Raw genomic sequence first — 227,097 nt, forward strand, 5'->3', positions numbered from 1 at the left:
GAGAGGCAATAAGAAACATTGCGAAACATCTATATCCGCCATTGAGGATGACAGTGTTTCATGCAAGTGAAATTTTCTCTCTTTCATATACTATATTGTGTGGCCTTCCTGTGAATGATATCTGAATCAATTCCATAACGAATGTTTGGAGCCAAAGTAAATAGAAAAGTAGTTGTTTCAAAAAGGCTTGTTTTTTCTAGTTTACTTGATTCTGGTATTGGCACACCAAACTACCAGAGTCAACATAAATACGCTTTACGCAATTTACCTGGTTTTAGCACACCAGAGTATCTAAGTCAACAAAACACGCTTTACACAGGTGTAATCTCCAGTCATCAGAGATAACTCAGGATGTATAAAACTCTGAAGAAGCTAGCCACTCGCCCCAGCAAAACGTCAGGAAGAAATTCAGAAAAACGACGGCCATCAAACCAAAAAATAGTAATAGTGAAAACCTAGGCCACAAAAGCCTTAACTATTTTGTTTTCATTGAATACAAGGTATCATAAGGAAAGTAGTATCAAAGTGATATTCTATTGAAAACAATTTCCCAACACCAGAACAAAATACGGTCTCTCGACGCGCGTTTCGCTAACCAGGTGATCATTATGACTAAATTTTACTACTATCTTAGTGTTTTTATATGCTAGTGGCCTAGTAGTACCGAACTACTACTGGTTAGTAGTACTTAACTACTACCTGTTATTGTTCCTATTCTAAACTCGGTTCTAAACTACCTGTTTATAACACCTCTAATTTGTTATGTGTTTTCTCTGTAGAGGAAACAGTGACAGGTAGTAGATAGGTACTAATAACAGGTAGTAGTTAAGTCACTAGCATATAAAAACACTAATATAGTAAAATATAGTCACAATGATCTCTAGAGGACTTGATTAGCGAAATGTGCGTCGAGAGACCGTATTTTGTTCTGGTGTTGGGAAAGAGTTTTCAATAGATTCATTTCACGCCAGAGGTTTCAGTACGAACTATCAGATTAGATATCAGGGTTTGTCAAAGTACTAAACAGTGATTGATTGATGAGGAGTTGATTTATATGTATAACTATTTCAAATGTTCCGGTAACTTGTGAAATATAATCTAACATATAAAAGTGATCTTGTATAATAAATTGGTAAATGTAATACCATTAGGTACAGGAAAATAAAACGCAACTACTTGAGGGAACACTATTTATTTATTTAACTGAAATAAGTGTGTGTAATAAACTTTGGATTTAAGTATGCCATATTGAATAAAAAAACAAGTTTATTTGTCTGGAAAATGATCGCCAAGTATCTAAAATTATTATACATTAACCACATGACAAACTGTTCATTTCTTGTCATCATCATCTACAGAGGTGTAACATTTAATTCAAACGGGAGCGTGTAAAAACCATTTCAAAGAAAAATCACTTAACCCTACTAGATATCCGTAGGTATAAAGCCAATTCAAAAAAATTACCTGAGCTGATATTCCTGAGAAATCATTTCGAACTCTGTGGCTGCGTTGTAGATGTTGACATACAATAAAATACACAATGGCACAGGAAAAAACCGCAAAAAACGGCACGTCGAAACATGCACCAGTTTCGTTTTCGTATTTGAAATTTTTTCCTAAATCCACAGATGATCCTACCTATGTTACAGGTGTAACGATAACGGCGACAATCGTCGAATTGCCACCAAGCACCTTCAATAATATAGTAGTTAGCACCAGAAACAACAGTAGAAGTATAACAATATACAAGTGGGTTTTGATTCACAACACACTTCTGGTTCATTAATTTGGATGTGCCACAGCCCTGATCTGCAGAAAAGAATTACCTCAACAGAGTTACACCTAGAAACATTCAACATATGTTTTGGCTCTCCGGAACTTGCAACAGATTGAGGAAGCAGAGTTTTATTATTTTGTAGATTCATTAATAAGATTTGCATCAAACTGGTCTTGGTGGTTACCAAAACCGATCTGAATCCTGCACGTTTAAAGCTCGACTGGGCAAAAACAGTGACACACCTCAAAAAAACTCGCAACTATGCACTAATATATAAACTGTGTTGTAGTACAAATAGCATTCACCATAAGTAAAATATAAACTTATATCAATACCCAAGTTAAAACATGAACAACAAATATATAATTACTGAGGTAGTTTACATCTGTTTTTTTTTCAATAATTATTCCTTAGTCCTTCGGATATTGTACAAAATATTCGTACGGGAGTGTATCATCAGCTTATAACTCGACAAGACAGAAAAGACAAAAGAATCTATAAGGTGCAAGACGAACAATATTCTGGCTGAAAACGGTACATTTATCCGGTACTAAGGTACTAATTCTACAGCGGGCTGGTTTGCACACATCAGTCTCCGTCTAGCGTTATGTAACATGTACTATAAACTATAGTGGTTTTAAAAAATGTGGAAGTAACGGTTTCCAACCCGCAGATGTCGAGCCATATCGGAACTTACTGATTTGACATGATTTATCTATTGGAACAAACAAAGAAGTTGAAAACCGCCAAGCCACAGTGGGTGAGAGGCTTAACTCGAAAATACTAAAACTGATTGTCGAGAGGTACCCACTCACCCGAACAATTAAATATAAAAAATACCAGATGATAATATATGTACTATATACTATAGAATGACTTTGATTTCTCGGTCAGAAAAGTTCTGTTGAGTTAATCCGGACGTTTCTAAATTACTCACATGAGTAGCTACTCATTAACGAAAATTCCTTCGGGGATTGATGTTACTTCAAGTATATCGGGAAAAAAGAAAGTCAGATTAACCCAAACCAAGGCTTTTCTACGGCTATGTATTTTTACGGAAGGACGAGTTTCTTTGTTATACGACTTCTTGGTTTCAAAGATATTTGTTGCGTAAGAGGCCGATATTCTTTCCAAATATTTAAAATGAATTTTTTTGCGAATCTCGGAAGAAATTCGAAATCAATTACACTTTGAAGGCTCCAAAATGTCATGCCATAAATTCGATCAACTGTCGAAATATTTGGTCCTTCAGATCTCAAATCAATATGTAAGTCAATGCATTGAAACACCAAGTAGACGTAACAGAGTAACTCGCCTGCAGAACGTAGCTTTTTCGGACACGTCAGAAATCTATGAAACTCGTAAAAATTACATGTAAAAAAAATGCATAACTTCAAGAAAGAAAAACTATAACTATAGAATAACGCGATCCCGATTTGAGACGACTGAATTCGACATTTGTCAAAACAGACAATCACTTGAAATACGCAAATTTAAACAACGAAACAAAAGTTGCCTCACGCTTCACAACATCTATGATTATTATTATATATATTTTTTTCATTTTATGATATCGACAAAATATTAAACGGTTCACACAATATAGCCGGGAGGTCAAACTTTTGTGTTACATAATATTAATCCAATCGAAATCAATCGCTCAATCGGAATTTATGGTAGGCACTATGAAATACCATAACTTTGTATATGTATGGATTGTCAGTCATCTTTTTTAAGTCAACGACCAACAGTAATTTTCGTACGGGCCTATACAGAGCGACCCAAATGTCACATCCGTGTGGAATTCTCAAACAGAATAGGCTTGACACATTTAGATGCATGGAATTCATTCTTGAAAAATAAATACACTTTTATTGAAGCTTGAAGGGGCTGCAGAAAACTTTTTGAAACTTTGGAAGCAGTAAAAATTTCATAATTGTTTATTTCCCTGATTTGGTGCCATTCAACCTTCCGTGTACATTATAATATGTCTCAAGCCCTAACGGATGGACACATTTGAATCGCCCAGTATAAGCAGTGATTATTCTGTATTACGAGAACGCTTTTTGTCCTCGCACACGTGTGAGATACAGGGCGAACCAAACATCACAAAGCTTTCCTAGTTTATACATGTCCTGATTTGTTTACGACATTTCCTATGCCACTGAATATTCAACATTCAGACTCGCCCTGTAGGAATAATCAAAAATTATTATATAATGGCTCTCAGGATGAAAAGGAATTGTGGAGTTTATCTGGCACTGACGTTCAAGCAAATTATTTGAAGAACGACCACAAACTCTATTTGCAACGTATTTTTCGAAAACAAATCGAATAATTGAAAACGTAACAGAAAAAACAGAAAGTATCAATTGTGTGAAGAAAAAATTCAAACTAGTTTCCTAGCGTGTATGATTTCTTTGGTAGATGAATTGACACAAATGAAATCTCAACTCAATTGAAAAACATATACGTATGCGTAGACTGCCTTTGGTAGCAATTGATTACGTGATTTGGTGATCTTGGTGATCATTTCAGTATTACAATCAACCTTTTTTGTTTTGGGGGGTCAGAAAGTAACGTTTTGATTGTTACGATAATTTTGAAATGGAAAAATAATGAAAATTGACAGCTCTTCATTTCTTTCACCTGCTACAAGATACTGAAGGCAGATGAAAGAAAATCAGCCAACGTTAGATTTTCTCAATAGACTGATGGTATCTTCTGTGAAAAATGGATCATTTGAATGTTGGAACTGTTTCTACACTTTGTTTATTACATTCATTTTGTACTAAAAGTCGTTTGTTTTGTGCGATGTTATATGATTGTATCTTTTACCAATTTTTATTTTCTACATTACCACATTAACTGTAGATGGCTTTTGCGAGAGTTTCCCGAAAGAATGTTGTATGAGAGGGATGACGAGTGTTTCTTTTCTCTATGCTTCATTCTGCCGAAAATAAATATATGTACCCTTTTACTAACATTTTTTTTTATCATAAATAAAGCAAGCTCTCCTGGTAACATTTCTTGCACTTTGGCACTCTTTTCATAAACTCTGTACAAACGATTCAAAATTTTTTTCTCTTCTCATTTTTTTTATACACAAAAGTAATAAATATATTTATATTCTCAATATAATAATTTATATCCATTTTTTCACAATTTCTTATTTTTAGTTTAAAATAGCGACCCCGCTACGTCTAAAATTTTTTTAAAAATCTAACAAAAAGATATCCACCCCAACAAACAATATTTATCAAAAATAGTTATTTTACAACGCGGTTTTTCATGGGAATGCGTTATTAGGGATCGTTCGCCACAAAAAGTCAGCCAATCATTTGCTTTAGTAGTCACGTCAAATAACATGGGCATTAAAACCAGGCGAAAAAAGTAAACTCCATGCTTTTTTATCTCAGTAACATAGTTTATTATTCAAATATTTCAGTTGTTGAATTCAATGGGATTTAAGAATTCAGAATACTTTCAAATTGAAAAAAAAATAGAAGTTTCTTCATATAGGAAAAATGGCATCAGAGAGCGATTCAAAATTTTATTTTCATTTGCCGTTATATTTCATGTTTCTCTATTTCCAAACGAATGTTTGGAAATAGCATTCTGAAATAAAACCTAGTTTGTCAAAAAAACCTAAACCTACCTTTTGCATCAAAAAGTTTTAACGATGTTTTTTCCTATTTGATTTTTTTTCAATCAAACAGAAGAAAGAATCTGACAAATAGTATTTGAATATGCTCTTCAGTAGAATTCGACGTGTGTTCAAATAGAACGAAATAGATGAAATATTGTTCTCAATCAGCAATTATATTTTACGACTTAAAAGATGATCAAACCCTGCGACTGCTCAACACTGACTAGGCACATATCGGCTTGGCAGTGAAATATCTTGATGAAGAAACAGCTGGGAATACGAAACCACCAACTTAATTCGACAAAAAAAAGTAAACAGAGTAGGGGCTAGATTGGAGGCACCTCCACACCATTCAAGTGACGAATGATCCCTAATAACCCACCCGCACGAAATCCGGCCTGGCGTTCTGTCCTAACGCCATCTATATTCTCGAGTTTGTACTATCAGGAACGAGAGGATCCCTCTCTCTAACTGCCTTGACGCAAGGCATTCAAGGAGGCCGTTTTCCTCTCGTACTCGTCTCCTACATCTTGGCATATCTAAATTTCACCGCTCTTTTTTTGCATGCTTCCGCGGAGCGGGGAGGGGCGACAGTCCCGACACTCCAACAAATAATAATACATTTTTCGGAACCTGCCCAAACCCCGAACCGACGGAAAATAACATTTATTTCAACAAATCGCCTAACAATAATATAATAGTTAAAAAATGTCTATTTTTCACCACATTCACGCACACGAAGTTGTCCATTTTCAAGTTTCAGTTTGGTTTAGGTATCGCGGTACCTTCTCCGGTGTAGTACAGTCACAATTGGGGCTAAGCGGTACTTTTGTTAACGACAGTTCGTCCGAATGCCGTTCGGCCAAATAAACTCCCCGGCGACTTGGCAAAGAGTTCGTCGCAATTTCGAAACAATCGCAACTATCGACGCACCATCTACCGCCTAGCTCCAAACACAATACACTAATAAACTAAAACAAGGTCCGAAATAGTTACTTAAAGCTTTTTTTTTCACATTCACACTCGTATTTTATTACGGTAGTAGTAGTAAAAAAATGTAACAGCCACGTTAACTCCGAAGGAACTGTACGCCTCTTGTGTTTCTTTGATGTAGTGTGTGTGCAAATTCTTCAGATGTTCACGATGACTGGACTCTTGCTGTCGAACATCGGCTTGGTATCTTTGGTTATTGTGTCCACAGAAGTTCAGGTAATAGTAAAAAAAAATATGCGGTTGTTCGGTTGTATGTTTGTTGTGTGTAAATAACGGAAATTTCAGTGGCTATATAATCTAATATATTTTGATTATTTGAGGTAGATTCTGTTTAGTAGGCACGTAGTTCGACGCATACCTTATTCCAGGACGATTCCCGTCAAAGACTTTCCACTATATATCAACTCAACTATATAATAACTATTCAAAAAAAAATCAAGAAAACAAAAACTCAAGGCGCACCCTCGCTCATTTGGAAGCACGACCTGCGCTTGTCGTACGGGGTGGAGCTTCTTGAAACGAGTGGAAGGCATCGAAGAGACGTTTCGTGTACAATAGGGTATGGTGAAACCCATGCGCACAGGCAGTGTTTGTGTTGCTCTAGCTAGTACTACTGTTGTGGCTCGGATGATGTACCTTCCGATTGACTGGGATCTTTCTGTGGTCTTGGGGGGCGCTGCCGGCCTTGCGGGGGCACTACGGACTGCAGGACCATGGCACGAATGCGTCGTTGTGCCGACTGAAACAAAATCATCATTTAATGAAAAATGCATTCTCAAGAGGCACTGAAAGTTGTAAGTATTGGAAAATAACAAACTTTCAATAAATACTCGTTGATTGGAATATTTATTGTTATTTCATAACTTCTTTGTACCTAGTTGTAGAAAACTTTATATGAAATTGAACACATTTCAATACAGAAACACTTGGAGAGAGTAATTTTTCATTGAACAAACAAAAAAATATCAATTGTCTTGATTCACTCTAATGAAAACAGTAGATTATTTATCATAGACTGATTAATTATCGATCATACTTCTAGGATCTGATCATGATAATTCATTTAAATTTGCAGAAAAACCAGTTAAGAGAAGATGAATTTTTAATATGTGAACTGTACGGTTTCTTATGTATTTTATTATTCTAGGATGACTCTACACTTCACTGAACACCACACAAGGCACTACCTTCTGATTTTCTTGCCATTTGACACAATATTAAAATAAAAATATGTATTTGCCTAGAAATAGTAGTTTCAATAATAGCAATCCAGAAAGTTTAAATTTTTTTCTTTTTCATTTTTATCCCATTAGCTGAAAAATTATTGAGACATTTTCATAATTCGTACCCAGTTTTTATATTCAATTAAATTCCCCTTGATCGGCATTCCTATCAAAATGAAATAGCTCACCTGGACACTGAAGAACGGCCCAATGATATGAACTGTGGTTTCGTCTTCTTGAGGAGAGGCGCCTTGTTCGGGCAATTTGATCACGCTGCCGGTCACTCGCTGCAGTTCGCGTACATTTTGACCGCCCTTGCCGATAATTCTTCCTACTTGAGAACTTGGCACCATTATCTCGACCGTTAGTCGAACGTCGTCGGAACCAGCTACGAATCCTTCCTCTCGCATTTTTTCGAAAATCAAATACTGGGCCTGAGAAAGAGATGCATATTGAAGTACACCACAAGCGGCAAAAATATTAAATTACCTTCCACTGGGCCTCCGGGGAGCCAACAATTGTGACCCTTCTCTCGTTTTGCGTCTCTTGGGGTTTGGTCTCGTCTATGGGAGCTATCTTAACGGAGGCACCGGAAAATCTTATGATATTTCTGATGTGGGAACCTTTAGTACCGATTATGGCACCTACTGCGTTGTTGGGTATGTACAAGTATGTCGTTTCTTGGGTATCGCCACCGGCTTGAGACGATCCTGCAGGGTACATGCCAGGATAGGGAGCTTGTCCAGTGTAGAGGCCTCTTGATCCATATCCAATTCCTGGATGAAATTTATTTTTCAGAATATATATTATATGTTGAACCAATCAAACTGTATTCTTCAATTAAATTAGTTTAATGCATAATTTTTTGTTCGTACTTATTTGTTATAGTTTTGACTTATGGTGTTTTCCCTATTATAAACATGTATGTTTTTTGGTGAAATCAATCGTTCGTATCGTTATTTATTTTAACGCGTTGGGATGTCAGCGTTCCTCAATTAAATATTTATTTTTCTTACGTTGCCATATAGTTGGGGCATTCTTCAACCCGAAAGACAGTTTCATAAATCGTAGTGATCGTACAGTGCTTTTGCACTTCAAAACTATTGTTACATTGTTACATTTAGAACTTCTATAATTGATATATTAATGATCATACGGTTAGATTTCGAATTCCTGTACTGTAAAATCGAATACATAATTTTTCAAAATTTATTTCGGGAAAGAAACGACTGAAACCTTCGAAACTCCAACAGATTATCACTCGCATTGAAATTAAACTATTTCCAGGTTTCGATGAAAACCGTAAATAATTTTTGGCATAAACTTTAATAAAACGATGCATGTTTCAGAATGGTTCAATTCATTTATCAAGAGTCAAGTTCTATTTCAATGTATTACTCGCAGGGAACTATTTTTGTATAAATGTGACCATCTAATTTCTAAACACCATGTACATGAAAGGATGAACTATAATCGTTACAAGATTGAACAATTACATGAATATAGGAAATAGATACAAACGATAAAAGTTTTTGTGTTTATTCTATGATAATCTCTTATCAATAGCCATAAATGAAAGTTTCAATATAATTGATGTTTTGTCATTAAATATTATTGAACTGAAAAAAACAATTTTCGATAGGAAAATATGAAAATATTCATTCAAATTCCACTGATACAATAATTCTTGAATTTCATCTCGGAATATAATTTGATTCCACTGAGTGGTAAGATTTATGTGAATGTCAAATATGCACAGGTGTTTTTGAATTGAACTGTGTTACGTTCTTTTCATTTAATGTCAATTATATAATTATTCTTAATAATTATTATAATATTTCTATAACAATAAAATATCATATCTCCTGGGAGGTTCAGTGAGTAGCTACAAAAGTCTCGAAACAGGTGATTTATATTGGCAAGCGAATATAACGATCAAAATAAGATTATATACAATTTTTCATTTCCAACTACGAATACCTTACTTTGATACTATCCACTTGTAGACCGGGAACTACCGATAAAGTTTGTTTGAAGGGATGGTTTGAAGGTGGAAGTCCAAACAGATGAAATACACCGATAAAGTTGATACTACGACCACACTGCCATGGTTGAGAACTATTTCAAGTCAATATATCAATAGCCCCGTTTTCCTTGAGTAATTCATGATTTACTAAATTAATAAAAATAATACCAATAATATACTAAGATCAATGAAATCAAATGAAAAATCGGTATTCAACTTCGTTGAATTCCGAATTTGAATTTTCGATTTTGTTAATTTTTTCACAATATCCCGTTCCATTAGAGATATAATCGATCTTAACAATCTTGATACTACATACTCAATTAACCTGCCAGATATATAAACGTGATAGAAAAAAAGGAAACTATGTGATTATTTTTTAGCAAAACAATTGGGGTCTATTTCGTTTATTTATTGTACGGAAAATGTCAGGTGTCCAACCTTCCAATTCACTGAACCATTTTGAATAGAGAAAACAGTGTAAATAAAATATTTTGACTTATAAGTATTGTCTTACCAGCAGTGGCCATCATAGCCATGGGATGTAGACCCGGGAACATCATCGTCTGGGGTGCCATGGCTTGGAGGTCGTTCTCGTAGCTCTGCCTCAATTTCGAACTGATCATCGCTTCGGCTCGACTCATGTTCTCTATCGTCCCCTTGACGGTGATGATCCGTTCCAGATTGAAGGAGTTGATGTCGTTTATGCTTGACACGGTGATTTTCGTGTCGGTGTCCTGCATGATCCTTTTGATAGTGTTACCGCCCTTGCCTATGATCCTGCCTATCAAGTTGTTGTGGGCCAGTATTTTCAAAGATATTTCTCTACAAGAAAAAATTAACTTTGTTAATTGAAGAAGAAGCGATTAAATACAGTGTGTGCCACATCGAGCTTCCATTAGAAGCTCAAGGAGACCTGCTGAATTTTAATAATTTTCAGTTTGCTAATAATACTACCAAGAAATGTTTTTTTCATTTTAATCCGTCATCTCAGAAATCAATTCACCTAGAAAATTCCAACTAATGTAATTTTGTTCAGCTTGAAACACCTAATGATGCTATTATAATGAGTGATTTTTTTGTTGGAATCTTTTTGGCAACACTATTTTTGACAGATCACGCGTGAATCGTGTCTTGTGTCATTGTCAAACTTGTTCAGTTTGGTCTATAATTTAACCATGAATCGACTTACGAATGAACAACGCTTGAAAATTATTGAATTTTATCATAAAAAATCATGCTCGGTGAAGAAAGTGCATCGTGCACTTCTTCCAATTTATGGGCAGTTTCGTCGGCTTACTGAGGGAGCTATTCGGAAGCTTGTGACTAAATTTCGAACCCAGTTTACATTATTGGACATTAAACCACTAACACGCATACGTAGAGTGAGGACCGAAGAAAATATTGCAGCTGTATCCGCCAGTGTTCGTGATGACCGTGAAATGTCGATTCGCCGCCGTTCGCAGCAATTGGGCCTCTGTTACTCCACTACGTGGAAAATTTTGCGAAGGATTTGGGTGTAAAACCTTATAAGATACAGCTGGTGCAAGAATTGAAGCCACACGAACTCCCATAGGCGCTGGCAAAGTTGGAGGAAGATCCACATTTTTATCGAAAAATTGTGTTCAGCAAAGAGGCTCATTTCTGGTTGAATGGATACGTCAACAAGCAAAATTGCCGCATCTGGAGTGAAGACCAGCCACAAGCATTGCAAGAGCTATCGATGCATCCCGAAAAAGTCACTGGTGTGGTTTATGGGTCGGTGGCATCATCGGGCCGTACTTCTTCGAAGACGACAACGGCTGAAACGTTGTTGTGAATGGCGAGCGCTACCGTATGATGATTGACGACTTTTTGCTGCCCAAAATGGAAGAATTGCACATGCCTGAAATGTGGTTTCAACAAGACGGTGCCACATACCACACGGCACGCGAAACATTGGCCCAATCAAGAGCCGCCTTCGGTGAACAGTTTGGGCCCATCAATTGGCCGCCTAGATAGTGTGATTTAACGCCTTTCGATTATTTCTTGTGGGGTCATGTTAAGGCTCATGTCTACAGGGGCAGATCATCCAATTCAGGCAAAAAGACTTCGGCAATCGCAGTTGAGAAGAACGGTATTTATAGAAAAATATTCAAATTGATTACACCCTTTGTTTCCAGTAGACTTACTTGAAAGGATTTGAAATGAATTCCATATCATTTTTCTACATATTGAAGGACCACCTTACTCATTTTTTTTCCTAAGTCGAATAGTATATCAATTTTTCCAGGGGGTACCATTTTACAAAAGATTTTACAAAGTACAACTGGTAGAGCACGAGGTATGTTCAGAGAATAAGTGAGAATTTTAATTTTTTGACAAAAACAGAAATGTTTTCGCCTTCATATCAGTCCTCATTAGACTCAAACTAATTCATTGAGATAACCTTCAACTCTCTCAGCGATGCACTTTTGATATCATATATGCTTATGAAACGACGAGCACTTGAGGTTTTCTTTATTTTTGGAATCAGGAAAAAGTCAAATGGAGCCATGTCTGGCGAATATGGAGGCTGGGGCATCGTTACAGTATTGTTTTTGTCCAAAAACACCTAGACTGAAAATTTTCAACTATATCGATTGTTTTATTTTTCTAACCCCAACTCCGCCTCCTAAACACATTCCAGGGTTAGCATATGAAAGGATTATAACATGCATTTAGGCCAATATGAAGTTCAAGGAGTCTTTTAGTTCATCTGAGCTCTCTGAAGGGTTTCAGATGTTACGAACTAGTTTATCCAATGAACCATATCTTTTTCAACTTACCCTTTATTCGTGTTATTGGCTTCCTGCTGCATAACTTCCAGGATCCTCTTGCACGCATTCGTGCAGTTTTCAGGGTTACCATAAATGGTGATGGCCTTTTCCAAGGAACCCACATTGTCTTTTCTGTGGACGTCCACTCGTGCCCTTGTCTGTTGCGTAATTTGTCTGATAGTTGAACCCTGTCTGCCGATAATTGCTCCCACCTGAACAAAATTATAATTTAGTGACATACGTGAATATTATAAAGAAAACAGTGGTTCATATTACCCAGTGATTTTTCGGGGTGAACTTTAATACACACCAGCAAATTCCCTATTGATTTATCTTTGTTCATTTTTCAGATTGTGAAAGATTACATACCCAAAAAAACAATAAGAAAAACTAATATCCTTCGCTACTACATCATTATATGTCAAAATGCTCCATACAAGCGTTGAAAACGATTACATTTTGAAAATGTAATATACGGTATTGACAAATTTACGAGAGATTAGTTTTTGGAATAGAAGAGTTTGACTTTCTATTTCTGCATCTTTGAACGAAAAAAAATGTGGTCTTATTCTTTCAGTACTGAGAAGTACATACAAGTTTTGAAAAATGACACACGTAGTACTTGTTTCACCAATCAACGTAATCTTACCATATCACTTTGCACCAGGATCCTTAAGGGAAAGTCTGTCTGCCTGCTCTGCCCAGGTAACCCCCCAAAGGGGGCACCCGGACCCCGAGGACCTCTCCGCCCCCGTTTTTCTACAGCCAATTCGACTTTCAGTTGTTTACCCTCTACTTCGGCGCCATTAAGGGAATTTACCGCCCTGAAACATGAATTAATTGTCAATTAGTATATGATACAGTGCTATGCAGATATTGTTTATAAAAGGAAATCAGTTGCAACAAGTCCTTTCTGATTTATCTCTCCTACAAAAAAGATTCGTTTGAATATGGTGGAAAGTTAGCTTATAACCTTCCCGAAAAGCTGTAATTTTTCGATTTTTATGATTTTTTTTCAAAGACCTCATTTTTAATTAAAAAATTGAAACCATCGGAATATGATTTTTTGTGTGTTAAACTTTTTTTATTGAAATATCAGTTCAAAGTTACTAAAAAAAACCTTAGTAGAGAAAACTTTCAAGAAAAACGGAAAAAACTGAAAATAGAAGATTTTTTAGTACGCCGTTACCGATATAAGCCCGTCTTGCCGTCCCAAGAGGGCAGTTCAGAAAGTGAATAGAGTGGCTAAACAAGAAATTCAAATAGCGGAAATAAATCAAGCGTTAGTTGCCAAGTGTTGTAATAAATGAATTAGTTTGTGATTAGTGAAATATTGTTGGAAATAAATTTGTTTAAGACAGTTAATTCATTAATTTGTCACAATATATTTTTTCAAGTACGCATCTCGCTGAATCGTGTTGTGTCGAGTGAGGAACCAATAGCCGACCCGAGAAAGATAACGTCTTGTATAAAATCATCGAATATCCATACACCGTATACAACTGTTGAGTTTCTGGTTGCGAGCTTGTTCAATTTCTTGAAGATACATCTTGAGAATATGTCTGTGACTGACAACTGACAGAAATGACTTCTACAGATACTCTCAATCGATACTTCAAAATAGTGACGACGTTTAAAATTCCAGGTTACAGTTAACGACTAATTCCCGCTGACGAATATTCTACGAAAGTCTTGCCATTTCTGGAATTATTTACTTAGTGTCCAGGTTTGTAACATTTTCCCTTCCTTTCTGTTATTCCGGAGAGGAATAATTGAGACTTTCATGTTCTTTTCTCCTTAATCAACATTGGGATCACGGGCTCATCAGTCAGCGACCTTTGGTCTACCTCTTTCTAATTTGGGCTTGGTAGAACCAAACGTCATCATCTGGGACTGGCCCTAAAAGCCTTTTCATTAGTGGTCACTTGTAGTTGCGAGCTGATACATTCATGAATTTTGACCCATTTGTCGACGAACTCAGGGTAAACTGGGGGTTACTTCTGCTACCTGCGTATCATCGACGTCGATGGAGTACACCTTTAGTTAGAAAAAACCGTGATTCGATAAGAAGAAACAGTAGTACATTTTTTTTCATTAATTCATGACAGTTCTGACGCAAAGTTTGTTTATGGTCCGAGTATATTTTAGATAAAGCCACTACATTTGTTCTTTGAGTATTCACAGCCATTTGAGCCAGTTCCAGACCAACCCCAGATTATTGTTCAGTTGAATCTTGAATTTAGTGTTCTACTAAAGCTCCATGCAATGATTTTCATCATGATCGAAATACTTTTACTTGTTTAATTCTTTAGTAATATCGGCATCTCTGTATCTGTAGAGTAGGGAGTGTGAGTGTAAGCCCACAGCACTAAGTCCACATGTGATCCATTGTACATCCTCCCGAGAAGTTGTCCTCCTAGGTCATCGTCCATCCTGTCCTTTCCAGGAAGGTGGACAGAGCACTGGGAGACATCTCCTTTATATCGGCAGGTGTAGACCAATACTCGCCGAACATACACTCTGTTATTGATGATAACTCCGGGCACTCGCATAGGACATGCCAGACAGTCTCATCTTCCTGTTCACACATCCTGCATAAAGGTGTGTCCACTAGCCTCATATTATGGAGGTGTTTCCTTAGTTGACAGTAGCCAGTCAGAAATCCTACTGTTGAGCGTAGATTTTTCCTGGTCATCGCCAGATATTTCTTCGGGACCAGCTTCTCAGGGTCGCCCAGGGTGATCCTGGCAAGGTTGCATCCTTTGATTCCATCCCATCTTTTTAGGGATTGAGCATGGGTGTAACATTTGGCTAGTTCCGCAATTGTCGAAGTCACCAGGTGCCACTGGGTCCAAAAATTCTTGGTCCAGCCGCTTCCTCGGTTGAAGAGTTGGCAGGATAATGTTATTATCTTGGTGGCACTCCTTTAGCTTTGGCTAAATCTTGGTGGCACTCCGGCATAGCTGTTATTAACACAAACTTCTGGCTAAAGAAACAATGTTTCGAACACCGGAATTTTGAAGTTATAATGTAATCTTTCCATCATCTTGCAAGTGGGGATTTCACATATCGACTTTTGGTTACTATAAAACATTCTATCGCCTGAACTTTTCATTCAAGCAAAAGGGATTAGGACAAGTTTTTTAATAGAATGACTCTTCTAACGTATCAGTAAATATTCAAATATCTAAAACAGGATTTTGTTTTAAATTGAAAGGAGTATTTTTTTAAGGCTTCTTGAAAAAAAGTTTTTTGGTTTAGGTAGTTTGCTGCTATTGTCAGACATATTAACAATGCTGTATCAGGAAATCAATAGTGATTTTTCCAAATCAATACTAGGGGTAGATAAAAAGTATTGAACTCACTGTTGCGCTTGTTCTGTAGTTTCATACGTAACAGCTATGGTCTGCGTACTGGGGTCCTTAGAGGTCAATTTGTCACATGACACTACTCTCCCTTGTTCGTTGAGGAGATGTTCGATGTCTTCGAACCTGACATGTGGACCCAAATTCGAAATTATGATCTTCGACGTTTGACTGAAACAAAAGATAAAATCAGATAAAATTGCTTTGAAAATCATCCATTTTTTAAAACATGATTGAAGGAGAATAAAAAGAAATCTGTTCCAAAACAAATTATTAAGTGTTATAAAAAAAATTTGGTAGTGTCTAGTTTTATTGAAGGAACCAGAAAACGGACTTCTAGTTGGGAGTTGAAAAATGAAAAAAATATAATGAAGGATTAAAATTATAGCAGTTTTTTTCTTCTCTTTTCCAAAATGGTTCATACATGTAATGTTCCTTATAGCAGTGGGTAGGTGGGTAGGCATCCTTTATCAGATCATTGGAGGGTATTGGTAATGTGTAAAGCGTACTTTGTCTTGTGAGATTCATCTATTTTTACGTACGAAGTATAGAAAGAGGTGTGACTGTTAACATTTTGTGTTGTTCAACTATCTTCGTTCGTGCAACTTCACAGATGTATGTTGAAGCTATTTTTCAAAGAATGAACATACTATCAAATAAGATATCAATTATGCCATGGTCTATCCTCATTTAAGTTTAAATATTGTTGTAAATCATGCCCAAAAAAAATAACGCCGGCCTCCACTGGTAACCATAAACCAAACTTTACGTAGCTAAGAGCGCGCGAATGTACGATGATTCCCCGCCACTCTAGAAGCAGCGAGAATAATGCTACCGATTTCAACGGAACTTCGGCGAAATTTCTACGGCATTTGATTAAGATATTTGAAGGCTAGCCACGAGGATATCAAGACAGTCAAGTGGGCGTTACAGTGCGGTACGTGAAGTGATTTAGTAAGGCGATATACATTCAAATAATAGTTGAAGTTTAATTGAAGTGTTTGTTGTATTTAAAGTGAAATAAAGTTGAGTTTGATCATTCAGTGTAGTCAATTATTGGTCAACCCACAGGGAAAAACGTAACAATATCATGGCTTGGGGCAGGGCAAAGGATTTTTCTATAGCACAGAAATGCGTCATAAGGCTAATCTTTAATATGGATTTCTGAGATAGCTGCCGGTCCGTTTTTATGGAGAAAAAAATATTGACAGCCTCCTCCACCTTCATCCTCAAATGTATCATGTTTGTTAGCCAAAACCATCAATTACATGATAAGACTGCTTCAGAACACAGTCATAATACAATAAATGGTGATCTTCTGAAAATCCCACATCATCAAATGACAAACTATAAAAAAACCTTCAGTATAATGCCATTACGTGCTTCAATAAGCTGCCAAATGTAGTTAAAAAAATCACAAGTGGCAAAGTATTTTATGATTGTATTAAAAATATTCTTTTAGAAAGATGATATTACAGTTACCAAGATTTTTTAATTGACAATCAATGACAATCAAAATCACAGTGGTCGTAATTTCATTTAGGTTTAATTTTTGTAAATGATGTAAAATGTTCACCAAAGTTGTGGGCTTATATGTTTATTTGTATATATGAACATATATAGACGTAAATCAGTGCTTATATTTTTACTAGCTTTTAGGACAACTAACTCACCTTATATACCCAAGTGTATAAAAAATGGTGATTGAACATTATTATTATTAGATAATGTGTCTGCATAACAACCAGATGCTGATTTTTTACAAAACGATTTAACATGACCAAGAATTTTTGTTTGTGATTTATTGTTGACCTGTTCATTTGCTAAGGTTCATCTCGAAGACATCAAAAGAATGTAGTATATTAGTGATTTTATTCCTCAAGTTCAATGCCGAAAATTTGGGCCACATCCTTGTTTTATTGTATCATAGAGATTCACTATGCTACTACACAGTAGTATCATCTAGAACAGGGGTCTCCAAACTACGGCCCGCCAGTGTCATCAATCCGGCTCGCGACAGCCAATGATTTACTGTTATCAATCTGGCCCGCGACAGCCAATGATTACCTAATTGTTGTTACTATTGCTGTGATAAGTTGAAGAAGAAAACACAGAATGATAATTACTCGGTTTTATTTACTTGCAAAGTAAAACTTAACGACAGAAATGATGACAAAGGAAACTTAACTTAAGTATCTAAGTTTAAGCATAATAATAACTAACAAATAATTGAAATGAATCACAGTAAAAAACACTAATGAGATTTATGTAATTGTGATTTTCCACCGACAATACTTTGTAGTTGTGGATCAATTTTACTTGTACCAATTATCAAAAGAGATTTAAGATGCTCATCGGTTAATTGAGATCTGTAAACATTCATTGTGTACTTCATTTTTCTTGGAACGTTCTGCATTCACTGCCGATTTTTCGCTTCTTTTCCATACTAACAAATCACACATAAAAACAATAAGTCAAATCAAAATACTTTTATTGACGGGTGTTACTTTATTTCACAATAGACAGTTTCGCTTCCTTCGCCTTTCCTACGCAGACTAACTCGCAGTTGCGCCGCTAGCCTTTTTATATGCAATTATTACTGCCATCTCGAGGTGATCGGAATACACTAGCTAGAACCAGAACTTTCTCGAACCAACGCGGTAATTCCAAATATTTAATTACGCCTAATGCCACCTAGCGGGTAGCTAAAAAAGATAGTACATAGTACCACTACTCGCCACTAGATGTCGTTAAGTGTCACAATACACAATAATAATTGAAATGCAAAAAAGCGTAAGTTTGCTTAGGTCACGCACTTTGCGACTATCCTAGTCTAGAAATATAGTTAAGGGCAGAAATTGGCCCTTGGCCATTATGGCCCGAAGGCTTCAAAGTTTGGAGACCCCTGATCTAGAAAATGTGTGATTTTCGCAGAAATGTTCAGTTAAGTTGTCATTATTACACAACATAAAAATTAACAGCCCCAGAACTATTATTATACTTTCAAGGTTTTTATTTTATACCTCTTAACTTTCCAGAATTCTCACTTTCATCGTAAATTATTGTTGCTAAAATGATTTTTTTGCCAATGTAATCATTATTTGATATAATCTGCTTCCAGTAATACCTATCAAAGAACGGTTCCTCTGCGAATAAAATTCATTTTGCTTGTTCAGTCGTAGTACACACTGTATAAACATTTTTTCTGGACGTTATCAATTATTGGAAAACAAATGTACGGTATGGATGAATATATAGCAATATTATTTGATAAACAAATTACTGTAATCTCTATCGTTATGCCCTCCTGAATACGATATCGGGGAAAGATAACCATTACTGTTATTATTCAGGGAAATCTAGGGTTCTTAATATAGGATGAGATATCAAAACAAGTTATACTTTATACAAACAGCCATTATTGGCATTATTTGGTTGGTTTTTACATATAGCACTAGGAAATCAATTCACTTCATTTATTTCTCTTCAGATTCCTCATGCGAGAAACGTAATGACAACATCTCAAATACTTGGAAAACACCATTAGACCGTAATCACAAGGTAATATTTTGACAATACGTGAGTTGAGACTGACCCGAACGAATTGTTCTTTTAGATAATTTGCTAGTTTGAAAGGTGGGTACCTTGTGGAAGAGGTATTAGCTAGGGGAGAAGTTGTTAAGTTGTTTTCTAATGACCTCAGTCCATTAACCTACAATGTAGGTGAGTTGAGACTGGTATTAGCCAGGGGAGTAGATGTTTTCTTATGTATGCCAGTCCATTTACCTACAGTGTAGGTGAGTTGAGACTGACCAGAACGAATTGTTCCTTTAGATAATTCGCTAGTTTAAAAGCTAGGTACCTTGTGGAAGTTTTACAGGTGCCCTAAAGATAATAGCACCTACTGGCAATCGGATATCATTTAACTCAGAAAGATAAGGATTATTTTCAAAGAATAATTAGGTAATCAACTGATAATTTAACTGTTCCAAATGACAAATCCAGTTTCTAGGAGAAAATCCTTATTTTGGTCTGATATTTATATTTTCTTTTGAGTTTTGTAAATCTTTTTGTTCATTCAGTTCCAAACAGAATGTTTGGGAGAGGAGTTCTTTTTTGATGACGCTATTATATCTGATTATCTGCCCTCCTAGACAGTCTGAGCCATGATTTTCACGATATCAGCTAGAAATTTCTTCGGATTTTCAATAAACCTACTTATTGCCCCAAATCCCTTTTTTAGATGTTAATGGGTATATTCTGAGATTATATACATTTAGCCTCGAAACAAGAAAATAATCATTACTGAATTTGTTGAGTCATTTCTCGTGCTCTTTCATCTTTTTCATGTCTAGCTGTTCAAGTATTCATAATACCGATAACAAGACTTTTACTGCAATCTGATCATAGATTATACTTGAAGTCACGAGTTCGAGGGACATTAATACACATTCCACAGCCAACAATAATTATTCTGAACATTGAATTACACGAAAGAAATTTTTTTTCGAAACAACATACAAATCATTCATATAATTCTTATAATATCATCCAGATTGGTACTGAAGCGTCCTAAGGCAAGTGTCTTACAGCGAAACATCGATGTCTACCAGTGAGGATGACAGTGTTCCATGTGGGTGAAATTTTTACCTTTCATTTAGTATACTGTGTAGAAATCCTGTGAATAATGTCTGATTTGATTCCATAACGAATGTTTGGAATACAAACTGAGTACAGAAAAGTGTTTTTTGTATAATTCAGTGTTCATATAAAAGTATTTGTTTCGAAAGAATTTTTCTTTCGTGTAATTCAATTCAGTGAAAGAACATTTTCCGAGATGTAGTTCATTACGGACGATAAAATTCGCCCTTTATTTCAATTGTAAGTTGAATATATACGTTATGTTGTGTTCTTTGTTTTGGTTATGAAAGAATGAAGGCGATATTATAATTATTATTATATTTATATGAATGTAGCTGTTTCAGGAGGGCTTTTTTTTCCAGTTTGTGTCTGAAAGTTACTTCTTTGCATGATTTACACATCTACACATCAGTGTCAATCATCCGTTAAAAAATGCTCTAACTGCATGAAACTAACTAACAAAGATGTGAATATTGATCATGCAGTCTGGGAAAAAAATAAATGCGTCTCGTACGCAGAAACTTTGAAAAGATTTAAGAATAGTCTCTTAAATACTCAATAGCAACTAAAGGGTAATTGTCATATTTCCCTCGTAGCTTCAAAGCCAGGTGTTAGTAAAGATACGAACACCTTATCAATTTTTTACCAAAATACTCGGAGATTAAGGACAAAAAACTGGTCAGATATTGAATTCTGTATTTCAGAGTGACTATCGCGTTTTTGCACTAATCGAAACCTGGCTCGGCTCATCCATCACTAATTTATAATTATTTCCGGATAGCTTTAACATATAAAGAATGGATCGCAATTTTGAACGCACTTCCTCAACAAGAGGTGGAGGTGTCCTTATTGGAGTACATGAAGACTTTATTTCTTCAGAAATTAATCTATCGTATTCTAACTTTCCCACTGATCGATATATAGTTGTTGTTAAAATAACCTATTCACATAAACATATTTTTCTGCTAAAGGTTTACCCACCTCCTCAGACTCCCCTAGCTGAGTTTGAACAACTCTTTGAAGCTCTGGAATTACTACACACATTACATAATAGTGCAGTTCTCATTGTAGGAGATTTTAATATTAGCGATTATGCTAGCCATCTTAATCATGATACAACTAATATGGAAATTACTATTCTCAATAACTTTTTACAAATCCTTGACCTATCTCAAAATAACTTTGTATATAATAAACTCAACAGACTTCTTGCCCTGGTATTTATTAATGGAGTGTCATGTGAAGAAATCAATGGATCCTTTCGTAGTCGAAGATCAGCATCATCCTGGCTTGGATATTACTTGTGTACTTGAGACGAAGGCTAACTACAAAAATAAACTGCATTCCTGTTTCCAAAATAATTATAATTTCAAAAGAGCCAACTATCCACAACTGTATAATCGAATATCTCCTATTAACTGGACCTTCTTGGAAGTTCTTGATGACTTAGAAGATGCATCCACATATTTCTATGGAAAACTTTATAATGTTTTTGATCGCTGCTGTCTCAAGTATACAGTTGAATCCATAAATAAATATCCTCCTTGGTATAATAGAAGCATTATTAGAGATTTGCAGGCTAAAATCAGAATCTGGCGCAAATACAAGCGTGAGTGTAATCTGCAGGCCCTTGAAGATTTCAAACATCTTTGAGCAAAAATAAAGCATGATGCATATATGATGTGTCATATAAAAATTCTTAGGTGAAACTGAGGAAGAAATACATATCAATCCCAACAGATTTTGGTCATTTATGAATAATAATCGAGGTAGCTCCAAAATATCACTGAATTTTAAAGGTCAATTGCTGGAGGGGCCCTCCAATATCGTAAACGGTTTTGCCAATCTTTTCAAACAATCGTATACCGTTTCTTCCCCTTTTCAACCAAATTCTGATATTGATAATAATCACTTTCTTGATATATCAAGCTTCAGTGAAAACGAAGTATACGAGGCACTAAGGTCGCTCAAGCCTAAAAAGACCACTGGTCCAGATGACATTCCAGCTTTCATCCTAAGGATTGTGCACTTGTGCTTGCTCGTCCTCTAACTATACTAATTAATATCTGCTTAAGATCGGCTACAATACCAAGGATCTGGAAATCATCAAAAGTCTGTCCCATTTTCAAGAAAAGAGATAGACGAGATAATTCAAATTATCGGCCTATCTCTATTATTTGCAACTTTGCAAAGGTTTTTGAGATTCTGCTGGAGCGAGTTATATATCGGCATGTAAGTTGCAATATGAGTATAAACCAACACCGTTTTATGAAAAATCGTTCAACGGTCACCCATCTTCTGACTGTAACCCAACATATTGCTGAATCTATTGACAATAGGGCCCAAACTGATGTTATTTACACAGACTTTTTTAAGGCCTTCGACAGGCTTGAGCATGGCATTCTACTGAACAAACTAGTAGCTTTTGGATCATCTCCATCCTTAATCGCACTCTTTCAGTCCTATCTATAGGATCGAAAACAATATATTCAGCTCAATGGTTTCAAATCTACCAAATATAGTGCTTTTTCCGGTGTTCCACAAGGTTCAAATCTGGGACCGTTGCTCTTCAATATATTCATTAGTGATATTGCAGATGTTATAGATGTGTATTTCCTTTTATATGCCGATGATCTAAAACTATACTGCCTCGTTGAGAACATAGATGATTGTGTGAACCTCTCAGCAAACGTAGAACGGGTTGGAGAATGGTGTTATCGAAATAACTTGTCGCTAAACACGGATAAATGTAAGGTCATGTCCTACAGTTTGAAAACGAATATCATGATCTTTGATTATTCAATAGAAAACGTTTCCCTGGTGAGACCAGAAACATTTACTGATCTTGGCGTCACATTTGACACTGCACTCTCATCATAATGTTGTAACCTCCTCCTGTCGTTTGTACGGATTAATTGCACGTAACAGTAGTTATTTCAAAGAAACTTCGACCCTAAAAACTTTATTCTATGCTTTCATAAGATCAAAGTTAGAATACGCGTCAGCTGTTTGGAGCCCCTTTTATCAATATCACATTGATAGAATAGAAGCAATTCAAAGACAATTTTTGAAACTGCTAAGCCTAAAAACCGATGGCATTTATCCTCCAATAGGAACAACCCACTCTGAATTGCTACAAAAGCATAACTTTTGCAGTCTCGAAAAAAGGCGTAAATATTATAGTGTTGTACTAACCTATAAAATTATCAAAAGCATAGTTGACTACCCAACATTACTTGAAAAGTTTAATATTTGCATTCCTAGAATCTGTTCCAGACACCCGAGTACTTTCTATATAAAAACATCTCGCACAAATGTTCTGGAGAATTCTCCGATCCATGTGTAAAGTGACACATTCTGTTAGCGATAATTAGCGATAATTCAGACATATTTAGTTGTAAATTGTCAAATATAAAATCCCACTTCCTAAAATAATTGTTTTGTCACCTATAATGAATATAAAATGTGTAGTCTTTATAGTCACTTGTTTGTAGTGTTTGTAGACTTTACAGTCACTTGTTTGTGATGTATTTATTATACTCTGTTATTTCCTGCTCTGTAATTGGGCTATGTCCTGTAGAGTATTGTATTACAAATAAATACATCTATGTATAGAGTTACTACTTGAAAATACAGGGATTTTTCATGAATGTTGGTCGACAAAAAAGAAAACAAAGTTTTTAACGATATCTTCTTCTTGTTTCATTATTGAATTTTTCATTTCATAATAGTTACTGCCACCAAAAACTATCGCTTCAGGTACTGCGTAATGATTCTATTAAAATTTATTCCAAAACTCTTTCGAGGTAATATAAAACATTACCAAAAAGGTTTAAAAATCAATAAAGCTGTAATAGTTATAAAGTTGAGTTATTGCGTAAGTACACAACAAGTTTCCTTATTATTTTGTGATTATTATTATTTTAGAACTTCCTTACGGTTACTTTATATGAAAATACCTGTAGTTGTGAACCTATTCAACTACAATGGAACAGTAATAAAAGTAAAAAGTTTTATCATTTGCTGTTGATTGGTTGGCCCTTTACTGACATTTCGAATAACACCTTATAAAACTAAAAGTGACAGCGAAGAATTCTCATAACGTTTCAGAACACTAATTGGCACTTATTAATTGAATCAGATGCATTGCCGTGGGAGAGAATGCGAACTACTTTCATAAACGAAATTACCTTGGCGATATAAAAAACTTAATGAATCATATCTGCTGAAAGAATCGTGTGGGCGTGGCAAGTCAATAAAAAGAGATGTTTTTGAATGTCTTCGACATGGGAAGAATGTGACACCAACCAATGGGTTTCAAAACTTTACCTTTCAAAATAAAATATTCATGCATTAATGTTATTATCCCTTCAATTTTTTGAGTTGACCCGTTCAAAAGATGAAAGGGAGGGGGGTACATTAAAGAAAAACACTGTATATTCTTAATCAATCCGGCACTGAAGTTTTGTCTTCATCGTTTCAAATAAATTTGATTGAAATAATATTTGTTCTGTAAGCCACGTCTAGGTTTTTCATTTGGAAAAAAAAAACTAACGACGTTACTGGCGGGTTCACCAAAGTACGTCAATTAACCGTGATGCTTATTATTGTTTCTGGAAGTGGAATAGACCTGGTAAAGGGTTTGACTATGATGTAATAGATTCGAAAGGCAAAGGTTTGATCATCAATATTTAGAAATTCTTGGAAATTACTAGATTCAAAAATTCCCAAAATTTACTAAAATACTTAATATAATTGAATTGAATGGACAAGCCTGAGGAAGTGTAATGAAATACTTAATTGTAACTTGAATATATAATGGATCAAGTATCGGTTAATTCCCTCATAGTTCCAAGTAATCCTAGAAAAAAATAATGAAATGTACCCCTATGGATTTGGATCACTATCAATTCATTACACCTAATGCAGCTTTCATTGAAAATATTTCAGTCGAAACCTCACCTAAAATAGATCGACATTTTCGTGTTATCGCATCTGCTGACACAAATAAGCTATAAACCAAAACACAAAACAACTCGTTCACTTTACATAAACTGTCGCGCCATCACAAAAACTTATTACGCATTCAATTCAAAAACGACACCTGTTCGAAGAATTACAAAACGACGGATTTTTCTCCTCGAGAAAAACTAGAAATTCACGACAGGATGGTAACAAGTCTCTGAGGAACACTGACAATAAGGGAGATATAGCTATGATGGATATTGAAAATAAACACTGTTATCAGGCCGTATCAAAATGTCTGACGCCAGCCACATTAATAGGAGAACGATTCCCAGAGTACGAAAAACCATTGTTTATTTCCATCTGATCATGCAGCGACTGGTCTAACAGACAAATCAAAGGCGGCAACTGAAGAAATTAGCAGGAGGGTGGAGACTTCAATGGGGAATTATCCTTCTGACGAAAATCAAGTAGTTTTCATAAAAGAGCTCTAAAACAACGCATTTTAAACTTATCATTTCGACCTTTTTCTTTAAAAAATTATTTAAATACTTAAAAAAGAGGAATTAAATAATGCATTCAAAATTTAAAGGGATTCGTTTCTATTTCACCGTTTGGCAACATCGGTTATAGCTAATAAAGGACAATGAATCTGTTACCTGAATGAGACAAACAAAGACGACATATTTCAGAGGCGTTCTGTTCTGTTTACTTATGTTCCGAGTTCCGAGACATTCTGTGACATATGACATTTTGTGCACCTAACCTATCTTCCTCTGTATAAATAAATAACAAAACAACTGTTGTTTATGTGGCTTGTGCAGGTGGTATTGAACTATAATTTATATTTTGCCTTAATTGTTTGATAATAATATAATTGATAATAATTGAAGATAATTTTCCTTTTTTAAAGTAGAATAATATATAGGTACGTATAAATTATTTCAACTTGAAATAGGCGCTGTTGCCAATATGTGAATTAGAAAGAAATCCCTTTAAAAATTAAAACCCAACATTTGAAACATCAATTTGAATACTTTTCGAAGTGAATTTGAAAAACTCATGAATTGAACTCAACTTTATTTTGTTCAAACTTGCATTTGCTCTAGTAATAACCCAAATTGAGGAACATTCCCCATTATCAAAAAACCTATATGGATAAAAACACGATTTCTACAGGTATAACTTTGCTAGAGACGCGTTTCGCTATACAGTAGGTTCCTCACTCTAATCAGTGCATTAAATTATTCTTCAAATATTTCAAAATCTAATTAAGAACAAATAAAATGAGAATCTGTGACGTTTACCAAGAAAGATTGTCAACCACATTTGAACAAGAGCTTGAATAGTTATATATGCACTGTATTTTAAATTCTTCATGAAGCATCAATTTGTATTAGAAAATGAATATTTCGAAATGGAATCTAAGTTTTGGAGCTTTGTTCACGAGATGGAGCTGTTACTAGTTAACTTATCTTTGACAAAGGTTTCATACATTCAGTCGAGTCGCGTTTCCTGCACTGATGAGAGGACATACTTCAAAACCTCTCTCCAAGTAATCTACTCGATGGATTTCAGCCTGTTTCTGATGTGGAATCTTGCATGATTGCATAATTCAATCTTCGTCGTGGTTCAGCCAGGAAAGTAGCTGTTTTCCGGCAGGCACTTACCAGAACCTACTTTGTACGCACAGTCAAGTCGAAAATTGAAGTTTTGGTGAAAGAATGAATAAAACCTTGCAAGGTAGAATTATATTCATGATTCAATCTATATCGCTAATTTTCTCATCCTACACATCTGTATCTGTAGAGTTCTGCATGATTCTGCATGTTCCTCAAAGCAATTCATTTGTTTAGTCAATCACTAAAATTTGGCTGATTTTGATTATTCACTCAAGTAGTTATCAAAGAAAAACATTTTTCATTTTGTAACTTTGAGGGCCCATAACTCGGTAACGAAGGATTTTAGGAACAAAAGTATTTTGACTCCATCTATACATTCCTGAGAGAAAAAGAGAAAGTCCAGGGACACCCTTTATAAGGGTTTGAGAGGTGGTACTTCTCATTTCTACCAATTACTCAACAAGAGCAAGAATTAATGGTCATCAACCGTTAGTATATGAAAAAGTACATCAGAAATATTACTCCCCTATATGACGATACTATGAGGGAATGTCAATGAAAACAGATTTCCTTCCTAGCTTTAAACTATTTGCAGTTGAGGTGAACTGGAAAAAGCACATCATTTCACAATAAAGCTCAAGTAAAATTCCTTCTCCTTCAACAAACCCCTGTAGAAAATATCGCATATTTTCCCCCCGCAACATTATAACCGCCTACGCCACTGCACGTTCAGTGTATTTGTATATTTTCATGACATATTTTTCGTGATTATATGACGACCCAGTTATGATAAATAGATAAGCTTCGTATTATGAAAATAAGGTTACATTTGATGAGCACGATGTGGAGGGGGAAGTGAAAAAAGGTACGTTGGATGATGGGTCGTGTCTGATAAGCTACACAGGACACACTCAGATATAGAAACGACTGACTAAAATGGAAAATATTTGTCTACTGATAAAGAATTTGTTCAACGAGAAGAAATTCGATGTTTGTTCAGGTCTTTATGTTCTAATTCATTCATAGATACGGAAAAGACTCCGTTCTGGAAAGAATTCGTTTCCATGAACGTAGAGAGTTCAAGGTATGGATAAAAAGGAAGACGAAACCGTTGAAAATAAATTTTTTGATTCATAGACGGGAACATGTACATACTGTATGATTTGAAATTGGTATTTTCGGAAACATTAATTTTTCCCGCATAATGCAGAACGCAGTGGACGTATAAATGAGGCAGTAACACCAGAAAACATAAAGAAAACAATGTTTATTGCCGAAAAACATATTGATATTCAGAACGACAGAAATCACTCAGGATGTTTCGAGTAGGTACTCATTGTGAACACTTCCATGGATTAAGCAAAGGGCCAAGTGGTTGACTAAATTTATGATCCCGACCGTTGTGAGAGATAATATTTCAAGAGTTACTGGTAACACATTTTTTCAGCCGATGCATTCATTCTGTTCTGAGATTTCAATCGAGAACTATTTCTTATTCAGGGGTTTCCGCCGAGAACTAAACCCGTTCTAGATTTTCCTCGCTGACCGAGAAAAGACTTAGCGTTAGTTCCTCGAGGTTATCCTTAATTTGCTTTTTCGTGGTTTGTTGGTGTTATTAATACATTTTATTATGTTTAAACGCTGTGTCCGTCTGATTAATAATTCACCGATCACCAGTCCCGACATACCTCTCCATCTTCATTCAAAAAAATGTGGGAATCTTCCAAAGGAAAAAGAAAACAATCAATTCCAAAACAAACTCTTTACAAAGACGTTTATATCAATTGAAACAAGAAAATTTGGAAATAAAACTACAGTAACTGGCGTTACTGCAGTTTCGTCCTATACGGACATTTTCCAAATGAATATCTATTTGAAAACATACGGTAAAAACGTGATTTCAAACTAATAACCTATCGATAGCAAAATCGAAAGACGATACTTATTTTGGTTCGTAGGCAAAAATTTTGCACAAATAAAAATTGCGTGACAGGCAGTTTTTGCAAACACTCACAGCACGTTTCAAAATCATAACTTACAAATTGTGTACTAAAAAAATAAGAAATAATTTATTGTTACCCTAATGGGTAACCGTACACCATTGTTGTCAAGAAAGCGCAAAATACACAAGATCTGCATATTTTCAGTAACTCTCGCATTTTTTGCGCTTTCTGGTTCTTGATATTTTTTGCACTGTGTCTCAATAGAACAGTTTCACTTCAGAGTGCTCCAGATGCATTACCACTCAGTTTAATTTTTTTGTGAAACGAATGGCTCCAAGAGATTGACCAAACTATCTTTCCTGCGCTTTTATGCTGTGACATGCCAAATATTTGAATCAACAAATTTTTCGCTGTTTTCGAGTTTATTAGCCGTGGTTTAAAAGTTTTTGGGTCCGACGTTTCGTCTACAACTGCGGCAGATTTTATTAAAGATAACTAGATATTGTCGCATCGGCTCTGCCCTGTGAAAGCCTATACACCGTGATCAGTTGATCTACTTGTTTATTTTTGTTGAGTTTTTTCGTTGAACTCGATATGTTCTTTTATTAATGATTCAATTTAGAGTCCATTTTTGTTGACACTATGACGCAATCATTATAAAACCTGCACCTAACTACAATCGTTGCCAAAATAACATTGTTCGTAAATTTGTCATATGTGCAGTTAGAGAATTGAGGATTTTTTTTCGGTGGAATGTAATATTCTGAGACAATACCTTCTGCAATAAGACCATATAATTCGGACGTTTGTATTGTTAGAGACAATAATACACTCGTAGATGCCGTTCCAACAGCAATTATTATAATGCCTTTCCTAAAATTAAAACAAAAATTTCTACTGAATGGCAAAATACTTCACCAACCAAAGTATTTGCATATCTAATTTCATCCATCTCTGGCCTTTCTCTTATCGAGTCGAACAGGCAGACTTATCCATTTCTCATCTCTCCGGTTTTCTACTTGTTAATTTTGATTCCGTGGGTTCTGCTGGTATTACATTTTTTTTGATTTTCGTTCGAACCAAAGACATACACGATAAAAGCAAAAGTTGTTTTTTAAAGGAATATAATCAGGACTAAAATTAGCCTAAGGTTAATTAAAATTCGAAGTTTTCAAAAAAAAACCAAAGGGATTTTAATCTGGTTCTGCCAGATTGTAGAAAAGCAACCGGACGAAGCTCCTGTTCACTAAGGACAGGAGGAGTCTGGCCAAATGCCCTCGAGTGTCAAGCAACGGCCATATAAATTAAAGAAGACGAAGCTAACTTCAAGGTGTCAGTTTTTCGTAACGAAGTGCGCGCGCATCCTGTTTCCCTAACAAGCGAAAAGAAGTATAACTTCAAAAAGCGACACATGGAAGATCGGCATTTGGATCCGATAAAAACCCAAGATAAGTCGTAAATATGGCGTTATTTGATTTAAAAAAATATTTTTTTCTGTGGTTCGAGTCTGCAAGTACGATATCTGCGTTGAATGAAGTCCAGAATTGGACTAAAATTGTGGCATTGAAATAAACCTAAGAATCCAAAGTGGTTCTGGAAGTTCAACAGGGATGTACACGTAGTCTATGTTTTGCGCTTTTCGTATTTGTATTTGTGTATTTTTGGCATTACACCAGCGCAAAAAACTGTATCGATTCGGCAACACTGCCGTAGACACAAAGTGCGCTGGTTAATAACCGTTTTGAAAAGGAAACATTTCTTGTGACTCACGATCCGATGATAACTTGGGAGTATCGAATGGAATGCTGAAACGGCTGGGTTCTTTGAACTCTGCAGCATTTAACTCACAGACTTGTTGGATGGGAGAGATCTCATTAGGAGACGATGTTCACGAGCTTTACAGAAATAGTAATTATACGTACGTTTCATTCAAAACATTTTATACTTCAGCGCGATTGTAGCAAATCATATGAAATTCCAATTGAGGGAATTGATGAAATAGAATTATACAAATACAGGGCGTGCCACTAGGGCAGATATTCGTGCAAAATATAGTTTATCCTGCGATTTTTTTTATTCGTATTTTTGCCAGCCAGGGGAAAACGATTCGCTGCAGCTATCTTGTACGATTTCAATTATATTTGCAATACATGAAAAGAATGCAACAGTTAAAGGCTCGGCAGAGAGTTTTTATCTCTAATGAATGCACTAGATCTGTAAAACCCATTTAAATAAACGTAAATCGATGCTCCAATTGCACAAATATTTTCAAATTTAGATTTCAAAACTTAATTTTGTGGTAATATCAGCATTAAATTTTTCTGAAAATAACTCTAGTTTTTTTCCATAGATTTTTGTAGCCACTATAATAGAATTTGCAGCCAGCTCACCTGTTTAATGGTAAGTTATGACTGTCATTTTGGACATTTGCAATAAAATTTTCAAAATAAAGCTACTTTATTTTCGTGTGCAACAAATGGAATTTGTTGCACACTTTTTGAATCATACTGTATAGTCTGCCTTTTATAAATCTGTATGAATGTTTTTATAGCTCACGGTTAGGACCTTAGAGAAATATAACTTGGATCTTTCGATTCCAAACTGAATCTGAACAATGGAAGACCGGCTCCTTCGCCATTTTAAAAAGAGTGATATTGACTAAGATTAGTTTTCGAAATATTTCTCTCTGGTCAAAACAGAATTACAATATTCTGTTTTAAATCCATATCAAAATTCGACTCATGCAAATTTAGTCTTTGAAGGCCATTTTTTGTGAAGCAATCAATGTTCTTGCTTTAACAAATTTCAACTTTCCACAATAAAAAAAAGGAATTAATATAGATCAGTTTACCTAGAAAAGTTATTGCGCAACCTTTGATTGAATATTTTTGCCTAGGATATTTCAAAATTTATCATGAAGAGGCAAAAACCAATGAAAGCGCACATTTTTATCAATGTTGACCATTTTTTACTGGTTTGCAGCTGATAAAATGAAGACTACATGTCTTCACAACCACATGGAGTTCAGAAAAAATACTCTTGTGCAAGTCACTGCATTATTGTACAGCCAGTCGGAAAAAACATTTGGAAAAATCCTGTTCATCTTTGAATATGAACCAAAGAAGATACTATGTGAGTTAAACATCGGAAACTCTTCTGATAGAATCTGGAGACACTATGACCTAATTGAAGTGCCATGGTGGATGGCAGAGTAAGTCGATTGCTGAAGGGTATCCAGACGAAGGAGTATCGCCCCCATTTAAAATATTTATCATAAAGAAAATACGTTGTTGTGTTCATGTTTCATTTGAGATTGTACAAAATTGAGGTTAGTATTGTTTTCCTTGAAAAAATGTTTCAAGTTTCAAGTATTCAACATTATCGATATGCCTATTAAATTATAGTACAGTGTCAAATGTGACGCCAAGATCAGTAAATGTTTCTGGTCTCACCAAGGAAACGTTTTCTATTGAACAATCAAAGATCAAGATGTTCGTTTTTAAACAATAGGACATGACCTTACATTTATCCCGGTTTAGCGACAAGTTATTTCAATAATATCATTCTACAACTCGTCCTACGTTTGCTGAGAGGTTCACACAATCATCTATGTTCTCAACGAGGCAGGTATAGTTTTAGATCATCGGCATAAAAAAAAAAAATACACACCTATAACATCTGCAATATCATTAATGAAGATGTTGAAGAGCAACGGTCCTAGATTTGACCCTTGCGGACCACTGGAAAAAGCACTATATTCGATAGATTTGAAACCATTGAATCATCTAAAAGAACAATTCGTTCAGGCCAGTCTCAACACCCTACACAGTAGGTTAATGGACTGACACCTATCAGAAAACAACTACTCCCTGGCTAATACCACGAAGGGCGTTGGATTATATCCGACAGGTGTCAGTGCAGGATTCTTCACTGAATTTATTCCTGCATATGCTGTTGGCGATACAACTGCCGCAATAGATTTTCAATTATCGGAACACACTTGCAGACCGGTTTCGGGCTGTTTGGCCACTCGTCAGTGCAAGGTAGTGTATATCATCAACATAAAGTCGATGATTTCCGATAATTGAAAATCGAATTCCGTCAGAGTATCATTCCTCGAACTAAGCTGAAGACTACAACAAACAACAGGTTTGTCGTCGCTCCATCTGCCTGTGAACGAGGTAACCAACTGCATATCCAAATTTGCCCAATTCCTCGTAAAAGGAAAGAAATCTTTCACGTATAGTCAGTGGGCATACTTGAAGACTGGCTATAAATCAAATCATCTAAAAGAACAATTCGTTCAGGCCAGTCTCAACACCCTACACAGTAGGGAATAATCCAACGCCCTTCGTGGTATTAGCCAGGGGAGTAGTTGTTTTCTGATAGGTGTCAGTCCATTAACCTACTGTGTAGGGTGTTGAGACTGGCCTGAACGAATTGTTCTTTTAGATGATTTGATTTATAGCCAATCTTCAAGTATGCCCACTGACTATACGTGAAAAATGAAACCATTGAGCTGAACATATTGTTTTCGATCCCGTAGATAGGACTGAAAGAGTGTAATAAGGAAGGAGATAATCCAAAGGCTACAAGTTTGTTTAGTAGAATGCCTTGGTCAAGCCTGTCGAAAGCCTTAGAAAAGTCTGTGTAAATAACATCAGTTTGGGCCCTATTGTCAATAGATTCAGCAATATGTTGGGTTACAGTCAGAAGATTGATGATCGTTGAACGATTTTTCATAAAACCGTGTTGGTTTATACTTATATTGCAACTAACATGCCGATATATAACTCGCTCCAGCAGAATCTCAAAAACCTTTGCAAAGTTGCAAATAATAGAGATAGGCCGATAATTAGAAATATCTCGTCTATCTTCTTTCTTGAAAATGGGACAGACTTTTGATGATTTCCAGATCCTTGGTATTGTAGTCGATCTTAAGCAGATATTAATTAGTATAGGAATCACACGTTAAAAGGTAAGACCTCGTTAGTCCTTAGCTCGCACAAGTTTCTCAACTTTTGAGAGTTGTCGTTCGTATGGGGGCGGCAGCTGATTAACGGAAAAACAGATTTTAAAACAGATTTTTTTTTTAAACAGATAGAGGAGGAACAAGCACAAGTGCACAATCTTTTATGATGAAAGCTGGAATGTCATCTGGACCAGTGGTCTTTTTAAGCTTGAGCGACCTTAGTGCCTCGTATTCTTTGTTTTCTCTGAAGCTTGATATATCAAGAAAGTGATTATTATCAATATCAGAGTTTAGTTGAAAAGGGGAAGAAACGGTATACGATTGTGTGAAAAAATTGGCAAAACCGTTTACGATATCAATCAATGAATCAAATATTGCTTTGGAATATTCATACTCTTACGAGGATTGCGTAATTATTACTATATAATAGCCAGAAAAACTCAATAATGAACTAGTACGACGTGACGAAGTAATTTTCCAGTCATCGAAGAAAACAAATCACAAACAAAGTGAGAGGACATTCCACACCTTCGTAGACTCTCCATCTTTATACTTCTTTCGAAATATAATAACCGTGCTTTGAAAAACTACATCAATATCAAACAACCCAACAAGTGTATTGATTCGGGTGTCTTCTTCGCGAATATTTTGATCCGCTCTATAATTATAGTAATCAACGATTTAATCTCAACACAACCTTCACTCAGTTTACACGGCGATATTGTCTTCCACAGAAGGCGACTCGCCTAGTTTAGACTGTTGAGGCAAGGTAGTCGAAGTAACTGTCTATTGCAGCCAAAACTGGTTCCTTTCGAACCATCATAATCACATTCTTCAGTTTGCAAATACGTATGGAACATATCCAGATTACTGGGTCACGAATTTCTTTCGAGATATTCTTTTCCAATATGTGATAACATACTGTCTTTCATTAAACGCTTCCTATCTTTGAATTTAAATAAAACAAAGTATGTGAGAGGCCTTATCAGAACTATTTATCAATTTGAAAGACCCACTTGGTGGAGCACATCCGAAACGTCCAATTTTCTATGACTCTGGCTGAATTTGACCGATGACGTGAGTTATGTTGGCTTTGAGGATCCCTGTGGTGTGTGGGTCTTCGCACACCCATGCAACTCAAGAAAAGCCCACAAGAAAAAGTCTAACGGTGTCAAATCGCACACCTCGGTGGGCACTTCATATCTCCTCAACGTGGGAAGACCATGCCCTCAAATCTCTTGCACAGAATATCCAATGTGGCATAAGCTGGGTGGCACGTAGAACCGTCCTTTTGAAACCGCATGTCCTTGGTGTCTAGATCATCCAATTCAGGCCAAAAAAAAACGGTTAAACACCAACCTATAGTGCTCTCCGTTGACACTAATGGCCTGGCGCCAGCCCAAAACCTACACGCGAAGTCAACTGCCTCGGATTCTCCTGCACACTCTCACAGACACCGCTGTTTTCGGTAGACATTGCCGGTAGACATTGCGTTTTGTCGACGTACAGGTGTTGGTCGACCGTTTACTGACCCATTGGACTCAAATTCATCCAACACTTTGGTAAAATGGATAAAGCGCTCCATAAGTTGCCCGAACAGAACACCCAATCTGATAAAACAACTTTATTATTTGCATGTGCTGTTGAATGCTATATCTCTTCATGGTGATTTGGCAAAGCAGACCCTGTTGGAAGACCCTATAGGTACATTTTTTCATTTTGACATGTGACAATACATAATAATGAGAATTTCAAAAATTCGGTCTGTCAACTTCGTCACTATCAAATGTGGAACACACATTTTTTTGAAATTCACCTTGACAATAAATCATTTTCTGACGCAAATCAAACAAAATTGATGACGTGCGGAAGGCTAGGATCAACACAGAAAATTATTCAAAAGTTGTTTAAACCTGATAGGAAATACCTCGAAAAAGCAAACACACAAAACATTAATACCACATGAGTCAAATAAATATTCTGACCCCTCGAACGGAATCATTTTACTACTGAACGAAGTTTAGGTATTATTCAGGTACATTTGGAAGATGATCTAGTCCAGGGGTCGGAAAGTTGTTTGAGGTGGGGTCCGAATATTGTGAGAAAATTTCAACAAGGTCCAAAAAAAACAACTAATAATAATTAGGTGCTACCTCTGTATTATTTTGGTTTCAAATAAAATTCTGAATTATAAAACAAAAACCTAAAATTAATGTGAGAAACTACACCGACGGTCATGAGCCAGTTTTTTATAGTTTGGTTCTCAATAGGAACAGAAAATTCAAGTGTGTCTTCTAGGTGAGCGTCCGTTAATCTCGAACTATTTCAACGTCTGTTGAGCCAAACATAGTGGCTAAATTTACAGCTAAGTTCTTGCAATTTTCATGTTTGGTCCAAAATTCTTCAGTGAATACCGTTTTATACGGTTGCAAAGACACACCTTCTTGCAAATAAATTATCTCTATTTGAAGTGATGGCTTTGACAGATTAAATAACTGGTATACCTTATCTACGTATTAATTTACACTTGGTATACAACACATTACAATATTTGGCGGTTCGATGTTCGACTTTTCGCGGTCCCTTTGCGGACCGCGGTCCGCCTGTTGCTGACCGTTGATCTAGTACCTATCGAGATACATCCAAATCTAGACTAGAAACAAATATTCATTGAATCAACTAAATGAAGTTTACCTGTTAGCCACAAGTACCTGTATATAAAGGTAAACAAGGTTTCACGTCCAAAATCAAATATTTACCTTCGTGTACCTGTACAGGTACTTGGTCGTTTACCTCCGTATACCTGTACAGGTACTTGGTCGTTTACCTTCGTATACCTGTACAGGTACTTGGTTGTTTATAAGACATCGCTTTGGCCTAAACTAATCAATTCAAATCAATTCTTGTGCCATAGTGCATCAGTGGAGGAATAGTGTTTGTTATTTGGAACACTCAAAGTGATGAATCTCGAAATAGAAATGAACGGTATTTGGAATATAATTTTGAGCATATGGTGGTACATATCATACTGGACATATGACAGTGCAGTGAAATCTACTGAGAGTAGACCAACATCTACAGGGGCAAATTCGAGGCAGGCAGAGAAACTGACAACTGGTAAATACGAATTATTGAAGACCATCGGCAAGGGGAAATATGCAAAGGTCATGCTGGCCAAGCACGAACCCACCGGTAAGGAGGTTGCCATAAAGATCATCAACAAAACACAACTTTCGCGTGGTTCGTTACGTAAATTGTACAGAGAGGAGGAAATAATGAGAATGTTAGACCATCCAAACATTGCAAAATTATTTCATGTTATCGAGACGGAAAAAACTTTATACCTGATCATGGAGTATGCATCAGGTGGAGACATGTATAATTATCTGGCACGCCATGGTACCATGAAAGAGGATGATGCGAGGGCGAAATTTAGGCAAATTGTCTCTGCGGTACAGTACTGTCATCGAAAGGGGGTCGTGCATAGAGATTTGAAGGCAGAAAATATTTTGCTGGATGGTGACAACAACATTAAAATAGCGGATTTCGGGTTATCGACCAAATTCACAGCAGAAGACAAATTGGATACCTTTTGTGGGACTCTACGATATGCAGCACCTGAGGTGTTTCTGGACATAAAATATGATGGACCTAAAGTAGATGTATGGGCGTTGGGTATTATGTTGTACAAGATGGTATCGAATGCCTTTCCCTTTACCGGTTCGACATTTCCAAAACTTAGGGAGCAAGTAGTTCATGGCGAATATGAGATTCCTTCTTGTATAAGTCCTGCCTGTGTGGGTCTCCTGAAAAAGCTTTTGGTTCTGGATCCCATCAAGAGGGCAAGCTTGGACACCATTTCGAAAGATAAATGGATGAACCATTGTGATGAAAATGATGGGATTGGAAATTGCCAATAAGTCATTATTATATTTTTATTTTTATGATTCATCTCTTCTTATTTCAAAATGTACCCAGTAATTTTTATGTGAGACAAATTAAATAAATGATTAATGCGTTAGCGGTCTGAGGTCCTATCATTTTGTAAAGTAATTTATTTATTGAGACAATACATTCAGAAGGTCATGAGACCCAATTACAGGAGTAATTGATACAAAATGAAAAGCTTATTTTAGTCCTGAAAGACAAAAATTAAACATAAGACGAAATCTATATTAGCATGCCATACCATGTAACATTATATCAGTTAGGTAGTGCATTAAATATTGCTTTCTTGAACTGAGATAAGGGTAAGAATATATCTAGCTAATTGCTTCTAATGATGAGAACTCTTTGCGATTACGCATTACACGGATGTTATTTGTTCGATATGTGACGATCACGTTAGTTTTTCATCAAAGATAATACCCAGATCTCTCGATTCGGTAATTGTTGCCTATGTTATATTATCCAATTTGCAGTTATACATTTGTACTGAGGATTTCCTCGCAAAAGTCATAATAGTTTAATATTTGCCTAGGTTTAATGTTCATTTTTCAGACACCAATCACATAAATCAGTTATATTGTTTTGTAATGATATACAATCATAGTAGTCTTCAATCTTCCTGAAGTAGTTTTTTTAGAGTTGAAACTATCAGAAATGTCATTAACAAACAGAAGGAATAATAGTGGACCCAAGTTTGAACCTTGAGGAACCCCGGAAGTTGCATTAAATATAAACGATTTAATTCATTCGTATTCCACAAATAATTTTCTATCACTGAGATATGATTTCAGCCGATATTGGAGGTTCCTAGAAATGCCAAAGCTTCGTAATTTCATGACAAACTGATGATGTGAAACCCGATCAAATGTTTTCTCAAGTCCGTATACACCACATCAACTTGTTTACGTTGGTCTGGTTTGTCAGAAACATATTGTGTAAAAATACAAAATTTGTTGCAGGTGCTACGACACTTCACAAAACCATTGTAAGAATAATAACTGGAGATGCTTTATGCCGACTTGAAAATATGAACCAAAAGTTCCAATACTTTTGACGCCCGCGAAAGGCCGAGTTCTCGTAAGCGACGCGACATCGACTGCCTCCGATTCTCCTGCACACTCTCACAGACAGCGGCGATGTTTTCAGCAGTAAGGATGTTGGTCAATCGGTTACTCCAACAGTGGAACGAAGTGTATCCACCACATTGCGGACAGTCTTCTCGGTAGTATGATTGTGGCGATCGTGAAATGAGCGAAGCGCGCGGTACGTTGCCCAAACAGAACCCTTCTTTTGATAAAACAATGCTATATCCGTCCATGTTGATTTGACAAAACAGACTGAAAGAATAACAACTAATTTGACAGATGTAGCTTCAACACGACGGCTGTTATATAAAAACCTGCGGACTTCAACATAAAAAGTGTATTAGTCTCAGGAAACATTCCATGTTGTCACGGATCACGACTAGATTGTGGAATTATTTAATTAGGTATGAATGTGAACATCATTTACTGACACATATTCAAAAAATATTGTGCTATACGCATTTTGATTAAAACTGATTGGTCGAATACAATAGCTATGGGGAATATTTGTTCACGTTTTGTTACTCACAAAAAGTCCCAAAACATATGATATATGATAATTGAATAACGAAATTGGTTAGCTCCTTGACTATATTATTAAAGGGGAGCTGTTTTCTTGAACTATACTCAATGATATTATCACCAGAAGTTGTTGAAAATGAACAAAAAGTCGTAATCTTCTCTTTCTGACAATGCCATTAAAATATTTCCGTCCCAGTACTACTGACATAAAAAATGAATCATAAACTTGTTTTGTGAGCTACTCAAGCTAAACCTCAAACTATGCTCGTGAATCTTCTTCTGTCAAGAAGAAACATCACAAATAAACGAAAATTTCATCATTCACAAACGAATGAACAGAACTGTAGGAATTCTGGTGTGATCCTTTGTCAAAATTTGACGAACCGTAAAAATGTAATGGATTTTAATTTTTGCGTAGGGTCGGGAGCTTTAGAATTGACTTTAAATGAAGTAGAACATTTCTTGGAAATTTCAATTCGAACGGAAAAGTAACGATGAAATATTAGTCATAAGAAATTCGACTGACGAATTGCCAGTAAAGAAAAGCTAAAACCAATCAACCAAATATCGTCTTATTGAGAGTTGAAAAAATAATGGTTGACATTCCAAAGATGCGAAATATATATCGTGTGTAACTGAGTTTTTCTTATAAAGTCCACTAATCTCTTTTTACATAAACAATTAATTTATCGGAAAGTTACCTTGAATAAGGGAGGATAATCAGTTCTAGTGTTTCAATTTCCAGTGAAAACCCATAGAAAACACCAAGAAAAAAGTGATCATAAAGAAAAATAGAAAATATTCAGATTTTCAATCATTTAATGGAATATTATGTAGATTTTGTGACTTGCGTATAAACCTACAAAATGTTTTGACATTAGAGGAATAAACCATTTCAAAATATGCATGTTCATTTATAATGCAAAGAATAAATACATTCAGTACTATGTTTCAGCGAACTCAATTCAATTCATCATCATAATACACAGCAAATACAAAATATAAATTCACAACCACACAAAAGTGAATTTGGTCAAAAATGTATTTTTTATTATCGAGTTAATTTATATAATGAAATACCTAACAATAATTTGAGAGAGAAAGTTTTTGGCTTTCTACTACTCCATCTTGATACAAAAAAAGATGTGGGAATCTTCCAAAGAAACGAAGGAAGTAATCAATTTGAAAATAAGTAACTCTATACATGGATGTGTAGATCATGCAAAGAAGTAACTTTCAGACACAAACTGGAAGAAAGTCCTCCTGAAACAGCTACTTTCATATAAACATTGAACTACACGAAAGAAAAAATTCTTTCGAAACAAATACTTTTATATGAACACTGAATTATACAGAAGATACTTTTCTCTACTCAGTTTGTTTTCCAAACATTCGTTATGGAATAAAATCAGGTATCATTCACAGGAGTTCTACTTTAAATGAATGGTAATAAATTGCACTTACATGGAGCACTGTCATCCTCACTGGTATACATAACCCCTTCAATTCAAAGAAATTGAATTATACGAAATTCAAAACACAACTAACAGAATATATCTTGAAATAGATTGTCAGTTTTGTAGTTTCACATATTTTTATATGTTGTATTATTCTTAGTATGTTTTGTTTTTCAATTTGTATGTTACATTGTCCCTACTATAAACATGTAACGTTTCTAATAAATTTCTAATAAATTCATTCATTAATTCAAAACAGGGATTCTGTACCTACTTTGATTTAATGCATACGCTGTATTCTGGTTGAAAATTATTCATTTTTAAAAAGATATATTCGAAGGCGTCAATGCTTCTTGATGTTTTTGTGTTTTGAACCTATGAAAAATTAACGGGTATGAATATTTTTTTTGGATACGATCATGGTCATTCTAGTCTTGGATCCTTCACCAAAATTTCAATTTCTATACTACAAAGCGTTCCAACTAAATATTGACCCCCCCCCCCCGTAAGTTAGAAACGGATGTGTAATCAAGAATTTAAAAGAACACGTCGATTTTTATTTCTAGGAGGACTAATTCTGATATGGAAATCATACCCGAAACTTCACTCCCCTGCGGTCAGCAACTACACCTCTATTTTTTTCAATGGTGATTCGAGTGATACATCATTTGAAGGGTCTTTTGTCTCTCTATTACTTCTGTGATTTTTTTCGAAATTGGTTCATTCAGCGACATTGTAAAAAAAACCGTTGATTAGGAATTTTTTCAGGGTTTGTTTGAAATTCATTTCTTTATTTTCCTTTTTTATGTAATCGGGAAGATTATTAAAAAGTTTTGCTCCTACGTAGGATGGACTGTTCTCATATAAATTAGTTGAATGTTTTTCCAACCTAATGAAGCTACCATTTCTTGTTGGATATGTATGAAAATCTGAATTGCGGAGGTGATTGTGTTAATTTTTTCTAAAATTCAGGATAATTTATATATATATATATATATATATATATATATATATATATATATATATACATCGGAAAAGTCTAGGGATATTTTTATAACATACTAAATATCATGAAAATAAATGCATGAGGTCGTTTATCAAGTTTTTTACAAACTGTAGGTTTTCGGCTAAAATGAATAATCTGAAAGTGTCGAGTTTGTACATTCTATGCAGTTCTTGCTCAGCAATTAAACTGGAAATATTGTGCTTTAACATGGAACGCCATCACTTACCATTGGCTGAGATGAATAGAGCTGTAGGGCTTCTTCAAGATGGCATGCGACAAAATGATGTAGCTCTTCGTTTGGGGCTCTCCCAAAGTGTTATCAGTCGATTGTGGCGGCGTTTCCGTGAAACTGGCAGTCCAACCGAACAACATCCAGGGCGATGTCAGAAATCGACTGCATGAAGCAGATCTCCACAACAGAAGGCCACTTAGATGTCCACCTTTGTCGAGAGGCAATCGCGGTAGAAGATTAGAGTAGTGTCAAGAATATCAAAACTGGGATGCAAATGATTGGGCCACAGTTTTGTTTACAGACGAATCCAGATTTGGATTTCATCTAGATTCTCGTCGAGTAAGACTGGGGAGACGACCTGGAAATAATGAACGTTTGAGACACGTCCAGGAAGTCCACACATACAGAGGTGGTACAGTGATGCTATGGGGCGGAATCATGATCGGCTGCAGAACGGATTTGGTTTTTCCAAATCGCTCCCTCACAGCTCGACAGTACCTCGACACCATTCTTCTACCTATCGTCCGTCCGTTTGCTGGTGCTGTTGGTGAAAACTTCCACCTAATGCACGATAATGCTCGCGCGTCTAGTGACTGACTGGCTCACCAACGAAGGAGTTGATGTATTGCCATGGCCAGCACAATCACCGGACCTGAATCCCATCGAGCATGTGTGGGACATGCTTCAACGAAGAAGTACTCCACATATGGGGAACATTCACACAACGTTTCAATTGAGAGAGATTTTAATCACTGAATGGGCAAATGTACCTCAACAAGACATTGACAATCTCATTTTGTCGATGCACGATAGATGTAGGGCCGTAATGAACCAGCGTGGAGGCCATACTTTGTACTGATTCCAATTTTTTTTGTATTATGATTTTTTATATATATGTATATATGCAGGGTACATGCAAAATTTTATTTCTGATAAAATGGCGGTCTATAAGATTCCTTAGCATCTAATTTGTAAATCAAACGCAACCCCATATTGTATGAGATGTGAGAATAAATTACGGCATAATAAACATTCAAAAACTGATCAGTACTGAGTGTGGATGAAAGTTGCCGTATAACAACCACAGTTGGCTTTCTTTCTGACCGGACTCACAGCTGACTCCCAAGTCATGTTACTATCAACATAGATACCAAGGAATTCAGTATTGTCTGACGAAATCACATCACGACTACTTACTCTGACTCGAAAATCGGTAATTTTCCTGACAGTTCTAGAGTAGAACTGCATTAAAACAGTCTTACTGGGGTTTACAACCAAGGAGTTTTTGCGGCACCAATATGTCAATGCGACAGACACCTCATTGAGTTTAACTTGGAGTTCCTTCGGGCTTTCAGCATCTGCAGCAAGTGTTGTGTCGTCTACGTATAAAATTATTCGGTTTGTATTCACATGTTTTGGCATATCATTGATGTAAAGTAGGAACATCAGATGTCCCAAAATGGATCCCTGAGGGACGCCATATTCATTACTGTATGATTGTGATTGGCAGTCATCATATTTCACTGTCAGGGCACACAATTCCGCCAGCTGCTTCGAGTAATTTGTTTGATGTCAACTAGATAACGATTATGAGTAGGAAAGGTAAAATTATTGTCCAGGAAAAAATTTTCAGTGACCAAAACACTAAAAATCTTCCGCTAAGTATTCATAAATTGTCGGTAGAACAAACGCCGTACAGCCGACTTTAACAATACCTGGAACAGCCCGAAAAGAAAGTATTGGAGTGCTAATCAAGCCCTTTGTTCGAATATTTTCAAGTGAATCCGATCGGAAACAAAGACCAGTCGCAAAGGACACAAAGGACTTCTCTCAAACGTAGCCGAGAGTACACTTGAAATCCATCAGGATTTCTTCGTTATAGAAAGTTGCGCTCTGTGTACATTTCTTATTACTTCGACAATCGTCTTGTGGCATTCTTTGTCCTTTGCAGAGTCTTGAGGAAGCTACAGAATATCGCTTCAAAGCCACTACCAACGGCAACGGAGGGAATTATTTGTCTCGGGTGGTACAATACACTCAAAATCAATATTGAGACAATACCATTCGAGAAAATGTGATTGTGATTCACTCCTCACTTCAGAATGATATCCACTAATTGCGTAAATCAATCAGGTATATCCAAATATACTCCATTCACCCCATATTATTTTTGGAAATATTCAGCCGTGTCAGCTTTATTTTCGTTTGAATATTTTTGTGGGGTTTTAGCAGTATATTTTTTCAACCGTGAAAAATGAAATGAAAGGAGTACACTTTTCGTATATATTTCCATTTAAACAAGAGTCCTATGGCTGGGATTTAATAAAGTAAGCGAAAGAATGTTTGTTGTAATGTAATTTCTTATCATCTCCAACATGTTATAAAGTATTGTCATCGATGACATGAGTAGATTTACCTCATTCGTGACATCGAGTCGAAATTTTATGAATGATTTGATTGCTTCATCTTGTTATGTTACCCAGATTGGTGCTGAGGAGGCAATAAGGCAAGTGACTTATTCCGAAACATCGATGTCCGCCATTGAGAGATCAAAGGAGATCAAACCATTGAAAGTCCTTCTTCTATTGTGACTGAACTCAACAACTTTTTTATTGAAGCACCTCAAGTTTTGGTACAAAGTATTAACGTAGAAGATTACAATACAAACTACCCTAGTAACATCGGCTTTGACTCTAATCCACACACAATGTTTCTGAAGCCATACAGTGAAATGGAATTGCTTGAGTTGATTATTAAAAAAAAAAACAAAAAATCATCGGGTATAGATGAAATACCTGTTTTTATTATAAAAAAAATATTTCACGTCATTATTGAACCAATTACATATATAGTGAACCTCTCTTTCCTAACTGGTACTTTTCCAACGGTTCTGAAAGTTGGAAAAGTAATTCCTGTTCAAAAAAACAAAAAACTATCATCCATAGAGAATTTCAGACCAATCACTATTTCCCAGAGCTTCTCTAAGGTTTTCGAGTACGCGTTTTTGGAACGTTTAATGGAATTCATAAATTTTCATAGAATTTTAATACCAATGCAACATGGTTTCAGATCAGGAAAATCAACTCAAACTGCTTTACTTAGTTTTTATGATGACCTAATGAAGTTTATTGATGTGGGCGAGTGCCCTGTTGCAATTTTATGTGATTTAAGCAGGGCGTTCGATTGCGTCAATCATGTAAAATTATTGAATATTCTAGAATCTTACGGTCTGAGGGGAAATTCTTTCAATTGGGCTTCTTCGTTTCTCACTAATCAAAATCAATGCGTGTCTCATACATTGATTATGGAGATACTATCTGTTCTTTCACATCCGAAATGAAAACGGTTCAGGCTGGAGTGCCACAGGGATCCATCCTGGGACCTATTCTCTTCATACTGTATATAAACAATATAGATAGAGGAATTTCATACCCTCTATTTTATGCCTATGCAGATGATATATCGTTACTTATATCTGATAAACGAACAGATGTCTTAATTAATAAATATGAAAATGTTATGACTCTGACTTCCAAATATCTCAAAAAACAAGATCTAGTTTTAAATACAAAAAAAACTCAAGTAATTCGTTTTCATAATTACCAAAACAAAGTCGAAACACTTAATCTGAATATCAATAACACAAACCTGCAAAGTACTCACACTGCAAAATTTCTAGGTATACATATCGATTGTGGGGCAACTCAACAATGAGCAAGAATGTTTTTATTGCACAAAAAGCAATACTTCGATGTATATTCAATATTTCTCATAGAGATTCCTGCAAAATAATTTTTAAAAGATATAAACTTTTAACTCTAGTGTGTATATATATTTTTGAGTTATGCGTCTATGTGTTTACAAACAAAACCGATTCAACCCTGAAAAGTGATATCCATAATTTTGATACACGTCAAAAGGGCTAATATACACTAAGACCCCTAAATATAAAATTACTCAAAATTCTCCTAAATTACTGGGACCTAAAAATTTTAATCAATTACCAAATATAATAAAAACCACCAAAAACCCAACGAAATTCAGAAATAGACTGAAGTCGTTTTTGTTCGACCATTGTTTTTATACACTGAATGAATATTTTAATCTTTTTGCCTCATGATTATTCATATTTTATCTGAATATTTGTTTCACCTCGTATTCATTTATTTACTTGTTTTATGTTGAATATGTGTATGTGCTTTGACAATTCCTATACGAAATGTAAATGTTCGTCATAATGAAGGAAATAAAGGAATCTACATTGTTCCAAGTGACAGAAATTTTTACCTCTTTCATATACTACTTTGTGAAGCAATCTTGTGAATGATATCTGATTCAATTCCATGACGAATATTTGGAGTATAAACTGAATAGAAAAAAGTGTTTTTTGTACGATTCAATATATGAAAGTGCAGTAGTAGAAAGCCAAAAACTGTTTTCCCAAAATTTAGTCACTTCTAAAAATATAACCTTTTCAAATTAATCAACTAGGACCCAAAAGAATATCATTGGTTTTTGAATATACTGAAGTGGTTAGGGTATTTAAATAAATAATTGGTATAACCTATAAGGCAATTCAGATACGCCTTCAACGTGTCAAATTAACCCCCCGAGTAAAAAACAGAGCAAAGAACTTCTTCGTCAGAACCTAAAAGGTATTTGTGTTAATGATTGTTTTGTTTCTTAAAGGTTTTCATACTCATCCTCAAAATATTAAGTTAGGTTGAGAAAAATGAGATCTATCCTAGCGAACTATTGGCCAGCTATCGTACTTGACAGGTATAAGAGTACAGCTACCACACTGAGTCATGGCCAGTGGGAGAAATCGTATCGTATCTTCACGAGTTTGACTATTTCAAATACGTTTATGCAATTTACTTTTGAACTCCATCAATAACTGAATACGATCCTGAATTTGGATGCAGTTACAAATATGATTTGATGAAGCAAATAAAAGCTTCCGCAACTTTAGTCAACCATAATATTATACAAATGGCAACTCTATATGGTTATGGTATTAAAGTTGTGCCATTAAGTTTGATTTCATTATTTTTTAAATAATTTCTTTGAAGCTTGAAAAAGAGAGTTAGTTGAAAACCGATTTTTCAAAAAGTTGATATGAGTGATCCTCAGGTTTCAATATTGCGACCCATTTTCTTCATTTCATGTCACCATCTGGTTTCAATAACCACACCTGTAGAATATACTCTTTATATAAGAAGATTTCTCTTCGATAATGAGCGCCTACTAACCTGAAAGTTTGCGACAGAAATGATCCTAAATCTATTGTCATGTCAGCAACATTGTCAGCCCCAATCAACACGGTTACATGAAAGGACGTTCAACCACCACCAATCTTGTAACAATCACTCAATGTATTGCGGATGGTATTGATGGCCTCAAGTCCATCGTATATATAGCCACATCTGGTGTACCACAAGTATCAAATCTAGGACCCCTACTGTTCAATATGTTCATTAATGATATCTGAGCTGAGACTGATGTCAATTTCCTTTTATACGCAGATGACTTGAGAAACTCTATCACAATATAACATGTTCTAATGATTGCGAACGTCTCGCCCTGAATTTAAAACGCGTTGCTACGTGGTGTCGGAAGAAAAATCTATCTCTCAATATATCCAAATATAATACTCACTCAAAACGAACTTGAATTAACACAACTACGTCATGAACAATCAAGTTCTGGAGTGTCCTGACACACTCAGTGATCTAGGTGTTACTTTTGATTCATCTCTCTCTTTCAATAAACATATTGATACTACTCTAATAGCAGCTTATCGTATGTATGGATTCTTAGTTAGGAATATAAAAGACTTCGAAAAAGCTTCAACATTGAAATTACTTTATTTCACTTTTGTTCGATCTAGGCTGGAATATGTATCTGTCGTGTGAAGTCCCTACTATCAGGTTCGTAAAAAATCAACTAGAAGCATTACAGAGGCGCTTTCTAAAATATTAGTGTTTTTAACTTGAAGGAACCTATCCTACTGTAGGAATACCCTATTATGAATTGCTTGTAACTCACAATTTTTGTAGTCTCGAGGTAAGGCGTAAATATTATTAATTCCTTGTTTTATTCAAGGTTATAAACAGTATCATCACCTGCTCTCTAGGAATAGTGTCACATTTTATCTCAACACTCTGCGTACAAATATAATGAAAAAATCTCCAATTTATACAATGTGCGATACCTTTAATTCTGTTAGTCATGTTCTAGATATATTCAACTGCCAGATTATACAAATCAAAAGACATTTCTTAGCTGACAGTTCTGTTATTATTATTTTTTTTATATAGATTCACAAATTATATTATGTAAGTACATATTTGTAAATGCCACTGTTACTCCCTATTCTGTAATTGAGTTCATCCTGCAGAATAGTGTATGAAATAAATAAATAAACTTTCTAAAATGTCTCCTTATATTTCACCTGCCCTACTTAACATTTTAATATTCCAAATTATTGGAAACGGCGTTCTGAGTAACACCCTTGCAGTGAAGATTTTTTAATATTTTTTGGGGAAAATATCTGCTTCAAATCTCATTGTCATCAATTGGCTTCTCGATTTAATTCATTGGAATTTCAGATGTACATCAGCTGTGCAATGTTTATCATGTCCAAGTTGAATCGATACTATGATATGGCAATTGAATCTAGGGAGACACAACTGAAACCAAATAACTTTTTATGGGTCAACAAAAATTCTCAGGATTATTGCAGCCCTCTATTATTTTCTATGTGATGTGATATACCTTTATAAATCTGTAAAATGAAATTAAACTGTAATTGAAATAAAAATAAGCTACGTTTATAATACATTTTATTTCCGGATTGAAATTTTCTCAACTCACACAATGAAAATATTATGTAGGTATTGCGTCGTTTGAAAAACATTTTTTCAAAAATGTCGGTAAATGGTATACAGAGTTGTTGTTACGAAGTTACCAAAATCAAAGTGGTTTGATGTGAATTCTCAAAAAACTATAATTTCACTGAAAAATCATAAGAGAAAATTTATAAGATATGTTTCAATTTTATTTGGTTGTTTTTCAAACATTAAAATGAACATAACTGCTCTACATTGTATATGCCCTGTCTTCGTACGTCGTCCTGCGTCGACTATATGGTAACGAGTGTATTATTAACCTAGGCCAACAAAAATAACAACAAACCGAAACACCCCCGTATAGGTGGCTAGACGCCATACGATGCAAAATATGCATGTTCTATTCCTAGCGAGCGGATGCATCGGAAATAGACGACAAAAATAAACTACGGTATTTTAAGTACATATGTCGACCACATCTCCCTCCCCTTCATATACAAGAAAGCGACTGGAATGAATCATGCGCGATGTGAATAAGTTACTGAGAAAAAAATTAAATTGGTAGTTTTATATTTTTCGTATTTTTGTCTAAAAACTACAAAACATCACAAAATCGATTGAAACTCACAAGTTTAGCAACAAAATATTTGTTTGTTTTCTTTAAACTTAAAATGAGATTATCTGAAAGAAATTCACGAAACGTGAAAATGAAAAATAACAAAGGAAAGTACAAATTGAATTCGGAATAATTCACATGGATGGCTGACACATAGATGGCAAAAGTCTTCAAAATAAAGCTGTTGAAATTTCATGTTATTCAATAACCTGAAAAGTATTATAAGAATTCCGCTCCATGAGAAACTACAATGGGCTTGTTTCATGATTTTTAGTTTATAGTTCACCTGATAGAAATTTCAAATTGAAAAACAGTGCACTTTGTTTCAGCTTTCTAAGTACCGTAGTTTTCCCGTAATTAATTATTAAAAATCGAATGTGGTTAAAACTAAGTTTTAATCTTCCTCTTTGAAGATGATCACGTGTCGAGGTGTTAAAAATAACGATTTGGTGTTGGGAAAAAACTCCAGTAATATTCTTGTCAAGAGATGCTGTGGGATTTTTAGAAGATCACCGTTTCTTGTATTATGACTGTGTTCTGAAGCAGTCTCATCATATAATTTATGGTTTTGTGTAATCACAAATTATTATTTTATTTACGGTTCTCATTTCGTGGTACCATCACTGTTAATTGCTTTTATTTTTGTATGTTGCGTTTAAGAATGAAGATGGAGGGGATTGTCAATATTTTTTTGTCTATAAAAACGGGCCGGCAGCTATCCCGGAAATCCATATTAAAGATTAGCCTTACGATACGATTCTGTGCTGACTCTGGAAAAATCTCTTGCTCTGCCCCAAGCCATAATTTCAAATTTATATGAGGGCAGGCCATGGCATAATAAATGCTGAGTAAGCCAGTTTCGTCCAAACAGGATTTCAACTGTTTTATGGCATAATATGCTCTATTTAACTTAGCACGTATATAGTCCACCTGACTATCCCAATTTAGATTGGCGTCTAAGTAGGCCCCTAAAAATGTTATTTCTTCAGAAGTTTTAATATCATAGCTAAAGCGTCGATCAATTGGAATATTTCTTCTGAAGTGGAAGTTAACACTGATCGATTTAGAAGTATTTAGAATAAGTTTATTTCTTTGGCACCAGGTACTGATCAATAATGCGTTCAGATTTGCTGAACAGCATAATTGCCGCCTATAGTTAACATTGTATCATCAGCAAACATTGTGAAGTAGCCCCCCTTTATATGTTGAGGAAGATCATTGACATAGAGAAGAAACAGTAGAGGTCCTAGAACAGAGCCCTGTGGCACCCCGAGTTTTACCGGCTTTGACTCAGATGTCGCTCCATTGCAGATTACAACCATTTTTCTGTTTGTCATATATGATTGTAACTGAAAGTAACTACGTTCCTTCTTTGCATGACCTCTTTAGAAGACCCCCACATTTTTCAAATAAAGATGGAGAAGTGAAAAGCCAAAAACTTTCTCTCCCAATGAATTCTTGATATTCGAAAAATACTATGAAATCAAGTGAATTGCTGGGGAGGAGGGGTTAGCAAGAAGCAATAGGAAAATGATTATTTTCAGTCCCGATATGGTTCACATAGTATAATATTCTGACGACCGTTGATCTTCGAACTTTAACCGCTTTCCTTTGCTTGGAAGCGATTAGAAAACCACATCATTTTCATTGAGAAAATACAACCGACATTGATAAGACGATTATGATGATTGAACTCGTAAACAAAATGAACAGTCAACACAATATTATTATAACCACTGGAGACAACGCGTACATATAAATATATATCGTTCAAACGTGCATGTCTCTCTCTCGCTGATGCGATAAAAAGGTTTCAAATTAAGTAAGTAGTTCGTCGACCCCGTGGAAAAATACGGAATAGTTGGTATGTGAGCGGCATGAAATATGTCTTCCTAGAAAGATTTAACGGCTGAGCTAGGCGCCATGTTACATAGTGCCGTAATTGTCGAGTCCCTTGAATATTTCATCCGATATCCGCAAGGATATCGCACACCGAGATGTGAGCGTATTGAATTTTCGTGTTGTATAATACCTACTTTCATTCATGAGCAACTTTTTTTTGCTATACTCTTGTTTCTGTCGGAATTTTTTGAATCGTGAAATTAAACTTTGGCAAATTTCCAACCTTCATCTGGAATAAACCAAAAGTAACAGATCTACTGGGTTCCTAGTTCCTTTTGGTGTTCTGTAGTTTGAAGTTTTGTGATCGGTAGTGAAATAAACTCAAGCTTTGTTATACTGAGCTTCATTCGTGGAGCTACTTTATACGTTCAGTTATACCTAAAAACTAGGTGTTTTCGAGCCTCTGTTTTTCAAATATTTCCACAGTTTTTTACTTGGTGAACATCAAGAATTTTTAGTGAACTGATTTTGTGATCGGTGAAGTAGTGAAATAAACTCAAACTTTGTTATACTGAGCTTCATTCGTGGAGTTACTTTATACGTTCAGTTATACCTAAAAACTAGGTGTTTTCGAGCCTCTGTTTTTCAAATATTTCCACAGTTTTTTACTTGGTGAACATCAAGAATTTTTAGTGAACTGATTTTGTGATCGGTGAAGTAGTGAAATAAACTCAAACTTTGTTATACTGAGCTTCATTCGTGGAGCTACTTTATACGTTCAGTTATACCTAAAAACTAGGTGTTTTCGAGCCTCTGTTTTTCAAATATTTCCACAGTTTTTTACTTGGTGAACATCAAGAATTTTTGGTGAACTGATTTTGTGATCGGTGAAGTAGTGAAATAAACTCAAACTTTGTTATACTGAGCTTCATTCGTGGAGCTACTTTATACGTTCAGTTATACCTAAAAACTAGGTGTTTTAGAGCCTCTGTTTTTCAAATATTTCCACAGTTTTTTACTTGGTGAACATCAAGAATTTTTGGTGAACTGATTTTGTGATCGGTGAAGTAGTGAAATAAACTCAAACTTTGTTATACTGAGCTTCATTCGTGGAGCTACTTTATACGTTCAGTTATACCTAAAAACTAGGGGTTTTCGAGCCCCTGTTTTTCAAATATTTTGACCGTTTTTTATTTGGTGAACATCAAGAATTTTTAGTGAACTGATTTTGTGATCGGTGAAGTAGTGAAATAAACTCAAACTTTGTTATACTGAGCTTCATTCGTGGAGCTACTTCATACGTTCAGCTATACCTAAAAACTAGGGGTTATTAGCCTCTGTTTTTCAAATATTCCAACAGTCTTTTACTTGGTGAACACCAAGAATTTTTAGTGAACTGATTTTTGTTTATATAGGTCGTGCGGGTTTCATTTAGGTTTATATATTTACCAATCTATTTATCTTGGTGTTGAATAATTTATATTTGTATTATGTGCACTGTCGAAGGTATTTTCACTTCTTAGAAAGTTGCTACCCGACGTTTTTTGTTGACTTCTATCAATATGTATATTTTTGCTTACAGGATTCCTTAATTCGATCCATCTATATCAAAATAATTTCCTAATTTTCAGCATATCCATCCTAATTTAGTCTCCATTACAACTTCAAGTTTACTTTCGAGTGATACTCAATAAAATCTTCTTCAAATCACATGAAATTAAAGTATCTGAATCTTTTAGTAACTCTTATCAAATATAAAACATGAGAATTTTCTTTGACTCATCAAAGAAAAATCAAAATAACTATATTTTCAGAATATTCGAATATTGGTAACTTTGTTTACTGTCTTACTTGAAACTTAAGAGTTTAATATATTTTTGGCAATTTATGATTGAGATTTATGATACACAAAAAGGTACTGGACGCCTATATGATTGATATAAGTCCTTGATGATAAAATAATTGTCAGGGATTCGAAAAAAACAGAGCAGCGATGAAATCGAACAAAAATGTGAAACTACTAGAATCCTAAATCAATTAAAATATGACGTTATGACTGTTTAAATTTCTCATAGGCCAAATAAAAAAATACATAAATTCAAAATCGTATCAACATCAGTTCTTAACAACTTTTTCACATATGGCGACCTTCCTAAACATGTCATGACGGCATACATAATTATGTAAATTTATTTATGCACACAATGTTGTTTCAAATTGTACAAAAATGAAAGTAACACATCAAATGATGACAATTTTCAAGTGAAGCTGGAATAACAAACTTATTGGATGAACACGTTGAAAAATACCTAATAATGTAGTCGTAAACGTCAATGCACTTTTTATTTTGCTTGATTCATGTTCATTCTAACACAGAGATACTTCGTAAATCAATCAATAATGAAATTATAAATCTGGTAGTTACAATTCATAATTATTTTTCGCCATGAGATGGGATCGATTAGAGATGCAAGTGGAATTAAAGTTGTTCTCTAATTTTTTCATCGCATCACAGGAAAATCCTTAGAACTCTCTAAAAGCGGTGCCTGTGCGAAATTAGCGATTCAGGTTGCTATGTTGCTATATTTCGGGGACATTTATCTTTTATAGAAAACCGATACCAGGGTTTTTGTGGTATTGAATTGAATCTGGTTAGTTTCACTCCAATTCGAAATCACTTCTAGATCCTAATTAAGATATGCAACTTTCTTCTGTCGGTAAAGATGTGCCTGCGTAGCCGATGTCAATGAGTCGTTGATATACAAGAAAAAAGAGGCTTGGAGACAATATGGATCCCTGGGGAACACCAGCGTTGATGGTAAAAGTATTCGTATGCTGATGGAATGCATATACTTATATGAGGTCCTTCTGAGAAATTCGAAAGTTAACATATTCTTAAGAAAGCCAATTGGCAACTAATCAATTACTAATCCTTTCCCAAAAATTAATCACTCCTAAAAATATAACCCCTTCAATTCAAATAAGATTCCTCTTGGCTGGGATTAAATCAAATAAGTGAATGAATGACATTACGATGTCATCGATGACATAAGCAGATCAAGCTTATTCCGTGACATTTAAAAAATCGTAATTCATGAATGAACTGTGTGTATTTTCTATAATGTTATCCAATTTGGTACTGACGAGCCTTGACGCAAGTGTCTTAAGGCGAAACATCGGTGTATACCAGTGAGGGTGACAGTGTTCCATGTAAGTGCAATTTATTTTCATTCATTTAAAGTAGAACTCATGTGAATGATATCTGATTTTTATTCCACAACGAATGTCTGAAATACAAACTGAGTTGAGAAAAGTATCTTCTGTATAATTCAGTGTTCATATAAAAGTATTTGTTTCGAAAGAATTTTTTTCTTTCGTGTAATTCAATGTTTATATGAAAGTAGCTGTTTCAGGAGGACTTTCTTTCAATTACTTCCTTGCATGATCTACACATCCATGTATAGAGTTACTTATTTTAAAATTCATTACTTCCTTTCCCTGGAAGATTCCTTCATCCTTGTTTTTTGTATCAAGATGGAGTAGTAGAAAGCCAAAAACTTTCTTTTCCAAAAATTAATCACTCCTAAAAATATAACCCCTTCAATTCAAATAATAAACAATAATTGACGACAATCGATGTAACAAAACATAATGAGTAATTTTAATGAAATGATACTTTTTTCCTCTAAAGTTAGAATATAAAAATGTTCAATCAGATATATTAAAATTCTCTTTATATTGCATAACAACTGATTAAGTTCAACTTGAGTAAAAGTTCGAAGATTAAATTTACAAACAATTGGTATCTGTTTGAATTCATAAGTGAAAAGAATATAGGCCGAATCAACCTAACCTACGTTTCGTTGCCGTTATATGGAATCATTAACACAGGATGTCGATTTGAAAATGTCTTTTCTTCAGTATTTTCCGCCCAGGAAGTAATTTACAAACGGCTCAATTTTTCCAATGAGATCATAAATGGAGTTGAAACAAGACGAAATCTTGGGGAAAAAAATTAATATATATCCCACGAGTGTTGTTCTTTTTTCGTTCGTATTTTAGGTCTTTACCTGTTGTATTTCATCAGTTCGGACTTTCATTGTCTAGTATAATATAAATTTATTGGAAATCCCTGAAAAAAAAATTAAAAAGATTAACCGAAAATAACAATTTTATTGAACAAAAAAAAAAACTGAAATTACAAATAAATAATATTCAAGCAACAACCAAAAAATAAAAAAATTGAAATATTAATAAAAGCTGGAAATAAAAAAATATTATTAAGAAAAAATGAAAAATAAAAATTTAAAGATTCCAAACCAAGTTACGTCACGACGTTTCGATTGTTAGTATCCACAATCGTCTTCGGGTGATGACTAGAATTATTCCTCATTATTCCTATTTATAGGTCATCCCAGTGCTTTCACTTATCCCCTCTTCCCTCACTCCGCTTCATTGGTTTTAGCGCTAGATGACCGTTTGGCAAGAGTTGGTCGTTTTTCGCTTGATTAGAGGTTTCCATATGTTACGTATCTCTACGCTAGCTTGACTAAATGCGTTGTTGGACAACATATACGCGGCTTCTTTGAATTTTCTCCTAAACCAGTGTTCCTCTTTGTGGATGATTTCAGCTTGAGCCCACTTGATATTATGTTGATGAGTCCAAACATGCTCTGCTATTCCGGATTTGCTGGTTTCTCCTCGCTGTGTGTGTTTCTTGTGCTCAGCAATGCGAACTTTCAATGGCCTTTTTGTTTCACCGATGTATGATTCTCAGCACTCGCAGGGTATCCAGTAAATGCAATTCTTGGAATCGCAGTCCACGTTTGGTGGCTTGGTTTTCGTGAGGCTGCTACGGATAGTGTTCCCAGCTCTGAAGCAGGTCCTGATGTTAAACTTGGACCCACTCCTTCTTATCCTTTCCGATAATTCTCTGATGTAGGAAAGTACAAGTACTGGTTGTGGCAGCTTCTCTTCCTTGTGGAGCTCTTGATGTCTTCTAGCTAAAGTCTGTTCTACCATCACTCCGGAGTAACCATTCCGTTGAAGGTCATTTTCGATGATGCCTAGTTCTTTTTCGAGACCTTCCTTTGTATTACAGAGCCCGAAGGCACGGTCTAGTAGAGTCTTGATGATTCCTCTCTTAGTCAATTGAGGGTGGTTGGATTTCTGGTTCAGATACTGTCCTGTGTGAGTTAGAGAAGCCGCCAAACGGTCATCTCCCGCTAAAACCAATGAAGCGGAAAGAGGGAATAGGTGAAAGCACTCGAATGACCTATAAATAGTCGGATCTCGGAGGAAGTCCAATTATCACCCGAAGAGGATTGTTGATATTGAAAATCGAAACGTTGTGACGAAATTCGGTTTGGAATCTTTAAATTTTTATTTTTGATATTTTGTTAATAACATTTTTTTAGTTTCATCTTTTATTCACATTTCAATTTTGGTTGTTGCTTGTATATTATTTATTTGTAATTTAAGTTTTTTTTCTGTTTAATAAAATTGTTATTTTCGGTTAATCTTTTTAATTTTTTTTCAGGGATTTCAAATCAATTTATATTATATTAGACAATGGAAGTCCGAACTGATGAAATACACCACGAAACATTGTCAATCACCTTCAAACAAATCTTTACCCGTTGATCAAAAAATATGTTGCACTATCTCTATTTATTCTGCTGTCAACGGCTATACCTGTGCGGATGTTTATAACAATAATATAATAATAAAAAAACATTTATTGCCCAAACAGGTACAAGACCTACTCACAGGACAGCTTTTACAAAGTATACATGTAACTGTGAACAAGAATTAAATTAAATCATTCAAAAATTGGTACAAAGTGTTAAATCATAAGAACAAAAAAACACTCATTAAAAAAATATAATAACATGTATAAATGAATGACATGTACGTATATACAGGAATACATTTTCATATTTTTCATTAACATCAAAAAGTGGAAAGAATATGTTTTATTTCCCTCTTGAACACTCCAATGGGTGTTGAAAATAGATCAGTTTTTTATATCTGATTGAATTTTTTGCACATCGAATGAATTAGAGATTTCAAAAGTATATTCGTTCTTGGAGTAGGCAAATAAAAACAGAGTGAGCTTTTACTGTTCAAACGGGGTATGTAGAAGTTCAGCTGAGATAATAACTCTGGACAACAGTGAGGTAATTTGTGAGTTTATATATAAAAATGCAAGAGTGGTAGGTTCCACGGTCCTCCAGAGACAACAACGAAAATCTGTGTTGTAATAAGTTATTATCTATATTCCATCAATTCTGTATACAATATACTTTATCATTTTTCTTGAATTGATTCGAGCAGATGAATGTGATTCAAGTAAATAGGAGACCAAATCAGCGAGCCATATTCTAAACCCGTTCTCACATATGATGTAAGGACAGTAATGACGCTACCTTCATTTCTGAAGTCTTTACAGTACAAATCCGTGTTTCGATTCAAGCTGTCTGTCAAGCTATATTCGTACATTCTTGTTCTCCAGTGAAGAACTCCCGTCTTTTTGCATCAACTTTCCCTAAGCTGTTCGTCACTTCGCTTATGGCGACAATAAAGTAGGTACAAATGTTGTTATATGTGCATATCCTCTGTAGTTTCAATAACTGCTTCTAGCAGATCTATAAAATTATCTTATTAACCCCGCTGGCCTGCCTTTTCTTTATATAGTCGCGATATTAGTTTTCTGCAACACTTTGAGGTATTGATGTTTCTCCAACATGAATTTTGCACAGGTTAGTAGATAGTTAGTAGATATAATCAGGTTTTGTTCTTGTGAAAAAAAGATATTTAAACAGATTTCGAAACGGAAACGTGATAGGTTTCTGAAACGTTAACCATTTATAATATGAGAATATACATTGTTCTTCTCCTATGATAGGAAAAATGTATAATAAATAAAAATTTCAATTTGCTATTTAAAATACTTGAAAATATTCTCTGGCGATTTATATTATATTTATTTATACAGTATTTGCATTAACTGCTCGTTGCATTACCTGTTCGTGACTTTGCTTATGGCGATGCCATCAATTTTATAATGTTTTATTGTTTATTCTTTCATTTATTGTTTCATAATTTGTACTACTTTCATAATTTTGCGAAAAAAAAACTTTGCAAACAACAGAAATATTCGACTAATCAGGAAATTTCTGTATGCTCTGTAGATTACAATGCGCATATTAGATAGTCCTACCACGATATAAAATGCATGAACATTCAGAAAACAAACAAACAAATTATGAAATTATATAAAAAATACTTTGTGCCACTAAACATTCCAAAAACAGGAATAGTTCGTTACGCCACTGATCAAACGTAATAAATTTGTCGATAATGTTCCAAGAGAGAACCAGTTTTTCGATATAGCATCAAAGAATTCACTTCCTGTTACCAATTCAGATTATTTGTGGAGCACAAAATAGCTGCCCCAAATATCTTTGAATGACGAGGGGAGATTCAAAAGAATCGTCGCCCAAATTTATGCTGATGAATTTTGAAAACCAAGTGTCGCAAGATAAGAACGGAATCGCCTTCAGTTGGGTAACAGGTTTTGATGTTGAATAAGTGTAATATCGTGTTTTTTCAATCAACTTGCTCAATTCAACACGACAGTGTTGTTACAGAGGGCAACATTTTCCAGAAACACTTTTGTCGAAGGTTTTTAATGCCCCAAATTTTGGGACGACATGAAACCAATTTTTTCAAATCAACATTTCGATATTCTAGCCTAAATTATATAAGAAAACGTTTATTGCATTATTTTTCACCAGAACTCTTGTAATTTGAAAATAAATATCTCTCCCATAAAATCTCATTTATAATTTTTTGTTTCACATGAATTGAAGCAATGTGCCCTGGATAGAATTTAGTAGCCAAAGGATATGCTCCAAAGATCTAATTTAAGCTTTATGGCACTGGTCGAGCCCAACAAATAAATTTTATCCCAAATACTCGATCGACTTTGGAAACATTTTGCCCTTACCAAGCACCGTCAAAAACTGCAAAAAAGACTCACAGAGAATGTAGACCTCTGGTCTACATTCCTGGCCACAGTGGTCTGGAAGATAATGAAATTGCTGCCTGTTTTGCAAGGACCAGAATCCATCATCGGCTCCGCTTTATACTCTGCCAAAAACAATAAAACCCTGGACTGCCAGAATGGTTAAAAACTTATGGAGAAGTCTACCAAGATAGGTACATATCTTTCAAAGTGTGATACCAAAGAATTATAAGTCAGCAAGGATGACTTACATTGTCCAACAAACTACTAACAGGTCACTGTTGACGGTGGAAACAGTACGTGCGGTCTCCGTTCGGAAGATGATGAAATAACAGAGCCTGTAACTAAACCCTTGCGGGTTATAGAAGAGAGCAGAACAGATCCACTCCCTTTTGACCTATCTACTTCAACTTTATCAATCAATTAGATGTGCACCGGTGTGTTCAACTTTGTAGTTAAAAATAGTGATTAGAATGTCTGAGAAGTTGACATCTCTGTATCCAATTTGACACCTAACAAATTAATTGATGAAGATATCGGAATTGGGTGTTTCGACATGGTAATGTCCGATTCTGCCACATTCACGTTCTTGGAAGGAATTGATGTCTGGATACCCAGGAGAAGACCATCGGTAACTACTTGTAAAGAAGGGCCAATAAGAAAGCTTAGAGCCAAAACCCCATGACTCGACTTGGGGGTTATTAGGTTTGCAGTTGAGAATTTTGAGGTTATGAGGTTAGATTTTTAAGTTATGCGGTTTGAAGGCATGGGATTTTTTAGTCACGGGGGGTTTGGCATTTAAGGATGTTGCAACAAAAACTCTAACATATTTCATCCTTGAAAACAAAATCAGACATCAGAGTTATTGAAAGAGAACAGTTAAACTTTCAGATTCCTAAAAGAGTTTTGTGTGCAAAAATTTATTCGGGAAGTATTATTTATATTCAAGGATATGAAAAACTAGTGTTATCATGCACCTTTGAATTATAACATCTCAAATATTTGATGTAAAGGAACGATTCTGGGTAATATTTGGATTCAGCAGCGCACAAGAACCCATCTATCCTACAACTTTTCCAAAAAATGTTCGACGTTTCTTATCAAGTTGAGTTTTCCCAAGTGCATTTCAGAACAAAGTAGATAGGGTGTGAAAAATCTTTCATTTACTTTGACGACCACTCTTGCACTTCTTTACTGATAACTCTATATGTTTTTAATAACCTGAGAATCGCTAGGTGCATGTTGGGTGTCAAATTAGATACCAATATGTCACAATCAAGATAAGACCTCTGTTCATAGATACGTACTGCCTGTTTGGAGACCTAAACATCACAAGCAAACTTGATAATCTGAAACATCGAAGGCAGGCAGAGACTTGCCTCTTTCCCATAGATATAGGGGGAGTGTCCGATTGATGTGGCCCGGTTGATTCCATCAGGTAGAACGCCGCAACCAACTGCAGCTGACATCTCATCATACTTTTGAAGAACTCTCATTTGGAGAACGGCATCTCAAGGAATGCGCTGCCTGAGATGATTATTTCCAAATGAATATAATCTATACCAACTCAAGTCTAACGTAAATGGCCATTTTTGCACAGGTACGGCTCTCAGAGCCTTCCAAGAATTTTCTAACTGTGCCTTTGCTTTGAACAAAAATGGACTTATATACCCAGCTCTGCTAGAAAAAAACTGTCCCACCTCGACACGTATTTTGATCACCAAGTGATCATTTTCAAGAGGAAGATTAAACATTTCAATATTCCTCTTGAAGATGATCACTTGGTGAACGAAACACGTATCGAGGTGTTAAAAATAATGGTTAGGTGTCGGAAAGGTTCCAAAAAGTGCATCACAAGTACAGAGTTATTGAAAAAACTCTTTACCCACTTCCATTTTGATTTCTTCTGACGTTTCTTAAAGAAACATAATGAAATAATTAAGGCCATGCCGATTTGGGAATCCATATTGAGGACACTGGATAACTTTTATTAATGACAAATTGTAAGACTTTTGAAACATTTGCTCCACACTAAGATTACTGAGACATCCAGTTGTTATATCAATTTGATAGAGCAAAACGTTATGGGTTCATTATTTATCATTTACGTGCGAATGTATATAATTCCTTACCGTCATTCGAGCTTTATTAAAAAGCAAATAGTCATAACACACGATTAAGAGAGTGAAAATAAGCGATATATAAAAAAAACATCAATGAGAACGGAATTTGTTATCATTGTTTAATGTTTCATAATCATAATCGTCCGTCATGAAACATTATGGATAAGGTGCGATAAAAATCCATGAGGTATCTTCATGATTTCTTGTGTGGAGTTATTGAAATTTGTTCGGGGGTTCTTTCAAGACGCTTTTTATAGCTTCACTTGTATGTTTGTTTGTAACAGACTCCTTTGGACTCGATTTTGACTAACTTAGATGTCTAGATGTATTTTAAACTTTGTGCACTTATCAAGAATCCGGGACAATATAATAATTTCAACTGAAATAAGTAACGAATAGCTTCGAGAATCGAATTGTGTTACCGATAAAGAAATTCGCAAAACTAACACAACCGTCAAAGACGTCTGCCCGCGTTCTCGGCGATGGCGCTTCATTGCTTAGACCGCCCCTCTACTCCCGCATATCACCCCCGTCGTCTAACAGTAGACGCGACACGTAACGGCTTACTGCGTTGCGGCAACTTAATCTTATCGTGATAACTTTTAAACGATTCGTCCAAATTACTTAGTGTAAAAGACAAAGTTTTTCTATATTAAATACTTAAAATGACAATTGTATCAATTTTTATAATAATTTGACAGATATTCTGAAATGTGCATTGTAAAAAAGTATCCAATTTAATTGTATTTATGGCTCAGTATTTTGCATATAGTGGCTACCACATAAGAGGTAGATACATGTATCGTGGACTTTTATTTAGAACTATTTAAGATAAACAATCTTACGGTACATTATCTGCAACTAACCTGAACAGGTTTGCCTATATGTTATTCTGATGCATAAGCTGTATATATGTACATACAAACATACATACATACATACAACCTCACAAACGTTCACATTTATATTAGTATAGATATAGATAGATAGATAGAGAACACAATCCTAAATTAGTTTCGAATTATTTTTGTCTTGTGTTGTTATTAGGTTTTTAAACTATTATTTATTGCAACTATAAATCACTACAGCGTAGCCAGCCAAACAATGAAATAGTATGTAATTGGTAGTGTCGGGTCACTCCTATTTCAATGCATGAGAATCATGAAGAAGATATAAAAGACATATTCCGAAGTACATAACTTTAATATGATTTGGTCGCTTATAACTTTACTCGTATTAACAGAATTTGATAGCGGCCAGGCTTATTCATTCCTTTTTTCAAATCTCTGGGAATTAATTTGGATTTCTTTCGATGAAGCATGCTATTCTTATAAAGATTTGCAAAAGGTAGTGTTCTAATTTTTCAAGTTTGTTCCGTCATTCTTTCTGAATAGTGGTGTAACCTTTGCTGTTTTGACACGATCTGGAAAAACCCCACCCTTGAAGAAGCGAATAACTAGATAAGTGCCAATTCTTGTGAGCAGTCCTTTAAAATACAACTTGGTATCCCGTCTTGACCTGAGAACAGTTTATTTTGAAGTTTTGCCAGAATCGACAAAATTTACATTCCTGAAAAAGATTTACGTTCACAAAACCACCATTAGAATTGCCCCGAGATATTAGAAAAAACCTAAAATAGGGTATAGTCAAAGTAACCGGTATAGTGCATAGTTAAAGGTGTCGGCGTTCTCAAAGGCCAAAAAAACCAATACAGAGAAATGAAGCCGCTGTCAACTAGTCCACATGGACTGAAGAATTGGCGGTTCGTAATGGATTTTATCAACCGAGTTTTATGATTGGCTGAAGAGTCATAAAATTAAATTTGAAGTCATGTTATGGTGACGAATAGAATGCGAGGATAGTTATAGCAGTCGTGTTGTCAATGTTCAGTTCAGGAACTGATCGCGATTTGAGTGTTGAAATTCGATATTGGTGCAGTTATAATTACTTGAAATTTTTGTTATCTGTTCAAAATGTGGCGTCCTTGGACAAGTACTGATAGTTATAACGGGTGTGATAACAACGCAGACTTTTTTTTCTGTGTAGTGATTCCAATAGTGATGGTGAACAATGCGAAAAAGAGATACCAGTAAATAAGATTCGGATGCATTTGAATATTGAAACACAGAATGTATGTTTCAATGTATATAAGAATCTATATCTCGAATTTCTCAACTGTACGAAAAATAGTCAAAAACTAACCTTATGAACGCAAGATGCGATGTGATACGGGATGTTCATCTAATAAAATCATGGAAAAAACAATATACGACTGTTACAAAAGCAATGCGATTCCTACAACTGAAATCATAAGCAAGAAATTGAATACTTCCGGCCATAACGTGAGCTGCTGTGACAAAACTCTTCAGAATTGGATGGAGAAACTAGGATTTAGATTTAAAATAATAAACAAACGTCAAGTAGTTATGGAAAGCAGAAGAATGGTGGAATTGCGCAACAAACACTTAGAACAAATAACTAAATATAGACAAAAACAACGACAAATTTTCTATTTGGACCAAACTTGGTATGACACTCTCCACACAGTTACGAAAGGATGGGTTCCGAATTCTTTGATATTATGTGGAAAAAAACTTGAGTACTGCAATGTTGACTATCATAAGAACATGGAAGAAGCTAATATATTTGAGGAATAGTTTGAAAACACATTGATCCTAAATTTGGATGCGAATAGTTTAATAGTTCTTGACAGCGGTTCCTATCATTCGCGACAGCTCATCAAAGTGCCGAATAAAAATTCGAGGAAAGATGAAATACAGAGTATTTCAATGGATAACAAAAACCAACTACTTGAAGTTTTACAGACAAAAACATTTGAAAAAGTGTATTCCCTGGAGAGTATTGCTGAAAAGTATGGACACACCATACTGAGACTTCCCCCCTATTTTTGTGTTTTCAATCTCATCGAGTTGATATGGGGAAAATTGAAACAAAGCATCAGGCGTAAAAATAATTTTCCAAAATTTGATAAGAAGGTAATAGAGCTAGTTGAAGAAGAAGTATCTAATATTGCCGAAGAAGACTGGCAGAAAAGGATTAATAAAGTAATTTTAGTTGAAAAAGACTATATGGAGATTGGACACTTCCATATTAATGGTGTAAATAAATTCATTATTGATTCAAATGACGACGGTGATAGCGAAACAGATAAAATGGAAGAGGAATTATCAGAAGCTTTCGAAGAAAATTAGGGAAGTGTTTCTGAAGCGATCGATTGTATATATATATATATATATATATATAGAGAGAGAGAGAGAGGTAGTCTTTGCTGACTAGTTACGAACAATTCCTTGGAGTTATTTGGGATAGCAGCGAAGCGCAAGTGTACTCTTATAACATTATATTTCCAATATTTCGACAATGGTTATTGTTATCATCAGGGAGCTAAGATGATAGATTTTGAATTAATACAGAATTTAAGTTAACAGACAGATACTTACACTGTTAGTGAGATTGGTCGCAATTGAGTTGAGTTAAAATTAAAATATGAACGTTGTGATAATGATAAAAACACGTAACAACTGTAAAATTACAAGACAAATGAAGTAAGTGAAAGCTACAAAATATATACGTTAAATGAGGAATATTCATAAAATTGTGTTTTTTTTTAAATTTGAGAATGAACGTGGTGATCTTAGGTTAGAAACACATCACTTGTCAATTTATTAAATTTTGAAGAAGAAGTAGACTTGGCACTTGCCGCTGGTGCAATTAATCAAAGAGTTACAGTTGCCTCCAGAAGAAAGAGTTATGTTGTATAATTTTTTTGTTGATAAGTTGATAAATGAATTTAAGTAATGTCAAATGAGTTGTCTTTGAAGGAATTCCAATTTTTGTCTATAAAAAGTAAATAGGAATATATTTCACTTAAATGTTGTAAGTCTGTTTTTTTATTCAGACAATTTTGTGATTGCGAAAAGTAAGTCATTTCAAGGAATAATCTTTTAGAAACATTCCTCTCTTTGGTCAAAATTTTTACTGAGTTAAAGTCCATTACATGTCCATTATTATAAACATGTTCACTAAGGGCACACCTTTCTGGATGAAGTCTACAGTCACTTTTGTGTGCAGATATTCTGTCTTTTAATAATCTGGCAGTCTGACCAATGTATTCAGCACTGCAACTTATACAAGGGATACTATAAACCACTTGAGATTGAAATTTTGTTGGGATTTTATCTTTCAAGTTTGAAAAAAGGGAATTAATTGTTAATATAGGTTTGTGTGCAATTTTTATATTATCAATATTTTTGAAAATTAACTTAAATTCTGTATTAATTCAAAATCTATCATCTTAGCTCCCTGATGATGACAATAACCATTGTCGAAATATTGGAAATATAATGTTATAAGAGTACACTTGCGCTTCGCTGCTATCCCAAATAACTCCAAGGAATTGTTTATATATATATATATATATATATATATATATATATATATATATATATATATATATATATATATATGTGAGTAAGTAGTATTGAGAAGTATTTTCAATCATCACTTTGTTATTTGAATCCCTACTTTCCCACTCATCTATATAAACGAAATATTCATTATGATGATTATGAACTGATTATTGAATAACAAAATTAGTTAGCTCCCTAACTATATTATTAAAGGGGAGCTGTTGAAAGGTAGGTTACACTATATCGTTTACTTGAACTGTCTCTCTGTCTGTTTAAAATCTGTTTTTCCGTTAATCAGCTGTCGCCCCCATACGAACGACAACTCTCAGAAGTTGAGTAACGAGCTAGGTCTTACCTTTTAACGTGTGATTCCTAACACTATACCTACTATTAAAAAACAAAGACGAGTTTGTCGAAGTGAATACTAAAAAGTAAATTTTTTTTTTGAAATTCATACTTTGTTTTTTTTTAACGGAATACTGAAACTGCAACAAAACGAATCGACAGAATTGGTTCCTGAAACCAAAAAACCTGACGGGACCACCGACTCCCACACCAGCCCCCCTCCCCCCATTTGCATACGCCCATGCCCGAACGAAGCACATAGAAAATAACAGTGCCAATGACCTCATCGTGACTCGATACATTCTATGAATGGAAATCTTTGTTTCAAGGTGAAACATTGTTTACTACCGCTTTCGGCATCTTTCTCGAATCGAAACCACACGCCAACCGAAAAAAGAGGTACGACTTTCCAGAAACTGACGAGAAATCACGCTTTTACGACTCGATAAAAATCGCCTCGTAACTTTTATCAACAACAACGAAACGCGACGTAGAATTTGTTTCAACAATCAAGGTGCGTATGACGTATAACAAGTGAACAACAACACTTACAACGGCTGTCTGGACAACATGAAGACGATTTCGGGGCACACTTAGGATTAATATCCGAACGGCAATACTTGCGAAAATACGAACACGCGAAAACCGTACAAAAATACCACCAAACTACAACGAATCACACTCTCGAATGGTACGTCAGCGACTGGTGGAAGTGGCAGCGGGTTGGGTGATCCAACCGAACGAGCGAGAAAGAGACGAGGATACTTTTCGCGAACGAAGCAGATTCCTTCGGTAGCAACTGAATCGTCGGCGAATGAAAATTGACCGGCTTTTTCCAGAAGTGATGCGTTTGTTATACGTGGTCGGTTTCTTTCGTCTTCAGCAGGGTTGGGCGCACCCCGCACGATGGTTGGGTGGTTGTATGCCCCTATTTCGGTTTATCACGTAAAAGCGGCGACAAAATCATTTAGATTATATAAAAAATTCAGTTTTGCGTATCTTTTCTCGAAAAATTATTCGTTTATTAACATACAAGCCGGTTTTTTAGCTGATTCCACTAATGCTATCTCAGTAAGATTTACAATAATATGAGGCTATATATATATATATATATATATATATATATATATATATATATATATATATATATATATATATATATATATATATATAGCCTCATACACAAGCAAAATGCCCTAATTATGTTTGAGGTCGACGATTTGGTGAATATAATTTCGACTTTGACTGCTTATCCATTTTTTAACTTTTGACTTAAGTCTGAAAGAATTCATTGCTTTGAACTGAGGAGGAAAAATATTGAAGATCCTTGGCCCAAGATAAACATGGCTTCTTTGCCCCAAAGTTTTATACATTCTAGGGACCAACACGGAGATAGCACTATTTCTAGTCTGATGTATTGTCGAAGATGTTTCTATTTTCATTTTATATTGTTTCAGCAGAAATGTCTGGCAGTATAACTGTCTAATATCGAAGAACCCGCTTTCAATATATAGTAGATCTCAAGAATACCTGAAATTTTTCTTTAAAATTATTTTCAATATCCACTTCTGTGTGACTTCTAGTTTATTAAGGTAGTTGTTCGTTAATCCTCCCCAAGCCATTATACCATAACTGAGCTGAGATTGTATAAGTGCAAAATAAAGTATCCTCAAGTGGTTTAATGAACAGAAATTCGAGCAGATTTTGAATTTTCTTGTGAGGCCTCGAATTTTCGAGAGCAGTTTTTGAACATGTATATCGCATTTGAGGTGACAACCAATATATATTCCCAGGTACTTAATACTGGTTTGCATCTTTATTTCAAATTTTCCATCGTTGGTTGGTCAAATTGGACAAGTTTTATATTTTGTGGAACTAGAATAATCTCTTTCCAGATCTGGAATATCAGTGGTTGTTTTTGCGGTATTCGCCAAAAACTAGAAATGTCGATTTTTTTTTCATGGCTCTACCGCCTTCGTTTCGAATAATATCGGCCGATCAGTAATATATATGGAGGTTAGATGGTAGTGGGGGGGGGCACTGCGGCTACCGTCGTTCTGTTACTCACGTTTATAAATAGCAGGATGTTCGTCAAGCAGCTATTTACCATCCACCATAGTACCAACCTTCCTGCAGTGCAGCCCTAGCCTTATATCGACAGGTGTAGGTCAAGACTCGCCGAACACACACTTTCTTATTGACGATAACTCGCATAAGACATGCCTGTTCACACATCCTGCATAGAGGTGTCTCCACTAGCCCCATAATATTGAGGTGTTTCCTTAGTTGACAGAGGTCGGTCAGAAATCCTATTGTTAAGCGTAGGTTTTTCCTGGTCATCGCCAAATATTTCTTCGGCGCCAGCTTCCCAGGGTCACCCAGGGTGATCCTGGTAAGACTGCATCCTTTGATTCCAACCCATCTCTTTAGGGATTGAGCATGGGTGTGACATAAATTATCATCAACAACTTTATTATTTCAAATACGGACCTCTAATTTTTTCATCGTTTTTATAGCCACTGTAACAACAAATTCAGCTAGAAATTACAATACATATGTTTCCCAACGTTTTTCCCGGAAAAAAACATCAACAATATTTGTCTAGTGTCAAAAAGGTATAATCCAATATCTCAGAACTCGAAGATACATCAACTCCACACATCTTCTGAAAATTTGCAAGCAAAAATTGCATTTCAGGGGTTTTGTACAGATATAGAAGAACTGTTCAAAAGCGAATTATTATGTTACAATAATGTTTGTTTCTGATGTTTTCTGGCAAATAGAAATGAAGGAGAAAACATTTATGGGAGTACTGAAAAGAATTGATTTGTTTAACGTGAACCTTGCTCACTTAAAATGTTGACAGTGGCATATAATTTTTTTTAAATGGATCACCTTATATTGTTTCGCATTATTAGACGCTCCATGATGAGCAGATTTCAACAAAGCATAAAACATATGATCTGAAGCTTATGGTTCGAGAGCTACAGCTACAGCTACAATTGGTGTTTCTGTTTTTGTGAATTCTTGAGAAGCAATGGGTTTATACGCGTCGAGAACGGATTGAAATAGTGAGTTTGTACTACCAGAATGGAAATAGTGCTGGAGCTGTTGCCAGTATGTTCAATGAGAATCATCTACAGATACGTTTCGGAATTATTGAACACATTTATGGAAACTGATTTCGATAGATGTATCGAGTTTTGCGAAAGACTCACTGAACGGATTCACTTGCATGAGAACTTCTTGTATAAAATTTGCTTTTTGGATGAATGTAAGTTTAGTTTGAATGGAGATGTGAACCAGCAAAATTGTCGATATTGGAGTGATACGAATTCTCATTTTTTATACCGTCAAGTTCATACCCAACGACCTCAAAAACTGAATGTTTGGGCAGGAATTTTAGGTGACCACATCAACGACCTTTTTTTATCGATGATAATTTAACTACTGATGAATATTTGGATATGTTGGAGAATCGAATAATACCGTGCATCAATAGGGCAATTGAGGAGGATATAAATTTATTTGAAAACAAAATAGTTTTTCAGCAGGATGGTGCACCTCCTCATTATGCAGCTCCAGTGCGACAATTTTTGGATGATCATTTTCCGGGTCGCTGTATTAGCAGAAGATGTCCTAAAAAATGACCACCAAGGTCTCGGATCTCACTCCTGTAGATTTCTTTGTATGGGGTCATTTGAAGTATAAAATGTATGAGATAGAATCAACAACATTAGAAGATTTGAGAAGGAATATCATGAGGCATTGCAGAGAAATAACTCCCTAGATTCTCAACCATGTGAGGGCGGCAATGGAAGCTCGTTTGTACCATTGTATGGAAGTTTGAATTTGATATTTTCTGTTTGTTACTTGGTATACCACATGTTCTTCCAATATGTGGAACTTGTGTGAAGCTTTCAGTTCTAGACCAAAAAATTATTGGTCTTTACTTTTTTGAGGTACCTCTTACCAGAAATTGTATGACCATGCAGTGATGATAAGGAAAACGTCGCGAAATACTTCTGTGGTAATACATAGTTGGATTTGTTATTACAATGGCAACAAAAATCGATTAAAAAAACTAGAGGACCATTTAAAAAAATAAATATGATGAAATATAATGAACGACACGTCGTATTGCATTGCACCTTGCCAGCCGTTGCGTCTTTGCACACTTTTGAGTCAGTTCACCACGTGCAGTCTACTCAGATGACGATCGTTTTGATTCTGGTGTGGAATGATGGAGCCATGTGTCACAAATCGCCGCCTAAATTCGCCTTCTTATGGTGGAACAGATCCAAACGCTGCTCATAAAACCAATTCGTTGTTGTTTTTGGTTGACACTTTCTTTGAATAGAGCTTTCGCACACCAACACGTTCATTTGATGTCTTTAGAGCTATCTCGATCAACTTCACTTTGCGGTCATCCAAAATTATTTTGAGGCCTTTTTTTGATGTTTTCGTCTGTAACAGCCTCTTTGGGGCGTCAACTGCGTGAATCGTCCTCATTCCTACCTCGTTCAAACCACTTCTCAACGGTTGATTTCTCTGGTGTCTAATTCCTAGTGACAAGCCTTGGCTTCAATGGTTTTATTTTTTTTCGACAAAAAGCAATGCTTTATCTACACACGAAATTCCTTTTTATACATTTTCTTCAAACTAACAAAAGTTGCTTCACACAAACTGCTAGTCCAATAGCTGTGAAATTTGCACAGTGTCTTTTGAAGGTTAGACGCTACTAGTAGCGCCATCTGTGTGTTAGCCTACGATCTTTGCAGCCCACTTAATAACAGTAGGTGATTACAAAACTTAATTAGATAAATAATTAATGCTGGCAAAACCAGTAGATTTTGAAAAAAGAATTAGAATAGTACTTTTAGGAAAACAGATAGTTTATAAATGTGGTTATTATCGAACTTGTATGAAGAAGTTTGATAATGGTGGGTAATTAACTGCTTGTTGGTCGATTGAAAGGAACATTCGAAGGACATAAATTAAACCTTCCGGAATCCTTGGAAATCAATGAACATTCATTCTTTTTAAACGACCAAAGGTCAATAATTTCATAAATCTACCTGTTTTGTCAGAATTGTTCATTCATAGTGCATATAAAAGGCGTTGTAGAATAGTCTGATGTACCAATTTAACTGATGAAGTTACTGTGTAGAGAAACACAAGCAGAGAGTATCACATGGTCAGGTGAAGAATATGGTTTTTAAAGCGGGAAACTGACATATTGAAGATTTGAAGGTTATTTAAAGAGTTAGCCAATCGAAGAGTTCTGGGAATGAAGCTGTTATATGAACTCAATCAATCCTCAGCCAGATCTGTATATTTTTCCTTGATAGGGTCGCACTTGAGATATGGAATTGCCTTTTGGGGCGTTTCAGTTTTCGTTTTACAAAAAAGGGCTGTCACATACATATGTAGGGCAAAATCACAAGACCACTGCAAACCACTTTTCATCAGTCAGAAAATTCTTACTGCGTTTGACAGACGCGTTACCACACGAGAGGAAGCCGGAATTTACCAATGCCATTCCCAAAATCAGCAATTACAAAATTTTCTTTGATATATGAGAGCAAGAAAATAACACTAGACAATAACAAATTTAAAAAAATTCACAAAATTAGTTAAACGACTACTTCTGCAAAAAGCCTACTATGAAATATTAGGATGATGTATTTTAACTATTAGTATTTCAGTTGCTTACATAGCTACAATGATTTATTTATTTATTATCTGTAATGGTTTGTTTATATATTGTTTTATTTATGTGTATTCGTGTATGTACATTTTTTTAACCCTATATTGATTGTTCATTGTATATTATAATTTTAATATTTTTTAAAAACTTTAACATTGTTGACTAAGTTTCACTAGCTTTGTCAATAAGGATTTCTTGGACAATGAAGCATGATTGATTGATTGAATAATTGAATATATGAAAAGAAACGTAAAACGTTTGCACTCGTCTAATTGAACGACTGGGAACATGTAGAGATATTTTGTAGAGAAGCTCGGGGCTCTTACTCAGTCCGTTGATAATTTTGAATAGAAGTATTAAATCTCTGTTTTCTGCGAGCCTTAAGAGAAGGTACGTTCAAAATGCATTCCAATACAGTATAGTCATAGTATACACGCATCTTGAAGACAATATATCGCAGGAAATTGTGCTGTACGAATTTCACTTTCGGTGTAACGTAATGAAGGGACCAAACGCTGGAACAATAATCGAGATGAGATCGAACCAGAGAAAAATAAAGAGATTTAAGAGCTGTGATCTTGATGAAATCACAGGTGGTTCTCTTTATAAAGCCAAACATCTTCATAGATTTTTTAATTACAGTGGAAATGTGTGATTTATGGCCAAGTTGGAGTCTAGGATTACACTTAGATCTTTGGATTAAATAGCAGAATGTAAGGTCCTATTATTTATACTATATTTTAAAGTGATTCGGTGATGTGTTCGATGAAAGCGATGAATTTGGAATTTGGACGCATTCGAACACATACTATTTTGCGAACACCAGATAAGCAATCTACATCGTCTTGTAGACACAATGTATCAGCTTCACTTTTAATTATTTCAAAACATTTCATCATGGCTATCTATTTCTTTCAAAACTATTTTTGATTCCACTATAAATTCTGGTAATATTCGAAATTTTGAAGACTGGCGTTATAATGGGAGCCACCCGGTACATAAAAATTATCTAGCGACTAGACCATGATGAAACCCAACACGAAAAGGGAAAAGTAAGAGGGTGGTTGGCTACCCCGAATACCGACCGACTCCACAACAAACTACCCACCCGATAGACAAGAGGGTACAGAATTCTCGGAATCACAATAACTGCCGAAATTTCAAATCCCGTTGTCAAGGAACAGGCCGGTAAAACCGACCGCCTCAGCCCCTCTCGCAACATATATTTCGGGGTAGGTCCCTCGCTCTATCTCTCTCTCCGTTAAGTTCCCATCTTGCTCCGACTCCTCTAACGAGAGTTCAAGGTCAAGCCACCCCTACGCATACACCATCCTCTGACCGTCTCTGTTTCGCCTCCGGGTCGCAAACGAGATCGAACAGAGACGACAGACCGTTTAATTGGTGTGTGCCTTAGCTGCGCGTATACTTATATATACAGGGAGATACTCCAGAGCGAACCTCGAAGCAAGAAAATTATCAAAGGTGAATTAATACCCACTCCATTGGCAAAGAACAAGTACAAATTGTCAACAAGCAAATAACAAGTAGCAGAAATGATGGTATTTATACATTTCCAATCAAAAAGTCACTATAAAGTACGCACTACGCAAGAACTCGAGTCTTCAGATTTTTTCCTTGGTGTTTTTTGAGTTACCACAATGTGAAAAGTAAATGAATATGGATCAAGTTTAATGAATGGCAAATTAAATAGTTCACCCCGATAAGTCACTGCGAAATATGAACTTTTTTTCGGCAACCGCGTAGAATTACGAATCAATGAGACATTTCTTCATTATATTTCTCTGTAGCACAAAATTTGGAATATTTTAAATCTTATTCGCATTCATTTCTTAATTACATCAATATTTATATGAAAATTCGAACAATTGCTAATATGACAAAATGGTTTAGACTTTCACGGCTGAGGTTTTCAGTGTCATGGCTTTTCGAGTTTGGAAGCCGTGGATTTTTGGAATTTCTTCCTGACGTTTCGCTGGCGCGAGTTGTTAGCTTCTTCAGAGGTTTAACCATCATGGCTTGGTGTCCGATGACTACCTTCTAGTCTTCGTAAAGCGTATTTATACCTTGCCAGGTAAACACTTGTATTTGTACCTGTACTCGTACCTGCACTTGAACCTGGAACATTAACAATCTTGTTGCCTGTTGTCCTGTTCGTTATTCTAGAATTCATTAAAATGGGGTTCCATACTCGATTGAGGTTCACCGCTTCTTCTTTTCTGTTGAAATTCTCCAAGGCAATGGAGATCCACACACGGAGAATTTCAACAGAAAAGAAGAAGCGGTGAATCTCAATCGAATATGGAACCCCATTTTAAGGAATTCTAGAATAACGAACAGAACAACAGGCAGCAAGATTGTTAATGTTCTAGGGTCAAATACAGGTATAAATACAACTGATTACCTGACAAGGCATACGCTTTACGAAGCCTAGAAGGTAATCATCGGACAGCAAGCCATGATGGTTAAACCTCTGAAGAAGCTAGCCACTCGCGCCAGCGAAACGTCAGGGAGAAATTCCAAAAATTCACGGCTTTCAAACTCAAAAAGCAATGACACTGAATTGCTAATATGTTAGGGATTCAATTTGTTTGAAATGCTTGGTATATTTAAATGTCTTTTGTTGAAGTCACAACAAGAAGGTACATTTTTCGTTGTTTCAAAACAATTACTATTTGACGTGAAACATCTATAGTCGCACGTAAAACAGATTGTCGGCGTGCCAACGCATGCCGTGGCGGCGGGTCGCTATGCGCAAGTGACTGTGCAATTCTCTTCCCACTGGTTAGGCGTTACACTATCTTCTCACCACACTGAGCTTGGATACCTATAGTGTATACAGTTGTGTTCACTATAGTATACATAACCTATGTTTCACTAAATAAATTATTATTTAAAATAATTAAAAATAAAATATGTCTGGTAGTGATAATTTAGAAAGTGAGCAGGCTCCTGCAAAAAAATAAATCACACTAGATCACACTATCAAGTCATCAGTAAGTTAATTACATTTTTATATTTTATAATCAAAGTGTTAATTTATATGTGCATTAAGCCCATGTATATTTGGTCAGTCTCAAGAGACAGTAAATGTAAAATCTACTCTCTTGTTACATTAAAATTTGTAAAAATCGGAATTGTAAACCTCTTTTTCCAGAAATGGGTTTGTTGCCTCCAGAGCGGTTAGGAGCATTTTCTTTCCCGTTTTCATACGTTGGAATTGATTTTTTTGGTTCCATGACTGTTGCAATAGGAAGAAGAGTAGAAAAACGATACGGCGTACTCTTCACTTGTCTCACCCTCCGTGCAATCCACATTGAACTCGCGGCATCTTTGGACACAAGTTCTGCTATACTTGCTATCCGACGTTTTATGTGTAGGAGAGGTCAGCCAACGGAGATAGTAACAGATAACGGGACCAATTTTGTCGGAGCAGAACGTGAACTCAAGGATTGATTCCAAAGCTTAGACCAGAAAAAGATTTCAGAAGAAGTCGCATCTAAAAATATAATTTGGAAATTTAACTCTCCCGGAGCTCCACACATGGGTGGAATCTGGTGGAACAGCTCTGAAGATCAGTTTGAAGTCCACAAATCCAAAAGAAGAGGTTTTGGTAACCTTGATGCGTGAAATTGAATATATTATTAATTCAAGGCCCTTGACACACATATCGGTCGGTCCCAATGAGCCAGAAGCTATCACTCCGAACTATTTTCTGCTACTGCTCCACATTGCCAGATCATTCGGCAATGTGGAGCTTTCTAGCAGAAAGCAATGGAGAATTGCACAAGCATTGGCAGATACGTACTGAAAACGATGGGTAATTGAATATAGGCCAACACTTCTTCAGAGACAAAAATGGTATGACAAAACTAAGCCTATTAGAATTGGCGACATGGTTTTGATTGTGAACGAGAAGGCGCCTAGGAATCAGTAGATCATAGGAAAAAATAAAAGGAACTTTTCCCGGTAAAGACGGAGTCATCAGAGTTGTCCGAATTAGTAATAAACATAGAACATATATGAGACCTGTCGCCAAAGTGTGTATTCTTCCAGTCAGGAGTTGATATACTCACCTTGCAAAGTCTGCTTGGGGGTGGAGAATGTTACTTATTTTATTTGTATTTTCTTATATATCTCTTATATATCTCTATTATCTGCAACTTTGCAAAGGTTTTTGAGATTCTGCTGGAGTGAGTTATATATCAGCATGTTAGTTGCAATATAAGTATGAACCAACACGGTTTTATGAAAAATCGTTCAACGGTCACCAATCTTCTGACTGTAACCCAACATATTGCTGAATCTCTTGACAAAAGGGCCCAAACTGATGTTATTTACACATACTTTTCTAAGGCCTTCGACAGGCTTGACCATGGTATTCTACTGAACAAACTAGTAGCCTTTGGATCATCTCCATCCTTAATCGCACTCTTTCAGTCCTATTTACGGGATCGAAAACAATATGTTCAGCTCGATGGTTTCAAATCTACCGAATATAGTGCTTCTTTCGGTGTTCCACAAGGTTCAAATATGGAACCGTGGCTCTTCAATATATTCATTAATGATATTGCAGATGTTATAGATGTGTATTTCCTTTTATATGCCGATGATCTAAAACTATACTGCCTCGTTGAGAACATAGATAATTGTGTGAACCTCTCAGCAAACGTAGCACGGGTTGTAGAATAACTTGTTACTGAGCCCGGATAAATGTAAGGTAATGTCCTACAGTTTGAAAACGAATATCTTGATCTTTGATTATTCAATAAAAAACGTTTCCTTGGTGAGGCCAGAAACATTTACTAATCTTGGCGTCACATTTGACACTGCACTATCATTAAATAGGCATATCGATAATGTTGTAACCTCCTCCTGTCGTTTGTACGGATTAATTGTACGTAACAGTAGTGATTTTAAAGAAACTTCGACCTTAAAAATTTTATTCTAGGCTTTCATAAGATCAAAGTTAGAATACGCGTCAATTGTGTGGAGCCCTTTTTATCAATATCACATTGATAGAATAGAAGCAATTCAACGATGATTTTTAAAACTACTAAGCCTAAAAACCGATGGCATTTATCCTTCAATAGGAACAACCCACTCTGAATTGCTACAGAAGCATAACTTTTGCATAACTTTCGAAAAAAGGCGTGAATATTATAGTGTTGCATTAACCTATAAAATTATCAAAATCATAGTTGACATTACTGGAAAAGTTTAATATTTGCATTCCTAGAATATGTTCCAGACACCCGAGTACTTTCTACATAAAAACATCTCGCACAAATGTTCTGGAGAATTCTCCGATCCATACCATGTGTAAAGTGACAAATTCTGAATTAGAATTCGTTTTGAATTTGCCTAAGTATTTTACACATATCTGAAGTCTTCTGGATAGATAATATATTTATGTTATGCCTTGCTCATATGGTTTTCCCTTTGTTTCACTTTTGTGTACGTTTTGATATATATTTTACCTTATTTAAGCTGAATAGATTTTCAATATTTACTTTACAATTTATAGTTTATTAATGTATACTTTGTGATTATTTTTATATTTCTATATAATACATGCTATCCCCTAGGTTAAGTTGTAGGACAGACTTGACTAAATTTAGCCCTTTCACTGATTTTTGTATCTACTTCTTCTATATAAACAATGTATTATTAAAATTGACGGGGCTAGTAAAATAGTTCATTTGCTCATTTATACTTCAAATGTACCGAGTTACCTTGAGAGTTTATTTACCCTCAAAACGTAAATCGCTAGATAAACACAGGCACCGCTTTCAGAGAGTTCCAAGAATTACCCTGCAGTTCTTGTGCAGTCCCATAAAAAAACTGCCGACACGAAGGAAAAAAAGTTCCGCGGACTTGAAATCATTTCTATCTACCGAAGCGGTTCACCCTGTACACGATATGTTCTCCTTCTCAAAGGGAGCAGCTGCTAGGTGGGCCAAAGCACATTCATCAGCCAGAAAAGCAGCGGCAGCGGTTCCTCGGACACACGCCGACAAGCGGTCACCTGCCGATCGGGCACGGGCTATACGTACCACGTCAAATAAAACAACCCCATTAAAACCAAAAAGTAATAATCTCTTCTGAATGTCTTATGCGTACGTGTAGGCCTTACAATTCGGCCGTCGACGGTGCACTTTTACATGTTGGATCTTCTTTTAATACCTACTCGAAAGGACAAAGAGGGTTCGGGTTCCCTCTTTTCGATTCGAACGATGATTCTTCTTCTCTTTTTTTTTCTTCTCCATTCATCTCGTCTTTTTGTTGGGAGCGTTACATACGCACCAAATCATCGGATCGATTATATTTGGTGTCGGTTCACCAGATTGTTTCTGTCATGCGAGGTCAGCTTGCCAACGGCCCATTCAATAATACAGGGTTAGCCTCTATGGCTTAACGATTCATACTTTATTCATTCACCGAGATGATTCACAATGTTCCACAACATATGTAGCCACATCTGGTGTACCACAAGGATCAAACCTAGGACTCCTACTGTTCAATATGTTCATTAATGATATCAGACCTGAGATTGATGTCAATTTCCTTTTATACGTAGATGACTTGAAACTCTATCATAATATAACATGTTCTAAAGATTGCGAACGTCTCGCCCTGAATTTAAATCGCGTTGCTACATGGTGTCGGAAGAATAATCTATCTCTCAACATATCCAAATGCAATGTAATGTCTTACTCACTGAAAAGGAATCTGACATTACACAACTACGTTATAAATCAAATCAAGTTCTGGAGTGTCCTGATACACTCGGTGATCTAGGTGTTACTTTTGATTCATCCCTCTCTTTCAATAAACATATTGACACTACTCTAACAGCAGCTTATCGCATGTATGGATTCTTAGTTAGAAATACAAAAGACTTCGAAAAAGCTTCAACATTGAAATTACTTTATTTCACTTTTGTTCGATCTAGGCTGGAATTTGGAATATGAATATGGAGGTTCATATAAATCAACTAAAAGCCTTACAGAGGCGCGTCTTTTAAACTTGAAGGAACCTATCCTACTGTAGGAATACCCTATTATGAATTGCTTGAAACTCACAATTTTTGGAGTCTCGAGGTAAGGCGTAAATATTATTTTATTCAAGGTAATAAACAATATCATCACCTGCTCTCAACTGTTACATAAGTTGAATTTTTGGGTTTCTAGACGGTCATCTAGGACTAGTGTCACATTTTAACTTAACACTCCGTGTACAAATATAATGAAAAAAATCTCCAATTTATACAATGTGCGATACCTCTAATTCTGTTAGTCATGTCCTAGATATATTCAACTGCCAGATTATACAAATCAAAAGATATTTCTTAGGTAACTGACAGTTCTGTTTTTAATTTTTTTATATAGATTCACAAATTATATTGTGTAAGTACATATTTGTAAATGCCACTGTTAGTCCCTATTTTGTAATTGGGTTCATCCTGTAGAATAGTGTATGAAATAAATAAATACACTTTTTTTCCAGATTGATTCGGCCGTTACTAGATGAAGATCCATAGTAATTTCAAAAACTAGAACTCACGAGTTGGTGGAGATCAAATCGTAGTCGTAGAGTCGTAGTTTTTGAAAATAAATAAACATTTCACAGCATTCTAGTACGTTTTAGAATACTTGACAATGACCCGGAATGCTCCGGGCTGTTCCAGAACGTTTCAGACTATTTCCAAACATTCTACAACACTCCGGAAAGTTCCGTTATGTTCTGAAATGTTTTGAAGTGTTCCCGAATATTCTCAGATGTTCTGGATTATTCCTGATAATTTCAGAAGGCTTAACTTCCAGCTCTTATATCTTAAAACGGACGCCCTTCAACTACATACGGAAATTTATTGGATGGGAGATGAAGGGTTGCTACACCATGTAACTGTTGTTTGTTTTATACATCAATCAGACTGATTGCATTTCAAAAAGTTGTCATCACTTTGCCTACGCAGATGATTCATCATTGGTGTTGACTTCACCTAACACTAATTTACTAAATGTTAAATGTAGTGATGTGATGTATAATGTATCAATTTTTTTCAATGAACGTTCTTTATTTTTTAATACGAAAAAAACAGAGGTACAGTTTGTTGAATCTAGGAAGCGACTCCAAAGTCTCGGCTTAGGACCTTCCCTTAGATGCGCGTTCGTTAGGAGACTGTGTGTGAGAGAGATAGATAGAATTCTCAAGTTTCTTCCTAGTTTTGAAAGCTGTAATACGTTTCCACAATCGTCAGAAGCCTATACAAAATCTAGATTTTAAAGTAAATTAGACAATTTTGACCAAACACTAAAGAATCTGGCAGACTTCATGGATTATATTTAGATGAATTTTCGAGTTGGAACACCAACTGTAATAAACTAATTTCTGACCGCTCTGGACTGAATGATTACGTATAGTCTATCTCGTCTTGTGCTTGTAGATCTTTTGCTGGAAAAATCCTCACTTGTTTACTCTGTAGTACATGTTTAAGAAGTAGCAAAAACGTACATGACTTTATGGAACTTCAACTAGCGTTTCCTAATATGGTTGATAACCAGTCTGTGCAAATCTTATTGTTGGATCATCTGAAAATAGAACTTTAAACAGGTGATGATCAACTGTATTGCCAAACATGCGCCAAATTAACTGACTATTATAAGACAGTACAGCTGAGGCACCAGTCAATCTAATAATAACACTGATGATCTTCAAATATGACTCAATCTCTGACGGAAGCACCAAACTCTAGAAAAGGTTCGAAATAGATGAACAGTTCAATCTAGCAGACCACTATTACAATATTCATTATTACGCACTGGTCAAAGACGAAACTGGCTGGTTTAAATTTGACGATAGTCAAACTAAATATTCTGGCGATATCTTGAATTTATTGGGGCCTCTGGACACACCCTACATTTTATTCTATAAAAGAGCGGACACTGGCAGATCAAGATCTTCAGATGATGTGGTGCTGCAGGTTTTTCCGGGTTTTCCTGCAGCAGAAAAAGCAAATGTGCCACTGGAATCAATTGCCACTAATAGATACATTATTAAAAAAAATTATGTAAATTACAGTATGTACATTTAGTCCCTACAATCATTTCGTCATTTTGTTGATGTTTAGCTGTTTTAGGATTCGTTTCATCAAATGCTGGTCGAAATATAATTCCGGGAATTGTTGATTGTATAACGAGAATATAATAGGTTATGTTTTGTGAAATGAAAATTAACTGTTCAATCGGATGCATGTTGTTCATCAATTTGCAGGCTTCACAAAAGTCTGCTGTTAATGTTTTGCAAAGTGGTTGAAATAGACCGTACGATTTTTTTTAATGTTGCCCACACAAAACAAAAAAAAATAACAATTAGCATTATTTTGATTGAAAATGCCAACTATTTAAATTCCAATATGTGTACATTTAGTTCAAAGTTTCTCCTATACTGTGCTTTTTTGTCAGAATTATCGGCAGATCATCTTTGGAATGTTCGAACTGATTATGTTAGCCAAATCGTAAACTATTATAATGAGTTTTAAAAGAGGACAAAACTTGCCATCAATTTGTAATTAACTTCGAGTTGTCAAACTAGCCAATTATCAAGTGATCATTAGGAACCCATTTCAGAATCGACCAAAATTCAAGATAAGATTTCGGGGTAACTTTCAAATTTGTGATTCATAACATCCTGAAAAATTCCAAGAAATACTGAGTCCTCCACAAAAAGGCTCCCAAAGAATTGAAACATTTTTTTTATTCTCAAAAAATTTGACTGAACCTTTTCATGTATCATTCTTCTAAGAGAAAGAAACATTTCATCAATTACAGTGTCAACTAAAATATAAGATATAAAGAATAGAAATTTCAACATTTCTCTCATTTTCAATAAGAAGACGTTGTATGTTCGCCTAGAAAATATGAAATTATAATTATGTAACATAGACAAAATATAGCCAAATAAACACATAATCCCAATGGTTGATATAAAAGGTAGTATTTTTTATGGTGTGTATATTACTTGATCAATTGATGTTTATTTGACACTACATTGCCAAATATGTATTGAAATGCGGACTTTTAACATGCCTTCCTAGTTCAATAGAATTGAATACGTTAATGAATATATTTCATTAATTTTCAAAGATGAGAGAAGCGTACATGTGTTTTTAATCTCGTCAAATTCTTATTTGACAAGACAGGAAGATACGGAAGCGTAGAAGGGCCAAAGATTATTTGTTTATTTGATCACCATAATTTCGACTTTTATCTCGTAACTTCGACTTTTATCTCATGATTATGACTTTTATCTCGTAATTTCGACTTTTTTCTCGTAATTTCGACTTTCATCTCGTAATTTCGACTTGAAAGTCATAATTTTGACTCAAAAGTAGAAATATGGTTCCTTGAGTGCATTATAATTTATTACGAGGTGATGTTAACAGGAGGTTCGTGAAATTGTTGTATGATTGAAATTTCAATGGAAATATGTAGTTGAAAGTGGGATCAACCTCAAGCGACTCCAAGGTTAGAGAAAATCATTAACTCTGAATCAATCAATAATTTCAACAATGATCATTTCGAACTGATGTTGAAACAAGAACAAATATTTCAGTTGTATATACATTTTTGAAGATGCTCGTGTCAATGATATTTCATTGAATTTTACCACACTATTTGTTATTTCTCATCTTCACACTTGAAACAATTTGTAATTTTGAAGATCATATCATCGTCATATTCGTCATGATCAAAACAATAGAATTGAATAATACAAAATGATTTCTCTCTGATGTTCGTTCAGCTGCAGATTCATATTTTTTCACATGAATTAACATTTTTTCAGGTAATTGGAGGATATTTCTTGAAAGGAGGATGTCCCAGAACTTTACGAACCTATATGGGCACTGAAAATGAAGTAAAGGAGAGGATACAAAAAGCCTTTCATTAGTATTTACTGAATCAACAAATCGACCATGTTTTTTTGTATGAAAGAAGCATGCACAATCAAAGGATAGAATCTTGGTGGTCTATATTACGTAAATGCACAATACTGGATGAATTTAATTCAAACACTAATAGAAGACAATTTATTTGATTCATCATTTTCGGACAAGTCTCTAGTTCAATTTTGTTTCATACCCTTAGTACAAGTAAGAGATGAGTTGTTGTTAATGAAATTTTAATAATTATTTTTATTTCAGAGTGATCTTGATCAAGTATGTTTTGAAAGGAGTATTCATAGAATACGGAAAACAAGAAATTCTATTGCTCCAGCAGGGAGACCAAGTATATTGTATGCGATACCTTCCCTTTATGGAGTTACAGATCACCTCCGAGAAGTGAATTAATTATATTATTTGAATAAATTTTAGATTAATAATTATGCATTGATATTATTCAGTACCTTTTCGAAAAAGTAAATACTTTCCGCACGAGTAGGAGAAAGTCGACTTTGGCCAAAATATTAGTTTCTCACTATAGTAAATCAATCTGATCGGTAATATCCTTACTTCATTATCAAAACTTATCTAAAATTCAGTTTTTCACTACAACTGAAGAAATTTCTAGTAGAAATTCATTACATTTTGAAAGAATACTCTACACATTTATATCTTAAACGTCATGTAGAAACACAGTTTGCAATGGCAACCAAATACTACTGTCGGTATGTTCTTCGAAGAGATACAATGTTCATATCTTAGGTATTTTGGGTTTTCTCTCCTCGTTTCGATCTAATGTCGAGAATATTCAATAAAATTGGTTTCTGTCATATTTCTTTGTGAAAACATACCACTATGAGAAGATTGGAGCACTGTCGAAGTGATTTGAAAAGAGTGTCGAAATTACGAGATAAAAGTCGAATTTACGAGATAAAAGTCGAAATTACGAGGTAAAGGTCGAAATTACGAGATAAAAGTCGAAATTACGAGGTAAAGGTCGAAATTACGAGATAAAAGTCGAAACTAAGAGATAAAAGTCGAAATTACGAGATAAAAGTCGAAATTTCGACTTTTAAGCGGAAATTATGGTGGATCAAATAAACAAATAATCTTTGGCCCTTCTACGCTTCCGTAGGATGAGAATTTCAGTTACGACTGTAATAAACTTTTGCACTCTTCATAAACAGCAATAAAGAATGAAATTCATCGTGAAACATTGTCAATCACCTTCAAACAAACGTTCTGTGAAAAGCTTGGACCACTGTCAACATTTCAAGTGTTTCTGAGCCCTTATTTCCACTTTTTTACACAAAATTTGACGCAAATCCTTCAATCCATTTTTTTAAATAATAGAAAATCGTCGAACACGCAAATACTTCCAACTTTTATGCGTCTCACCAACAAACTGAACATGCTAAACCTTATTTTTTTAACAGACCTGGTCATTCATTTTTACTAGTTTTATTTCTTCTTTCTGAGCAAAATCTATTCGTTTCAGCATATCAGCTTAGTAAAAAGCTTTCTATTAATATATTGGACTTTTAATTCTCCTCACTATTTGAAGTCAATAATTCTGAAAAACGTTGATCAACAACAACCAAAAACGAAGCCACAGTTAGAAATCCAGAACGTACATGCATCGAATATAATAAACAACTGCTTCATTACATTTTATTATCGTAATTCGATTATAATGTTATATTTGTGTCGTTACAAAGTCCCAAAACATTTTGTCACACTATCATCGTTACGAAAGCCGGAAGAAGGCGTCGCCGAAAAAGATAACAAGCTCCCTTACAGTTCTTACTTGCACACGGTGGCGGGTCCTAACGAAAAATACTTTTCCTTTCGAATTGCCTGTCACGTGTTGTTTTATTATCGACGACCGACGAAACCCCATGTTTCGGCTTATAACTTTTCTTTTTTCAGGTGGCTTCCCTTCACTGCTGGTCCAAAGAAATTAGTTATTTGGGAACATGAAGAAAGCAGTTTTCGATAGAATTCACACTTTGGTTTACTGAAAAATATTGTTCTCTCCAGATCCACGCGTACTGGTAGTAAAAAGCTCACTTGGAATTGAAATAAATTCAGCAAAGAAAATAAGACAAACAACAACACAAGGGTCTGTTTTGGGCCCGCTCTTATTTGTCATTTATGTGATGCCGTTCAAATCGGTTCTCTTTGCGGACGACACCACTTTCAGAAAACACAATACATCCTGATTTATGCTAATAATCAAATCATCTCTAATTATGAAACTAATAAATTTAAATTACTGAGCATTACATTAGATAATAGACTCAACTGGTCTGCACATATTTCTCAACTGAAGAGAAAACTCTCGCGTTCTCTAATTGTTCATATTTTTCACATTGTCATATTAGTTATTGTGTACAACTTTAGGGAAATTCATGTCATCCCATTCAAATATTTAGGATGCAAAAGAAGGCATTGAGAGTGCTGGCTAATATTGGATACAGGGATCACTGTCAAGAATATTTCAAAAAACTCAGGATTACGCCATTGCCAACTTTATTTATTTATTACGTTTTGATTGAAATCCATAAGAAGAAACCATCCTTGGCGAAACAACGTCATATCCACGAACATAACACACGAAACGCTCACCACATTAGAATAAATCGATTTCGTCTTCATTTATCGCGAAAAAAAATCCATAGATTACTCTCTGTACAAAATTTTGCCCCAAGATTTCAAAGAACTCAGTATGAACACTCACAAGAGAAAATTAAAACATTATTTGTTGAGGCATTGCTTCTATACTGTCGATGACTTCAGGACACACAAGTGGTAGGTAACACACAAGTCAGTACTTCTTTTTGATTTTCAAAGTTTTTACATATGTGATTGTTGTTATTTGCGTGTAAATTTTAATTGTAAAACCAAACATAGCTTGCTACAAACATAATGTATTATGTAACGTAGTCAAATGAATATTATTATTATTATTATTCTTATTATTGTTACATTTTACCCGTGTACTTAGTTAAACTTGACTTTATTTCACCGCTACACTGACAATACAAGACAAACACTTCAACTGAAACTTCAGACTAATACTAAAACGTCCATCGCCTTCGTACCGCACTTTCAACTAGACTTTTTCCGATCTGCGAGTTAGTAGTGTTTATATATGGTAATGGAAGTCTCTGGAAGCCGATAGGGAAGTCTCTGAAAGTCTCTAGAAGCGACGCGACATCCAGAACGATCGCAAAGCGCGAGTCGAGTTGAACGCGACCTTGACCAAGTCACAATTTATTGTGAAAGACCAGCGGCGGCCGGAATTATTTTTTTCAGGAGGTGATTTACAACAATACTGTTGGACGACGAAAGAACACAAATTATTCTTCAGTTCATGCATCCGATATGAGGGAAAAGGAAAATTTATGACATATCCGAAAAACCTAAACTCATAATGATTAATTGCTTTCAATTTTGAAATTCATTGAACCCCATCACATTCATTGAATTTGTCAAAACTTTATTAAATATTCTGTAAAAACATTTGATTTTTCAACTCCGATATCTGGAAATTAAAATACTCGTATGCGGAACATTGAACAGTGTCATACTGGAACTTTACGTTATAACCCAAACGACTCCAATCTGTGTACAAAATGCGCAAACTTATCGATATTTTGCACTAAATTGAAGATTGCGTCGGATCATTTTTCATCAAGGCAATGCGAGCTCTTACACATCTCATCTAAGAACAACTATTTAAGCACTTGAAACATTTGATTAATCCGCTGTACACTCCTGATTTTGCACCCAATGCTTTTTTTTCCAGTCTGTCGTAGATATTTGCGTGTTGACAATGATTTTCATCAGAACAAACTGTAAACGTCACGGCATCATGGCTTTTCTGGGCGGAGCGCAACCGAAACGTCCAATTTTCCATGACTCTGGCGCATACATCAGGATGAATTTGACCGCTGGCGTGGGTTATGTTGGCTTCGAGGACCACTGTGGTTTATGACTTATTCGCATACACCCGCGACTGAAGAAAACTCCACAAGAAAAAGTGTGAGGGGGTCGACCTCGGTGGCCAGTTCAGTGGACTCAAATTTATCCACCACATTGCGAATAAATCTATCGGTAGGACGATTATGGCGACCGTAAAATGGGCGAAGCGCTCCGTACGTTGCCCGAACAGAACACCCACTTTGATAAAACAATTTCATCATTTGCATGTATTGTTGAATGTTATATCCGTCCATGGTGATGTGGCAAAACAGACCGAATAAATGACAACTAATTTGACAGATGAAGCTTCAACAAGGTGGTCGTTATCAATTGTCAAAAATTCGGAAGTCCCTGTTGGAAGTCTCGATCTTTGCAATCGGTTTCAGCCTTTAGAGGAATACGATAAGTTGCCTTTTATGTTTCGAGATTTGGCAACCTTAGTGTTGCAATCTGTTAACTGATAGCTCTATCGTAAAGTTGGACATTTTTGAGCTTATACGTACTCAGAACATTTTGACATACGCGCGCTATTTGTGTTGTTTACAGTAACTTAAAAGATTCATCTCGGTCCAAAAATGGAATTAAATCGTGAATTATTTTTTACAACTTTCGACGTGCAACAACAGTGCATGGATGAACTTAATTCAATTTCTGGCGATGAAGCTTCATCAAGGATCAGTGTTTATCGATGGTATGGTTCAATCGTGGTCGTAGTTCACTCCAACACGAATTTCGTGAAGGTCGTCCAAACTCAGTTGTTGTTCCGAAAACCACTGATGCTGTGCGCGAACTGATATTGCAAGATCGTCATGTGACCTATCGTGAGATTGAGACAACCTTAGGTATTAGTGGGACCAGCATACATTCAATATTGCATAAAAATTTGGCTGTCAAAAAAATTTGTTCGCGTTGGATCCCACACAATTTGTCAATCGCTCAACAAAAGGCTAGTGTCGATTGGTCGAAGGAAATACTCAAAAAATACGATCGCGGTGCTTCGAAACACGTCTATGATATCGTGACAGGTGATGAATCGTGGATTTACGCGTATGAGCCCGAAAGTAAACAGCATTCGACTGCATGGGTGCCTGTTTTTTCGGAGAAACTGGACATATTGCAACAGTAACACTAGAACAACGCAGAACAGTCAATTCTGGGTGGTACACAACCATTTGTTTGCCAGTTGTCTTCCAAGAAACCAGGAGAACCAACCGCCGAAGACGGATCACTCTTCACCACGACAATGCGAGCTCTCACACATCGGTTCAAACAAATGCATTTTTGAGCATCCAAAACATCGATTTAATGAGTCATCCGCCGTATAGTACTGATGACTTGGCACGGAATGACTTCTTTTTATTCACGCACGTAAAAAACAAACTGACAGGTCAACGTTTTTCGACACCTGAAGAAGCCGTTGCTGCATTCAGAATGCATGTTTTGGAGATACCTCAATCAGAGTGGCAAAAGTGCTTCGACAATTTGTTCAAACGCATGCAAGAGTGTATAGATCTTCATGGGGAATATTTTGAAAAACAATAAAATGATATTCAATGATTAATATTTGTTTTTGTTCTCTAATCCCGAAATATAAAAGGCAACCCTCACCTAGGTATTCAATACTTATCTCGACTTTTTCCTGTACTGAAGAATTTGTGTATTTATACCCAATTTCAACTTTTAAATCATAAGTTTTATTACTTTTGTTTATATGATGGAATTGACCGAAAATCCATAACTAACGTATTCATCACACGCCCGAAGAAGCCATTATATGGCGAAACACGTGTTGCGTTTTTGTAAAACTGTTTAGTGAAAATGAAGTGTTTTTTGAATACGTCTCTCATTGTTTGTTCCCATTTTGACTATCCCTATTCAGTTTGTCACCAAAGAGGATAATAAAGTAATAAAATCTACGAATAATTTTACGAAACGTTCAGTCGTGTAAAAGTAAAAACTGAGTTTCAAGAAAAGTCCAAAACTCCTACGAAATTCGCCCACTTTTTCCGGAGCAAGGCCCCTGTGTCGGCGGCACTTACACGTGTCACATTTCATTCTAACATACAACGAACGGTGGAATGTGGCGGGGGGTGCGACGCAGAGAAGACCAACGAATTTCGACCGGACACGGCTATGCTCGAGGAATGCAGTTTTGTGTTATGTGAGTGAGTGTATGTGCTTTTACCGGCGGCTCACAATTCGGCTCTCACTTCGAAAACGAGCTTCACTGCTCTATGAGACCTTGAGAGAGACACAGAGAGAGAGAGAGAGAGAAGACTCCCGCGCTTTCGGGTGGGTGAAGACGCGTTAAATTCTACTCAAAGAATCGGTTTCTAATTGAGTAATTTTCCCGAGCCCTGAAATCGGAATGACAATGGTATCCATATTCGAAGTGGTCCATCAAATATACCAACTCGAATTCATTTTTCAGAAGACATTATGAACGTCCAGTAAACCAAATTACATTCAAGAGGGTAAATACTGTCACACGAAGTGAATGTTCAACAAATTTCGCGGGCTTGGTACAGAGTATATATATATATATATATATATATATATATATATATATATATATATATACATATATATATATATATATATATATATATATATATATATATATATATATATATAGAAGTTATAAAATGTATATAGACAGACATATATAAGTACACACACACACACACACACACACACACACACACATATATATATATATATATATATATATATATATATATATATATATATACATACGATAGACATATAACTATATTACTTTAAACATATCGTCCATACAAACAAGCAAACAACAAATAAAAAAAAACTAGGAATTAGCAAAATATTCACTAATGTCATAAAAGCAGGACTCCACTAAATATTTTTTCAAACTTGTTTTGATTTTGTTAATATTTTTTTCGTTTTTGATATCACTTGGGAGATGATTGAAAAATCGTATTCCATTATATTTAGGACTGCTTTCGTAAAGTGATGTACGATGCTTTATACTTCTAAATAAGTCACCATGCCTCGTAGCATAGTTATGAGAGTCAGAATTTTTTGAAAAGCTCTTGATGCTGAGTTTAACATATGTTACAGTTTTATAAATGTAGATCGATGGTACTGTCAGTAATTTAAACTTTTTAAAATTATTCCTACACGTCATTCGGTAATCTAAGCAAAAGATTAGACGAATTAGTCTTTTTTGACTGATGAAAACTCTGCGAGCGTTGGCCGTACTTCCCCATAGGACAATATTATAAGAAATGTTTGAATATGAGAGAGCATAGTACACATTTATTAATTGCTCTAATGTGAATATATTTTTCAGCTGCGAAATTGGATAAAAACTACTATTGAGCCTCTTACACACCTGATCAACGTGTGTATTCCACTTCAAATTTACATCTAAATATGTGCCCAGAAATTTTATTGAATATTGAAAAACACTTCACTAACTTTCTTCAAAAGCTTCTGATAATTCCTCTTCCATATACTGTTTCACTATCACTGTCGTCATTTTAATCAATACTACATTTATTTACATCATTAATATGGAAGTGTCCAATCTCCATATAGTCTTTTTCAACTAAAATTACTTTTTTAATCATTTTCTGCCAGTCTTCTTCGGAAATATTAGACATTTCTTCTTTAATTACCTCTATTACCTTCTCATCAAATTTTGGAAAATTATTTTTACACCTGATGCTTTGTTTCAATTTTCTCCAAAGCAACTCGATGGGATTGAAAAGACAAAAATAGGGGGGAAGTCTCAGTATGATGTGTCCACACTTTTCAGCAATACTCTCAAGGGCATCCACTTTTTCAAATTTTTTTGTCTGTAAAACTTCAATCAGTTGGTTTTTGGTATAGTAATCTTCAAAATACAAATTGTTATCCATTAAAAAACGTTGTATTTCATCTTTCCTCGAATTTTTATTCGGTACTTTGATGAGCTGTCGCGAATGATAGGAAGCGTTGTCAAGAAATATTACACTATTCGCATCCAAATTTGGTATCAATGTGCTATCAAACCATTCTTCAAAAATATAAGCGTCCATATTCTTATGATAGTCAACATTGCAGTCTTCAAGTTTTTCCACATACTTTGAAAGAATTCGGAACCCATCCTTTACTTCCTCCGCAATGCACAATGATCCTTTGTTTGCAGGTATGTTAGCCGTACACATTCTCGAACCATCAGTCCACCCTTTCGTAATTGTGTTGTGAGTGTTGTGTTATTTCAAGTATTTCTTGGGCAATTCCAATATTCTTCTGCTTTCCATAACTGCTTGACGTTTGTTCATTATTTTAAATCTAAATCTTAGTTTCTTTATCCGATTCTGAAGAGTTTTGTCACATCAGCTCACGTTATGGCCGGAAGTATTCAATTTCTTCCTTATGATTTCAGTTGTAGGAATCTCAATGCTTTTGTAGCGGTCGTTTATTGTTTTTTTCAATGATTTTATTAGATGAAAATCTAAAGGTTTTGGTAATCCTGTATCACATCGCGTCTTGCGTTCATAAGATTTGTTTTTGACTATTTTACGTACAGTTGAGAAAGGAATCTCGATCAAATCTGATGTTGCTTGTAATAGTTTGTTTCCCTCGAAACCAAATTTGAGATGTATATTCTTATATACATTGAAACATACTCTCTGTGTTTCAATATTCATATGCATCCGAATCTTATTCACTGGTATCTCTTTTTCGCATTGTTCACCATCGCTATTGGAATCACTACACAGGAAAAAGTCTGCGTTGTTATCACACTTGTTATTACTATTAGTACTCGTCCAAGGATGCCACATTTTAAACAGATAACAAAAATTACAAGTAATTATAACTGCACCAATATCGAATGTTATACCTTGGCATGAAATAACGAAATTTTGCCACTTTTTTTTTAGTTGTACGGTTATAGCACCGAAATTATGCGAAGATAAACATTATGTGAACATAAACTCAGGTTTTTTGAGTTTTCCACTTCAATATGAGTGAATTAGGTACGTTTTATTTTATTTTGAGGCATGAATGGATCATCTAGTCGCGACCCTCTTTTTCGTGAAGAAATATCATTACAATATTATTCGGTAGAAAGAATTATTGACACGTCAACATTTTTTTTTATTTCACAGGTCTCCCCATTTAAAATAAAAGTAACGTTCCTTTATAATTTTCATATTATTTCCTGGAGATTGGGAAATGGAATTTTTCAAATAATCCACTGGGGATCGATAACTAATTAACGATATTTTCATGCACAGACTGAAACAATTAATTCCTTTGTACTTTTGAGTGGGTTCCTGTTACAAAACTTCGTTTCATTCATTATCACGTAGGCATTACAGACACTTTGTCATTGTCTAGAATTCGTTGTCCATCCAATAAATGAATCAACAGTGATTGAGTACTTATATATACAAAGGAGTATGATATACGAATATTCGTTTTTCCCATTATTTCCATTTTATTATGTCAATCCAATGATCAATAACCGAATATATAAGTTAGAAACATAAAATGGGCGATAAATAATCTAATTTTGAATTTTTGGCGGAGTCGCCGGTTAGGATTTAAATTTGTTACCCAAGATGCATGATTGAGTAATACCAGTTATAATTATACATTTTCCCACTTGTAGCTGAAAAACTCAGTTGGAACTACTTTATCGATCTTTCAAATAGAAAATAAATAACTTGTTCGATTGATGACCTGTTTATTTTGTTGAAATTCATAAACATAGTATAAAGAAAATAACTTTTGTGTTATTTCTACTAAGTTTATTATTTGTTACGACCGTTTTCGGTTTCTTAGACCATTTTCAAGTAATTGTTACTTTAAAATGGTCTAATAAACCGAAACCGTTTGTAACAAATAATTAACTAAGTAGAAATTACACAAAACTCATTTTCTTTATTCTATATTGAAAATTAATAGCTTATCGCAACATTTCGTATGTTTGAGTTGTGCAACTCAGAAGAGAACATAATAACTTGTTATTTCCTTGTGATTCAGTATTATTTTTTATTGTAGTCCTATCTACTGTTTTCAAGAAATCATACAACATGAGAAAATTTTACAATTTCAATGATATTATATCATTGAAAAATATCTGTGTTTGAGCGATCTAGAAAAGTTTCCAGATCACTTCTGTGTTCAACATCAGTCAGTATTCTGAAGCCAGTATCATCACGTTGAAACGCCATGGTAGATTTGAGTGTACGTCGGTTGTTGAAGAATATGTTTAGAAGAAACTACATTTTCAAGGATAGTAGCAGGCATATCTTCTGGATTTGGCGTTATCTTACGAAATCAATACCAAACAAATGTTAGCAATGTTAGCTTCTCGAAATATAACTATCACCGGAGGCTTCCAAAACTGACAGATTCATATGAACTCGACCAAATAATGCTGAGTAAATATTGAATTACATACTTTGTAATTTCATTAACAAAGACTATTGACAAAACTAACTTGTTTTTTTATCTGAAGATGTTTGAAGTTATTACAGTGCGATTTATATAACTTTGTGCGCTGGTGTGATATAAACTTATTGCATTTGAATATAAAAAAATCATTACTTTACTTTTTTTCGTTACAAAAAACCCATAAGTAGTCTATATAAAATATAGCCATTGGAACTGGAAACAACGAACCCAATCAAAGATTTAGGAATCACTCTTGACTTAAAAATGTCATCCAAACTCCATTTTGCAAATGTTACTTCTAGATCACTAAAAATGTTAGGTTTAACTCTTAGATCTGCAGAAGAATCATCTCTGTGTATTCTTTAAAAATCATATATTGCTCAACTGTTAAATCAATAATCGAATACAAAGCCACAATTTGGTGCCCTTCATATAATGTCAAATCTGTTAAAATCTGTTTTTCCGTTAATCAGCTGTGTAAATTGATATGCTCGAATGTGTTCAAAACAAGTTTTTAAGGTACTTTGCATACAAACTGGGATATCATATTGATGAATATAACTATAAAACTATATTAGACATTCCTAACTTGAATACTTAGGCTCATAGACGATTAGAATCGGATCTTACGCTAATTCACAAAATAATCAGTGGTAGCATGAACTCCCTGGAACTTGTTGAACTTATAACTCAAATGTGATTCCAAAGAGAACCAGAAATAAAGAAATCTACAAAGTACCCTTTCATCATACTAACTATGGCCGGAATGAATCTATAGGTAGGATTTTGAGAGTCGTGCATTTAGAACTTTTCAATCATGTTTAGCGGTTTCGAAAGAGCTTTTTCTTCCAGTTTTTGTCTGAAAGTTATTTCTTTGCATGATCTTTGTATAGAATTAATTTTTGAAATTCATTACTTCCTTCCTTTCTTTGGAAGATTCTCACATTTTCTGTATCAAAATGGAGAACTATATAAACTATAAGGAAAAACATTGTTTTCAAGTCAGATCAATGGATTTGAGGCAGCATTTTGAAATATCATCGCTTTATATTAGACGGGATGTAACACAAATAATGTTTTTATACAAGGTGATAAACAACAATATTACAGATATAAACATACTCGAACTCATGAAATGAAATGAAATTTCATGTTTTGAAAAATTTAGATTTCAGTAATTCCTTCTTAGGTTTCAGATACAATGTTAATAATTATTTATTAGAAATATAAATGTGATCGTAGAGAGTAAGTTTGAAAATGAATCTTTCAGTCTATATGTATAGAAGTAAGCTTACACAATTAAATTGTAATAAGAATATCCATGTGATTAGGCTGTTAAGTCTGTATGGAAAACAAAATGAAATAAAATAAAATAAAACTAGAAGGACAAAAACTCTCTCCGCAAAATTGATTTCTCCTAAAAATGAACCCTTTCAACTTGAACTGTGAAAATATTGTAAACGATTGGATTTTTTTGCCTGTCTATTTCATTATTTTTTTTCCTTTACATCTAGCTGACAATTATAGTACATATGTGTGTATTTGTTAATTATTTCAATTCTTTTTTTAAAATATACAATGCCGTGAATTTTACATCGTTCATTATTTATTCCTATTATATAGCTCAGAAAACAAACGGCCGCTTCCCAATCTGCAAAACTACACAGATCCTTTCAAATCAATCCTTCGCCAGCCTCATTGATGAACTCTACAAAAAAACTAGGATTTATTACAGTCGATGCATTATACTAACTCGAACCCCCATCGGTATATACGTCTATTCTGCCCCTTCTCACCACCCCAAACTACCCCATTCTTCTGCCAACTCTTCTATCATAGATTACAGAGAGTCACGTTGGCAATCACGTTTATTGTGCAGCAATTCCGAAGAAGGGAAACGAAAAGAGCAAATACATATACACACGCAGCCGGGTACATTTATATGGGTTACACTCGGATGCTGATGTACTACAACATACGAATTGAATTCATCGAATATTGATTCATTGTATATAGACGGAATGAAGGTTCCACTGCGGGTGAGTCACGCTTATTTTTCGTGAGAAGCGGATGATTTGGATTCGAAAGATTTAAGAAAACTGATAATTTAGGTTACAAGTATACGGGAGATGACTCATCAGTGTTTTATTAGGTGGAAATTCACGATCATGTTCCTCAAGTGTGATATACTACGATACGAAACTTCAGAGGGTGATTCGTTAGGTCGTTGTAATAATAATAATAATAATAATGTTTGTTGAATAAACATCATAGAAACCACAGAAGCATCAGATGTTGCTTGTATGTGGTGAAAAGGATATCCAAAGGAAAAACATTAATATATGATAAATATTAAAGTATGAGAATGAATTATATGAAAGGGATTTACATATCAGAATAAACTACTTAATATATGAAATTAAAAACACATAAGACAAATATAAAAAGTTGTCAGTTTTCACATATAATATTATTTAAATATAAAATCATACAAACATAAAACTAAATTGACAATTAAGTATAAAATCACAATTGTAAAATACGCGTACTACTAATACCTAATATATAAAAACGTGTTGAAATCGATATGGATGTTGTTGAAAATGGATGTGATATATATTAACAAAACGATAGTGCCCATATATACACATATATACATACTTATATGAACACATATGAATTGTAAGTGGACAATATAGCAAACGTACGTATGCTTTTTTCCCATCTACTCAAATAGACGTAGAAGTTCAAGTCTCTGACTTTGAAGAATATGCTCTTACAACTCTTTTTTGAAGCGATTGATATTTGAGATAGATTTTATATTTTCATAAACTAGGTTGTAGAGTTTAGGCGCAAAATAAGTAAATTATATTTGAGTAACGACCCTGACCATTAGGGGTATAGTATAGTGATCTCTTTGACGGGTGTGGTACTGATGTGAAGGAAGCGATGCCGTATGTCTATTTGTATGATATTTAGTGCTAGAACATAACTGCAACTGTCGTATGTCTAACAGACGAGTTTCGAGAAAAACAGTTCCTATAAACACATATCTGCTTCGTTTCTGAGATACAGGACGTTAAAGTTTAAACAAAAACAGTATTTTGGCCCTTACAGCGTATTTAGCCCGAGCTAGATTGGAATTATTAGGTTCAGTGGCGTCTCAGTGGGTACCAAAGTCAACAATATTCAGAAAAAAAGAACGCCACTGACTTTTTTGTAGATTTTTTTAGATTAAGCAACTAAAAATACAACTTTTACGTCGCTGGTGTTTTCTTCTTATCAAGCTTCGTTTTCTAGAAAAAAAATCACTTCCAAAAACTATTCATGGACAACGTAAGATAAAAACCAAAAGTAAATAATAAACAATTTCGACCTTAAAGTGAATGAGCAAAATGTCCACCTTCTGAAAAAATACTGCAATCGACTTGTCATTGATTGTCTGACACATTCAAAAATACCTGGAGTATTCCTTGTGACATTGCAATTGTCAATTATTCGATTCCTCAAGTCATTCACATCTAGTACAGGAGTTTTATAAACAAAAGCCTCCAGATGACCCCGTGAATAGAAATCTAGAGAATTCAAATCAGGACTGCGAGCTGGCCAAATTTACACGTCCAATCCAGCGATTAGGGTAGGAGATGTCGAGATGCTGACGAGTAAGAGCACTAAAATTAGCTGGAGCCTCATCGTGCATAAACCACCTCTTACAAGTACCGGCACTTCTAACACAATGGGTGAATGTTCTTGCGAAAAGTTTAAGTAGGGCCATTACTACCCAAAATGACTTTCTCTAATAACGAGGGGATTTGAGCTGACTTCCAGCTGCAGTCCAATTCTCCAGGTACCATTTCATGGATTTTTTTCTATCGCATCAAGTACAGCTTCTCTTAGTTCAGCGTTGTTATAGCTTCTGGACTTCTACCACCTGCATTTTTATTGAAACGCTCAGTTTCACATAACCTTGCATGTAGCGTTCTTAATGTTTTAGCACATATAATCAATCTGTTAAGATATCTGTCCTGGTAGATTATCCGTGCTTCTTCCGCATTTCCATTTGCTAATCCATAAATAAAGTGCATATCAGTCATTTCAGCGTTAGTAATTTCATTCATTCTAACTTTCACTGATTTGGCAACACTATCACTGCCAGTTGGACTCCAAAGCAGGTGTTCATGATATACAAAGTGGCTTCAATTTTTTTCCCGAAAATGAAGCTAGATATGAAGAAAGCAGAAGCGACAAGTCAGTAGCGTACTTTTTTCCCAGTATTTTTAGCTGTGGTGTCCACTGAAACTCCACTGGACCTAATAATTTCAGTCTAATTAATCAGGGCTAAATAAGCGTCTTATTACTTCAAATAGCTGTACATACTGATAGCCCATATAGATTGGGCTAAATATAAATAGCCCGGTCCATACCGATAGAGCTGAATAGGATATTATTTTGAAATCTTAAGCATTAAAGTTTCAATGAAACGATTTCTGCTATTTTGAAAACAAAACTCACATCAGAGGATTATTCATTTACAAAAATCAGATTGACTATAGTCGAAATATTGATATTCATAATTTTTATTTTGCATCAAATTAAATTATTATACATCAATCTATCATCATGGGTTTTATTCGAATGCACCACGTTCAATCGGTTGATATGTGCGTAAATTCAAAATGTTTTGGCTTCGAAAAGTAATAGAAGTGTCGATCATTTTGGGCGCCAAAAAATTAAATTCCCCCCTCTTAACCATTTTAAATGATTGATCGTTATCACTTCTTTATAACTGAAACAATGTTGAGAATGATACAAATAGCGTGATGTTGTGTACGAGGCATAATAAAAATCAGTGGGAGGATATGGTGTTAAAAAATAAAAATTTAAAGATTTCCTAATATATGTATTGCTTAATATATGGTGTTGAGAGTTGAGAACGGCTTTTCTGATGTTGGCTCTGTTGGTAGGTTTGCAATGAAAGAAGTGATCAGGAGTATTAAATCGTAGAAAAAAAAATTGGAATATAGATGACGGTGATTTCTCATGTTGACAATAGAAGAATAATAAAAACCAGAAATATGCCAAATATAGCTATTCTACAAAAAAATATGGTTTATTATATTTCAAATATTGGTCAAAAGGAAAGAGATATAGTTTAGGAGATATTAGTTTTTGGAAAAAAAACTCTTTGTCTTGCACGTCTCCGTCTTTGAAGAAAAAATATGGGTGAAACTTCAATGAGAAGAAATAATGTTACCTGTAAAATGCAGTTTTCGGTATGTAGTCTAATCAACAAGTTCAAAAACATGAAAAATATATAAAGGTCGTAAAAATATGAGCGATAGCTCATTCGATTCGGAATCATCTCTAGAAAAATGTTTTGGAAGAATTTTGGTGCAGGTAAAAAATTGCAATTGTTATTAACACAATAAGATTTAAAAAAAATGGTATATAGTTTTTCGTTAATAACTCAGAAAATATTAATATTTGAGCAATTTTGAAAAAAGATCGTTAAAGAGGAGGAAATTTCCCATAAAAAGAAATTTCCCAAAAATAGGGTTCCGCGATGATAATATATAGCTGTTTTTATAATTTTTTTTCTGCTTCAGAAAAAAAATATAAAGTTGGTCAATATTTGTTTATAACAAATTTTTAAACTGATAAACAATTAAATAATAATCAATTATTTTTTGCCAAAATATTTAAAAGTGTAAATTATGATTTTTAAAAGCAAAATTATTTTCTAACTAATTATTTAATCAATCGAAATATAAAAAAAATCGATTTTAAACAATTAAAAATTAAAATTAACAAAAAAAATTTTTTTAAATCATAATTATCTATAGACAACAAAATGGCAAAAAAAATTCCGAAAATATTGAATTTCTCTATTTGTTTAAAACAATTTAATGAACAAATTACGTAAAAATTCATATCCTGTGTTAATAACTGCCATTGTTTAATGTAAAAACAGACATAGCTAAATATCAATTGAAAAAAAAAATTATCAACAATTTTTAGATATTTCATTTTGCAATAGTTATAAAAAATCATAATTAACAAATTATTGAATTTTTATGAATTTTTATCGCAGGATCGTATGAAGTATATATATCAAAAGTTTAAAATTTATAGGCCAATTATTTATACCTTTTATCCCATTATTTATGCCAATGGAGATTGGGAAAAATTTGTTAACAATTGAATAACTTTTTGAAAAATTATGATAAAACTACGGGACTCGATTCATTCAAGTGTTAAGAAGATACTAGATTTTTTTTTAAATTTTATTTTATGTTATAAAAAAATTATTTCTTTTGATAAACTCTCTTTAGCGGCAGCGCGCGCATGCCGTAACAGCCGCGCGGAACCCTATTTTCAACGTCAAATTAAAATTATAAATAATGGAGATAGAGTTTCGGGACTTTTTAATCGGAAAATTCCTCCTCTTTAACAAGCTTTTTTCAAAATTGCTCAAATATTAATATTTTTTGAGTTATTAACTAAAAACTAAATACCATTTTTTTAATCTTATTTTGTTAATAACAATTGCAATTTTTTACCTGCACCAAAATCCTTCAAAAACATTTTTCTAGAGGTGATTCCGAATCGAATGAGCTATCGCTCATATTTTTAGGACCTTTATCTCTATTTTTCATGTTTTTGAAATTGTTGATTAGACTAATGATTAAACTCAATTTTCTGTCCCTCTAGGCTGAAAAACCACGTACATTGAAAAACATTCAATTTGATAAACTTGGAGGTGTATCTGCAGTGGAGGCTTGTTTCATAAATATTAATTTCCGCATGTTTTCTTTATCCACAATAAGAGTAATGAGCCGCGGCAGCCCGAGGTGATGAACGCACAGGTATATAATGAGCCCTATTTGTGGCTCATCCTCAGGCGATACCGCGTGACCGCTGGTTCGCGAAATTTACAATTTCTTGCTGAATAATAAAAAAAGATTCGTTGATCTTGTTCCAGTTTAGTCTCTGCATAAGCTCTGCGATGAGTTAATTGCTTCATTTTTAGCGATGTTATTTTAAGGACTAAAAAGACGAGTTCGAAAAGTTCTGCAAGTCTTGATAAGTATTGGTGCATTTGAGATATCGTATGTTTCTTTCACTTACCACTGTATTAGAGAGTACACAATCTATGGGGGGTGCTATTGAAGAGGCGGTCTCTTTAACGAGTTTACCATTGAGGATGAACATGTTGAAACAGAAAGTACACGATCTATAAAGCATATGTTTTACGTTTGAAGACGCTGCGTTGTTTCATATTTGTTTGGCAGCCATCAATAGCGAACGTTTTCGGAGAATTTGTGAAAATGTAGAAGATTGGTCGTCGTTATGTGTTACCATACCTTTATTTGAAAGGCCTCAGCTCAACGAATATAAAAGCCGAACTGGATTCTACTCTGAGTGACTGACAAGGTGAAGAAAATCGAAAAAGCGGTCCTGAAAGATCGTCGACTGAAAGTGCGCCAAATAGCCGACTCAGTAGCCATTTCAAAGGGTGCGGTACATCGTATCTTATCTGAAAATTTGGACATGAGAAATCTGTGTGTGAGATGGGTGCCGCGTTTGCTCACAATAAAGCAAGAACAGTGTCGTGAAGATGTTTAAATTGAGTGTTTAGCGGAGTTTCACAGCAACAAAGCAGAATTCTTGCGTCGTTTTATAATCATGGATTAGCTGTCAGCTTCGTATCTTATATACAGGAAACAGTATGTAGTTTATAACGGATAGGAATCAAAGGATTTCTTCACAAGATCTGGTGTACCCTAAAGGTCCAATCTAGGACCACTCTTCTTTTTATTACTAATAGATGATCTGCTAGAGGTAGTTCAGGACTTGCAATGTGCACTATTCGCGGATGATTTTAAATTACTCAAGGAAATCAAAAGTCAAGAAGATGTGATTTTGCAGCAAAATGACGTAGATAGAGTTTACGAGTGGTCCCTGTCAAACCGCCTCACATTTAATGTTGACAAATGCTTTAGTATGTCAATTACTAGGAAAAAACTACGAAATGATTTTCAGTATACGATAAACAATGTATATTTAGCCAAGAAGGCAGAATGTAGAGATTTGGGAGTTACGCTAAATGAAAAACTCACTTTTGATCAACATATGACGGACATTATAAACAGAGCATATAGAATGATTGGCTTCATTATTAGGAATTCATTTAAATTCACAAAAATATCCACATTACTAACACTTCATAATGGCTTTGTCCGTAGTATACTGGAATATGGTGCAATAATATGGTCTCCTTATTATTCAGGTCATAAAAATGAAATTGAACAGGTACAGAAAAAATTCTTAAGATTTCTACATTACAGAAAACATGGTGAATATATTTTCAATCTTGGTTATCATACTTCCTTGAATAAATTTGAATTCACAACTTTAGAATTTAGAAGAAAACTTGCTTTTCTATTATTTTTCTATAAGCTATTGCATAATAAAGTAGATAATCCACACTTGTTGTCAAACATTTATCTGAACTGCAGTACATACTTCAATAATAGAAGGAAAGATATATTTGTTTTGCCTAAACTTTGAACCAATCTAGGTTTAAATTTCTCACTATACAATATGTGTTCTCTAGCAAATTGTTTGAGGAATATAGATTTCTTTGTCAAATGTAATGTGAAAACTTAAAAAAAAATGTTGAAATTGAGATGTCATCCTTAGAAATTATTGCTAATTGCAACTGAGAGTCAATTTCAATGAAAAAGGTCCGTTTGTCATTTTCAACTGAATGTGTCTTCGAATTTGATTTTGATTCAGGTAATTTAAAGTAACTTTAGTTTTAGTCATTGTATTATATTGAGAATGGTTATTTAATTAGTTTTTGATATTGTAATCGATTATTGGAACTGCTTATTCTGTAGATTACTCTATAAATAAAATAAAAATAAAGATGGGTCCATCACTTTACACCCGAGACAAACTAACAATCAAAACAGTGGACTCAAAAGTGAAAACCGGCTCCAAAGAAGGCGAAGACGTTTCATATGCAGGGAAGGTCATGGCATCAATTTTCTGAGATGCGCGTGGGATAATTTTCATTGACTATCTTACAAAAGGTGGAACTGTCAACAACGAGGATTATGCGAACTTATTGCAAAGTTTGAGTGAAGATATCAAACAAAAACGGCCGTATTCGGCTGAAAAAAGTGTCGTTTCCTCAAGACAATGTACTAGCCCAAGCGAAGCTCTCTGGCCTACAGAGACAGGCTTGTCCGGCTATCAGTGGTGCCATCAGTACCACACCGTCAGCGGCCATGGAGATCCTTCTAGATCTACCTCCTATTCACATTTTTCTGGAAAGAGAGGCTAGATGGACTGCAGACAGACTTGTGCAGCATTCTGGAAATGAACTCTCTGACTTTATGCCTCCAACTGTCAACTACGAACTGCCTTATAAAGTACTATTCCCGAGTAGAGAGGACTGGATCCTCCGGGAGAAGGAAATATTAAGAGCAGATAGTTGTTGGTTCACAGATGGATCAAAAACACCTTCCAGTTCTGGTACCTAGGAACTTATGCGACTGTATTTCAAGCGTAAATTCACGCTATTGAATTGTGTGCGGAGAGATTGGATAAATCCAACCTCACTCACAAGACAATAAAAATAGTCTCGGACACTCAAGCGGCGTTGGAAGCTCTTGGCTCCTACCGAGCAACGTCTAAATTGGTAGCAAACTGCCAAAAACAACTCTCCTCGATAGGAGACTTAACAGATTGTCTCTGGTCTGGATTCCTGGCCATACTGGCCTGGAAGGCAATGAAGCTGCTGACTCTTGCAAAGGAGGAGCCGCTACAAGCGGCTTCATTGGACCAGAACTTGTCATTGGCTACGAAGTCTAACATGCGTTGTTACAGGTCACTGTCATTTGAATCATCATATGCAGAGACTTGGACTATCGGAAGACAGTGTGTGTCGCCTCTGTCTGGAAAATGATGAAACAGCAGAGCATATACTTTGTGCCTGCCCCGCTGGGGACCGAATCAGGTTCTTTGGGTTCGGAGATCCGTAATCTCACCATCTGACCTGAAAGACCACTCACCATACAAACTAATCGGCTTCGTTAAGAAGCTGGGTTTATTTGGCCGAGAGTGAATAGGTGTGAGCCACAATCAACACTTGTGGGTTGCGGTGGAGGGTCGAATAGACCCACTCACTTTAGACCTACCTACCTACCAGCTCACAAATCCATTATCGCAATGACCAAAATTAACGAATTAAAGTTTGAATTGCTACCTCATGCACCCCATTCGCTAGATATAGTCTCCTCGGATCATTTTCTGGATCAGTGGTCAAAGATTTTCCAACGATGGAAAAGTGATGTCGGCAGTTAAATCGCTATTTTGACAGTTATTCTTATTATAAAAACGGTATCGAACTTCTTAAACGTCGCTGGAAAAGTGTACAGAGCTGCAAGAAGATTATGTTGAAAATTAAATAATTTTTTTCCAAAATGTTTGTGTTTTTTTGTTGGGCCGGATACTTCACACGTTAAAAGGTAAGGCCTCGTTAGTCCTTAGCCCACACAAGTTTCGACTTCTGAGGGTTGTCGTTCGTAGGTGTACGACAGCTGGTCAACGGAAAAACATATTTTCAACATATATTTTTAAACTTCTGGGACCACGTCGTACACCATATAATTTGGCGAAGGGTTGTCAATAAGACTAGAGCAGACAACAAGTATCTTGATTTGTTTGAATCTATGTTAAGGTATTCCAAATGTGAAAAAATGTCAATTTTGTAACAAATGAAAACTCAGCAGGATATGACGCACTTCCTTGCTAGTTTTTACGAGATGCAACCGATTACATATATCAAATTTTTTGTAAATTATTCATCTGCGGAAGGTAAAATTCTCAGTGGAATTAAAAATTCGAAAATTTCATTAATTATAATAGTATTGAAAAAAAGGATATCAACCGTAAGAAAATATAATTACTCCCAGTGTTTTATTAAACATAATAACAAGGTACAAGTTTATTTCACACGCATGACCACTGCAACAATATTAGATGAGATACATATGTTAATTTTAATATGCTGTAGTAATACACATTTTGAAATCTGTGAAAAAAAAATCTGTTTTCCGTTAACCAGCTGTCGCACCCCTACGAACGACAACACTCAGAAGTCGAAACTTGTGCGAGCTAAGGATTAACGAGGTCTTACCTTTTAACGTGTGATTTCTGACACGGGTTGGACGATAGCAAGTGAAAATCGATCGTTCAGACTAGGGCTTGAACCACCGACCAACACGGCAGTCAATTCGAGTGAGTGAACAAAGCACACACGTCGAACCGCTTGGGTACCGACCGACCATTACACGAAACTGAGTTATGTTGTTCTAGAATATTTCGCACATCAGCATTATCGACGTCACATCTGTTTCAAGAAAGTGGTGAAAAAACATAGGAAAAAAACGCGTCCTTTTGAGGTCTGCGAACAGCCAGTAGTCGCTGGGAGCCAAATCTGGCGAATACGGTGGATGCGGGGGCAATTAGAAGTTCAATTCATGTAGTTGTTTTGATCGACTTGTGACACGCTACGTTGTCTTGATAAAACTTTTTTTTTTCTTTGCCAAATGCGTTTTGGGCGAGGTTCACCAGTTGTTCTTCACTCGGATGATGATCGTTTTGGAGCGAAGTGATGGATCCATGTTTCATCCATTGTCGCATATCGACGCAAAAATTCCGGTTTGTTGTGTTCAAACACGGCTAAACACTGCTCGGAATAATCAAGACGGTCTTGTTTTTGGTCAACAGTGAACTCGCGTGGCCCCTACTTTGAACAGAGCTTTCTCATAGTCAAATGCTCATGCAATATAAAACCAACTCGTTCTTTTGATATCTTTACAATGTCAGCTAACTCACGATCATTCAAAACGATTTTGTGGATTTTTTTCATGTTATCTGGTGTTACTGCCTCATTTGGGCGTCCACTGCGTTCTACACCATCGGTGTCTCTACGACCATGTTTGAAGTCAGCGAACCAACGTTTAATTGTTGTTTGTGATGGAGCGGAGTCCTTATATCACTTTTCAAACCACCAAAACCACGAACTTGTTTTTGATCCATTGTTTTGACAATAACAAAAGTAGTGTCATTCTTAACACAATAACTCACAAACTTATAAGTACAATATCATGAAATGTCAACAGCTTTCTTTTGAAGGTTAGCACTAACTGAAAAAGTGGTGAATGCAACACGACTAGCGCCATCTATGTGTTAGGCCCGAGACTTTCCAGGCCATGTAGTTATTTATGAATAAATACTGTCCATTACCGTCGTTTTATGCTCTTTTGTTGGTATCTTTTCCGGAAGATTCCTTTCATTCCGTCTCAATCAGCGAAATCTTTGGAATACTGTAGTTTCTTTGGTCCAATTCTCTTGCAGGTTAGACACCAAAAAACATCACCCGAATACACAGAGGATGTAGTTCAAGACCTCACTAGACAACTCTCATTTCATTCAATTTCAATGCTTGATCACCAATTGATTTCAAAATATGCTTCGTTATCCCACATCATGTTTTTTTTTTATAATGTGTGATGGACATTTCTATTTTTCTTCCGTTAGTCAAAAATAAACTACGGATTGCAACTACGGCGTTGTTCATAAAGAATTTCGGTTTTTGAAAAGGGAGAAGGGTTTCTGAAAGGTCATCTGAGTATCGCTAGTAAAATTAGAGCCATAATTTATCTTATTTGATACGAAAAATGTATTTATACGTCAAGTTAAGGACTAGTTGGACTCTTTAGAGGCTACATGACGTAACTTTTCAGCAGATTCTCTGCTGTTGATCCAGATTCACCGATTCTTCAGATTGTGGGAGGGTTCAAAGCCGAAAAACATCAAAAAACAGTGAGACTCAGACTCACAAAAAGGCGTATAACATCCAAAGCAATCGTACTTGCTTCCTCAATGAAAGGCGGCAACCCTTCATTTTTCAAAAATTATACAGGAGCGGCAACTGGCATATCAAAGTTCCGAACAATAAAATAATACAAGATATTTTACCAGCTTGTTCGTGAACGAGACGTTCCAAAACCAAAAAGCTTGCAAGCTCCTGCACTGCACTGACGAATATCAAACTTGAGAAGACGTGCATTCCAGGCTAGTGACCTTCCAGGAAGGTTCATTAGGTAAAGTCGGTTAACAAAGCGGCCAATAGGTCGTTTGACCCAAATACCAACGAGCTGCATATGCAATAGACTTCTGTAAATAGCGGTCTCATAAAGAATGTTAGGAAAATTTTGTAAACATACACGACAGAATGACTAAAGTGATGATCTGAAGTAGAATCTTAGCGTGATTCGAATTTTACTTTAATTACCGACTTCAGAAAAGGAGGTTATCAATTTTCAGCTCAACAAATAAATTAGAAAAAAAAATACTTTTATTCTGTTTAGAAATGCCAATTATAATTTTTAAAGGCAAAATAATTCCTTAACTAATTGTTCAAACAATTATAAAATAAAAAACAATTATGAATGATATTGAAAATAATTTACCAAGAAATTTTAAAAACCATTAGTTTTTCCAGACAAATAGATGGTAAAACTAGATTTTTATAAACATTATGGTTTGGCTTTCTACTTTTCCATCTTTATACAAAAAAATGTGGAAATCTTCCAAAGGAAGCCATCGATTCCCACATTTTTTTGTATAAAGTTGGAAAAGTAGAAATCCAAAACCTGTCTTTTCTAAAAATGGAGCAGTGTTGTGAATTTCCTCTTCTTTCAAAATCTTTCATTTTTATTTCCCAATTTAGTTTTTGTATAAAGAGTAACTGTGTTGGGGTTGACAACATTTCACTTCTTATGTTAGATTATCTCATCCATCATATTACCTATATTTCCAATACTGCACGCAACCATAACAAATATATTTCCTTCCGTGTGGAAAGAAGCAATATTTCTTTCAATACCAAAACTGGAGAATTCTTAAGAATTTTCTCACTTGAGACCAACAAAAGACTACCAGATCGACTCACTAGTTTATCCTCTTGATTAGACCAAGACATCAGATATTTAGACCATAACCCTCTTTGTAGAAAGTGAGCTTTCTTTGGATTTGATAATCGAATGTTTACTATTACAAAATTATTTGAACAATCCATCTCAATCCATATATTCAGATATTCAGTATTCGAATTCCTTAACCTGTGAACTTAGGAGTACGACAAGGTTCAATTCTTGGTCCCCTTATCGACAATTATACTATAAATCACTATATTAATTACAAACAGCTATATTACTCAATTTCCTCTAAAAACTCATGGATCTATCTGTAGCCCGTAGCCCACAATTCCAAACTATACATTCATCTCTCTTTATGATCTGGTTGTTCGTATTTACTGCAAAAATCCTTTTATATTTCTTTCTATAAACTGACACTCTTGTAAACATTCTTAGGGAGACTAATGAATAATGTTCATTACTGAAAGAGTTTGTCAAGATCATCTCTGTTTCCACTTTGGTGAATTTGCTTTCAGTTTTTGCAATAAGAACATTTCACAAATATACACGAATGATTTTAATGATTTTAGTCGAATAGAGGGCCCAGTTGTAAACCTTGTAAGACTCCCATGGACATCGCAAATGGCCCATGTGACTTTTGCCAAATGTTTTGCCAAAACACTTTGAACTTGACGATTTTTGAATAATGTAGAAGTGTTACCTTTTGATTTGAAAAAAAATAATAATGAAATCTATTTTTGAAATAGTCTTTCTATTCTGACACTGAAATCTGAAAAACACAGTATTGGGAAACTACATCAGCTTTTAGAGATGATGAAAATCGCTGTACAAGCATTTTTGTTTGACATGAAGGGAAAAAAGTCTATGAGCGACGAATCGGAAGAATACGGGCAATAGGTCATTAATTTGATGTTTTCGTACGTTAAATAATCAATCAATTAATTGGAAGAGGTATATTTTTCGGAGAGATTGATATTAGGGAAAGAAATGTTTCGGCATTCTACGTCTCCATCTTCATACAAAAGAAGAAAGATGTGTGGATCATGCAAAAAAGTGACGTTCACACAAAAACTGGAAGAAAAATCCATCTTATGTTTAAAAATCTGTTTAAAATATATTTTTCCGTTAACCAGCTGTCGCACCCCTACGAACGACAACCCTCAGAAGTCGAAACTTGTGCGAAACTAATTAAGTAACAATTAATCAATGTACTGCATTGGTGGTGGTTTGTCAAGAAGAAAAATGATACACTTTCCAGGTAGATTTTCTTAATTTCAGGACTAAAGACCTTTGTCAAAGAAAGTGTTGTTTTTCGATCTTGTGAATAAGGAATAGAATAGGAATGTCTAGTAAAATCGAGAAAACTGGCGACAATTTCTTTAGAAGTGAATCGTAAACGAACAACTTTTAGTTGTACAGTGAAAATACGTAGAGCGATTGAAAGAAGTAAAAAAATGAGAACAGGTAAGTATATCAAGCATTCAGTTAAAATATAATTTTATGAACTGAAATGGATTGTGCGATCTTTGGCAGAAAATATCCATTGAAAGCATATTTTTTTTGGAAACAAAGAAAGATCATTTCAATGATTCCTTCTGGCTGTAGATATATGTATTTTTGAAAATAGTTTACATTCAAAAAATTTGTTAGTCCATGATGAATGATTCAAAAACTATTTAACCGACTTCAAAAGCTATTTCACCTACAGAAAGCAGATGAGCTGTATTATAGCAAAACAAATTAGATATCCTTATAGGAAAACTTCAATTATGTAACCTACGATTCAAAAGTTTATCGGTAAAAGCCAATTTTTTGGCATGTGCGCTAGTACCTAATGAATGAGATATTTTTTTAATAAAAAAAATATTGGTGCTCACGCAAAACTTTATTTCAATACACTGGAACCATAGAGTAAAGCTTAAAAGCTTCATATACTGCGCTAGAACTGGATACTCTTGAAAAATAATTCTATATAAGGTACAATTTAATTTTTTTTTAGATTATGAAAGATTGTAATTTCTAAAGTTTGAATCAAATGAAGTAACTAGTTGCAGTAATGCTTTTTAAGAACTGTTATTGCGATGAAATGTCGAACTGTCGTAAATTTGTTGCAAGAATCGAGTGGTTCGTCTTTCATCCTCATCGTCTGATGATGATTGGGAAACTAGTGACATCGTCCATAGATAATTAGAATATCTATGGACGATGCTAGTGATTTCATCTGAAAACTTGAAAAGCCTACCTAGAACCCTGAAGCTTATTTTGTAAGTAAAATTTTATAGAAATGATACTAGTTATTTAATTGATGGATATGCTTTTACTACTTGTATTTCTAACTAACGTTTCGACCTATAAGAACATTTTCAAACGATTACTATATTGTATACAATACAATACAAATAAAATACAATACAATGCGAATACAATATTCGTTTTAAAATGTTCTTATGTGACAAACCTCTTTTTGACTCCTATTAAATGCTTGGTGTACAAACGGCATAAGAAAAAACGATTTAAGTCAACGTTTTACCAGTCTGTTTCGGATTTTTTCTTCTATTTTGTATTTCTAAGTAGTTAATACCCATGCAAAAACATGTGGGAATCTCCCAAAGAAACAAATTAATTTAAAAAGTTTACGGTGTATTTGAAATATGGCCACATTTTTTGTATGAAGATGAAGAGGTAGAAAGCCAAAACGTTTCTTTCCCAAAAAAAGTGTTTTCCAAAATTTAATCTCTTCCAAAAAATATTTTCTCTTTAACTTTATGAGATATTTTTGCTGCTGCCCTGGCTTTCTGTCATTAATTAAATCAGTTTTTACTGAACTTGCAACTTTATATTTTTATAGGCCCCTTCATCCGGTATATATAGTGTTTGTAGAAGTGTACGATATATGTTCATTTTCCCTTCTCATACAAAAATGGCACCGTCAACAAACACTCTCTCGAGTAGAAACACTCATAGTCATGAATTTTCGTGGACTCATGTCGATGTTTCTCGGACTGTCATCAAATCTATATTTATGTATTTTAATTGAATATCACTCTCTGTCACATTGTGAACCCAGACGATTCCTTTAATTGGAATTTCTCTTTCAACATTCGAATTTCATTTATCGTGAATTTGTCTCTTCTATAAAAACGAATCTCACCTCGGTTCGGGTTCCTCGACTTCAAAAACTTGATCCTGATCGTCGTCCGGTTGTTCCTGGAACTTTTCCATTGCAGTGACCAATCGAAAAAATCCCTTCTACCCAGAACCACAACAATTAAACAACAAATCACAAAACGCACTTAAGATTAGTCAGTCTTGGATTAAAGTACGAACCTCACTCACACATCAACCTACCGGTTAACTGAACGAGAACGAACGAAAAAAACAACGTCAATTTGTTCCAGAGAAAAAAAAACGAGAACTCGCACGAAAACGAAAAATAAACGCCGACAAACGAAGGATCCGCAAAAGATTTACTCGCGTGGCGGGGCCGAAAAGTGTTCGAAATAGCCGAAAAGGGTCACTTTTGCAAGCGAAACCAAAATTTGTTTTTCTGTATAATGACGTAACACAACATATCACTCTAGATACGAGCTAAATGCGTACTAAACCCCGAAATGCCGACGTGCTGCGATCGGATGTGTGAGCGCGCATATCGGACCACGCCCACCCCCCCGTTCTTTCAACTTTTGCCTCCCTTCGCGATCCCCACCCTTCGCTGCTACCGGCACTCCGTGGGGTGAAGCACCCCTAATGCCGAGCGGGGCGCATCGGCCTGCACGTATATTTTTATGACGTATCTTCATGATTAAACTGCAATATATATATATATATATATATATATATATATATATATATATATATATATATACGGTAAAATAGATTAACAGGGTCTCTCAATCAAAAATCAAACTCTGCTTTACTTAGCCAAGCTTTCGCTTCTAATGGGATGCTTCTTCAGGGCAGTAAAAATGAGCGAAAAACAATTGAACATATAAATTGATAAAGTATATGTATGTAAATGTATAACTTTCTCGTCAATTTATTGTTTTTCGCTCATTTTTACTGCCCTGAAGAAGCTTCCCATTAGAAGCGAAAGCTTGGCTAAGTAAAGCAGAGTTTGATTTTTGATTTTTTGACTGAGAGACCCTGTTAATCTATGTATATATATATATATATATATATATATATATATATAAATATATATATATATATATATATATATATATATATATATATATATATATATATATATATATATACAGCAAAATTGCCCAAATGGTCACAAAAATTCTCACTGATGCTTATAATTATGAAAATGAATTCTGTATTAAGGATTCTATCGATTTTTCCAATTTTATAAATGAAAAATCATTACCTCCAGGTTATATTCTTAAAAGCCTTGATGTGATTTCACTTTTCAGCAATATACCTATGAATCTAGTAGAGAAAAGTGTTATCAAAAGATGGAATGATATAAATAAGAAATGTTCAATAAACAAAAAAAAAAATATTGAAATAATTAAATTCATCTTCGACTCAAGTTATTTATCTTTCGAAGGTAAATACTATAAACAAATTCTTGTTACACCAATGGGAGCTACCATTTCTCCTATTAAAGCTCAATACGTAATGAACGATCTTTTTGAAAACATACTTGCTAAACTGAGTTTTGGAATTCCCTTTTTAATGAAATACGTTGACGATGTCATTTGTGCAATACCTTATGACAAATCTCATGAAATTCTAGATGTTGTCAGTAGATATTATAAAAATTTACAATTCACCATCGAAATAGAAAATAATCAGACCCTTCCTTTTCTAGATACTAGACTTATCTGAAAAACTGATAATTCCTTGATTACTGATTGGTATGTGAAACCTACTAATTCAGGAAGATATATCAATTACTATTCTTTTCATAAAAAATCAGTTAAAATCAATTTTATATTCTGTTTGAAGAAATGAATGGAAAAATTAGTACATCCTTCCCTCAAGTAAAAAAATCTCAGACTGCTTAGAGACATATTGATCGAAAATTCTTATCCCAGAAAACTTTTCAATAAAATAATTTTCAATACTGGCAATAATACAAATTCCGATGTAATCAACGGAAATATATGTAATGATAGTTTACCTATCAATTGTTCTTATAAATCTATACCTAATCTTGGAAATGTATCCTCAAATATCATCCATAATGAATAAAATATCAAAATATGCGAAAAAAATATTAAAACTATAAAGAATTTGAATACTAAATTGAAGGATAAAACGGATACTACAAAAAAGTCAAATGTGATTTATAACATTCCAAATAACAATTGTAACTTGGATTATATTGGAATAACATCTTGATATCCTAATGATATAAAGTAATATAAAACTCAATGAATAAGAAATCATGTGTATTAATACAACACTACAGAAACAAGACATAAACCAAATTACTATATTATCAAAATTTCACGTACAGAAAAAAATATTTCCAAACGTCTTTTTGCTTAAAATGATCGAAATCAATATGCCTTCTGATTGTGAGAATAAAAAAACTGACATTGATGATCTAAGCAACATATAAAGTAACTTACTGAAACTACACCAAAAACATACTAATAATGAAACTACTTCTTAACGATTATCCTATCAAATCATCATGTATACGAAAAATGACATTTATGTGAAGGTATGACATTTGTCAAACAAAAAGTTCATATACATGTTTCACTTCTTGTAATCAATTTATATGTTCAATTCATTGTTTTACACTCATTTTTACTGTAAGTATAATTTTGTAATGTTATTCAAAGAGAAAAATGCACAACTTGATAAATGATAGACCTCGAAGAAGCTTCCCATAAGAAGCAAAAGCTTAGCAAAGTAAAACAGAGTTTTGATTTTGAATTTTGACTGAGAGGCCCCGTTAATCCATTTTCCTGCATATTTCTCCAGTCGCTAAGATAATCCACTTCAAATTCAACCAATGAATAACCAATGACTTACATAAAATGACAGAACGGAATTAGCGTAGACATAATTTTGTCAATAATACATAGTGGACATACCGAAATATCAGAATATTTTATTTTAATTTATCGAAATCAATGGATTAACACTAGCGTTTCCAAAATCCATTTGATGATCCTCACCTATTGCTTGTTATGCTAAGACACAAGATTTTATTTATATTCCTTCCAGAATCACTTTCATTTCCGCTCTTTCGTTCTTCAAGTAGATGTTTTGTTTGTCGAATAGACTTCAACCTAAATATCCCCAGAAAATATATATTTTACTTTTCAGCATATATGTAGATCTAATGGAAAAAAGCAGCAACAAAAGATTGAATGATATGAATCAAAAATTATCAATAAGCCAAAAAAATTAGAAATAATTGAGTTCATTTTCAGTTTCAGTTATTTTTCTTTTGAAGGTACACCAATGAAAGCTACAATTTCTTCTATTCCTATTATTGTTCAATACGTAATGTAGGACCTTTCAGAAAATATTCCTTAATAAGTTTTCAAATAAATTTTTGAAAAAATAAGTTGACGATGTCATTTGTGCCATACCTAGTGACAAATCTCATGAAGTTCTTAATATTGTGAGTAACTTTATTCAAAGCTTGCGATTTACTATCGAAATAGAGAATAATAATACCTTTTCTTTTCTTGACTCAAAAATCATCTGTAGAACTGATGTTTCTTTGATTACCTACTGACAAACCTATTAATTCGGGAAGATACATCAATTACTGTTCATTTTATATGAAATGAATTGGGCCTAATTCGACACTCCGGCAAATAAAAATATCAATAAACCCTCAGAGATAAATTAATTGGTAACTCATATAATTGAAAATTTCTTGTTGAAATCATATTCAATACTAGCAGTAGGTAATACAAAGCTCAATGAAATCAACAAAAAGTCATCCTTTGAAAATTCACCTACAAATCTTTCTACACCTAATTTTGGAAATTTATCTTCAAATATCACAAAAATATGCTCTCTGCTTGGGGACTTGTCTCTCTTTTATAGATAAGAATTTTCCTGTAGTGCTTGTGTTACGTCCTTAAAAAAATAAAAGCCAATAAGGAATAATGTGCCTTAGCATAACACTATTGAAACAGAACATAAACTAAATTATACTGGTATTGAAGTTTTACATACAGACAAGGCCATAGCCAGAAAACAATTTTAAGGGGGGGGTGTTTGGTTTGGTGGAACAGTAGAAAAACATGAAAAATAAAAAAAAGAAAGAAAGAAAATGGTGTTACATGATTATAAATATTTATTAGAAAACCATTACAGAAATATTAACATCTTTTTACAATATCAAATTTAGTTTTCTAGCTTTCTTTGCAGCAAACAAATCAATGACTTCCTCGGTGTCGATGTCAATTCTAGGGTGGATTGACATTAAAACCAAACCGTTTAGTCGTTCTTGGCTTGTGGAGTTTCTTAAATAAGTTTTGAGTCGTTTCAGAGAAGAGAAAGTCCTCTCAGGGGTACATGTGAAAACAGGCAGTGTCGTCAAGATCTTTAAAAGTTTGTGAATGTTGGGAAATAAGGACTGGTTCCATTCTCGGAGAGCTTCTATAGCACATGTTGGTCGATCTAGTTCAGATTCTTCCAGACATTTTATCCAACACATGTCCAATTCAGCTTTCACAAAGTCCCATTCTGAATATTTTTTATAGAACTCAAAGGAATTTTCTTGATATTTACTATTGATTTGTTCTTTGCAACACACAGACGGAATTAAAATGTTGAGAGATGATAATGTGGCTTTATGATTTTGGAATCTCGACTGAAGCTGATCAATGAAATCATCCAAAAGTGGAATCATTATAGTAATTCTAAAATAAGTATCAGGATCTTTTGTGTTGTAGTTTGCCCCATGCTGCGTGACGTTATTCGCGGAATTTCAATTTCTTCGTTTACAGTACAGAGTAAAGTCTATTCATTCTGGGAAAGTTTAGCAAATTTTGAATCAATATTTTGGCGAACATCTTCAACAGTCTTCATGATTGAATCGACATGTTGTTAAGCTGCTGTCAAATCGCAAATGAGAGATTGAATTTTTTTGCATAGTGTTAGTGTGTATGGGAACAACATTCCTAAGCAACATAAGCTTATAACAAAATCACTTGAAATGACTGATTTCAGAAAAGAATTAGCCTTTGACAATGTTTTACAATCCATGTCAGTGCTTAAGTCGTCTAGTGTATCAACAATAGCTTTATAGATTTCCATGAATCTTAACAACCCATCATGATTTTCAACCCAACGGGTCTCGCACATTGCCGTAAGGTTTTCCATTGTGTTTCGGGGAAGTTTTTTTCAATATTCTTTTTCAAGCACTTGTTTCGTTTTGTCGAGGACTTGATGAAATTTCCAACGGATTTTATAATTCCAATAGTATTCCGAATGGGCTGAACTTGGCAAGAACAACCCAGAGCTAAATTCAATCAATGTGAGCTGCAATGGACGTATAACGCTTCTGGATGTGACTCACGAATTACTGCCTGCACACCTTTAAAACTTCCTTTCATCGAAGAAGCTCCATCATATCCTTGCCCGATTAAATATTCGCAATCTACTCCGAAATATTTTAATTCAGATAAAATTGCATTAGCTAAATACTTTCCTTTTGTATTCTCAACTATTACAAAAGTTAAAAAATGTTCACGCAAGATAAACATATTATTATCTTTTGGCTTGGCATATCTCACAAAAATGGACATTTGTTCTTGTTGTGAAACATCATTAGTTTCGTCAACAAGGATTGAAAAAAATTTCGCAGTATTCAATTCCTGCACAATTTTTTTGGACTATTTCACCACAAATTGCAATAAGTTCATTTTGTATGGTCGTAATCCTCATATTTTCACGCCCTTATTTGGTATTCCTCACAAAATCCTCACATTGTTCGGGGGGGGGGATCAATCCTCCTGGACCCCCCTGACTACGGCCTTGCATACAGAAAAAATAATTTCCCTACTATATCGACTATTTCTTGAAATGGTCTTGAAATGGTCGAAAACAATATGTCTTCTGGTTGTATGAATTAGAAACCGACATTTGGAAATTCAGCAACATATACAGTTACTACTGGAACTACACCAAAAACCTAATGATCATGAAAAAATATATCACTCATATAACTCTGTTTTTGGAATTAAAAGATTATCCTATCCAATCAGATGATGAAAATCAATTGAAAATTGTTAATCGATACTTGTATATTATCATATCTTTCCTGAACTGAGATATGTGAATTTTCTTTCCACGAAGAGGTTATATAGAAGTCGTGAAGGCCCGGTTTGTAGAGCAGAATAAAAAATCAAAGGTTTAGAGGCTTCGCATGTTGGCTGTGATAAAATTGGACAATTAAAAGTATAGTTTGTGGAATAATAAAATACTTTGATTTTTTGGGAAAGAAAGTTTTTGGCTTTCTACTACTCCATCTGATACAAAAAAAGGGATGAGAGAATCTTCCAAAGAAATTATGCATGCTTCTAAAGTAGGTTAAGAATTTTTCTATACATCCCCGCAAATTTACCATTTCTACCAGATCCTCTGTAGTCCCATCAATATACATGAAAAATTGTTGCCATATTCGTTACACAAAAATCTAATATACTATTATTAAATGAATACTAAACGAATATTTTTGTCCGACACGAAAAACTGATTTTTTTTAATGAAACTCATGCATATTGTTGAAACTTGTTGAAACAATATGAATAATTCTGTCAAAGCTTCGCAAGCTTCCCAATTCTGGATAAAATGAAAAACAAAAAAAATAGAAACAATTGAAGCCGGAGCTGTTTCTTGGGACATCCGAGGAAAACATTTCGACTAAGTGTCTTTGTATGTCGATCGATTTTATGTATTTTTATTGCTGGTAATTCAATATAGAGCCTTTCAAAAGGAATACGAAGAGAAACGGGTTTTATAATCCCCAAAGCGCTCTCAAGAACAATTAATGTTCAGGCTGGTGCTGCCTTTATGTAGGCCTTAAACCAAGAAAATGTATGAACAAAATTAATAACCCCCAAAAAATAGCTACTCCTGGATGATATTTCATAGAAACTCCCCTCTGCTTTTATAAAAAATAAGTGAAATTGGTATTTTCGTTCAAGTGTATTAGTTCAATTTCACAACTTTCATGGTAATGTTCACAAAATGTTAAATATGTTAAAAAATGTTAAAAAATGTGACAATATTTCTCAAAAAAATATCAAATGAGAGAATGAAGTTCTTTAAAACGAATATTCAATTTTTTTGTTGGTAGTTTGTAACTGTTCGATTGTTTTTTTCTACTTCTTCATTTTGAAAAGAAGGTTTCAGGATTCCACTCCGCTGTTTGTTCGAAAAATATTTCGGGGATTCGATTCCTAAATGTTCTGCCAGTTTGACCAATATGTACCTTAGGATATGTTCCACACTTTAATTTATATACTTCTGATTTCTCGAATTTGGATGGTTTTGTGTTTATTATTTTCAAATAACTTTCCCAACGTTTTACTTGTTCTATATGGAATTTTAATATCTCGTTTCCTCAAAAATGAAGCCACTTTTTCTGTTGTTTGTCCAAAACACGTTAAAGCTCTATGATTTAGATTTTGATTATCTAACTCAGGGGTCTCCAAACTACGGCCCGCGGGCCAAATCCGGCCCGCCAGTGTCATCAATCCGGCCCGCGACAGCCAATGATTCACTGTCATCAATCTGGCCCGCGATAGCCAATGATTACCTAATTGTTGTTCAGTATTCGCTTTGGTAAACAAAGATTGCTGCGATTTGAGTCCGCGTGTCAAAGCTTCAAATTTTTCCTTCCGCGAACTTCCTATATACTTGAAGTAACTTTGAAGATGTATCGATTCATAGTGTCGTTTAATGTTATAGTATTTGTGAACAGCTATGGTTTCATTACAAATTAAACATAGCGCCTTATTACTGGACTCGATCACAAAATACTGAAAGTTCCATTTTTCTTGGAACGTTCTGCATTCACTGTCGATTTTTCGCTTCTTTTCCATACTAACAAATCACACATAAAAACAATAAGTCACATCAAAATACTTTTATTGACGGGTGTTACTTTATTTCACAATAGACAGTTTCGCTTCCTTCGCCTTTCCTACGCAGACTAACTCGTAGTTGCGCCGCTAGCCTTTTTATATGCAATTATTACTGCCATCTCGAGGTGATCGGAATACACTAGCTAGAACCAGAACTTTCTCGAACCAACGCGGTAATTCCAAATATTTAATTACGCCTAATGCCACCTAGCGGGTAGCTGAAAAAGATAGTACATAGTACCACTACTCGCCACTAGATGTCGTTAAGTGTCACAATACACAATAATAATTGAAATGCAAAAAAAAAGCGTTTGCTTAGGTCACGCACTTTGCGACTATCCTAGTCTAGAAATATAGTTAAGGGCGGAAATTGGCTTTTGGAACGAACTGAAAAAATCATTATGGCCCGAAGGCTTCAAAGTTTGGAGACCCCTGATCTAACTTATCAATAAGAAAAACGTCTCGAATCCAAGTAACTTCGTTTTGGAATCTTTTAATTTTTAACTTTCATTTCTTGTTAATAATATTTTCATTTTCATCTCGTGTTAATAGTTCAATTTTTTTTGTTCTTGCTTGTATTTTATTTCAATGTAATTTATTTTTGTTTGATATAATATAATTTTTCTTTCAGGGATTTCAAATCAATTTGTATCATATCAGACAATGGAAGTCTGAACAAATGAAATGCACCAAGAAACATTGTCAACCACCTTCAAACAAACATATAAAAAATGCATCTCATGTAAAATCAATTGTATGTCCTGGCACTAAGTTATCAGCTCTATATTTCCATCGAGTAAATTTATAAAATCAAGTCCTAGGAAACAGCACATCAAAATTGAATAAAATAAATTATTCCTGAATGTATGAATACAGATAAGGTTTATCGAAAACCAACAATTCTTTCAGAACTCAATTTTTATCTACTACTCCGAACCCAGCAATGATAAGACAAAATAAATATCAGTTTATGTCATTAAAATATTGTGTTTTGATATTCTTAATTTCGAGTATCCCATCTTTCTATTTGTTGACTAACAAAAATATACAAAAATAATATATTCATATCTGTAGAATAACTGAATTTCAAATCTCAAAGCACTTCCTAACCAAACATTTAATTATCAGCAATGCATAATTTGATTTTCATGATTCTGGGGTCGCGTGTCTCCGACGAACCAAAAGATATCGAAAACAAAGAAATTGATGTGCACGATTACTCTTATAGTAAAAATAAGTTACCGCTCATACTACTCAACAACTTCCTTTTTCAGAAAAAGTTGGACCAAATATTACTTACAGTTTAAAGACATAATTAGTACAGAAAATAATAAATCGTTCCAACAACTGAAGAAATCAATTAAAAGTGAGAAAATTGACCAGTTATAGGAATATCTGGTGTTCCGATTTTTCAGTCAAGGATCAGTTTATTTCTTTTTGCATGTCTCGATACAGGTTCAGATGGCTACTTGAAAATCTTCACTTGAATAATAATAATATTTATTAGTCTCAAGAAACACACAGTTTTTAGACACGTCAATACAATTTCTAAAATAGGCTTGAGAGGGTAAGATTTGACAATAAAAAATGCTTGTAGATAAATTAGATTTACTAAAAAAAAATACAAGTTAACAAGATACAATTCCAATCTTATAAGACTTGACTAAAATGTAAAGCCATGAACTCTTACAAATTATAAACACATAGCTAACGTATTATATATATTGAATCTTCTAAATGGCAAGTTACAAAATTCGGCAGATAAGGCATTGTATAGCTTAATTCCTATATTATATGTTCTTTTCAACCTATTAGCTGTAGGAACAAGGTTTGATTTATTTCTTGTATCATGTTGGTGTATATCCTTGTGAGCAACTTCATTCAACAAGTTTTGTTGAACGAGAAGCAGATTTTCATAGACAATAACTGAATATAGGGTCATTATTTTAAGTTTTACAAATCTTGGTCGACACTTTTCATCACAATTGGCAGAGATTATGCTTCTTACTGCAGATTTTTGAATGACAAATATTCTATTAAGATTGATTATACCATACCTAAGGACTGAATGAAATAGAGAATGATATGTTGCAAGTGCCGCACTTTGATTTACTATTTTTTTGATTCTTCTGATAGCAAAAACCGTCTTACTAAGTTTACTGCACATGTTATTTATGTGGTCTATCCATTTCAGGTTAGAATCTATTTGTACTCCCAAAAATTTGGTAGAATTTTTGTTATCTCGATTTAAGCAAATTGTTTCAAAAGTTAGAGTTTCTGTTTTTTGTTCATTGAGAATCAAGTCATTTGGTGTGAACGATGATCGAGCTTTCTCTAATATGTCAGTATGGATCACATGAGGATCATCTATTTTATATATTTTTTTGCCCAAGGTTGCATCATCTGCATACAATATAGTTTCTATGCCTGAGAGTTCATCACGTGAGGTAGGTCGTTGATATATATTAGAAACAGAAGTGGCCCCAATATTGACCCTTGTGGCACTCCTCTTAATATTTTTTTTTCACTTTTGGTAATTCCTAGATCAACAATTTGATATCTTTCGCTAAGGTATGACTTCATCATGTCCAGGCAGACACCTCTCACTCCGTAGAAATCTAATTTGGCCAATAAAATCGAGTGATTTACCGAGTCGAATATTCATTCTAAAATTCAACAGCTGGTGCTAGAACCTCTTTAAAATAATTTAAAATTGCTATGGCAACAGGTTTGATTGGAGCTGAATCCCCAGATGCTTGGATCAGGAAGGAGAAGTGTAGATAAGCCAAAAAACGTATTCATTTTTTCAAGGACAATGCACAAGAACTACAGGAAAATCCGATTCACGTTGGATTTGAATCGCTGAAGATTAAATTCATATGAAAAAACTGTCTTTTTTCTGGATGGAATCCAGCTGCTTCTGCAGGGCAGTGAAAATGAGTGAAAAAGACTGAATTGAACATATAAATTGACGAAAGAAAGTTAAACATGTATGCCCTGAAGAAGCTTCCTATTAGAAGCGAAACCTTGGCAAAGTATAGCAGAGTTTTGACTTTTGATTTTTTGACTGTGAGACCCCGTTAATCCATTTTACTGTACATTTCTCCAGTCGCTAAGATTCTCAACAAGTGTGAACATGTAAAATATTGAATAATACATATCTAGATAAAAAAATATAAACTTCCAGGATTTCAAAATACTCGAATATGTCGCACAATACAGGACCTCTCGTGATGTGGGCTTATGCCAGAGGAGAGAACTGTTCCATTCAATTTGACGATAAATATATTTTTTAATGTAACTGGAGTTTTTTCCCAACACCAAACCGTTATTTCAACACCTCGACGCGTGTTTCGATCACCAAGTGATCATCTTCAAGAGGAAGATTAAACTGTTTTGTTGAAGCCTATAGTGGTCCCGCGATAAACAACCTTTTATTGAGCAGTAAATCAAATGGAAAGAAAACAATATAAAATTAGTTTAATTTTCACCCTAATAAGTTCAAAAACCAACTGTATTTCCAATTCAGAAAAAATCAAATTCGTCCACAATGGATATTTCAATGGCTCATTAACTTATAGTTAAACTGTGTTTGTTATTCCATTATTCTTATTATTTAGCTCATATTTTAAACATTGGTAGTTTCAACGCAGGAAGATATGCGTTATTTTCTAGAATTTGATTTCACAACCTTCTGTGTTATACATTTTTAAGGATCTCAACAATTTCACTTGAGTTTTTGGACGTTTTTATTTTAAATAAGTTTTGCAATCATGACTACACCATATAGAATACTCATTCTTGTAGTGCAACATTCTGTTCGGAGTTATTTTTACTATTTCTCGAAATCATACAGGCATTTACCTTCGTGTAAAAATGCCGAACTTTATATATAAATATAAAAGTGACTAGTGCTTAAAAAAAGGGACGGAACGCCATTGTCAGGTATACCCTGTGCATTATAACTGTCTTGTTCAGGTAAAGATCATGGTTCGCTAGCTAGAAGGCCTTCATCAAAGGCATAGGTAGGTAGATTTTTTTGCAATGCAATTGCTATTGTCGAGTATTCCTTGAACCTCTGCTTAAGCCAACAAAAGAATTGAAGGCTACGATTAGAGTTTTTACAATTTCAATTGAAAACTCAAGTTGGTATCAAAAGTTATTGCTAACGACTTGGAGCGTTCCTTTAGTTTACTAAAAAATAAACAATTTTTGAAAGAGCCTCTTTGTACCATTAATATATAAAAAAAAAGAAATTTGCCAAGAAATGAAGAACAAAATTAATAACCAATAATAAAATGTCCGTGAAAAAAATGTTGTGATAATGTACAGATATGTCTTTCAGTAACAAACAAGAGTAAAGTAGTTGAAACTAGAATTCAAAATCCAGCGAACTCGCGACCCAACACTAAACATGGCCATTTTGACACGCCTTGCTGGACACAACTATCATCAAACGACAATCTGACATCCCCCTCAACAAGGTATCTTCTATGGAATCGACAAAATACTCAATCCTCGAATATAACAGATAAATGAGGCTCCCCAAGGCGGTCAATTGCAAATCCAAGCTCAGATATGAACCAGAGAATGACATTACTCCTCTGTTATTCGCTGCAGGGCCAGACAAAAACGGCCTTCGTCCACTTCATCGAATCCAGAGCAACCACTTTTCATGACGACGGAATTAATCGATTAAATTGAACGAGTATTCACTGAGATATCAGAGTTTGAAGTATACTCATAAAATTGAGCAAAACTTTTTAAACAACAGACAAAATTTATGTGTTAGCTTAAATTGTGGTTATTTCGCAACACTTTTAAAATTAATAATAAAAAAGCGAAGAGTTTTTGTTTCAAAAACCAATCTCCCCTTAGAAATGTTTCCTTTTTAATTCAACTCTAATAGTTTCGTGTTTTCTCTTTCCAACAATTTCAAATGACAAGTACTATTGAAAAAACATGAACATTAGGTTCCAACTTTTTTTGCAAAAGAATCTAGTCAACAAAAAAAAACTTATTACCAGGTCTAGTTTTTGTTTTTTTATTTGATTGACTGTAGATAGGACAAATACATTTCTCTGTAAAAATATCAAATTAGAAACGGTTTCATCAGTTAAAAACACTATTCGCATATTTTGGCGAACTCGCCGATGGAGTGGGTTTTTTATCAGCAATAATAATAAATATGGTTTGACAAAAACTATTTTGGCGGTCGTCTGCTTCATTATGATATGGAAAACGCGAAACTTACAAAAAAAACTAACAGAAATTATCAATGAAAACAAACGAAATGTATGTAAAGGGCTCCAACAGGCACTTCTGAACACTATCAATTGTTGTTAATCAATTGTTTACCATGTTGTTGAAGCTCTATCTGTCATTTATTTAGTTTGTTTCGCAAACTCACCATGATCGGATATAGCATTCAACAACGCGTGCAAATAGTAAAATTGTTCTATCAAAATGGGTATTCTGTTCGGGCAACGTACCGCGTGCTTCGGCCATTTTAAGGTCGCCGCCATAATCGTTCTACCGAAAGGACTATTCGCAATGTGGTGGATGAATTTGAGTCCACTGGTTCAGTAAACGATCGACGAAACGCCAAATCTGCCAAAAATATCGCCGCTGTCTGTGAGAGTGTACCACGGCCTATCCATCGGTTTGGAAAATGTCCGTTAAGCCATCCCAAAACTCTGTGTTTAAAAATTCTAGAAACCTCTGTGCATTAATGTTTTCCCAAAAAAGAAAGGACCAATAATTCGTTCGTTCAATATCCCACACCAGACGTTGATTTTTTGGGAATACTGGCTTTTACAGTTTATTACCCAGTTAGGATTATCCGCTGCCCAATAGCGACAATACTGTGATGACACTACTCCATTTGTAGTGAAAGTGGCTTCATCGGTATATAAAATATTTTTTAGGAAATTTCTATTGTTTAAATATTCCTCTTGGGCCCATAAACAATATTCCAGGCGTCTTGCTTCGTCGCCTTCTTGAAATGTGTGTAAAAATTTTGGCTTGAAAGGTTTAATATTCTTCGCCTTGAGACATCTCCGAATAGTTTCTCGTGGAATATTCAAGTGGCATTCCTTATACTGGCATTGGGATTATTTCCGAAATAATCTAGAATGATTTGATCATTCCTGTTTCGTCTTTGTACAGGATTACTTTTTAAGATCATTTTTGATACTGCACCAGTTTCATTGAATATTTTATTTATTTTATTTACCGTACCGCAGCTAATACGAGGACGATCTGTATGTCTCTCATCAAATACTCTACAAACCTCTCTAGCACTTCTAACGTCATCTCCCGAAAGGCGTACAATTTCAATTTTCTCTCATACGCTCAATCTTGCAGCCATGACACAAAATAATTCGAAGAACTGTAAGGTGAATACTGTTGACAATAGTACACTTAAATCTTTCACAAGTGTCAAACTGTAATATCATTTCCATGGCAACTAAGATTTAAATTGAAATATTAGGTCTTAGTTTTAGTGAATTTGCGTGAAAACTTGAAAGTAATTCCGTTATTTTCATTAAAAATAATTACGCTATTTGTTTTTTTTTTCATCTGGCGGCACTTTATTGTTGAAATCATAAAAAAAATATTCTCATGGCTATATCTGTTCATATAGGGTGTTTTTTGTGACTGTTAGCTGTGTGAGTTTTCGAATTTTTGAGTTGTCATAACTTTGTTAATAATGATTATTTTTTCATGAAATTTTGGTCACACCTGTTCAGAGGCACTCTGAATCCAGTGGCATAGTGATTTTTTTCAATAAAAAAATCGCTAATAAAAAAATCCCCATTTTCGACTAAGAAAAAATATCGTAGTATGCCCTGAAACTTTAATAAACATTTCAAATTTTGTCCCGAAGTAGACCTTTTAGTACTTGACATTTCAAAAACAAATTATTAAAATCGGTTGACAACTTCAAATTTTAGGGGGGTGTTTCCATTAAAAATGGGTCACACTGTATATATTAGTGCCATAAGCGTACTGCATTTAAAAGTATTTACTCTCAACGAATTGAATAAATGAATTTATACGACGAAAATAAAATATTTATTTCTGAAAAACATCATTCATAACAAACAGAATAACAAATCTACTATGACAAATGTTAAAATATGTCCAGTAGTAACCAAGACATTCTCCAACAAATAGGTATTTAGTTGAAGGGGTTTGAAAAAACATTGTTTTTTTTCGAAGGCGGTATAAATAGATATTCCTTTGAATTATACTGTCAACAGTATGTTGTCTTATTCGAAGTAAGTATTCCCATTAAATCTATAAAATTGTTTCTGAATCAACTATAAAATCCAATAAGGTATATGAATCTTCATTTCCAAACCAACAAGAATATATAAAGTGAGTCTCTCAGTGGAGCCACACTTTTCAATTCCCTGAAAATGTCAAAGCCGAAGCCGAAACGTCGAACAACGCAAAATTTTGAACGCGGTTCAACTCGAAATCAGATGTTCAAATTTCTAACCGCGGAAATCCATTCTATTTGTATACTTATCTGGTGATGTTTCGAATACTTTATCCATCTTCATTATTATACCGACGATCAATTTGATATTATCAGTGTCAATGATAATAATACTATCAAATTTATTTACATCAAAAGGCGAATTATAACTACAAATTATAATGTTTTGATTCAAATCGGTTGGATAAAGAAAATGGATAGAGTCTCAAAAACGTCACCAGATGATACATATTTCTTTTAATATGCAAAATTTTTCAAATTCAAGTTAATGACAAATTTGATTTTTTAAAAAAAAGCTAATTTATCAAATGCAGTAACTTTTTGTTCTTTCTACATTTATATTCATTTGTAAATTTAATATTCTGATTATTTTATAAATCTGTAGAATTCTAAATAATAAAAAACTATATTTCAAATATAAATTGTCCTTCTCAAAATAAAATATTTAAACAAAATTAGTTGAAAAAAAATCTGTTTAAAATCTGTTTTTCCGTCAACCAGCTGTCGCACCCCTACGAACGACAACCCTTAGAAGTCGAAACTTGTGCGAGCCAAGGATTAACGAGGTCTTACCTTTTAACGTGTGATTATAGTTTTTACCATATTTTAATTATCTTCTCATCATACAGAATATATCAATAGAAAATTTATATTAATACCCCCAGTCCGACGCCTATTAACATTATCTTAAACGTAATATCAGAAAAAACACCGAGCGGTTCTTTTGACGGTATTTTCGCATTCTTTGTTGGTGTTTTCGCGTTCTTTGTCGCATATCCCTATTTTAATGGTTCGTTAGCGGCGTCCTCAAGCGATATAAAGGGTAGGCATATCTCAATGATTTTGTGGGTGAATTGCAGTGCTATTTGCTTGAGACGACTATGTTGCTTTCTTTGACATGTTTGCATTCTTGAAATTCTTTTACTCTCAGAAAATTTAAGTTTTCATTCGTGTCCTTGAGTCCCCAACCTCCGACAATTTATAGTGAATTTAAACCAGAAAAAATTAATATGTGAAGATTTTGGAATGAAGAGCGTCTACCTAGTCGATTCTTCTTGCATTGCATAGTGTACTTTCGTAAACCCCGTAACATTATACCGATATCAATGCCGGGCCGCCATTTTGGAAAACGGCCGAAACGTCATACCGGCCTATAAGAATATGCATCTCTCCTTTCACAGCAATAAACGATATAAAATTATGTCTTATATTACTACGAGCATTATTGTCCGTGATAAATAGCCCTCATATAGCATAATTATCATTGAACAAAAAAAAAGTGAACTCGTGCTTTCTGTATACGGGAGAGAGAGTATCACCTGTAGAACTCCGAAATACCTTGCCGTGTCGGGTTCATGGGAGTAACAAAGAGAGCAGGATGGATTGACACAAAAGAACCCGATCATATTGAACGAGGGGTTAGTTTCGGTCCACTCGATATACACATACAATTTGAGGCGTTTATAACGGAGGTCAACGGCCATTAATAACTGAATAGAAAAAAATGCGATGTCAAAAGCAGGATGGAAGAATGGTCACTATAAATATCCGAGGATGCATAACAGAATCGGGACGAAGGAATGTATCCTGGTCAGCAGGATAAAAAATACATTGACAAAGTTGCGAAATTAACTCCAACTTGCGTAATTTGCCACCGAAGTTTGAATGTTGTTTTCCAATGGCTTAGGCTGAAATGCACCTAATTATTATAATTTTATATTAGAAGTGCAAAATGAACCTTAAAAACTTTTTTTAATCCGCTGACTCATTTAGAGAACATATGGATCGCTGATAACTTTATTTTACACCCTACTGATGCAAATGAGCTTAAAGAAATCATTCAATCTTTTGAAAATAAAAACGCCGCGGGAATAGACGAAATTTCAATTATCATTTTTGCTAACCTTCCTGATACCACATTAAATGCTCTAGCGTTCGTAATCATCCTTCAAGACCGGAACATTCCCTTCCTGCCTAAAAAAATCAATAGTTATCCCATTGCACAAAGGTGGTGATCTCAGTGATCCTTCAACCTTCCGTCCTATATGTCTCATTCCCACTCTAGGCAAGCTAATGAAGAAACTGGTTAAATTAAGATTAACAATTTAAAAAAATAATAATAGTGTCATAAGCAACAACTAGTTCGACTTTCAATAAAAAAAGAACACCCATGATACTGTCATTTCTTTGTTATATGACGTATATGGAAATATTAATAAAAAAGAGTCATCAGCAGTAGTGTTCTGTGACTTTTCTAAATCCCTTGACTGTGTAGATTTTTGCTGAAAAAATTATATCACTATGGCATCAGTGGAATTACTCACAATTGTTTCGAAAATTATCTCACAGGAAGAAGTCAGATTGTGAAAACCTCATCATCCTCATCAGAAGGCGAAATAAAAAATGGCGTACCACAAATTTCAATACTGGGACCGATACTTTTCCCGCTATACATAAACGATTTAACATCTATCGATATAAAAGGAAAATTCACCCTATTTGCTGATGATACCACAATATTGTGGCGTGATAAAACTTTATGTAATCTACACAGAATAAGTGCAGATATAAAAAAAATAAAAAAGTGATGCGACTCTAATCTGCTGTCTTTCAATGTTTCCAAAACGAATTTAATATCATTCCGCTGCTTTATTGACAGCATTCTTTTACCAACTAAGGACGCGGACAGGATAATTGAAAACCGACCTAGTACTAAATTTTTGGGGGTAATAATTGACAATAAACTCAAATTCGCCGATCACATTGTAAACCTCAATAAAAAGCTAGCTTCAGGGTGTTTTGCAGTGAGAATAACATATAAGGATCTTGGTTTGTCTGCCGCTAAATCGGCTTATTTCTCACTTGTTGAGTCACATTTAAGGTATGGAATTCCTTTCTGGGAAGTATGTTGCAAAACTCAAATGCAGAAGGTGTTCATCATTCAGAAAAGGGCTATAAGATTCATGTGTAGTGCCAAAAGTCGCGACTTCTGCAAACCCCTATTTGAATTACATAAAATCTTGACAGTTTTTGAAATCTTTATTTTAGAAACAGTATGTTTAATTAACAAACATACATTGATATTTAGCGGTTACTCCAATTATTATGCCCTTCATCAATCTAACGACCTAAGATTACCCATACCATCCTCTACTCTAGTCAAAGACTCTATATATTATAATGGTCTCAAGATGTTTAATCATTTACCTGACCATATTAAAATTTTAGAGGATAGCTGTGTATTTCGAAAATCAGTAAAAGACTTGTTATGTGGTAGACCCTATTATAGTTTAGAAGAGTTCTATAAGGAGCGCTTTCTCTAATTTATTTTATCAACTGTATTTTTTATTAAACAAAGTATGGTATACTGCATTTCAACATTTTAAACTTTTTTGGTATTTTTTATTGTATGATATCTTTAACCAATTTTTATATGTGTTTGAGTATTTTAACATTATTTGTACCCTATATATGTATGTGTGTGTATAGATATGTATATGTGTATCTGTATATGTATATATATATATATATATATATATATATATATATATATATATATATATATGTATATATATATATATATATATATATATATATATATATATATATATATATATATATATATATATATATATATATATATATATACAAAGAAGATTTTATCGAGTGTTAGAGATTTCATCCAAAAAGGGGGGCAAACCGAGGACACGTGTTTCTGGCTATTGGCCTCATCAGCGCGGTGCAGCCAAGTGTAAAGATGGGCAGCACTTATTTGCCGAAATCAGGAAACAACACAAACGCACGGAGTCAACAACAGGAGCCAACCGCATATATATATATATATATATATATATATATATACATATATATATATATATATATATATATATATATATATATTATTTGTGTATATATATATAAATGCTTATGTTTATGATGACTGATGAAAATTTGTAGCTTTGTCAATAAGACCGTATGTTCTTTGGGCAATAAAGCATATTATTATTATTTATTTACTTTTTCACAGGTATCAACCCATTTTACCTAATACGAGAAAAATAACGTTTGTTTGAAGGTGGTTGACAATGTTTGAGGATGAATTTCATTACTGAAAACCCACTCACACGGATCAGTGTCTGAACCACGAATCCAACCACCATCGATCTTCCACCATCTTGAACTTCCCTACATCAGAGAATTGTCGGTAAAGGATAAGAAGAATTAGGTCCAAGTACCGCGTTTGGTGGCCGAAAACCTGTGTGTTTGTGGTTCGCGATATGGATGCAGGAAATCGGGGTTGCAGTTCTCTTAACCTTGTGGCCAGTGTAACGGGCAAGCTTGTCTCAATGAATTACCACATCAGAGCGATCTCAATGAAGACAGAACCTTCGACCCCGAAATTTCGGAATACTTGGAGACAAATGTCGTTGAAGACGATGAAGAAGAAGACTTCGAAATTCTACAGCGATGAAGAAAAAGAAAATGACTATAATCATAAATTGCAGTTCTTGTAATTCTTATTTTTTTTTCATAATCATGAATATAGGGAATATGTTTCAATGAAAGAATAATTAAGAATTTCTGTCTTTCTTTTTCTATTAGAATTGAAATATAATTTAAGTATTTTCCTTGTTAATTCTATAACTACACAGGCAGGTAAGAGTTATTGAATAAATTGAGAGATACTTAGTTAAGATACGTAAGTAAAACAATTAATAAATTTAATGCAATAGTTAATAAGGAATGGAAATTATTGATGATTATATAATTATTTGAAAGACTTGTAACATTGTTTGATATGTGGGTCTGAAACGAAAGTGAGTTGTCCAGAAGTAAACTCAAGTCTTTTATTTATGTAACATCATCGAGTTGGACTTAATTTATAGCTTGAGAAAATGCTGAAGAAATATGTTTGCGGCTAAAAACTGTGGAATGGCACTCACGTATGTTGAGTTTCATACCATTGACACCAAGTAGAAATTTGGTTCGATTTTTTATAAACTTTCAAATCATCTGCGAAGCATAGGAATTCTGCATGCATTAAAAAAGCAGTACCTACCGAATGTTGTACATGGAAACATTGAACAACAATAGTCCCAAACGAGATCCTTGTGGCACACCGAACGGTACTGAACTTCCAGGAGTCAACCCGAGTTATCTGTGTTCGATTAGAAAGATAACTTTGTATCCACGATATGATATTGCCACAAATTCTCATATGTTCGAATTTTTGTATTATGAAACGCTTTGGAAAAATATGTGTAAATGTAATGAACTTGGCTATCTACGTCCAAGACGTTCGAGAAATAATCTACATGGACAAAAACAATGAGCTCATAGACTTCCCTGGCCGAAATCAGAATTACTGATTGATGGGTAATGGGTCTAAGAATATTGTTAGGTGTTTGATGATGAGAAAATCTGAAACTTTTGCTGGTGGTTGGTAATATCAGACTTATCACCAGATCTGTATATAGGGTGTAGGGGTTACAAAGCTGCATTTCCAGAACTCTGGCTAAATGCCCTGTTCAATGGAATTATTGAAAATAATAGTTTAAGTTCCTGCTACAACAAAGTTACAGTGCTTCAATAATGATGGAGGAATACCATCTGGACCAGGACCTTTATAGATTTATAAGCATTCAAACTATTTAATCACTCATAGATTTCGGAATTCGATAGGCTTAGACCAGATGTGAGAAGGGAGTTATTTAGGTTTATAATCCGGCCCGGTATGTTATTAATATACCGGGCTTATATATGAATGGGAAATTTTGCTCAATAATTAGTTTGAATATATAATAATATTATGGAACTCTGTTTTTTTCCATATCATTATACACGACAGAATTTGCTCAAAAGAAATTTTTTGAAAATTAAGGTATCACCCGCATTTTGATCGATTGAGTTAGGTATACGAGGGATTAATGTTGCAATTATTTACAGAAAAAAGAAACAATGATATGAACTAATAAATATAGTTTCAAAATTCAAATTTCAGGATTTAAGTATGTGAAATATTTCAAAATTATCAAGTGCCGAAAGTGATAAATATTGAGCTTCGATTTATGTTGATTTCAATTAATTAAAGAGTACTAGTACATTAATTCGCTGTAAAACTCTGTGGAAGATTGAAAATTTAGGAAAATAATGAGTAGAAATTTCGTATATAATCCTTCGTTGACAGCAAAAAGCAAAACTTTTTATGAAGAATTTGTATTATTTTCTATTCCAAATCTTATTCACAATTATCACAACCACCACCCAATGATAATCCGACAGAAATTTTAGTAGCTCAAAAATGTTAACACTGAAGAAAGGAATGCGATTATGGCAATTAACCTGAATAAAATTGATGGAAGATTATGAATATTGGAAATGAATGAATATTGAATGGGGATATAAATCACGAAATAAATACCAAGCCATTTCGAATTTGACACCACCTGACGCATAAACTCACCCTCTCCCAAATGAGATATGACCAATTCTACGCAGGATTGAAATTGGTGCGATTTGTAATTATAAAAACATTAGTCCGGTCTGTGAAAAAACCATGACTCATGAAGCTTTTGTAAATTGAAGTGGAAACAATTCCGAGAGGCTAGTTGTTCACTAAAAATTATTTGCAATACCTCGGTGAAGTTTCTAGGCATCAACATTGATGATTTGACTTGGAAAATTCAGATTGATAATATATACAGTATAATGTCTTCAGTAATATATGGGATAAGAGTACCTACTCAAAAAATATACTGATCTCGAAGTATATTACGCAAATCTCTACTGCACCAGCAGTCTATATATTTGAAACAATAAAATTTCTAACTGCTCACCCAATTCTTTACGAATAACACCGGGTATCCCATTCTCACAAAGGTTCTGTATGAGCGTAACACCATCTACAGAGCGATGACATTCTAAAGGGTGTTCATTAAACATGCGGAAATATTTAAGGGACTATTCCTTCATCAAAGGACAATATATTCTTAGGATAGTCCCTTCATTTTTGTCGCATGTTTAATAAACACCCTGTATAACAGAACCCCCAAAACATATGCAACATTAAGGTTGTAAGAAGATTTCTGAAGGTTTTGAAAGAAATCTTATTCGATCAGGAGCATTACAGTATTGAGGAATGTTTTCAAGATGTGTGAAGATACAAACGTTTCATTCAAATCAATTTTTTTTATTTAAAAACTTCAGTGATGATGAGTTTGTTATGTATACATGAATTGATAACAATTAACCGAACTTGTTTCTTAAAATAAAGGGGATATCTGTCAAAAATAAGCAAAACGTTAACTATATCCTAGTTGCATAAAATTTGGCATATGGATATTAAATTGCCGTAGACACAACTTTTTCAAGTAATTTTTTGTTAAATTCGATCTAGAAATGCACTTTTTCAATGAAAAAAAAATTGAATTTGACAAACACTGAACGTCAGTGGGTCGCAGTTGGCCGCATCATTTTAAGTGCCGAAGTTAAACTTCATTGAAACTTTTCGAAAAAAAAGTTTTCCATATGCTGCGCACTTTAATGGTGACACTGTATATTTATTTTTTAAAGGTCCTTGTGCTGTGTCCTTGTGACGTACTTTTATAGACAACGCGAGAATTCGTCCTCAATTCGGCCTTTAACCGGCGTAGACCCTTTCCAAGAGATTTATCTCTTACTCTTCCTGGACTGAATAATACCGAAGGCAGTCTCCAATCCGGCCTTTGACCGGCATACACTTCTTCCAAGGAATTGATCTCGTGTTTGAAGGTGGTTGATAATGTTTGGTGGTGTATTTCATCAGTTCGGACTTCCATTGTCTAATATAATATAAATTGATTTGAAATCCCTGAAAGAATCTGGATTGATCTCATATTATTTTTGGACTGAATGATGCGAGAATTCGTTCCCAATCTGTCCTTTAACCGGCGTAGACCCCTTCTAAGGGATTGATCTAATCTTTTTCCTGTACTGTATGATTCCGGAAACCGTCCTCAATCCGGCCTTCAACCGGCGTAGACTCCTTCCAAGTGATTGATCTCATACTATTCCTGTACTAAATAATGCGGAAATCCGTTTTCAATCCGGCCTTTAACCGGCATAAACCCCTTTCAAGAGATTGATCTCATACCTTTGCTGGACAAAATAATACAGGAATCCGTCTTCAATCCGGCCTTTAACCGGCGTAGACTTCTTTCAAGAGATTGATCTCATACTTTTCCTGGAGTGAATAATGCGGGAATCTTTCTTCAATTCGGCCTTTAACCTGCGTAGACTTCTTCCAAGGGATTGATCCTATACTATTCCTGGACTGAATGATGCGAGAAACCATCCTCAATCCGGCCTTTAACCGGCGTAGACCCCTTCCAAGGGATTGATCTAATAATTTTCTTGAACTGAATGATGCGGGAAACCGTTCTCAATCCGGCCTTTAACCGGATTGAGAATTGATTTAATACTTAAACTGGACTGAATGATGCGGGAATGTGTCCCCAACCCGGCCTATAACCGGCGTAGATCCTTTCCAATAGATTGATCTCATACTTTTCGTGGACCGACCTCTAACCGGTATATACCCCTTCCAAGGCATTGAACTCTTACCTTTCCTGAACCGAATGATGCGGGAATTCCTTCCCAATTCGGCCAGCAACCGGCGAAGACCTCTTCCAAGAGATTGATGTCATACTTTTTCTAGACCGACCTTTAACCGGTGTAGACCCCTTCCAAGGCATTGATCTCATACTTTTCCTGGATTGAATGATGCGGGCATCCGTGCTTAAGCCGGCGTAAACCCCTTAACCGAAAGTTCAAATCAAGGTTAGGTTCGTACGATGAGGGTGCATTTTTGGTTATATTTTCAGCATCCCGCAGTTCTATGAATTTTTTTACATGAAATATTAACCTCGCCACTGATATAAAAAAGATGCAAGATCATGAGTCATGAGTAAATATTTCAATGAGATGGTAACTCCGAGAAATCATTGAAAGCCAACCCTGTAATAGTGAATAACGAAAAATGTGTGGGTACGCTCCTCATTCTTCTAACGCGGCATGGCTGGCTGGCATTCTCTTCCAATTTTCTAAATCCGTTACGAATCGTTTGGGAGAGTGAATTAGAAGGGACGCCACGCCGAAGGGAAGAGGGGCTTCCTCTTGCCCGGTATACACCATGGCCCGGCCACGTTTTATCTAAATACCTAAACCTCCTGTTCCTAAACTACTTCCTGTTGAGTCGAACCAGTGGCGTACTTTCGTCACTGGCTGTAATCTTGAATTGATCTTGAAATGTGCTTCATCTGTTTGTACATATAAATAAATTGAGATCACTAAAAATCGCGGAAAAGAGAGCACTGTGGCTTTGAATATCCACTAATAGCTATACATAAACCAGGCAATTGCCTAATTCTGATTTATCTTTGTTGACATAGGTATAAGCTACTTATAAAACATGCATTAGCTATGTTTCTTACGGAAACCCAGCAGTACAACATATTTTCATTATTTGTTTCTTGGAGATTACGACTTTGAATTTCGAAATTTCGAATTCGAACTCGAAAATACTAGATCAAAGTTGTATTTTTTTTTATCAACTCGTCCGTTACTTGTTGTTAGAACTAATTCTTCACTCTAACTTTTATATACCCCACGTAATTACTAGTGAGAACTACCTGCATAGGTAAGGGGAATGTTCCTCCTGACGAAAATCAAGTAGTTTTCATAAAAGAGCTCTAAAACAACGCATTTCAAATCTTTCAACCTTTTTCTTTAAAAAATTATTTGAATACTCAACAAAGAGGAATGAAATAATGCATTCAACATTTAAAGGGATTCGTTTCTATTTCACCATTTGGCAATATCAGTTATAGCTAATAAAGGACAATGAATCTGTGTTACCTGTATGAGACAAATAAAAATGACATATTTCAGAGGCGTGCTGTTCTGTTTACTTATGTTCCGAGTTCCGAGACATTTTGTGCACCTAACCTATCTTCCTCTATATCAAGATATTGATGAATCGATGCCGGTTCGCATCACTCCAGTACCGACAGTTTTGTTTATTTACATTACCATTCAGCATAACAGTACATTCATCACTGAAACAAATAATTTTCGGTTCAACGCGAATTCTTTCAGTCATGAGTTCACAAAACTCAATTCGTCGGTCTGGATCATCATCGCCTAGTTCTTGAAGAATTTGTGAAACTTATGTAATTTGAACACATTTCTAACCGACTGATGTGAAAGTCCTGTTACTCCAGATACTTGACGTGTTGATGCAGTAGCCTCCATTGCAAAATTTCCAAAGACCTAAATTTTAGTTGCTTCATTCAGTAATATTGGGGCATTCCTTTTTTTATGTTGCACTGATCCCGTTTCTCTAAACTTCTCAACTAAATTGCGGACGTACATGTGACTTACATTTTTGTCCTGATGCCTTTCATGAAATATTTGAGCTGTTTTTATATAACACAGGTTCTGGGAGGCAAATATGAAAATTATCTTCACGCGCTCAGGTATACTGTAAATCATCGTGACTACAGCTGAATGACATTACAGATCGTACAAATGATAAAAACTAATGACATTTAAAAGTCCCAAACAAACCAAAAATTATTGACTCTGACAGAACCAAAAAAAACAGTTCTTTCCAACTTGTTTTGCAAAAACGGCAAATTAAGTTTTTATTTAACGAAAAGAATAGATGGACACTTATCATTTAAAATAATAGTCCGGGAGGTAACACTACGAATAAAAAAGTCATAGTAAGCCGGCTGATATTAAAGTTTGTGCAGACTTTGACAATAGGCTGTATTATTGTTTACAAAACAACGGAAACCACTTTGAACATTTGCTTAATTGACATTTTTAATAAATTTGTAGTGCAACAAAAACCTCATTAAATATTCCATTTGAGCCAAAGTTTCACAATTATTGATTCATCCTGTACAATCATTATTCATACCATTGGACAGCATTTTTATAGCCTTTTCAGTGATGTATCACACGTAGGGGTTTGCAATTTAAACTTTTTGTGCTTTGATGTGTAGGACCTATGGAGTTGATGGGGGTGAGTTTTCTTTCAGGTCACTTTAGTTCCCCTCTACTATCCTAAAAACAGTTTCAAGCATTTTTCGATATCAGCTTTCGTTCGTGTGATATAGCCCATTGTAAGTTTTAAAATTGACACACTGTATGTAGGGTTTGAGACAACGTTTGGAATGTAAAAATACAAGGAAGTCAAAATACCAGTTTATAGCTAGGTATCTCGAATTCCGAGATACTTATCTAATTTTGACTAAGATGAGTAAGAGAAGTACCTCTACCCGTATGAACAATTATAGAAAACAAGATTGCTGGATGGATAGCAAGTTGAAATGAAAATATTGAATGGTAACACTTAACTGTTCACATTTAACGATTTAACGATCATAACCTAACCGTTCCCAGTTCTGTCACGGAACTCGATGATATTTCATTAATGAGGACCAGTTCCTCGCCAAAACCATCAAACTTCGCGCCGAAAAAGAAAATGCGACGAACAAAAATGAAGGCAAAAAGTAAAATCCGAAAAAAATCAACCATAAACGCGGCAGGTGCGGTGCATATGGTCCTTCCCTAGAAACACGCGTCTTGCCTCACATGCGAAAGCAATAGAATAAAAGAATAGACACGAGATACCGAAATATCGGTAATTAGCGAATCCGTTTCCAAGAAATACTCCCTAAACAAAGGGTCCCGAGCGCATATGAGCATTATTTATTATTATTATTGGTCGACGTCTGTTGTCGCTGAACCGAAATGCCACCAAAAACGCTTCGTTTCCGGGTGGCATGTCGTGACCGAGTCCGGTCCGATAAGTATTAGGTAGGGTCGTGGGTACGAATTACCTTATTGCCATTCTTCGGGTCCAATAAGTCAACGATATTGTTTGCGAAATGTTCACGTCTCAAATTATCACATCAATATCAGCGAAATCACATTGATTTGTAAATATCATCTGGTACGAAAAATTTCACAAGACATCGAAATCATATCATTACATTTATCACTATTTCAATTCCTGGAGTAATTTATTTAAAAAAAGGGGTGATTTTCAGAAGAATTCTACAGTGATAATGGATCCGAACTCCAGATCAGCACATCGTGAACACCAAGAATCGTTAAACAGTCTGAACCAGAGAGAGATCGAAACAGTTTGCTCGCTGAAGAATACCTTCTGGAAGGGCACGGCAGCAGTAAAGGTAATCGCATTGCCGACTATTTAGCCAAGGAGGCGGTTGGACTAGGAATTTTAGGACCTAGGGACATCTACGGCCTGATGACTTCGACAATTGCGGAACTACCCAAACGTCACACCCATGCTCAACCCTTAAAGAGATGGGATTGAAGCAAAGGACGCAGTCTTGGCAGGATGACCTTGGGAAGCTGGCGCCGAAGAAATATCTGGCGATGACCAGGAAAAATCTACCCTCAACAGTAGGATATCTGACTAGCCACTGTCAATTAAGGGAACACCTCCATAATATGGGGCTAGTGGACTCACCTCTAGGCAGGATATAAAGGGGATGTTTCCCAGAGACCTGTCCACCTTCCTGGAAAGGACAGGATGCACGATGACCTAGGAGGACAACTTCTCGGGAGAAGTTACAATGGGTCACAAGAGGCCTAAGAGTTGTGGGCGTACACTCACCCTACTCTACAGATACAGATACCTTCTGGAAATTGAATCCTCCATACAGTCCTGAGAGGTATCAGGGAACGTCTCATCCAGATTGTTAAAAGAATCATTGAGGAGATTTTACAAACAGAATATCATCGAAAAGAAATGAGAAATGAAACGATAGCCCAACACGAACGTCGAAGAAACGCAAGATCTGCTGAAAACATCGCCGCTGTCTGTGAGAGTGTGCAGGAGAATCCGAGGCAGTTGATTTCGTGTCGCTCAAAAAAACTCGACCTTTCGCAGACCACAATTTGGTGAATTTCGCGTCATGACAAACTTATAGATAGAAAGCGCCTAATGAAAGAGCCTATATATAAGTGAAAGTAAAAAGTTGTCATAATAATAATGATAATAATAAAAATAATAATAGCCTTCATTACCAAACAGTTAAAAACCATTTACAGGGTATTGTTGTAAATCACGCCCGAAAGAAAATAACTCCGGCCGTCACTGGTAACCATAAACCAAACGTGACGTAGCTTAGAGCGCGCGAATGCACGATGATTCCCCGCCATTCTAGAAACAGCGAGAATAATGCTGTCGACTTCGACAGAACTTCGAAGAAATTTCTACGACATTCGATTACGATATTTAAACGCTAGCTGCGAGCATATCGACACAGTCAAGTGGAAGCTACAGTGCGGTACGCGAAGTGATCTAGTAAGGCGATAGACATTCAAATAATACTTAAATTTTCAGTTGAAGTGAAATAAAGTTAAGTTTGATTGTTCAGTGTAGGCGGTTATAACTACAAAGTTACAATTTGAGAAAATGAATGACAGAAATATAATATAATGAAATAAATTAAAATAAAAAAAGTTAACCAGAAAATTGAAAATTCTCCATGAAATACTGAGATGCAGTGTCAACAATATATTCTAGGGAATCAAAATTGATATCACACAAATTTGAAATTAAATTGAAATTATTGCAAATGCTAAAGATAGGTGACTTGAGGTACAAATTGGTTCTGGCCAGTCGGCTGTAAAAAGTTTTTGTACTTCTAGTTCTAAAATGAGGCACACAGAAATTTATCAGAGATAACACTTACAGAGCATCCACATTGTTGTACAGTAATTTATACAGAAAAATTATTCCAGCAAGTTTTCTGCGCAATTTAAGATTCTCAATATTGAATGTTATGGTGAGAGATTCATATGGAATACCTCTATCAGAATACGTATCATAAGATTTGAAGTAAATAAACAGGCATTCACCACCGTGGTTGACTTTAACCCGGAATAGTTTCCTTTGTAACAACCCGACTGAAGCTGGAACCTCATAAAACGAATAAAAAGAGATTTGAGTCTTCAGTAGATCCCACAGATGGCGTTGTTGTGAGAGGAGATGTTATAATGTTTACTTAATCATTACTTATTATTATTATTATCATTATTTATTTATCCAATTTCTTTATTTATTTTTTTCCTTGCCACTAATACAAATTGACATCAATATACATTAGTCCAGGAATTGAAATAGTAACATTCTTCCCCCAGTAATTGTTCTAGGGCAAACAATTACTCAATCCTCATCTCTTCATTTCACGTCTAAAACACAAAGTCTTGAAACAGGTAGCCTCAAAATGACTCCGTTAGCTTATTGAATGCCGACTATTCTAATTCGATTGTCTTTCACAAACTCAAAACCCTAATACCTTTGAGCCAATGATTTTTGGACCATTGGGGTCAACTATGAGAACAAGATCGTTCTTTCAAATACGTGGTACTTTGTTGTTGTCATTTGCTTAGTTCCATCAGATATGTAAGGTGTTCATGTGTCCACCTCTTCCAAAACATATCTATTAGTTTTTGAGCAGCTTTTCATTTTGAGAGAAGGTTGAAATTCCTCTTTTCCAGGTCAGCGCAAGACAATGCAGCGCCGATTAGAAAATGATTTGGTCGCTAGACTCTAAAGGTCGTGACTTCACTTTATTCTCTATTTCTGTTAGAGGTGTTCTCAGAGTATATTCTTGAAGATAATGAATTGATGATGAAACTTTCATGTATTCTATGTTATACAATAAGTTTTCAAACTTATTGTATAACTTATTGTATGAGTTTGAAAATGTCCTTATAGGACGAAACTGCAGTAACGTTAGTTAGAAATAAAAGTGGTAAAAACATAGAAAGTTTCATTTCTCTTTTCTTCATTATGATTTCCTACCACGTAGTAACGGCTACATCCATCAATTCATTATCTTCAAGAATATACTCTGAGAACACCTCTAGCAGAAATAGAGAATAGAGTGAAGTCACGACCTTTAGAGTCTAGCGACTCTGAACCACTCACACCAAATCATTTTCTAATCGGCGATGCAATGTCTTGCGCTGACCTGGAAAAGAGGAATTTCAACCTTCTCTCAAAATGAAAAGCTGCTCAAAAACTAGTAGATATGTTTTGGAAGAGATGGACACATGAACACCTTACATATCTGATGAAACTAAGCAAATGACAACAACAAAGTACCACGTATTCGAAAGAACGATCTTGTTCTCATAGTTGGTCCACTATGGTCCAAAAATCATTGGCTCAAAGGTAGGGTTTTGAGTTTGTACCTGTGAAAGACAATCGAATTAGAATAATCGACATTCAATAAACCAACGGAGTCATTTTGAGGCTACCTGTTTCAAGACTTTGTGTTTTAGACGTGAAATGAAGACATGAGTATTGAGTAATTGTCTGCCCTAGAACAATTACTGAGGGAAGAATGTTACTGTTTCAATTCCTGGACTAATTTATATTGATGTCAATTTATATTAGTGGCAAGGAAAAAATAAATAAAGGAATTGGATAAATAAATAACGATAATAATAATAAGTAATGAATAAGTGAACATTATGACATCTCCTCTCAAAACAACGCCATCTGTGGGATCTACTGAAGACTCAAATCACAAGTATCTATCTCTTTCTATTCGTTTTATGAGGTTCCAGCTTCAGTCGGGTTGTTACAAAGGAAACTATTCCGGGTTAAAGTCAACCACGGTGGTGAATGTCTGTTTATTTACTTCAAATCTTATGATACATATTCTGATGAATATGAAGAATATGAAGGTATTCCATATGAATCTCTCACCATAACATTCAATATTGAGAATCTTAAATTGCGCAGAAAACTTGCTGGAATAATGTTTCTGTATACATTACTGTACAACAATGTGGATGCTCTGTAAGTGTTATCTCTGATAAATTTCTGTGTGCCTCAATTTAGAACTAGAAGTACAAAAACTTTCTACAGCCGACTGGCCAGAACCAATTTGTATCTCAAGTCACCTATCTTTAGCATTTGCAATGATTTTAATTCAATTTCGAATTTGTGTGATATCAATTTTGATTCCCTAGAATATATTGTTGACACTGCATCTCAGTATTTCATGGAGAATTTTCAATTTTCTGGTATACTTTTTTTATTTGATTTCATTTCATTATATTATATTTCTGTCGTTCATTTTCTCAAATTGTAACTTTGTAGTTATAAGCACCTATACTGAACAATCAAACTCAACTTTATTTCACTTCAACTGAAAATTTAACTATTATTTGAATGTCTATCGCCTTACTAGATCACTTCGCGTACCGCACTGTAGCTTCCACTTGACTGTGTCGATATGCTCGCAGCTAGCGTTTAAGTATCGTAATCGAATGCCGTAGAAATTTCTTCGAAGCTCTGTCGAAGTAGACAGCATTATTCTCGCTGATTCTAGAGTGGCGGGGAATCATCGTGCATTCGCGCGCTCTTAGCTACGTCACGTTTGGTTTATGGTTACCAGTGACGGCCGGAGTTATTTTCTTCAATTTCATTATTTTCACGTGTTATTGAATGCTTTATCCGTCCATGGCGATTTGGCGAATAAATGACAACTAATTTGACAGCTTCAATTTGATAGCTTCAACAAGATGGCCGATATCAACTGTCAAAGTTCAGAAGATATTCGATTGACTAGTACAAATTGAATAGTTATGTCATACTGTAGTTTCTGTCGTGCAAAAATCATACATTTTGGAAGATGGTTTGAAAGGGAAGTCTCAATACCAGTGACGTCACAGTAACTTTTGAAACTTCGATTTTCTTTCGCAGTGAAGAAATTTGGGTGTTACTTTCTGATGAACGAAGCATTTTTTTATATAGAACTAACGGATGATACTGATTTTATAATTTTATTCGCCTTCCATGATTTTGACATAAACCATTTCGAAACTACGTGAATCCCGTGACCTTGATGAAAAAAACCGTTGCAATTTCAATTTATCTGAGTGCTTCCATTCAAAATGGGTCACACTGTATATAAACCGCGCTCGTGTTTTTCGTTATTATCGTTATGGTCGGTCGGTAGCCAAGCGGTTCGACGTGGGTGCTTTGTTCACTCAGTCAAATTGACTGCCGTGTTGGTTGGTAGTACAAGCCCTAGTCTGAACGATCGATCTTCACTTGCTATCGTCCAACCCGTGTCAGGAATCACACGTTAAAAGGTAAGACCTCGTTAATAATTAGCTCGCACATGTTTCGACTTCTGAGGGTTGTCGTTCGTAAGGGTGCGACAGCTGGTTAACGGAAAAACAGATTTTTTTCAAACAGATTTAGAATTCGCACGTTACCACCCGCCAAAGTTGACTCATTCAATTTGAATCGAAAATAAAAAAATACCAGACAGAATCCGGTCGATACACTCGATTAGGAACAATAAAATACGCCATATGCCCCACAAAAAAAACATGCGTGACAATAATCAATCAATGTCTTATTTTATCATTCGGAAAATGTCTTCTGAAAATAATAATAGAGACAATGCACACGAAATGCTTCGTTTTCCCCACGAAAGTGCCGATGTATTCCCCAAACGTGACTCACCCCGCACACTCACGAGGAAAAGTAACAAGTCTTGCGAATACCGAAAGCCAGGGTGTTATTCAATCAGTATCAAAGCGATAGAGAGACTCTAAAATATGAAACAGAGTGAAATCTTTGGGAGAGTCTTGAATGAAACACCAAGTTTTTTTATTATGCAAGTTAGACAAAGTGGATTGAGCTAGCTTTCAAGATTTCATACGTTGAACCTCTTTTTGAGGTCCGACAATATTCTACATTATCCATAATACATCATTTACAGACCTGATCGCGAAATTAAACTATCAAAATCATTGTGCAATGCTCATAAGCCAATGTTAATTCATTTCTTGGGCCGATTTTTCGCTTGATATAGGTTCAAAAAGACGTTAACCTCAAAAACGTAAAATGGAGAAACTCGTCACCAAAAAGCAGTTCCGTATATTAATACAGTTTTCATAAGAACAATGTCGATTACTGAACTGAAAAGTGCCAAAGAAGGTGAAATGAAGTGTGAGGGCGTTGTGAATAAATATTTGTTTTTCTATAGTTTGTATTGTGCAAAAAGATTTTGGAATTTTGGAGAGCTGTAACCAAAATTTCATTCAGAATGGGCGGGTACAGACAACCCAAGAGACAAGAGACATGTCTTTCCGGCCATATGGTGGTTTACAAAATATAATTTTCCTAACTTTACGTGGTTATCCGAACCACCCGGCCTGGTTACCGGAGTGAATATAGGGGGGAAGGGCTCTCTTCACAATGTTGTCTAAACTTTAACACATTAATGACTTTACAATGGCCAATCACAACACAAAAAGAAGCGCCGCCATAGCACATGACATCGCGAACCTTCTTTGTCGACATTATCGGCACGTCCACTACCACAGCCACCACAGAACCCCCACATTTTTTTTTGTTTTGATATTATTCAAATCTAGTACATGAACCAGCAAAAACAACAGCGAAAACGTGTTCAAAAGTAACACTACATCAGAAACGTGACTGATTATACGGCCAACTTCCCATGGGTTGGGCTACCTATCGGGCGCGTCACCGGGTGGCGGATAGGGGAACAACCAGGGTACTGGAGGCCCTGTCCGGGAAGCCAATATGGCCTTACGTACGGGGTCGCCGGACTCCTGATCAGTGGCAGGAGTGAGGGGAACTAAAACTCTCCAAAAGCCTTTGCAAAACATGCCACCGTATACCAGCCTACCCAAGCCAAGGTGTAAGAAATCGTGCCGACAGCTGAATGGCCGCATGGTGATATGCGGTCACGAACAATCCAATTGGGGAACTGGAGAAACCTCATTGTGATCAGCCTACCTCTGGTAATGCGGGGCTCTGCCAGAGGTGACCAACTCTTCCCTTACTACTCGTGGCAACACATATTAATGAAACAACACAAAAACAGAAACAACAAAAACCAATCCCGAGGCTGGACAGAAGGGCTCACCTCAATCTAAGACGGTGGCTGGGGATGAACAGAAATGTCCACCCCAATCTACCGCTTGAAATGAGGCTGGACATAGCAGATCACCTCCAACAGCAAGGGCACTTCCTGCGGCAGGCGCTAACAGCTCCACCTTGAATAAAGGTAAGGAACCGGCTGCTCCTGCAGGAGAGCTTCCTCACTTATGCACCTCCACGAAGGGAACCCCAAGAAGGTTGAAAAAGCCAAGCAACGACAGTAATATCGCTGCACCTTCCAAAACCTTCGCGGAGGCTACCGTGAGAAACCTCAAGGTTACCTTATAGAGTGTGTGTTCGGCTAGTCTTGGCCTACACCTGAAGGAGATGTCTCCTAGTGACCTGTTCACCTTCCTGGAAAGGACATGATGGACGATGACCTAGAAGGACGACTCCTCGGGAGGATGTACAATGGGTCATATGTGGATTAAGTGCTGTGAGTATACACTCAATCTCCCTACTCTGCAGATACAGATATACGGCCACCTCGTGGCTCCGTTTTGAACCGATGATCCGCATCAGACACGGGCTAGACCGACGTCAACATATCTCAGAACGATTGATAGATGATACAAGAACATGTGAACAACACACTTCAACAATGGATAGGATGGATCGTCATCATTGATCATCTTTCTATTTTGAAACGGATCCAAGTAGTAAAAATGTATGTTTTTTATCTGATACTAACAAAAACTCACAATCGTACATGGATATTATAAATAATATATAAAATATAATATTTATACTCGTGCGTGAATGTTGCCAATGAAACTAATTGACCCAGCGGCTTAAGGCATAAGGCTGGTACATGAACCCGCCCTTAAGGATCAAATTGTCTGAATACTGGGGAGGTACGCGAGTTATTTCTTGCATTTATGATTTGTCACTCCTCCAAAACCAAAAATAACATTACCACACATCTAGTATGTAAGGCAAATTCCAAATTTCAAATTATCTGTAACAAGGAGATTTTCCACGTAAAAAATTTCTGACTTCTGCAAGATCCAAAGAAAAAATATTCCATTTCTAAACTTCATTGTGCACATACACGTGTCATCAATGAATGCATTTTCCGAAGATTCCCGAAACTGATTCGGATGCTTCAGATTAAAAAAACAGACACGCATCGAATCCCTCGCTTACTTCGACTAGGCTCTACGCACCGTCGAAGAAGGGAATTGGAGATAGGGGGTGGAAAGGGGGAAGAGGGAGAGGACGAAAAAGCGATCGATATGATACAGCCTCGCCCTCGTCGCCCGTCTCCAAGGCCGGTGACACAGATTACGACCGAAATTTCCCAAGAAGCATGAACTAAATTATTTCCAGAAAGGATAAGTTATTTACACTTTCCCGGCATTTTCATCGGCCTCGTTCCGCACTTATCGGCTTGTAACATGAAATGAATAAAATATGAAATCTCTTTGTCGGAGTGGTTTTGAACATTAGTCGGGCGAAAAGTGAAATGGGTTCTTCAGATATGTGGTTCTCTAACGAGGTTCACGATTTCTTCCTTTCGATTGAAACATACCTTCAGATCATTCCTTACAAGTAACCATTGATGGTTCTCTTTTGGATACCCTAAACATCAATGCTGGGGTTCCTCAGGGATCTTTATCGTGTATAACCCCTTTTCTATTGTACATCAACGACCAGAACAAGCCAGAAGGCCAGCCCACATATCTCTTATCCACATCTTTGTCAACATGCTAACAACAAGAAATTTTATGCCTCAATAAAGAACTGAGAGTAAACAAGAAACTATACACTATCCACCCAAGCAACGGAGTGTTCCAAAACATTATCATGCAGAGTGCACGTGATCTTCCAGACAAGGCTGCTTGTACCGAGTCGCACTAAGGAATAACCGAAATTTTATATTTTTTTTAATAATACGCAGCTGGGTATATGAAAATTGGGGTTGCTGTATTTCTCGATAATGAAGGAGCATTTGACTATGCACTACCTGAATCTATAGGATCGTCTCTGGCTAGGAAAGGTATAGAATCGACCATAACGGACTGGATCTATGCCATGCTGGTAAACAAAACTACAACTGCGAGTCTTCAAAGCGAGGCCATCAGGTGCAAGGTCACCAGAGGCTGCCCTCAAAGTGGGGTACTATCTTCCCTTCTGTGGTCGCTCCTGATGGATAGTCTGCTTGATGCCCTCGACAGAAGAAAAGTTGATCTGCAAGCTTATGCAGATGACCTTGTCATCTTGGCAGGGTCCATGTCGGGATGTCGGTAATATCCTCCAAAGCACGATGGACGTTGTTCACAGTTGGTGCCTGAGGTAGCAGATGTCATCAACCCCAGCAAAACTGTGATAATCCCCTTCACCAGGAGGAGAAAATTGGACGATCCAACGCCACTTTCCCTTAATGATGAGGTCATTCCATTTGGAAAGGAGGTGAAATATCTTGGCATTGTCCTTGATAAAAAACTCACCTGGAACGCTCACTTGGAAAAAGTTTTACACAAAGCCAGACTGTCCCTATGGACATGTAGAAGGATTTGTGGTAAAACTTGGGGTTTAGGTCCCAAACATATACATTGGATTTATGTAAGACCAATGATTACTTATGGTGCAATTGCCTGATGGCCGAAGACTTTGCAGAAAGTGGCCCAGGCGAAGCTCTCTGGCGTACAGAGACAAGCTTGTCTGGCTATCAGTGGTGGCATTAGTACCACACCGTCAGCGGCCATGGAGATCCTTCTAGATCTACCTCCTCTCAACATTTTTCTGGAGAGAGAGGGTAGATGGACTGCATATAGACTTGTGCACATTGCCAATTGCACAAATCAATTTAATGCAGCGTACAACAGACTGTTGGTTGACACTGGAAGCCACAGCATTCTGGAAATGACCTCTGACTTTATGCCTCCAACTGTCAACTACGAACTGCCTTATAAATTACTATTCCCGAGTAGATAGGACTGGATCCTGCGGGAGAAGGAAATATTAGGAGCAGATAGTTGTTGGTTCACAGATGGATCAAAAACACGTTCCGGTTCTGGTGCCGGTGTTTTCAGTCGCAGACCCAGGACAGAGATATCAATCTGCCTAGGAAGCTATGCGACTGTATTTTAATCGGAAATTTACGCTATTGAATTATGTACGGAGAGATTGGAAGAATCCAACCTCATACACAAGTCAATAAAAATATTCTAGGACAGTCAAGCGGCGTTGGAAGCTCTTGGCGCCTACCGAGCAACGTCTAAATTGGTAACGACTCTCCTCGAAACGAAGGCCTAACAGATTGTCTCTGGTCTAGGTTTTTGGTCATACTGGCCTTGAAGGCAACGAGGCCGACTTCTTCACAAATGAGGGTGCTGCAAGCACCTTCATCGCACCAGAACCTGTCATTAGCATCGCTTCAGGCTTTGTCAAACAAAGAATGAACACCTGGATGGCAAGAAGATTTATGGACTTCTGGGAGAATCTTTCAGGATTGGCTCGCTACAAGGCATTTATTCACCCTTCGAAGCTTGATACTAAACAGTTGGACTACAGTAGGGATTATCTACGATATCTAACAGACCTTCTTACAGTTCACTGTCATTTGAATCATCGTATGTAGAGACTCGGATTGATCAGACTTGAAAACATATTTTTATGAAATATTACTCGAAACAGGATTCTAAAATTGAAAACAAACCAAATTTCGTTTCTCGAAACCTAAAATCAAATTCAGCTCACCAGCAAATAATAAAAAAGTGAAGCAAATAATAGCGTGGCAGTACTTACATCCAGCCATTACCAACTTGCATAGGAGGAGTATCTGGATAACCAGGAATTGACCTGAAACAAAAATGAATTTTATGTGACGGTACTGGCCGATCCATAAAGCGTTGAAGTAGAACTTTAATGCGAGATTTTCAGTGAACAGTTTACAAAAGAGCAACACATGTTTCGTTTACAATAGTTTCCTCAGGCTTGTTCATACTAACTACATTCTGCCTATGTAGTGCTTTATATAATAATTCGAACTCAATGAATAATGAATTTATCAGAGTCCAGGTATGAACTAATTGAAAATTTCAGCAAATTATACATTTTTGCCATGCTTTCACTCCTGTTGACTTTCCAAACATTTTTATTAAAAGCATCAAGTTGTTAGTAGAACAAAACAAATATAAAAACTTTTGAAAAATTCTACAGCACCTCATAGACAAGTTTTTGGATGAATTTAAATGAGTTTTTCTACAGATTCTTCGTGATATTTTTCATGTCATTGCTATGTTTCGGGAAATGTATTGCGTTTATTTGCTTCTGTGATATAATTTTGTATCCCAAAATCATTATTTATGTTCATTGCCCTCAATTATTTATTTTGTTGATATCCTCAAAATTAATATTTTGTGAACAATTTCCACATTAGAAAAGAGATCCAACCGAGGATTCAAATCCAATTCCATTCGGTCATTCAGTAAACTTTCCAAATTCTTGAATCTTTCAATTTCCAAGGGCATATTTCAAAATTTTGAGTTTCGAACGTTTCTCTCCCAAATATAATACATCATAGTATGGTTGAAGCTATGACCCTTTGAAAAATTTGGAATTGGTCTTCACACACAAGAATCTACTCCTATGTTCTTTTATTCTTTGGAAAAAGGGCCTCCCAGTTCGGCCAATATAAATTTTTGAGCGAGAACCATAAGTTCAACTCATATACTTCTTCAGTGTCGGAGAAATCAAGAGTCATTATGTTCATTTAGCCTCAATTAGATACAAATTATTGAGTTCAGTGGCGGTTCGAGATACAGTTTAGCCAACATTATTTACCAAAAAGTATACGCAATAGTCACAAGTATTATGGATCTTTAACAGACGGCGCACGAATGTAAAATTCCTCTCAAACAACATAATAAAGTTTGAGGTCTTAAATTCTATAGTAATACTAAGATGCAGGTAGTATAGTAAGTCTCCAACAGAGGGCGGACAGTTGTAAAATTTGTTTCGAAGTAAAGAGAAAATTTGCAGTAATAATTTCAAAAAACAATTCAGTTTTGATGTTTTGATTTGAAGTATCATTCAAAATATTGATTGGCTTAGAATATTTTTTCAGTGAATAATTTCATTTTTCAAATCAATCTTTCGATTTGATATGTATGTCAAGCACCTCAATTCTAATTTTTCGATTTTTTGAAATATTCAAGTAACTGAATTTTTTAGGTGTACAATTTACGATAAAGTTTTTATTGTTGGAATCCATATTCTGGTTTGCTTTCAAGTAATCGAATTAGTTTTTAAAATGTACCTATCTTCCATTTCGTTCAAAACTTTTTTCTATACTAAATCACGGGTAATTGAAAATATTTAAATATATAAATATTTCATTTGTAGCATAACATTTCGCTAATACTTATAATTCTTAAAATATGTTTTTTATTTTGATTTTCTCTTGAACAACCTATCAAGGAGGTTACGTACAGCGCCATCTGCCCCCGAATAGATCAAGCAATAATGTCGATAGTTACGTACAGCGCCATCTGCCCGCAAATAGATCATGAAATATTAAGGAGGTTACGTGACAGCGCCATCTGCCCGCGAGTAGATCAAGCAATAATGTTGATAATTCTGTCAATAGAGATCGCGAGCTTGAGAGTTACAAGCAAACAAACAAACATACATACAGGTGAAGCTAATATAAAGCGTGTAAAAAAACGAGTGGAGGGATGACTAGATTGACTAATTCCAAGCAACTTTTGTTCTGCAAAGTTTATCCTGGAATTCAACACTTTTCGACTTATTCGCCCCCCCCCTCCAAAATCGCCCTTTTGATGATAACGCGTAATTGACCAAGCCCAGTTCTACTTCGACATGTCCACCCTCATCTCCCTTCGGGCGTATAAACATTATTACTATTGCGATCAAACGTCGCAAATCATAAATCGACGCATTGATCCGTCACCCAATACCGCAAATTAATTGGCAAAAAACCGTCGACGAATTCGCGTATCGAGTTTTGTATTTTTAGAGAACGGATCGGTATACCCTTTGTCCGAACTATCGGTTTGCATCTATAATGCAGAAAGTCAGCCGGTGGTCAATGCCACATATGTCTGCTGAAAGGTCCTTAACAAATTCTCGGAAGCCAAATTGCCGACTAACATGTTTCTAACGCTTTTCCTCCACTCCAACGTTCTCGAATGGCTTTTTTTCCGGTTTCGGAAATGGAAGTCTAATGAATTAGCGATACAGGGTGATGAGACGGATATGTGATCTCGATAACATATTGAAAAAAAATCGAGCAACTACGACATCTGCGGGATTATTATGCCAAAACATCAGAAGATAGAATACAGCTGTAGTCAGCAATAATATAACGAACATATGGTACCAATACCCAAAATTAAAGAACCTAAGGAATTCAAAGACTTGCGTCCTATGAGTCTTCTTCCATTTCTTTCTAAAATTTTGGAAAACAATAGTTTCCTCAGGCGTGTTCATACTAACTACATTCTGCTTTATATAACTGAACTCTGTTCAATCTTGTATCCTATTGACAAATTTGTATTTTGTTTTTCTCCATATTGTATCATGTTATTTCAGCTGTCAATAAATTCATTTATTATTATTATTATTATATACATATCCTTTATAGTCACAGCCAAATATATACAGTGCGTACAGGTCCATATTGTATAGAAAGGTTCAAACTATCAAGGTCACACAAAATTCAGTACCTTTTGACACCACTTGGCGCCGAAACGGCGTCAACAACTTTTATTAATGCTAAGAAGGGTTTTATAACACTCCGAATTCTTTATCCAACACTGATTACTTTTGGAAATCCGATCAGCCATTCCTGAGTAATTTGCAGTTTTATAATCTGCTAATCTTTCAAATATCTGCCAACATGCTTTTACATTCCCTAACCATCTTATTCTCTGAGCCCTAATAACAGTCGCGTTTTTTGACTCTTTGTATAATTGTTCCGCATTTTCGTTCTTTCTCCTTTGCCATCCATTTGAGGTGACTACTTCTCCATATACTCGCATACTCCTTTCCCATCGTTCTAAATCCTCCTCCACTGACTTTTTTCGTAGCCATGTCTCACTCACTGTCGCTCTGATGATGTACTGTAGTGTCTCCATAACAAAAATGGGTGAATATTTTGAGGACTCGTTGAGTGATATATGAGCTATGTGGTAATCGAAGAATACATCTAGTTAACCCAAATTTAAACGGAAAAGAATTGCCTCCAGTTCCAGAGGAAACCTTCATGGCTGATCTGCTCATGAACAAATTTGCAATGAAAGCAAGAGAGACTGATCAGCTGGTTAGTCAATGAAATAATAATATTCTGTAGTGTCACCATAAAAAAAATGGTAGAATATTTTGAGGAATCTTTGAGAGATATGTGAGCTACGTGTGTGAGCTACAAACAGCACGAGGGCACTGCAAGAGAAAACCTTCATGTCTGATCTGCTCATGAGCAAATTTGCAATGAAAACAAAAGAGACTTTAACTTATAACTCAATCTCCAATGGCAGGCCTACATATTCTATTCCATAGGCTGGCCACGTTCCCTTTAAGCAAAGACAGATATGACACCGAGGAAAAATAGTCGAAGGCAAATCATTTCCAAAAAAGGTTTCGTGAGACTAATAACTCAATCAGGCTGATCAGCTGGTTAGTCAATTAACATCCATCGACATTTTCAGTGTTTAACTCTCGTAAAAATCAAGCCGTTTTCGTTTAAGCCTATTCGGCCGGCATTAAAAATTCAAATGAATGGTTTCTTTAATAGCTGCATCCATCAGTTTGAAGAAAACGACCGCATCACCTGCCGCAGATGCCCGAGAATGGAAACCGATAAGTTAATATTCTCTTTCTAATGGTTGTTACCGTTGACGTACGCATTACCATCGGTTATTACCATTTGCGAATGTGCCTTAATGGTCATTTAATATACCAACTTACAATTAGTTCCAGAACAATGGCAATTAGAACGCTGGGAAATATATTGAATGTTTACCGTGGCGAGGGCGATTCTGAAAAGAATTACGGAGTAATCAATTAAAATTCATGAAGTCATGATGCGTTTGTTGACAAATTACTTCGTTAATAGCTGCAATTGGTGATCGACAATACAGGATGAGTCACATATTCTCGATATCATGGACGGGCATACTCGACTCAATAAACTGGAAGAACACTAAAGGTGAAAATTAATGAAGGATATTCGAAAAGATGCGAACTACCGCTTTGCACCCCACAAGGTGGGGGTCTTAGGCCCTCCTATTCTTCTTTCATATATTCTCTCACTCAGAATCTTGATCTATTCAAGACTATTTTCATCTACGCAGACTATACGATAATTATACTAACTGAAATGAGTGTAGTCGCACCATCTGCTGCGAAGATAACCATCTCATTATTAACCTGAATGAAACAGCATATTCAGAATAATAAATTCACCAAAATTCAATATCAATACCACAGAAGTCAAACTCAACTCACCACCAAATTAACGGAGTTAGACTACAAGATGGAATTCTATTAGCTTTTTCAGAAGTTGTGTCCGTTTCAATACCATGTGTTTTTGTAGCTCCATATCTCAATAAATATTTATACCACTGTGTCGTGGTATTTTCATGTTGCATTTTCGGACAGAAAATGAAACATGTTGATTCATTAAAACGGACAAAACTTACAAAACAACCTAACAGATCCACCAATAATGTTCCTCTTGTGGAATCAGTCGGAGGACATACTGTATAGTATGTGCCCACTAGGTATTTAAATATCCTAATAATCGTTATTTGAAATGATGCATTTTCCGGCAGAAAATGCAACATGTCAATTCATTAAAACGGACAAAACTTCCAAAATAACCTAACAGATCCACCAATATAATTCCTCTTGTGAAAGCCAGTCGGAGGACATACTGTATAGTATGTGCCCACTAGGTATTTAAATATCCTAGTAATCGTTATTTGAAATGATGCATTTTCCGTCAGAAAATGCAACATGTCGATTCATTAAAACGGACTAAACTTCCAAGACAACCTTACAGATCCACCAATAATATTTCTCTTGTGAAATCAGTCGGAGGACATACTGTACAGTATGTGCCCACCAGGTATATAAATATCATAAGAATCGTTATTTGAAATGATGCATTTTCGGATAGAAAATGCAAAATGTCGATTCATTAAAACGGACAAAACTTCCTAAACAACCTAACAGATCCACCAATAATATTTCTCTTGTGAAATCCAGTCGGAGGACATACTGTATAGTATGTGCCCACTAGGTATTTAAATATCCTAGTAATCGTTATTTGAAATGATGCATTTTCCGTCAGAAAATGCAACATGTCGATTCATTAAAACGGACTAAACTTCCAAGACAACCTTACAGATCCACCAATAATATTTCTCTTGTGAAATCAGTCGGAGGACATACTGTACAGTATGTGCCCACCAGGTATATAAATATCATAATAATCGTTATTTGAAATGATGCATTTTCGGATAGAAAATGCAAAATGTCGATTCATTAAAACGGACAAAACTTCCAAAACAACCTAACAGATCCACCAATAATATTTCTCTTGTGAAATCCAGTCGGAGGACATACTGTATAGTATGTGCCCACTAGGCATTTAAATATCCTAATAATCGTTACTTGAAATGATGCATTTTCCGTCAGAAAATGCAACGATTTTTTTAATCTTTCAGAGTCTCAAATTCATAACATTCCTATTAATGTCGTTAATTAATCTTTGAATACTTATTTATTACCCTTCGTTTGTACTACAGATTTTAAGCTAATGACATGATCAATATTTTGTGGAAATTTCCGACGTTTTTGAAACGAAAACAATAATAACTAGAAACGAAAATAAACGCGTAACTACGAGGTTAATTAATAAAAAAGTCGTGAACCACCCCAATACCGACATCTATCAACGGATTTTTTTCTCCGGCTCGTCATTTGCAAAAGACAGCTGACATCCGAGTATTGTAACGCGAATAACAAAAACACAAATATCTCTCGCTTTTCGAAAATATTCGAACCAATTAGAGTTAATTGAAAACAACCGAGAAATCTTCTGAAGAATATATCGGGCGATATTCAAAGGTAAAGATTACATATAATAAAAAAAATCAAGAACAGTAACAAAATAACAATGTTCTGAAACTTCCGTTTGAAAGTGTTTGACAAAGTTTCATGGTGAATTTTACAAAGAAACACAGAGCGGGGAGAATCCAGCAAATCGGAAATAGCATAGCATGTTTGGACTCATCAACATAACATCAAGTGGTCCCAAGCTGCGATCATCCACAGGGAAGAATACTGGTTCAAAAGGAAGTTCAAAGAAGCTGCACATATCTTGTCCAACGGCGCATTCAGCCAAGCTAGCATCGAAATACGCAACATATGGATATCCTATAAATAGTCATCTCTCGGAAGACTAGTCCAGTCATCACTCGAAGACGATTGTGGATACTAACAATCGAAACGTCGTTGTTCAATTTTATTTTTTTTGCTAATTTGAGTATTTTGTTATTTCATTTAACATTTTATTGATTAATTTAATTGTTCCTTTTTAGCTGTTGATTTTAATTTTCAATTTATTGTTCTTTCAGAGTTTTCAAATCATACTATATCATATTAGACAATCGAACTAGCAAAAGTTCTGAAACTTGCTATGAACTGTACGACTGAATTACTCAAATATGGATCGCTAGAAGGAAGTCAAGTATGGTTGAAGTAAACGATATTGTGCATATTCAAAGTTGGCGGCACTTTCAAAGGCCAAAAAAACTAATACATAGAAAGCCGAACTAGTCCACGTGCACTGTAGACTTGGCGACTAACCGACTTTTATGATTGGCTGAAGAGTCATAAAATTACATTTGAAATCAGGTTACGGTGACGAATAGAAATAGGGAAAGGTTATCGCAGTCGTTTTCAGTTCAGAATTGATCGCGATTTAAGTGTTGAAATTCCATATTGGTGCAGTTATATCTAAAATGTGGCGTCCTTGGACAAGAACTAATAGTAATAACGAGTGTGATAACAACGCAGACTTTTCCCAGTGTAGTGATTCCAATAGCGATGGTGAACAATGCGAAAAAGAGATACCAGTGAATAAGATTCGAATGCATTTAAATATGCACACAGAGATTATGTTTCAATGTATATAAGAATCTACATCACAACTTTGGTTTCGAGGGAAACAAACTATTACAAGCGACATCATAAGATGTCACCGAAATTCCTTTCTCAACTGTACGTAAAATAGTCAAAAACAAACCTTATGAACGCAAGACGCGATGTGATACAGGATTATCAAAACCTTTAGATTTTGTTGTAATGGAATCAAATAAAAAAAATATACGACTTACAAAAGCAATGAGATTCCTACAACTGAAATCATAATGAAGAACTTGAATACTTCCGACCATAACTTGAGCCGCTGTGACAAAACTCTTCAGAATTGAATAAAGAAACTAAAATTTAGATTAAAAATAATGAACAAACGTCAAGTAGTTATGGAAAGCAGAAGAATAGTGTAATTGCGTAACAAATATTTAGAACAAATAACTAAATATAGACAAGAACAACGGCAAATTTTATATTTGGACAAAACTTGGTATGACACTCACGACACAGTTACGAAAGGGTGGACCGATGGTTCGAGAATGTGTACGCCTAACGTGCCTGCAAACAAAGGATCGTGACTAATCATTGTGCATTGCGTAAGAAGTAAAAAATTACTTCCGAATTCTTGTAGATAATGTGGAACAAAACTTGAGGACTGCAATGGTGACTATCATATTTTCGAGAAATAGTTTGAAAACACATTGATCCCAAATTTGGATGCGAAAAGTGTAATAATTCTTGACAACGCTTTCTATCAGTCGCGACAGCTCATCAAGGTACCGAATGAAAATTCTAGTAAAGATGACATGCAAAGTTTTTTAATGGAAACAATTTATATTTTGAAGAATACTATCCCAAAAACCAACTACTTGAAGTTTTACAGATAAAAACATTTGAGAGTATTGCTGAAAAGTATGGACACACCATATTCAGACTTCCCCCCTATTTATGTATTCAATCCCATCGAGTTGATTTGGGGAAAATTGAAACAAAGCATCTGGAGTAAAAATAATTTTCCATATAAGTTTGCATATATATATATATATATATATATATATATATATATATATATATATATATATATATATATATATATATATATATATAATATAGTTATTGTGATTGATTCTTATATAATCAGAAATGATCGTTGAATAACAAAATTAGTTAGCTCCCTTAGTATTTTATTAAAGGAGAACTGCTGGACGGTAGAGGGCACTATATCGTTTACTTGAACTATACTAGTGGTTTGGGTTTTTTATGGCTATCTAACACTAACCAAACATTTGACCTTGACATCGATCCTTAAAATTATTACAAGGTCAAAGTTAAAGTTTCATTTGCCAGTTTTTTGGTTCAATAGAGAACACAAAGACATATCAAGCGGGGTTATCACATTCGAAAAAAAAAGTCGATAGTGATTCGACACTTTCTAATCAAAAACATGAAAAATGGTCCCTTTTACATAAACTTTTTCTGATGATATCTTGCTCTGTTCAGTAGTTAAGAAGGGAGGGGAGTTTTCACGTCGGCCCAGCGTTATGACGGAGAAATAGAAAGCAAAAAAAGTATTTACCGAAAACTAATCTTTTTAAAAATATCCACTTCATGAGAAATGTCTCATCCATTCTTTCAACCCAGTCCAGTCGGTATGAACCCAATCCTAATTTCCGGAAAAACATAAATCCCTCGCTCACAGTAATGAATCATTGACAATAATAATAATAATCTAGTGTGCTGTTCAGCTGGTGTCACGGAATTCGCAGGAACGTGGATAAATCGACTCGAAAGACTCGTTACTCGCTTGCATCCGAAAAAAATACACCTGCCTTACGGGTCTCGCACGTGCCCGTTAATTCCGGCTTGTTGATTACATCCAAAAAAGGCCTAAACATTGATTTCGACCGAGTGTATCGATCATTAAATATACGACCAACATACAGGATGTTGTAATTGATCCAAGCACGATTCGATTTCTGGTCATTAGGCGAAAAAGTATACACATTTTGTGTTTTCAAAGATTTATCGTACCGCAAGGATCTATACCCGACCCTTCGTTGATTGTGGTTGGTGACGAATTTTCTGCCAAAAAGCATATAAGACATGGAGTCCCACAAGGGTCAGTTTGGGGACCACTACTTTTCTTCGTTTATGTCAATGACCTAATCTACTAACTTTTTCCCAAAAAAACCATCATGTTTGCTGATGAGACGACTCTAATCAGTAAAACCATATTGATTTAAGTTGTGGAGATTGTTCAAAATACGAATATAAACTGTTTTTTCGAAGATTTCACCAAATGTGGGAACTATGAGGATGAGATGGTGATTTTCTGGAAGGCTTATGTAACCTTTCTTGAAGATTGGAATTACTTTGCCAGTTTTTGATTTATCAAAACTATGCATGCAATAAAAAAACCCTTGAGAAGTTCTATTGAGGAGGTCCCTTTAACGATTTTACTATTCGGATATGTCAAAACAGTTTGAAATTTGTTTATGTTGAAAAATAAATACATTTTTTCCAAAATTTTTGTGTTTCCTTTGTTGGGCCGGGTACTTCTGGAACCACCCTCATAGATCATACTAAAAAAATTCTCTTCAAACTTTCATCACTAGATTGCAATTTTTCAATAATTGTCTCAGCAAAGGTGTTGAGGAAAATGTTAAATTCTTGAGGTGTTATATCATTTCAAATCAAGCGACATTGACATTTACTTTTTCAAAGTATATAATCCTTCAATTGTCTTCAATTTTATTGTCAGACTTGACAATGATACTTTCATCAGCGGACGTTTTTATTCCTTTATTGCTTTTAGATATTCACCATTCACATACGAGTACTTGTAAGCTCCCTTGTCAATGGAATCATTAGTCATGTCGTAGATCAACCATTAGTCACATCGTAGATCAACCGTTAGTCTCGTCGTAGACCAACCATTAGTCACGTCATAGATCAAGCGACATTGACATTTACTTTTTCAAAGTATATAATACTTCAACTGTCTTCAATTTTATTGTCAGACTTGACAATGATACTTTCATCAGCGGACTTTTTTATTCCTTTATTGCTTTTTGATATTCACCATTCACATACGAGTACTTGTAAGCTCCCTTGTCAATGGAATCATTACTCATGTCGTAGATCAACCATTAGTCACGTCGTAGATCAACCGTTAGTCTCGTCGTAGACCAACGATTAGTCACATCGTAGATCAACCATTAGTAACGTCGTAGATCAACCATAAGTCACGTCGTAGATCAACCAATAGTAACGCCGTAGATCAACCATTAGTCACGTCGTAAATCAACCATTAGTCACGTCGTAGATCAACCACCAGTCACGTCGTAGATCAACCACCAGTCACGTCGTAGATCAACATTAGTAACGTCGTAGATCAACCATTAGTAACGTCGTAGATCAACCATTAGTCACGTCGTAGATCAACCACCAGTCACGTCGTAGATCAACCACCAGTCACGTCGTAGATCAACATTAGTAACGTCGTAGATCAACCATTAGTCACGTCGTAGATCAACCGTTAGTCTCGTCGTAGACCAACGATTAGTCACATCGTAGATCAACCATTAGTAACGTCATAGATCAACCATAAGTCACGTCGTAGATCAACCAATAGTAACGCCGTAGATCAATCATTAGTCACGTCGTAAATCAACCATTAGTCACGTCGTAGATCAACCACCAGTCACGTCGTAGATCAACCACCAGTCACGTCGTAGATCAACATTAGTAACGTCGTAGATCAACCATTAGTAACGTCGTAGATCAACCATTAGTCACGTCGTAGATCAACCACCAGTCACGTCGTAGATCAACCACCAGTCACGTCGTAGATCAACATTAGTAACGTCGTAGATCAACCATTAGTAACGTCGTAGATCAACCATTAGTAACGTCGTAGATCAACCATTAGTCACGTCGTAGATCAACCATTAGTCACGTCAAAGATCAACCTACATATCCGGTGCTGAGATAACCGAATTTTCGTTTAGCAGGAAAATGTTCTTCAACTAGCCATAATCCACTTCTTGTAAAAATTATTGCAATTTAGAAGAAATCATTCTTCTTTTAGACAGTATCAGATATCCTTTAAGATGTTATTTATTTTGATGAATTGAACATAATGATGGTAGTGGCTTATTTCAATGACACCGTCTCAAAAGAAAGCATGTTCAAATTTGTATTGTCTCTAAATAGTCATATCAAGGCCAAAATTAAATTGGTTAGAGTTGGGGAAGTCTCCAAGCAATATAATTTTTGTGTTCTTTGCCCGAAAACTCACTTATTCATCCCCTATGCCCGACTCACTGGGATTCTTATTATTATTTTTGTTTCCTCTACCATCAATATTAAGATGCTGGTAGTCTTTCTCTCTTAAAAAAACCTTCTCGCGTGTGCTCCAGCACATGGTTCAAACGGTTGGTTTAATCTAAATAAACGATACTCTGAACTTGGACAACAATCCTGTCTGTCGAATATAAAAAAAATACTCTTCGACCCTTCGGCGGCTTCATAAAAATCAGCATAAATAATCAAAGAAACGCCTCGAGAGCCGTGGCTGTTCATTTTGCCGGTAGGCGTCAGTGTAATACAAACCGATCATTGCAGATTGCAACCGGGGCAGATGCACATGCAGTTTAATTCGGCATGCACTGACTTGAGGACCAGGAGAGACGTGTGTCCACGTGTCCGTCCACTTTCGTACACCTTGCAGATTTTGACCCGTGCGCCGTAAGAATTAAGCAGGAACCCACATGCATCCATTGACGTATGCAAAATACAAAGGGGACCGACTTACCATCGGAGAAAATGAAATTTGGCTAATGAATTTTTCCAAATACTTGAAGATAGATTACAACGACAAATAATACATTCGGGTACATAATCGCCAAGTGGTTTAAAAAAAAGGAGACTTCAGACCAGAAATATATACCTACAAAAATAACACTGACTTTTCTTTTTTCTTCAAGTCGCCAAAAAACGTTGCATTTTTCCCCTATTCCTCCAAAATTTTTGTTTCCTGTAGATTATATCCTTCAAGGCATGATTTGGATTGTCTGAAAATTATTTGCAACCTGTGATTCAGTACTGCAAATTCAACATGACGAGCCGTTTCTTTCCTTTGTTGCACAGCCTTGGTTGTTGTTCTTATATACAGCATTTCTGAGTAACCCTGTAACCATTCCAAAACAGTCCATAATCTCTGTATCTGTAGAGTAGGGAAGGTGAGTATAGACCAACAGCACTTAAGTCACATGTGACCCATTGTACATCCTCCCGAGGAGTTGTTCTCCTAGGTCATCGTCCATCCAGCCCTTTCCAGGAAGGTGCACAGGTCAGTAGGAGATATTTCCTTTATATTGGCAGGTGTAGGCCAAAACTTGCCGAACACACACTCTTTTTGGTAACCTTGAGGTGTCTCACGGTGGCCTCCGCGAAGGTTTTGGAAGGTGCAGCGACATTACTGTCGTTGCGCGGCTTCTTCAACCTTCTTGGGGTTCCCTCCGTGGAGGTGTACAAGTGAGGAAGCTTTCCTGCAGGGGCAGCCAGTTCCTTAACTTTATTCAAGGCGGAGCTCTTGGCGCCCGCCGCAGGAAGCGCCCTTGCTATTGGAGGTGGAATGGGAGAGGAGGAGGGTGCACTTATAGTTGCTGCCACTCCTGCTTCCATCGCTCTCTTTCTCCTTTTGGCCACGCCGCCGCAAATGCCTTTGTATTACATCACGAGGTGATCTGCTATGCCCAGCCTCATTCCAAGCGGTAGATTGGGGTGGACATTTCTGTTCATCCCCAGCTAACGCCTTAGATTGAGGTAAGCACTTCTGTTCAGTCTCGGGATTGGTTTTTGTTTTTGTTGTTTTTGTGTTTGTTTCATTCATGTGTGTTCCCACGAGTAGCAAAGAAAGAGTTGGTCACCTCTGGCAGAGCCTTGCATTACCAGAGGTAGGCTGATCACAATGAAGTTTCGCCCAGTTCTCCAAGGGGATCGTTCGTAACTGCCATTCAGCTGTCGGCACGATTCCTTACACCTTAGCTTGGGTGGGCTGGTTCAAGGTGGCATGTTTTGTAAAGGCTTTTGGGGAGTTTTAGTTTTAGGCCACGTTGGTTCCCCGGACAGGGCCTCCAGTCCACTGGCCGTTCCCCTATCCGCCACCTGGGAACGCGCCCGATAGGTAGCCCAACCCACAGGCAGTCCATACTCTGTTGAGGCAGTTTTTTCCAGAAGTTATACCTTCATAAAGGTTATTTAATGTGTATTCCCAACTATATTTTCTGAGTTGTTTTTATGTTTCTCATTGACTAGTCTTCCGATTTAGTCCCATATCAATTATTTAGATACCGCTACGACTCTTTCAGGGTACGCATCTGAATGATCCATGTCTAGAGTCTACTTTTTTCTGTGTGTTAGTTTTTTTTTTCTTCACATCATTTCCAGATCAGCACCGGGCAATCGATAATACAGTACATATTGAAGGTGCTGGTGGAAGCATCTTCAAAGACTCGACTACGAAATTGTGAAAAAGGGAAGGGGGACAAGAGTAAAAAGTGAGAAGACAAGAATCAGACCAAAACAGACGTGGAATGGGATGGAAAAATGATTCTCCAAGAGAATCGTAAGGATTGAACCTAACCTAACAAAAATCGGCATTGATTGCCATGTCGTATGAGAACAACTTGGTCAACTGATCAATTTCAGTGGTGAGATTCTCTTATTCACACTTTGTTTCCAACATTTCAGTTTCGAGTCTGTTTCATTCCAAAGAGTCTTCCAGTCAGATTCTTTTTGGATTTTATTCAAATTCTTCAGAACTTCTGAGTGGAGTAGTACATCTTCATCTTCGTTAGAGTTAGTAATCATTCCAGTTGCTTTATCCACATCCTCGTTGTTCTTTATGCCACAGTGACTAAGCATCCACATGAATCTGACAGTTCTACCGCTTTCCTTCATAATATGAATTCTGGCAAAAATAATCCTTACAAGGGGGTCAAGAGTGAATTTATTTTGAAATGATCTTATGGAACTCAACAAGTCGGTACAAATTAGGAAATGAGTTTTGTTTCGTGCGGAAAAACATCCTTGTCAATGCACCAAAATACAATTTAAATCCAATAAAATTGTAATAAAATAAAAAAGGTTTAAGGTTCCATCCATTTCCAGAATTAAAGTCTCGAGCGCGTCACTGGAAGTATCGACATGTTCACACTACATTCTTAAATTTGATGTATCGCAAAGTATATATTAAATTCGTCTTTCTTCACGGTGGGTTAGAGCAGTTGCAAAATAAATTGATCTCTGGGCTGTTTCCCATATCAATTTTTTCCATGGTGGTTATTACGAGATCTTTACGCTGATACAGTGAAGGAATTGTCGCTTGCGGTTTTTTCAGAACTCATTATAACTGAAGGAGTTTCTAGTCGCGGCATTGGATTCAAAATAAGATTTTAGGATTTTTCTACGTTTTCGAAGAATGTTAAATACGAGGTCTGGGTAAAATATATATTTATTCATCAGTTTCTATTTTGATCGCTTCAAAGCAGTCCCTCTCACATTTAATACACTTTTTTACGGTTCAACCTCCTCAGTCCTCGCAAAACGTTTTCCTTTCATGGGTCTCTTGAATCCTGGGAAAAGTATCAGGGAAGCAAATCTGGCGAATACCGTGGCTGAAGCATGGTTACGGTACTATTTTTGACTTATTGGTCGTAAGACCATGTAGCAAGAACTTCTGATACACTACGACACGGTAATCGAAGAAAACAATGAGCAAAACCTTTAACCGAACTTGGCGTGCTTATTTTGGTCTTGTCTCTCCTGGGCTCTTCCATTGGGACATGTACCCATGATTCGTCACCAGTTATGACTCTTTTAACCAACGGCAAATAGCCGTTGACGTCATTCAATAATGCGACGTAGCCACTGACCTCAAGCCAGGGTTATCAGTAATTTTGGAAAATTCCAAAAGAACATTTTCTCGTTGCAAAAACTCCTCAATGAACTGTTGTTTCTCCTCATCGATTTTGCAATGTTGTGGCCAATTTGATGATTCTTGTTTGATCTTGACCGGCTGTGTTTCCACCATACTGTACTGTATTATAGGACCAAATCTCCATGGTTTGGAGAATACAATATTTTAAATCTGCGGCTTTTACAACCTCATCAATCACCCAGGTCCCAGTTAATGCCCGTTCCTCATCAGAATGTTGGCATCTATGAGAGCTGAAGTTTTCACCACATGTCTGGCAAATAACAAATATTAGTTTCTGAGCCCTTTATGAGCCCTGAGATGGAGAAGAGGAAAACAACGCATTCTTCTTCACCAACAAGTACTTTAGGATGACCAATAGGTAATTTGCCATATTTACACACCCAAGGATACAAAGAACAAATATCTACGGATTTGATTTGTTCACCCGCTTTGGCCTTGTAATGTTTGACAATATTTCCCGTGCGACCACCATAGAAAGCATCTCGTGGGTCAAGTAGTAGGTTTTTGGTGAATTTTTGAACTTTCTCAGGAAGTTTCCGGAAAATATCACACTTTTACTTTTAGATGACCTCATAACCCAAGGACTTGATCTTATTTATTTTTGGAATTGTCATATCATAGCAATGAGCCATTGTTTCGGAAGGACAATTTTGGAGAGGAGTATCTCTCTGATGGTCGAAACACCTCGGACACCCGTGATAAAAACAATCCTGAAACTCGAAAACCTGATAGGTTTCCGGACACCAATCATCAACTTTGAAATTGCCAACGTGCGTCTCAGAAGAACGACATATCAAAATTCAGCAATTTTGGAACGAATTTCGCTGCCACACGCTTCATACCCAAAAGCTCCGAAAAAATTGCATGGCATAGCCAACTGACTTGCCGACATCCTCAGCAACTTCTCTAATAGTGACTTGACGATTCTCCATAACGATTTTATCCACTTCCTCAACATTTTCATCGATTGTTGATGTGCTGCGGCGTCCCGGAGCAGCGTCGTCATTTGCATCTTCTCCGCTTTCTATGGAAAGCTTGTACCACTTATCAACATTTTTCTGACTCAGAGTACAATCATCGTATGTCACTGTTAAGCTCTCAAGTGTTTTTAAGCACTTAATTCCATCTTCTACACAAAATTTAATGAAAATTCCTTGATCCATTTATTTCCATAGCAGAAAAACGCCGAACACTGAAAACACTTCTAACTTTTATGTCTCTCACCAATAAACTAAACATCCTAAACAGCTGAAACTGTAAACATATGTTCAAGACGAGTGTACCAACACAAAAAAATTGCTAATCGAATGTAAGTAGCCCGCGAAATTTAAACATTCATCTTATTCTGTTGTGGAATATTATTATGTTGTGGAATTGGCCGCGGTGGTAGTGCGTCCGACTCACGACCGGAAGGTCGTGTGTTCGATTCCCGCCTCGACCAGATATTTTTCTCGAGAGAATTCATCTGGTTGAAGCTGGAATGATTCTGCAACCGTGTTAGGAATCACACGTTAAAAGGTAAGACCTCGTTAGTCCTTAGCTCGCACAAGTTTCTCAACTTCTGAGAGTTGTCGTTCGTATGGGGGCGGCAGCTGATTAACGGAAAAACAGATTTTAAAACAGATTTTAAAACAGATTCTAGGAACATACCTCGTATAACAGAGCCGTGAGAATTTTCTCTAAAACGTAACTGTCTGCACAATGCAGTATTTCTAAATGTTGAAAATGAGTGCACAAAATAAAAAGTTATGAGAATAATAATACCGGTAAATGAAATTTACTGGCGTCGTCGAAGCTTTTTCAACCTTATAACAAATATCAATAAAATTTTGAGGTCTTGTGGTATTACTTTCGATAATATTTAACTTAAAACGATTTACATCAAGTGAAAATCAATAGCATTCGCAGTATTTTGTAGAAATTTCAAAACAAGACGTTATTTTGACTTTTTATTTCTTTCCTAGAGTTCTGCACTGCCACCTTGCGGCAAAGGTCCTCTTTAATATGACGCTTTGGAAGTTTGTTGTTTCATATCAACTGAACTCTGAGAATACGGTAGAAAAAATGTTATCAACATATTCTCGGAATAGCAAGAAATTTAGTGTTGGATCACTAAGCTTCAATTTAAAGGAATGAAAACATAAATAAAACTTACTTTTTCTTTCCCGATGCCACTGACGGTTCCACTATTAGAGAAACACCGTTGAAACTGAAACCTGAAATAAAGCAATATGCATATGTTTAATCTCGCCACTGAACCAAAAACTGGACGGTTCATCTATAGTACATCTTATTTTTGACACATCAACTGTTGATACGTCAAAAGGAGTACTTTGACCAAGCCACTGAAGATGACTGTCGCAGTTGCAGTTGAAACGTTTGAAGATTGCAACCAAAAAAGACCACGGCAAAACCCGGAAACCATCCACAACAATAATAATGGTTTGGATATTTGAAGGGTAGGTTTCAATAGGCGATACAAAGATCATTTAAATCTAACAGTTTCTTGTTCTTCCATCCAACCTTTTTTTTTTTCAAATAATGTTATAACCTGTTCAACGTTCATCTTCCAACTTTCAACACAACAAATAGATATTTTCGAATAACTAATTGATTAAAAAGAAAAATAACTTCAAACTTGTTTTATTTCAATAGATCATATTAATTAAATTAATAGATTTCATTTCAATAGATATTTTGGAATAAATATTTTGTTTTATTTTAAATCAATCAAGTTTCTTCAAATAATATTTCATGAAATCCAGGGAGAAATCAAATAGTTTTATAAAAATTCGAAACTTTAACCAAGAATATTTATAAAGAAGAGGCCCCAAATGGGCACCCTGATGTACTCCCGAAGTTACTATAATATAAATTTTACATTACATACTGGTCTATATTTTTTACAGTATTTCTGGTCACCCATTTTAGGAGTGATTACAAAAAAAGTACAAAGAAATCAAAGGCCAAAATATTCTTTAAGGTCTCCTTGTGCAGTATTTTTTCTGTATCACGATATACAATATATTCATAACTTCGGTAAAATATCCAGTACGCAAAGCCCAGTACTAACTAATTTGAAATAATGTGTAGGAACAATAAATGGGCATTCATGTAAGCGAAAAAAGCAATCAAACGTTAGCTCCTACCAACACTGTACAAATCTTAGAAACCAGTTTGTAAGAACGGAAATTCAACAGTGAGAGCGAATTCCGCTGAACAACCAAAGATAGTGTTGCACCTAACCTAAAAATACTTTGGTTTTAGAAAGATTTATTGAATGCGCACGATATTTCTCTATAATAATTAGATGTGTGCGTAAACAGTAATGGTGTTTTGTCGTTTTGAAGTGCCTACAACTGGTATACACAGTTCATTCTGTATCAATTCGAAAACAAGTACCTAATATTTATTTGAAATCGACCTCAATGACAGTAACATATATTTCACTCACCATTTAACTTATCAATTGCCCTATCTGCAGACGACTGATCTGGGCAGTCGACAAATGCATATCCTCCACGTTTTATCAAAATATTCGTGCATGACAAATTCTGCTCCAGGAAAAGTTGCCGAAGACCTATCTCACTGGTTTCGGTCGGTAAATTTCCAACGTACAACTTGCTCATTGTTATAGGAGGAATTTTTCCTGTCGTCGACATTTATACAACTAAGTTTATGAAAAATTAAATTCTACTTATAGTAATTAACAATAAAACAACAAACTTCACCAAAGTCTTGAATCGTGATTGAACACCACGTCCACAACGCGTAAAGTTTAGTGACATGCGCACTCTTTTCGGAATGCATGGAATGCATACACCTGCATTTAAAACAAAGGTTAAGTATGGGTAAATCAACAATTTGACTGATTGATTGGGCTACAATTTGCACGTGATTTCCTTGTCTATTTGTATTGGTTTAAACGCTGGATACACATTTTTGCAATGTTTGATCGATAATCGCTGGTTAATTTTTATTGGTCGATTATTGTGATGCTTATTATCGAAGTTTAAGTTTCGAATCGTTGCAGGGATTTTATTGTGGAAATATTGATTGGTGTTTTTCAGCTATTTTCATAATATTTCGATTATTAATAAATATTAGGAAGAAATTATTGTCATTGGAATGAATGACGGATTGTACTTCAAGTGCATAATATGTAACAGATATCTACAACGGCGCCGTGGCTTAGTTGGTTAAAGCGCCTGTCTAGTAAACAGGAGATCACGAGTTCGAATCTCGTCGGGGCCTGACAAATCTTTTTTTGTTTTTTTTAAACGCTCCGATTATTTGAATTTGAAATAAATACATTTTTGACAACGAATACTTTTGATTTAAATTTGACAATTCAAATATTATATCATACGAATATCAAAAGATGAAAATTTTATCCACGAGTAGGTACTTTTTTCAAATATGAAAAAAAATTCAATAGGAAAATTCTTTTGCAAATGCAAACTGTATTCAAATATGCAACTACACTAAAAAAAATTGAAAATTAATTTCATTTATTTGTAATAGGCACTGACCTATAGCATTTACTGTAGTTTTTTACTTTTCTACTAAACTTTATATAAAGTATTATAAACATATAAAGTATTATAAACAAAACCTCAAAACAATCCATATCCTTACGTTATGTAAAATAAAATTTTATTTATATGTTTTAGACAGAAATTAACGCTTGAAAGTACGAAACCCAAAATGATCTTATTGTTCATTTTACTAGTACAAATTCAGGACAAAACATTTTCCACTCACCGGAATCACTCGTATAGAAAGTTACCTGAAGTGGATACACAAAATTTATTTCACGAAAAAGTTACTGTTTGTAGTGGAACTTCAGTGAATGGCTAATTATTAAGCCAAGTTTTATTGTGTGTACCATGTAGGTACTGTCAATTGAGATAAAGCCCCTGAAATTATGAGCGAAAGTTTACTGGATTCAGAATGACGTATATTTACAAATTAAGATGTAAAAAGAAATCATTTATTTTTTCTTTCATAACTGAGAAACTATAGATACTTACGAAATGAAAATAGAAGATTTGGAAAGAGAAGGGAATTCACAATGAGAAGATTTAGTTAGACAAGTTAACAGCAGGCATCTAGATGTCTGAGAGAGGGTAGAAATAAGTAAATATAATAATATCATGAATAACGATGGTGGACCAATACCTAATATTATACTATATAGCTTGTTGGAATAATATTTTAGTTATCAGATTTACCTGTCTAGTAGGTGAGGCAACATTATAAAATTAATGTAAGACGCAGGTAACTGTTTGGTGTTGGGATAAAATTCCAGTTATATATATTCATTACCACACCAAATGTTCCAAACAGTTCCTTTTTTCAAAACGTAGGTGTCAAATTTTGTACAGGAATCTCCTTTATAAACCACGGTGGAAAACTCAGAAAATGCCGTGACTGACCTCGTAAAAAAAAATCCGATTCGTCATTAAAAAAAAAGGCATATATTTTTAAATTCCATCTGTCATTATCTCTGTGTCTTGGGAATATTTGGCATCTCAGGGCCACCTTTCCTTTCCCAGCAGTGTTCCCCAAATTACTCCAGAAAGAACCGAATAACAGATATTGCCGGACAAATGAATAATAAATGCATGTATCGCAGTGACCGTGCATTGTATTTTTTCGCACGGACCCGATCCAAAAAAATATAATAGCGGCCAGATTAAATCCACAAAGACAGGTTAGGCAGCGTTAAACGTTATTGTCATAATTTCTAACGTTTATTAACGACCTAACAGCGTATCCCTGAAACCAGTGGCGTATCTTGTGTAACAAAAAATAAATAAGTGGAAGAAATTGAATATATTTTTGCACTGAAAATGTTTTCCATTGCTGGTACAAGAAATCTACTTCTCTCTCTTCTTTCTTCAAAGCAAGACATACTCTTACTCTCCACGAAGAACGTCAAAAAAAATCATATTTTATCTATGAAAATATTCCAGAAATATGCTTCCACTACAATAGCTCGTGGTTGGTTTATATCCACTTAGTGTTTCCAAACATGTTTCTTAACTGCGCAATTTTCAACTGTTACTATGTTGGGGAGTTTTGATTTGGTGTAATTTTTAAATCCTCGTTTTCCAGAAATATGCAACAAATTTTTATAACATATTCTTCTGAGCAGAACATTTTTTACTTGTATGCCTCTCACCAACAACAAAAACATGCTAAATGTTATTCCATATTTATTGCGAAAAACAAATGTTTCTACAGTTGGTGATTTTTTTCTGTTTGTATCAGGACGGAACATTTGTAAATGCTCTTGGAATACCATTATCATCATAATTTCACTTCATCTTTTTGAAGGTTTACTATCATTTTTATTTGTTCATTTATTTAACAACAAAAGCAATTCACAAAAACATTATTCAACAAAGTATGAAGAACTGCCAATTATTTTTGAATGATCATGTCTAATGTCTACATTACAATTTACAATTTTACAAATCATTCAGCGAAGTGTGAAATACAAAATATTAATGAATCCTTATGTCTAGTGACTACATTAGATACTAAAAGATGAAACAAATCTAGTACTTACAAAGAAAATGCCTTTTCAATTCTATCTAATCAGATCTAAATTATTATGATATTGATTTCCCACCTTCAGAATACGGTATGGCATGCATAATTGGTATGGAAAAAATGTATATGAAAAATGTCAGGATTTCTCGTATCTTTTTGTTTGATATTAGTTGATTATTAGTTGATGTACTTCTGGGCACTATTTATTAATTTGAATAGTAAACTCAAGTTCATAAAAATTCCCCTATCTTCCAATGATTTTATATTTAACTTCGTCGTAAGTTGACTGTACTCATATTCATTTCGTTGAATACCAAAGTGAAAAGGACAATTCCTTAAAAACTTCTTTTCAACATTCTCAATCAAATCAATATTTACATCATAGTATGGGTCCCAAATAACCGAACAATATTCAAGAATTTATCTTACGAACGCACAATATAAAATGTTTTTTGTTTTAATTGAAAAATCAAAACAAAACTTAGCATTTTGAGACTTTTTTGTCACAATTTCTGATACTTGAAGATTAAAATTAATTTCGCTTTCAAATTTAACTTTATTTTCAGTTATGGTTTTTCATTATCTTTCAATGTTGTGATTTTCTTTCACTGTACACGCTGAATGATACATAGTTTCAGACGAATTAAATGGCTTATGACAACAAGTTCAATGTGCGTGGATCAAATAATTTAGAATCATGACCAGTTTGATTTTTCTGAATAGCACATGAAAATTGTTTTTTCGTCTAATGCTGACAGTATGTATTGTTTTATATAATGCAAATATTTCATTTCATTTTCTAGAACATTCCATCAAATGTATGAATAACAAAAAATAAATATATAGTTTCAAATTTATTTACCATAAATTGTCTCGTCCGCCGCTGCCTTCACACGGAGCTGTCAAATGAGAAGAATTAGAAATCACCGAACTTGGCCCCACACCTCCCTGCGAACAATGTAATTGTGTACACCAGAAGAGAAGATTCAAGAATCAAAACTTGTTCTTATTTTCGGCGATATGAATTGTTACGGCTAGTTCCGGTTCCGCGTATTGCATATATTTGGCCTCTTGATCCTGCGACAAAGGAGATCTTTGTCATCCCTTCGGATGGTGTGAGCTATTCTTGGGGAGATGGGGAGCCCTACACGGACCGGGGCAGTGCTGTAAATCGGTATAAAATAGGTCATGAATTGTTGTTGGATGTTATTCAAAACAAACACGTGGCCGAAAGGGAAATCTGCTATGCATGGTTAAGGTAGGTTTTCATGTTTGCCGCGTTTTCTTGCTACGTTTCCGATACCGGAATGACCATCCCCGTCGTTCAGATTGAAAATTCGAGTATCTATTATTCTATAAACATCTTGGAACATTATAGACACAAACTCTGAAAAGTCAAATCATACTTAATGTGACAAAATCAAATAATAGCATCTACTTTCAATGAATAATTCACGAATGTTCCTAAATCTGTCATATCTTATGTACCAAACAATTAAAATAATTTTGTCTCATTTTGTCTGTTCAAGAAATAACGTGAATTTGATAATGTCTGCCGCAGTAGCAGACGAAACGTCAGATATGAAAACCTGCAGACCACGGTTAATAAACCCGGCCGTCAAATTCAAAACAAATCAAATTTATTTCAAATCGTATCAAATAGTCACCAGTTCATTGCATAATAAATATATGAAATTGGAAATACATATGATTGTGATCTAACAACAAAATAAAGCGAATAACTCCCACAGAGTGTAAGGTTATTGGGCGATATTTGACGAAAATTCATATTTTATTGGAAAAACACATTATTGTGAGATTACCTATGGCATACAGATTTCTGTATTATGTTTATTTTCATTTACTCATAGCTGAGTTTGAGTCTAATTTGATGTTTTGAAAATACCTGCTGCAGCAAGTAGTTGAATACAAAAAAATTAAAAAAATCAGAAATTTGTTGATAAAATGCAAAACAAATTTAACAAATGAAATAGTCTGGAAGTAAGTAATTTTATTTTCAATTTAAATTAACCTGCACTATAGGTAATAACAGAGGTACTTAATATTACTGGAGTTTTTTCCCAACACCAAATCGTTATTTTTGCACCTCGACACGTGTTTCGATCACCAAGTGATCATCTTCAAGAGGAAGATAAAACTAACAACTACTCAAAACTAAAGCTACTTATACTAATCAGGTACATCATACAGGTAGGTAATCAGTAATACCACCCATACAAGTGTACCACCCTAAATTAATTTTACAATTGGCCTTTCTATTATTTTACAATATGTCCTTATGTATGTTTAAATGTTACAGCTATATATAGAACAATTTTCAGCTATATAAAATTAGTTTCACAATATTGCCTATCTAAATATATTTATTTACAATGTGTCTTTTTGTAGTAATCAGTAAACCCAACAATATTATTTCAACAAGCTATATAGTATGCTATTTGGTATTGGTCCGTTATCGTTATTCATAATATTATTATGTTTACTTATTTCTACACTCTCATAGGCATCTAGTTGCCTGTTGTTGTTAACTTGTCTAACTAATCTTAAAGAACTGAAGTCTATGGAATGGTTTTGTTGCAAAATATGATGGGCGACTGCTGATTTTTCAGGTCTTCCATATTTTAAGTGTGCTATGTGTTCCTTATATCTCACTTTAATAGATCTTTTTGTCTGTCCATAATATTTTGCATCGCAGTCCTTACATTCAATTTCGTAAATTCCAGACTTTTCCGAATTCTCGACTTTGTCTTTTGGACTTCTCAAAAAGCTCTGCAGTGTATAACTTGTTTTAAAAACCACCTTCATACCTAGTTCCTTGAAAATCTTTCCAAAGTTCCCCGTATATTGGTGGTATGGAACTGAGATGTATTTATCTTGGTTTTTGTCCTTTTTGAAAGTCGAGATTTCGTTCATTCTTAACATAAACTTCTTTTTCCTAATTATGTCATCTACAATACCCCTCGGGAAACCGTTAGTGGCTGCTATTTCCTGTATTGTTCGTTTTTCTTTTGTGAACCTATCATGTGTTAGAGGGAAAGTCAAAAGACGATGCACCAAAAAATTCAACCCAGCACGTTTGTGCTGTCCACACTGATGTGAACTGTCAGGAATATACCTGTACGTGCTTGTTTCTTTTCTAAATATATCGTATTCTAACCCTCCATCTTTGATTCATTACCAAAACGTCAAGAAATGGTAGTTGTCCCTCATTTTCTACTTCATACGTGAATTTTATTGATGGACATCTATTATTTAAAAAGGAAACAAAGTCCTCGATATTTGATTTTTTGGTATCGAATACGCGAAAATATCATCCACAAATATCATTCCAAATCCTAGGAAAATACTTTGACTTTTCTTTAGTTTCCATTTCAAATCTGCTCATGAACAGGTCTGCCAGGTAGGGATTTCCCATGGCCGTTCCTTCCTGTTGTTTGTTCATACACAAATTGGTAAGAGAAACGAATTCATCAATTTCGTTGTTATTGAAATTATTTTTCTCTAGCTGAATTTTCATAAAGAAAAGAGAAAAGAAACGTTCCGTTTTTTACCACTTTTATTTGTAACTAACGTTACTGCAGTTTCGTCCTATACGGACACTTTCAAACTCATACAATAAACTGGAGTTTACTGTTTATTGTGCAGTTACCTGAATTTTGTTAATCTGTGACAATCTGGATACGCTAATTTGAAAACCGGTGGCAAACTAGATCGATTTCATCATTTAACAGGTTGCAATTTTTATGCTTATCTTATGAATTTCCAAGGATTCCAAATAATTGAGTTTGCAACCCTTCCTTGAATAGTGCAAAAGATTCCGTATCATTTATATTCGGGAACTTATGGTTACATTCCAAGGAATGGTTTGAAAACGTCGAATCATTATTACCTAGTCTGAAGGACCTTTCATGTTCATCATAACGTTTTGAGAAATTTCGACCATGTTGTCCCACATAAACACTATTACACTCCAGACACTTAAGCTTATAAACTCCAGATTTCTCCAACTTGTCCACTTTATCTTTGGCATTGAAAAGGAAATCAGATAACCTGGCATGTGGTCTGAGAATATCGTCTACATATCTGTACCAAAAATGAATATGTTTTTTACCAGGTCGGAATTTTCTATAGTGGTCTCCAAGCTGTGAATATGATCTATTTCAGATCTACAGGCTTGTCCTTTAATTTTCTAAAATATATTGATGCTTCTTCGTTTATCAATTATATATTTCTTCATAGCTAATTCGAGCCTATTACTTTTTTTATATCTTTCAGTTGTATAGAAAGCAGAAAAAAATTCATAACCTTCTTTGATTGTTTTCCAATTCTTCTCTAAATGAATTAATTGAGACTCTTTGATAACTAGCTCAATGGAATTATCCTCGATATCATCCATTTAATTCATTTTCATTCTCATACCTTTTCATCAACAAGGGAAATCTGCCGTATTCCAGAATAAAGGCCCTTGTCGACAAGGTTTCGGCAATTTCATGCTTGGCATCATTATAAAATAGGTCAATAAGTGGTCAAGACTCGTAATTATATAGAAATAGGTCGCTGCAAGCTTAAAGATCGAATTTCGATACCATAAATTTATAACGAAATTTCACGATCACATTTGAAATTAATTTATCAGGCAGGTGGCCCATTAGATAACCAACTACCAGAAAGACCGTTAATTTTTTAATAGCTCTAGATTTGGCCCCTATTTTCGTCTAGCCGGTAAGCAGAACACAACCCCAGTGTCATAGGTTAGTAACCGTTCTACCCGGTGGATTCCCAAACGGGACCTTGCGAACTTTCTCATGTGAACAGGATGCAGATGCAACAGATATGCACGTTGCATTTTTACGAGGTGGGTCATCTGAGATCTCTTTTCGAAAGGATTATTCCCGAGGACTGGTCCGTAAATCAGATATTTTGCATGAAAAAAATTACTAGGGATTGAAAAAAGAAACGGGAGCCATCTGTGTCATGAAAAAAATGGTAGCTACCGAAATTTACCTATAATATAAAGTGTTACTGGAATAATTTATGAGTTTTCATCAAGTATCGGCCAATTCCGTCACATATACATCACATACGTCACATACCTTTCAACATCTGAACTTACCTTAGTAGTTTCTATAGCAATCACAATAATCTGAAGACTGTATCGAGGAGAGATACATACGAGGGTGATCTCAAAGGTTTCCTAGGTAACAAATATACAGTGTGACCCATTTTTAATGGAAACAGCCCCCTAAAATTTGAAGTTGTAAACCGATTTTAATAACTTTTTCTGGATGTCAAGTACTAAAAGGTCTACCTTGGGACAAAATTTGAAATGTTTATTAAAGTTTCAGGGCATACTACGATATTTTTTCTTAGTCGAAAATCGGGATTTTTATTAGCGATTTTTTTATTGAAAAAATCACTACGCCACTGGATTCAGAGCTCCTCTGAATAGCTGTGACCAAAATTTCATGAAAAAATATTCATTATTAACAAAGTTATGACAACTCAAAAATTCGAAAACTCACACAGCTAACAGTCACAATATATCATTTTTTTTATGATTTCATCAATAAAGTGCCGCCAGATTAAAAAAAAAAACGAATAGCGTAAATATTTTTAATGAAAATAACGGAATTACATTCACACAATTCAACTAACAATGAAGCAGAAAATTTTAATAAACGTAACTAATAACTAATTATTGAAATGTTTCGATTCAGTGCAACAATTAATTCTAACCCATATTCTAGTAGCCTCTACTAATCCACCACGTATTTCGATACATGTGTCGTAGCGCTTACGAATGTTTCTGATTACGTTCCTTAGTTCTTGAGGGCTGATATCTGCACATACCTGTCGAATTCTTGCACAAAGTTTATTTCTATCTCTTGAGCGGTTTTTGTAAACCTTTTGTGTGAGAAGTGCCCATAGAAAAAAGTCCAAAACTGTGAGGTCTGGAGATCTGGGTGGCCACTCTATAAACGGACTACCACGGCCTATCCATCGGTTTGGAAAATGTTCGTTAAGCCATTGCCTCACAGCTCGGGCATAATGAACTGAACACCCACCTAACTGGACAATTGAATTTCATCGTTCATTGATTGGCAGCTCGTGAATAGCATCCCAAAACTCTGTGTTTAAAAATTCTAGAAACCTCTGTGCATTAATGTTTTCCCAAAAAAGAAAGGACCAATAATTCGTTCGTTCAATATCTCTCACCAGACGTTGATTTTTTGGGAATACTGGCTTTTACAGTTTATTACCCAGTTAGGATTATCCGCTGCCCAATAGCGACAATTCTGTGATGACACTACTCCATTTGTAATGAATGTGGCTTCGTCGGTATATAAAATATTTTTTAGGAAATTTCTATTGTTTAAATATTCCCCTTGGGCCCATAAACAATATTCCATGCGTCTTGCTTAGTCGCCTTCTTGAAGTGTGTGTAAAAATTTTGGCTTGAAAGGTTTAATATTCTTCGCCTTGAGACATCTCTGAATAGTTTCTCGTGGAATATTCAAAGTGGCATTCCTTATACTGGCATTAGGATTATTTCCGAAATGATCTAAAATGATTTGATCATTCCTGTCATTCCTGTTTCGTCTTTGTACAGGATTACTTTTTAAGATCATTTTTGATACTGCACCAGTTTCATTGAATATTTTATTTATTTTATTTACCGTACCGCAGCTAATACGAGGACGATCTGGATGTCTCTCATTAAATACTCTACAAACCTCTCTAGCACTTCTAACGTCATCTCCCGAAAGGCGTACAATTTCAATTTTCTCTCTTACGCTCAATCTTGCAGCCATGACACAAAATAATTCGAAGAACTGTAAAGTGAATATTGTTGACAATAGTACACTCAAATCTTTCACAAGTGTAATATCATTTCCATGGCAACTATGATTTAAATTGAAATATTAGGTCTTAGTTTTAGTTGATTTGCGTGAAAAGTTGAATGTAATTCCGTTATTTTCATTAAAAATATTTACGCTATTTTTTTTTCATCTGGCGGCACTTTATTGTTGAAATCATAAAAAAAATATTCTCATGGCTATATCTATTGATATAGGGTGTTTTTTGTGACTGTTAGCTGTGTGAGTGTTCGAATTTTTGAGTTGCCATAACTTTGTTAATAATGAATATTTTTTCATGAAATTTTGGTCACACCTGTTTAGAGGCACTTTGAATCCAGTGGCGTAGTGATTTTTTCAATAAAAAATCGCTAATAAAAAATCCCGATTTTCGACTAAGAAAAAATATCGTAGTATGCCCTGAAACTTTAATAAACATTTCAAGTTTTGTCCCAGGGTATATCTTTTAGTACTTGACATTTCAAAAAAAAATTATTAAAATTGGTTCACAACTTCAAATTTTAGGGGGTGTTTCCATTAAAACTGGGTCACACTGTATAACACATTTTTTCAGATTTTTTTTTTTTTTTTCCAACATAGTCTCGTTTCGATTCTACACATTTTTCCCAGCGATGCTCACATCTCTGTAGCCCGTCCAAATAGCACTCGGCGGTTTTCTCTGCAAAATAATTGTTCACAAAGATTATTGCCCTTTCATTTGACGAAAATCTGTCCTCCGAACGCAATGAAAAACGGAATGAAAAGAAGTCACTTTGGGCTAGATCTGGTGAGTAAGGCGGATGGTTGAGCAATTCAAAGGGAAATTCGTGGATTTTCGCCCGTTTTCCGCAAGTTTTGCTTTCAGTTCGTCAGGTAATGATGCGTAGTATGCTCCTGTAATGGTTTTATCTCTTTGAAATTTTTACTTTTTTTGGAGCCGGTTCTTCCTTTGCAGTCCACTGTTTGGACTGTATTTTTGTTTCGAGCGTGTAATGGTGATTCCAGATTTCATCTACAGTTATTAATCGGCGCCTAAAACTCGGATTCATTGCACCTCAACTGCACGAGCAGAACGTTAGAAATAATCATTCGAACACGTTTTTGGTTATAAGTGAGCTAACGCGGCACCCAACACGCAAACAGATTTTTCATGCCAAAATGATGATTAGATATGTAACCAACACGTTCTTTTGACATGTTCATTACTTCTGCTATCTCTCTCACTTCAATTCGGCGGTCGTCTAGCTCCATTTGGTGAACTTTGTCGATATTTTCGTTGGTAGTTGCAGTTTTTGAACGTCTCGAACGTTCAGTCTCCCAAGCTCTTATGGCCACGTTTAAATTCAGTTGCCCAAAATTTTACTGTGATAAATGATGGTACAGAGTTGCAGGAGGAGGATTTGAGGACCCTGGTGGAGACTGACCTATCACAAACGGTGCGTGGGATGGCGACAGAACTAGGTGTCAGCTCTCATGCGGTTTTTAATGGTTCAAAACGTATTGGAAAGGCCAAATAGCTCGAAAAGTGGGTGCCACACGATTTGAACGATCGACAGAAAGAGTCACGTTTCGAGGTCTGTCCTTCTTTGTTTTGCGCAACCAAAACGATATTTTTTTGGATCGCATCGTCAAGTATGACAGTCGTCGACTGAATCGATTTTTTGTAAACTCTTGAATCATCTGCGAAGTTGAGTTTTCCAGTTTATAGGCAGACGTGGTCTCTTAGAATGCCTGCTAGATCACCTGATATGACGCATATTACTGGAGTTTTTTCCCAACACCAAATCGTTATTTTTAACACCTCGACACGTGTTTCGATCACCAAGTGATCATCTTCAAAGAGGAAGATTAAAACTAGAAACTAATGCGAGGTAGCCCTATTTATGCTATATAGGTATCCCATACAGGTAAACCATCCAGGCGTACCACCCATACAGGTATACCAACCCAAATTAATTTTACAATTTTGTCTTTATCTATTATTTTACAATATATGTTTATATAAAACAATTTTCAGCTATATAAAAATTAATTTCACAATATTGCCTATCCAAATTTATTTTTGCAATGTGTCCTTATGTAGTAATCAGTAAACCCAACAACATTATTTTATTTTAACAAGTTATGTTATAGGTCCGTCATCGTTATTCATAATATTATTGTGTTTACTTATTTCTACTCTCTCATAGGCATCTAGTTGCCTGTTGTTGTTAACTTGTCTAACTAATTTTAATGAACTGAAGTCTATGGAATGGTTTTGTTGCAAAATATGATGAGCGACTGCTGATTTTTCAGGTCTTCCATATTTTAAGTGTGCTATGTATTCTTTATATCTTACTTCAATAGATCTTTTTGTCTGTCCATAATATTTTGCATCGCAGTCCTCACATTCAATTTCGTAAATTCCAGATTTTTCCGAATTCCCGACTTTCCAAAGTTCCTCGTATATTGGTGGTATGGAACTGAGATGTATTTATCTTGGTTTTTGTCCTTTCTGAAAGTCGAGATTTCGTTCATTCTTAACCTAAACTTCTTCTTCCTTATTATGTCATCTACAATACCCCTCGAGAAACCGTTAGTGGCTGCTATTTCCTGTATTGTACGTCTTTCTTTTGTGAACCTATCATGTGTTAGAGGGAAAGTCATAAGACGATGCACTAAAAAATTCAACCCAGCACGTTTGTGCTGTCCACACTAATGTGAACTGTGCTTGTTTCTTTTCTAAATATATCGTATTCTAGCCCTCCATATTGGCTCCTCATTACCAAAACGTCAAGAAATGGTAGTTGTCCCTTATTTTCTAACTCATACGTGAATTTTATTGATGGACATCTATTATTTAAAATGGAAACAAAGTCGTCAATATTCGATTTTTTGGTATCGAATATCGCGAAAATATCATCCGTATACCTTAGCCAAATCCTAGGAAAATACTTCTACTTTTCTTTGGTTTCCATTTCGAATTTGCTCATGAACAGGTCTGCCAGATAGGGGTTTCCCATGGCCGTTCCTTTCTGTTGTTGATAAAAGCAACCTTCTACCTGAAACCGATTTTGTTTCATACACAAATTAGTAAGAGAAACGAATTCATCGATTTCGTTATCATTGAAATTATTTTTCTCTAGAAATTCCCTGAGGTATTGCAAGGTCTGTGGAATTGGGACGCTAGGAAATAAGGAAGTATCATCAAAAGAAACCAAAATCTCACCTTCTTGCAGAACCAAGTTTTTTGTATGTTGTATGAACTCTAAAGAGTTTTTTATACTAAAACTTGGCTCCGCAATAGAGAAGGTTTGAAATTCCTTAGTGAGCCACTTTGCGATTTGGTAGGTAGGAGCTCCTATAGCTGACACGATGGGGCGCATTGATTTTCCCGGTTAGTGGATTTTTGGGAGGCAATATAGTTTCGACACCGTTAGCTTGAAAACTTGTAACATCCGTTTCAGTTGAAGTTAAAGTAAGATATAAGATTAGGCAAAATTGTAAAATTAATTTAGGTTGGTATACCTGTATGGGTGGTACGCCTGGATGATTTACCTGTATGGGATACCTATATAGCATAAATAGGGCTAGCTCGCATTAGTTTCTAGTTTTAATCTTCCTCGTACCACACAATAAATAAAGAAAACATGGAAAATTCTTTACACGTGCAATAAATTAAGGGAGATGAATTTGTTGAAAGCATTGGAAATAAATAAATTGTATAAAAACCCCAATTTCAAAACCCTCAATGGCCAACTTGAACTCCCCTTTTGAATTTATGAATTTTTGACAACCAGGTTAGGATCCATTGGCGGTTGTACCAATCCACAAGTATAATTTTCTAAATAATTATTGTTTTGGTAGCTGCAGGTAAGATTTTGTTATTACGGGTATCAAAAGCACGTATACCTACTATTTCATTGTATATTTAAGAATTTGTTTGTGAAAGCGAAACCGGTCGTAACAAATAAAACAAAAGATATTTTCTTTAGCCTATATAGAATAGGAGGTGTTTGCAACGAAATGAATTTATGAATAAACTTCATTATTATCGGAAAGTGAACATTTGTTGGGATGATTTGGTGTTTTGAGTGAAAATTTCAAAGTGGAAAAATATAAATCTGCTAATTAGTCAATAACTATCCGCTAGGCCGATTTCGAAAAATAAATTGTTATAGAGAATTGAATCAAGAGGGATATTACAGAATCCCCTACTCATTTGGTAGGGCTTTCTTGTTGAGGAGTAATGCCACACTATTGTTTTCATTAGAAAGTAAATATTTCAAAATAAAATCTCTAAATATTCATCTCTCTCAACTACCTACACAGGTAGGTTCTGGAACATGCCTTCTGGACAACAACAACTTTCCTGGTTGAAACCACGCCGGACATTGAATTATTTCCTACAGACATTCATGCGGAACACCTCACAGAAGTTAGTCTTGCAGGTGTTTCGCGTTCAATCAGCAGGACCATGCTTAAATCAGTCGAGTATATACCACCTACAAACCGATTGATGTATGCCGTGCTAAGAGAGAAGGTCGTAGGTAAGTGACCAAAAATTGCATTTCAAGGTTTTCGAATATTTCGCTTCTATTGAACACAACCTTTCCAAGGGACAAAGTCAGAATGTCGTATCTTCAGTCTAAATACCTAAAATAACATACACTATTTGACGTATCTTGAGAATATCAAGCGGTTACTAAATCAAAGTATCGTATCTGGTTGATGGTAAGTCATGTCGTCCTATCTGACAGTTGAGACTTCTCTTATTGCTATTCATATAGAATTTGATAAGCAAATACATGGTCGAATGGTCCTATCTGCCCTGCACTGAGTCAGATTGTCGTAACACTGCTTTAAAATTCCATATACGACTTCTGAACTCAGGTTGACTGCAATTGAAATATGATGAGTACAAAATCTGGCTGAAAATGTGATACTTACGCCTGTTCAATTTAACAGAAGTGAGGTTATGTGTGTGAAAGTTATTCTTTATTGCACCACGTGGTGAATGTATTCTTCCATATTTCTACGAATAATATTAGCAATCACTTCAATACATTTGTTGAACATTGTTTTCGAAACCGACAAAATTGACAATTTCACATTGCAACTGAACTTTGGTGAATATATTCAGGTGCTGGAAAGTCACAATCTGACATAATATCAACTTTCAATAAATTTCTATTATCACACAGAGATGCCAAAGAAATAACACTTTGGATGGATAATTGTGCAGCCCAGAATAAAAACTGGGCTCGGTGCTGTTTTTTAGTTCACTTCATTAATTCTGAATGTACAACAATAAATTTACTGAAACTCAAATATCTTCAAACTGGTCACACTTTCATGAGTGCTGACTCATTCCATCACCAAGTGGAAAAGTCATTAAAACAGAAGGGCAAAGTCGCAGATTTTGAAGACTATAAAACTTGTGTTCAAATATCAAATAGTGGACGTACGAACTGCATTCATACGAATGTAGATGGCTTTTTGGATGTTACAGACTGTTCATCCAAAACTGTTCGGAGTGTTCGGAGGCAAAACCTCTATTATCTGTGTTTTGTGAAGTACATTTCGTGAGAGGTTCCAAAAAACTATTTTACAAAACAAAGTGTGATGGAGAGCGAATTGAATTGTGTTTCCTAACTGCGAAAGCTCTGAAAGAAGGAATAGCTCGGCCGCAAATCAGATCCACTCCGAAAGGAATAAACCCAACTTGAAAACATAACTTGATTCAGAAATTACAAGGGATGTCTGTACCCAAAAATAAACTCAAGTTTTGGGAGGAGTTACCGGAGACCGAAGAAGAAACCGGATTAGATTGAAGTTTTTTAACAGAGTGGACACATTCGCGGGCAAAGTGGCCACAGCCGTGGCCACTTTGCCCGCGAATGTGTCCACTTTGCCCGCAATGTATGTTCCATAAAACTTGATTTTTGAAACTGCATTCATCACAAACAAAACTAAGTAGGCCTTTAATATCAAGAGTAAGATTAAGGAAAACTTCAGTTATTTTAATTCCGTGTTTTTTTTGCAGAAGAAGAACAGTATGGTGTCCAAGTATAGAAGGAAAACCGCTCAGCAGTCCTAGAACTCTGAAGCTATGCAAAAGGCCATTGATGCAGTGAACAAGGACGGGTTACCTTGGCAAACCGCAGCTAAAATGTTCTAGGTACCTCGAAATAGGTACTTTAAAACGGCGTGCACTCGACAAAAGTGTTCATGCAGTAAACACAAAAAAGGTTCTTGGTCACTTTCGGCCCATATTTACTGAGAAGCAGAAAAAAGAAATAGTTAACCATCTTTTGGACATGGAAGTCCGTTTTTTTGGTGTAACAGTCGCTGATCTACAGGCTCTTGCCTAATACAAACTCGCTGTTAAAAATTGCATACCTCATAACTGTAGTCATGATTTTATGACCCTATGATTTCATTACGGAAGCCTGAGGCGACTTCAGCTGCACGGGCTCAAGCGTTCAACAAAACTAATGTACCAAAGTTTTTTGACATTTTGGGAGGCATTCAGAAAAATCACGTATTTCCACCTCACAGCGGAAGAAAGTAACATAAACAGTTTCAACATCCAGTCCATGTAAGGCCACTCTCATGGCAATTAAGAAAGAAAAAGAAGATAAAGAGAATGCGCAACAACGTAGACTAGAAGCAAAAAGAGAAAGGAAAATCGAAAAGAAACAGCAGGCTCCTAAGAAATGGGTGGCTGAAATTGAAAATAAAGGAAAACGCGCATTGTTTAGAAAAAAAAAGACGATCTCTATAATGATGATGATGAAGGCAACGTCAGTAACCTTGATTGTTTATTCTGTGGTGATTGTTACTCGAAATTCAAGGACAACGAAGGCTGGATTGGATGTTCGGGGTGCCTCAAATGGGCTCACGAAGCCTGCACAGGAGCCGGGAAACTCAAACCCGCCGCACTCGCTGGCCAAAATCCGTTTCCACCAATGCAAATCAACTCTTTCCTCCGACCAGTCAATTGTCCGCTTTATCCCTCGCCGAAAACGCATCGCGAATGCAATTCACGCATTCCCTTTCGCACATGCACGTTGCACATGCACTCGTTATTGAGCTCGTGTGTCATACGAATTACAGTACTTGCAATCCCACGGAAATTCCCATTGGCGGCCTCGTCCGCCTTGGCCGACCAATGGCGGAAGGAATTGTATGCACTTTGGGTAATGCAAGTGAAATTGCAATTTGCGTAATGGTCACCCGACTCGCGAATACGGGGGACACTTGTTCTAAAAACGCGGTGTAGGTACACAGATATGGATGGACATCAATGTGTTCAACCGGAATAAGTTACACTGGTCAACAAAATTTCAACTGTTTTTTGTCACATGAAAACTTATATCAAACTTTGAGTCACTAACCAATATTGTATCAATGAAAAAAAATTGACACAACAATACAATAAATATTTATGATTTTCGTAAATATTTGTCTTCTGGTAGGTCCCTCCTGAGTTTCCAACAATAATCTGCTAGCATTCCTGGGCTCCATTTCCATTGATAACGCTTCTCTATTAAGTAAATGTCCTGATGGAATCTCTTCCCTTGTTCGTCACTCACAGCACCCAAATCTAAATGAGAATCAAACATACGTATTTTTTAGGACACATTATACCCCAAAGCTTCATCTGACATTATTAGTTCCTCTATTGAGTCTTTGTGTTTTCCACTTTATGATTTCCTAGGAAATTTTGGACAACACTCACAAAACATTCCATTTCCTGGTCATTTAGTTCTTCTTCAGAGCTCTTATCCTTCATAAGTTGTCGTATTTGTTAGCTTACAAATATTCTCCCTTCAATTCTCGCGTCGCTGAGTTTGGGGAATTTCTCTTTCAGATATAAAAATCTACTGACATCTTTGCGCATAGCTTTTACAATTTTTTTCATCAGACCAAGTGCAAGGGTGGTAAAAGTATGTCATCAGGGTTCACTAAAGGCTTATTTTCAACATTTTTACGGCCTGGAGTAAGTGACTCACGCTTGAGCCACATTTTATTTTAATAGTGACTTTTTCTGTCTCTTCTATCCCATTCGCAAATAAAACAGCAAAATTTTGTGTAATCAACATGTAGTCCGAGCAAATAATAAATAACTTTTAAATCGCCACAAATTTCCCAAGCGTGTTCACTGTATTTAATTTTTTCAAGAAGAAATCTCATATTTTCCTAAGTCTCTTTCATATCAGAACCATGAGCAACCGGCACTGAAGGGAGTTCGTTTCTGTTATGCAGCAACACTGCTTTCAAACTAGTTTTTGAGGAGTCAATGAACAATCGCCAGTGACATGGATCACATTCAAAATTCAATAAATTCATCACAACATAAATATTATTACAATGGACTATAGGAAAGTAAGGTTTTATTTCATCGTCACAATGTCGAAAATAAGAAACTTTTGTATCAGGAAAAGTAAATTCCAGTTCTTTGATCTAGACTCCAAAAGCTCAGCCTCTTTATTCAAATTCAAATCACGTACTAAATCGTTTAAATCACTTTGTGTCAATAAGTGCGGTTCTTTTGAAGTTTGCGGTCATAACTTGGGTGACTATCTTCATATTCCTCATGCGAACAAACTCTGCCGTACTGGAATCCCAACTTTCTGGTCGATTTGGAGGCTTCGGCATAAGCAGTTCGGCACTATGTAGGGATGGTCTGTTGGCCGAAGACAAGTTTGAATACTGGATAGTATGTTTGGACTTGGTTGTAATGCCTTTTAATTTTGTTTGACTCAAATAAAAGCCCAACCTAATAGGAGTCTCACACACGTTACACAACATTTATCTGGGACCCAGAATTTATTTTGATGCTGCACAGTGTATCCAAAATATTCTTAAAAGCACTGTTCAATTAACGGGGTGAAATTTCGACGCTAGAATGTGAAAGCTGATTCTTCACACACATAACAAAACTGTCAGGGTTAGTAGAACACTTTCGTTGCATATTTGCGATGTACCTAACGAAAATAAAATGTATGTTAGCTAACACAATAGCTATAAAGCCGCCTAAATGACGTATATTAGGTCAGAAATTAACATATAGCTGTCACAAAAAAACTGGATGTGATTGAAACAAAATCATTATATATTTATGATAGGGGTAGGCCAACATAAAAAAAACACATCACAAAGTTCATGTGACAAAAACACTGTTGACCTGTGTTATCAAAGCTATGAAAACGAAATGAAGTGGTTTCTGATTCGAACAACCTTTTATTGTTGAAATTCATCGAAAAGTCACCTAATTTTATGATTTTGTCATGAGATTGGTCAGCTTTTTATTAATCATTTAAGTAACACCGAAGACGCTATAATTGAACTCACAAACTATCTTTACGGACCATTGGATAAAGGCAAACCTTGCATTGGTGTTTTTGTAGATCTGGCGAAGGTATTTAATACCGTGAGTCACACCAATACTATCAATACTTCTAAATAATGGAATACGAGATAATTGTCTAGAACTTTTGAAAAGCTACCTTAATAAGCGGCAACAATGTGTTAAAATCAATGAAGCCTACAGTGAGTTAAGGGAAAATGAATACGTCAGGTTAATTTCAATATTGGAACTTTTTTGGTGCTTGTGAAAAAAATTGTTATACAAATTTTATGTACCCCCTTTAAGAGGCTGTATCTTAACAAGGGATGCTCCAATGAAATTTCTTTATATGAAAGATCCTATCTTTTTTTCGATGAGGAATCACCTCCTTAAATGTTTTACACTTATTTAGTTACACCCTGTATAGTATAACAATCCATCTATTCAATGACTTATAACTTAACCTGTATGACTTAAATCGAAACTGAAACATTATAAAAGAAAATTTTACCAACTCTTCAAATGGATATTTTATAAACCAATCACCAATTTCCACATTAGAAAACAAATTCAAAACAGAAGATGTTTTCAATTCTATTGGCACATTCAGTATATGTTCCGAATTCTCAAATCTATCGCAGCGTTTCCCAAAGTGGCCCGGGTGAACCCCCAGGGGTCCACGAGAGAGAAAAGGGGGTTCATAATTCCTAAGCGGGGGACCAAGAAAATATTTTTTCAAGCAGCTTCATCGAATCAGAACTTCTCATTGGCATTGCTTAGGGCTTTTCCAAACGAAGATTGAACAGCTGGATGGCAAGAAGCATTATGGACCTCTGGCGGAATCTTCCGGGATAAGCTCACTCAAGGGCGTTTATTCACCCTTCGAAGCTTGATACAGTTGTTGGACTACAGTAAGGATGAACTACGATGTCTAACAGGCCTGCATGTCAAGCGTTAATTTCCGCTTGAAATACAGTCGCATAGGTTCCTAGGCAGGTTGATATCTCTGTCCTGGGTCCACTGGCGACGTACCAATTATGCTTTGAACAGTCCGATGACTCGTATTTTGAAGCTGGGAAATCAATATCATAATAACTTAGATCTGTTCAATGTATCACTTCAGGTCTTTAAAAATCAATTGGAAAGGCTATAGCGTTTTCGAAGCTTTCCTTTACCTTACCATTTTCTTTGTAAGTACCAGATTTGTTACATCTTTTTTCTTGTAAGTACCAGAATCGTTTCATCACAATTGTGGTTTACCTTTAAACTCTCAATTTATATCATCATATTATAAATAAGTATGAATATGCAACAGCAAATAATAATGTATTTGTCATATTGGTGTATGATTAAAATGTATATCAATGATCCTACATTGTTTTGAACATGTTTTGTTGGAATATCATGATTGCACCCTTACCTGTTCAGTTTTTCTGACATCGATGCAACTTATTAACAACTAGGGTCGCTCTTTTTGTGTTTCAGGTTTCACCCTCCCTATCAACCAAAGGGTGAGGAATATTCGAATGCAGTTTGCAACTCAAAGAATGTCTTGATTGCAATGGTCGGCCGACATCAAGCTGCTATATACGAATTGACTGAAATTTCGGAATTTGCAATGAAAATGTTCTCTTTAGTAGGTATACCATGTATTTTTTGAATACTGTACTCAATTTCGCATGAGATTCCTTGCGATATCATTTGAAGAGTTCTTGTGAATAATGTTAAAACTCCTTAGATTCGGTGATACGAGATGTTGAAAATTACGTCACTCATATCATCAATGGTGTATCAACTTCTTTATGATTTTCAGAGAGCCTGTGTATGCAAAAAAGAGAGAAAGGGAAATTCACTTACCAAATATTAATATATAAAAATCTCGTTTTGGCTTTCTACATATCCATCTTTATAGAAAAAGAAAGAAAGCAATCAATTTCAAAATAAACTCTTTACAAAGAAGTACGTAAAGAAGTACCTTTCAGATACAAACTGAAAGGTGCAATCCACTGGAAACAGCTATTTTCATGAATGTCATTACGTACCGTTATCGATGTCATAAGTAAATTTAACTCATTCGTTATCCAGGCAATAAGGATGACAGTGTTCAATGTTAGTTAAATTTTACCTTTCATATACTATATTGTGTGAAAATCCTGTGAATGATATCTGATTCAAATCCATAACGCATGATTGGAGTACAAATTGAATGGAAAAATGTATTTTGAAATAAGACGAAATCTTGCAAAAGTAATCTTTTTAATGTTCATGTGAAAGTAGTCGTTTCGAAAGTAATTTTTCTTATGTGAAATTTTACGTTTATATGGAAGTAGTTATTTCAACAAAAACAGAAACAAATTTCGACAAAGAATAAGACAAATCACCGAATTCGGTGGCAAAAGCTATACAGAACGTTAATGAAATTATGCTGATGAAACCTTCTTCTTAATATCACTGAAAAATTTTCCCTGATTTCCATTATCAGTGGTTAATATATTGAAAACAATTTTTCTCACACCATAACAAAAAACTCTAGGAAAAAACCTTTATGACTATTACTTCTTCTCTATCTTTTTACAAAAAATATACTCTTGTTCTGAGTTCAGCGCCGTGTGTGTGTGTGTTCTGCGTTTTATTGTTCTGTGTGTTTTCTGTTCTGTGTGTTTTTTGTTCTGCGTGTTCTGTGTTTGGGAAGAGTCTTTCCAACAGATAAATTTTCTGCCGGAGGTTCCAAATTCTACTGGTGAAGAAGACTTTAATCGTAAAGAAGAATATTAAGCTCGCTAATAAATAGATAGAATATTTGTGGCAAGGGTAAAATCGGTGGCAGCCAAAAAATGTAAAAGTTATGTACTATTCAGAAAATTATTTTGTCGAGAAAAAGTTGCATTACCATTTGGTAGAAATACCAAATAATTCAACATTGCGTGAAAACCATAATTGAAATTTGTTTCTTTTATGGTGACATACTGGTTTTATTCCATCATGATTACCACACTGTAGAATAGCATAATAATGAATTTACATTGATGTTTACTTGAAATTGCTTCTTTGTAGTCGAAGGAGAAACATGTACGCCACTGAGTAAATTTTAGGGGCGCAACCCTTGTTCAGTGTCAAATATTACCTGCCTCAGCAAAGTAGAAAAGTAAAGAATGGAAGCTCTAGGATTTTATTGAAAGCTGCAAGTTTTATGGACTCTCGGTCCAGTGTTGTTACATTTGATTTATTATACTCGTATTTCCTTCATAGAAGCTATTAATGCCCAAACATGCAAAAGCGTTATTATGATATTCGTACATGGAAGCTCATCTAATTTAGTTTTTTTGCACGTTTAATGTAGGAAGTTGATGATGAGCCATTAGTTGCATCAAGCGGTTTAATTTGGACTCGTGGTAAATTGTGGTATGCTTAGAATACGAATCTTAGAGCAAGTTTTTTATTTATTCCTTACCAAAGTAAAAAATATCCTTGAAATAACAAAGTATTTTTGGATGTTAACCAAGTCAAATTTCTAGAAAAAAAGATGGAAAAATCATTGCGTATCGGTAAACATTCTGTTTTAAGTATTGGTATTGGTAAATTTCTTTTTCATATCTCTGTATAACCAGAAACTAGGGCCCAAAAATAATTTCAGTGTTAATATTTTGCAAGGATCAACTGAAGCGCCTTTGAAGTTATCCAAGAAAGTGCTGAGGACGAATTGATGACCTCGAAAATTCTAGAAGTCCACCTCGACATGGAAAATTTTTCTTGTGCGAGAAATTTCATAACAATATCGGTTACAATTCCATGTATCGAGTACAAACTGAAAGGGATAGATTGATTTGCGTATGATTCAGTGTTCATAAATGAAAGTAGTTTAAACTCAAAAGGTAAATTTTTAGAACACCTGATAAGGCAAGTGTCATTAATTATATTGTTTATTTATTTATTTATTTTTTTTGCGGCAATGCCTATTTTTTACAAAATGATTAACAAGTTCACACATATGTATTTAACAGTAATCTAAGGTAGGTTTAAGGAAAAAATATGTAAACTAAAATAAAAAAAATCGTAAAAATAAATTAATGAATCACAATTTTTTCAGTCTTTTTAAATGTTTCCAAAGAAGAATTGAAAAATTTTAAGTCTACATTGTACGTATTTACAAGTCTCAAAATTCTACCTACAGATTCATTCCGGCCATAGTTGCTGCGACAAAAGGGTACTTTGAAGATTTCCGAATTTCTTATTATCCTTGGATTCACATTTGAAGTTATAAATTCGACAAGTTCCGGAGAATTAATGCTACCATTGATTAGATATTTTATGAATTAGTGTAAGATCTGATTCTATGCAGATCTAAGAATGAAACCTAACATTTTTAGTGCTTTAGCAGTAATATTTGCAATATGGGGTTTAAATGACATATTTGAGTCGAGAGTGATTCCTAAATCTCTGATTGTGTTTGTTGTTTTCAGTTCTGATTGATTGATTTTATATGGCCGGTTAATGGGATTTCTGTTTCGGAAAAAAGTAAATTTTTGACATTTGTCTATATTTAAATTCAATTCAATTCAATTCAAAATATGCTTTATTACCCAAGATATATACATCTTATTGGCAAAGTCTAGTAAAGTAAAACCTGTATAAGGGACAATTAACAAATATAAACTATAAAATAATGCTTAAACACAGGAGCAGAGTATATGGACAGAACAATATTGAGTCCAGCTGAACAGCTACAAATATAAGTACATGAATTTATGAATATTAAGTAAACGTAAATATATAATTCTACATAATGAACATTGATAGCCATTTCCTGTTGGTTTCAATAACTTGTTTACACAAAGATACATGTCAATTATTCGATAGAGCCTTGGTAGAATTCGTCCACACTATTATAGGGCCTCCCAACAAGGAATTCTTTCACTTTCTTTCTGAATTTCTTTTCATTATATATTCGCCTTAAATTAATGGGAAGGTGGTTAAATAACTTCTTGCTATTGAAAATAATAGAATTTCGTGTAAGGGCTAGAGAAGGTGTGGGAAGGGAAACGGAGTAAGACTGACGTGTACTATAAGTTGCGGTGTTACTAAATTGATTTTTATATTTTTTGTGGATAAGACACACTTTCCAAAATAAAAAGACATACTGAGGTCAGAATTTTTTGCTTCACAAATAATGGGCGGCATGAATCCCTGTAGGTAGCCTTGCATAAATGGATGGATGGATCTGATGGATCTTTTTTGTAGAGAGAATACCATATTGAAACGAAATTTTGCACAATTTCCCCAGAAACAAATTCCATAACGTAAATAAGATTCAATTTGTGCAAAATAAATTGATCTTGTGATAGTAGTGTCTAACTCTCTTGCCACAACTCTCACTGCATGACATCCTGCTGCTAGTCTTTTACATAAGTAGTCGACATGGAAATCAAATTTTAGATTTTGAAATGCGGTATAGATTTTTATCACACCAGCGAACAAAGTTAGATAAATCGTACTGTAATAATTATGTATCAGTTGAGTCATGAATAACTTTAAACATCTTCAGGTCATCAGCAAACAAAAAAATTCACTATAAAGAATAACATATTTCAAGTCATTTACAAATAGGTTGAAAAGCAATGGCCCTGAATGAGAAACCTGTGGTACACCCGATGAAAATGTGATTGAGGAAGTTACCATATTTTAGAAATTGTACTCTGCAGGCTAGATAATTTTCAATCCATTTCAGAATGTTTTCTTGAATACCCAAAGCGTTTAGTTAATGCAACAACAAATTGTAGTTTACTCGGTCAAATGCCTTTGAAAAAATCTGTGTAAATAGAATCCACCTGGTGTCTAGGTATCCTGAGAATGATATCTGATTCGATTTCATACAAATGTTTGGGATACAAACGGAATAGAGAAAAGTGATTTTGTATAATGATAATAATCATCTTTATTATTTTCAAAAAATATATAAAAAAAACAGGATTGAGGAAATACACCAACAGAAGATTTTTGAAAATAAAGGGCGAAGTTCTATTCAATTCCTGAATAAATTCAACAACTGAACTGTTCATATACAAGTATTTTTCTTTCATTTATTTCAATGTTTATATGAAAGTAGCTGTTTCGAGGGGACTTTTTCTTCCATTTTGTGTCTGAAAGTAACTTCTTTGCATGATCTACATATCTTTGTACATAGTTAATCTTGGAAATTGATTGCTTCGTCCCTTTCTTTGGAAGATTCCCACATTTTTTGTATAAAGATGGAGAAATGAAAGTAGTTGTTTCGTATTGATTTTTCTTCCTTTTTTCAAAGGTTACCCACTTCACATCGATGGAAAAGTAGAAAGCCTAAAGGTTTTTTTTTTCACAAATGTTTGAGAAACTATAAAGGTGTATGAAAACTATTTCTTTCCACAAAACATAACTCTAATGAACCAGGCAAAACAAATCTTTATTTTTTCTCCAGGGGGTGCGTTCACCTGCCTATTCAGTTATTACACGAGCTTACGCTTATGTTTATTATCCGTAATATAATTAAAACAATTCTGCGCAACAATTAATGCAAAACATTTTTATCTTCAGAGGAAACAAGATTCTAATGCGATTTTCTTGGACGAATTTGAATACATAAAAACATATTCATTTGCTACAAAGATATTCTTAAATTATAGTCGGCGCGGGGTGAACGACAACATTCTCCCGCCCGTTTCGCAATGGCCGCCACCCCCCACCACCGCTCCAGGTACGGGGTGGGGGCTACGGAGGGGAAGCAACAAGGGGTCGATTGTCGTTTCACCCCAGCTAGGTTATCGGCCCGTACGCACGCAGAAAGTGAAACTAAGTAAACGAGAGGGAAAGCAATAGAGGAAAAAATTACTAATTTATATTTGACTGTGAGTGAATGGTCTATAATTTTAGGTTTCGAGTAATAAGAGGGAAGTATTTGTTTGGGGTTGTCCGTGTAGTTATGTGCTTATACCGGCCTACTTCGTCCAAATCAATCGATATTCAAATTCTTGAACAGGCAATCTACTCATAGTATAGTACACATGTACCATTTACAAAATTTGAGTTCACCGCCAACCTTGCAAATAAAAATAACAACTCAAAACATACGTATAGATATAAATTTTATTATAGGAATATTTTGTAGATTAAGCTTCTAAAATACAAATCATGAAATTATAATGGGCGCTCCGGGGCGACTTCATTGATTCCAGTGGCGCATTTGCTTTTTCTTTTCAGCTGCAGGAAAACCCGGAAAAACCTGCAGCACCACATCATCTGAAGATCTTGATCTTTGGGCCATTCTCTAAAAATATATCGACATCATCAGCACTTGATATTTCAAGCCAATTTCCAAAAAACAATTCACCTGTTTCCTTTAACATCATACTCACTAAGTATATCCCCACACAGAAGCTGGGAAATAAAAAAGCGTATCTTGTTGAAAGTTGACATGTGCCAAGTTGTGTAAGAAATAATTTTTCGAATATTTCAAAAACTATTTCAGATATCCAATATTTTGAAACAACCTTTTGAGAGTTGAAAATTCACTAATTGAAAGTGTTACCTCCAGAAATCACCTCCAATATTTATAGTCTCTTCTGAGGGGTGAAAATAACAGTAAAAACGGAACTGGGCGTCAGCTCACATGTGGTTTTTGGTTTAAAACGTATTGAAAAGGTCAAAAAGGTTGAAAAACAGATGCCCCCCATGATTTGAACGATCGACAGAAATTTTCACGTTTCGAGGTCGGTACCAAAACGTTTCTTTTTTGGATCGTATAGTCACGTGTAATAAAAAGTGGATGTTCTACGTCAATAGGAGACTATCAGCACAGTGGTTGGACACAAAAGCACTTCTCAAAGGCAAAAACCCACAATAAAAAGACGTTTATTACTGTCCTATTGTGAGGAAATTGATGAAGTGTACTGAAAATTGCATCAGCAGCAGCATCAGCAAGTTTCATACTGACGGAATTAATCGACTTGTGTTACGTTGAATAAGTATTCACTGAGATATTACAGTTTAAAGTAGACTCATCAAAACGGACAAAATCTTTGAAATAACCTAATAGATATTGATATTGCGATCCACCACAATCTCATCAGGAGTTTGAGGAGGTATGAAAATATAATATTAATAATGGCCTACGAAAAATTTCTTACTTCAACATGAAGATGGCAGCACACGTAAATAAAAGCTAGTGAAATTCGTTGTTCATCTGTTGACAATTAATTATCAAAGTTTCAGCCATTTTGAACGCGCAGTTGTTATGTAAAAGTCGTTTGAGTGAGTTGATGTGTTTTTATGAAAATGGACAAAATCAAGTAACGACCTGTCATTAAATATTTGTTTTTGAAAGGCAATACGCCTACGCAAATCGAAGATGAGTTAGAATCTGTGTATAGGAACTCTGCCAAATCATTTACCAAAGTGAAATTTTGGGCAGCTGGATTTGAGCGTTGCCGTAAGAGTGCGACCTACATAACGCACTGAATAGGAATGACCCCAGATTCCGAGAGAGGGACAAACACAGGAGGCCAACGAAGCAGAACCAAAGACCACCTACGAGAGTCGCTGTCAGGCGAAATAAACGCCTGACAGCGTCAAATTGATCTTACTTTCAAATTCACCACTTAGAACCAATAGATTTGTTCGGGACTAAAGACCCTCGTCTCCGATTAGTTAGTTAGGAAAGGCATGATAAAACAATTCAACAGATTAGAAAAGCACCTAGAGGCAAACTTTCGACCAAAGAAAGTCAGATGTCAATCTTGCTGAAGTGCCCACCAGTAAGTTGAGGACCGCTCCGGAGGAGCGGGGGATGGGATGTTCTGCACACATTAACCGTGTGGGGGAGATTTCTACTCAGGGCACTCAACGTGGGAGGGGGCATGGGGGGCCGTAGGAGTTTGGGAGATATTGCACGTTCGGGACGTCCAATAACTGCAACTACGGACGAAAACAACATCGCCAAAGCTCACCAAATGGTGATAGAAGACAGCCGAATTGAAAAGAGAGATATCAGAGATTATGAACATGTATATATATATATATATATATATATATATATATATATATATATATATATATATATATCAACATTTAAGCCTGAGAAAGCTGTCCGTATGCTGGGTGCCGCGTTTGCTCACGTTATACCATGAACGTGTTCGAATAAACATCACCAACGCTCTGTTGGCGTAGTTTGGGGGCAAAAAATCCGTTCTAATGAACGCACATCTAGTAGACGGGACCATAACGGAATTCAGAAAGTTTTTTCTACATTTGACAAGCTGTATCTTTGTTAGGCCGGGAACTTTTCAGACCCCCCTCGTATATTTAACATGACGGAGTGTAGCAAAATGCTATTCTTTCACTCGATCTCTTTAAGGAAACATTCCAAAAAAATGTCATTAAATTCAACTATTTTTGTGTAATTTGCGGTTTGTTACTGATGGAACAGAAATTGTGAAGTCGTTCAATATCACAATAGAAAACTCACTGTAACTCGATAGACATTATATATCAGTTTTCCCGTCATTCTTTTGGACTTGAAACTCAAAACCGTTTTAATTCTGTGTGTTCTTTATCATACACTAAATACAAAACAACTTTCAAGTTATGATTTTCATTAATCAAAGAAAATGACAGCAGACCGCCGATTAAAAACCTATTCACATGAAAATGTGCAGTTCAATGCGATGCTCATCCTGAGATTTGCGATTCACAACAAAAATGTATACTTGAGTAAGCATGAAGGAGCCTTTCATCATTGTCTCTAATCATGGTACATGAACAACTTTTTGATTATGTTGATAGATGATGCGAGAATCGAATTATGTTCATTTTGTTTTGACGTTTCCAACTGATCACCAATATAAAAAGTCACAGGTCATATTGGAATACTAGTGCATTAGATCTAATTTTAATTGTAAATCAACATTTTTTTTTCATAAGTAAGCAACATTCAGATTTCGAGTGCATCGAATCAAGTGACAGTTGATGAACTCTTGGTGCCATCTATCAAATGAATGTGACATTATTTTAAATTCTATTCAATCTGACCGAAAAAGTCTAAAGTCGAGTATTTTTTGGCAAAATTCCACATGTGAAAAGCAAGCAGATTGTATTCACCTTTCATAAATAAACTCTATAACCAACAAAGGACCTTTAATATATTTAGCCGTAGGAGTTTGGGAGGCATTGCACGTTCGGGACGTCCAATAACTGCAACTACGGACGAAAACAACATCGCCAAAGCTCACCAAATGGTGCTAGAAGACAGCCGAATTAAAAAGAGAGATATCAGAGATTATGAACATGTATATATATATATATATATATATATATATATATATATATATATATATATATATATATATATATATAGTATATCAACATTCAAGCCTGAGAAAGCTGTCCGTATGCTGGGTGCCGCGTTTGCTCACGTTATACCATGAACGTGTTCGAATGAACATCACCAACGCTCTGTTGGCGTAGTTTAGGGGCAAAAAATTCGTTCTAACGAACGCACATCTAGTAGACGGGACCATAACGGAATTCAGAAAGTTCTTCCTACATTTGACAAGCTGTATCTTTGTTAGGCCGGGAACTTTTCAGACCCCCCTCGTATATTTAACCTGACTCAATCTCTTAGCGTCAACATTTTTTATTAGACCTTTGAGTTTAGAATGAAAAATGATATTGGAAATATATTGAAGAGTTGTTCAACTTTTCAAACAATTCTAAAGAAATGAACTTTAAACGTTCAAGCCAATCTCAAATATACCTACACAGTAGGTTGAATAGACATACGCCTATCAGAAAACAACTACTCCCCTGGCAAATGTGCCCGTTCCAAAATTGAAGGTCGACCCTCTCAGTTGTATTGCCAATTGGATATGCAGGAAATTTTCTGTGAAGATTCCTGCACTGACGCCTGTCGGATATAATCCAACGCCCTTCGTGGTATTAGCCAGGGGAGTAGTTGTTTTCTGATGGGCGTCAGTCCATTCAACCTATATTCGAGACTGGCTTGAACGTTAAAAGTTCATTTCTTTAGATTTGTTTACTGCCAGTCTTCAAGCATAGCCCACTGACTAATAGGAAAGTTTTTCTTTTTTATTCAGAGGAATCGGGCAAATTACGGATATGCAGTTAGTTAGTACCTCGTCCACAAGATGGAGTGACATTTTGTTGTTCGCTCCAACTTAGGAAGAGGAATGAAATACTCTGAAAGAATTCCGATTTTCAATAATGGAATATCGTTAAATTAAGGTCGATGATGGCCACTATCTTGCACTGATAGGTGGCTAATGAGCCCGAAACCGGTCTGCAAGTGTGCCCCTTCCAGAATTGAAGGTCGACTCTTTCAGTTGTATTGCCAATTGCAAATGCAGGAAATTTTGTTTCGAGTTTCTGTGTTATATTTACGATTTTCAGATACACTTTCAGAAAGGTAGAAACTGTTTCACTGCAAAAATATATTTGTTCTCTTATTAGGAAACGAATTTTAATCAACTTGAAAGTTTTCTTTCATCACGTAAGATATAGTTAGTATACTCCCTGATAGGTGTCACTATTAGGAATTTATTCTTTCACACAACCGTTCTTAGAACCAAAACAACCTGTTAGCATTGTCTAAGGATTTAGACATTGCTGTTAGCATTGTATATAGACTCTGTTAGTACATAATTCTACGTTGTATTCAAAGTCGACATCTTCTGGTTGAAAGTAGAAGAAATCATCATGCTATGATCGTTGTTTGAAGTCTTCAAATAAAGCTATCTTTTGATCATTGTCCGACTTCCAAACATTGACATCTTGTGATCAATAGAAGAAACTATTTTTATGGCATTCGGTCACCCGAAGAAAGATGGCGCTTCAGGCAATTTTTTTCCAAATAACTGCAATAACGTTTCTGCTCAATATTTCGGTAAAAATATTAGAATGTATCTTTCTGTCAAACGGTTGTTACCCCCTCATTAACAACAATCGTCAGAAGCTGAAACTTGTACGAGCTAACGAGGTTGTTTTCAGTATCCCAATCAATTACATCATATTGCGAAGCTATTAATCCACATAAATAATCCACGTAAATGAGGACGCCATGTATGTGATCGATCGAGAACCCAATCCTGGAATATCAAAGATACACGAGGCTCACCAAGGCGGTCTGTCGATAAGTCAAACTTTCACGAGAAGGCAGTGAAAGAAAGAGAACGAGTCTTCTCTGTCATTCACTGCTTTTCACAGTCGGTCGACTTGGAAGCTGCAAGTGACTGCATTGGGAATTCTAATTTGTCTTGGATATCAGTGGATTGAGTTCTCGGTCGATCTGGTAGATGGCGTATTCGTAGGGAGAGAGGTCATCGCTTGTTCTGGCTTGTTTTTAAGGAAATACAGCAATGCATTTGTGGTTCAGCCTGAGATCTATCTCGGGTCACTGATGATATCTATGGCGGGTCGAAACAGAGCTGTTTCATGTTGGATGATAAACTCTTGAACTAAATATTTTATTTTGGGAACTCATCTGTAAACCCATGTATCTGAAATAATCTATATAGAGCTTACAGTCCGTATATAACAGTACTTTTGCCTTAGTCTTCAAGTGTTCAAAATCCAAGTTCTATTCATCAAGAAACTTGTAGAATCAGCAGCTTCAACTAATTTTTCCATAGTGACAAACTTGACAACTAAAAAAAACACGTTTGTCTAAATAGTTATTATTAAATAATAATTCATTATATTTAGCATGTTCAAGTAAAATGCAAAATATCACAAGAGAATTCCTTCATGTAACAAACGGAGTGGATACAAACTGGTCGATATGAAATGGTAAAAAATTATCGCCAACACTCTGTACGTCACAAACCAAAGCAAATTCTAGCCATTGACTCAAACCCTAGCAAAATCATTAATAAATAGGAATTTTTTTGGTAATGGTCTTGCGACACATGTGACATATTTTCAACGTATCGGCACATCTCGAACAAGTGCTGTGTCCACACAGAAACACCACATTCCGCTTCCTCTCCATGCAGATACCGCAAGCGTGACTTTCCTCGATCTCTGCGATCTTGCACTCCAAATATCTCATGCGCTCGGCACTGGGCTGTCGACTTTTTGCCGGAATTACTCTGCCGTCCTTGGTGATGCGCTTCAGTACGATCTGACTACACTGCAAACATTTTTTCATACGTGACGAGCAGTCCTCGCAGGCCGGTTTGTGGTTGCATGGCTCGAGTCGAACATTTTCTTCAGAGAGTTCGGAGCAAACCAAGCACTCGACGGGTTTCTTGGGAACCAGATCCTCGTCTTGACTGTCTTGCGATGTACCCACTTTATCTGGAAAAGAGCAAGAAAATGATGCTGACATAAGAAGACACCACATAAAAAAAAGAAAACCCACACTGTCTTCCGAAAGTCCAAGTCCCTTCATATGATGATTTAGATAACTGGCTCTCAGGTAGGCCTATCAACGTAGATAATTCCTCTATAATCGAACAAGTATTTGGTAATCAACTTCGAAGGATGTAAAAGCCTTGTATTTTGTCAAAAGTCTGAACCTCTTCAGGTATTCAGTATTTATTAGGCAAAGCAATGCCAATGGCCTAGGTGCTGGTTGAATGAAACTACTTGCAGTACTCACTCTTGCAAGGGAGTCAACAGCTTCATTACCTTCCAGGTCAATATGGCCAGGAATCCAGAGACAAGTTGTTAGGTCTTCTTATTGAGAAGTTAACTACCAAATTGGACATTGCTTGGTTAGAACCAGGTGCTCCCAGAGACACTTGGCTGTTCAAGAATACTTGTACTGAATGGGCTTGTTTCATGATTTTTGGTTTATAGTTCACTTGATAGAAATTTCAAATTGAAAAATAGTGCACTTTGTTTCATTTCTCTAAGTACCGTAGTTTTCCCGTAATTAATTATTAAACATCGAATGTGGTAGGGTGGTGACGTCACGCCCCTATTCCCGCTTCTTGTTCGATTGACCAATAGGAACAATCAACATTGTTAAATCGTAAAATTTACGAAGCCTATAATTATCAATTCAATTATGGAAGTGTATATGAAATTGTTAACATTTCAATTAATGAAATATTCTCCACATGGAATGAAATGTACACGAAAAATCATGTTACAATGTTTGTAAATAAGTTATATAGCTAAAATCAGTACACAAAGTCGATAGATCACAAAATATTTACCTAAACTATGATTTTATGCATCATTTAATAGTATACAGTTATGAAAATTAAAAAATATAGCAAACTGGATTGAAGAATCATTTCAAATATTCAATTTATTCTACAATCCTCATCTTCACAACTGCAATGTATTATAAAAAAAAAACAATTCCTTCATACATACCTCTTTCTAATATAGCTACTAAATTCAAGCGTTATGGGCTCGCTTGGGTAATCCGTTGAGGGGAAAGTTGAATGAGGTCAAGTATAGACGGAATTGATTGTACTCGAACTGATCCAACAAAAGCTTCTGAGGTAATGATACCATTAATCATTCGATAAAATTTAATTGATTTTGTTTCATACTTTCAGTAACAGGATTAACTCCAGATAATACTTTCTGTGGAGAATACTTGAAGTTGAAATAAAAAACTCTGTCATAAAATTCAATATTTTCGTTCCCCTTTCATTTATAGTCACTTTTTAAATGGTTTCTATAAAGTCTTGGAAGAATAGAAGGATTGCAGTTCTTTCTTTTCAATACTTTCACCATTTTTTTTTCTTATCATTTTATAATTTGGGAATCTAAACTCATTAAATGAAATAACTCACTTATAAACCAATGCACTTTCTGTTTTCTTGTGCCTTTCCGCACAATTAAAATCAGCACAGGAATGCACCATATTAATATTCAAATATATCTCTAATACACTTTCAAAACATACATAAACTAAACTCGATGAACAAACGAATTGTTCCTACGCGAGCAGGCAGCTAAGAAAAAGTTGAACCTCAATGTTGCAAAAACAAGCAGAATGGATCCGATATAACATATATTTTCAATGCCGAATAAACCAGTAAATTGAAATTTTCTGGAGATATTCATTAATTTTTTTTAAGAATAAAGCCAGCAAACAAATAAATATACAATAATGAGATCGCTCGAATCCACGAATTGAGCATAAAAATGGACAATAATATTTGCCTTGATAACTTGATATTTAAATATAACTTGATAGTACAAGTTAATTCTAAGTAGAATTAACGAGCTGTATTTTCAAATGGTTTTCGAATGCTCATGAATCCTAATAAAATAAATCAATTATGCATTCATGCCACCCACTAAAAAATAAGAAATTCAACGTTACTGGTATATTAGCCATATTGTCATCCAGTCAGCCAGCGCCCTCTGTAGTGTATGCGACAATGTGCTCTTTCTAATGTTAATGGTTTACACAAACTTCGTATTTTTGTTAAAATAATTTCGAAGTGAATGTTGGGCCTAGTTTTGTTAAAGCTAACTCCCGACAACTTACCAAGAGTCGATTTTGAAATGATCGATGAATTTTACTTGAAAAATTTGCAATACTTTGGTACCGAAATGAAGAATGAAAAATTGAAACGGTAGGTGTTATATTTAGTAGGTCCCTTTTATTTATATGACATTCATTTCAGACTTTGTTTATCGAAGGATGGAAAGTTTTGATTTAATTTTTATTTTATCTCGGCCAAGGAGCAGTATGGTGACTGAAAAAAGAAGCAAAAATATGTACAGTGAAATGTAGAACTACTCCAGAACATATCAATCCAAAAATAACCTGAAAAAATATTTTTCGGAATGTGATATAATGACACGGAATATGCAACAAAATAGGCACCCGCCAAGACCTACCTTTTACAAAAAAACGTTCTGTAATTATATAATTGTAAGAGTGGTATTCACACCGAGTTGACAACAATAACAACAAAAATGGCATCTGTCAAATTGGATCATCAGATCTGTGATTAGATATTAAAAACCAATACACTTGGCAACTCAGCTCTAGACACGATCAATTTTATTGGTCAACAGACACGCGGCCAATTTAAATTCTTGCTTTTCGAATTATTCTTTTTTCTGCAAATATAAAGAGATTTTGGTACCGATTAGGCTTGATAAGTATAATATACCCCTAACTTGATCAGTCTAAGAAAACCAGTATCATTTTCCATAGCATGAAACAAGCCCATTATGTGTGAACGTTAGTTTCTGCCAATTTATCCACTCTTAAAACAATGTGAAGAATTCACCTGAAATACAGTCGCGGAGGTCTCAAAGCAGGTTGATATCTTTGTCCTGGATATGCAACTGTATATACCCGCTCCAGGACCTGAAGCTATTTTTCATTCATCTGCCCTTCGTATTTCCCCCTCCTGGAGGACCTAGTCCTCTCCTCATGCATAAGACATCATAGTTGACTGTTGGAGGAATTAGGTTGGAGATCTTTCCCAAAATGCAGTGACTTTCAGTATAGCCAGTAGTCTGCTATTTTCCACACAAGCCTGTTTAGTGCATTTGGCAATATGCACACTCTTGTACGTTGTCATTTCTCAAAAAAAAAAAATGGAGAAGAGGTGACTTTAGAAGGATTTCCATGGGAGTGGAAGATATGGTGCAGAACATATCAGAGATAGCCTGGCAAATATGTCTCTGTACACTAAATATCACATCCAATGGATCCATCTATCCAATGGATTTGTTCAAGCCCAAAACCCCAAGATTTTCCACTTATTCAGATTCCTCTTCCAGAATTATCACATTTTTGCTGTGGTCTACACATTATCTGCATACCAACTATGGAAGTTTTTTCAAAGTTATTCTTGCAGATGACAAGGTCATCTGTATAAGCTTGCAGATCTGAATGATTTCCGTCACAAAAATCTAGTACACCCTCTTAGAATAGGAGTTTTCATTGAAATCAATAATAAATTCTAGTTCTATACCTTCAAAAAACACCACTCACCCTTATCCACCTTCAGCCTACTCCTTCTCCGTTGTCCGCCTTCTCCGGCAGCTCCCCCGTTTGGCCCTGCCTCTGTCAAGTTATATCCCTCCCTGCCATTCTCGTTCAGAGTCAAACTATCCAAATTGCAAACGTCCTCCGCCTGTTCCACGTCTTCCTCGGTCGGCTTGTAGCTCTTCACCAAGTCCTGCAGAACCTCGTCCTGCAATATGGTCAGCGCAGAGAGACCTTTGCCGTTGAGAGTGTCAAGGTCGATGCCTTTCTGTATGAGGAAGCACGCGATCGCCATCGCCATGTGGCACTCCTGCAGGTGGGCGAGATTCTGGTATATGGCGTATATTTCGGGGCTCTCGTCGCGATCGACTTCACCGTTGAGGTGGTTGCGTTTCGTCAGGACTAAGTGCAAGGCGGTGTCCTCGTCTTCGTCTTTGGCATTTATGTTGGCTTTCAGTCTGACGAGTAGTTCGATGACAGCGCAGTGGCCTGCAACATTTTGGAAATGCAAATAGTAATATGAAGAGACTTTTACTTCGACAAAAAAAAATAAATGTAATGGTATAGTATACATGAAGTCAATTCGATTGGCATGAAAACTACCGAACGTCGGCAGTTTCTTTGTATGGCATGGGCAGTGTGGTACAACTATTTTCAAAATTAATTTAATTTTTTTAAAACCTATACGTTCTTTTTATTAATTTGTGTAATTGCTGACTTGTTTATTTTGTGGAAATTCATGATCACTTTAATAAAGAGAATGAAAACATTTTTGTCTAATTTCCACTAGATATTTTATTTAGTTAGTTTTTATACTTGATAATTTATTTATGTATATACACGGGCATGTCCAATTTTGAATAGAAGTATTAAGTCTCTGTTTTCTGCGAACCTAAAGAGAAGGTATGTTCAAAATGCATGATAATGCAGTAGTCATAGTATAACGCATCTTGAAGGCAATATATCGCATGCTGTACGGTCTCGAGTTGGGATAAAACCCAAAACTGGTCGTAAAAATAAAATAACTAATGGAAATTAGACAAAAGTATTTTCATTCGTTTCATATAAGTTTTTTATTAGTAGTAAAGAGTAATGCCAGAGTAATGTCTTTTATTTAGCTGTTTGGATTGAGTTCGTACAAACTATACACAGAATTTCTACAAAAATATATCCTAAGTTTTTTCTTGCATACATAATAAAGGGGAGCCCAAGCGGGAATTTCGGGACTTACTAAAGCGCGGCAGATTAATATACAGGAGGATACCTTGTACCCGGTTAAGTATCTCCACCAAATACAAACCCTATATATAAGGTCGCCTGTGAGGGATAAAGGATCAGATTAGTAAAAAAAATTGATCATCAGAAATTCTCGAGCACGTCAGATTAAAGTAGGGCGAGTTAATAACAAAAATTCGTCGATAAAGTTTAATGCGTGCAATTGTGTGATACCTATATTTCCCTATCTGAGTTTCTATTCCTCTATTCTCTATTCACTTTTTCCCTATCTATTACTCTCTCACTCCGTCCCCACTCTGAATTATGTTGCCATGACGCCATCACAGCTGATCACAGAGACTCGTTCGTGATGAAGATGATGATTAATTAATCAATTCATTGATGGATGTAGCCGTTACTACATGGTAGGAAATCATAATGAAGAAAAGAGAAATTAAACTTTCTATGTTTTCTACCACTTTTATTTGTAACTAACGTTACTGCAGTTTCATCCTATAAGGACATTTTCAAACAATATATTTATTTATTTATTTAATTTTTTATTTATTTTTATTAAGTAGGCAAGCCTAATATACAAAAAAAAGAAAAATTACAAATTCATAAATATCTCACGACATTAACTATGTAAATATATTAACATTTTAAAGTACCTTTCAAGGAAAACCAAATATACATACATATCTATAGATTGTTAGGTTAGTACATTAAAAAATTACAAATATCATAATGAGCTGTCACTAATATACTTCTTTAATGATGACTTAAATTGGTTTATTGAATTAGATTCTTTTACAAATTGTGGTAGTTTATTAAATTCGTTTAAGCCTTTATGAAATATACTATTCATTCCAAATTTAGTGTTAGTTTTATAATGTAAAAATTGTTATTTCTTCTCGTATTGTAATCATGAACTTCATTATTTCTCAATAAGAATTTTTGAAAGTAATTGGGTAGCAATCCTTTATGCAGCTTAAATATAAAGATCATAGTCATATATAATATACGTTCTTCAACTGAAAACCAGTTTAGACACTGTAACATCGATTTAATTGCTGAGTAACGGCTACATCCCAATATTAATTGCATGTCCCGATTTTGAAGTTTTTGCAATTGCTCATACAACACATATGTTTGAAAATGTCCTTATAGGACGAAACTGCAGTAACGTTAGATACAAATAAAAGTGGTAAAAACATAGAAAGTTGCATTTCTCTTTTCTTCAATATTTAATCAATTGATTATAAAAAATTAAACTTTTTTGAGCATTTTTTAAACATTATTTTCTTATAAATACGAATATTCTACTTAAAAAACATGCACTTATTTATTTGCATGCTATTTCCTGAGATTTTCAATTAAGTTCAATGAATTAAAAAAAATTATTTTTGTCAGATTAAGCGAATCCCTCTAGATAATCGTCAGATTATGAGACAGCACGTCTAAAACATAAAGATGAACCGCATATATCTTAATCTGACTTGCACATTATAATAATGGCCGCGAGTTTGCGTCAGATTGAAATCGTCAGATTATTGAATGAGAGCATTTTGTTGCACTTAACACCCCCTTAGAAAATCTGACGCGCTCGAGTATGTCCATGCAACAGTATATATTATATAATTTTTTTTTCTTCTTATCATCTAAGCTTTGCAACCTAATATGTCTCAATGACGCTCGATTAAATCCCCATTTTGCATCGTGGGCTCCCCTGCTATAACAATACTCAAATATATGGTCCTCAGTGTTGTAATGACGCCGGTATGTTATAATAATTTCAACTTTTTTTACCAAGAGAGAAGAGACAGCTTTTTTCTTACCTTGACTCACAGCCAGAAGAAGGGCAGTCTGGTTTCGATTGTTCCTCAAGTCTATATCGGCTTGTCCCAACCTAACTAAAGTTTCTACTACATCTTTATGGCCATTGAGGGAGGCCAGATGTAGAGCCGAAAAACCGTCATCTTTTTTGACATCTACCAATTGTCTGGCGACGCTTAGCAATTTCCTAGTTGCAAAAGTCTTTCCTTTCAAAGCTGCATGGTGTAACACGTTGAATCCACGTTTATTTTGAAGGGTGAAGTCCGTTCCTAAATAGTAATTTATAACATAGGTCATTAGAGTAGTGACGCAATTATTTTTAAATTTTTCATGGATCTTTTCTGTTTTGTAAAATATGTTAAAATGTTTTTCCGTTAACCAGCGGTTGCACCCCTACGAACCACGACCCTCAGAAGTCGAAACTTGTGCGAGCTAAGGACTAACGAGGTCTTACCTTTTAACGTGTGATTCCTAACACGGTGATGATGAAGTTCGAAAAGTTTATCTATACTGAGGGCATTTTCAACAGGGCTGGTATAAACTGAAGTGAGTTTAGAAGAAGAACTCTATTCATTCATTTTTTTAGTAGGACATGTCTTAATATAAAAATGAAAAAATATCTATACAAACATGTTTCTAGACTAATAGTTATATAATAAAAAGAAAAGACAGACAAATACTAAAAAATAAAATAATGCACTCAAAGTATATAAATTCGTGTGAACAAGATTGATTATGTTGTGATACATTCTGGTGATTTATAGTGACTGGATATGTTTACTGATCCTCGTTTTAAATACATAAATGGTATTAGATTGATTGATATCTTGTGGTAGCTTATTGAACTCATCGAGTCCTTTATAGAACAGCGATTTCATTGAGTTTACCATTTTCCAATTAGGAAGATGAAACATATTATTTCCTCTAGTAGTATAATTATGTATTTAGGAGTTAATCGTAGTGAATTCACTTAGATAATCTGGAAGTAGCCTATAATAATAATAATAATCGTCTTTATTGTTACCCAGCTGTAGTTACATACAAATATTTAAATAAATTAGAGAGCTAGTTGCTGACATAACAAAAGGCGAAGTTCAACTCAGTTAGCACAAGTGCTACTGAGTTGTTTCACAGAAGTTATTCCTGCATATGCTGTTGGCGATACAACTGCCGCAATAGATTTTCAATTATTGGAACAATTATATCCAACAGGTGTCAGATATAATCCAACGCCCTTCGTGGTATTAGCCAGGGGAGTAGTTATTTTCTGAGAGGTGTCAGTCCATTAACCTACTGTGTAGGAAGTTGAGACTGGCCTGAACAAATTGTTCTTAGATAATTTGCTTTATAGCCAGTCTTCAAGTATGTCCACTGACTATATGTGAAAGTTTTCTTTCCTTATACGAGGAATTGGGCAAATTTCGGATATGCAGTTGGTTACCTCGTTCACAGGCAGATGGGGCGAAGACAAACCTGTTGTTTGTTGTATGCTTCAGCTTAGTTCGAGGAATGATACTCTGACGGAATTCAATTTTCAATTATCGGAAATCATCGACTTTATGTTGATGATATACACTACCTTGAACTACCTTGAACTGACGAGTGGCCAAACAGCCCGAAACCGGTCTGCAAGTGTGTTCCAATAATTGAAAATCTATTGCGGCAGTTGTATTGCCAACAGCATATGCAGGAATAACTTTTGTGAAGAATCCTGCACTGACACCTGTCGGATATAATCCAACGCCCTTCGTGGTATTAGCCAGGGGAGTAGTTGTTTCCGAGAGGTGTCAGTCCATTAACCTACTGTGTAGGATGTTGAGACTGGCCTGAACGAATTGTTCTTAGATAATTTGATTTATAGCCAGTCTTCTAGTATGCCCACTGACTATATGCGAAAATCATTCATAAATTATTGTATTGTATTTTATATTTATACTCAAATTTATTACATACAGGATGTACCTTGAAAAATCTTATTTATATATATATATATATATATATATATATATATATATATATATATATATATATATATATATATATATATATATATATATAAAACAACATTTCAATTATTCCTAGAAATGAGAAAATCCATGAACATTTCACCAGAAATAACTCTCAACTACATCAAACTTATAGTAGTTTGACAGTATCAAAAAAACACCCCGTGTGCATTGGGGTTAAGCTATATAATAAGCTTAGTGAGGGCATTAAATCCTCAAATATCAATGTCTTTAAAAGGCGACTCAAGATTTTTCTATTGCAAAAAACATACTACTCTGTGGATGAGTTTCTGCTTGAATCCTAATTTGATTGACTTTTTTTATGCATGTTTTATGTTTTATATTGACTTTTTTATGTTTGTTTGACCTGTTGAATCAGCCAGTATTTTATGATGATATGTTTTTTTGTCTAATGTGATTGTGAAGGAAAATTGACTTAATAAATGTTTGATTGATTGATTGATTGATTGTGCTAACTTGCTTTGCTTCCGAATAAAGGGGTGTCATACTTTTACTAAAAATGTTGTTACTTTAATAATAACTTAAAAGACTTTTCGTATAACGAATGTTTTGACTAAATAATTTGCTTTCAAAAATTATACTAAAATTATCGTGTGAAGTGAAATTATCAATGGCGTTTGATATTTATCTATTTATTGTTCACTGAAGACTACTTACCTTGTGCTCTGCACAGGTGTTCTATAACCTGCAGATTATCCTTTCCAATGGCATCATGTAAAGCAGTATCACCGTAATGATCAGCGCAATTCGGGTTTGCGCCTGCTGCCAACAAGATTTCAATACATTTCGCTGGTTGTTTGTGAGCCGCTATGTGTAAAGCAGTACATCCACTGAAATTGGCAGCATTAACCTCTATTCCAGTTTTGACCAATAAATCCAAAACCTATAAAATTGATTCGAAAATACTGAAATAATACTTTTCAATTAAAATCATATCAGAAATGAAGGGTAATACATTTAGTGATTTCAAAACCGCCGGTCTGACAAGGTTGTCCACTGTTGAATATCCGTCATCAGAAGCCGTTTACGAATATTGATCGTTTAACAACTGAAGAACGCATAAAAATAGTTGAAACTTACTACAGACGTGGTGGTTCAAGTGACCACTTTTCTAGCATCACGAGATGATTATGGTCGTCATAATCGAACTACTGTGCAAAGAATTGGCAAGATTATGAAGGAATTTGATGAGACTGAAACCGTTACAGATGTGGTCAGGCCTGTGAATCATCGCAATATGAGCAATAGCGAAAATATAGCTTCTGTTGGTAACAAAGTGTGGCGGATAATCCGGGCTTGTCGATTCCACGGCTTCCTCAGCAATTGGGCCTATCTTTTGGAGTATTAGGCATTTGGATTTGCACCTCCATCCATTTGAAGTCCATCTCATGCAACAATTAAAGATGGCTGACGATTCACAACGCAGTAGATATGCTTACTGGGTGCTAGAGCAACAGGTTTCAATGATGATTTTTCTAATGTAATTTTCTTCATCTCATTTCTCACTCAGTGGTTACGTCAACAAGCAAAATTGTCGCATATGGATCTCGGAGGAACCAGAAGTGATTGTGAAACAACCATTGTATCCGCAAAAAGTGACTGTTTGGTGCGCATTATGATCTGGAAGTGTTATTGGGCCAATTTTTTTCGAAAATGACGCTGTGACCGTGTGATAACGCGACTTTTTTGGCCTGCAACTGAAGATTATGAAGTAGATGACATTTGGTTTCGACAGGAAAGTGTCACCAGCCACACAACACGACCGATTTTGGTTTTATTGTGTGAGAAGTTTCCACAGCGCGTAATTTCACGTTTTGGCGACGTCAATTGACCACCTAGATCATGTGACTTGACGCCGTTAGACGTTTCTTTGTGGGGCAACGTCAAAGATCGTGCCTACGCAGATGATCCCCTAACATTGGAGCATTTGAAAACCAACATTCGTTATCGCCGAGATACCGCCTGAAATGTGCTAAAAAGTGGTCGAAAGCAACCTTAAAAGGATCGGTTGCTGCAACCAATCTAGAGAGGGTCATTTAGATGACATTGTATTTCGTATATATTGAATGGCAAGGTCCAAGAAATATAATGAAATAAAAGTTTCATCGGAATCATAGTTTATGTGTGTTTCATTTAACTTTACTTTTGAAACCGAAAAATGGATAACCCCTTTTGAAAAAAGGATTAGGTTCACCAGAAATGAATGTATTGCATCAAACAGACCACAGAGGAGTGCAAATAGAAATTACATATTAATGAAATCAACAAAAAATTCCCAAATATATTACTGTACGATATAATTATTAGCTTAGTAACATTTGACATGTATTACATGTATTACAAGTATCATTTTACGTTTCATTCAAAAATTGAACATTGTGAACAATCGTTCTGTTATGACTTGAAGGAACCAAACATTCTACATTTGATATCAACTTTAGACATGAATAAAGTACATATACACATTTCAGGGGGAAGGTCCTCTGTGGCTATCTGTGAACAGAGTGTTCACAGTTTTATAGCTATAATTTGAGATGAAAACAAATCACATTCCATACTACATATTTATTGGACACTTGAAACACTCACCTCTGGCTGGTTACCGAATGCTGCGTAGTGCAAGCAAGTATCTCCGTCGTTGTCGCTAGCATTCACGGAAGCCCCACATTTGAGTAAAAGTTCGACGACGTGCACATGTCCCTGGTGAGAGGCTACTTGGAGTGCAGTTTTGCCGCTGCTACGCCCTTCTACCGCATTGCGGGGAGCATTTTTCAGCAGCCCCCTCACCGCTTCCAAATGGCCCTGAGCTGCTGCTCGTACTAGCTGATCCGCTAGACTGTTACTCTGATCTTCTGCCTGTTTGGCAGGTGACCATTGTACTGAAAAATTCAGTTGGCCGGTTCAGAATAATAGGGTTTGAAATTTGGAATGCAAATACTAAAATAATATTGGAGAAGGCTCTGGAAAGAATTCTCATCTAAATCGTAAAATAATTATACACTAATTCACCCCACTCCCCTAAAAGTATCCCTACATAGACAACTTCAACTTTTCAAGATTCTATGCCACTACCATTACCAGAATGAAAATGAAGCATTGTAAGTTTCCTGTATATTTGGCAAAAATAGGCATTGATGTAGACCAGCCATTCTCAACCTGCAGCCCAAGGGCCGCATACAGTCCGCTGGGTCTTTGTGACTGGCCCACTTGGAGTTGTAGAAGACTTTTGATTTTACTTTCAATGAAAGGTCAAACCCGAGACACAGATTACATTGATATTATTTGAGATTTTTTAGAGAAGAATGAAATTGACACAAAATAATCGTGTTTGTGCACGGATGCCCGTCCTTCAATGACTGGATCCGAAAGTGGATACATTACATTGTTCGAAAAGAAATATAACTTTACAAATTTAATTACATTTCATTGCATTATCCACCAAGAAAACTTGGCAGCGCCTGCTGTAAATCCGGAAATAGAAGCAGTGATGAAGACTGTTATCAATATTGTCAATTATATTCCAGCAAGAGAATTGAATCACAGAAAATTTAAAATCCTTTTGGAAGAACTGGGAAGTGAGTATAAAGACGCCCTTCTACATACCTCAGTGCGATGGCTTTGTAGAGGAAAATTTTGGAAAGGTTTTTTTTCTCCACGCCATGAAATAATGTTTTTAGAGCAAAATAAATAAGTGTACCCTGAATTGCAAATGGGTGGATGGTGGTTTCTTTTAGCCTTTATATGTGTTATTACAGAAAAACTAAATAGCCTTAATTGAAAATTACAAGGTGAAAATAACATAGTCTCACAGATGGTGAATAAACTATTAGCTTTTGAGGAAAAGCTAATTATTTATCATGAAGAAATTCAGAACAAACAGCTGCAAAATTTTAGAACTATGAGAAAGACTACAGAGGACCATATTGACATTTTTGAGAAAAACTACTCCATAATTTCAAATTATATAATTGCATTATTAGATCAATTTCAAAAAAAGTTCCAAGATCTAACAAAAATCAAAATATATTTGCTACTTGTAAAAAATCCGTGGCATCTAGAAACAACAACTATTTCAGAGCTAGCATCAGTTTTAAATTGTAATTACTCAGAGTTGTTCGATGAGTTCATCGATTTTAAAAACGACACCAACTTAGCAGTCCTTTTAAAAAAAAAAGGGAAAAAATATGTGGAATTTTGGAGCATTGCTCCCCAAAAATATAAAAGCCTCCAAAGAAGTGCCCAAATCTAATTAAAATTCTTTGGGTCTACATTCGTGTGTGAATTGTCTTTTTCGAAAACGAAATACAGAAAGAATATGTTCAGAAACAAACTTACAGACTCTCATCTAGATGATGTAATAAGGTTAGCATTCAGCAACAAATCAGATCTTGACAAAGTTTTGAAAAAGTGTTCGCAGTATCAAAAATCTCATTAAAATAAGATGGTTTCATACAAAATTTGGTCTACATCGCATATGGCTTAGTGATAACCTTATATTATAAAGGTTACAAGGTCATGTATTGTATAGCTGGATTTATTGTGACCACCTTTTTTTTTTAATAAACAATACCAATTTTGAATTTTTTTATCAACACTTGAATATTTTTTTGTAGCACGCCCATTAAGACCGAAACGTGTTTGTGGCCCCATTAAAAAAAAAGGTTAAGTATGGCTGATGTAGACCCATTATGCTCATGTGACGATATTCTTTAGAGAACATAAATGACATCCTATTTCCATGTCCCAACTTCCAACTGTACCAGCCCGATTTCTTAGATAATTTGCTTTCCTCAAATGTATCGTTTCCAAACAACATTCACTGGGGTATTATGATTTGAAATATACTCATAAAAACGGACACAACGTTTGAAACAACCTAATAAATGTAGAAGTAAAAATGACGATCCTTTAAATTTAAGCTGTCGCTCAACTCACTTTACCAGTATAGTTTCTATTTATATTTGAAATATATGAAGCATAAACAATTTCAGAGTTGCGAAGTTCAAGAGCTTTCAAATTACTTTGAATTGAATTCCTTTTTTCTAGGAAAATTCCTATACCACCTCTTCATTAATAACATGGTGAATCAGCATAGTTAAAGCTCAGAAAATTTTACTGAAACTCTACTTCATTCATTGAGATGTAAAATATCACCACAATATTCAAACCAATAATATAAATTTCATGTCACATAAATGGAGCATTTCAGTGTTACAAAAATAAGTTCATTGCATCTTACTTGATGGCTCTTGTCTTTGGTTTTGAAGAGCATGCATTGTGTTTGCCAGTTCCGCTGCACTCCCAGGGATGATCCTCACACACTGAGGATGCAACGTCCAAGTATGGCCTTCCAGCTGAACCCTCAAGTCTCCATCCGAATATACTTTGAGAACTTTACCAAGTTTTCCTAAGGACTAGAGAAAAGGTAAACTATAGATTTTCATCTTTTTGAAGTAACTAGCAACTACAAAAGATTATTAACTTACATTTCTCATGATTTCAATCCATTCGCCGTGACCCCTTTGCAATTCTTTGACTTTTTCTGCATCTGTTATCAATGTTACTACATCTCCCACTGCGAAACTATTGACTTTATGAAGAGTGATGGGATTGAAAGTCCAACGATTGTTGCAACCTTCGTATTGAACCCTAATGTCACCTTTGTCCGTTACCCGATGAACAGATCCAACTTTTCCAATATACTGAAAAGGTTTAATAAATTATAATGATTGAATTCGACAAGTTAGAGGTGCAAGGAAAGGAGAAAATGCACAAAGTCCCAATCAATCCATAAGTTTTAGTAATTCATTTAAAAATATTCTCTCCAACAGCAAGATTCAGAGACACATTGATTTTTCTTTAGAAGGATTACATATGAGCAATTATGCAGCACAATCTATATGCACTTTCGAATCACAGTGGGACTACTTACAGCGGGCATACACAGCATACTGCAGACACCCCTACACTGGCACAAGGCATGAATTCAACGATTCACACGTATTCCCAATTTCACTAAATTGGCCTGTGAGTGGAAAGGCATATGTCCTCTTTTATGAACAGGAAGGAACGAAGTCGCACCTTGGTTTAGAATGGTTTTATAAACCAAAACCGGTCGTAACATATAAAAATCTTAGTAGAAATTAGACAAAAGTTAGTTTCTTTATCCAGAATGTATAAATAAATGACCTGATTTAACAAAGTTGGTTCTTACATCAGCCATCCTGGGATTCCATCCTCCATGACCCTGTTGCATAGCTTTTAGTTGGTCCACTGAAACAGTAACTTTTACTTTATCTCCGATTCCAAAAGGGCAAGGACCTGATCTACTAGGTCTAATTACTTGTTGATCTACATTTTGGCCTGAAAAGATCAATATTTACAATGCAACATCAATAGAAAGAGGCAGGGTAAAGTTTAATGACAAACAATTTTAAAGATAACAATATTTATGTTGGTGCATTCATAATAAACTGCTAATGAATGTGAATTTAAATATATCTCTGAACATTTCATGTGCTGTTTCAATAAGAAAAAACATTTGCAATCTTAGTTCATTGGAATCAATTAATAGCTACTTATAGAAAAGTTTAGCTAAACAAAATATAATTGATGAAAAATTAACATATTGTGATTAAAGACAGTTATTTAAGCAACACAATATCGCTGTTGACTTTTCCCTTGGAATAGATCTGATAGTTTTGGAAAATATTTCAATTGTCAATCAGCCAACCACATAAGTCTTCTGAAGATACGTGGGTAAAACGAGGTCTTGTCATTTAACGTGCGATCCCAAGAGCTTGATATAAAAAAAGAAATCATAATTTCTCGAAGTTGAAATGAAATTTGTGACACTTAGCAAAACTTTTGTGTTTGGGAGTAAAACAAAACTCCTGTAGTTACCGAAGGATTACGTTTTTAGAGATTTGAGCGAAATTCAAGATTTCCTCTCTGGCCAAGTACCTGCATCTGATGCACATTATTCTACAGAAGAGTTTCTAAAGTATTAATTTATTGAACCATCGATCGTTTGCCTTCGAAAAACATGTTTTCATTACACATTCAATTTATTCATATTATTGTAAATATGGCATGTACAAAATTATTACAATTTTTCTTTACAGAATGGGGTTAGATGAGCTCTCTGAGTACAACGTACTTAGGCATAAATGCCTGTGTGTGTGTTGTATCCAGTGCTTCTCTAAAAACTATCTATTAGTACTGTACATAAACTATGATAAAAATTTTGGCGGGCAAAAATTTCCAAAAATAATAGTGTAAAGCATAACTTCAAACACATGTGTATTTCATGTGTGCACATTAATTTTAATCAAAATTCTGAATGATATTTGATGATTGATAGAGCATAGGGAAAGCAGCAATGGTGTGTAATTCATTGAAACATTTTAGCATACCTTATGTTTCAGTTGATTCGAATTAATTTGATCTATATAAGTGTTTGAAGGCAAAAATTATTCATCATATTTCTCATACCTAAAACTGGAAGATGATCTGGATAATAATAACCACCGGAAGAAGATTCTACGAATTTTATGTCACAATTTCCTTTGTGGCCCAACCTATATACATTAGTAGATCCATAATACCAACGGACATTCACCACCGACCTACTACTCTCGTTGTCCCAACCCCTGATGTCCAAAACAATACCAAGCTTTCCTAAAAGTGAAAGATATGCAGTGGCGTGGAACAGTATTGGGAATACAAAAATTAATCACCTTCTCCCCCATCCTGGTTTCCCCATTCCCAATTGAAGCCCCTTACTACTTTGGCATCAACAAAAATCCCCCTCAACTCACATTTTCTACCATTGGCACGTGGTGGAAGATCGACCCTAAAAAAATTACTCAATTTTTGAACCGTGTTTCAGCAGAAAATGTACCTTCTACGGTTAATGAAAGAAAAAAAAAGTTTATATTAGTTGGGAACTGGTTCTTACGAATTATATTAATTCTCAACTCAACCAAAAATGCCTGAATAGTGGTTATTCTTACCTTCCTATATTTGATGACTTTTTCTAGAAAAAATATGTTAATTACAACTATTTACTGAAATATCAGATGTTTTATACTGAAATCAATGAAATAATGAAGGTATATGTGAAATTCAGACATACAGATACAGACAACAAAAATACAGTCACGGACATCAAATAATACTTAACAGGTTGTACAGTCTTTCTATCTCCTAGAACTGACACTAGGGTCAAAATAGTTCCCAATTAATATCAATATTTGGAAAACCAAACTTTTCAGTAAAGTGTCCATACTTACCCAACATAATTTGCAGAATCAAATCTTTTGAAAGTGTGGGTGAGGTTATGTTTATCTCCATGGTAACACATGTAACATAAGTCATAGTCATAGCAAATCATGCATTTGTACCGCATTCCGCTGATTCCCTGACTGTTACAACCATCACATACTATGTTTGGTTGCCTCACACCTAAACAATCAATCTTGTTAAGGACAAATAAAAACTGTCAGTGAAAAAAGATTTTTATTATCTATGCATCATTGATATGGTGACAAAAGATGGAATAACCATCAGCATATGTTAGCAAACTCACATGCTATTATTAAGATCAATTCCTATAATTGTTGATGCAGTTCTTAAACAATAAGAACTGCATGTAAATACTAGAATTTCATCCCAACAAAATGATGAAAACAGGCAAATCTAAATTTGAAATTATATTCCAACAAATTCTTACCAATTTGTGCATTATCGATGATTCTCAGATCAAACTTCCCTTCATAACCGACCCTATAATTTGTTCTGGATCCGTTATCCCATTGCACTACAACTGTTTTATCTGGTGCTCCAACTGTTCCTGTTCTTCCTATTTCACATACTGTTCCAATATGCCCTTCTCCCCCATCTGAATTAATTAAAAGAAGTAATTTTCAATTTAATCGAATAAGGTATGTTTAGTAATGTAAAATATTCACTGATTTCTATACAGGTTCTTCCTTTGAAAACTAAAATATGATCAAAATTATTCCAGATCATAAGAACATATCTGAAAAGGCACATACAATTTGATAATCTGTCATGGATCTGGAAGAGTTGAAAAATGGAGAAAACTGTACAGTCATAAAACTTGGAGCAATTTTATCAACCTTTGCACTAATTTTGATTGATAATACACTTTTTTGTCATTGAGCCCACTGAGAAGGCATTTCCTACACAAAATATTGAAAAGAGAGGCAGGAAACCATTAGAATGGAAAGAAAAGTCTAGCTAGGAAATAATTTGAAATGATCTTGAACATACAAAGAAAATCCACTGGCCCCTGCAGTGATAAGATCTATTGTTGAAACTTTTATCATTCATCATATGATTCATAGGATAATTAATATCCATATTTCTTTTCATCACTGGCTCAAACTATATATCTATGTAATTTATGGAAACTGCAATGAATTCAATGAATAATCACACATTTGTTTGTAAACTGCAACACATGTCACATAAATATTGCTAAATACAAACAATAGAATTTTAGAAAAAGTAATGGTTGATTTGTCAGTTCTACCTTGGTTTTCCCAGTTCCAGTCAGGCCCCCTCACGATTCGAACACCAGGAGTCCACATGTTATGTCAAGATTCCTAATTTTACAGTTAAAACATTTTCAACATATCAGGAATCAGAAGTATTTTGCAGGAAAATGAAAGCTTAACTTTCACACCTCATTTAACAAAAACAAAAATAGTTATATTTCTTAATCTCCAACTATTTATTGTTAATTACATTATTCTTAGACCATCTACTTATAAAATGAGTATATTTATAGCAATTTCAATTAGTTCGTATCTTTCACTTGTGCGTAAAAGCAATAAATAAACATCTGACAATACAAAATAAGGTAAACTGACATTTCACAAGTATTTCCGTTTCTCTAGTTATTTCGTGACTTATATGACATGGAACAAAAAACAAACGTGGTGGGTTTCCCGATGAATAAACCGGTGCCAAACGAGAATTAATATTATTCGTGTCAAAGAGTACTTTCTAGTGTCATGTTATTATGATCAATTGAATAACCAAAAAGCTGGAAGCAGTGAGCAAATTTTTAATATAGTTTTCATTGGTGAAACTAGTGTACTATCGGTATATTTATATTGTTTATTAATGTAAAAAGAAATAGTGGGCAGATATATTAAAAGTTAACAAGTTCTACCAATGAAAAACGCTATTAGTATAACCCATAGAACTGTTTTGTGGTGCGTGCGGATTATCACAAATTTTCAGTGCCATCTTGGGGACGTTTTGGAGGTAATAAGACAGAATGTGAATGAAAACATGCTATCACTTACAAAAGGGAGTTTAAAATGATGTTAGCAAAAATGTTACAAATATGATCCTCATGTATATAGGCCAGGAAAAAAAATTGGGTGCACTAGATATGTGATAAAATAATAAGATGATTGTCATAAGACATGTACACATGCCTATTATGTAGAGTAGTATAATGCAAAGTGTACATGCGAAAAAATTGTTGTCTTTAGACAGTTTTTACAAAGTGTCATTTTCGTAGTGACGTCGCTGACGTTTTTTTAACCTCAAAATCAAAATGATAATTAAATGTGGTTATGTTGATATCATTATGTGATGGTAGTTCAAATGATTAGAAGGATGAAACAAAATGATATTTAGAATTAACACGTTTTTAAAAGTACAGCAACAGTTTATAAAACAAAAATATCTCCATAAATATATTTTTAAAATGGATAAGGCATACCTACGACATTTAGATGATGATCAATTTGAAATGACTTTCAAATACCTAAACCCAGAGCTCAAAGTGAATAGACCTTTTAATTTTAATCGAAAACTATCCGAAACTGTCGAAACATTCTCAAGTAGAGTTTCAATTAATGTAGGTAAAGTTATTAACAAGAAAAATAAGAAAGGCAAGGACCAAGAGACAAGTCAAGCAAAACAGTTGCTGGGTGTAACATGGACTTTGAATGACAAAGAGGTAGAAAAGGATACACTTTGCTGTATAGTATTCCAACCTGGAAATCGTGTTGTCATGAAAATTCTTGATAAACCATTCCAAGTTATAGTTAATTCTCCATGGGTAGATGCCATGTCCTTACCCATGTCAATTTTAGCAAGTTTTCCTACTTATCCTTCCAAGTTTGAAACAGTCTTCACAATGAAAGCTTTATCGACATTTACTTGGTCCAAATCTAAAGATGAAAAGTCTTGGATAGACGTTGGTAATGATTTTGTTTACACACCCTGTAACGACGATATCGGCCATTATTTAAAGCTTAGCTGTACACCAAGAAATGAACAATCAGAAGGGCCAAGTGTTGAAACTGTTTCTGTTTGTAAGGTTGACGCAAGTCCAGGACAGTGTCCGTTTGAAGTGAGGCATCAGTTCACTAAAGAAAGGACGAAAAACAATGAGTAGGTGAATATTTATATTAAATGATCTAGTGAATTTACACAAAACACAGGGGCTCATCATGCTCATTTTCTGGGAATTCTGAGGCAGTCCAAGATAGTATTCAATTCACAAGGCAGTTGCAGAAAATGGGTAGGAATCGGAATTTATTGCCGAAATTCTTCTTGCTTGTGCAATTTCAGTTATAGATCTGGTTACTTACAGTTTCACCAGTCTCGTGGAGTGTTACTAATTAGTTGTATAACCTGAAATTTGAGAGTCCTTCTTGAATGGGAATGAAAATCTAAAAGTGATATTTCCATTTTCTTGGTTGAAACCATTTTTATTAGATTATTTGTATTTGTTTAATTTTAAATTTCAATAGTTATATATTTTCATTCATCAACATTTCATTTCAGTAAGCCTGATTAATGCTAGAAAGTTGGACAAAAGTATTTTTTTTGTGAAGCAGAAGTGTTTTTTTGGTACTTGGGAGCCGTTTTTTCAAAGTTTTCAGAAAAACTGCAGCCTTATGGTTTATTGCGTTTTCTCTTCAATTTTTCCATGCCACACATTCCACCAATCTTGTTCCCAGAACTTACTTATTCAAGTTTTTTCTTGGATGTTTGTCGTGTACTTCTGTCCATTATTTGGGCTGTGATTCAATGCATCAAATTCGCATGAAACATGAAGCGTTATGTTTGTCCCTTTATTGCATTGCCTGCAGTTGGTCTCCTTTATACAGACCGATTTTGTTCAGGTGTTCATGGACAATGTCCAGTCAGTAGCCATGTAATGATTCTGAGCTCATTCCTGCTTTGTTGTGTTGTTTTCCAGGGATATTTTTCTGGTACTCTTTACGGTTTTTCCATCGGCCTATTTCCCGATGGAAGATCTATAAGTAAGCCTCTATTCTAACAGGTAAGATTTGAATTGTTTAGTTAATTACATTTTTTATTTCAGGGTTCGTGTTGTTACTTACAATATCCTAGCTGACCTATACTGTAACTCAGATTATACTCGGACAGTTTTGCATCCCTATTGTCCACCGTATGCACTGGAAATTGACTATAGGAAACAGCTCATTCTGAAAGAAATAATAGGTGAAAATTCACATTTATTTAAAAATTAGTCAACAGTTCCATTTTTAAACTATACTTAATTCCTTCACAATCTAATCCAATACTTTGAATCAAATATGTTGTCCGACAGACTAACCCCTGCAAGGTATCTTGCATAAATGTCTGTTGGATATAACTCAATATCTAGCGTGGTATCAACCGGGAAAGTAGTTGTTTCCTGGCAGGCGTAGACCAGGATCCACAGTGTAGGTAGTCGGAAGAGATGAATATTTCAATATTATATTTTGAAATATTTATTTCCTAGTACGTATGTATCTCTCATTGATACAGTCCTCAGACACGATTTCTATGTAGATTATTACTGGGTTTCATCATGATACTGCTAATATATCCATCATGGCTTGATCAAAATGATTACTTTTATAAGAAGCTGAACAGTGGCCATCAACATTCCAATTATTATTCAGTATATTTTAGGGTACAACGCCGATATTATTTGTCTTCAGGAAGTCGACAGGAAGGTTTATAAATATGACTTGCAAACAGTATTAGAACATTTGGGATATGGAAGCGAACTATCTCTAAAGGGAGGAGAGGTAGCAGAGGGACTGGCTTTGTTTTATTCGAAGGAACGCTTTCGTTTACTGGAAACAAATAGGCTGGTTCTTTCGGAGCATATATCCACAGATGAACAGTTTTCGGATATTTGGGAGAAAATATCTACTAATGATAAGCTCGCTTCTAGGATATTGGATAGGTCAACAACTTTGCAAACAAGTGTTTTAGATGTTTTGGGCCAAGACGAAGTTTTGGTGGTAGCAAATACTCACTTATACTTCCATCCAGATTCTGATCACATAAGGTTGTTGCACGGTGGTTTGTGTATAAGATATCTCGAGAATTTTGTCAAGGAAATGAAAAGAAAGGTCAGTGGAAATGTTATTTGAATAAAATTGGATGTCTTGTTATTCCTATGAATCTATAACATTTTTAAAGTTATGATTCTTTCTAGATACCTAATAAACGAGTTTCTTTGATATTTTGTGGGGATTTCAACAGTGTACCAGAATGTGGCATCTACAAGTTATTCACACAAGGAGAGGTTCCAAAAGATTTCATTGATTTTCAAAGTAGTAAGTATTGAATGTCGAGATTCTATATTATTTTCGAGATTCTATATTATTTTACAGTTTCTGTCAATGCTAAAAATCATCTTCCGCAGACATTTTAGAATCAGAAATAGATTTTTTGAAATACGTATGACAATAATAAAACACAGTTTTTATGGCATTTATGTTCATGAACTTCGAACCTTACAACTTTGACTTAGCATACAAAAATCCATCCATACATAATGTATCGCTGAATTAATTTGTTTTTCCATAGTTATACCAAAAATTTTTCTCTTGAAATCTACAAGTGTTTCACTGAATTCAATTTCATATGTTAGCTTGTATTCATAGAAACTCCTGTAGACTGACATTTATAAGCGTTTTGTTCACTTTGGGTATAGAAATTATAGTTCTCACTTCCATTATACATACGTATACACATATATACACATGCATATATATACACACATATACATACATAAACACATACATATAATATGAGGTATCATTGTTACATAATAAAGCAAATACTCATACTGACAATGTAAATACAAATAGGAAGAAAAACTGGTGGAAACAGAGAGAAATAGTCGAAGAGAAGGTGACGTTGGATTGTTCAACTAATTCAACATATTACCTACAATAGGATGTGGTTTATATCCTTAGCCTAGAGAGAACTTCGATTAGGAATCCAGTTCATAGACAGATTTTAATATGTATTTATTGGAGATTGCTCTAATGTCTGAAGGAACTAGGTTTATTAATTTTGGGCCAGAGTATGATATAAATCTCTGAGTGCAAGTTAATCTACAGCGAGGGACATTCGTTTTTTGATGACGTTTGGCTCGGGTTTCATAATTATGATTTATATTGGGGGTGGGGTTATTATGTATCCATAATATGCAGTGATAAGCGTAAAATTTTCTCACATCAAATAAGTCTGATTCTTTGTATAGTGCTACAGTGGAGTATCTTTTTTTACAGTTAAAAATGATTTTTGGGATAGTATTTTGCATTACCTCTAGATTATGTAACAGGCTTTTGCTGACGCCACCTCATATTATAATGCAATATCTCAGAACTGATTCTGCGAGTAAGTTATATATCATTGTTAGTAGCTTTTTATTATTGAGATTTCCGAGTTGGTAGAATTTATAAGATAGTTCACAGGAATAAATTGCATTATTGAATTCATAGGTTGGTTCATTAATGAAAAAAATATTTAAATATAATGTATTTGTTGATAAAAAATGAAAATCATTTATAATTATTTATTAAGTAATAATTTATAAACTTTAAATGAGCTGATTTCGATCGGGACAACCAGTTGATTTCAAATAATATTTAATCTGCGCTCGCGCTGCCCTCTATCTCAAAAACGTTTCAACGTATGAAAAAATGTTTTAAACAAAAGTTGTGGAGAATGTAATTATCTACAATATTGATAATAAATACAATTAGCATAAAACCCATTGGAAACGAGATATTGGCAAAAAACGTGCAGAAAGTCGTTTTTTTGATTTTTGACCCCCAATTTTTGAAGTTACGGCCGTCGAATCATATGTGAATTTTGAGAATACTTTCATAATGCTAAAATACAAAGTTTATACAAATTTACAGCTGGGTATGTCCACTTTCCTAGGCAAACCCCCTAAAACGACTGGACTAATTCATTTCACCACTCTTGAATATTGTATTAATTTTTCTGTTAAAAATAACATTTTCATGGCGACCCTTCTTCAGTCTAATATAAACGCTAAGTTATTCTCGTTTGTGTCAGTTACAAATTCAGTTTCACCTAATACTTCAAAAACAAACTTGAATGGATATTTTTTTAAAAATTTTCGTTAAACTTCAACTTTTATTTCAGACAAAGAGGAATCTATAAACAATGTAGAACTGAAACAGCCCTTCCAATTAGCTAGTGCATGCGGAACTCCGAAATACACAAACTTCACAGCAGGGTTCCAGGAGTGTCTGGACTATATTTTTTATGAAAGGAATAATTTTCAAGTCGCCCAAGTAGTACCTCTACCGAGTTACGAAGAAGTTTCTGCAAATATAGCGTTACCGAGTGTAGTTTTCCCATCAGATCATATTGCTTTGGTGTCTGATTTGAAGTGGTTATGAAATACTGAGAATATATTTCAGAGAGTTTTTTTACATGTGATATATGTGTATGGACTCTCCACTAATGTAATTGGATACCAATTTGAACAAGATCAATTTATATTCTATTGACTACTCAGTTTGGGGACATATGTACAGGTTATCTTCAAAAATAAACACAGTGAGATATATTTTGTTTTCTTTTCCCTAAATACTCACCCATTTGAACATCTATGAAAATGGAAACAGATTATTCACAGAAATATCTATTAATGATGTATAAAATGCAACCTTCCTAACAATTTTTTTATTAAAAATTTTCTAATTGAAAACGGAACTGGAGCCGCTGGCTTAGAACGAATCTGTCACAAACACTGTTTCCACACAGCAGAACTAAAACACATCTACATGAGTAGATCTGTTGTCAGGAGACAGTGTTTATGTTTGTTTCAGGAACCAAGTTTTCCAATAAAAAAAAATTGTTAGGTTAGGTTGCATAATCTAAATCTATATAAATAGGTAGGTACATTTTTTTCAGAGGACTTTTTAAAAATAGGTTTATTTTGAGTGGAACTTTTATTGTAATGACTCCAAATGACAAACGCTGGAAGATCACTCTAAATCTAGTTTTATTATTTCTATGTGCTGAATCAGCTCTGCTTACTTAGCACTCTTCAAGTAAGGAATCAAAAACAATTTCATTTTGGAAGGAACTACTTTTATTATTTCTAAGTGGTGAATAAGCTCTGCTTGGCATTCTTCAAGTAAGAGATCTTATTGTATTTAGTTTATAACTGTGTATATTTATTAGATACGAATGAGGAAAGAACTCAGTCTTGTCTGATTCATTGAATAGGGATCCTTAGACAATGTCTGAATCATTCTTTGACGAGGATTATTATACTTATGAAATCGTAATGATGCATTTTCTATTCAGTTATCATACATATATGAAATGGATAGAAAATTTCATTTTTCATGATGATCTATCAGGAACTAACGGCTACACATCCATCAATTAATTGTGGCATTCCTAATCCTAGCATCTTAATTAGGAAAATATACCTAATTACTACCTATGTTTTGAATCAATTGTAATCATTTCAACAGGTATGTACCTAACTACTGAGTTATTAACTTTTTTTATCATTTATATTATATTAGACATTCGGGGAAAAAGAATTATTTTTAATTGGCGTCTGTAATAACTATAAATATACAGTGTGTCCGCAAAGTATGGAATAAATTCCATATTTCCGAAAACAAAGATATTTTCATAAAAACCTAAATAATGTCGATTTTTAATTTTAATAATCTACATTTTACAACAAAATTTCATTATACAGGGTAATCCATATTAGTGTGATGACGTCATCAGTAATTTTTTTAAATGCAACACCCTGTATTTAGTGTCAGTTTTAGATAATCCTTAACGAGCCGATTCCGAAAAAGTATGATACTTGGGGTCTAACGACAGAATTTGAAAGATGTGCGCTTAGAAAATAAATTTTATTGATATCTAATAAAAGAAGAAATTTATTAATTATTCTATATTTCTTTCTAATGATAATTTAATTGAATGAATTCTTGTTGAACCTTGTTTATGGTTTCTTGAGAAATATTGTTAATTTCTGTTCGAATTCTCTCTTTTAATATTTGCTGGTTTCGTTTTATAAACAACATTCTTCAGATGGCCCCACATAAAGTAATCCAATGGATTTAAGTCTGGCGACATCGCTGGCCATTCAATATATCCACGTCTACCAATCCGTCGGTTCGTAAACATTTGGTCGAGATACCTTCGAACATCTGCAGCGTACCATGTCACCATGCGTAAACTGTCATCAAAACTTCCAGGATTAATTCTACTGGGGATTAAATTAATTAAAATAGGTACAAGATATTCCCTTACAAACTGAAGGTATGTTGGCCCGTCGAAAAAGTAGGGTCCGTTGACCCCGTTTCTTACAATGCCAGTCCATACCTTTACCTTTTGCGGGTATTGTGTATGATGCTCATGCATCCAGTGGGGGTTTTTTTAGCCCAGTACCTACAATTCTGACGGTTGACCCCACCATTTAATGTAAAAGTGGCTTCATCAGAAAAAAATATATTTTTTACGAGGAGACGGTCTCGGTGACAGTTATCCATCATGGCTTCAAAAAATTCTATTCTTCTATCTGGATCATCCTCGTTAAATTCCTGTAGAAGTTCGATTTTAAAGGGATGCCACTTTTCCAATGTTAATAC

At 35.1% G+C, this 227,097-nt stretch overlaps 3 protein-coding genes, 1 non-coding gene and 1 pseudogene across 8 annotated transcripts; 3 read left to right on the forward strand and 2 right to left on the reverse strand.

Moving 5' to 3' along the window:
* Positions 1 to 1,176: 1,176 nt before the first annotated feature.
* Positions 1,177 to 168,094, reverse strand: Imp (IGF-II mRNA-binding protein). 4 transcript variants are annotated; one of them, XM_074169350.1, is made up of 10 exons: positions 167,769 to 168,094; positions 166,470 to 166,530; positions 148,933 to 148,986; positions 15,832 to 16,002; positions 13,116 to 13,290; positions 12,476 to 12,678; positions 10,186 to 10,493; positions 8,132 to 8,418; positions 7,831 to 8,076; positions 1,177 to 7,158 (listed from the first exon to the last, which is right to left on the reverse strand). In XM_074169350.1, the coding sequence occupies exons 1-10, from the start codon at positions 167,974 to 167,976 to the stop codon at positions 7,030 to 7,032; spliced, it is 1,842 nt and encodes a 613-aa protein (XP_074025451.1). In that variant the 5' UTR covers positions 167,977 to 168,094; the 3' UTR covers positions 1,177 to 7,029. The 4 variants fall into 4 exon arrangements, with proteins under 4 accessions (XP_074025451.1, XP_023017019.2, XP_023017020.2 ...); XM_023161251.2 differs by lacking the exons at positions 148,933 to 148,986; positions 166,470 to 166,530; positions 167,769 to 168,094 and adding an exon at positions 110,722 to 111,151; XM_023161252.2 differs by lacking the exons at positions 148,933 to 148,986; positions 166,470 to 166,530; positions 167,769 to 168,094 and adding an exon at positions 67,013 to 67,173.
* LOC141487605 (serine/threonine-protein kinase MARK2 pseudogene) lies at positions 36,935 to 37,894 on the forward strand (annotated as a pseudogene).
* Positions 168,095 to 168,494: 400 nt separating the features above from the next.
* On the forward strand, positions 168,495 to 168,568 carry TRNAT-AGU (transfer RNA threonine (anticodon AGU)). Its single transcript has one exon. It is a non-coding gene; the product is annotated as a tRNA-Thr (tRNA).
* Positions 168,569 to 199,787: 31,219 nt separating this feature from the next.
* On the reverse strand, positions 199,788 to 219,033 carry mib2 (E3 ubiquitin-protein ligase mind bomb 2). 2 transcript variants are annotated; one of them, XM_023166908.2, is made up of 13 exons: positions 218,685 to 219,033; positions 217,860 to 218,027; positions 217,420 to 217,591; positions 216,865 to 216,980; positions 216,620 to 216,805; positions 215,340 to 215,398; positions 214,612 to 214,827; positions 214,365 to 214,539; positions 211,715 to 212,004; positions 209,783 to 210,008; positions 207,101 to 207,367; positions 204,054 to 204,536; positions 199,788 to 200,425 (listed from the first exon to the last, which is right to left on the reverse strand). In XM_023166908.2, exons 1-13 carry the CDS (start codon positions 218,740 to 218,742, stop codon positions 199,995 to 199,997), a joined length of 2,847 nt encoding a protein of 948 aa, XP_023022676.2. In that variant the 5' UTR covers positions 218,743 to 219,033; the 3' UTR covers positions 199,788 to 199,994. The 2 variants fall into 2 exon arrangements, with proteins under 2 accessions (XP_023022676.2, XP_023022675.2); XM_023166907.2 differs by having other exon boundaries at positions 215,340 to 215,488; positions 218,685 to 219,031.
* A 679-nt stretch (positions 219,034 to 219,712) lies between these two features.
* LOC111510929 (2',5'-phosphodiesterase 12) lies at positions 219,713 to 225,036 on the forward strand. The gene is made up of 5 exons (XM_023166904.2): positions 219,713 to 220,567; positions 221,508 to 221,647; positions 222,104 to 222,552; positions 222,639 to 222,759; positions 224,609 to 225,036. The coding sequence occupies exons 1-5, from the start codon at positions 219,795 to 219,797 to the stop codon at positions 224,866 to 224,868; spliced, it is 1,743 nt and encodes a 580-aa protein (XP_023022672.2). The 5' UTR covers positions 219,713 to 219,794; the 3' UTR covers positions 224,869 to 225,036.
* The last annotated feature ends 2,061 nt before the right edge of the window (positions 225,037 to 227,097 follow it).

The sequence above is a fragment of the Leptinotarsa decemlineata genome, unplaced genomic scaffold, assembly GCF_025532065.1.
Source record: "Leptinotarsa decemlineata unplaced genomic scaffold, Ldec_3_MD MMD2_P_RNA_scaffold_5, whole genome shotgun sequence".
NCBI lineage: Eukaryota > Metazoa > Arthropoda > Insecta > Coleoptera > Chrysomelidae > Leptinotarsa > Leptinotarsa decemlineata.

Coding starts and splice junctions, on each gene's coding strand:
- Imp (XM_074169350.1), bottom strand. CDS start 167,976: ATGTCGACGACAGGAAAAATTCCTCCTATAACAATGAGCAAGTTGTAC. Junction 166,531..167,768: donor GGCAATTGATAAGTTAAATG/GTGAGTGAAATA, acceptor GCTTTATTTCAG/GTTTCAGTTTCAACGGTGTT. Junction 148,987..166,469: donor GTGGCATCGGGAAAGAAAAA/GTAAGTTTTATT, acceptor TTTTTGTTTCAG/GTCAATTCCTGGTTATCCAG.
- mib2 (XM_023166907.2), bottom strand. CDS start 218,742: ATGTGGACTCCTGGTGTTCGAATCGTGAGGGGGCCTGACTGGAACTGG. Junction 212,005..214,364: donor CCAAAGACAAGAGCCATCAA/GTAAGATGCAAT, acceptor TGAATTTTTCAG/TACAATGGTCACCTGCCAAA. Junction 210,009..211,714: donor CATTCGGTAACCAGCCAGAG/GTGAGTGTTTCA, acceptor TCAATTTTATAG/GTTTTGGATTTATTGGTCAA.
- LOC111510929 (XM_023166904.2), top strand. CDS start 219,795: ATGATATTTAGAATTAACACGTTTTTAAAAGTACAGCAACAGTTTATA. Junction 221,648..222,103: donor CATTCTGAAAGAAATAATAG/GTGAAAATTCAC, acceptor AGTATATTTTAG/GGTACAACGCCGATATTATT. Junction 222,760..224,608: donor TTTCATTGATTTTCAAAGTA/GTAAGTATTGAA, acceptor CTTTTATTTCAG/ACAAAGAGGAATCTATAAAC.